Here is a 241,926-nt window from a genome sequence, read left to right on the forward strand (position 1 = left end):
AGAGAGAAATATATTAGTGGCTAGCCAGCTAGCTGTTTCTTCCTAATGTGTTTGTGTTGCAGTTTCTATAGTGACGGTGACAGCTGTTTAAAACACTGGTGAATTAATGAAGCAGATAAATTCAATTTTATCCAAGAAGACAATGATTTATATTTGAATACTGAATATGATAAATGTGATGTGATAAGAGTGTATGAGCTCAGCTTGGCGTCAAACGTTTAATTTATTCAGACAGAAAAATGAACATGAAGTATAAGATGGACAGATGTTGACAGTGAGTGGTCAGGTGCATCATACTAACTTAAAAAAGAGTGTGCGACTTAAAAGTTACAGAATATTTTCATGATCAAAAAGAAACTACGGTGGCCCGGAGAGATCAATGCACTATAAAAAATAAAACACAACACAACAGATTTTGCAGTGATGAAGTTGTTTCTGTCGTTAACGTGTTTTTTTTAAGTTGCAGAGCTGTGACCCCTCAGGGCCACCGTAGAGAAACAAGTAGCACTTGGATAATACACGTTAGCGATCACAGGTAAGGTACAGTACAGTAAATCTGTTCAGTGTGGAAGTGCAGTGAAGTGTCTGATTAATTATTAATTAATAACAGAGAAATCACTTAATATAAAACACATATGTTCACATCCGGAAGTGAAAGTACAGACACATCTCTACAATCCAGCACTATTTAACTTCATTAAGGAACATACCGGTGTTTTAAATCTTTATTAAATCATGAATATTTAATGTCATTAATGTCATATTTTGCTAACTGCAGTATTTCACATTATTTAATGTTTTTTTTTCCTGATGTTGAAACCACGTTTTCTCATGGTGTTAAAATTAAACTGGAATAGCCTTAAAACAAAATTTAATCAACAATTAATAGAGTTTCATGGTTCTTTTTCGGTATTTTGTCACATTAAACACCTTTTAATGTAGCATCAATAAGATAACATTGTAGGAGTCGACTGTGAGGAACACACACAGTGAATATTATTGTTGTATTTTCATTATAAAATAAAATGAATTCAAGTAATTCATTGTAATGTAGCTTTAAAAGTCAAAAGTTCAATATTTTGTAGAAAGCGGACTAAAGGGCAGAGTTTTCCCAATACTCTAGAAAAGAACAACTATAAACTATAAAGCCAATTATATCATATTTGTTGAGTATCTGTTCCTGAAAAAACGGTTGTAGACTGTTACACAAATTTTTAAAAACTTCCTGCAAGAATAACATCTATATTGTCACTTTTATTTCAAAATCAATATTTGCTGCATTGAATCAACTTGTAATTTTCTTGATTTTTTTTGTGATAAACCAATGTCAGAAACATATCTGATATGCTACAGGTAACTTAATCTAAAGTCAGTTCTTCCTCAGTCGTCATTGTATCCACAAGTTTCCGAACGTCATCTATGGGCAAACCCGGAAGCCAGTTTTGCCGGTTTGGTGGAATTGTACGGTTACGTTTCCATGGTTTTCAGTCGTTGTCATAGTTTCGGTAAACGCAAGGATCTATTAACGCTGGCTTTTAACACGGATGTCAATTTGTGTGATATCCACTGTTAAAAGCTGGTGTGATGATCCATGCGTTTTACAGAGTTTAATTGAAAAAAAAAAAAAAATCCATGCATTTACCGCGACTACCGAAACCATGGAAACGTAAACATAAAATTCCACCGGAAGAGCAAAACCGGCAAAACAGGCTACGTTTTTGACGTTCGGAAAAAGGTGGATAGTAAAGCCAAATTATGATGCTCAATTCACATCACAATGACAATTAATAAATCAGTTTTGATTAGATATTAATCCAGGGTAAACACAACAATATGGCCACCACCACTTGTATTAAACACACATGATTCATAAGGAGCTAAAAACACTGGTGTGTTCACTGAAACTCTGGAGATCTGAGTTTCTGGGCTCAGATCTCCAGCTTCTTCTTCATGACGAGCTTGTAGAGGATCTGGTAGCCGTCGTCCCAGGCGTACAGCAGCTGCTCCTGGGGGTTGTACTTCAGACTGGAGTGGGCGCCGTAGCGTTTGGGGAAGTAAACCAGCGGCGCGTCTTCGTTGGACACCATGTCGTTGACGTCGAACACGCACTGCACCCGTGAGCGTCCGGGCTGCTTGGTGTTGTAAACCACGTACAGAGTGCCGCAGATGACGAAGGCGGCCTCGGCGTTCTCTCGCGGACAGTTCGTGTCCCACATCTGCTCGATGTCCAGAGAGCCGGCGTCCAGCTTGGCCAGAGAGACGTGCCGCTCGTTGGGCCGCGTGGCGTAGATCGCCCACAGGCCTTCCTCGTCCACCGCCAGGTCCATCACCGTCTCGGGGTTCAGGCCGTACACGGGGACGTGGTCCTGCACCGGGAACACGGCGCTGTCGATCACAGAGCCGCTCTTCATGTCGTACTTCACCACCGTCAGCTCGTCCGCCCGGGTGACGTAGTAGGCGTGGCCGTTGAGGACGACGTGTCCCGTGCCGCTCCACGACGACGGCAGCGTCACGCTCTTGGACTGGGACAAGCCCTGCGAGCGCGTGAAGTCCTGCACCGACGAGAACTCGTGGACGGTGTCGGCGTCCGTCCCGTTGAAGATGTAGACCTTCCCCGAGCCGCGGCCGGTGTCTTTACTCCACGTCCCCTTCGTCCCGCCGACTCGCTTCAAGATCTTCATGGCCTTGATACTGGAGATCATGTCGCTGCAGTCTGGACAGAAGACAAGACAGGGACGGGTGTTATTATTTACAGCTATTTTGTTTGTATTTAACCTTTATTTATCCAGGAAGGATCCATTGAGATTCAACAATCTCTTTTCCAAAGATGTCCTCTGGTCAGGAAGAGCAACATTACAAAACAATCAATCAAACAGAACTGTTGTGGCTACTCTTGTGTTCCAAAAAAAGTGATGGTCAAAAACATCAGAGCAGTGTGTGAGGAGGAGGTCTAAAAGACTCACTAAATAAAAAGCACTCGCGGAGAGATAGTTTCAATCAAAAGTATTGAGATTTATTTACAGAAACAAAAACGATCTCATCTCCGGGTTGACTTCAAGCAAATAAAATAAAATAAACTGTAATTTAGCGGTCAAAAAACTATTTCACTCCTCACTCCTTCCACAGACAAAAGAAAATCACTTCCAGAACCAGCTGTCCTCACTCCCAAATCACGGGAGGAGGGTCGCCTGACAAGGAGGAGGGCCCTGACTGTGGCTACAGAAAAGCAATTATAAACAAATAGTGTAAATAATAATTATTTTACCATAATCAATCAAAAGCAATCAAAAAGAATAATAGTGTCTAAATAGGCTCCAACAAGAACATACATAGCAAGAGCAAGGTAGCAAAAAGACAATACAATAAAAGAGACCCTTAAAAGTGCAATGATATGTTTACTTGACCTTTAAAGTTCCTGACTGTAGAGACTTCAGTGTATTTTATGATATTAAAACAGGTCTTGGTGTGAGATACAGATGGTGTGGAAGTATGAGATCTATACACTGAGGTATCTGCACATATTCACGAGCTGTTCTGTGAAACGAGCCATCAGGATGTACAGTGCTGCCTGAAAGTTTGTGAACCCCTTAAAGGGCATTTCCAGTCGTAATCAATGTTTACCTCCAATATCAGGTCACCTATGATCAGTTCATTTCATACCATCCATACTCCCAACTGCAGCGTGTGGATATTCTTTTTTGTTCAAGAATCTATCGTTTTTTCAATTAAACATTTGAATTAAATCAAAATTCGGACTTTCCGTGTCAGAGAACACAACAGTAGAGGGACTCCATGAGGGACTCTGAGGCATTTGTTCTCTGACCCGGAAAGGAGCAACGCGGAAGCCGCGGTAAGTCCGAACTTTGATTTAATTTAATTGTAAAGCGAATTTTAAAATTTAAATGATGGTCAAAAGGACGTTACTTACTTGCAACCACAGAACTATTTTAAAATTAGTCCGGAGCCCTTAATGAACATTGAAAAAACGATAGATTCTTGAACAAACATGAATATAAACGTCCACACGCTGCAGTTGGGAGTATGGATGGTATGAAATGAACTGATCATAGGTGACCTGATATCTGAGGTAAACATTGTATACGACTGGAAATGCCCTTTAAGTGGTTTAGATTTCAGGGAACTGCGTGAGTAGCCAGCAGAGTATATGCAAAAGTAAGTGAATCCCGCAGCTGCATTGTTAAAGTCAAGTAGGTAATTGATTAATTAAGCAGGCCAATCAAATGAGACATCCTAAGGAAAGGTTTTTGTAAGATGTGTAAGACAAATCATTTACACATGGAGGACACCCAGAAATGGACACCCGTCAAAACTTTCACCAAGAAGCACCAGAAGATGAATAAATGAGGTCAAGGCCAAACCCACACGTCATCTCCAGAGAGCTGCAGACCTCTGGAAGCATCTGGGATCAATGTACATGCATCAACAATCAGGCTAGAAATGAAAAACATGTCAATCATGGGAGAGTCGGTAGAAGGAAGCCTCTGCTCTCGAAAAAGAACAACATTTCCTGTTTAAACTTTGCCAGAGACACTTGGACAAACCAGAGGCCTCCTGGACGTCCATTCCCTGGACAGATGAGTCCAAAATTGAATTATGTGTGTAGGTTCTCGCAGTCTTTAAGAGCTGGATGGAAGGCAACTGAACTTTCCTTCTTGGTTGCTTGAAGACGTTTCACATCTTACCCTGAAAGACTTCTTCAGTTTCAAAAAACTGTTTGGGCAGGACTGTCACAACTATCCTCATTCATGATGCAACACACCTGGATCCACTGTCTGACCTGCTTTTAGTTGTTTTTGATTCATCACTGATCCACCAAAGCTACAAGACAGAGGAAAGGGATGAGCTCCAGTAGCCTTACCGTTGTCCAACAAGTCCTCCAACCTAAACAACTCAAGAAGTCCTGTGAAATACTTTACCTACGGCACCGAGCCTGATGGATCTCTGTTGTCTCAATTGCCATGGTTACTACAATAACAGTGATGGCATCATTGGGTGTAACCACTCAAAGTGGACTTGGATATGGATAGGAAAAGGTATCGATGTCCCTTTAAGGCTGATTTATGCTTCTGTGTCAAGGTGACGTCATACCTCCACAGAGCTGTAGGCAGCAATGCAAACTGGTTGAATTGCACGACAATGCGTTAACTCTACGCAGAATACACAGCTATGTCGAGGTACCGGCGTAGTTACGGCATGGGGTTGTCGCAGAAGCATAAACCAGGCTTAACACTCCTGCATGAAGTTTCCTGAAGGTCTGATTGACCCAAACCTGCTCCTGATTGTGGACGTAGCGTCTGACCACACACTTCTCCCTCTGTCATATCGGCCACGGCCACTAGATGTCGCCTTAAAAACAAACAAACGCGTAACCTACGATCTGCTGAACAAACGATCTATGGAGACCTTCATCATGATGTCACTATGTGGTACTTGACACTGGTGACCGGTCTTGAGACCCACATATACATGGTCTTGGTCTTGTCTCGATTGAGGTGGACTCAGGTTTTTTCTCAAGACCAGTCAAGAATCTTTTTGTTAACCGAGATTTAGGCAGGTTCTGTGATGTGTTATTCTGTTCAATCCAAACTTCAATTAATTATGGTTTAGGCTTTATATAACATTTTCTTTTTCTCTGTAGATGAGGAATAATGTAAATATCAAGCCACATGATTATTTTCAGTACTGAATGCAGTTATGGTCTTGAAAATGGTCTCGCATTGGTTTGGTCTCAGTCTGGGACTTGGTCAAAGTCCCCCTCAAAGTCTTGGTCTTGTCTTGGTCTTGGTCTGCTCTGGTCTTGGTCTTGACTCTTGACCACAACACTGGATGTTGTGTTGTGTTCGTCTGTCAGATTTTTTGTGGAGCTTTGTGTAAATAGTTTTTTTGTTTCAGTGATGTTTTGTCTTCATGTGAAGCAACGAACTGAAGCACCGTTTACTTTTTGTGGTTGTTGCATCACTAATCTATCCTAGAAATCTAGCTGCACCCTAGCGGCAGCAAATCTATTTGCTCCGTAGGTGGGTCTAGAAACGAGCCATAGGAACTTTTTGAGTCTCGAACACCGTTTGTGTTCACCAATCACAGCGCTCTATCTGTTTAGAGAGTCGTTGGGCGGCTTAACGCCACAACGACATACATTTTAATTGGCTTGTCAGGCTAACGTCATCCTGCTCTTTGCTCTGATTGGTCGTAGCGCTACCCTATTGCGTGCAGAGGCAGTTTGAAAGACAGCCTTCATCCCGCCCCCTGGATTGAGCCGAGGTCTACCGCTCGTTGCCAGACTAGACATGTTAATGATGTAGTCTGGCTTGTCAGGCTAGTTTTGTCTTCATGTGAAGCAACGAACTGAAGCATCGTTTACTTTTTGTGGTTATTGCATCACTAATCTAGAGAAACTACAAGACAGGACATCAGGAAACCAATGAATGAGCCATCAAGCGGCTATCTGTTGCCTGAAAACAGTCAACCAATCATCAGAAGAGACAAGACAACACCTGGATTTGCTATTGCCAGTTGGAGATCCTCCTCTCGTTTCTCACCTGAGAGTTTTGAGTATTTGGTTTTCTGTTTCTCCTGCACCAGAGTCACCTGCTGCTCGATCAGCTTGTCGTCCACGTCCACGCACGGCTGAGCCCCGTTCTGCGTCTCCAGGTAGTCGAGCTCGCGTTCGACCCGGTCCACCCTCGTCCCCACGCCGTCCAGGTTCATCCTCAGCGCCTCCTTCTCCTTGTCCAGGTTCTCCAGCTGGGAAACCATCTGCTGCTTCAGCTCCCGCAGCTCCGAGGCGTAACGGGTCGTCTGCTCGTGCCACAGAGAGATACGGTCCTGTTTTTGTTTGGTTTTTAGAAGAAAAAGAAAAGAACAAAGGTGATCAATTACTCAACTAACTCCACCCAAACTCAAGGGAGAAGTCGATCAGACTCTGACTTAGACACAGGAACTATAAATAACGTCCTTCGAAAACACAGAACAGGCCATAATTTTATGTTCCTTTCGTTGCTCAATGAAGTGACCGGGTCCAGAAAAAGGCACATGAGCTCATCCGTCAAACAACCAGGTTCAAACTACACGTGGCGAGTATCCACCCTGCTCCGACGTCTGTTAGCACAACTGAAAAAGGAAAAAAAAAAACACTGAATCCTGGAAAGTACAGGGAATGATGCTTCTAAATATGCCTCCATACATATATACATACACACATCAATCCATCCATACATACATATACATACATACAAGTCAAAATGTGATAGTGTTTGAGTACTTCACACATATGAAGAATAATGTAAATATCGAGCCACATGATTATTATCAGTACTGAATACAGAAATGGTCTCAAATTGGTTTGGTCTCAGTCTGGGACTCGGTCAGAGAATACCTTTTCTGTAAATAAATACTTAAGTCTACATTCTTCAGACATTAAAAACAAACCCAGACCATCTTCAGGTAAAATTTTTACAAAAAAGCCTTTGCCTATGGTCATAATATAAGTGGATAGTAAAACAACATAGTGCTCTGGGACATATTACCTTTAATCAAACTGTATGTTACTTAGTTTTGGTTTACACTGAACTTCTTCTAACCATTTCTGTTTATAGTTTTCAAATAAAACTCTTTTAAATTGATTAGCAGAACAAGATAATTTATTTCTATATATATACTGTATATATTGAAGACCAGCCATACCAAATATTTTTTCAAGCTGCCTTGTCCATGAATAATTATTTAAAGGAATATGTCAACATTTTGGCAAATTCACCTATCACCATAATCCCTATAGTTTAGGAGTAGGTTCAATACCTTTAATTGTTGGGGCATGTTGTTTTGAGATTGGCGGGGCAGAGCCGCGAACTGCTCAGCTAACGCAACAGAGGCTCATGGTATTTCTACGTTTCCCTCGTCAAACTCATCAAATACACAATCCAACAACTCCAAAATGCTATGGTGGACAAGTTGTGACCTGCACATTCACCACGCTATGAAATAATCATGTACTGTATAATTATGTAACATTACGACACATGAAGCAAATACTCTATAACTGCGCATTTACCTCGAAAACAACTCAATCTCGTAATGTCACAACTTGTCCACCAGAGCATTTTTGAGTTGTTGGATTGTGTATTTGATGAGTTTGATGAGGGAAAGCCCGGGAAATACCGTGTGCCGTGCAGACCTCACGTCTCTGCCCCGCCGATTTCAAAACAGCTTGCACCGACAATTAAAGGTAATGAACCTAAAACAATAGGGATTATGGTGATAGTCAAATTTGCCAAAATGTTGAAATATATCACTTTAAGAAATCCCTTAGAAAAATTTGTTTAGTAAGTCTTTTGTCGGGCATATTGATCAGTCTCTTCCACAGACGCACTAAGTCGCCCCAATGCTGCACCTCACATGGCTCCCAACCCATGACACTGCGTATTGAAAGTGATGGGGCCAATGTATGCACACCAAGCTGAACCCTGACCTCTGATCTCTGACCTCTGACCTCGAACCTTTGACCTTTCAAAAGAAGGAAAAGAGATCTTTCTCCACAGGTGATCAGTGAAGTCTAACAGCAGCAGTACAGGACATTTATTAGATATTCATTTTTTAATTCATGGCAGAAATTAGTTTCTACACAGGTGGGAAATTTCCTGAGAGACACTCAACATTTTCTAAATGTTGTTGGCAAAAAAAGGTTTAAATTATTTATTTTCCTGACAAATTATAACAATCCTTCGTCTAAAATATAATTTTTTTTTCTAATAATGACTTTTGCACACATCATTTCCTAACTCTTAAGGTGCATTTCTGACTCAGCGGTTTAAACCCAGACAAGACAGGAGGCTCTTAATCCCCATGAGGAGCTGGATTTTCCAGCATTTTCCCCAGGATTTGCCCACATCTGCATTCCATTGCCGCTGGTTGCCCTATTCCCTGGAAGTTTCCTCTCTCTTCTCTCTCTGAGGGGACTCTGGAGCTCAGGGCTCAGCAGGAAAGGTGAAACAACACAACAAAGTCTTATTATACCGTCTTACCTCAATAGCAAGCAGCCGCCGCTCCAGATAGTCAATCAGTGCTTGGTGCTGAGCGGTGGCAAAGCAGGCCAAAGTGATAAAGACCACGAGTCCTCTCATTTTGCGTCGGCTGCTCCGTCTCTCTCTCTTCGGCTTCAGCCCCGGAGTTCAGTGGGAGTGTGTGGAGGAACCAGCCGAGTCCCTGAGGAGGTGGGCTGGAATGTTTTAGCAGGCGGCCGGTCGGTCGGTCGGGGAGGAGCCTCCAACATCTGGAGCAGATGGAGCCGCACAAAGTCAGAGAGATTAGATAATAGTCTAGATCACTTAACTTCAAAGTTGACACATTAACAAGCCCCATAAACCGATATAAAGTCCTCACAGTGTGTTTCTGTCTGTGGAGGGAGATGAAGCTTTTATTTCTTAATGTGACTCAGAACCAAACAAAGTAACAGAGAGAGAGAGAGGAGGTAATGTGAGTCGGTGCAGGAGGCTCTGAGCTCCTCTCTGCAAAGACCTGAGTCTCTTTGAGTTGTTTAGCTTCTTGTCCATCACACAACACCATCCCCTCCCACAGAGCACTGAGCTCAACATCATGTAGGAGTCACAGAAACACTGAGATTAAACCCATGGAACTGCACTGTACAGTAAATACAACAAAATATTCATCACATTAAGTCTGTCTCCTCCTCTGTGTCTCTAACCCTCCTCTCCTCCATGTGCATTAATTTGTTTCCAACAATGAAGCCGGTGAGAAATCAATCCATGGAGCGGTGGATAAGGTTATTTATCATCTACCATGTTACCATGTGTATATCTGTGTAGTCTTATCTGTCATCAACAAGAGATTACGGGTTACGGGGCGCGTTACGTTTGTGTGGCGGTGTCGCCATGGAGACGAGAGCTGGGACACCGGGTCGGAGGCTCTGATCTTACAAGGTTGGTTTTCAGCCAAGAGACGCTAGGTGGAAGGCAGAGAGCCTCCATTCTCCCTGGAACTAGTTACTAGTCATTGATTTCAATGGTGCTCAAAGTGCGGTCGGGGACCCCTAGGGGACCTTGAGAGGGTTCAAAGGGGGTCGCCAACTTTTTCTTGAAATTTTACCACTTTTATTTATTTTAATAGTTTTTTTCTTTTTTTAGATTTTTCTTTAAACTTTTTTTTGTTTTTAGAAATTTTACCACTTTCTTAAAACTTTTTTTTAAAAACTTTTTGAAAATTTTACCTTTTTTATTTAGAAATTTTTGAGAAAATATTTTCCTTTTTTTTTTTTCTTTTTTTTTTTAGAATTCTTACCACTTTTTTCGAGAATAAAAAAAAATAAAAAATCAGACAGAGGGGGGATCAGACAGAGCATGAACCAGTCGCCCCGCTCTCATCCGCGGTGCGAGTCATGCCACAGCCGCCTGCCGCGTTCTGGAATGAGAGCAGAGCTTTGTTTTGGTGCGTGATATGAGACCTTACAGTCTATGTATGAGACGTGACCGGCGCGATGACGTGGCGTCACGTAACGCTCAACGTTGTCACGTAAATTAGCGGGTTGACGCGGGTCTGGCGTTCCCACTGCAAGCCGAGCAGAGCCGAGCCGATTAAAGGCGATTTTAACCCGCGTCGCTTGCCGAGTCGTTTGACCCGCGTCGACGCGGATCAACACGGCTCGGTGCGCCTTTCCCACTGCCACCAAAAGCCGATTGTTAGCGGGTTTAAACGGGTTTTTTGGCCAGTGGGAAAGGGGTAATTGATTTAACCAGAACTAGGACTCTGGAGCTGGAGACAAGGGACACATGGAGCAGAGTTGAGTTCCTCTTTAAACTAAATATATCTTATGATAGTACTCACAGGCCCATATGTTCACCACACAGAGTGACTGGTGGATATTAATCCCTCTTCCTGTCCATATGGGTGTCAAAAGCGCAAACACACATTTTAAAAATGAACTGCAGCTTCAGCAGGAATCAAGTGGATGTCATCAAAGGTTACAGACCCTTTACTGACAATCCCCTCTTTGTAGATTTAAACACATTTTTACAGTAAAAAAAAAACTGCAACTTTAGTAAAACTTCACAACACATGTCTGAGGACTCAGTCAGGTCTATCCTCCATCTCTCACCGAAGGGAATCTCTTTAGTGAGAGCAGAAATATAAATTACAGTTGTTAATAATCCTGTGTCTGCACATCTGGATCTGTGAGTATTAAAACAGACTTTAAAAAAAAAAAAAAAAAAGTAAAACTATCCTGTAACAGTTCTAGCAGATGTGTTTCTTGGACATTGTCCTGAGCTGCAAATGTAATCGGGAGAAAAAACAGTTCTGTATCTTTGTCGGTTTGAAGTTTCCTAATGTACCATATTTTTATTATTATTATTATTATGTCATAACGCAGGTGATAATGACAGTTGTGGATGAATCCAGATGTTCAGCAACACTCATTATTATTTGAGCCACTTTAGAAATTAATTCAGTGTCTGAGCAGCCATGTAAACGTTATATTATATATTTATTCTGGAACAGACTTTAATAAAACTGTGTGTGAGTAAATCCATTAATGTTTTAGTCATATAATTACCAGTGTGTGTGTGTGTGTGTGTGTGTGTGTTGGCCATATTTTCCAGCTGCAGCGTGAAGTGAACAGCTGTAATTGCAGTGGTCGAGTCTGTAGCAGAACAAAAACAGTATTTAGTTTGGTGACTGTGGTGAATTAGTGGAAATAGGAAACACCGTTTAAACCGTCGCTGCTCTGCCTTGTCATTTCATATAAAGACCACACCTCGGTATCAAAAGCTACGTGATGTCACTGAACGCCTCTCAGATAGAGAGGGAAATTATTTGATCACTGACTAACTAACAGGTCACGGTCTGTTTGTTTTTGTTTTTTTACGCTCACGTTTATGATTTTATGTAAAAAAAATTCGCCCTGAATGAATTTTGCAAATCAAACCAGTCGTGTAAACAACAATTTGCATTTTCATACCTTCAGTAGTGTGTCTGTCTTTGTGCACACGGTCCAGTGACACTGTTACTGTACCGACAACATGTTGGCTTCAACATGAAACATGTTAGAAAATGGAACAACTTCCTGTGTTATGTGTTTAGATGATATAGAAATGTATGTTTATGTATGTATAATACATACTTGCATATATATAATGCATTTAGATATCTATACATAAAACATGTAACACATACACAGAGTCTATTATTCACACTTATGTGATACATTGCGCTAATATATACACTGTGTATGTGACATGGATTTTACCGGTCTCCTATGTTCACACATGTTACATGCTTATATTATTCATAAATGATACATACATACCAGAGCATATATAATTTATCAAAATGACATATATCATATATGTAAATATAAGATTTGTATGATTAAAACTGATAAGAAAGACGTGTATGATTAAATGTTATTTGATAAATAAAGAATAAGTTGAATATATAGTGTTAACATATGATTGCAGCAAAATTCATTATGTGTAGACCTTTTCCAGACATTTTCAAACACCAATTTTACCATACATATATATATAATGTAATTCTATGTTCATATATACAGGGAATGTATGCCTTGTGTATATGTTGCATTTGTGTATGTAGAATTAAACCGTGTTGCTGTTTGATGCTGAAACAACTGAGACTCTGTTGGTAGTTTTTAATATATTGATGCAGCGTTTATGATTTTTCCTCATCACACTTTACAGCAATAATGGCTCAGGTTTGTTTATAGAAGAGTGGTTATTTGAATATGAGCTTCTTTTTCTTTTTTCTTTGTAGTTATTCATTTACTTTTAAGTTACACAACACCAAACCAAACAGGTCACACACGTCGTTATAATATGATACACAATCAACATTTGGTATTTAGCTTTAAAAACTGTCTAATTATGAATTAGGGGTTGTTTTGTGTCACTAACATAAAGTAGTAAAACAAAATGTTTATTAACTCACAACTAGGGCTGCAGCTCACGATTATTTCATTATCGATCAATCTGTTGATTATTTAAACGATTAATCGATTAGTTTTTTGGTCAATAAAATCTTTCTCAAACCACCAGACGACGTCCTCAAATGTCTTATTTTATCCACAAACCAAACAGAGACTCAGTTTATTGTCATAAAGGAACAAAGAAACCAGAAATATTCACATTTAAGAAGCTGAAATTAGAGGATTTGGACTTTTTCTTTCTTAAAAAACTATTCAAACTGATTATTAGATTATCAGAATAATTGACGATTAATTTAATAATCAATTATTGTGCGATTAATTGTTGCGGCTCTAATCACAACGCATGACTCTCAGCCCAGATCTGTATGTGTTTATATTGGAGGAATATTTACATGCATAGCATACACTTTCCTCATCGTTGCCCTGGTGCAGCATTACTACATTACCCATAATTCAAATCTCCCACTGACCTCAGAAGTTCTTCAATGAACTCCCCTGTGAACAGACTTTTAACATGTGTGGCTCCTCTTTTACATCAACTAATATGATATTTGATCATTCATCTAATAAAGCTGCATGTAAAGTGTAATATTTATTAAAGCAGAAGTAAGCGATCCGGTCGTTTTGGCTAATGCTGCGTTCCAGGCAGGCTTTTGAAACCGTAAATTACGGCTTCAAGTCACGACTTACGACTTTGTAGCGTTCCAGGCAACCCGCAACTCGTGTTTTTCTGACCTGTTTTACCTGTGAAAGTCACTATAACGGCCACTCGTAACTTCCGACCCGTGAACTCGTACCAGATCGAACTGGTACGAGTTCACAGGTCGGAAAAACACGAGTTACGGGTTGCCTTGAACGCACCATAACTTCTTGTCAGCAGATGGAGTTAGCAGCCCCCGCCCTCGTCATGGATCTATTGGTCCTCGTCCCTACGTCACCACATTCAGGCGCATCCCTTGGCTGCACACACAGAGAGGACCGCCCCTTTATGCCGTTCTCTCTCCTCATTGGATAAAACTTGTAGGATACGAGAAAAGTTTTCTCCTCGGCTCAGAGCAGAGCAGAGTGACTGACAGACCCGTGTTTCGGTCCAAACACTCTATGTAAGTGAAAATAAACTTGTCAGTAAGTATTGATATTACTGTAATCAATGTGTTGTATTGAACTTGTCCAGTGAAAGCTAATTTTTTGTGTTATCATTGATGGTCTATCCACCTGTAGCTGTGTTTTATCCTTATATGGTGCAAACTGTGGACCGACTGGACTTGATGCTAATGATCAGCGTTACTGTGTGTGTGCATGTGTGTGTCATTGTGTGTGTGTGCATGTGTGTGTCATTGTGTGTGTGCATGTGTGTGTCATTGTGTGTGTGCATGTGTGTGTCATTGTGTGTGTGTGTGCATTTGAATACAAGTCAAAGCTTTTTTTTCTCAGCACATTTGCCTACAGGATTGTGAGTCGGCCTCAGTGATTGGGCAGAGCGCCGTGAAAGATCCTGAAACATGCAAACAACAGGCAAATATGGGGCACGGAGGGGAAGAGGATCCATGCAGGGCCTTTTGTTATCAGACGGGGGAATCAGCTGCTGGACGATCATACAGTATAAGCTTCATAAGCAGCTTCTTCATAACGAGCAGAGAGATAGATACCAGGTACGAGCTCTTCAATCCTTTTAGACAAATGATTCTGATTCAATCTGACTGTTTTTACTGCAGCTGGATGTGGAAGTTTATCCAAAGAAGACAGAAGCTGTAGTTTATAGATACTTACTTTGATTATCTGTGCTGTTGTGTGACTGGTTTACAATGAGGAAACCGCATTAAAAACATAACAATTATTGTGTATTCGCACAGGAACTAGTGTCCAGAGAAAGAAAAACAAACAAGAAACGAAGAGAAAGTGAGTTCATCTGAGCAGCATGGAGTACACGTTCAGAGCAGTGACCCACAGCCCTGGGATTATAATCTGGAGGATTGAGGTAATGTGATTTAATGTGCTGTGATAATATACATTTTATATACATTTCTTTTTTTTTAATAGATACATATTCTATTCCTTCGGCACCTTTACATTACACATACACACATACAAAAGGTGCAATTTAGACCCAGAGATTGTGGCAATACTGAGGCAAGATGCAGAAATAAAGGAGAAAGTGCAATAATTATTTATTACAATAATGACTTTGTATGAACTATGAACTTAGTCGTACTGTTTGTAAGTGATCTCTGTTGGTTGTGTGTGTGAGTATGTGAAATGGTGTATGGTTTTAAAATCTGTATGCAGGATGTACAGCATTGATGTACAGCATTGATTGTCCCTTTAATGTCCGGGGACATTAAAGGGATAGTAGCATTTTTTTAAAGTGGGGTTGTATGATCTACAAATAGCCCCTAAGTACTTTAATTGCAGAAGAAGACTCTCTGCACTCCTCCCGTTAGCAACACCAGCCCATAATAGCCCTGCCCAGAGATTTACAACATACAGTGTTGTGAATGGACCCAAAGAAACGGCCTATTTTCACGGCCTAAAAGAGGTTTTACGTGAAAAGAAATACACAGTTCCATTGTTCACTATAATATAATTTTTTCCAGCCCTTCAAAGTGCAGGAAAAACACAGTTTTTATTTGGACCTAACCAACTCACGTATCCCTCACGCTACATCCCTCTGCACTTTGAAGGGCAGGAAAAAATTATATTATAGCGAACAATGGAACTGTGTATTTTTTTTCAGGTAAAACCTCTTTTAGGCTGCGAAAATAGGCCGTTTCTTTGGGTCCGTTCACAACACTGTATGTTGTAAATCTCTGGGCAGGGCTATTATGGGCTGGCGTTGCTAACGGGAGGAGTGCAGAGAGTCTTCTACTGCAATTAAAGTACTTAGGGGCTATTTGTAGATCATACAACCCCACTTTAAAAAAAATGCTACTATCCCTTTAAAGTTTATTTTGATTTGATTGATAATATTAAAAAAAAGAAGAAAAGAAGATCCAGCATCAGATTAAACTGAGAAATGCAACTTTTTCTTCTTCTTTTTCTTCCTCTTCTGTGTGTGTAACAGAAAATGGAGCTGGTCCAAGTCCCAGTGAAATCTCATGGAAACTTTTACGAGGGCGACTGCTACCTTCTCCTGTTTGTAAGTCTGAGCCGGCGACTGATGAGGATGAATCATGGTCTAGTTTTCTGAGCCACGGTCTGGACTCTGGACTGGAGTGTGTGTGTGTGTGTGTGTGTGTGTGTGTGTGTGTGTGTGTGTGTGTGTGTGTGTGTGTGTGTGTGTGTGTGTGTGTGTGTGTGTGTGTGTGTGTGTGTGTGTGTGTGTGTGTGTGTGTGTGTGTGTGTGTGTGTGTGTGTTTTGAATAATGAAGCAACAGCGAGTGAGTGAGTGAACACAACACAACATGAACTCATAATAGCTGCACTCTCCATTGGCTCCCAGTTAAATACTGAATTGATTTTAAGATCTTACTTGTTGTTTTTAAATCTACTTAAAAGGGATAGTTCACCCAAAATTTAAATTGCACTCATTATCTACTCCCCCTCATGTGGACTAAGCGCTGGGAGAAGTTTCAGAGTCCTCCGTGGCTTCTCTGAGTTACAGGGGGTCTCGGCGTAGCACTGCATGTCCATATGACGGTTGCAAATGGATACCAACTGTCTTCGTAACAAAAAGACACACCAAAAAACATCCAAATACCTCCATGCTGCTCGTATGTAATGTCCCTCTTGTATTGAAGCCCCAAAATGCGAAATTGTAGACTTATTTACTTTTTTTCGGAACAATTTCGCATTTCGGGGCTTCAATACAAGACGGACATTACATACGAGCAGCGTGGAGGTATTTGGATGTTTTTTGGTGTGTCTTTTTGTTACGAAGACAGTTGGTATCCATTTGCAACCGTTATATGGACATGATGCACTGCTACGCCGAGACCCCCTGTAACTCAGAGAAGCCACGGAGGACTCTGAAACTTCTCCCAGCCCTTAGTCCACATGAGGGGGAGTAGATAATGAGTGCAATTTGAATTTTGGGTGAACTATCCCTTTAACTATATAAATAAATTGACATTGACATTACACTTTTATTTTGTGTTTTCCAGACGCAGAAGGTGGGCAGCTCGGCGTCCTACAACGTCCACTACTGGATCGGGTCTCAGTCGTCTCAGGACGAACAGGGCGCCGCCGCCGTTTACACCACCCAGCTGGACGAGTTCCTGGGCGGCGGCCCGGTCCAGCACCGCGAGGTCCAGAACCACGAGTCCGAAGCCTTCAAGGGATACTTCAAACAGGGGATAATGTGGGTGAAAAGGACGAGGAAATAGGAGATGGTTACATTTGTTTTTACGTTTCTTCTGCCTGAGGGTCATGTTGTTTCTGATTATTGCTGCTGCTGCAGCAATCTAAAATCTATATTAAAGTGAGACACTACAGAAAAGTAGGGTAAAAACTCCCAAGTTTATCACTTTAACATTAAGACAATTTTTTTTTTATGTAAATGAGGCAATATCTAATTAAATATGCACTCATTTGCATATATTTCCAGAACAGAAATCTGAACAATGGATAAAGCCACTTTCAAAATTCTTGTTTTATTTTGTTGACATATTAGAGTCAGAAGTTTTTACAGAGGAGGATTTTGGATATCTCTTTTTATCACTCTGTAAACGAGAAAATACTGAATAACATGTTGCATAAATGAGGCTGTGAATGATATATAAACAATCCCTTCAGAATATATAAAGGGATCAAACTGGAAGGTTGGTGTCTGTAAGTGCTGCTGAAGTGGAGATTTCTAGCTCAGAGTCTGAGTCTGAAAAACTAATTCTGAGAAGCGACCTTTAAAAGATTTGTATTGTAAAATTCCATAGATTGTTATTGTCAATTGCACTTTTACGATTTGTTGCTGATACAGAGGAAATGGCAGTTTTTGGAGTCTACATCATTGTTCAGGAGAGAGAGAGCTTTACAATGATAGGCTACCCGACATGACATGTGCCAGACTAATTTTTGGTGAATTTTGGAGAAATTAAGTCAAATAAAAACCTTAAAGGGATAGTAGCATTTTTTTTAAAAAGTGTGGTTGTATGATCTACAAATAGCCCCTAAGTACTTTAATTGCAGTAGAAGACTCTCTGCACTCCTCCCGTTAGCAACGCCAGCCCATAATAGCCCTGCCCAGAGATTTACAACATACAGTGTTGTGAACAGACCCAAAGAAACGGCCTATTTTCACGGCCTAAAAGAGGTTTTACCTGAAAAAAAAATACACAGTTCCATTGTTCGCTATAATATAATTTTTTCCAGCCCCTCAAAGTGCAGGAAAAACGCAGGTTTTATTTGGACCAAACCAACTGCTGATCGGCGGGCGCTAACCCTGGGCGGAGGGATACGTGAGTTGGTTAGGTCCAAATAAAAACTGTGTTTTTCCTGCACTTTGAAGGGCTGGAAAAAATTATATTATAGCGAACAATGGAACTGTGTATTTTTTTTTTCAGGTAAAACCTCTTTTAGGCCGTGAAAATAGGCCGTTTCTTTGGGTCCATTCACAACAATGTATGTTGTAAATCTCTGGGCAGGGCTATTATGGGCTGGCGTTGCTAACGGGAGGAGTGCAGAGAGTCTTCTACTGCAATTAAAGTACTTAGGGGCTATTTGGAGATCATACAACCCCACTTTAAAAAAATGCTACTATCCCTTTAATGTGGATTTTCTACCATTTTTTCCCACTATTTTGACAGAATACAAGCAAAACAGCCCCAAAATCTCAAAATTGATCAGTGTATGAAAAAACTATGTTGTTACCTGTAGCGTCTCATCTTAAAAATGATTGTATAAAGTTTAAACCTGTTATGATTGATATTTCCTGGTCATGCCTGTGTCTCCTTCAGCTATAAGAAAGGAGGCGTTGCTTCAGGTATGAGACACATTGAGACCAACAACTACGACGTCCAGAGGCTGCTTCACGTGAAAGGGAAGAAGAGGGTGACGGCCAAGGAGGTGAGACGTTGCTGCTGCTGCTGCTGCTCAGTCAGGGTTAGGGTTATGTAACGGGACGATGACGAGCCGAGCAGAGAGAGAAAGAGCGCTTTGTGTTTTTATTTTAAATGTGTTTCAGGTGGAGATGAGCTGGAAGAGCTTCAACCTCGGGGACGTGTTTTTGTTGGACATGGGGAATACGATCGTCCAGTGGAACGGACCCAAGAGCAACAGGCAGGAGAAGCTCAGGGTGAGATCTCTGTGACTTTATCATCATATATATATTATATATATATATATATATATATATATATATATATATATATATATATATATATATATATATATATATATATATATATATATATATATATATATATATATATATATATATATATATATATATATATATATATATTATATAAGTTATTGTTGGGTAGTCAACACCACCTAACCCAAGACTGAGTCAAGACCGAGACCAAACCAATCCATGACCATTTCCAAGAGCATTACTGTATTCCAGGTTCTCAAAGTTTTTTACATCAAGGACCCCTAAATTGACACAAATTAGACCCCCATTGGACAAAATTTTGAAGCAAACACCAGAAATACACAAATATTTGTTCTGAGACTGAAGAACGTTACTTTTTTAGTCAGTGTACGTTCAAATTAGGGCCAATGGCGTGAATTTTTGGAAATATTGTAGAGAATTTTTTTGGAAGAAACTGGTACAATTTCTCCAAAAACATGTAAACATTTCTAGAAAAAAGTGGTAAAAAAAAATAAAAATAAAAAAAGATTCTAGAAAAAAAACTGGTAAAATTTCTCAAAAAAAATGTTTTTAAAAAATCTAGAAGAATCTGGTAAAAAAAAAAAAATCTCAACAAGTGGTAAAATTTCTCAAAAAAAAAAAGTTTAAAAAAAAATCCAAGAAAAAGTGGTAAAATAAAAAAAATAAAAAACCTCGAAGATGTGGTCTTACATAGTTAAGAGTACTATGACTCTAGGTGGAAACACATCGTGTCATTTAAAACCCTCTTTGGGGAAGTTGTCAGGCTGCAGCGGTGACGCTCATTTCCTTCTTCCTGCAAACACACCGTGAATAGTTCAGTGTCCCGACACACAGCTGGTGAGGAGAGTTTCCAGTTTCACCTCCTGTCACTCAGCTGTTGTTGCTCGTTAGAAGGAAACTGGGTCACATCTGGACGAGGTGCTGCTCTGCTCTGGTGCTGCTCTGGTTCTGGTTCTGTCCCCTGCAGCCTGGATGTTGTCCAGACTCCTGTCAAAGGTCCAGACTCACTTTGCTGTAATAAACATCAGGCTGCGGGAGCTGCCAGGACGGTTCATCTCTGATTAAAGTTTCCAATAAAAAACAGAGCTGAGCTGAAAAACTGAAGAGAAACTCATCGGGTGTTTTTGTTGTTCCTCATTAATTAATTAATTCCTCGTTAAATCACAATAAGTTCCTCAGCAACAAAACACAGAAGAGATCTGATCATAATAGTATTTCTGTATTCGCATCGTGTTATTCTAATTATAACTAACAAGGAACCGATTGTCATACAATGAAATAATGAGGAACTGTCTATTCAACAGTATCCAGATGTGCTGTGATTGTAGTTTAAGGTGCAGTTTAGTTTTCTTCCAACGAGCAACAAAAGGCTGTTTACTGTCTCATAAAGAACACATCATTTTCTTAGTTTTACCTGATTAGAGACAAAAAAGTCTTGTTGCATCTTATTTGTGCTTCGTAAAATAAAGTTTAAACCACAAATGAGCTCACAAAATCTGAGATTAAAAGGCAACAATAAGATGTTTAATACTTCAGTTTTATAGATGTCAGATAAGTCAAAATTGCAGCTCGATCGTAAAATGAACACAAGATAATATCATTATAATAATAATCTCTATAGGTATATGTTGTACCACAAGATAGTATTTTTCTGAACAAGTGCTTTACAAAAAGATGAAAAAAACAACAGAAAAACATTCAAATGAAAACAAAAATAGCCAACAAACCAGCGATAAAGCATTAAAAACACTTGTAACAGTTATACCTAATATTAAAAGTCAAGCAGAATAAAAAGCTGTTGTAAAGATTAAGACGTAAAAACAGCAGCAGAAACATCAGATCTGATCTCAGCAGGTAAAGTTTGGAGGCTCAGACGCACAAGTAGTAGTAAGTTGATGATAAAATCTTAAAATAAAACATGAAAGTCACAAGTAGACTGTGAAAGGAGGCCCAAAATCCAAACATATGATTATATGATCTCATTGTCTCATTGAAACCCTGTGAGGATTGGAGCAGAGACACTTGTTGATATTTCACTTTTAAACCAAAAAGCTGGAAGTGCCACTGGGTCGTCATGGTGATCGTCCACAGGTGCTCTCTGGACATCTTAAGTGTGGTTTGCTTCCAGAAAGTTTAAAAATTGGTACAAAAGTGCAAAACATCCTATATGTTACTTTTAATGTCTATTTTCATTGTGTAAAGTTTCATTGTGGTAGGAGTAAAGGAAAAAAAGAAGCCTATTCGGGTGTATATGATTAGTGTATGGCTCATTTGCATATTCAAATTCATTTTCAAAGAAACTTGTAATACAAAAAATGTTACATTTCATGGACACTTTCATTGTGTAAAGTTTCATTGTGATAGGAGTAAAGGAAAAAATAGCCCCATTGGGGTGTATTGTTGTCAGCACCATAGACTTTATACAGTAAATAATGATGCGAATTAAACATATTTCCCCAACTAGGATTTCTTAGGACTTTTAGTATGTTGTTCTGGACACCTCATAGTAATGATGTATGGTGAAAAACCTTCTGTGACAATTAGTCTGTCGTAAAACGCTATTTTGCCTGGACTACTAAGGCGCACTGTGGGATTGGAGAAAAAAAATGTTGGGGTGTTTTTTGTGGACTTGCACTTTTTGCCAAGTTTTAAACTTTTGTTGATGTTGAAGCTGAAGTTGTGATGTCTGGATGGTTGTTGTTGTTGTTGTTGTTGTTGCTCTCAGGGCATGTTGTTGGCCAAAGACATCCGGGACAGGGAGCGCGGCGGCCGGGCGGAGGTCCGGGTGGTGGAGGGCAGCGCGGAGAGCAGCGCTCCTCGGAGCATGTCCATCCTGAACGGAGCTCTGGGAGAGAGGACCAGCTCGCTGCCGGACGGAGCAGCTGACGAGGCCGCAGACCTGGAGCAGAAAAGCAAAGTGGCTCTTTACCAGTGAGCTGCTGCTGATCCCAGATCTGTCTGTCTGTCTGTCTGGTCACATTTGGGTTTAATGCAAAAGTAATATGATAATGTAAAAAATAATTATATAGTAAGTCCACTATAATAGTCCAGTCATTTTATGAAAAAAGGTTGAACAAATTGCAACAGAATCAAACTCAACTGATTTTGTATCCTCAACATGTCCTGAGTGAGGGATAAAAAGCCCCGAAGAATCCCAGTAGGGGAAAGTTTTGAAAAAGACCCAAATATAGCCCATTCATACGCCTATTCATTATTTTTCTCACGCGAATAGGGTAAAATGTTTAACCTTTAGATATCTCCATGAAAATTACTGAGTTGATTACTTACATTAAGACAAACAAAAAATGTATTACAAGTTTTTTGAAATTCTTTGTTAACATGAGCAAATGTGCATAAATTCCACCGTTTTGATGGCACATGTATACGTAAAGGTGCTGTGGTGGTACCAGCATGAAAATTGGAATGAGTTGACTCCAGAGGTTCCTAAAGGGACCTGTGTATTGTCTTGAAATTTCGGACCAAGTCATGTAGCTTTAATGAGCTAGGGCGCTTAGGCTACCATGTAAAACGAGCGCTTCCCGCAGCGACGGATTCTTGAAAAATTGCAGTCATCTTGAAATTTAAAGTGGTTTCTTATCGGTTGACCTCTGGAGTCAACTCATTCCAATTCTAATGTTGGTACCACCACAGCACCTTTATATATACATGTGCCGTCAAAACGGTGGAATTTATGCAAATGTATGCAAATTTGATCATGTTAACAAAGAATTTCAAAAAACTTGTAATACATTTTTTGTTTGTCTTAATGTAAGTAATCAACTCAGTCATTTTCATGGAGATATCTAAAGGTTAAAAATGTTACCCTTCACGTGAGAAAAATAATGAATAGGCGTATGAATGGGATATATTTGGGCCTTTTTTGAAACTTTCCCCTAATGGGATTCTTCGGGGCTTTTTTTCTCTCACTCAGGACATGTTGAGGATACAAAACCAGTTGAGTTTGATTCTGTTGCAATTTGTTCAACGTTGACCCCTTTTTTGGCTTAAAATTACTGGACTAAGGAGAGTTTGATATTTTGCTTGTGACGTCTGAATGTGCACTGAGAATCATTACACTGTCTACAGTAGATCAGTGGTTCTGAAACTTTTTTTCATCAAGGAGCCATAAATTGACACAAATTAGACCACGGACCCCCATTGGACAACATTTTGAAACAAACACCAGAAATACACAAATATTTGTTCTGAGACTGAAAAACGTTACTTTCTTTGTCAATGTACGTTCAAATTAGGGCCAATGGTGTGAATTTTTGGAAAGATTTTGGAAAAATTTCTGGAAAAAAAGTGGCAAAATGTCTTTAGAAAAAAGTTTTAAAACTCTAGAAAAAAATGATAAAATGTTTTTGTGCTTTTTGCTTTTATTTATTTATTCACTTATTTATTCATTCATATCAAGGGTATAACTTTGGGTTAAACATGAGGAATCATAAGGATTTTTTACGCAAAAACAGTCAGAATGTGTCTTTTGTTTTGCATTGTCTGTCTGTCTGTCTGTCCGTCCGTCCGTCTGTCTGTCTGTCTTCACCCCAGTGGTGTAGTCTACTGTGATACTCTATACTATATACTCAGTAGACCAACTGAAAATGCATAAATATTTCAGTATACCCAGTACAACAAAACTATCTAACTTTTCCTAGAATTTTTTCACTTTTTTAATTATTGTTTTCATTTTTTTTCTTTTACCACCTTTCCTTGAATTTTTTGAGAAATTTTACCAGTTTCTTCTCAATTTTTCTGTTCTACTTATTACTATTTTTTTTAAAGAAATTTTTACCCCTTTTGTATTATTGTTTGCCCCCACCCTTTTTCTTGAAATTTTACCACATTTTTCTACAATTTAAAAAAATATTTTTTACCACTTTTTCTAGAATTCTTGAGTAACTTTACCAGATTTAAAAAAAAAAAAAAGAAATTACAACTTTTTTCCAAACATTTTTAAACTTTTTTGTTTATTTTTTTTGTGAGAAATTGTACCACTTTTTTCCAGAAATTTCTCTATACTCTTTCAAAAATGTACGCCTAAGGGTCCTTGATACTGTATTAAAAAAAAAGTTTGAGAACCACCGGTCTATGTGATACAAGTGCAGTTTACCCACCTAAAAAGCAGTTTACCCACTACAAAACATTAGACTACACCACTGCTTCACCCTGAAAACTCACGTCATCCTTGGTCTGAGTTCATTTCTCTCTGTGTGTCTTCACCTGCAGCGTGTCGGACGCCGACGGACAGATGAGGGTCACAGAGGTCGGCACCAGACCGCTGGTCCAGGATCTGCTCAGCCACGATGTGAGTTGGGACATGAAAATAAGAGAAGAAATGTGTTTGTTACAGTAGCATTGTAGCATACAAGGTAAAAAAAAAAGAGTAGAAAAATATGCAAATATTGAAATATAAAACTATATAAAATAAACATATGTAAAATATAAGAAACAAAGAGAGAGAGAAAGAGAGAGAAACACATTCTGTACAGTTATGTGCTAAGTTATTTCAAAAATATATACTATATATATACAGTGTTGATAGTTAGTAAGGCAGAAAGGAAACTATTGCACATGAATGTACAGGAGTAAGGTGCAGGTGTGTATGTGTATAGGTAAGAAGGTAGGTAGATAGATAGATAGATAGATAGATAGATAGATAGATAGATAGATAGATAGATAGATAGATAGATAGATAGATAGATAGATAGATAGATAGATAGATAGATAGATAGATAGATAGATAGATAAAAACTGTAATCTGTGTAAATACCTAAAGAGTGGAATGAAAAGTTGGTGCAACACTGACTGAAAGTAGGATGCACCGGTGCCAGTGGTGTAAAACTCAGTATCCTGGTCCGCTCCTGTGCAGCTGAAGGTTTTGAATTCTGCAGAGTGAAGATTGAATATTTTATAAAGTGATGATGCATGAAACCATTTGGTTTTTAATACGTATTAATATTGTGAGTGTAGGACTGCTACTTCCTGGACCAGGGAGGGACGAAGATCTTTGTGTGGAAGGGGAAGAAGGCCAACAAAGCAGAGAGACAGGCGGCCATGTCCAGAGCCGTGGTGAGTGACGGACAGACACACTCTGCATCGTCAGTTTGTGTTTGATTGATTAATCGATTGATTGATGTAGCTGTGAGGTGTTTCTCTCTCTGCTGAGTTCAGGAGTTCATCAAAGCGAAGAGCTACCCCGTCAGCACCAACGTGGAGGCGGTGAGCGACGGAGCGGAGTCGGCTCTGTTCAAGCAGCTGTTCCAGAGCTGGACGGTGAAGGACCAGACTCAGGGACTGGGCCGCGTGCACACCAAGGGGAAAGTGGGTACGTGCACGTGCATGAGCGTGAAGACCACAGTGAAGTTAGTTTTCAGTTGGATATTTGACAGACATTTGCTCCTTCTCAATATATATAATCATAGAAAATATAAGATGTGTTTAAATGCAATAAAAACAGGTGTGTGTCATAGAGGAGGCTTACCCCTACCATCCCGTGTTGATTTTGAGCCAACAGGTCACATGACCTGGGAGTTATTGTGCTCATATTTACTGTATAAAATACTTTAAAAATTCATATAAAATATTACATGTGTTTAAATGCAATAAAAACAGGTGTGTGTCATAGAGGAGGCTTAGCTCTACCATCCTGTGTTGATTTTGAGCAAATAGGTCACATGACCCGGGAGTTATTGAGCTCTAACGCTCATATTTACAGTATAAAATATATTAAAAATTCATATAAAATATTGAATGTGTTTAAATGCACATGCAAAGGGTTAGGTCTTCTGTCCTGGGTTGATTGTTGAGCAAATAGGTCACATGACCTATATTTGGATTGATTATTAATAAGATTATTAATATATTTTACTGTAAATATGAGCATTAGAGCTCAATAACTCCCAGTTCATGTGACCTATTTGCTCAAAATCAACACAGGAAGGATGGTAGAGCTAAGCCTCCTCTATGACACACACCTCTTTTTATTGCATTTGAACATATTTAATATTTTCTATGAATTTTTAATGTATTGAGAAGGAGCGAATGTCTGTCAAATATCCAACTTAAAACTAACTTCACTGTGGTGCGTGAAGCATGTTTTTTTTTAGTAAAAAAGTTGTTGTGTGTGTAGATTCATGACGTGTGGTCTCATCGCTCCAGCTCACATCACACAGGAGAAGTTTGACGCCTCTCTGATGCACTCGATGCCGGACGTGGCTGCACAGGAGCGGATGGTCGACAACGGCTCAGGACAAGTGGAGGTATCTGTAACCAGTGGTGGACAGTAACGGAGTAAATTTACTTGAGTACTGTACTTAAGTACATATCCAGAGGATTTGTACTTTACTTGAGTATTAGATTTCTTTGGTACTTATTACTCTTACTTGAATACATTTCCAAGACAAATATTTTTACTTTTACTCGAGTTAATTTCTAGGAAGGCTGAAAAGTACTCGTTACTTTCAGGTCTGCTCTTTTTTTTTCTTTTCTTTTCTTTTTTTTCTAAAATACTATTGGACACAAGCTGTGTTTGTCAAAGAAGGAAACCTATCACAGTGCACGCTCTCCACTGGGATCTACGTATTTGTTTTTATAGGTGTTTCTGCAGGCTTTATATAACATTGTGGTTCTAAAAGCAGCACATCAGTGCAGCTGCTTTCAAAGAGTTAATTCTCAGAAACAAGAGTTAAAAGCTCCTTAAATTCATTTAGAAAAAATTATAGTAATTCATTGATGTGAAATATAAGAAATTTACTCTTACTCTTACTTTTACTTAAAGCAGAAGTAAGTGATATTTTTGTGTTAATATAAGTCTTAAATAGTTATATCTTCCGACAGCAATCACTTACATAGAGTGTTTGGACCGAAACACGGGTCTGTCAGTCACTCTGCTCTGCTCTGAGCCGAGGAGAAAACTTTTCTTGTATCCTACAGTTTTTATCCAATGAGGAGAGAGAACGGCATGAAGGGCTGTGTGTGCAGCCAAGGAACGCCGTGAATGTGGTGACGTAGGGACGAGGACTGTTATGGTGCGTTCAAGGAAACTCGTATTTTTCCGACCGTGAAGTCGTACCAGTTCGATCTGGTACGAGTTCACGGGTCAGAAGTTACGAGTGGCCGTTATAGTGACTTTCACAGGTAAAACAGGTCGGAAAAACACGAGTGGGTTGCCTGGAACGCTACAAAGTCGTAAGTTGTGACTTGAAGCTGTAATTTACGATTTCAAAAGCCTGCCTGGAACGCAGCATTAGCGAAAACGACCGGACCACTTACTTCTGCTTTAATGTGGATGAATCTCCGCTACCCACACTTGTTAATGGGCCCATTTTCGATAAATATATCGTTCTGTCTCTATCGTTATTTTGTTATTATTAGTGGTGGCGGAGATGCTGGTCGAGCCGACCAGCGTTTTTTACTTTCGGTTTCGCAACGAGTCATGAGAATAACGCAGCTGAATCGCCGTTTATGGTCGGAACTACGACGGTATGTGATCGTCTTCCAACCTCTGACTTTAATTATTGATGAATGAAAACATGAGTCTGTCTTGCGCCGGTCAAAATAATTTTACGGTGCGGAGGCTCATAAATGTAGTGTGAAAACGCTTCGCTTTTCCAAAACTCCTCGTTGTCCCTTTAAAGTAAATTTAAAAGCATGTACTTTTGGTTACTTATACCTTTAAAAACTTTTTTACTCTTACTGGAGTAACATGTCGACTGAGCTACTTTTACTTGTAACGGAGTAAATTTTGACCAGTAGTATTTGTACTCTTACTTAAGTACTGGGGTGGAGTACTCTGTCCATCTCTGCCTGTAAATATGATTTATTATAACTGTGTCAGTCCAACATCAAATATCCTGACATTATTGTCCGTCATCTATCAACAGGTCACATTTGGTTTCAATGCAAAAGTAATATGATAATGTAAAAAATAATTATATAGTAAGTCCACTATAAGGGGAGTTTGATATTTTGTTTGTGATGTCTGAATGTGCACTGGGAATCATTACACTGTCTAGATCAGTGGTTCTGAAACTTTTTTTCATCAAGTAGCCATAAATTGACACAAATTAGACCACGGACCCCCAGTGGACAAAATTTTGAAACAAACACCAGAAATACACAAAAATGTTCTGAGACTGAAAAACTTGACTTTCTTTGTCAATGTACGTTCAAATTAGGGCCACTGGCGTGAATTTTTGGAAACATTTCTGGAAAAAAAGTGGCAAAATTTCTTTAGAAAAAAGTTTTAAAAACTCTAGAATAAAATGATAAAAATGTTTTTGTGCTTTTTGCTTTTATTTATTTATTCACTTATTTATTCATTCATATCAAGGGCATAACTTTGGGTTAAACATGAGGAAACTTAAGGATTTTTTACGCAAAAACAGTCAGAATGTGTCTTTTGTTTTGCATTAACTTCGATAAAAGGAAAAGGCGTTAATTACCTCTTTATTTTGGCATTCCCATGTTAATAACAGTCATTTACCACCACATTTGTTTTGCTGTTGTTAATCAGTTGTGATTAACATGTTTATTCTTACAGGACTAATGATTATTCATGAATTTATCATAACACCACTTTCTAACCTGGCAGAGGAACTAACGACACAGTTTGTGATTCAGGCAGCTAAAGGCTACGACAAGGCTAACAGTTTTCTTACAAACATAATAACACATGACACCTTGTCATCATCATTCATACAATGTTAAGACCAAATTTAGCTTGAGAGAGAAAAGCCGATCAGTTTTCAGATCTGCTAAATCCTCCCAGCACATTTACTCTTGCTTTGTTTTCTTGTAGATATTTTTAATCACTGCAATTATTATATGATTATTTAGGGGGGTGCATTGGCAGGATTTGATTTTTTCAGGGGGGGAATTAAACACCCATAAGTCCCTCATAAATTACGCTCATGATTCATATATTTACCTATTTTACAAATGTATTGTGACTCATTTATTTATTATTATATACACCAGTGCTTTTCCTGTGAAAACTTGTATTTTAACTCATTTTGTACCTCAGGACTTCTTCACACAGACCAATTAATTTAATTAGAGCCATGTTTGACAATGTTGAGAAAAACCATCATCAGCACAGATTTTTCATGCATCAAACATATTTTTTTATTTTATTCTGTAGTGTAACGACTATTTCAGCCTCTTGGTGTCACTAGTGTTTCTACAAACTTACCACACCGACTCACCTGGGAGAGAAGGAAACAAACGACTAAAAAACCCCACACAGAAACAGAGAAAGACACGATTTGTGTTTCAGAGTGAACTTTTCCTCCCGGTGTCTGCAGGTTTGGAGGATCGAGAACTTGGAGCTGGTTCCCGTCGACCCTGAAACACACGGATACTTCTACGGAGGAGACTGTTACCTGGTCCTCTACACCTACCTGGTGAACAACAAGGAGCGTTACCTGCTCTACATATGGCAGGTGAGGACCAAAAAAAAGAAAAGAAAAAGAAAATATTGTCTATTCTTCTGATTGTCACATATGATTTTATAATTACGTAACACATTAGATTAGGGAACACATATTCACTATTAACTAGGTGCTTATTAATATGCATATAAGTAGCTTACTAGCTCATTATTAGTAATTATTAAGCACGTATTAACACCTTATTCTACATAGCCTTATTCTACCTCTATTACACCATGAATTAAGATTTTTCCTGATATTAACTCCTAATTATCGCTTATTCATTGTAAATGAATGCATTGCTGTTTCTGCATAATGATGTGAATAACCAGTGGGTTATTGGGGCCTTGTACAGGGGCAGTAGCACAAGAACAGTAATTCTTCCTTTATCACTCTGAATTACTAGTATAGCATTAATGCATTAATTTACAATGAATAAGCGATAATTAGGAGTTAATATCAGGAAAAATCTTAATTCATGGTGTAATAGAGGTAGAATAAGGCTATGTAGAATAGGGTGTTAATACGTGCTTAATAATTACTAATAAGGAGCTAGTAAGCTACTTATATGCATATTAATAAGCACCTAGTTAATGGTGAATATCTGTTCCCTAATCTAATGTATTATACCATAATTACTTTAGGGGCGACATGCGACGCAGGACGAAGTGGCAGCTTCAGCTTTCCAGGCCGTGAACCTGGACCAGAAGTACGGAGATGAACCGGTCCAAGTGAGGATAACCATGGGCAAGGAGCCGAGACACTTCATGGCCATGTTCAAGGGCAGACTGGTCATCTTCGAGGTACGAAGGCAGGCGGACGCTGTCGTTTCTCATCATCATCAACAGTATTAAAGGAGAATTCCGGTCATTTTTGACCCCTAAATCGTTATCCTGATGGTCACCCAGTGTTGGTTGGAGCAAAAAACGCGACTAAAATTGATGCAGGCAAACCGGAGTTACATGCAAAAACACAAAGTTTATACTGTTGTTTACACTGCAAAAACTCAATATCTTACCAAGAATATTTGTCTTATTTCTAGTCAAAATGTCATTTCTAGTCAAAACTAATCTCATTATACCTAAAATAAGACTCAACACATTTAAAAGCAGCTTGTTTTTCGACACTTGTTACTTATTTCAAGCCCATTTTCACTCGAAATAAGTAGAAAAATCTGACAGTGGAGCAAGTTTTTCTTTCTTATTACAAGCACAAAAAACTTCCTTTCACTGGCAGATTTTTCTACTTATTTCAAATGAGAATTAGTTTGAAAGAAGTGAAAATGATCTAAAAACAAGTTAATTTTTAGGTGATGAGTCTTATTTTAAGTGGAAAGAGATCAGTTTGACTAGAAATGAGACATTTGACAAGAAATAGGACAAATATTCTTGGAAAGATTTTGAGTTTTTGCAGTGTATACTGTAACTATATGAGTTCAGTGGTGTCTCTAAGGATTCCTGTCATGTACCATAGATATTTGATTGTTTTTTGAGTGTTTGTTGTGGTTGAAAGAATTGCCCCCATAGGTTAGCGTTGTGGCTATACCTAGCGCCGGGTAGCCATGGTGTAACTCCGGTTTGCCTGCAGCAATTTTAGTCTCGTTTTTTGCTCCAACCAACACTGGGTGACCATCATGTAGCACCTATGTCACACAAAGTTAATGCTAAAGCTAATGTGTAACAGTAAAATACAACAGTAGGCTAGTGATCAGAAGGCTGAGGTACGACCAAAGGAGGGAGCAGACAGAGACTGAGTTTGCTGGTTAATGATACCGTGTATTTTTAGCAAAATAGTGCAATGAAAAACCCACAACAATAAAAAGTGCTATTATATACAGTGAAACGACAGATCTGCTAAAGACAGACAATTAGCTAATTACGATAAGTTAACTTTCTTTCAATCATTTGCATATGCACATTCAGATAATCGAGATTCATTCAGAATCAGATTCATAAACAGATATCAAAGTCAGCAATAAAGAAAAAAACCCCAAATGCTTGGTTCGTTATGAACACAAAAAGATGATCCCAGCTGCCCCCCACAGTTCATGTAAACCCACAACGATTTAGGGGTAAAAAAAATGACCGGAATTCTCCTTTAACAGTAGTAGTTTTTATATCCTATGTTGTGTTGCAGGGCGGCACCTCCAGAAAAGGATCGTCAGACCCGGAGCCTCCGATCCGACTGTTCCAGATCCAAGGCTCGGACCCGTCCAACACCAAAGCCATCGAGGTTTCGGCGTTCGCCTCCTCTCTCAACTCCAACGATGTGTTTCTACTGAAGGCTCAGTCAGGAGTTTACCTGTGGTACGGAAAGGTGAGACTCAGAGATGTAAAAGGCGTCTTCTCTCTCTCTCTTTATAATAGAAATACACCACATGGCCATTAGTGTGTTATTATTGTGTGTTATAGTATTTGATGAGTATTTGATGAGTTTGATGAGGGAAACCAAGAAATCCCATTAGCCTCTGTAGCGTAGCTCTGAGCAGCTCACGGCTCTGCTCCACCGTTCTAAAAATAGCTTGCACCGAAAATTAAAGGTAACGAACCTACTGCTAAGACTATAGGGATTATGGCAATGGGCCAATTTGCCAAAATGTTGAACTATCCCTTTAATGATATATCATACAATAAAGGAGCTTTTACTATATAAAGTCTATAAAGAACCTGGTTTCTCGCCTCAGTGTTGGAGGACTTGAGCCTGAACATTAGCCTCATTATTACAAATCATCTAACAGTGACAATGATGAACGATCTTTGTTAAAGTGGCCGATTAAATTAATGTCAAAGGTTTGGGAACGAGCTAATGTTCAGTGTTTAGTTTACATCATTTGTTTTGGGCGTTGTTTGGATTATGTGAGTTTCTGCTTCCTTTTACAACTCATAGCTCAAATCCTAGATCCTAAAATTCTCTTAAACTCAACAGTAACAAAAACCAAAGTGATCTCTCCACCTGTATTAACGCAGCTGCTGCGAGACGAGACTTTGTCCAGTGTTTGATGCCGACCTGAGCTTCGACACCAAGAGTCAAGCATTTGGTTTAATCCTGTTTGTATCAGCTCAGCGTCAGATCGATTTAATCACTCTCTGACCTGCAGTTATAAAGTTCTGCCTACTTTTATCTTTTCTGTTGCACTGCACTTTATCCTGGCATCAGTCAGACCTCTGAAAAAAGCCTAAAACATTTTACATCTCAGTAGGAATGTCACAATTACTTGTTTTCACAATTAATCGCGGTATTAAACGCCACAATTAATTGATCGTAAAGATTCCTAAATACCGTCACTTTCCAAAAAAAGATTATGTCTGAACCGTGTCGGCAGATGTGCGCCAAAGTTAAGGTAAATACACAGATACTGGTCCATTTACCTAAAGTAGCATTGAATTGGTAGGAATTTAAATGCTAGAGTGTCATTTGTAATTTAAAAAAAAAAGATTTAAATCAACTTAAAGCAGAAGTAAGTGATCCGGTCGTTTTCGCTAATGCTGCGTTCCAGGCAGGCTTTTGAAATCGTAAATTACAGCTTCAAGTCACAACTTACGACTTTGTAGCGTTCCAGGCAACCCACTCGTGTTTTTCCGACCTGTTTTACCGGTGAAAGTCACTATAACGGCCACTCGTAACTTCCGACCGGTGAACTCGTACCAGATCGAACTGGTACGACTTCACGGTCGGAAAAATACGAGTTTCCTTGAACGCACCATAACAGTCCTCGTCGCTACGTCACCACATTCACGGCGTTCCTTGGCTGCACACACAGCCCTGCATGCCGTTCTCTCTCCTCATTGGATAAAAACTGTAGGATACGATAAATGTTTTCTCCTCGGCTCAGAGCAGAGCAGAGGGACTGGGAGACCCGTGTTTCAGTCCAAACACTCTATGTAAGTGATTGCTGTCGGAAGATATAACTATTTAAGACTTATATTAACACAAATATATCACTCACTTCTGCTTTAAACATTTGGTATGGATGACAATTAATGACTTGAACATTTCAAACACTTTACCTGGCGGATTAATAATTGGTTATATATTAATAGATATTTAAAATATTTTATAATTAGTAATGTATATTTTAACTATATTTGATTTTACACATTAATAGTGTTGTGAAATTACTTAATGCATAATAATCGTGATAATCGTAGTACAGTGATTATTTCTCTGACAATAATCTTACCAAAAAAATCTATTATCGTGACATCCCTACATCTCAGTGTCTCAAAGTCCAGGCTTGTCTCTCTCTTCCCAAATCAGAGCCTGCGACTCTTTGCCCTCATTTAAATCTCTTTTTAAAACACATTTCTCTGTCTCAGTCTCTGCCTGATTTGTGTTTTATCTTATTGTCTCTTCATGTTCTGTTCCTGTTAGAAACTTTCACTCGCTGCTGATTTGAGATGCTTTTACTTGAATTCTTCCGTTCTCTGACCTACTTTCATTTGACCGCTAAAACACTTTGTGACTCTGATAATAAATTATTTATCATTATTTTTTATTTTGTGTTGCCAAAGTGAAAACATATCATTGGAATCATATTTGATCAGATTAGATTGTGATGTCAACCTTTAAACAAACATTGATTATTTATTTGTTATCAGGGATCGAGTGGAGATGAGCGGGCCATGGCGAAGGAGATGAGCGCTGTGATTGGCCAACGTGGCTCGGAGGAGATCGTGGCGGAGGGTCAGGAGCCCAGTGAATTCTGGGAGTTGGTTGGAGGCAAAGCTCCTTACGCCTGTGGCAAGAGGTGACAGAAAGATACAGACACTGGTTATATTATTATACATACAACATTATATTATTATAATGTTGGTTCACGTGCATCACGAAATATATGTGTGTGTTTATGTGCTCAGACTTCAGCAGGCGACCTCAGACCATCAGCCACGTCTGTTCGAGTGCTCCAATAAAATCGGACGTTTCGTCGTCACCGAGGTGACTCAGTTCACGCAGGACGACCTCAGCGAGGGCGACGTCATGTTACTGGACACCTGGGACCAGGTAGGAGATGAAACTCTCTGAGTGACAAATACACTCACACTCTCCTGTAGGTTCAGTTTGGATCAGTTTAGTTTATTTGCATTTATTTTTGAAATGTTACCACTTTTTTCTAGAAATTTCTAAACTTTTTTGTGAATTTTTACCAGTTTTTTTTCTAGAATTTTATTTTATTTTTTTTTGCCATTTTTTCTAAATAAAAAAAATACATCAAAAATGTTACCACTTTTCTTCTGTAATTTTTTTTTTTTTTTTTTTACGATTTTTGGGGGAAATCACTTTTTTCTAGATTTAAAAAAAAATCTTTTTTTGATAAAATTCACCAGTTTTTAAAATTTTACCACTTTTTTTTTTTTTTTTTTATATTCCTCGAAATTTTACCACTTTTTTTCTCGAAATCTTTAATGTTTTTTGTGGAATTTTACCACTTTTTTTGAGATTTTATTTTATTTTATTTTTTTTACATTCTTTTGATAAATTTCACAATTTTTTTCTAGAAATTTTAAACTTCTTTTTGAGAAATTTTACCATTTTTTTCTAGAATCTTTTTTTTTAAAAACTGAGAAATTCTACCACTTTTACTTGATGTGAAAAAGTTTCAGAACCACTGATCTAACCTACATTAAAACAAAGAAAACAATTAAGTTAAACATGCATGCATGAGAGGTGGAAGCCACAAAAGGCTCATGAAATCACCTTCAAAATCATCTTCAAAGTCAGAAAAAGATGATAATACAGTTATACAAATTAATTTAATACAATTTAAGCACAAAATGAAAGATCAAGATTGACAAGATCTAATAAAGTGTTATCTTTGCTAAAAAAAAAAGTGTGGCTGTGATTGTAGTGATCCAGGTATATTGTTCCATAGTGATGATGGTCCTCTCTATTTTAAAGTGCGTTGATTGAGGTAAGCAAGCATAAAAAACGGGCTATATAAATAAAATTGCCTTGCCATTGTTAAACTTCTTCTGGATTAGCAGAATCTTATTAGAAAAGTAGGACAAGTCTAAAACTCTTCTCTTCACCTCCTCAGGTGTTTCTGTGGATTGGAAAAGAGGCCAACGAGGAGGAGCGCAGCGAGGCGGTGATCACCTGCAGAGAATACCTGTACACACACCCAGGAAACAGAGACCAGGACACGCCCATCGTCCTGGTCAAACAGGGGTTCGAGCCGCCCACGTTCACCGGCTGGTTCGGGGCCTGGGACCCGTCCATATGGAATGTGAGAGTTCTGCTTTTTATTTATTAATAACAGAGAATTAAAATGCAAAAAACAAAAATTAACGTGCAAAACACAGACGATGACGAAGGCTTGTTTCTGTCAGGGAGGAATGAGCTACGAGGAGCTGAAGAAAGAGTTTGGAGAAGTTGCAGAGACCGTTGAAGTAACAACCGTAAGTTTTCATCTCTTAAGCTTTTGTAACCGTAAAAACAGTTTTGTGGTTACACTGGTGTCATTCAGGATGGATGTTTTAAATTAAACTTTTTAAACATCGAGCAAGAAGAGAGGAAGACGAGTCAAAAACTGAAAATATGTGACTCAGCAGCTGCCATTTTGATGTTACAACAGATATAGATATAAATAAATGAAGACAGAAATCATAATCTAATAATAATAATAATAACCTTATTAATATTCACCTTTAAAAACACAAGTTTACAACGTGCTAGACAAGTCACAAGTGTCATAAAACCATAAGAGATGGACGGCCCAAGCAATACAGCAACAAAGGGAATACGAGAACCCAACAATAAATCAAGGAGGACAGGAGGACTCAAATTAAAATGTAAGATGTAGTTAATTAGATACAATAAATAATAGGGGGGTATACATGATTAGAAGATAAGATGGGATACAAAAAGATAGGATAAGATTAGAAAAGATGGGATAAAAGAGTTAAAACAGAAGAAGGTGTGAAAGTAAAACTAAGTTAAAACTGAGATAAATAGGGCAATAAGTGAAGGGCGTGACAGTGAGTAGAATGGAGAACTAAACCAACTAAGAAAGTACATTACAATTGGGAGATTAAAATGATATGAAATAAAAGGAAAACAATAAGAAGATGATACAAAGAAGAGGATGACATCATACAAAAGCAGGTCTGTAAAAGTGGGTTTTAAGAAGTTATTTAAAGGTGTACAGAAATGGCAGTTTGTCCTGTTTGTCGCGCCGAGTTGTCACGAGTTGCTGCACAAGTTTACCCGCACAAAGTTTGGCCTACATCGTCTGATAGTTAAAGCAGAAGTAAGTGATATATTTGTGTTAATATAAGTCTTAAATAGTTATATCTTCCGACAGCAATCACTTACATAGAGTGTTTGGACTGAAACACGGGTCTGTCAGTCACTCTGCTCTGCTCTGAGCCGAGGAGAAAACATTTATCGTATCCTACAGTTTTTATCCAATGAGGAGAGAGAACGGCATGCAGGGCTGTGTGTGCAGCCAAGGAACGCCGTGAATGTGGCGACGTAGGGACGAGGACTGTTATGGTGCGTTCAAGGAAACTCGTATTTTTCCAACCTGTGAAGTCGTACCAGTTCGATCTGGTACGAGTTCACCGGTCGGAAGTTACGAGTGGCCGTTATAGTGACTTTCACAGGTAAAACAGGTCGGAAAAACACGAGTGGGTTGCCTGGAACGCTACAAAGTCGTAAGTTGTGACTTGAAGCTGTAATTTACGATTTCAAAAGCCTGCCTGGAACGCAGCATTAGCGAAAACGACCGGACCACTCACTTCTGCTTTAAGTTATTACACTAATTTTATGACCCAGAGTGGGCTCAAATTCAATTTTCTTTTCTGTACAGCTTTAAACGACGACAATGAGTCCTCCTCCATCTCCTCAGGCAGGCCGTTCCAAAGCTGGGGGGCTCTGATGGCAAAAGGCCCCCCTCACCTTTAATAATCACAATAACCTTTGTCACGTTATTTGTATTTTCCAGGAGCAGAACGGAGCTGAGGTGTACTTCCAGTCTTTCCCACCTGACACTCTGATCAACAAACAGCCCGATGAGCTGCCTGAAGGAGTCGACCCCACCCAGAAGGAGGTCAGTGTGTGTGTGTGTGTGTGTGTGTGTGTGTGTGTGTGTGGTGTCTAGTAGGTGGCCATGTTTGTTTTAAATTCAAATTGATGAACAAAAGCTAGATATTGATTGTAAGACAAAACAGTCATTGCGATGTTGTTTTATAAAGTGGATGGAACATCACCTTTTTATTATTAGAACATGATTTGATCAAGATGTGGTGGAAAAACAGTTTGTTTCACAGAAATGGTCCAATAATTGTTTTTGTTTTTTTTTAAGTTTCCTGGAAATAATTCAAGGAAAATAGATCTGAGCTGTTTTCTCTGTTTTTCCTTTAATTAGGACAAAATGTTTATTTCTCACAAAACTCCAAGGAAACTATGAGGAAACTGTCCATTGTCCATTTGCTGCCATGTTCATGACACTTTTCATTTATGAGCAGATTTTTTTCCGTATTCAGTTGTTAAGCGCTCCATTTTTTATCCAGTGTTGTTGCTTTTTAAACTTATTATTCTGCTTTAATCTGTTTTGTGACTTGTTTTTTTCAGAAACACCTCAACGACTCTGACTTCGCCAGCTTATTTGGAATCGCCAAAGATGAGTTCAAACAGCTGCCGCAGTGGAAACAGCTGAACCTGAAGAAAGACAAAGGGCTGTTTTGATGATTTTTAATTATTACCATTATTATTTTTTATTATTATTTAAAGTGAACATGAAGTCTCTGTTTGTGTCCTCGTCCCCGTCCCCAGGACTCGGCCTCTCTTCGTGCTCTGCAGCTGCTGTGATTAATATATTTGTCTGAAATCGCTGGAAAACAGATCTACTACTTAATCATGTTTTAACCTGATCTTAAACAAAGACAGCTGTAGCTCTTGTAGTAATAATATTTTTTGAAATCTCAGGATTAAAAATCTGTATTGCTTCTTATTCTGTGTTTATGTGGACAATGATAACAGGAATATTAAAAGATCTGATTGAGCAGCTTAGATGCTAATATTTAATTCATAGATTTACTTTTCTTTATTTTTTTAAACTTTGAATTTGAATGCAGATATGATTAAACTTATTTCCCTATAAATAAAGAGCTAGTTTGCCATCTGTTGGCTGAACGATGATATAGCAGGTGAAGCTTCAAGAAACTACAACAGAAAAATCCTGTTTAGAGAGCTGTAAACTTTTACTATTTTAAAAAATCTATCCATTTCTATAAGAATGTCACAGTAACTGAGCACCAATATTTGTATCAATCCCATAATTCTGATTTATGTAGCCATTGGAAGAGCAATTATGACATTTTAAATGAACTTTTAATTTGAAATAAGAAACATGAAATCCGTTCTTCTGATCCCATCTGGTACAGAGAGGAGAGTCAATGGGCAGCAGATAGGGTCCTGTCCTCACTGAGCGGCTCGCAGTTTAAATTCTGTAAGTCTCTCTGCTTTGTTGAGCACATTGTTAGAGACAGAACAAGTTTGTCTACAACTGTGGGAAAAAATCATGTGTGTAGAGTGTAATTTGTGGCCGTGAGCAGCGTGGAAAGAGAAAAGTTTCAGACGATTTCAGACAAACTTCTCCTTCTCTAGCCGATGATGTCATCCACTCTAGCCCCGAACATTCCGCGCAATACACACCCATTATAATCTCAACATTTCTCCAAAAACCATCACGATAATTGAACAGTGATTGATCAAAAACTATAAAACCTATCAAAACATGGAAAACCACATTAATAGACGAGACTTGTGTCTACATTTTAAAGTTCAAATGGAATCTCTAGGTGAAAATATGCCGGAGCAGTAGACGTTTAAAAAGTCCCAATAAAGCCGACACAAATCATCGACCAACAGCTGCATTCTTAACTCCTTTTTATTTTGATATGTCTGAAATGTTTATATCAGGTACAAGTATATAAACGTATGTCATTTTTACTGTAACATCTGAACATTCGATTCAAAGCTCAGGACAAGTCAAAAATATTTAGACCCATAAAATGCACAGAATTACAGTAAGAACACGTTTTTTTTTGCATTGTCTGAAAATGAAACACAAAAACAGTTTTGATTACTTACAGTATATCAAAAAATCACTGCTGTGTGTACCAATATCAGGAAGGCGGTCACACCTGATATTGTGAAATGAAAGATGTTTTTAAAAATGACTAAAATCTGAGTGTATCATTACAAAAAAAACAAAAACAACCTTTGACCTAACAGGAAATGAAATGCACATGTAAATGACTTGTTGATGATGACGATACAGTAACAGCGATCTCCCACGATCATCATCATCTGAGTCGGCACAACAGAGAGTCAAGTGAACGAGCAGTGGTTTAAAAACAGGCCTGTGTGATTGAAGTAATGCACGAGACAAACGTTAAAGGGATAGTAGCATTTTTTTTTAAAGTGGGGTTGTATGATCTACATATAGCCCCTAAGTACTTTAATTGCAGTAGAAGACTCTCTGCACTCCTCCCGTTACCAACGCCAGCCCATAATAGCCCTGCCCAATGATAGCACCTTGTGACTGCTGTCTGTGAAAGGTGCTGTATAAATAAATTTTCCTTCCTTCCTTCCAGAGATTTACAACATACAGTGTTGTGAACAGACCCAAAGAAACGGCCTATTTTCGTGGCCTAAAAGAGGTTTTACCTGAAAAAAAAAAACACAGTTCCATTGTTTGCTATAATATAATTTTTTCCAGCCCTTCAAAGTGCAGGAAAAACACAGTTTTTATTTGGACCTAACCAACTGCTGATCGGCGGGCGCTAACCCTGGGCGGAGGGATACGTGAGTTGGTTAGGTCCAAATAAAAACAGTGTTTTTCCTGCACTTTGAGGGGCTGGAAAAAATTATATTATGCTACTATCCCTTTAAGCTGCTTTAAACCTGAAACATGATACACAGCTAAATACAGCATCTGTAGACGTTCTAATGCGTTTATACTTTTATACTTTCACACTTTCACCAGTCGAGATTTCAGTGTATTATGATATGTTTCATAAAATCAGTTATGCTAAAGATCCAACTCAGGAATAACGGAATGACTTTATGTTTCGCAAACAAAATTAAAATCGAAAATGCTTTTAATAAACTAAATTTCGCAGTAAACAACTTATTCTAATACTCTGATCTAAGTATGTGAAAAGTACTGCATGCAAAAGTACTTTTTTTAATGACAGATCAGTTAATTCATTCATGTTGCAGTTTGGAAATCATTATTGATTCGGAGTTGATCATCATGCAAACTATTACCCATGAGGTGACTGGGTCTCCTCTTCCCTCAAGCATTAAAAAAAAAAAAAAAGAGGAAGAAATGTAACATTGTATAAAATACACATATAAAATTGCGATTAAATACAGTGTGTACAGCAATCAGAGACATCCAAAGAGACTAAACTTCAGCAAGTTTCACTGTAAATGTGCAAAACATACAGCATCATCACCATGCAGTCAGAGAGGAAACAGCCTCGGCTGCTCGCGCCTCGCTGACGTGTTTGGTTTGTAAAGGGAATGTTGTTTCTAATGTAATCTGACAACTTTTTTTTTTTTGCCACGATACAAGAACTTTAAAAAGTGCAAATGCAGCCAATTTCCCTAGATTTTCAAAATAAAACAATTAAACAGGACGGTAGGAAAGATAAAAAAATCAGTGAGACAGTAAATAGATGCCATTTCCCTTATGTAAATAAAAATCCCTATCATGTAACCTTTGATTATCAGTATCTGATCTTGGTGTAAACCTTTCACCACCGTGAGCTCCACACCTGAGGACAGTCAGACCGAACATCTGGAACTGCAGGTGAGACTTTGTTTGCGCTGACGGAGCTCACTGTGTTTTGTACACTGGTAAATCCTGGCAGCTGTTTGTGTACCAACTCACTTTCTTACACGATGACCAAATAGATAAAACAATAAATGCAGCACACACTACACAGATAAAAAAAATAATTAAGACGTATTATTATTAAAAAGACATAATTGGCAAAAAAATATATATCAAGTAGTCATTTGTGGAATTCCAGAGAGTAAACATCTGGATCCTGAGTTTCTTTGTAGTGAATTGAAGTGAATGGGGCTGCAACTGAGGACTACTTCCTTTATAAAGGAATCTGTAGATTATGTTCTTGAATAATCAATTGGAAATTCTATCAATAACATGTGCAAAAATAATTAAAAAACGATCATAAAAATCTTTTAGAGCCCAAAGTGATGTTGTTTTGTTCCACTAATGGTCCATAAAGTAGGCAGCAAATCCTCATTTAAGAGGCTTAAAGCAGAAGTAAGCGATATTTTTGTGTTAATATAAGTCTTAAATAGTTATATCTTCCGACAGCAATCACTTACATAGAGTGTTTGGACCGAAACACGGGTCTGTCAGTCACTCTGCTCTGCTCTGAGCCCAGGAGAAAACGTTTCTCGTATCCTACAAGTTTTATCCAATGAGGAGAGAGAACGGCATAAAGGGGCGGTCCTCTCTGTGTGTGCAGCCAAGGGATGCGCCTGAATGTGGTGACGTAGGGACGAGGACCAATAGATCCATGACGAGGGCGGGGGCTGCTAACTCCATCGGCTGACAAGACGTTATGGTGCGTTCAAGGCAACTCGTAACTCGTGTTTTTCCGACCTGTGAAGTGGTACCAGTTCGATCTGGTACGAGTTCACGGGTCGGAAGTTACGAGTGGCCGTTATAGTGACTTTCACAGGTAAAACAGGTCGGAGAAACACGAGTGGGTTGCCTGGAATGCTACAAAGTCGTAAGTTGTGACTTGAAGCTGTAATTTACGGTTTCAAAAGCCTGCCTGGAACGCAGCATTAGCCAAAACGACCGGATCGCTTACTTCTGCTTTAAGGATGAGGGAATTAATCTAAATTCTTTAATTTCGTTTGATCGACTAATTGATTTATCGTCGCAGCTCTGGTTGTTGTTTCTAAAGATCAGATTTTAATTAACAAAGCAAATCAAAGAGCTCTTGAATCAATCTTTGTCCTTCAGCCCAGCCGTAGTAGGTAAGACAGGTGAAGTTAAGACACGACGCAGTTCTTGGGATCTTCAGCTTCGCCGTCGTCGTCGCCCTGACCGTTACTTCCTGAATCACGAGGCAGCTCCGGAGCGTCCTGCTCTGGAGTCTCGGCGGACGCGTCTTCGTAGGCACTGAGGTTGTCCGAGTCGTTCCTGTCCGGTGAAGGGTCTCGCCCGTCGTCGTCGACGCCGTTTTCACACGGCCGGAGGAGAACGCCGTCCTCGGACAGCGGGCTGTTCAGAGCGAGAGAGGGGACGTGGGCCAGAGGCTTCGTGACCATCCGCCGCAGCTTCGTCTCCTCGGCCTGATCGCCCTGAGCCGCCGCCGCCGCCTCCTCGGACGGAGCTCGGTCTCTGCTTTCTCTGCGTGCAGCTCGACCTGGTCTCGTGCCCTCGTCTTCACCTCCGTGTGAGTTCACAGCAGCAGCAGCAGCAGGTGCTTTATCCCTTTCCTGCAAAGACAAAAATAGAATTGTCCATTAGTGAATCAATGGGGGAAAAAAAAGCGAATGAAAATGGTTACGGTGCATTTTGATGCCAGCGCTGATGACTCTCAATATGTGTATGTATCAGAACTGCAGTACTTTGTTCCAAATACTTTGCTTGACTTGAAATCTCAAACTGAAAATAACCAGTTGCGATATAAATTCTTCTTTTCATTTTTGATACATGTGAAAAGGAACTTGAAACAATCTTATAGAAACTTATAAAAGGGGAACTATTCCTCATTTTTCCTCTGGACAAAAAAAAAACAGTAATGAAATTTAAGACTGTGAACTAAACACATGAGCAAACAACCAGTACACCATGACTGACCAGTAACATTGGATGTTGATCACCACAGTTAGTAATGTAGTTACTCACTATAATAAGTGGGTAGAGTTGGATAGTTCAACATTTTGGCCAATTGGCCCATTGCCATAATCCCTATAGTCATAGCAGTAGGTTCGTTACCTTTAATTGTCGGTGCAAGCTATTTTTAGAACGGTGGAGCAGAGCCGTGAGCTGCTCAGAGCTACACTACGGAGGCTCATGGGATTTCTTGGTTTTCCTCATTAAACTCATCAAATACACAATCCAACAACTCCACAACGCTCTGGTGGACAAGTTGTGACCTGCACATTCACCACGCTCTGAGATAATAACACAACGTTACCAGACAGAGTTGTTTTCGAGGGAAATACAGAGACTGTTGATGAAAAACTGCCCCTGAAGGCAACGTGCATCAGCGGTTTTGCATGAATTTCCCTCTAAAACAACTCTGTCTGGTAACGTTGTGTTATTATCTCATAGCGTGGTGAATGTGCAGGTCACAACTTGTCCACCAGAGCGTTGTGGAGTTGTTGGATTGTGTATTTGATGAGTTTTATGAGGGAAACCAAGAAATCCCATGAGCCTCCGTAGCGTAGCTCTGAGCAGCTCGCGGCTCCGCTCTGCCGTTCTAAAAATAGCTTGCACCGACAATTAAAGGTAACGAACCTACTGCTATACGACTATAGGGATTATGGCAATGGGCCAATTGGCCAAAATGTTGAACTATCCCTTTTACAGCTAGTTTAGAAAAAACAAAAACATCACAATGTCATTTCTGGCCAATATCACATGACATTACTGTGCAATATCATGTGATATTCTTCTTTCTTTTCTCACATTACCTCTTTTAATCTCTCCACCTCCTGCATCAGAGAGCTGACCATGCTCTCCAGCTTCCTCTTGGCCTCCCTCTCTCTCTCCAGCTCCTACAAATGCAGAGAGACACGGTGACATCAGGGGAGAAGCAGCAGCAGCAGCAGCTCGTCACGTGTTCAGGAGGTGGTTGATTACAAACAAGTATGAAGTGTATGAAGAGTTTAAAGGGACAACGAGGAGTTTCTCCGTCGGCAGAACGAAAAATTCTGCGACAATAAAAAAGTCTCATATTAAAGCAGAAGTAAGCGGAATATTTGTGTTAATATAAGTCTTAAATAGTTATATCTTCCGACAGCAATCACTTACATAGAGTGTTTGGTCTGAAACACGGGTCTGTCAGTCACTCTGCTCTGCTCTGAGCCGAGGAGAAAACTTTCCTTGTATCCTACAACCTTTATCCAATGAGGCGAGAGAACGGCATAAAGGGGCGGTCCTCTCTGTGTGCAGCCAAGGGATGCGCGTGAATGTGGTGACGTAGGGACGAGGACCAATAGATCCATGACGAGGGCGGGGGCTGCTAACTCCATCGGCTGACAAGAAGTTAGCCAAAACGACCGGATCGCTTTAATGTGGATGAATCTACGTTACCACTTGTTAATGGCTCCATTTTCGATAAATATATCGTTTTGTCTCTATCATTATTTCGTTATTATTAGTGGTGGTGGAAACACTGGTCGAGCCGACCAGCGTTTCCTTACTTTCGGTTTCGCGGCGAGTCATGAGAATAACGCCGCCGAATCACCATTTATGGTGGGAACTACGACGGTATGTGATCGTCTTCCAACCTCTGACTTTAATTCTTGATGAATGAAAACATGAGTCCGTCTTGCGTCGGTCAAAGAATTTCACGGTGCGCGGAGGCTCATAAATGTAGTGTGAAAATGCTTCACTTTTCCAAAACTCCTCGTTGTCCCTTTAAAGTGTGTTGGTGTTTTGGTTTCTCCACATACCGCGCCGGCCTGTCCAGCTTCCCTCTGGGCCTCGGCCAGCAGCTCCTCCACGCTCTCCAGCGTGTCCTGCAGGACGTCCACCTGGAACAACAGAGTCTCGCGCTCCACCTCCAGCCCACGCAGCTCCTGCACCACCTCGTCGTAGCTGGCCTGCAGCTCCAGCTACGCACAACACAGACACACACACAGTCACACACAGTCACAGATCAGTGTGGGCACATTTCAGAGGAACACGTGACAGTCAGTCAGTGGGAGGCCGAGCGTTGAGTGTGTGTGAGCGCTCGGAGGTGGGAGGCCTCATGATGACAATCCCTCCATATGTTCCATACGCTCCATATGCTCCACAACAGAGCAAATATTCATCTGAAACATCCTGACAGCACTGAGGACTACTCGTTTAAATAACAATAGCCGTCTTTGTACAGAGTATATACAGGAATCTTGAAGTTAATTCCAATACCTTTTTAAGACTTTTTCAAGACCTTCTCAATATTTTTCAATACCTCACCGCCACTTCAAGCTGTTACCATTTACATCAGTGACACTTTTAACTTAACAGTTATAGTTTGTGATAAAGGCTATATTATATATAGACCACTATGATACAACATAATTCAAAATAGGCTGGGATAATAAATCAAAGGCAAAGTTTATAAAAAAAAAAACACTGCTCCACTCTCAAAAAACAAAAACAACAATCACGACAGTCATGACATGTGCCTCTGCTCGTTTGATTTAGTTTCCAGTAGGGCTGTAGCCAATATCCGAGTACTCGAGTACTTGCTTGACTTGGGCGGCATTCAAATACTCGGATACTCACTCGCCCGGTTCATCTTTGTTTTTTAATAAAACGAATATATATTTACACACTTTCACAATGTTTTTTAGGACTCAAACTCTTGGACAGCTAATTCAGAAAAAATACCTTCAAAATGTAAGACTTTATAAAGTTGTGAAAAGACTTTTTAATACTTTTTAAGGGTCTCAATTTTCCCAAAATTGATTTATCGCCTTTTAATACTTTTCAAGACCCTGCGGATACCCTGTTGTATCTGTAATAATATATAAGACAGGAAATCCTCACCATTTCTGGGAGTCCCATGAAGAGATCCTGGTCCGATTGCTGAAAGGAGAAAATGTAAAAAAAAAAAAAAAGGGAAATTCATTAGTAAATTAATCTTATTTCTTATATCTTCATCATATTAAACAAAGACAAGAGGCTGAGAGTTTATATAGGAGCGTCTCTCTCCCTGTTCCACTTCAAAATTACAATATAGTTGATTCACAAATTCAATAATCGTGGTCTTTCATGAAGTGACAGTTTGTTGAAGGTTTATGTGACCGTCCTGATGTGTGATGCTCAGATTTATCGCAACACCATAAAGTATTTTAATTCCTCCATCTGTGGCCAAGTCCCTGTCTCCTTTGTACTGAAGTTATCGTTGCTCCCAGGCCTTTTTCACAGTACAAACACCTGTAAATCATTAAATTAATGATGCTGAAGAACATTTAACTGAGTCATTTCCAGAGGATTTTGCTTTTTACCGCAGCTGCAAATGATCCTCAAAACTCAGCTTAGTATTTTTGTGATTGAATACTTCACCTGGTTGACCTTTGGTTTTCATTTCATGTGCACTTAGTTAATCCTCTGATGTTTGTATGTAGACACAGGTTTTGGGAGCAAATCCCAGCTATCAAAACTTGTGACCAGTGTAAATATGACTGAGCCACCGTGTCTGATAAGAGCTCTCGTTGTACAGTTTGTGATAAAGTCTGATAAAACGCTGCGACTGGCAACAACACTGCTGAAATTCATCTAACAAGAGAACATGCTGCAAGGAGTCATGATGTGAATCTAAAAGTTTGTGAGATGATTAATGATACAAGACAAACAAAGCTCCAAAAAATTATGATACAGATATCTCTGGTCTTTGTGGAGGAGAGTTAATATGTATGATAAGATGCAGTACAAACAAATGTGCTCTGCCCTTTAGGCATCAAATAACTATTTGCATTGAGTAATGTGAGAAATGTGAAACATGACAGGAGGCCAGGCTGCCACAATTACACACCACACCTCAAAAGGTTGGAAACTTCTTGTGTAACTTTTAAAGACTGTCTCCAACTAAAGATTAGTATTGCATTAGATAATTGTTTGCAATAATATGGATACCATCAGTACTGACTTCCTTAAACATGCTGCTGTCGCCAGCATAAAACTACATGAATATGCTGAGTGAAGACTTCACAAGCAGCTTTAATCGAAAATGAAAACAATGAAAGTGGAAATATTTTGCGTGTGAGACCAATGACGAGAGAAAAGCTGGAGGATTTCAGCCAAACTTGTTCATATCTACACTGAAAACATTGACAAGTGTTGAAAGTTAGACAGCAGTGCAGCTGTTTTAGTAAACAGGTGGTGGTGAGGTGGTTTACCTAATACACTACTACTAATATTTAGTCATATATAAATACCTGTTTTTTGTTTTTTTTTCTTTGGGTGTTTTGGGTACTACCTAGAAGAATCTTAAAACATTTTTTTTTTTTATATGTCAGACAACTTGAAAATTGTGTTCTCATTAACGTTACTGTTTGTATTGTTATATTATTTTCCTGGGTATTGGTAGTGAGTTTGAAATGTACATCATAACAACCCTATAACTTTTAACATTGTGTTGTTTTTTTTAATGGCATATCCTCTTTTTTTCTTTTTAATACATCATAGCTGAATTCTTAATGACTTTGAGCCACGGCTGTCAGATAAATGCAGATTAACAGAAATGGAAATACATAAGTAAAGTACAAGTAGGCTACTTCAACACTGCTGGCAAATGTACAGTGACTTTGCACCACTGACAGATAAGAAGGGAGGAGGAGAGGCGTCTATACTGCAGATAATCCGGACCACAGTCAGGTAGATAAGTGTCGTAATTGCAGTGTAATTACGGATGTTTTGATTTTTCCATGGATGCTGTGTGTGGCTCCTACCTGACTGTCGCTCCTCCTCTTCAGGGTGCCTGGTCGGCTGTCGCTCCGTACCAGACGCCTGGATGAACTCTCGGTCTGATGATAAAATGAAGATACAAGAAGCAAAGAGTCAATACATACAAAAAAAAGAAGAAGACATAAGCAGTCAGCTTTAAATAGAGGAAGTGGTGTGAAGCTACAGGCCTGTCCACAATCATAACCACCACAATAACAACAACAAACGTACTGTTTAGAGCTGTTGGTCGTTTAAAGCGTTAAATAAACGTCCTAACTTCCGTCTAACTACACATATCTTGTGTAAATACTATAAAATATCCAAACTGAAGGTTAGAAACAGTCGTGGCTTAGCTTTAGCTTTAGCTCCACAGACAACAAACCCGTCTTTCTCCCTCCGTGATTTCCCTCGACTCACTCACCTCCTTTATGATGTTGCGGAGAGACTCGTCCTCGCTCAATCCCCGAGAAAACGTCCGCTTCTTTGGAGAGCCACTGCTGTCCAGCGTGACTGAGTGCATCTTCACAGGGTTATATTAAGCCTTTTTGTTTATGTAAGAGACACCTCCGAGCTCTCTGGACTGGGTGAAGCAGCGCTGCTGTTGTTTCACTGTTTGGTTCCTACGCAGCGGCAGCAGCAGCAGCAGTTTGGTTGTTAAAAGGCGCTGTTGTCGACGCCCAGGCCGTGACCTACGGAAAGCCACGGGGACCAAACTGCCTTCGACGCCCACGCCCACAAACAGTCAAAGGTCGAGGAGGAGTCATGGTTGGAGCTTTTGTTGGAAGAAAGTTAAAAGATAAAATTAGTATTGGTTGTTTTTTAAAGTTCAGATAAGAACCGTTGCTTACATGGAGCCCAACGAGCTGAAATGAATCAATATAATGACGCCGAGGCCCCATCACAGCCAGGACGGTAGGGTAGCCATTTTCAGTTTGGTGGTTGTTGAGGTGGTGAACAGATTTTTACTCATTCACAGGTAAAGCTTAACTTTAACATGTCCGTTAAAAGTCTGTTTCACACATTAGTAGATGTTAGAAGGTGACATAACACAGAAAAAGGCTATCTATTTTTTTTTTTTTTGTCGACCGTTGAAGTTCCCGCTCTGCGCACAGGAAATGGAACGTTAGCAACCGGTTGCTACGGTTACTACTAAACCTTTGAGAAAAATGGCTTAAAGCAGAAGTAAGCGATATTTTTGTGTTAATATAAGTCCTATGTTATATCTTCCGACAGCAATCACTTACATAGTGTGTTTGGACCGAAACACGGGTCTGTCAGTCACTCTGCTCTGCTCTGAGCCAAGGAGAAAACTTTTCTCGTATCCTACAAGTTTTATCCAATGAGGAGCCAAGGGATGCGCCTGAATGTGGTGACGTAGGGACGAGGACCAATAGATCCATGACGAGGGCGGGGGCTGCTAACTCCATCGGCTGACAAGACCTTATGGTGCGTTCAGGGCAACCCGTAACTCGTGTTTTTCCGACCTGTGAACTCGTACCAGTTCGATCTGGTATATAATATATATATATATATATATATAAGGTCGGAAGTTCCGAGTGGCCGTTATAGTGCACTTTCACAGGTAAAACAGGTCGGAAAAACACGAGTGGGTTGCCTGGAACTCTACAAAGTCGTAAGTCGTGACTTGAAGCTGTAATTTACGTTTTCAAAAGCCTGCCTGTAACGCAGCATTAGCCAAAACGACCGGATCGCTTACTTCTGCTTTAAAGGCCCCATGGCATGAAAAATATGATTTTGGTTATTTTTTCGCGCTTGAGAATGTCTTGGGGCCACCAAGTAGGATATTGTTCCATGCATCAAACTGGTCATAAACGGAGAAATGCTCACCGCCCGTTTGTAGGAACTCTCCCTTTAAGACGAGCAGATAGCACTTCCTCCTTTTTGTGACGTCACACATATAATAAGGCAACTCCGCCCACCTCGACTGTACCTTTCATTCTGTGCCTACTGTAGTACGTAGGTGAGCCGGCGAGATGTCAAAAAAGTGTTGTGCGGTAGATGGAAGAAGGGTAATGTGTCGTTTCACAGTCTGACAAAACAAAGACCGGTGGCTTTCGTTTATTTTTGGTCGGGTTTCGCAGGATTTTAGTCCGAATCGGCTCATCTGTTCAGCTCATTTCACAGCTGACTTCTTCACCAAATTGACAAAATACAACGCTGGCTTCGCGAAGAAACTGCTGATAACAGACGCTGCAGTCCCTACATTGTCTGGGCCAACTTCTGCTCCACAACTGGTAAGTAAAAACTCTGTCTCATGAAGACGCTTGTTCGGCAGTTAATATTTTTCATTTGTGCCTTTTATAATTGTAGCAGTTAACTGAATCGCTGTTAACGGTAGCCGTTAACTGGATTACCGTTAATGGCAATATCTTCCCAAACGTTAATTCGAGAATATGCAAATGTAACCGTCACACAGCTTTGTTCATTACGTCTGTGAGAACTAAAAACAAAGCATTATTTCGCATCTAGACTGGAAGCGTAGGTGAATATTCACCACTGTTATTTGCGTAAGTGTGACCCCAGCCTGACAGATACCACGTGAACGCGTCCACAGTGTTTTTGTAATTATACAGAATTCCTCTAGGGGTCATCAGAAGTTACTCACTACACATGGTTTACCGGTAGTGAGACTACTTTACTCAGTTTACATTTTTTAAACTTTATAACTCACAGCTAGTACATTTTTGCAACTTAAAACACATGTAAAGATACAAACGTGGCACAAATTCAGAAAACAACTTCATCAGTTTGAGAACAAGTGTTTGTGGGGACAGAAAAAAGCGTCAGACTAACGGTTAATGCTAAGCTAATAGTAGGCTACTTTGCAATAATATCTAGATCGCATGATATTGACGTTATGATAAACCAAACAGACATGCACTTTAACTGGTCGCAGCAAAGTCTGGTAGCTTTGAGTTTTTACTTAACTTTTGCTTTATTGGTTGTGTTTATATCGGATTTTGTCGACTACTGATGGATCCTATTTCTATGTGGGGAGAGGAGTTTATTTAGGAGAGAAAGCACAGCGAAATGCGCCCCGTAACCTGTTATCTCTTGTTTATGACAGTTTAAACCAAATATACTGTACGTCGTAACATCGTATCACATTATCTACCGATCTATTGATTGATTTCTCGCCAGCTTTGTTGTAAACAAATGCACATGGCCGGGAGGAGAGTTAGCAAAACAGCGGAAAAATGACCGGACTTGCATAGTTCCTCTTTAACCTGGTTAAAGGAGGTGGAGTTGTACTGTTGGTCCTTTCTGCTGTGAGGCATGCGTTAAAAATAATTGCAATAGTATGAACTGTTTCAGTTTTGAGGAACTTTGGTAAACAGCACATCCTTCAGTGAGGTAACATAATCTGTTGTCACATCGGATAACGCAACAGAGCAGCTACATCTGTAATGTATAGTGCGTTAATCGGAGAAAAGACTGTCGTGATAATTTGTCTAATCCCACGGACTGGGAATAGTTTATGTGTCATCAATACTGTATTGTCATTAAGCTTCAGACTGCAGCAGTTTAGTTCAGAGATGATCTATCAGTAAGCACATGTAAATATGACAGACAGCTTTTGCATAATGTTCAGCATCCATGTGGTGTTTAGGATTTACATTGCAAAGTGGACTTAGTCTGGCTAGGATTTACATTTTTGCCTTTTGTGCAGATTAAAAGACGAAGAAAAGCCGGTGAATCTTGATGGCAGAAACGGTTGTTGGAACCACTTCACCACTCCTCCAGCTCCAGGCCATAATATGCTGGCCGGCTCCGGAGGAAAGCCAGCTGCATCCTGCAGGACACCACCCACCCTGCTGCCTTTCCTCTGGAAGAAGGTACCAGACAATAATAACACATACAAACAGTTTCTACCCACAGGCGGTCAGGTGTGTGGTACCACCTATCTATCTATCTATCTATCTATCTATCTATCTATCTATCTATCTATCTATCTATCTATCTATCTATCTATCTATCTATCTATCTATCTATCTATCTATCTATCCATCTATCTATCTATCTATCTGATGTGCAGATCAATGCTTTTACTCTCTTCTTGTAAATACAGTAGAATCGAGATGAAACTCACACATCTCAACTTCAAACTATATTTTCGAGTCTTTGCATCACATCCCCTGCACACACACACACACACACACACACACACACACATGCATGAAACACTGTAGTATTATTATTATTATCTATCTATCTATCATCTTGTAGTGTAATAATGTCGGTCAACACCTTCCTCACCTGTGTGTCCATGTGGCATCAGGTGACACTTCAAACCTGCAGGTCGACTGAATCCTCCTCCTCCTCTTCCTCCTTTAACCAAACCATCATTTTTAAACGGCAGCTGCATCTATCTATCTATCTATCTATCTATCTATCTATCTATCTATCTATCTATCTATCTATCTATCTATCTATCTATCTATCTATCTATCTATCTATCTAAACATGCAGGCTGCTTGTTTCCTCCTCCTTGTAGCTCTTGTGGTGAGATTAGGTAACTGTCCTGTTTATAGCTTCATACTTATCATACAGACATGAGGGTGTTGCTGCTGCTGCTATGACACACTCTGCACCGGCCTCCAGGAACAGTGACGTCTCATGTGATAAAAAACCTTGTAACGAGTCAAACTCTGCTGCAGAGGGCAGCTTTCAACACCTGGCCAGGTGTAATGTAAGATATTGATCTACTCATCTACTGTCTATTCATATAGGATACGGTTCCAACCAGAGAGTAGTTTGAGCTTCAGTCTTGGGGTTTAGGTTTGGTTCATTTACATGCTGAAATGATTCCTCCAAACCTAGAGGTTGGGTTGGTCAAGTGTATGTCGTGTTTGAAATTTGATGGCACAATTATTTCTACATAAATATGAATATAATAACTTATAACACACAATCTAACCTGTGTTTGTGATAAAACAAAAACAGTGACCAAGTCTGTGATGTAGAAAAAGTTTCAGGAACTCCAAAAGCGTTTTGATGACTCTGAAAGTTCTCCAAACCCTTCTTTGGCATGACGGTGAGTAGATGGTTTGGTGAATTATTGATTTGGGTGAAGTTAAGTATCCCTTTAATTGCCCTACAAATAATTGTGATTATGCCACTACTATAGTATAAGCCTGAACGTAGTTTAATAAGACACATACACCTTGTGAAGAAGAAAAAGACGACACGTTTATTGGCTTTGCAATTAAATCCATGATGCTAATGTCAACAGATGTTCATCAATCTTAGAAATGAAACTCCTTGAGGTAAACAGTTTGTGGCTCCACTCGTGTGTCATTAAACCATAAAGAAGATGAAGAAGAAGGGGGTGCAACGTGATGATGTCACTGAAAGAGGACCAGTCAAACCTCAAACGGTGGAAAACAACAAGAAATCTGACATTTCTGTTAGTTTCATCCAACTGAAACCATTTTAACCATTGTGATAAATGATTTCAATCGACTATACAGTACTATACTACAAAAACCTATACATCCTGATCTGATGGGCTGTGCAGCTGCAGCTCCGTTTCCCTCCAGCAGGTGACACCAGTGGGTCAGTGTGAGGACAGCAGCTCGGTGCTGCACAACTCTGCTCCACAAACATCACAACTTTTTATTAAACATGTGCACAGTCATGAAAACAATGTCACCAAACACTGGGTTTGACTTCTGCAGCTTTTGACCCGATCCTGAGATTTCAGCGGCACAGACACACATACACTGCAGACTTATAACCTACTACATGAAATATGACTCAGATATAAGTTCTTAAATTGAACAATCAATAAGAATGAATAGAAATGCATGTCACTTTAATTGGACTCTGCAGTTTTAAACGTAAGTATGATTAATTTTTAAGTAGATATGTATACAGAAGTGTGAATATCTGCTGTTGCATGTTTGCAAAACACATTGATATGTTAAACATTATTCTTTTAAGATTTTTTAAAAGCTCAATGATGCAACCATGAGTTTGTAGAAAAGAACTCACAACTACTTTTGGCTCAGTTTAAATAAACCTTCTTAGAGGACAAACAACATGTGCAACATCTAAATAATCAGCATCAGATCATGTAAATATTCTCTTCTTCTTGTTTTGCTTTTGCTTTTAAAGCAGGATAAATGTTTAGACTGGTGTGATTAGTGAATGGAGAGTTAAAGAGGAAGAATCCATGCTGTGTTTACATATATATTTTATTATTATTAATATCATTTGCAGTTAAAACCATTACAATCATTTATAACAAGAGGTTCGCGGAGCCATAGTTTATGCCGTCATCATCCCTCATCACCATCATCATCATCATCATCATCATCATCATCATATTAACCTAATTGGGTGATAATATCTCTAATGTGAGACATTGTTTTGTGCACTGTAAAAACATTTATACTCCCATAACAGCGCGTGCACCCTCCCTTCGCTCTGTCCCTCTTGACTTGGTGACAGACCTAAAAGCCTTTTGTTGCAATCTTAGCCAATGGAGACGGATTACGACACCGGGCAGCTGAGATATATAAAGAGCCCCTTTTTGACCGCACTTGCACATTTTTCAGTGACACTTCTGCACATTCACACACACACATGCACACATACTATACTATACACACACACACCTCCATGGACTAAACTGTAGCCTGCAGAAGAAGAAAAAGAAGAAGGAGAAGAGGGAAAAGAAGAAGGAAAAGGAGAAGAAGGAGACTGCACAAAACAACCATTATCGTACATGTGAGCGGGGCTATGCATTCATCAGACAGATAATTCAACTTTCAATCAGAAGAAGCAGCCTGAACCGAGACCGAGACACACTGGAACGCACTTTGGGTTTTTTATTTTTTTTGGGAAAAAGATTTATTGCAGAAACTCCTGCTGCAGAAAAAAAATAAAAAAGAAAGAAAGAAGAAGCAGCAGCAGAAGCAACTTCTTGGTGATCGTATTGGATTAGATGCCTGTCAGTGATCCCCTGCCTTTTGTAGGATAAGGCGAGGAGCGGCGCACATCATCATCCGACACAGTTGGGGATATATACCGCGGGATACAGGGAGGAATAAAACAAACAGAAAAAAAGGGAAAAGAAAGTTGAAAAAAAAGAAAAAGTTGCATTGCATTGCCTGGTGTCCGCGCCGTGTCGTCAGTCATGCCGAGGTACAACTTCTTACTGTGCTTGATGGTGCTCGTCTCCCTGGGACAGTCGGGGAGCGACGAGCCCAATCTGCTGCTGCTTCCTCCGGCCAGCGAGACGCCAGCGGACACTGACACGGCCGCTGCTGCTGCTGCTGTTAAAGCTGCTGCTGTTAATGCTGCTGCTGCTGCTCAATCTGCTGCTGCTGCGTCGCTGTCGCTGCTGGACGAGGACGCGGCTGCCGGCGGCGGCGGCGCCCACCACGAGTGCTCCGCCTGCGTGTGGAGGGAGCAGAGCAAAGTGCTGCGGCTGGAGACCATTAAGTCCCAGATCCTGAGCAAGCTGCGGCTGAAGCAGGCGCCCAACATCAGCCGCGAGGTGGTGAACCAGCTGCTGCCCAAGGCGCCGCCGCTGCAGCAGCTCCTCGACCACCACGACTTCCAGGGCGACGCGTCGTCCCAGGACGAGTTCATGGAGGAGGATGAGTACCACGCCACCACGGAGTCAGTCATCACCATGGCCTCTGAGCGTGAGTAGAGTAGCACCTAACTAACTAACTAACTAACTAACTAACCCCGTTTTACAACAACCCCAACAAATTATTATTGTCTCTCCACAAATGCGTCATGCGCGTAATTGCGGAGGAGAGGAGAGGAGAGGTGAGAGGAGAGAGGTTCAAGTGTCTCAGGCCTGTTGGAGTGACCTAACCTACTTTTTTGGGGTGAGATTTTGGGGGTTCACAATGTGTGAGTGAGTGGGTGAGTGTGTGAAAAAAAAGAGAGAGACAAATGGCTGTGGTCAGCTGTTCGCCACGGCTGTCAGAATTAGGGATTAACGTGTGGAGCTGATAAATCAATAATCAGCAGCGGCAACAAAGAACCGCGTCACTGTGACACAAGACAGAGAGACAGCTCCAATGTGTCCGGCTCAACTTTTGTTTTCATGCTTCTGCTGCTGCTGAGGATGATGATGGAGATGATGATGATGATGATGATGGAGACAGCTCCTCCAGCTCCTCCTGCTGCTGCTGCTGCTGCTGCTGTCATGTCATGTTCAAACTTTCCCTCTTTGGAGACGTGGCATCATGATGACATGACAGAGCCACTCTCTGAACGTCAAGTGCATTATTAATGATAATGCAGCATTTGGCAGCAACACGCTCGCAGTTTACGTCCTTGTTTTGCATAAAAAGCCTTAAATTTGCGGGGGAGTTATGATGATCACCTCACCCCCTCCTCCTCCTCCCTCCCTCCTCTCCCCTTTGCTCAGATTATTGGCCCCTGACAATTTGCTCTCGCCCTCCTCCTCCTCCTCCTCCTCTCACAGCCCCCCCCCCCTCCATAAATCCACAGATAAACCTCCAGCCCGGGCCCCTTGGAGACATTTTATAAAATTACTGTTGAACCCTGGCAGCTGTGCTCTATCGCTCTTTTATAGGAGGCTCTACCGGTTTCCCTGCTGTTCATCGCAGTGAGAAAAAGTGTGTCCAAAAAGCTGCTATTGTTCCCCCTCATGCAGCAGCAGCAGCAGCAGCAGCAGCACAAACCCCCCCACCCACCTCCTCCTCCTCCATCCACCCCATCCACCCCCTCGGCCGCACTTGCCTTTTAAATGCGAAGTTTATAGGCGCAGCTCGGGGTTTTCTCTCCCTCTCTCTCTCTCTCTCTCTCTCTCTCCCTCTCTCTCCTCCAGCACCACGAGCGAGCGAGTGGGGACACAAAGACAGAGAATCACTTAGTGTCGAGGGGAGTGTGTGACCTTTTTTCCTGGCGAATCGCGGGGTTCAACAACATTTACACACGTAATATATTCTGCACAAGGCGGATGAAACACACTCCAAATAATCAGCCCCCCCCTCCTCCTGAACAAAGATGCATGGTCCCTCCCTGTGCGCACGAGCCTGCTGCTGTGGCCTCATGTGTTGTAGTCTGACGTAATTAATCTCTCATTATCACACCAATCTATCTATCTATTTGTCAACAGTGTCATGCAAAAGTTTGGCCCCTGGTTTAAAATGTCTGTTAATGTGAACAGTTCATCAAATCAAATCAATTTATTTATAAAGCACATTTAAAAACAACCAAAGTTGACCAAAGTGCTGTACAGTTCAGTGAACACAAAATTACAAACAAAGTGCTGTACAAAATAGCCATGGCTGGGACAGCCAGAATGAAAAATGGCACACACTTGAGACCATCAGGGACATTTAAAGGCCTGGGAAAACAAAAGTGGAAGATGAAATGATCTCCAAAAGACATAAAGTTACACACGACACATTCAATTTACATTTGAAACTATTTATTTTCATGTTTTCCATGTGCAAAACGGCCAGAAAAGGAAAATGTCCCTCAGCAAAGGTCTTTGTAAACTATGACAGTGTGTAAATAGTAAATCTCTTGTCTGATACCTTGGTCAAAGTTCTCTGAGAGCTCGAGTCTCCTGGGTTTCCCATTCTTTTGCAGGCTGCTGCTTTGTTTCCCCTTTTCACTCTGAAACTGTAGAAAACTAAAATAATACACTGATATTGATTCAAATATTGAAAAAGAGTGTTTCATGTCATCTATCGATCCATCCTTCTATCTATCTATCTATCTATCTATCTATCTATCTATCTATCTATCTATCTATCTATCTATCTATCTATCTATCTATCTATCTATCTATCTATCTATCTATCTATCTATCTATCTATCTATCTATCTATCTATCTATCTATCTATCTATCTATCTATCATCTTGTAGTGTAATAATGTCGGTCAACACCTTCCTCACCTGTGTGTCCGTGTGGCATCGGGTGACACTTCAAACCTGCAGGTCGACTGAATCCTCCTCCTCTTCCTCCTTTAACCAAACCATCATTTTTTTTAAACAGCAGCTGCATCTATCTATCTATCTATCTATCTATCTATCTATCTATCTATCTATCTATCTATCTATCTATCTATCTATCTATCTATCTATCTATCTATCTATCTATCTATCTATCTTTTATCTATCTATCTATCTATCTATCTATCTATCTATCTATCTATCTATCTCCCTATCGATCTGCAGCTGCATCTATCTATCTATCTATCTATCTATCTATCTATCTATCTATCTATCTATCTATCTATCTATCTATCTATCTATCTATCTATCTATCTATCTATCTATCTATCTATCTATCTATCTGATGTGCAGATCAATGCTTTTACTCTCTTCTTGTAAATACAGTAGAATCGAGATGAAACTCACACATCTCAACTTCAAACTATATTTTCGAGTCTTTGCATCACATCGCCTGCAAACACACACATGCATGAAACACTGTGCCAACTGATGTGATACCTTAAAGACTAATTGCGTTCTGCTGCTGCTGCTGCTCTATCTGTCATGTTGCTGCTGCACTTCCTCTATCTCTTTATGTCAGCTGCACTTTTTTTTATCATCTGCTCCTCCTCCTCCCCCTCATTCTCCCCTCTCCACATCACATTCCTCCCCCGTTAGCCCCCTCTTCTCTTCTCTTCTCTTTTCCCTCTCCTTCCTCCTCTTTTCTCCGCCGGTACTCATGGTGGAAGAGTTGAGAGAATGAGTGCATCTCTCTTCTCTCTTCTCTCTGTTTTTTTTTTTTTTTTTGCCTGTGGCGCCTTAGTGATCCCACAGGATTAAAAGTGCCTTTTTCTGTCTCTCTGATAGAAGGAGGACTTCAAACACTATTCCCTGCGCACCTCGAACCCAATCACCCTTTCACGGTCGTGCACACTGCCTTTGATGGGCCATGTGGGTTCACACAGTACATACTGAACTGGACCCGTGCCAGAGTTGCTTCTTAGTATTCACTCAAGGTACGTGGGTGCCGCAGTGGGGGTTGAGAGGGTCCATGCTTCCTGGTCTCTAATTACTATGAAATTTCATGGAAAAGTACAGCTATTTATATCATAGTGCGGCACTTTATGTACTAAAACATCTCCCTCCATACGGCGCGTTGTGTAGGTAACCGCTCCGCTCGCTCTTACATGCATTGAAAAAAAAAGAGAGAGAGAAAAGGAAAAGGTGACTCGGTTTATGAGCAGTTTATCGGGGGTGTTTTCTAATGCAGCACTACTGACAACCAGCATCGATTTTCTCCTCCTCTTCTTCTTCTTTCTGTTCCTCTTTATCAACATATGTGTTTTTGCATTAACATAAAAAAAGGAGTTTGCACGTGTTGATGATTTATGTGCGTTAAGTGTCACCAGCTCTCATGCAAAGTGTGTATTTTGGAGCTTGGTTTGTTTGGCCTGAGGTGGGGTGAGGAGGTCTCCCATTTGTCACCTGTCCGAGACACCAAGACCAGACCTCGTCCTCCTTTCTCTCTGTCTGTCCCCCCTCTATGTGTGTGTGTGTGTGTGTGTGTTTTGATGCTGACACACTCTTTGTCTTCCAGAAACTCCAGTTGTTGTTCTTCTTTTTCATCTTTGGATTTTTGGAAAACTTTTATGTGTGTGCGAGATTGTCCAGTGAAAGAGAGGACGCAGCAGAGAGCAGCGTTGTCGTATTCATATTCGTAGCTTTTTATTCATTACATGTTTGCACGTTTGCAAAATTGCAAAACATGTGAGTGTGTTTAATCAGGGAGAAACACATCACCTGAGCTTTAGACACAAAGACGATCGCATGTGACTCTGTCCTCAAACGCCTCTCACTTTGTCAAACTGGTTCCTCCGTGTCGTCCGTCATGACTTTTTGTGCAGCGAACGCATCACAACGTGTCTGCTGCTGTTATTATGTAATCCAGTTAAAATGACGAGCACATTCAGGCTTACACAACTCTGCAGCGCATTAAAACCTAACACCCTGACACCCATCCATCTGTGTGTGCGTGTGTGTGAAGGTGCGGACCGCGGTGTGTACGGATTTCCAAGGATGCTCACACACAGTCACACACCCACCCACACACACACACACACACACACACACAGTCACACACACACTCCAGAGAAAAGTTCTCCTATTGACAAAAAGGGTCACAGAGTTCACAGCTATGTGATATATTGGAAGAGGAGACTATTAACCTCATCGGGTCTCTTTCTTTGGCAGCAAAGACGAACCGGTAGTAACTTGAACACTTATCCCCCACCACACACACACACACACACACGCTCACACACACTCATCCACTAACCACTCCCACAAAAAAACAAGTCTTTTATAGTGTTGACCCTATAAAAGGGTCATTTCCTGAAGGTGCAGGAACCATAAAAATTAAGAGGGAGAGCGCTAAAAGGACAGAGCAGCAGAAGCCGGACTGTCTTCAACTCGCTGGCCAGTGTTTGCTGCAAGTTGATGCCTATGTGAGGTTTTTATAGATTTATTTATTCCATGGAGGTCTCAGTTTGACGATGACACCTGTTCTCCCTGTGTAGTTGCTGGCATCAGTCGAGGGGGAAAGATAAACTTTGGGAGTTGAATTGTTTGGACGCCGCCTCGGGGGGAGTGACCGGTTTGTTTAAAAAGGAGTAAAAAGGAAAAAAAAAACTTTTAAGAAAGAAAAGGTCTGTAGGACCGTAGAAATTGCACAACATACTGTCAACTTTATGGCTAATAAAATTTCAAAGGGACCAAAGTCTATTAATACAGGGACAAAATTTCCCCGGAGCCTCAGGAATCTCACTCCTTCCCCTATTCCCACGCTCCCGTGTAGCAGCAGTCCCTGCAGCCGGTCCTTTCTGTTTGGCATTTGGGAATTTAATGCATGCTTCTTTTTTTTTTTATCTTGCAAGTTTGGAGAATGGACGCAAGAATCTCAGTTTTCAGTGCGATAATATGTTGTGTTGTTGTTGTAGAGTCGTATCCACTGCTGAGCTCTTCGTGGCTTCTTTCTTTAAAGGATTTGATCGAGTTAGGGTGCACGGCGGCTCGCGCTGCGGGTATGAAGGACGGGGGTGGAGGTGGAGGGAAGAAGGCAGCGAGTCCGCAGGGAGCAACAAGCAGCCCAGTCCTATCCTAAAGGGACAGAAATCATGGACGGGTTTTATAGGTACAATTAAAAAGACCTGAAACAGATGTTACGTTTCACTAATAAAGGAAATAATTACTTCGCACCAGTAATTAAGCCCTGTGTAGGGACATGAGTAAGGAGGAGGAGGAGGAGGAGGAGGAAAGAGGAGGAGGGATGGGGAGTGAAAAGATAAAATGGAGATCATTGAGGGGATTATTGTTGATGGATGCGTTGAGGCTTTTGTGTGGTCGTGTGCGAGGATCAGTGTGTACGGAAGAGTCCATTAAATCTAAGAGGCGTTTAAAGCAAAAGGAAATAGCTGCGTGGACATAATGTTGGATCCCAGGAGGAAACAGAGAGTGAGAGAGGCACAATTAACGGTGGATTAGCTCATGATTATCTACATGAAAATTTAATTAGCCTCTTCTTCTGCGGCGAAGGAGCCTCTCGCTGTGTTTATCTATCACCTGTGGTCGTGGTTGTGTTTGTGTTCGGCTCACACCCACATCACATCACATCACATCAAATCACCCCGGGAAGTTCATTAGGAAAATGCACAAGTTGAAGAAGTGATTTCTTCAGGGATGAGAGCTCAGAGTTTAAAGGGATAGTTCAACATTTTGGCAGATTGACCCATTGCCATAATCCCTATAGTCATAGCAGTAGGTTCGTTACCTTTAATTGTCGGTGTAAGCTATTTTTAAGAACGGCGGAGCAGAGCCGTGAGCTGCTCAGAGCTACGCTACGGGATTTCTTGGTTTCCCTCATCAAACTCATCAAATCCAACAACTCCAAAACGCTCTGGTGGACAAGTTGTGACCTGCACATTCACCACGCTATGAGATAATAACAGAACGTTACCAGACAGAGTTGTTTTAGAGGGAAATTCATGCAAAACCACTGATGCGCGTTGCCTTCAGGGGCAGTTTTTCGGCAAGCAGTCTCTGTATTTACCTCGCTCTCTCTCTTTACTCTGTCTGGTAACGTTGTGTTATTATCTCATAGCGTGGTGAATGTGCAGGTCACAACTTGTCCACCAGAGTGTTTTGGAGTTGTTGGATTGTGTATTTGATGAGTTTGATGAGGGAAACCAAGAAATCCCATGAGCCTCCGTAGCGTAGCTCTGAGCAGCTCGCCACTCTGCTCCACCGTTCCAAAAACAGCTTGCACCGACAAATAAAGGTAACGAACCTGCTCCTAACACTATAGGGATTATGGCAGTGGGCCAGTTTGCCAAAATGTTGAACTATCCTTTTAAATTCATATCATAACGTACAGAGACAGAGAGAGAGCGAGAGAGGAGCTCGTAAAGGGAGCGACAGATAGTTTCATGTTGCACCAGAAATTCGGTTTTAAAAGAAAAAGCTTCATGGAGGGAGGGGGGGAGGGAGGTTTGGCAGCGAGTGGCCACACTGACTTTTGTCTTTAGAGAAAACTCTTGGCTCCGGCTCTGACAGATTTGGGAGGCTGCAGGGAGTTTTTTCTTTTTTAGTAGCTGAGTGTTCGCAAACAGAAACAGAAACACTTCCAGAGAGAAATATTGCACATGTTTTGGGTATTTAAGGGGATTAAACTAATCAGAGGATGGTGTGTGTGTGTGTGTGTGTGTGTGTGTGTGTGTGTGCGTGTGTGTTGAAAGTGGTTTAAGGGCATGATTTAGATACAACACTGTGACCTGCTGCAGTTTGAGAGTGAGGCTGAACAACACATCAGACACGATTTGAGTAACAAGCATCAAATAAAATATGTGTAATAACGTTCTCAGGATCGTGAACAAACTGAGACTTGTTGAACAAACTAGTTGTTTTATCTGCTTTTAGAGCTGATTGTCACTATCTGATGATGTTTCACATGACAACGTTCAGACACAGCGTTAGATCGATGTGCGATGACGATATGACTCGCGATAAATAAGCAAATATTCAGGTGTGCGTTGCATATTAAAGAGGAAGTCTGCTCCATGTGTCCAATAGCTCCAGAGTCCGATCTCTTGTTTATGACAGATAAGACTACACAGATACGTATACACATGGTAACATGGTAACATGGTAGATGATGACTAACGTTGTCCACCGCTCCATGGATTGATTTCTGGCCTGAGAACGACTCGGTACGCTGCAGTACATACATCAGGCCTGTGGTGGCGCTGTAACACTGCTGTACTGTAACACAGGGAGGAAGAAGGGCTGTGTTTTCATAAATGATTTATGTATCTCTTTATTTATTTTCTATCATTATGTAAATATGTATGTTTGGGGAGACTGATTGTTAATTGACTAGTGGAGAAGGGGTCGGTTTAAATCAGCATATCCTTCATCCTACTCCTTTTCCGACATGTTGGGTTCACATTATTATTGCTGTTTTGACTATTCTCATTGGTTTTGTTCGTTTGTTTGTTTCTCAGACTACTTTCTTGTGTTACTCACACATGTTCGAAAAATTAAGCAAAGCAAAGCAAACTCCAAACATTATAAGTCGACTAAACACAAGAAGTCGTGCCAGAACAAGTATGACAATCGGTATTGGAGGGACACCCGCAGCCGCAGTCAGACAGATGATGAGAGGAGAGATTGGATTTACTTTATTTACTAATCTAATTGGTGATTTCCCAAATGCACAGGTTACTGACTCTCCCGTAAGTGAGTGTTGTGGTTTAATGACGAAGATAAACGTGGGCGTCATCTGCATAATTGCGCATAATGACGTCCGTTAACGTAGGAGGTTGTGGTGCTGCTGGGAAGCCAGTGAGGGATCACGTCCCTGTCAGGGATTGGTTCACTTGCTATACAGACCTGAGGCTACGAGGAAATATAATTTGATCACAGACAAATAATCTCACACACACACACAAACACAAATTGAATCTGTCATATTGATTATAACAGTTAACGAGCAGTGATGCCGGTAACGCGCTACTTAGTAACGCATTACTCTAATATGACCACTTTTTCAAGTAACAAGTAATCTAACGCGTTACTATCTCCAAACCAGTAATCAGATAAAAGTTATTTATCCAAGTCGCAGTGCGTTACTAGTTTTTGTCAATTTCCTTAGTAAAAAGATATAGGTTATTTCTGCTTTCTTCTTGCATCTCGGGGAATGACGCCCGTACGCAACAAGTCATGTTTACAGCATGAGGACAACTCACGTGTCAAGCAGCCAGCGACACAAATGTAAACAGCAATGAAAGGAGAAGAGAGATGTGCGTTTCTAGCTGGAAATACAGTCACTATTTTGAGTTTGTGTCAGCTAAAGACGACAATATTAAGATTCACACTCTGTGATGGCGAAAAAGTGTTATTGGGGATTTCCACCGGGTTCAGAGAGACGGGTTCAGAGAGATGCTGCTGGCACGCTGCGCGAGTGGCAGCGATCAGCTGCAGTGACCGCGGCGCTGAACAGTACAGAGATCATAACAAAATATACATAACAGCACAATTTCAAGTAACTTTACAGAGGCCCCACAACGTCAACATCAGTTGAAAGCCTGTCTAAAAAGATAGGTTTTAAGTTATTTTATGTTGAGCCGGCGCTGAATGTAACTAATTAAGTAACTTTCAATCTAACTTAGTTACTTTTAAAATCAAGTAATCAGTAAAGTAACTAAGTTACTTTTTAAAGGAGTAATCAGTAGTCAGATTACTTTTCAAGATAACTGTGGCAACACTGTTAAAGCAGAAGTAAGCGGAATATTTGTGTTAATATAAGTCTTAAATAGTTATATCTTCCTACGGCAATCACTTACATAGAGTGTTACACTGTGTGTGCAGCCAAGGGATGCGCGTGAATGTGGTGACGTAGGGACGAGGACCAATAGATCCATGGCGAGGGCGGGGGCTGCTAACTCCATCGGCTGACAAGAAGTTAGAAAAACGACCGGATCGCTTACTTCTGCTTTAACAAGTAACACAACAAAATAAGTGGCACTTCATCGGTCTGTATCTTAATTATATGGAATAATGTGAGTGTCATGTTTATTAGTTTGGTTTACTACTACTACTATTATGGATCCCCATTAGTCATTGCCTCAGCAGCGACTATTCTTCCTGGGGTCCAAAGTTACAATATATAATTTTAAATATATGCTCAATCTGAACATATATACACATATAAATATACAAATATTACATACATGGTCAAATAATGTGATCTATTGTGATGCTTTAATGCACCATCAGTGATTTTAATTTAAAAATTTAAAAATAAATGGGGCGTTGGCGTTCAGATGGTCTGTGGAGAGTCGGACGTCTTCCGGTTTGAATATGGCATAAAGTAGATCAATAATGAACTGTGACCAGTGTTTTTATAGTATGAGCTGTTGTCGGTCACTTGTAGCTCGTTAACAGTGTGGAGCTCCAGTTCTCTCTTCTAGTGTTTAATTTTTACAATGTGAGGAAAATCTGCGTTCGACAACAACTGTCAACAAAGTTAGCAAAGAAAAAAACTACAGCGTAAGAATCTGTATCATCTTCAATTGGATTTGTGATTCCTCTAATCACAGTGGATAAACTCTCCAACGTCAAAGGCTCATGGTGAAATGAGAAATGGCAACTAAAAGCATAAATATTAAATAAACAACATTACAGGATTGGCTGGACGTTTAGTCATTATCATTGTTTAAGGGATAGTTGTGCAATGACATTAATCATTTGCAGAAAATGAAGAGATGGTTGCACCAGATTTAGCTCACAGCTGATTTCCATCTCTAGTCCCAACATGTAACATTTAAAAATACACAGACCACAAACCACTATATAAGGGAAAGCACAGTTTCCACATCTATAAAGACCAAGTCAAGTGCAATGCATTTGAGAAAGGTGTAGCCTATCCTATAGATATAAAAGCTAAGTCATACATGATACAAGATACGAAAAAGTTCCTATTTCAAAAGATTTTAAAATAATTTCATAGATTAAATGATGATAAGAGTGCAGACAACTTTGGTTATATCCAGTAGCCATTGTTTTAAATTATAAGAGAAGTTTAAAACATTTAGTTCAGGCAGCTTGTTCCATTCTTCGATGTCTGTCCATGATTGCACACGTCAGCGCTTGTGTCTCTCTGCTCAAACTAAACCTACCACAGTTTGGTTTATTATAAAAACCCTCTGATACAGGTTTTTATTGATCCATTGATCCTTTTGAAACTAAACTTTTTTTGTATTTGCATCGTACAAACCAAATGATAAAGCACTGGTTTCTGTGTAACAGCGACGACCAACAAGTTAATGATGTCTGTAAACGTTGTCCTTTGATTATTGACATTTGATCAACAGATGAGTTGTATCCTCTAGCAGTAAACATGGATCGGGAGGTTGTTGTCTCATCAGTTTTCATCCGTCTCTTGTTGCCAGGTCAGGTAACTTTATTAATACAGTTGGAGCGCGTGAACATTTAAGGAAGACAAAACCAAGGAAACTTACAGTGAACGACACAGGACACAGACGTGGACAGAAATGAAGCTCATTCATCAGGGTTCAGAATCAGAAAATGCCATTGTAATATAACTGTGATCGTAAAGTTAAAAGTTCAAAAACAAACTCACAAAGTTCATATGTGAAGAGCATAATTGTACTTTGTTGTGATGTTTCTGTCCTTTTATTTACAGTGACAGTGACACTTCACTTCATCGGTCTCGAAGCAGCAGCAGCGTCTTTCTTTTGAGGTTTTAACTTGTGGCGGCGCAGTCAGGGTTGTTATACTTCACTAAAACTAAAACTAGCAGTGAAAGAATAATTTAGTAAACTGAAATAAAAACCAAAACTCCAATGATAAACTGCAGTAAATTAGCTTAGTTGTAGTTTTCTTGTCGATGTCTAAAGCTGCAGGAAGAAAACGCAGCCACAGCTCAATATGTGACGACTTGGAGTACGACCCACAGGTAGATAAGAGTGAATGGAACCTGATGAGGACTGATGGGAATATTATGGGATGGATGCAACTAAAAGGGAACAAGTTCATCTTCAGAGGTCTGACAGAGGCTTTCTCCTAAAACCTGAAAAACTACAACTAAGACTAAATAACTAAATTAACACTAGTTAATTCCTCTAAAACAAAAACCGCTTCATCACTTGTTGAACTAAACTAGAACTAAACTGAAATTAAAAAAAAGCGAAACTGAAAAACTAATGAAAATGTTAAAACTATAACAACGTTGTGCGTTGCAGCGTTGTCTGGTGACATTAACGTCTCGTATGTATGTGTGGATGCACACACACAAACACGGGCGCTGACACCCCAGCATGTCTCCCTGCTGTCCAGCTGTCCACCTTATTGCACTTCACTGCACGCTCTCTCTTTTCATCCCTGTGTCCCCCCGTCCTGCCGGCCGCACGTCCCCTTAGAATTATTATCTTGTTTTAAACATGTCTCCCTCTTTTTATCTCTTTTATCTTTCTTTTTTGTATCTTTGCATACAACATGACAGGGAGAACGGCCTCTTGCTCCCATGTTAAACAAATGGTTTCTCATGGAAGTGACAAATAAAACTGAATTGAATTGAATTGAATTGAAAACACACAGAACGAGCAGCAGCGAGCGAGTGTGTTTGCTGATGTCAGTCACTTTTTTTTTTTTTAGAGCTTGTGCGTGTTGTGTTGTGTGTTTATGTGCAAGTTGCATGTGCATGTTTCCGTGTGTGTGTGTGTGTGCGTGTGTGTGTGTGTGCTCAGTGAGCTAGAACAGGCAGCATTAGGAGGTGTCTTTTGTTGCTCCTGGGGGGCTACCATGCTCCGTCCTAATAGGAGTCTTGTGCCTGCCGTTGTCCCAGGGGAGGGCTTCTGAATGAGGGGGTCTAACTTCACACCCCCCCACCCCCCCTCCCTCCCTCTCTCCACACACACACACACCCCTTGCCCCCCCTCCCCTCCTCCTCCCCTCTTCCCCGGTCCGTCCCGAGCCCCGGCCTCTCCCCCAACACCCTCTCTCTCTCCCCTGGGGACTGGCCGAGAGACAAAGAGGGGAGTGGGGCTGGGGTGGGATGGGATGTTTGGGGTGGTGGTGGTGGTGGGGGGGCGAGGGGGGGGTGCACTGTGGCCCCTGTCTTATTAGAAGGGTCGTGAACGTGTCACGATGATTAATATGCCGAGGTGCGTGGGGATACCCCAGAGTCACATTTATTCACCGCGAGGCTCCGAACGCACACTCGCCACACCACAAAATGGCACATTTGCATTTCCCATTAAGAAAAGAAAATATAGATATATATGCAAATGAAACTCCTATCTAGGTTTATACCATTATGCATTATCCATTTGGACATTAACAATAGATGTCCATTCTCTCCCTCCAACCCCACCCCGCTCTGCTTTTTTTTTTTTTACGTGCTGCGTGCGTGTGTTTCACCTGGTCGGCATATGTTCCTGCACATGTACACAATGTGTTCTCTCTCACACACACAGGAGCACCTCTGCAGAGTTTGGATGAGAAAGTGAACTTTAATGAAACGTGATTAGGGCTGCAACTAACGATTATTTTCATTATCGATTAAACAATTAGTTGTTTAGTCAATAAAATGTTGAAAAATATCAATCAGTGTTTCCCAAACCACAAGATGACGTCCTCAAATGTCTTGTTTTGTCCACAAACCAAAGAGAGACTCAGTTTATTGTCATAAAGGAACAAAGAAACCAGAAATATTCACATTTAAGAAGCTGAAATCAGAGAATTTGGACTTTTTTTCTGCTGAAAAAAACTACTCAAACCGATTACTCAATTATCAAAATAGTTGACGATTCATTTAATAATTGATTATTGTTTGATTAATCAATTAATTGTTGCAGCTCTACTTTTTTTTTGTCTTTAAGCATGACACATGTGAATGTCAAGGTCTTTTTTTTTTTTAGAGCTGAAAACATCTGTGTGTGAGTGTTTTGTTTTGCTTTCGCAGCTTCTTATTATCTCATTGTGATTATTGATCAGAGGTTGTCATGGCAGTAAATGTAGTAGAAGTTGTTGTTAAACTTGCTGGTCGGAGCTGGAGGAGCTGCAGCTCAGAGATCAGAACAGTAGAAACCTCTACCAACGGATAAAACACTTTTTTTTTTAACCACGTCGTACCTACAGTACATAGGCTACTACAGCGTGTTTTTCGGCTTCGTCGCTGCGAACACATGTTACCTATTTTACTGCGTAACTACCTTAACTTCCCCTTCTCCATCTGTTTTCAACTGTTTTATTAAAAGCAACTTCAAAATGGCCCGTGGTCGTATTAAAACGGACAGATGGCATAGTGAATAAATCCTTATATTCTATATGTTTCCCTCCCTCTCCCTCTCTCTCTCTCTCGGTGCATGTATAGGAGGCTGTGGGCCGGCTCTGGGACTCTGGTACCCAGGGACTCGGCCAGATGTTTGATAGGCTCACCTGCAGGCCTGCTGCGTGCTGCTGCTGCTGGCAGTAAAATTCATGCGCTGCATATGCTGCAATTATACCGCAGGGAAATAAGCTGCTGTAATAATAATGAAGCAGGCTGGAAACATGAGGAGGAAAAGCAAAACAGACGGTTTCCCTCCTGCGTCCACTCCACACCTCACCTGGTTCTCACTTTGTTTTTCTTTTACTTTTTTTTTTACTGTATAGGAACTACAGTAGTTTCTCTCTCTCTCTCTCTCTCTCTTTGGCTCTTTTGCTCCAGTAGGTGGCGCCGCAGAGCCGAGCCAAGCTGAGCGTTAAATAAACAATGAGCCGTAATTAAGCAAACGGTTCAGGAAATTAAGCCGTAAAAACGCAGCCGTTGCAGTGAAGTTATGAGCTCTTTCAGCGTTAATGTGCGGTGGCAGCAGGAGCAAACGGCGGCCGTGGTGGAAGGATTAAATGTCCCATTGGTTTTCTGATCTTTACAAGCTAGCCTCGCTCCTTTTCTTTTCTTTTTTTTTTGTTTTATTCCTTGCACAAGCCGAGCGCTCTGCCAAAAAAATATGGGGTGTAATTAAGGCCTTCATCCTACCACGGTTCAGCCCCGCTTTCCTCGTGCACTTACAGGATCTATAAAGGCATAAATTGATTTTGCCCCCCCCCCACCACCCCTCCCTATCAATGCATTCATTGTTTAACATGACATAGCTCATATGTTGTGCATGTGTGTTTAATAAGCAGGGATCACGGTGCCCGCAGCTTCTCAGATTACTGCTCCTCAAGACCAGCAGGCCTCTGGAAACTGAACCAGCTCAGCTCTTGTGTGTTAACGTCGACTTGTTTCCCACCGTTTTTTTGTTTTTTGTTGTTGTATTTTCTTCTTCTAAGAACTCAACAAAACAAAAGCAACGAAACATATTCTTGCAAAGGATGAACTTCCCCGGCGTCGACACAGATTCAAAACAACAACAAAACAAAAGTAGTAATCACAAGTAAACCCCAAGCAAACTGCAGAATCATTCATTCCCAAGTTTTTGTGCTGATGAGCTGAACACAACACCAAACCAACGTTAATTGCTGTGACCCCAGCAACCCACCAAAAAGGAACATTGACATATTGTTTGTCCAGCGTGAGACACTGTATAATTTACACTCGCTAATGACTGTCCCTGGAAAATACAGGCTGAAGGACCACGTCTGTCCCCGGCTTGGCCCTTATTCAACGCTCAGCCCTGTGGACTCTTCTAATGGATAGTCCATCTGTACCTCGCTGAATTCATATCCCTCAATGCATGACCATAATTCAATTACAACACTTGTTTAGTGTAAAAAAAGAAAGAAAAAAAAGATAAAAGTGCAGTGCAATGCAGCAGTGTTCTTCCTCCTTTTGATAAACAGTCCCACTATTGGCTGCAGAGTCTCCACCCTAATCAAAACAAAAACAAAAACTGTGGCTGTTGTGTCGCACAGATTTCAGAAATGATTCTCTGTGTTTTTTGTTTTTTGTTTTTTAACAAAAAAAAAGGCGTTGTGTTGTGAAGAAAGACATATTACCATTGCCATAAGGTCGACCTTGACCTTCAAACTCAATCTGGCTATTAGGGGGCTGCCCCCCCACCCCCTGCCCCCACCCCAGCACCCCTGAGATGTAAAGAGGCTGACGGTTTTGACCCCTGATCCCATTTCTTAACTAGGCTGAGGTGCCAAATAACCTTTTGACCCAGGAAGCATTTGCAGGTTGCCTGAGTAACCTCAGATTTAGCAGTGATTGACAGGTCCATGCGTTTTGTGTGCGTGTGTGTGTGTGTGTGTGTTTCTTCTCTTATTTATTTATTTTTTAAAGGTAAAACTCCTCCTCTCTTGGAGATAAATAACAGATGGCAGTTTATTTACTCAAAAAAAAAAAAAAAAAAAACCTGGAGAGAGAGAGAGAGAAAATAGGCAGATTGAATATCCCATTGTACTCCCATTGTTGGAGTGAAATGATTATGCCAGATAGATGCAGAATAAATTTCCCTTAATAAATGAACGCTTTACATGGAAATGAATGTATGAATGCAATGGATGGATGTCATTATATCAGATGGAGGTCTATGTAAATGAACCATGTGCAGATCTGACATGTGGTGCAAATCACAGGAACACCAGAGCCGAGGATCATGACAGGAATAAATCTGCCTATTTTAGGAGGAGACGCCTTGTGTTCTCTCTTTGACATTACCCATAATCCACAAAATCCCAAATATATTTGCGAAAAGGGGAGAGAGCTACTTAAAAAAGAAAAAAAAAAGAAGAAAAAAACTTGTTATGTTTTAATTTTGCTAGTTGTGAAGTGTGGAGCTGAAACCATTTCATTACAGCTGACCCAGGGGAATCTAAGGTTACCATCTGGCCACTGGCCACCATTACTGATTCTTGTTTTAATATGCAAATGTATCTGTTTTCAAACCTCGATGTAATCACAAATGTAACCGGACTGAAAGGAAAGGACCGTGTGCACATGTGATAAACAGACACACAGACAGAGAGAGACAGACAGGAGCAGTCAAGTGTGTAAGAATAAGGAAATCCTTTATTTTATCTGGGTTTGGATTATATTTTCTTTTCTGGACTCAAACTAGAGGAAGATATAAACTCTTTAAAGAGGAACTCTGCAGGATTTCCAGCTCCAGAGTCCTAGTTCTGGTTAAATCAATGACTTGTAACTAGTCATTAGTCCCACTAGTCCCAGCTCCCGTCTCTGCGGCACCGCTACACAAACAACGCGCTAACCCGTAACCCCTAATCTCTTGTTTATAACAGATAAGACTACACAGATATTACATGGTAACATGGTAGATGATAAATAACGTTATCCACCGCTCCATGGATTGATTTCTCACCGGCTTTGTTGAAAAACAAATGCACATGGAGGAGAGGAGGGTTAGAGACCAGACTTCATCTTTAAAAAACTCTCATTGATGTTTTGAAACTTGGATTTGCTTTTTGAAAACAATCAGAGCTGCAAACTTAAACCTTAATCCACGTGTTTCTTCTCTCTCTCTCTCTCTCTCTCTCTCTCTCCCTCTGTTGCGGAGCCTTCAGCTTTATGACCACTGTGCAAAAAACACACATGCACACACATCGTTCCTGTGAAATTTGCTGAGTCCAGGGGAAAAAAAAGAAAAGAAAAATGCAGCTGTGCTCCGCTCTGCACCTCCTGAGGACTCGCAGCAGCGTTCGCAACCAGATCGCTGCCTTTTGACTTTACCCTTCTGCACAAATCAGTTCATCATCATCATCATCATCATCATCATCGGTGCAGGATGTAGTCGTGCTTTAGAGGACAAACTTTGCTTTTAACGTTTTAAACACAAGACCTTCTCCCAAATATTTCCTTTTTTAGAAGAATATTGGCCTTTTATCTTCAAAGACCTGGCTGCTTGGCTCCACTACAGACGATCCTAACCCTGTCAGTTATTATTTACCAGCATATAATATTTGTTTTGTTCCCCTCAGCATTTTTCTGTTTGGTATTTGTGTGTTTTTACTTAAATTCATAGTTTATTTCTGAACACATCCCTCCAGGCTGCAGCTGCTGGGAGATCAAACGTTGCCGTCAGCCTCCTCTGATGCACAGGAAGTGATGCGCTGTGTGTCAGTAGGAGCTGGTAGGAGCGGCGGTTTGTTTGGAGTCAGTCATGCAGCTGTCGCCACCATGACTCGACAGAAACAGAAACAGAACCAGAACCAGAGCAGAGCAGAGTAGAGCAGCACCTGCACAATCACTGGTGTGAACAACAAAGTAGCTGTGACCAGGGTTTCCACAGGGTCCTTAAGAAGCCTTAAAAAGTCTTAAATTCATCAAAGTATTGTGCTCAAGTCTTAAATAATTTTAGACAGGTCTTTATTTCCTTATGCCCATCAATAACGCTGCCTCAAACGCTCCCGCGACACTTCATTGTGCTTTATTGAATATATTTTCAACTACAAACGCGCGACTTATACTGTATATTGCAGCCAGTTTACTCTGCAAGTAATTTAGTGACTCTGCATTTCTTTTGTACGTTTTTTGTTTGTCATGATATAGGTCTTACATTTCATCCATAATGGTCTTAAAAAGGTCTTAAATATGAGTTGGTAAAACCTGCAGAAACCCTGTGTGCATGTTGTTGTTGGGTTTTTTTTTTTTGTTTCAGAAGCTCCCAGTTTGAAGCAGAGGTGTTTATTTATTTATTTATTTTATTTACTTTTTATTCTTTTTCTTTTACATACACATATGTGCCAGCTAGGAACAAAACATACAACATAACATAACATCACATGACGAGGGGAGGATTTGGCCATCAAAGGGATAGTTGAACATTTTGGCAAATCAGCCCATTGCCATAATCCCTATAGTCATAGCAGTAGGTTCGTTACCTGTAATTGTTGGTGCAAGCTATTTTTAGAACGGCGGAGCAGAGCCGTGAGCTGCTCAGAGCTACGCTACGGAGGCTCATGGGATTTCTTGGTTTCCCTCATCAAACTCATCAAATACACAATCCAACAACTCCACAACGCTCTGGTGGACAAGTTGTGACCTGCACATTCACCACGCTATGAGATAATAACACAACGTTACCACACAGAGTTGTTTTAGAGGGAAATTCATGCAAAACCACTGATGCGTGTTGCCTTCAGGGACAGTTTTTCATCAAGCAGTCTCTGCATTTCCCTCTAAAACAACTCTGTCTCTAATGTTACATGATTATCTCATAGCGTGGTGAATGTGCAGGTCACAACTTGTCCACCAGAGCGTTGTGGAGTAGTTGGATTGTTATTATTATATATATTGGAAGCAGAGATGGTTGTAATGCTGCAGGATAATGATGTCTGAATGGAGTTGAATCATCATAACGGTGACCTGTGCTTCCTCCGCAGCCGAGCCGCTGGTGCAGGTGAACGGGAAGCCGAGCTGCTGCTTCTTCAAGTTCAGCCCCAAGCTGATGTTCACCAAGGTGCTGAAGGCCCAGCTGTGGGTGTACCTGCGGCCGCTGCAGCAGACCTCCACCGTCTACCTGCAGATCCTGCGGCTGAAGCCCGTCACGGAGCAGGGCAGCCGCCACATCCGCATCCGCTCCCTGAAGATAGAGCTCAACTCCCGGGTGGGCCACTGGCAGAGCATTGACTTTAAGCACGTGCTGCAGAACTGGTTCAAGCAGCCGCACACCAACTGGGGCATCGACATCAACGCCTTCGACGAGAGCGGCAACGACCTGGCCGTTACCTCGCTGCGACCCGGGGAGGAGGGGCTGGTAAGGACCCTCAGACCTGTCCTTGGGGAGCGGGGGGGGGGGGGGGGGGGGGGGGTAATCACTTCCATCACAGCTCACACTCATGCAAATGCAAGTTTATATTTATGTCAAGAGAGAGCAGTTAAAGTCCTGTGAGTGGACAAAAACAACTAGATTTGAAAGAAAACGTGGATCTTTATTGAACTAAAAATACGTTAAAGAGATAGTTCACTCAAAATTGAAATTTCACTCATTATCTTCTCACCCTCATGTGGACTAAGGGCTGGGAGAAGTTTCAGAGTCCTCCGTGGCTTCTCTGAGTTACAGGGGGTCTCGGCGTAGCAGTGCATGTCCATATGACGGTTGCAGATGGATACCACTTTTCTTCGTAACAAAAAGACACACCAAAAAACAAGTGCAATTTGAATTTTGGGTGAACTATTCTTTTAACACGGAAGAATTCATTCTTCCTGCACCTAATTCTCCACTGTGCATCATCTACAATGTTTGACTTTCCTCCTTTATGTTATATGTGATTTACACCCAAGTATCAACGTCAAACCTGCAGAAGAAACGTGATCAGCAGCTGCAGAACAAACTCAGAGTGCATGAGATATGGGCCCAGTGCATCACAAAACATCAACATACTGCAACACAGTGTTGATGTAAACAGTTATATCAGAGAGTAGAGTAGAGTAGAGTAGAGTAGAGTAAAACTTTATTCATTCAGATGTCAGAGAGCTCATCACAAAAGACAGATAACAACAGCCACACTTTCAAGTTCATCCAAATGAGCAACAACCTAACACAGAATAAAGACAGCACAGGGACATACCATAAAATAAGTTAAAATAAATTAAAGCGCAGATGCAAAGTTTAAAATGAAATATAATTAATCTAAAATCATGCATGTGCAAGTGGATGCAGATGACTGTGCAATGAGCCCTGTAAAAAATAAAAGCCCAAGCAGCACTTTAATATATTATACAGTACATGTTTTATCTCCACAAAGAAGTTTGACATGTAAGAGGAAGAGTTTTTTATTCTGTGGATGAGTTTGTATTTCAGTGACCAAATTGATTAAAAAAGAGACAACATGAACTAAATAGGTAGTTTAATATAAATATCACATTTAGACTGAAACAACTTTAAGTTTTAATCACTTTATACAGAGGAAACACAGCTGCTCTGTTTGGGATCAGAGCAGATCACTTGTTCACATGTAGAAATGTTAAAATCTGGAATTATTGTGCATCGTAATGTTTCTTTGTGGCTCACAGAGGAATTCATAACAACATTAATATGAAACCAAAGGCTGAAGGTTTAAAGGTTTTCACCTCGGCCTATCTTCTTTCTTTCTTTCTTTCTTTCTTTTTAAACGTACACAACTCATATGAGAAGACTTGCCCTTGACCCACATATTTGCTTAGATTCTTGTTTGTTTTGTTTAGTTTTTAAATGCTGAAGCCCCATGTTCACCGACGGACCCCAAACAAATGAGTTCAAACTTCATGCGACCGACAGTTACATATACAACCGATGACTCTGAATTATGTAGGCCAGTCATCCCAGTTAAGCAACACCAAATATTTACCAAGTGGTCATTTGGGTCAAATCTTCATAACACATATCAGAGGTCAGCTCTGGTGTCTCGGCCAATAAACCGCTGCCCTTCGAGCACGCAGCGTGCACAGTGTGCAATATTATTCTTGAGCGGGGGGAAAAAAAGGGAAAAGATCAAAAACACAGGCAAGTGTACGAAAATAAAACAAAACACAACAAGCAAAGAAGGAGTGCAACTCTCCTCTCCCTGATCCTCTGGGTCTTCTTTTCTCTTCTTTTTTTCCTGTAACAAAAAGCCCTAAAGGCCGAAGTGACACGGTTTCACCCCGACGGCCTTTCAGCTTATTTCCTCTTTTGAATGCGTCACCAAAAAAAAAAAAAAAAAAAACTGTGCTGGAGCGCAGCTGGAATCGCCGTGGGGAGAGGAAGGCTTTGTAAAACAAACATGATGGAGTAAAATATTTGATCCGCTCGCTTTGCCTCCTAAAGGTCAAGGTTATGTGAGGCTGCAGATGACCTCTGGGGGTCACGGAGCGAAGCAGCGTTTTACAGGCCGTTATAAAAAAAGACCAGAGGCTGAGTCTCTGCTCGTACTTTAAAAAAAAAAAAAACATCACTGTGCACGGAGTCGATGCTGAATCTGAACAGAACAGAACTGTTACCAATAAACCTCTTTAACGTGTAAACTGAGAAACTCTTGGCTTGAATAGAAACCAGTAGAAAAATGGTGATGCTCCAATGTGCACATGATGCACAGTGTTGTGTCTGTTGATGTGAACAGTTCATCAAGTGGAAGATGAAATGATCTCCAAAAGACATACAGTTACAGATGACACATTCCCTTTACATTTTAAACTATATCATTATTTGAATATATATACACTATCCCAGTGTGTAAATAGTAAATATCTTGTCTGATACCTTGGTCAAAGTTCTCTGAGAGCTCAAGTCTCCTGGGTTTCCCATTCTTTTGCAGGCTGCTGCTTTGTTTCCCTTTTTCACTCTGAAACTGTAGAAAACTAAAATAATACACTGATATTGATCAAAATGTTGAAAAAAGAGTGTTTCATGTTTAACTTTATGTCTTTTGGAGATCATTTCATCTTCCATTGGATGAACTGTTCACATAACGCACATTTCAAACCGGACACTGTAGTTGCATTTAAATGAATGTGGAGAAGTGAAAACACCTGAAAACAGCAGGCTGAGTTTGTTTTGATCAGTGGTTTTAAAGAATTAGTGAATGTATTTTTTAAAAGAGTTTCCTCCGTACTGAAGGTTTTTATTTAAAGCCTCTGTGTTTACATTTTCATCACTTAGAGATCTCTCTCTCTCTCTCTCTCTCTCTCTCTCTCTCTCTCTCTGTTGAAGTGGACTCGGTCTCTTGGCGCTGCCTCAATCCTGGATAATCCAAAGACAAGCAGCGTAGTGGTGTGTGTGTGTGTGTGTGTGTGTGTGTGTGTGTGTGTGTGTGTGTGTTTGTGCGTGTGTGTGTGTGTGTGTGTGTGTGTGGAGCAGAGCCAAGACTTCAGTATATACACAATCACCTGTCAATCAAAGCAGTACGGCTTCAGTTATGCATGAAGGGAAATGAGCTCAAGAGACTGAAACAGGCTGTAAAGTTAAAGTTGAACATTTCTTTCTTTTTTTCTTTTTTTCTTAACTTTTTCACAATGGTAACATGACAAATCAATTTCCCTTCATATAGATTTTTTTCCCTTTTTTACAGCTGCACATGATCTTAACACTTATAATCAATAGTTGTGTAATAAAGCAGTACGATAAAATAATAATAAATTGAACATAAGATCAATTACACAGATTTAAAGTGAGAAAAAATAAAGAAAGATGAATAATTGAATATAAATTTGATAATTTCTGAGTGGCCGTCAGAGGAATTGCATTTTTGTTGTTGTAATTGTTGTTGTTGACTTGATTTTTCTGTCGTTTGACGTGCTGTCGGCCTGAATGTCCATCGAGGAGCAGCAGCATGTGAAAAGACTTGAACCTTGGGTAACACTTTATAATAAGTACACACTATTAAGCATTAGTTAAGCTTTAATAAATACTGAATTCTTCATACTCATTAGTATGTAGTTTATAAACAGTTTAACTCATCATTGATAAGCACTAACTATTTATAAACTACATACTAATGAGTATTCATGTGTTATAAATGAAGAATTTAGTATTTATTAATGCTTAACTAATGCTTAATAGTGTGGACTTATTATAAGGTGTTACCGAACCCTGTGATTGTTATCAACGTCATAGAGACTGAAAAGAGAAACGATGCATAGTTGCTCTTCTGAAACAAGTTCATTCGCAGGTTCAGTGACAAACGTTAGATGAGTGAGTTACAGTCAGTGGCCAGTGGATTGTGTTTGTTACGTGGGTAGAGAAAAACTTTCAGTTTGACCTTCTCCAGAGCAGAGCCGACTTTCTGCTCGTAGCAAACATAAACACACAGTATATGATGCATCATGTGTTGTCAACATTTAGAGTTTACATATTTAACACTGAGGAACTAACTAAACATACAGAGTTTATATATTTAAAGGGACAACGAGGAGTTTATATTTGGTTATTTAAAAGTCTCACGTTAATGTGGATGAATCTACATTACCCACAGTGGTGGTCGAACCGACCAGCGTTTTTTACTTTCGCTTTCGCGGCGAGTTATGAGAATAACGCAGCTGAATCTCCGTTTATGGTCGGAACTACAACGGTATGTGATCATCTTCCAACCTCTGACTTTAATTCTTGATGAATGAAAACATGAGTCTGTCTTGCGCCGGTCAAAGAATTTCACGGTGCGCGGAGGCTCATAAATGTAGTGTGGAAACACTTCGCTTTTCCAAAACTCCTCGTTGTCCCTATAATATTTAGTCCCTTGTCTCCAGCTCCAGAGTCCTAGTTCTGGTTAAATCAATGACTTGTAGCTAGTTCCAGGGAGAATAAGATAAGACTACACAGATATACACATGGTAACATGGTAGATGATAAATAACCTTATCCACCGCTCCACATGCACATGGAGAGAGACCAGACCTGGAGAGTTCAGGTTTAGAGAAACTTGGATTTGCTTTTTGAAAACAATCGGAGCTGCAAACTTAATCCTCAATCCACGAGTTTCTTCTCTTTCTCTCTCTCTCTCTCTGTTGTGGAGCCTCTTTCTTAATGACCACTGTGCAAAAAACACGTTTGTTAGTACCAGCTCCCCTGAAGTTCACTAATGGACCTGTCATGTCTTGTTTGTTTAATTTGTGTAAAAGCATAAATATAAAAAAGGTGATTATCCGAATTATTACGCGATGCATCACTTAAAGCAGAAGTGAGTGATATATTTGTGTTAATATAAGTCTTAAATAGTTATATCTTCCGACAGCAATCACTTACATAGAGTGTTTGGACTGAAACACGGGTCTCTCAGTCACTCTGCTCTGCTCTGAGCCGAGGAGAAAACATTTATCGTATCCTACAGTTTTTATCCAATGAGGAGAGAGAACGGCATGCAGGGCTGTGTGTGCAGCCAAGGAACGCCGTGAATGTGGTGACGTAGCGACGAGGACTGTTATGGTGCGTTCAAGGAAACTCGTATTTTTCCGACCGTGAAGTGGTACCAGTTCGATCTGGTACGAGTTCACCGGTCGGAAGTTACGAGTGGCCGTTATAGTGACTTTCACCGGTAAAACAGGTCGGAAAAACACGAGTGGGTTGCCTGGAACGCTACAAAGTCGTAAGTTGTGACTTGAAGCTGTAATTTACGATTTCAAAAGCCTGCCTGGAACGCAGCATTAGCGAAAACGACCGGATCACTCACTTCTGCTTTAAATGCAAAAAAATGTTTACAGATGGGTTAGATTACAGTTTTTATGCTATGCTTAGATATTTACTTGTTAGCCTCAGTGCACGAAAACATGACACTGGTGAATGTTGTGATTGTGTTTTCAGTGTGAATCGTTATTTCTGTTTCATTTTCATTCATAAAAACAACATAAAAACATAAAGTTGGTGACGATGTAATGTTTGTTGGTTCTTGCACCAAACAAACATGATTAGAATATGAGCAACACAACACAACACAACACTTATGGTGCTGCTGACAATGCGAAACAATGTTGTGACACAAGAAGAAACTGCAGCTACATCATTCAGACATAATGCAATTTCAGTCACGTTGTAATTCATGTTGCAGCTGTAGTTTGCATAGAAACATAAGACTGGAATCAAAACTCACACATGCATTTAGCTAAATGTGAAGTTTTCTAGTGAAGTCATCCATTAAACCTCATGACGGAAATGCACTGGTTGTTGCACCGAAATGCACTGGTTGTTGCACCGAAATGCACTGGTTGTTGCACCGAAATGCACTGGTTGTTGTTGCAGTAAAATGCACTGGTTGTTGTTGCAGTAAATTGCACTGGTTGTTGCACCGAAATGCGCTGGTTGTTGCACCAAAATGCACTGGTTGTTGCACCAAAATGCACTGGTTGCACCAAAATGCACTGGTTGTTGCACCAAAATGCGCTGGTTGTTGTAGCACCGAAATGCACTGGTTGTTGCACCGAAATGCGCTGGTGGTTGTTGCACCGAAATGCGCTGGTTGTTGCACCGAAATGCATTGGTTGTTGCACCAAAATGCACTGGTTGTTGCACTGAAATGCACTGGTTGTTGCACCGAAATGCACTGGTTGTTGCACCGAAATGCACTGGTTGTTGTTGAACCGAAATGCACTGGTTGTTGTTGCACTGAAATGCGCTGGTTGTTGCACCGAAATGCGCTGGTTGTTGCACCAAAATGCACTGGTTGTTGCACCGAAATGCGCTGGTTGTTGCATCGAAATGCGCTGGTTGTTGCACCGAAATGCACTGGTTGTTGTTGCACCGAAATGCACTAGTTGTTGTTGCACCGAAATGCACTGGTTGTTGCACCGAAATGCGCTGGTTGTTGCACCGAAATGCATTGGTTGTTGTTGCACCGAAATGCACTGGTTGTTGCACCAAAATGCACTGAAAACACCAGTTGTTTCTGTGTGAAACATCCATCACCCGTCACTCGTTGTGTTTCCTGTGACTGATCTCTGTCACGTTGTAATTCATGTTGCAGCTGTAGTTTGCATAGAAACATAAGACTGGAATCAAAACATACATATGCATTTAGCTAAATGTGAAGTTTTCTAGTGAACACATTCATTAAACCTCATGACGGAAATGCACTGGTTGTTGCACTGAAAACACCGGTTGTTTCTGTGTGAAACATCCATCGCCCGTCACTCGTTGTGTTTCCTGTGACTGATCTCTGCTCCTCGTCGTTACAGTTGTTCCCTTATAACCACCTCTCTCTGTCCTCTCCCTCCTCCTCCTCCTCCTCCTCCCTCCCTCCCTCTCCCCCCTCTCCTCCTCCCCCTGATCCCCAGCAGCCGTTCCTGGAAGTGAAGGTTCTCGAGACGACCAAGCGCTCTCGGAGGAACCTGGGCCTGGACTGCGACGAGCACTCGACCGAGTCGCGCTGCTGCCGCTACCCGCTCACCGTGGACTTCGAGGCCTTCGGCTGGGACTGGATCATCGCGCCCAAGCGCTACAAGGCCAACTACTGCTCCGGCCAGTGCGAGTACATGTTCATGCAGAAGTACCCGCACACCCACCTGGTGCAGCACGCCAACCCCCGGGGCTCGGCCGGGCCCTGCTGCACCCCCACCAAGATGTCGCCCATCAACATGCTCTACTTCAATGACAAGCAGCAGATCATCCACGGCAAGATCCCCGGGATGGTGGTGGACAGATGTGGCTGCTCTTAGGCGACGCTACGAAGCAGGGAGGGGAGGGAGGGATGGATTGATGAGGGAGGGAGGGGATGCACACTTGTGTACAGCCACCATTGCATCGAGAAAAAAAACAAAAAAACACCCAAAACCCTTACGGAGCTCTCTCTCCCCCTTGGCACCAGAACCCACTCCTTTGGCACCAGAGTCCAAACAAAACAACAAAAAAAACACGTCCCACTGGGGTTTTTCCATGTTTCCAGTAATTAAATTGATTCTAACTGTAAAAAGAAACAACCAATAAACAAACAAAAAGCTATACGTGAAATAAGAATCAAAACAAAAAAAACAAAAGGGACTGAGTGATGGAAATACATTATGAATGATTTTAAGAGGTTGTACTTGTGGAGCAGCTTCAGAAAATGGTAAAATGAGACAAAACTATGTTATAGAGTATGTGTTAGTTTTGTGGGTTTTTTTAAAAAAGAAAAAAGTTTTCTTTTGTTCGTTTGTTCGTCTGTTTGTCTGTTTTAATGGAATCTTTGTGAAATGTCCAGGTTAGTGGATCGAGATGACAGGAGACTAAAAAAAAAAAAAAAAAGCATTTACAATATTTTTTTTAAAGCTATTCCAGCCCAGTGAGGCGACTTTATTTCGCGATGCATCACTTAAACGCAAACAAAAAAGAAAAGATCAAAATCCACGCTGACGTGAGAGAGAGAGTTTTTAGAAAAAGACCCTATAAATCCAAACTGTTGTTTACAGATGTGTAGAGATGTAAAGTGTCGAGGAGATCCAAAACCAAACCTGTACCCTCTATTAATGTATAACACCCCAGTGTGACATTCTCGAGTATCTACGAAAACCTTTTCACAGCTACTTTGATCTTTTTTTATTTGTAGTCTTGTAAAACTCGACAAGGAAAAAGGGAGAGAAGGAGAGAAGGAGAGAGAAGGAGAAGGAGGTTTATAGTTTATATTAACTTCTGGTCTGAACACGGGAAGTCGGTTTAGCTGGAAAAAAACAGAAATAAAGTAGATAAAACAGATTTAGGTTTGAGTCGCACACTAAAGTCTGGAACACAACTGTAATACAGATGCACTCTGAAGTCATTCGGCACCGTCTGGGAAAAGAGGAGGAGGAGGAGGAGGAGGGCAAGTCCTGCAGGACGACAAGAACCCGACAGTTTTTCTTTCTTCTGTGTATCAAAGGAAAACACACGTTAACACCTTCTTCTTTCTTTTTCTTTTTTTTTTTTTTTTTGCATCAAATGTTTAAAGCAGAGAAGTAAATGCACTGTTTCATAACTTGAAGAGGCCTGGGACTGAGCATGTAATACAAAACACAGCAGCAGAAACAAAAAACATGAAATAAAATAAAATAAAAACGTTCAGAGCACAAAACATATTTTACAGCCTCATCATCACAACTAGATGTTTACACAACTGTGTTGAAGAAACAACTGTCGAGCCGGTTCATTCACTTTTTTTCCCCCCCTCTAGGCTAGTTTCTGAAAAATAAAATGCAAAATCCTTTAACTGCAGTACTGTACCTGTAAATTAATTATAGCTTTTATAATAAACCACAACAACAAACCAGATCACGTGCAAAAAAAAGCAAAACAGAACAAAAACAGAAAATCGTGAGAATGTAACTCGACCGAGAGTTTAGAGATAAAGATATTTTCATTGTGAAACGCCCCCCCACCCTTCATCACCACCACCACCATCATCATCATCATCATCATCATCATCATCATCATCGTCATTATGGAGAAAATATTGTTAGTGCTTGAACACAGAGTAGATTAGTATGCTTGAAGTCTGTCTTTGTCTCCTGGATGTCAAAGCAAAGATATCCTTTTGTTGTAAACGAAAGCACTATGCTGTTGGATAAAGGAAGAGCCTTCTGACATTATATATAAATGATATATGTATATATTAAAAAAAGAAAAAGAGGGGTACAAAAACCTTTTTTTTTTTCTTTTTTTTTCTTTGGGGCACTCTACCTTACCAACAATAAATTTTGCACTATGGGACGTTCATGGCGTGAGGAGGTAAAGTGTTGTTTGTGTTTTACCCAAGCACAAGAGAGCTTGTACAGTATAGGATTTAAAAAAAGAAGAAAAAAAACCAACAAAAAAAAAAACTATTCAAGCTTCTGGTGATAAACCGTGAACTAGAGAGAGAGGGTTATCACTTCTTTTTGATACATCACGCTTTCCTGACTTGTTGTCTGAAGCGGGGGCCTGTCCATACACTCACACACTTCTATCCAAAATCTGGAACCAGCGGCCTGAAAGGCCTCCAAGCCCGACTCCTGGGTGATAAGTCATGTGTGTAATGATAAAAAATTTAAAAAAGAAAATAAAAAAGTGTCTGGATCAAATGAAAATAGAATAATGCTTTAACTGGAAACGGCCCCGCCCACCAACTTTAATCTGTTACCATGACGTTAGAGAGGACGACGTTTCTTTTTGACTTAAACGATATGTGTCGACTGTCTTGACTGCAGCGCATAGACATGTTTTTTGCCTTTTTGTGTGTAATATTTTTTAAGTGAAAGGAAAAACCCCATGTAAGAAATGGGAAGAGTATCCAGGGATTGTTAGCCAAAGTAGAGGATGACATGTGTGCTGTAACTTTTTTGTGATCGCAGGAATTATGCTAGAACATTTCAAAGGAAAGCTGAAAGAAAGCTGGTTTAGGGGCAGTGGTTGGAAATAATTCAACTGGTCAATTGTCTATTTATTAATATTAATTACAATGCATTTCAAAGTCTGTCTACCTCACTTTAGCCTCCTAAAAACCTTGCTTTGTTTTTAAATTTGTCATTGACTAATAATCTGTGCAAACATTTACCTTTAAGCATTAACCTATAAGATCTCCCCACCACCCACCAACCTACCCACCCCACCCCAAATAATAATAATAATAATATTGATAATAATAATAAGGATAATAATGTAGACGAAAACCACAGGGTCCCCTTGCTCTCAGGTTCAGATTGAGTTATTGACAGAGTGACTGATGGTAGCGGCTCTGGTAATGTGTGGTCAAAAGAAATAATTAGCTGTGCCCACATCTACGGCTTAACGATGGTTAAAGCCGTTGAGAAGTTGCATTTTGAATTTTAGTGTTTGTATAACTGGTATGTGTGAGAGTGTTTTCATATAAATATATGAGAGTAAGAAATCTCTATGTAAATACCTACCCAAATGTTGACATTTATGATGTTTGGACAGGTTCACCGCTTCTCATGTTTTTCTCACTTTCCCCCCTTCATTCCTCTGTTCTTTGTGTAGCTTAAAAAAAAATCACCCCAACTTTGTAGTTTAATGGTTGTGCATATGAATAACTGTTCAATTGTTATTTTTTGCCTTTTTGTTGTTTATTTACTGTCATTTTTCTTTTGTACAATAAATCATTTATTTAGCTTATGGGGATCTGTTGTTTCTTTCTCGCTGATTCTAGTGGAACGATCTTCACTGAACCGTCGCCTAACGAGAGTTTGGACACATGAGACGAGATCGCAGCAGGAAAAACTTCTGAGTTATTAGTCCTATGAAGTTATTAATCCTAGATTGCACCCTTAAAACAAAATCAAATGTGTCCTATTGCAGTGGTTGCCTTCTTCAGAAGATGTGGACCTCTGTCACGATCTTAATCTCAATGTATTTTATCATTTTGGACTCAGCTGCTGCACGTCACTGTCGATGTGGCACAAAAACAAGACTAAAAACCTACTGAAAATACAAAAACCAGACTAAAAACCTACCGAAAATACAAAAACCAGACTGACAACTCACTAAAACACAACGATAACTTGCACATACATACATACACTTACATACAACACTGATAATATTGCACAACCCTGTGGCCTTAAGAAATGTTATGCAAAAGCTTGATTGATGTGGGTGTAAATTAATTTTAAAATCTGTTTAATCTAGTCCATAATGTTTCTTTGAAGGCAGGAGTTTGTCCTCTGTGTGGACAGGCTGGACTGACTGCTGATCATTTCTTTAATAACCATCATGGCAGTTTGCATGAAGGTAACTGGGACCAGAAAGTAAGGCTGAACCAGGAAGAGACCATGTTTTCTTTCTGAAGTGGGAGTCATCACTCTCGGGCTCTTGGGGCAGGTTGTTTTCCCATGGATCCATTGTGTCTTTAAAGTCCTACTACTGTAGAAGAATTGGGGTTTATTTTGCTCTCTGGCTCCCCCTACAGCTACAGAGTGTAATACCTGGTTACTGTACTGTCATGAATTGAGTGTGCTGCCAGGGGCAACGTCAAAACCCAGAAGTTTATCATGGCGCTGGTTCCCGGAAAAGAAAGAGAATGGGATTTTTGCATTGCGTTTTGGATTATGTCAGAAAATCACAAGTTTATAAGTTTTGTTCAGCGAGATAATCTTTAAGAACCATAAATAACATAAAATAACAAAAATGTGTTTTATGTTACAGAACAAAACCTGAAACTTGCTTAAGCTTTTGTTAACCACAGACCTAATTTGAGGTAATTTACCAAAATCCCATTCAAAAAACGTAATGACTTTTAGACGAGGGAACAGGAAGTGCTAAAAGTGCTAATGGAGTTATGGGTTTGCTAGTTGAGCAAAAAAATGCTTGCGCACATCCAGAAGTGGAGCCAGGTGCTGAGTCCAGGGAAACGAATATCAAAAACAAGAAAGGACTATAGGCTAGTAACTCCCAAATATACAAAAATTTATTAGAGGACTATAAATTTAAATTAATAGTCCTCTAATAAATTTTTGTATATTTGGGAGCTACTACAGTGTGGCGAGTCCTTTCTTGTTTTTGATATTTGCTAGTTGAGCCCCACTCAATGATGAGCATGCTGACAAGCTGAAACCATAGAGGCTGAAAATGATGTAAGCAACAAAAAACATTGGAGCTAGCAACAGGATAGCGTTGTGTGTGAGTTCAGAGTTTTATCAAAGAGCCGTTCATTTATTCTATTAGCAAGTAAACAGGATAAGGAGCCGTGTCCACCAGGCGCGCTTTTAGCGCTCAGAGTTGAAATCTGTTCAACTTTTGGAACAGCACGACGCGTGTCAAGCGGCTCAGAAGTGAGACAACTCGTTTTGTAACCTGGTTTACAGCAGCATTCTGAGACAGAGAGAACAACAAAAGTGCGTCTGGTGGACACAGCCCCTAAGTTAGCTTGTTCAGTTAGCGCAATTAGCCTAACTCTAGTTAGCTAAGTAAGAACAAGTTTCTGTGGTTATCTATATTAGTTACATTAAGCTAGTTAGCAACAGGGCTTTTGCGTAGGGGAGAAGACGACAATTCTAAGTTTTAAAGAATAAACACAAAGAGTGCAGGTTTCGCTGAGGACAGTGCGGCCTCAGGCTCGGCCTACAAGCTGTGTGGCCCAGTATTAGCATGCTTACATAAAACATAAAATGCTCCTTACTGACACAAACCAGTAATGTTTTGGGATTCCAACACACAAATAAGACCATATGTAAAACAATGTCAAACAAATGTCAGACTCAATTACCAAATTAAAATATCACAAGAAATTGGAAAATAAGTCATCTTAGCTGTCTGTTAGGCCTACTGTTAACTCCAGTTTCCTAAACTTTTCACAACCAAATTTGCTCAGCAACTTTTAATCAGTAAACTAGGCCTACCAGTTTGAAACCAGCTAGCTACATATTAATGAACTTTATGCAGAAATTTTAAGACGTTTTGGCCAGAACGGAGGATCTGGCAACATAAAAATCTAATTTAAATTCAAATAGGCTAGGGTTTTGATTTGAATTTTCATTTGTTGATTTAATTTGATCAACATTAAAGTTTCTTTAAACTTTTAATAATCAGTATTGTTTTGTTGTAGTTGTAGTGATATTTTAACAGAGCACGTAGCAGCACTCAACACGTTAAGAAACACACACACACACACAGTAGCTACCAGCGGCTTTAGGTAAGTGTGATTCTTGGAAAACCGTAACGGGGCAGCAGAGGTGGCAGGGAGCAGATTCACCGCGAGGCTAATTGGTGAAAGAGAGCGTTCAGAGGACAAAGGTTTAGTGTTGGGGTTTCGGGTCGCCATTATTTGGATTTCATATGAGATCCAGCCTGACCCAATTAATATGCCACCTGATAGGAGGGCCTCTCATCAACCTAATTTAGAGAATCAATAGGGGACAAATGAGAGTGAGAACGAAGCTCTTTACGGATGCAAACAGACAAAGACCACCCAGTACAAGCTCGAGGAGACTGATGCCAGCAATGACATAAACCTTTTGACAAATCCTCACTCGACATAAACAAACATTCACACAGTTCCCCTAGCTGCCGCTCAAGTGCATCAATGTGCCATACACATCATCAGTCATATACCCAGTCACATGGAGACAAGGGTGGACATTGATTGATGCTTATATTGTTGTAGCACATAAGGAGAAGTTGTACAAGTTGGACATGAAGTGTTAAAGGCTGAATTCTGCAGCCAGAGCCTAAAGACTACTAACATGGTGTCCTCTGACCCCGCGTCATTAAATAAAGACTTAACTACGCCACGGAGGCGCTGGGTGGAAAGCAAAAAAAAAAAAAAAGTACAGTACAATGGGAATATTGAACACGTTAACAAAGCCCCCTGAAGAAAGGCCGGTGGGGGCTGGGAGGATTTGGGAGGAGCTTTATGGCAATTATAGCCATAAAGTTAAGAAAGAAGGTGAATTGGGGGCAGCTCTTAAGAACTTAAATTGCTGGACACAGTCTTCTTCAGTGACACCTTTTTGTCTGGCTCAGTGTTTAGAGAGGGGGAACTGTTCAGCAAAGATCACACACACACTCTTATGGGAAGAAAGAATCTCACATGACAATAAAATAAACCGCCGAGACACAAAATCTTCATTAAACTCATGTAAAGTGGATTTATATGGCTCTTTTCTTTCTTTCTTTCCTTTTCTTTTCTTTTTTTACCGCCGTTGTGCTGCAAAATATCATAAATTTACATTCTTATGTTTTATCCTAGTAGATATGTAATCTAGTCAAAGCTTTTCTGCATTTCACTTGTTTCAACACAGATTCATTTTGATTTTTCTGAAACCGGATTTTCAATCTTGCACGATTACTGACGCCGGCGCAAATCGCGCGAGATTTGGACAGACCAGGAAGAGGAGCTTCCGCTACAAACAAGCTTGAAATATAGACTCATTTAATTTTTTTCGGAACAATTTCTCATGTTGGGGCTTCAATACAAGAGGGACATTACAGACGAGCACTATGGAGGTATTTGGATGTTTTTTGGTGTGTCTTTTTGGACGAAGAAAAGTGAGCTCCGTTCGCTACCGTCATATGGACATGCAGTGCTGCACGGAGCCCCGCTGTAACTCAGAGAAGCCACGGAGGACTCTGAAACTTCTCCCAGCCCTTAGTCCACATGAGGGTGAGTAGATAATACCAAAAAGTTAAAGAAATTATCCCTTTAATGTCAGAGTTAGACCCTCAACATCTACGATTTGTTGTGCAAAAAATGCTCCACTTCATAGAAATTATATAAAATTTTACAAGCCAAAAATATCCTTATTGTTATGTAGTGTATAGTACAAGCTGTTATTATGCTCTGTTAGTATATTTCTGGCATTAATTTTTGCAAGAATCAGCCAAACAAAAAGTGAAACAAACTGTGGAAATAGAAAAATGTAACTCTGTGACCCCAGAATACATAACCAGTCCATTTTCTCAGTTCATAAAAACCAGAGCTCACGTCTCATGATGATCTCTTTATGTCGCTGTGAGTGACAGCTGTCACTGCTGTGAGCTGCCAGAGCAACATCTGGTTCAGAGTCTGTTGTTGTTGAACTGTCCCGTCCCACACACCTGAAGGTTTCACCTGGGGACGAGGTGCGTGTCCTCCCCCGCCCCGGAGGATTTCCTTCTCTACCGTTTTAATTATCCTCTCGTTGTCTTTTCTCTGCAACGAGGCTTTTATTGGTTAATCAACACTTTATCTGAACCGGCAGGTTTCAGTCCCGAGACTCACTTTTCAATAAAGTTATATAAAAATTCACACACTGCGCACTTTATCTCTCAATTCAGGTTTATGATTGTTTTTAGTTCAATGTCTTTTTCTTCTCTTTTATTTATCTCTTCATCCTATTGTATCTGTTTGAAATATGAAGGGAGGCTGCAAGGTTTTTAATGTGTGAAAAGGACAATAAACATCTTGGATCTCGATGATGTCTAAATCTGAAGATAAATAAAAGGCTCTCGCAAAATGTGTCAAAGAAATAACAGCAATTAACTATAAGTTATGTTGTCGTATTAGAATAAAGTGTAAAAGTCTTTATTTTTGTTGGGTTATAGTGAGAAATATTAAAGATTATCGACAATATGAAATGTCAGTGAACTTTATTCTGCAGGTTTTTTTTTATTTTTATCCACATATCAAGATAAAAATAATCTTTTAAAGGTGTTGCATCAGTGTTGCAACACATGCAAAGTAAAAACCTGCAGTCAAAGGACCTGAAACATAAAAAACAACAAAAGAGCACAAAAACACACACACACACACACACACAAAGGAACACTTTGGTTCTGGATGTGAGACCTGGATTCGCTCTCTCAGGTACAACAACATCCTAATGACGCCTGTACAACACGAAGCACCAGGTCGTTCTCTGCCAATACACAGCGATCTGCACATTCCTTCCACTTATTTTGAATGCTCACACAGCAGTGTGTGATTACTTCAAAGTCAGTCGGACATCTCGCTTTTTGGCAACAACAGGAATCAGCCCAGGAATCAGCACAAAAACAAAAAAAAAACCTTCAGTCCCACGCTGTCGTGCTGCAGCCGCGCTAATAATCACAGTGAAGCTGCAGTCTGTTGCATGGTGATTATTACATACTCAAACACATAAATGTCATATGCAGTCGTATCAATAATCATTGTGTGTGTGTTTGTTTTGTTATCAGGTTAAAATAAGCAACAAACGAAAAAGTAAAAGCTGCTCTGTTCCTACAATGTAAAGTCTGACAAAGCAAAGTTTCTTCTTCAGTTCTCTGTTCTTGAATAAAGCTCATTGAGACGATATAATAATGATATTTTTTTAGAAAATAAATAAATAAGAGGAAGGTTAAACGAGGACACAGCTGCACTCCCTCTCCAACGTGTCAGAGCTGAACACACTGAAATATTCCAGGTCACTGATCAAACGTCCAAAAACACAACCCCTCCATCAGCTCACTCCTAGAATAATGTGCAAGAACAAAAAAAAAAAAAAAAAGAACAAGTGGGAGAGAATTGTTCTTTCTGTTTTTCTTTTTCTGATTAATTGCACACAAACACCTGGAGCAGCGACACACTTAAGATCATTCAGGGTTTCTCTTCTTCTTTTAATGCACACAAACTTCCTCATGTGTTTATTTAAATTAATTCATCTTTCAAAGGCCTGAAACACTAAATGGATGTTAAATGGATGAAATAAGAAAAACAGAGGGAGGAGGAAAAGAGAAGTAACGAATCCACAGCTCAGAGATTAAGTAAAGTATTTCTGTAAGATTTGAAAAATACCAAGGCAGCAAAATGGCTTTGTTTTATTAGCACGGCCAGGTATACAGATATAAAAGATTCAAAAACAAAGACCAATGCTTTGTTTTTCAAAATAAAGGCATTTTAATTTTCTGTAAAAACAGAAAATTAGGCGAGCTGCCTCGCCTTTGGAATGCTCTACCATCGACCTTACGCAGTCCACTGAAGGTTTTAAGAAAGAACTTTAGTTAAAACCTATCTTTTTAGTCAGGCTTTCAACTGACGTTGTGGGGCCTCTGTAAAGTTACCTGTAATTGTGCTGTTATGTATATTTTGTTATGATCTCTGTACTATATTTTATTGCATTTTATCCCTGTTGTAAAGCACTTTGTGATTTTATCTATGAAAAGTGCTATATAAATTAAATTTACTTACTTACTTACTTACTTATCTACTTGGTATTTTTCAGATCTTACAGGTTTTTTTTTCGACACCTTCACCAAAGAACACCTGTTTTTCTGCGCAGCGCCGCCTCAACCTCCTGTTCCTAAATATCTAAAGTGTTTGTGTTTGTCTGTGTTGTTGCAGATTTATTTCTGAAGGGTTTTAAAGCAGAAGTAAGCGATTTTTTTTTAAACCTTTATTTAACCAGGCGAGCAAATTAAGAACAAAATTCTTATTTTCAAGTGCAGCCTGAAGTGAAAAGTGAAAACAAGGTTATATAAATTACACAGAAAAATTCAATATAATACAATACAATACAATACAATAAAACAGTTAATCAATAGAGCATGACAGAGGCCTATCAGCAAGTGCAGGAGTCGACTGTGATTTGTAGCAGATTTTGTTTGAAAACAGGTCGTCCGGTGGTTTTGGCTAACTTCCTGTCAGCCGATGGAGTTAGCAGTCCCCGCCCTCGTCCCTACGTCACCACATTCACGCGCATCCCTTGGCTGCACACACAGAGAGGACCGCCCCTTTATGCCGTTCTCTCTCCTCATTGGATAAAGGTTGTAGGATACAAGGAAAGTTTTCTCCTCGGCTTACAGCAGAGCAGAGTGACTGACAGACCCGTGTTTCAGACCAAACACTCTATAGAAGTGATTGCTGTTGGAAGATATAACTATTTAAGACTTATATTAACACAAACATTCTGCTTACTTCTGCTTTAATGAGGCGAGTGTTGCAGCAGCAGCAGCAGCAGCAGCGACGCCGTTGGTTACAGTGCAGCCAATAAAAAAAAAAAAAGAGGGGTTGTGGATTTTCTTTGAGGCCTGAGCAGTCAGTGAAAGGCACTGTGGGGTCTCCATAGTTCACATGGCAAACTCTCAAACACCCATTGGGGTGAGGGACAGAGGGGGGGTATTGGGGGGTATTGCCCCCCCAATACCCCCCCTCTCTCCCCTGTCATGCCTTAACTGAGGCCAGTGTTGACACAGTGCTGGCCAATCTAATTTTGATTGTCAGGAGCAAGGAATGGTGATCCTCCTCCTCTCTCCTCCTCCTCTCTCCTCCTCACCCCCCACTTCCCACCTCTCCTCCTCACCCCTCCTCCTCCTCCTCCTTCTCCTCTTCCTCCCTCCTCCTCCTCCTCTTCCCCCCCTCCGCTCTCCTGAGATCATCAAGTTCATTTCTCTGGCTGCATAGGGATTTTTTTTTCCTTTCGGACCAAACCCCTCCACTCCTCCTCCTCCCCACTCCTCCTCCTCCTCCTCCTCCTCTCTCTCTCTCTCTCTCTCTCTCCATCTCCCCACCACCACCACTAGAACAATATTCAGCCGTTCCTGGGCCTCTCAGAGTGAGCTCACTGGAGTTAATCTCTCAGGCCTCCCTCCCTCTCTCCCTCCCTCTCTCCCTCTCTCTCTCTTTCTATTCAAAAAGCCATTGGGAGAACAGCTTGAATTAGTGACAGTTATTATTCAGACTAATGAGTAAAAATCTCAAAGGCAACAAAAGTGGACTGTGACATCAGGCCTGTATAACAGCTTTCATAAATCACTCATTCTTGGCAAGAGGAGGAATTTTTTTTTATTTTTAATTTTTATTAATAATAATAATAGTGGCCGACGACAAATAATCGTTATAAAATTTAATTAAATAAATTATTTAAAATTAAATCGCAACGACGTTAAACGGCAGATTTATCCTGTGGTGAAGTGTTGGAGGAGAATCTGTGAAATGTCACGAAGCCTTCATTGTTTCCCCAGATCTGTACCATCAGAAAAGACAGATGGTCCTCTACACCTTTGTTAGCGGGTGTGTGTGTGTGTGTGTGTGTGTGTGTGTGTGTGTGTGTGTGTGTGTGTGTGTGTGTGTGTGTGTGTGTGTGTGTGTGTGTGTGTGTGGGTGTGTGTGTCAGTGTGTGTGTGCACATGTGCCTGCACTTCTCAGAGACAGAAGTGAAGAAGGTCAGGTTTATTGACAAGATTATATTAAATTCAAATTCGTATTTTACACAAGTTGTTGTGGTTGTTTTATCTCCTATATATGTATATGAACATGTATATAAATATACATATATATTATAAAGGAACAATCCCAGATATTTAATCACCGTCTTTACTTATTGAATGATAAATGACCGTATCTGTGAATAAAGATTCATTCATTATTCATGCCTGCTCTTAAACACACACTTAGTTCAATGCTTTCCATCATTTCAGATTTAGGTATGCATGATGAGTTAATGCAAAAAAAAAAGAAAGAAAAGGAAAGGGAAAAGGGGGGGGTTACTTAATGTCTATTGTGTGAAGGTGGTGGTGTTGGTGTTGGGGGGGCAGAGGGGGGGGGGGGGGGGGGGTTGCACAGTGACAAGCCCTGACATTTGGTGGACGCCCCTGAGCCGGTGTAATCAGATTCATCAGTTGCAGCCATTAAGACAGACAATATTTTTTTTTTTCCTTTTTTTCTGCAGTGAGTTCCCACCAAAACGAGACGCAGCGTCATGAGGCCGTTAATTAAAAGTGAGACTTAATGACAAAGGAGAAATTATTAGAGGAGGAGGAAGAGGAGGATCAGCTGATATGTGACGAATCAGAGATGATGATGATCGATTGCTCTGTGTCGTCATGGTGATCAATCAAACTGTTCAGTGATGACAACGACAAAGATGATGGTGGTGATGATGATGATGATGTTGATGATGAGATTTAAACTTTGTGACTGCAACTTGAATGGATTTTTAACAATTGTGTCTTTTTGCACAACTTTGAGTACAGTACAGTGAGTTGACCAGGTGGGGGCGCTGCAGATAAAAGAAAGGTCAGAGTGAAGCACCGGTCCTCACTGCACATCATCATCATCATCATCAACAACAAAACTATTAGTATTATTATTATTATTGGATTTATTTAAACTTGGAAACATATTGAGGAGGAACCTTATTTACAATATAGCCGAGATGAAACACAAAACATTTGAGGACAAGACAAAATACAAAATGTTTGAAACAAACGTAAGCATATCCGAAATACCAAAAAGTTAAAGATAAATTATGCAGTTATGGATTTACATTGTCCTAATGATAAAAGTGTGGTGAGTTTCAGGTGGTTTTGCAGAGTGATTCAGGTTGCAGGTGCACAGTAAGAAAAACTGGTGTTTTCCAAATTCAGTGTGAACAGAGGGAACCTGCAGTGTGAGCCAACAAAAACTTAGTTAAATTAACATCATTAAACCTCAAATAAAATAATGTTTTACAGTGAGATTTAGATTTAATGTGAAATTAAAATGAATCTGCACCAGAAGAGTCAAACTCATTTTAGTTCAGGGGCCACAAACTGCGCAATTTGATGCCTAGTGGACCGGACCAGTGAAATAACAACACGATAACCTACAAATAATGAGAAATTTGTTTTATAGTGCAAAGAAGTAGAAGTTCTTCATTAAGATGTCTATAGTTAATGAACTGTCCTTTAAAAAAAAAAAACATTATCAACAACCTGAAATGTCTTGAATCAAATATCAAAGTTGCTATGAAGCTGTTTGACAAAGAAAAGTCAGGGCATCTGATTATCATTTATTTACGTCTGTGTTCAACTTTGAAAACTTTACAGAGAGACAAACCTGGATTTACTGCAGAGATCAAGTAGATAATGTCCTTCATTTTCTATTTTTGTCTTTTTATCTTTGGTTAATATTGTATTTGTTGTGCTTTTAATTATTCAACTTAATCTCTCCTTCTTTTTCTTTGCATTAAATTATTTAGGTGTAATAACAACTTTACGGCACCAAACTGCCACTAGAAACAGACAAACAATTAACAAAAACAAAAAAAAACTCAATATAAATCTCTAATTTGACATAATCAATTGATTTTCTAAACCTCGACACAAAACATAAGAAGCTGCGTCGTCTTTACGTCGTCTGCTCTCGCTGCTGTTTCACTTCAGCTGCGACGCGACTGCAGCTCGTCAGGACTCGGGAGCGACGACGATGTTGACATTACAGAAAACAATTTCAAAATCCAGAGATCAAAGGTCAAAGGTCACAGTTATTCTGTCATGGTGGGGGGGCAGAGGGGAGGTGAAGGGCGGAGTGGAGGTGTTGGGTTCACTGAGGGGGGAAACTGACCAAAACAAACCAGAGGAGCTGCCGCCTTTATGAAAAACACTCAGATACGCGTTTACTTCTTCTTTTATTCTTTTGGTAAACACTGTAGCTAGCACAACAACATGAACTGTACTGGGTGAAAATGTAAATAAAGCTTATACAAACAGAGAACTGAGGCACTCATGAGGGTGATACTTGAAAACGCCTTTATTCATACATGGCTATAATCTATTAAAAACTGGCCCTCGTCAGGGCGAGGGTGAAAAACGCTTTTCATCCTTGCCCAGTTTGGCTGAAATGCATAGGCGCGTTTATAATAAATTATAGCCATGTATGAATAAAGGCGTTTTTAAGTATCACCTCCATGAGTGCCCTTTTCCTGGATCTCCCTGACTGAAGAGCACCTGAGGGATTTACACCCAAGCAGCTCCACGCACTGTGTTCTTCTCTTCTTGTTCTTCTCTTCTTATTGTTCTTCTCTTCTTGTTCTTCTGTTCTTCTGTTCTTCTTGTTCTTCTCTTCTTCTTGTTCTTCTCTTCTTCTCTCCTGTTCTTGTTCTTCTGTTCTTCTCTTCTTGTTTTTCTGTTCTTCTTGTTCTTCTCTTCTTATTGTTCTTCTCTTCTTGTTCTTCTGTTCTTCTCCTCTTGTTCTTCTTGTCCTTCTTCTGCTTATTGTCCTCCTGTTCTTCTCTTCTTGTTCTTCTGTTCTTCTCTTCTTGTTCTTCTGTTCTTCTTCTGCTTCTTGTCCTCCTGTTCTTCTCTTCTTGTCCTTCTTCTGCTTCTTGTCCTCCTGTTCTTCTCTTCTTGTTCTTCTGTTCTTCTTCTGCTTCTTGTCCTCCTGTTCTTCTCTTCTTGTTCTTCTTCTGCTTCTTGTCCTCCTGTTCTTCTCTTCTTGTCCTCCTGTTCTTCTCTTCTTGTCCTCCTGTTCTTCTCTTCTTGTCCTCCTGTTCTTCTTCTGCTTCTTGTCCTTCTTCTGCTTCTTGTCCTCCTGTTCTTCTTCTGCTTCTTGTCCTCCTGTTCTTCTCTTCTTGTTCTTCTGTTCTTCTTCTGCTTCTTGTTCTTCTGTTCTTCTCTTCTTGTTCTTCTCTTCTTGTTTTTCTGTTCTTCTTGTTCTTCTCTTCTTATTGTTCTTCTCTTCTTGTTCTTCTGTTCTTCTCTTCTTCTCTTCTGTTCTTCTCTTCTTGTTCTCCTGTTCTTCTCTTCTTGTCCTCCTGTTCTTCTCTTCTTGTTCTTCTGTTCTTCTCTTCTTGTTCTTCTGATCTTCTTCTGCTTCTTGTCCTCCTGTTCTTCTCTTCTTGTTCTTCTGTTCTTCTTCTGCTTCTTGTCCTCCTGTTCTTCTCTTCTTGTCCTCCTGTTCTTCTCTTCTTGTCCTCCTGTTCTTCTTCTGCTTCTTGTCCTCCTGTTCTTCTTCTGCTTCTTGTCCTTCTTCTGCTTCTTGTCCTCCTGTTCTTCTTCTGCTTCTTGTTCTTCTGTTCTTCTTCTGCTTCTTGTTCTCCTGTTCTTCTCTTCTTGTCCTCCTGTTCTTCTTCTGCTTCTTGTCCTCCTGTTCTTCTCTTCTTGTTCTTCTGTTCTTCTTCTGCTTCTTGTCCTCCTGTTCTTCTCTTCTTGTTCTTCTGTTCTTCTTCTGCTTCTTGTCCTCCTGTTCTTCTCTTCTTGTTCTTCTGTTCTTCTTCTGCTTCTTGTCCTCCTGTTCTTCTTCTGCTTCTTGTCCTTCTTCTGCTTCTTGTTCTTCTGTTCTTCTTCTGCTTCTTGTTCTTCTCTTCTTGTCCTCCTGTTCTTCTCTTGTTGTTCTTCTGTTCTTCTTCTGCTTCTTGTCCTCCTGTTCTTCTCTTCTTGTTCTTCTGTTCTTCTTCTGCTTCTTGTCCTTCTGTTCTTCTCTTCTTGTCCTTCTGTTCTTTTCTTCTTGTTCTCCTGTTCTTCTCTTCTTGTCCTTCTGTTCTTATCTTCTTGTCCTCCTGTTCTTCTCTTCTTGTCCTTCTGTTGTTCTTCTTCTGCTTCTTGTCCTCCTGTTCTTCTCTTCTTGTCCTCCTGTTCTTCTTCTGCTTCTTGTCCTTCTTCTGCTTCTTGTTCTTCTGTTCTTCTTCTGCTTCTTGTTCTCCTGTTCTTCTCTTCTTGTCCTCCTGTTCTTCTCTTCTTGTCCTTCTGTTCTTCTTGTTCTTCTTCTGCTTCTTGTTCTTCTGTTCTTGTTCTTCTGTTCTTCTTGTTCTTATGTTCTTGTTCTTCTGTTCTTGGTCTTCTCTTCTTGTTGTTCTTCTCTTCTTGTTCTTCTCTTCTTCTCTTCTTGTTCTTCATGTTCTTCTCTTCTTGTTCTTCTGTTCTTCTCTTCTTGTTCTTCATGTTCTTCTCTTCTTGTTCTTCTGTTCTTCTCTTCTTGTTCTTCGTGTTCTTCTCTTCTTGTTCTTCTGTTCTTCTTGTTCCTTTTTGTATATAGCATATGCATATCTTTTGCACTAGAATATTTTAATTCATTCTATTTTATTTCATTTTATTTCAATTCTTAATTCTCTAAATTCTTATTCTATTCTATTTTTGGTACCTTTATGTTTGCACCTGACACCAAGACAAGTTCCTCGTGCTGTTTTAAACAATGAACTTTCTTTTACCAGTGTTTTTGAACCACTGACAGAGTATCTATTTATTAATTGATTGATTTGAGGTTGTTTGTGTGTATGTATGAATGTGTGTTTATGGTGTGGCTTTGTAAATAGATAAGTCTGTGGTCAAATGGGTAAAATGAACAGCTGATAATGTCCTGTGATCTGTGAATAAAGTGTGATTGTAAAAAATCAAAAAATCTTGTTCTTCTTATGTTCAACATGGTAAGAGTTAAAGCAGAAGTAAGCGATCCGGTCGTTTTGACTAACTTCCTGTCAGCAGATGGAGTTAGCAGTCCCCGCCCTCGTCCCTACATCACCACATTCACACGCATCCCTTGGCTGCACACACAGAGAGGACTGCCCCTTTATGCTGTTCTCTCTCCTCATTGGATAAAGGTTGTAGGATACAAGGAAAGTTTTCTCCTCGGCTCAGAGCAGAGCAGAGTGACTGACAGACCCGTGTTTCAGACCAAACTAAAATATAAATATTCCGCTTACTTCTGCTTTAAAGGAGGAGGTTGACATGTAGCTGTATCATTTGCATGTTGATGGCCTGGTGGATGAAGAGCAGCAGCAGCAGCTTGAGGCCCCAGTTCTCTGTCCAGTTTACCCCCCCACCCACTCCTCTCTCTCCCTCCCTCCTCCCTCACCCTCTCCTCAGCGCAGCCCCATGGGAGGAGGTCTGCTGCTGCTGCGCTGCGGCCCACACTAAATCAACATCGTCCTAATGAGGTGTCACACTTGACCCCCAGCAGCCTCGGCCCCTCACGCCGGTGTCACAGCGCCGTCTCCAGCTCCGCCCTGACACGCCGTGATTCATGAGAGCGCCTGGGCCCTGTCAGCTCAGAATTACCCCCCATCATCAAACTGCCACCGTCCACACATCCATCAGACCTGCAGCTCTCTCTCTCTCTCTCTACTCAAAAATTAAAAAACAAAACAACAACGATGACACATCACACTGCAAAAACTCAAAATCTTTCAAAGAATATTTGTCTTATTTCTTGACAAAATGTCTCATTTCTAGTCAAAACTAATCTCTTTCCACTTTAAATAAGACTCATCACCTAAAAATGTACTTGTTTTAGATCATTTTCACTTGTTTCAAACTAATTTTCACTTGAAATAAGTAGAAAAATCTGCCAGTGAAAGGAAGTTTTTTGTGCTTGTAATAAGAAAGAAAAACTTGCTCCATTATCAGATTTTTCTACTTATTTCGAGTGAAAATGGGCTTGAAATAAGTAAAAAAAAAAAAGTGTCTAAAAACAAGCTACTTTTTAATGTGATGAGTCTTATTTTAGGTATAATGAGATTAGTTTTGACTAGAAATGAGACATTTTGACTAGAAACAAGTCAAATATTCTTGGTAAGATTTTGAGTTTTTGCAGTGTATACTACACATTCATCAGCCGCCACTCAGACCTGCAGCTCTCTCTCTCTCTCTTTATTCAAAATTTAAAAAACAAAACAACAACGATGACACACAACTGATCTCCAAAATCTCACAACACCCCCCCACCCCCATCCCCCCACACACACACACCTTTAACCCTAGACTGTCACACACACACACACACATTTGCACACAATCGCAGCACTAAACACCTCTCACACAGATGCATGTTCTCACTGATCACCTCCTGTTTTCCTGCAGCTGGACCTGATCGGTCTGTCGGTCTGTCAGTGGTCAGGTCGGGGGCCCCGGACCCTCGGCCCCCCCTCGGCCCCCCCCCCCTCCTCGGCCCCTCAGCTTTAACCCTAATGGCTCCCTGAGTGATGAACTCTGTCCCCCAGGTGTTGGCGAGCCCGTCCTCTGACCCCCTGACCTCCAAAACACTGCTAATGTGAACAGGTCGCAGCAGCTCATAACAAACCGCAGAGTGAGACGTGAGTGTGACACCGAGGCTGAAGTCTGACGTTAAACATGACAAAGAAAAACTAAACTACACCAAACTGACCAGATGAAAACTGACACATACGTATATAAATCTATATATATATATATATATATATATATATATATATATATATATATATATATATATATATATATATATATATATATATATATATATATATATACATATCCCTGATATAATTCTATAACATGGATGACATACACATGGTGAAATGAATACTGAAATGTATAAGATCGGTATGTGGAATCATAAATTTCAACAATATTTCTATATGTGCATTTATTGTAATGAATGTTTTCATTTTATGTTATCTATCTATCTATCTATCTATCTATCTATCTATCTATCTATCTATCTATCTATCTATCTATCTATCTATCTATCTATCGTTCTATCGTTCTATCTATCTATCTATCTATCTATCTATCTATCTATCTATCGTTCTATCTATCTATCCATCTATCTATCTATCTATCGTTCTATCTATCGTTCTATCTATCTATCTATCTATCTATCGCTCTATCTATCTATCGTTCTATCTATCGTTCTATCAATCTATCGTTCTATCTATCGTTCTATCGTTCTATCTATCATTCTATCTATCATTCTATCGTTCTATCTATCGTTCTATCCATCGTTCTATCTATCATTCTACACATCCATCCATCATCTATCAATCAACCGATCTATCTATCTGTCTTTCTATCTATCTATTCTTCCATCCATCCATTATCCATCTTTAAACTGGTCAATCGATCGGTCCATGCATCTATCTATCTATCTATCTATCTATCTATCTATCTATCTATCTATCTATCTATCTATCTATCTATCTATCTATCTATCTATCTATCTATCTATCTATCTATCTATCTATCTATCTATCTATCTATCTATCTATCTACCTATCGTTCTATCTATCGTTCTATCGTTCTATCTATCGTTCTATCTATCGTTCTATCCATCTATCTATCTATCTATCTATCTATCTATCTATCTATCTATCTATCTATCTATCTATCTATCTATCCATCCATCTATCCATCAATCCATCCATCCATCCATCTATCTGACTGTTTATAATATCAGCTCATAAATTACAGTAAATACATTTATATTTCTACAATATTATCAAACATATGTAAACAAACATGTTTGAACAGATCTGTAAAAGTATGAAATTGTCTTAATATATAATATTTACATATATATAGTATATATATATAAGTCATATATGTAACATGTGTGTTCAGCTCCTTCATTGAGACAGACACAGTTGAGACTTTGAACTTCCTGTCACAAGGAGATCATCATCATCATCATCATCATCATCATCATCATCATCATCATCATCATCATCATCATACAGGATCAATAATCACCAAACCTCCAGGATCAATAATCATCATCCAGCATCATACATTAGGTTAGATATTCCACGGGTAAATACAGAGGGAGGAAAGAAAGCTTTCAGTTTCTTTGCCCCAGACAAGTGGAATAAACTGCAGGACTTATTAAAACTTAAACAGTTTATTTCTGTGGAGTCTTTTAGACCTTGTCTTTCATATTGAATGCACTTGCTTTTCCTGAAGCTGAGACCCTCAACCATAAGTTGTTTTTCCTTGTGTCTGCTTAATGTATCTTTACTGTAAATCTGACACCTGATGATTACACTGTGGACTGTTTATAATTGTGTTTTATTTTTCGCTTTTATGCTTGATGCTTCGTTGGTGTTGCTGTTGTGTGTGTTGATTGGTGTTGCTGTTGTGTGTGTTGTTCTATATTTGTGATCAGGGCGTCATTGTAAAAGAGAACTTGCTCTCAGTTGGCTTCCCTGAATAAATAAAGGTTTGAAATGAAATGAAATGAAATGAATTCCTTCCTCTGTTTGTTAGTTAGTTACAGTATTTCTCTTCCTCTTTCTTATCTGGTGTCACCGTCACCGTCAGCTGACTCCAACTCTGACTCCCACCATCATCACCATCTCTCTGCTCACCGTGGCAACCATCTGCTCCGTCCCCCTGGGAGATGGAGACGAGGCCGCACCAGCGTTACTAAGACCAGTACACAGCCGACAACTGGCTGGTCTGCACACACACACACACACAAACCATGATCCCGTCATCATTATCATCTAAAATGATGTTGTCAGTCACTATTTATTATGTAAACCATCACATCAACCGTCTCATCCTCATCCTCTCAGTTTTACATCTCATTATTATTCACAACAGGATCCACAGACACGATCGTATTACTGTAATAAAAACACACACACACACACACATAATAAAAACCAGTAACAATAATGTTAATTAATCTGAATGTACGATCTGTCTCTAATGAGGCCGGGTGGGGTCAGGGTTTGAATGGATGAATGAGTTTTAATGCAAAAGTAATAAAAACAGTGCGATGTAACGACCCAATAACAGTAATATCGTTAATGTCTCTGGTGCCTCGTTAGTGTTCGGGTCCAGATTTAAATGTGTTAGTAATTGTAAAAGAAAGACGTGGTCATTAAGTCAGTGTATTTTAGCATTTACTGCAGCGTTTATCACACATCATTTCTGTGTCAGTTAAAAAATAAAACATGTTTTATTGGTGGTTTCAGCTTTTATAGGATGTTATTTAATAGGATGTTATATATATGTCATAATACATGATATATAATAATATATAAATCATGTGTGTGTAACATTTACATCTTGTAAACTGTCCAGTCCAGTCCAGCAGATCCATTTGTTTATTCATGATTTATTAAGTGTTTACAGCCAAGTTAATAACCTGAAAGAAGCAACAACACAGTTTTATGCAGGCTCACTATTTGACAAGATTAAGTTACTACTCCTTAAAGGTCGAGTCTTTAAGTTTGTTTGTTGCACTGACCCGTGTTCAACTGCTGTTCACATTGAACCGTCCTCCTCTTCGGCCTTCAAACTTCTCCTTTGAGTATTTGCCGCCACCACCAAGACAAAGACTGGCCACATATACTGGCCGATACACACTTAGCAGAGTAGAAAAGGAACTAGAAAAAGCATATCCAAAAGGAAAATACATGTGAATGCTGAAGGCAGCTGAATACCGTTGCTGAAGCAATACTAAATTAACATAAGAAATTTCTGGAGCAATGTTGAAAAGGCTGATGCTATAGCTGCAAAGTATAATTTGCAATCCGAGCGATGAATGGCTTTACAGTAAAGCGGCTAAAAGCAGTAGAAATGTTAAAGAGGCTGAATAAAATGTAGGAAAAAATGTGTATTCGAGTGTAACAGTGGAAGAGATTGAAGAGTTGAAGTCTGCTGCAATAAACTGGAAAGAAAGCTGATGAAGCAAAGCTAACATATAGCTGAAGCAAAAGCTGAGAGTAGATTTAAAGTGGAACCTGTGAGAACGAAGGAGGTTGATTTACATGAAATGGTTGGAAATAACTCAAATTGTTAAAGATTAGTGTAAAAAAAAGTTTAAGTCTACTCAAATATATTTGAAGCTGACAGCAGAAGAACATTTTTGAAGCATGAAACAGCTGAGGAGTAAAGTTAGAACTTGTAAGCAGCAGGTTTAATGGAGTGCATTTCCAAAAGGAAAATGCACTCAGTAGTTTAGGATCAGTGTAAAACAATGTGTAGCCTACAACATTAACAAAAATAGGTTTACGAACCCACCCAGCGCTTCACTCTGTATTTTCCTTTTCTTCTCTACTAAATGTGTATCCTCCATTTCTCCCGTTGGCTTGACGGCGTCCAGTTTCGATCTAAATTATGAAACGTTACCACACAGAGTTGTTTTAGAGGGAAATACAGAGACTGTTGCTGAAAAACTGTCCCTGAAGGCAACGCTCATCAGCAGTTTTGCATGAATTTCCCTCTAAAACAACTCTGTCTGGTAACGTTGTGTTATTATCTCATAGCGTGGTGAATGTGCAGGTCACAACTTGTCCACCAGAGCGTTGTGGAGTTGTCGGATTGTGTATTTGATGAGTTTGATGAAGGAAACCAAGAAATCCCATGAGCCTCCGTAGCGTAGCTCTGAGCAACTCACGGCTCTGCTCCGCCGTTCTAAAAACAGCTTGCACCAACAATTAAAGGAAACGAACCTACTGCTATGACTATAGGGATTATGGCAATGGGCCCATTTGCCAGAATGTTGAACTGTCCCTTTAAACTTCTACCATTTATAACTTATGAGCACAGCCTGAAAGTAACTCATTAATAAACAATGACAGGTTTTTAAACTTAACATGAATCTGGTCCTTTGAGATGATTATTTGACCTGCATTAATCTGATCTGCAAAAATTCAACTTTGGTGTTTAGTAATTTCACAAATATGTTCCATAATAAAGCTTTAGATTTAACAGCACAGATAAATGTGGGATCACTATTTGGCAAGCAACAGGTCGCAGCAACTGTTCTTTTATCCATAACAGCTAATGAATGATCAATAAAGATTTAACAAACTGATTTATACACTAATTATGAATAGTTAATAAGAGAAGTCTGATCACAGCTGACTAATCACCTTCCTGTTCCCTGATTGGTCCGTGTCCTCTGATATTCACCTGTCATTAATAATAATAATGATGATGATTTTCTTATTTCACCATCAGAGACTCAGAGACACAAACCAGACGCAGAACAACAGACTCAGAGCAGCTCGTTAAGAGGAAACACGACGCCGCTGTGTGTGTGTGTGTGTGTGTGTGTGTGTGTGTGTGTGTGTGTGTGTGTGTGTGTGTGTGTGTGTGTGTGTGTGTGTGTGTGTGTGTGTGTGTGTGTGTGTGTGTGTGTGTGTGTGTGTGTGTGTGTGTGTGTCTGTGTGTCTGTGTGTCTGTGTGTGTTTACTGAACGCTCTGAGATCTGAAGATAAGCTCAAACACTGGGACTAATCTTTCATCTTTCATCTCTTTGTACCAAACGTCATGTAAAAACAACATTCATTCATTTCTTTATTTCAGACCCAAGGGGATCCATATCGCCATAAAAGCACAATAAAATAATAAAAGAAAGACAGAATAAGAGTAAAAAAGGAAAAAGAAAGAAAAAAAAGATCAAACTTATTCAAATATTGTTTTAGATGATCGTCATGTTGTGGTTCAGTCTGTTACATCTGGATTTATCATCCAGCAGAGAGACAAAAACAGTTTGACGTTTTTAAATCTTTTTGGGTTTTCATATCATCCAACATTGAACGATGAGTTTTATTCCCACACACAAATGTTATTATTGAATTTCTATGTATAACATTCATACAATATGTAAAATCATATTGTAAAACTTATATGAGAAACCGATTAGAAACTAATAATAAATAAGATTTATATCTTATAAATATGTATATACTGTAGGCCTGTGTCAATGTCTATCTATCATTACACTGATATTCAACATTATGGAGTTTTTGCCATAGTTGTTTCTTATATATTCTGAACATATATCTTCATATATGCAGAGGGTGTTCATATAAGTGACATATAAGTGTCATATATTATATTTCTATGTAGGTTCTTCTCTGGTTATTCAGTTTATTCTCCAGTTTTGGGAACAAACTCAGTTGCTGTTGTTTCCTGAACGTCAAAAATCAATTTTAAATCCCTCTCTCTTCCACAGTTTACACGTTTACATCACAGATTATATAATAAAATGTTCTGCTGCGCTTATTATCAACATATAAATCTGTCACGGTTTATGTAGAACAAACAGAGGAAACTGCTTCAACTCTACAGTAACTTGAACTTCTGAACCGTTTGACACATTTGAGCTGAAACTGATTCAAAACTGAAGTGATTCTAATAACTGAGATTCACACGCACACACACACACACACACACACACACACACACACACACACACACACACACACACACACACACACACACACACACACACACACACACACACACACTACCACAGTAAACACATGCGACTCCCTGACAACCACAGCACACTCCTTAGCAACTCCATCTCCACCACAAACCATAGCAACCACCTGACAACACCCGACCTGCGACCTATTTCACCCTGAAACCTCCGTCCTCCTCAACCGGCCTCGATTCACTCTGATAAACTTTAGAACGTGTTTTTTTTTGTTTTTTATTTTTTATTTTTTATTCCAGCTATTCTCTTTCTTATGCTAATTTTACAGTCTCTTTTTATTTATTGTTGCACTGTTGGGTTTGGCACTTTAATTTTCATTGTACATGTGACAATGACAATAAAGGATATTATATTATATTATATTATATTATATTATATTCACAACAACACAACCTGATGCTGGTTTATGGATCTATAAAATGATCATTGTGTTGATCAGTGATTATGTTAACTGTAATGTGCAACACAAACAACACTGTTGTGCAACATGTGATGTTGTTTTATCTCATACTTTGCTGTTTTATCTTGTTATTTGATGCCAAATTGTTGTGTTTTATTTATTTATTGCAGATACACAATATAAATAAACTTGCTTACGTCTGTATGTTATAAATAATGATGTGAAACATTGATTTACTGCTCGGTTTGTGTTGCATAGTTGTATAGTTACAGATATAACAGCATCTGTAGTGTGTAACCATCTACACAACAACATCTGGATGTTGTTTTTGTAAAATATAACCAATCAAATTGATTTAATAATGGTTTTAAATTGCAAAAAGAAAGTGAGATGACTTTTTTTTATTAATGTGTCTAATCTTCATGTTTTCGGATGATGTGTTTTGTGAGTGTGAGTGTTAAATCGGTGACGTTGTGTGTGTTTGAACAACAGACGGGAACAGTTAAAAGCTCTTGAACGCTGCTCGGAGGGCCGGTCGACTCTTTGTGCCGCAGCAACTTCTGATTTAGTTAAACAGCTAAAAAACAAGAACCTTTCACTCCCGGACAAAGGAGCCCTTCTCTGAAACGCAGCACTTGACAAGTGAGGAGCAAATTGTGGGCTACTTGTCTGTGTGTGTGTGTGCTTGTGTAGGAGTGCGCACGTGTGTGCAATGTGCATGTGACCCGGCCCATGTCTAACAATCACCCTGACGCATACCAGCCTTTTTTCTCTGCTCAAATAAAAAAAAAACAGAGAAAGAGAAAGAGAGAAAGAGAAAGAGAAATCATCCAGTGTTGAAGAACTTTACGAGATCCTCCTCCAAACAGACCGAGGCCGGAGCGTCCATGGGAATCTTAGCACGTTAAGGGGAGGAGGAGGAGGAGGAGTGAGGCCTTCCTCCTCCTCCTCCTCCTCCTCCTCCTCTCATCCGCTCTCCCCCCTCCCGCTGCACCCATGGACCAATGCAATTGTTTATTTTCTCCTATTGAGGGGCTGCTCCATTCACTGGCTCTCTCTCTCTCTCACATTTACTCTGCTCAATTGGAGTGAGACAGCACTTATTCGAGGAGAGGAATGTGGCGCTCCACTGACAGAGCAGCAAGAATGCAGAGGGAAGAGAAATAATTAAAACTTTTTAAAAGGGAGGGAGAAAAAAAGGGGGGAAAAAAGGTAGTACAGCTGAGAGAGAGAGAACGACGTCAAACCCCAACAACAATGAGCGCTGACAGGGTTTTCTTGCAGTGATGAGTATATCCACACACCTACAGGAGGAGAGGACAGAGTGAAGGAGGAGTGGGAGCACAGAGAAGGAGGTCATTCATTCATTCATTCACCGCGCTGCTTTCTTCACTGCAGAACAATGACGCGCTCTCTCCGGCCTCTTGTAAGACGTGGCCTTGTCCTCCAACCTGCACTGTGTGTGTGTGTTTTTTTCTTTTTCTTTTCTAAACACAATGGCTTCTGCGAGTCCACCACGGACCATGGAGTTCATTTCTCCCCGAGGTCTATTATTATTATTATTATTATTATTATTATTATTATTATTATTATTATGTCGTGAGGAGGAACGTGGCGTGGTCACGATGACAGGCCACGGCCACGGCTGCCAGAGCTTCTCCTCTGTCCTGTCAGTCTCTATTATTATTAACCAGGAACTCTGAGGAGGGAAAAATATATATATAAGACAAGAATCAGATGATGCAACTTTAAGGGATACTTCACCCAAAAATCGATACTCACCGTCATGCCAAGGAAGGGTTTGGAGAACTTTCAGAGTCATCAAAACTCTTTAGGAGTTCCAGGGGGGGTCCGGCTGGCAACGGGTTTAGATTAGATTAGAAAGACTTTATTGTCCACCGTAGTGGAAATTTGCCTCTCCAAGACAACAAAGCATAAAACAATCAAAGCACTCCACAGCATACACATAAAAGACACAGAAACAGGAAACAAACTGAATATTGTGCAAAATAGTCACAGACAACAACAGCCCTCTAAAGGGGTTGCCAGGTGCAGTCAAATAATCATAACATATTCAGAGCTTGTATGGCCTGAGGAATAAAGGATTTCTTAAAAATGTCCCGGCTCATCCTGGGAACTCTGAATCTTCGGCCGGATGGGAGCAGTTCAAACTCTGAGTTTAGGGGATATCTGTCTCGCCATCCTGAAAACTGCGGTGTTGAACAGCTCACTGAGTTGTCGTTGTTGCTTACCAACCAGCTTTCCAGCAATTTTTACTATGGAGGAAAGCTTCTTTTTTTGCTGCACCTTCAGGTTGCCATACCAGAGGGTGCTGCAGTTTTCATATAATGGCGGTGGATAGAGTTCACTTTTGAATGGTCCAAAACACACACTATGAAACATCCAGATACCTCCATACTGCTCGTCTGTACTGACCCAAGTGTCCTGAAGCCGCCACATGGAAAAGTTGTTCAGAAAAAGTTTATTTGCGCTCTGTTTTTATCCTTGTTGTAGCAGCAGCTCCCAGTGGCTGCGTGAGATTTGCTGCGAGATGTTCTTACATCATACCTCCAATGGTTTACAACCATGCAACACAAACATCAACAGAGCCACTGGGAGCTACTGAATGAATGAATGAATGAATGAATTTATTTATTTAAAACAGGGACAATGCACAAAAAACATTAATCTTGTAAAACAAGAAGAGATGCTTTGAGCCAGGTTATAGCAACAATTGCTAATTTCCGCCTGTTACAACAAGGATAAAAACAGAGATCATATTAATTTTTTCTGAACAACTTTTCCATGTGGCGGCTTCAGGACACTTGGGTCAGTACAGACGAGCAGTATGGAGGTATCTGGATGTTTCATAGTGTGTGTTTTGGAGTCCAAAACACACACTATGAAGAGTTAGAGTTAGAGATAGTTAGAGGTAGAGTTCACTTTTGAATGGTCCAAAATTTGGACGATTCAAAAGTTAACTCTATCCGCCGCCATTATATGAAAACCCGTCACCAGCTGAACCCCCCCTGGAACTCCTAAAGAGTTTTGATGAGTCTGAAAGTTCTCCAGACCCTTCCTTGGCATGATGGTGAGAAAAAAAATGGTGAATTATCGATTTTGGGTGAAGTATCCCTTTAAGAGTTTGATGCACAGAACAGAAGCAGCAGCGTCAGGCAGTTTCAGGTTGGTTTCCATTGTGGTGACTGGATTTTTTTTTTTTTTTTTTATGGTGCAACTTGCGTCTCTCTCTGTTCGTCGCTTCGTCTGCTGCTGCTGAGCATCAGATATTAAAGCCGTGCGCTGCGTCTGCGGTGAATGAAACTCACGGTTGTTTGCTGCCTCTTTTTTTCCTGAGGTTTGATTTATCAGACAGTGAGGTAGCGGATAGATGGGCTGTTTTTTGGTTTGTAGTCTTTCTTCTAATTTACACTGCGCCAGAGTGACACATATTAAACTCTTTTACAACAACACCTGCAACGTTTAGAAAACCACTTCAAAAGGGAGAAACCTCAGAAAGAAGAGAGTTTGAGCTTGACGACTCATCCCGATACACTGTGCACAACAGAAAACGCTGCATGCTGCAGGTTGACCTCCTGTCTTGTGTGTTGCATTAAGGTCAAACAGGTGAGTGACCTCAAAATAAAAGTGCAAAAGTGTGTGTTTTCTGTCCAATCGGTGGTCGTTTGTGTTTGTGAGAAGAAAATTAAGCTGGAAAAGTGAATTATTATTCACTTATATAAGTTTTACATGAGTTTACATTGAACGATTTTCATCGCTTTGTTGTTTGTCGTGTTAGTTTAGGTGCTCAAGCTCAGGTGCAAACTAAAATTGAGCTTTTTTTTGTAAATATAATGAATGAAGAGTCCAGTGTGCAAAGGAAGATTTCACTTTTAGCTTCGTAATTAGACAAAGAGCATGTGATGCAATATAAATGTGATGCAGAAATGATTAATGCACAATATGCACACACTGATTATGATAAAAGGAATTATAGAGCGGATGTGAGTTGACTTCAGATCAGATTTCATAACTCATCTCAGGCGTAAACATGTTTTCACTTGCAGAGAAGGAAATCAACTCTTTTTCAGTTCGTCTCTGACTTGTTCTAAAGAACCACAGCGGCAGAGTGAATTCAGGCAGGAGGTCACCGCCGCCGTACGGGGAGAAAACACAAAGTAAAGCTCACCTGCCCCCTGCTGGTCACACTCTGCCAGTACACACACACTAAAACAGGACAGAAGGTATAAAACCGCGTTCTCAGTAGTTTGAAGGCAGAAGTGAAGTGTCTGATGGGAAACATTTAAGTTCAGACTGTTTCAGACTCACTTGTTAATCCATAAGTAATATATAGACATATAAGGCCCTACATGCAAATATAATTATGTATGTATATCAAACATGTATGATATACCTATTGTAAAATCTGTATATGTTTATGTGTATGTTTATTTGGATATGTATGTATGTGTACATATTAATATGTATATGTATATGTATATATATGTATGTGTCTTTGTACATGTATGCTTATGTATATGTATAGACCTACGTGTATGTGTACATATGAATGTGTATATATTTATATACATATATCTTTATATGTATGTGTATGTGTATATATATGTATATGTTTATGTGCATATATATGTGTCTTTTATATGTAAATACATATGTATATACACATACACATATCTGTATGTATATGCATAGGCCTTTGTTTATGTGTACATATGGATATGTATATGTTTATATACGTATATCCATATGTGTATGTGTACATAATATGTTTATAGATATATCCATATGTGTACATGTGTCTTTGTTTATGTGCATGTATATGTGTGTCTTTTATATATGTAAATGGGCTTTGGAATGGATGTATATGTACGTATCATGTGTGCATACAATATAAGCATATGACAACAATATAAAGACTATTTATAGGGACTTAAGATATCTTTTCCTATTTGTATTCATGTTTTATATATAGTTTTTTACATATATAACATTTTTACTTTATATTGGTATATATTTCATGTATGAAAGTTAAATGTATATTACATTTACCTGGGGGGACCTTCAGCCTCATATAAATCACATGCTGGATAAAGGTCTTCTTGTCTCAGACTGACTCGTCTGGCTGAATTACATCGTACATAAACCCCCAGATTCAAAGTGTGACATTATTTCAGAAACATTATGATTCACTTACTCACAAAATAAAAGAACAAGTAGTGGAGTAGTTCCTCATCTGTGGCGGCAGGTGGCACTGAAAAGGAAGAGGCCTCTGTTTGCTCTGTGGCTTTTCTCTCTCTCTCTCTCTCTCTCTCTCTGTTTTTTTTTTTTTTTTTTTTTGCAATATGAAGCAGCGTTGTCTGTGTGAGATAAACCACTGAGCCGCGGTGACACCAGCTGCACAGCTGCAGACGCTCTGATGTGTCAGCAGCAGCACCATGGCAGCAGAGATGATCACCGAGGAGTACGACAGCGACAGCTACAACTACAGCTACGAAGACGACGACAACGATACAATGATTTTCAATGATACGTTTAACGGTGGTTGTGACGGCTCGCCCCTCTACGGCGCCCACATCTTCCTCCCGGTCGCCTACTACCTCATCTTCTTCACCGGTTTCCTGGGCAACCTGCTGGTGATGCTGGTGGTGGGCAGCCGCAGCCGTAAGGTAGGGCTGGGACGATGCACTTTTCTCCCGATTCGATTCTTCTACAATTTTTTTGGATGGCGATTTGATCTAAATTGCGATTCTACGATTTTGCCGATTCTCTCGATTTTTAGTCTGCATTTTTAACAAAACCTGTACTTTCTGTATGTAAAAAAGGCTAACAAATGCACATTGTGATTCTTTTTTTTTATATATATGTATGCTTATATGTCGTGTGTGTGCCTGTGTGTGTATGTGTGACAGTATATGTGTGTATTTATATTTTGCTTCTTCTTTTTGTGTGTGTGTGCTTTCTTTTTTGTTGCTGTTGTTTGGATTTTCCTTGTCTTTGTTCGTTTGTTTGGAACATACAGTCAATAAATAGTAGGGCTATTGTTTGCCAACAGGAAATAGCCTACACTTGAATTGTCTGTATGTTCTTATTTTATTTTATTATAGGCTACTGATTTCCATTTTTTTTGCTATATGTTGATATGAAAAATGAATAAAAAATTGTTAAAGCAGAAGTAAGCGATCCGGTCGTTTTGGCTAATGCTGCGTTCCAGGCAGGCTTTTGAAACCGTAAATTACAGCTTCAAGTCACAACTTACGACTTTGTAGCGTTCCAGGCAACCCACTCGTGTTTTTCCGACCTGTTTTACCGGTGAAAGTCACTATAACGGCCACTCGTAACTTCCGACCCGTGAACTCGTACCAGATCGAACTGGTACGACTTCACAGGTCGGAAAAACACGAGTTACGGGTTGCCTTGAACGCACCATAACGTCTTGTCAGCCGATGGAGTTAGCAGCCCCTGCCCTCGTCATGGATCTATTGGTCCTCGTCCCTACGTCACCACATTCACGCGCATCCCTTGGCTGCACACACAGCCCTTCATGCCGTTCTCTCTCCTCATTGGATAAAGGTTGTAGGATACGAGAAAAGTTTTCTCCTCGGCTCAGAGCAGAGCAGAGTGACTGACAGACCCGTGTTTCGGTCCAAACACTCTATGTAAGTGATTGCTGTCGGAAGATAGAACTATTTAAGACTTAGATTAACACAAAAATATCGCTTACTTCTGCTTTAACAAAAATAAAAAAAAGATATTGCGATATTTATGTGAATCGATTTTTTTCTCCCACCCCTACTATACCGTAATAAGGGCGGCCGGCTGGTGGACACCTTCATCCTCAACCTGGCGCTGGCCGACCTGGTGTTCGTGCTGACGCTGCCGCTCTGGGCCGTGTCGGCGGGCCAGAGCGGCCGCTGGATCTTCGGCGAGCCGCTGTGCAAGCTGAGCAGCTACATCATCGCCGTCAACCGCTTCTCCAACATCTTCTTCCTCACCTGCATGAGCGTGGACCGCTACCTGGCCGTGGTGAAGCTCATGGACTCGCGCTACCTGAGGAGCAGCCAGTGCATCCGGGCCACGTGCGCCGCGATCTGGGTCGTGTCGCTGGCGCTCGGCGTCCCGTCTTGGATCTACAGAGGAACCGAGAAGATCCAGGACGGAGAGACCTGCGTGGAGATCAACAGCTCACCCTTCTTCCTGGTCCTGAGTCTCACCATGGCCTTGCCTACCTTCGTCTTCCCGGTGCTCATCATCATGCTCTGCTACGGCACCATCGTGAAACACCTCAACAACCACTGCGTCGCCGCCGTCAACCCCCGAGCCGAGGCGCGGCGCAGGCACTCCCTCAAGATGGTGCTCTGCATCATCGTGGCCTTCGTGGTTTCCTGGCTCCCCTTCAACATCTTCAAAGCCATCATCATCGGCGAGCAGCTCTCCAACTCCAACAACCTCGTCGCCCTCGGCTGCAACACCACCACGGCGTGGCAGAGGAACGGGCTGCTGGTGTCGTGCTGCCTCGCCTTCCTCAACAGCTGCGTCAACCCGGCCATCTACTTCTTCCTGGACCATCACTTCAGGCGACGAGCCGAGAACCTCTGCAAGAGCTGCGTCGGCAAACCCAAGCTGCTGCAGAGCCACAACTCCTCCGCCTCAGCCTCAGAGAGTTTCGGAACGACTACGGCAGCGGCCGGGAGGACTCAGATGATCCAGATGGTTGAGTAGTAGTAAGACGCAGAGTTCATGTTCATGTTCATGTTGGAGCATTAAAGTGAAACAAAATGTGAATCTTAAAGTTTTATTTGTTCAGACATAGAACAGATTCAACTGTGAATTTCTTTTTTATATCTCATATCTTTTTCTATTTGAATAAGATGTTCATATTGCTTTAAACCAAACCTTATACAGTGCATTAATGTTGTGCATATTTTATATTTATCTTTTGTGTGAAAATGCTTTGAATTGGTTCAAAATAATTAATGTATAAATCTATAAAGTGAAGTGGAGTAAACTGCAGCTACAGGATAAGAATGACATATTTATGTTGTTGTTGTTGTTGTAGAAAATGTTTTGGTGCATGAATAATGTTTTTGATAAGAGAACATTTTCTAAAGTGAAAACATAATAAAGACATTTTTGTACATTTATAATTTGGCTTTTAATCTGTGATTCCAGTGAAATGAAACTTTTATTTTAATGACATGGATGTTTATGTAGCTTCTATCATAAATCAGAATTTAAAAAAAAAAATCACTATAAAAGAAATTGAGATAATGATTAAATTGTATTACAGTATTAAAGTGATATCACATTGAAAATTGTCACTGTAAAAAAAAAATGGAAGAAAGAAATTGCAGTATTGCCTGCACCTGAATTTCAGATTCAGTTTAACTTTAAAATTCAACTATGTTGAAGCTTCATCAATATTCTCACAGTTGTAAATGTTTGTAACTGATATTCAACAAAACAAAAAAACAAATCCTATAATAATATAACAGAGATGACAATAATAAAATGTATCATGTAACGTATCACACCGGAAAATTTGATTTTTAAAGCATGCAGACAGTTTTTTTTCCCTTTCTTGGACAGTTAGAGCTCTACTTTCTAATGTCTGAGCGAAAGAGGAGATAAAACATGTTGTGTATCGCAGCAACAACTCAACAACAAACAGTAAAAAACACATGATGTGAAACTAACAGGTGTGAAACATGAGGTCATTCCCAGTTTCACATACATGAGAGCTTTGCAGGATAAAATATAAAAAAAGGGGGGGGGACGATAATGAAACTGGAGAAGAATAAACTGGCAACTATGACAAAACAAACACACAGTAAAAAAAAAAAAAAAAATGTGTGTGTGTGTGACAGGAAACAACGACATTTGAGAGGGCGACCGATTCTCACCACCTCCTGACCACATGCAACAAGACCAGTAGCTATGGCAAACAAATGTTCAGTTCAGTTGAGATCTGATATCTGTGTCTCTGTCTATCTATGCAGATGAAATGATACGTAAAAACATGCACCAACGCTTCTTCTCTTCTCTTTGTCCCCCCTCCCTCTTGCCCTCTTTTTGTGCGCTTTGCTTTTTTGTCTCCCCTCCCTCCTTGCCCTCTTTTTGTGCGCTTTGCTTTTGTTGTTTACTCTCTACAGTCAGTCAGTCAGTCAGGTCAAACCTTAACTGAACTTCTCAGAAGTCGACAGCAGCAGCAGCAGTTTTTATTCATGTTACAGGGAAGTGCAGGTACATGAGAGTTCATACGTTCAGGTGGTGCCCACTTGTTTTTCACTTGTGTATCTGATCTCATGTGAATGCGGTGGGTTTTTTTTTTTTTTTTTTTATCACAGGCTGGTTGTTGTAGTAGGTGCCAGCCGAGGTGTGGGCATCAAAGTGAGAGAGGGGGGTCAGGAATTCCCCCTTCTCCTGAGAAAGTCAAATGAGGAACAGTAGTGCTGCCACCGCATTTTCCCACCAATTTTTTTATTTGAATATTACCCGTATTTGTCCCAGTTGTTTTGCATCCTCTTCTACTACGAAGCGAGAACTGAGAGCAAACATAGACAGACTAGTATTGTCATGTAATGTAGATGACGACTGTTCCCAATAACTGGAGAATAAACTGAACAAAGAGCCCACACAGAAATATAATAGGCCCAGGGCCGTTTATAGGGGAGAAAGATGATGATAATTCTAGGGGCCCAGCGCCCAGTAGGGCCCACAAAAAACCCCAGTAGTCTAATCTTTGACTGAATTATTCTGCTTAGACCCTGACTAATACTCATAGTAATGCTGCATTAGCATCAAAACAAAGTAGGCGACATAAAAAATGATAATACATAACATAATCTAAGAAAAAAAGTGGAAAAGTCAGGGGCCCACTTTAGTATTCTTTCAGGGGACCCGGAATTCCTAGCTACGGCCCTGAATAGGCCTATATATCAGAGGTCTTCAACAGGGCGTCCATGATCCCTAAGGGGTCCGCAGAGGTGCTGAAATCTTTGGTTGATAATACGATTTTGTTGGGTTTTTTTGTTTTCACATTTATGCTTAGAAAAGAACGAATCGCCTTGTTGTTTACAACTACTTCCGGGTAGAAAACCAGCATGAGAACAAGTAGGACAAGAGATTTGCTACTGTATCTCATTTTTCATGTCACTATATCACCGTTTAGACTAATCTGATGTTTAAGTTTATACAACCAATGATTGGACAAACATTACTATTTATGTGTGCACATTTAGTAATGGTTATCATAGATTAGCCGGGCTAACCGTTAGCTACCTGTTTAACTTTAATAACTCAGTGACTCAATAAACGGTCCATGAAAAAATATTTTTTCCAGCGGATATCTGAGTTACAACATGACTGAGCTAACTGGAGTAGTTTCATGTCGTGTCCGACAACGGGAGGGTTTTAACAGCAACCTGATGTTAGCTTTGCTACTGCCATTAGCTTAGCTACCGCCGTTAGCTTTGTTACCGCCATTAGCTTACCTACTGCCGTTAGCTCTGCTGTTAGCTGTCCCTGTCAGCTGAGCCACTGATGCTTTCTAGACACTGTGATTCCCCCAAACTGTATAAATACAACACATAGCAACACAAAACACACACAGAGAAATAATAATGTTTCTTCAATCATTTCAGATTTGTCTAAACCGTGATAGGGCGTGAAAAATATAGGCTAGCTAAACTCTAGTCCGTTACACGTGCTGGTTTTCTACCTGGAGGTAGTTGTAAACAACAAGGCGGTTCGGTCTATAAAAACATCAATTTGAATAGCTTCTATGCATGATTAGCCTACCATTCAATTGAAAGACATTGTTGATATCGGCATAGGTATCAGTTAATAAGGTCTGTTTATAAATGGCAGTGGCACGGCCGTGAATATGCTATACGAGCCTTTGTATTAATTGAATAGCTGAGGGTACGTTTATACATGGTAGGCTACTAGGCCCAATTTAATATAATACACAATTTTATAAATATTTAAAGTAGGGGGTCCCTACTTCATCTCTCCATCAGTTTGGGGGTCCTTGGCCTGAAAAACGTTGAAGAACTGTGATATCACTTATATCACAATAAAATGAACGCCTTCTGCATGAAGACAAGAAAACCATGATAAAACTTCAATATTTACAATAAAGTGCATAGATAGATAGATAGATAGATAGATAGATAGATAGATAGATAGATAGATAGATAGATAGATAGATAGATAGATAGATAGATAGATAGATTTTTGACACTGTAAAAAAAAATCAGCAAAATTACAAGGTAAAAACCATCTCATAATAAAAGAACTAAGTCATAAATGAATAAATGAGAGCACAAGCTGCACACACACCCACGGACACACAGTACCAACATATGCTTGGTACTGCACACAGGACAGTTAATGCACGAGACCTTTGTGTCAGTATGATGAGGTGTGTATGTGTGTGTCAGTGTTATCCCAGTATGATGATAATGTGTGGGTGTGTCCGTGGTTAAAGTGCTGTGTTCGGTGTGGTCATGTCTCTATAGAAACTGTTTCTGTATTTTTACACAACTCTGCTGCACTTATTTAAAACTTTATTTAAATAAAATGTCTGGCTGGACAAAGATCAAAAGTTAAAATGAAAAAACTTTTTTTCTCACTGCTGCTGCAGCTATTTCCTGTCCACTTGCCTGGTTTGTCTGTGTGGTATCAGGGGAAGGTCTTATGTGGTTTGTTCCTTTTTTGTTTGTAATGACACAAATTTCCACCACGGTGAACAACAAAGTTGAACTAAACTCTCTGAAAAATGTAAAATAATTGTTTGATATGCATAAGTGTGAATATAAACACATATTTAACACATATAATAATACTGTATGTAGGTGTATGTGTCGGCCTGGTGATGGTGAGTAACAGTTAGTGATCGTTGTGGTCGGAGTGTCTTGTGGTTAATATATGCACATTTCTCTAGAGTGTTAACCTCAGAGTATTGCCAAAGGTCAAACACATTAAAAAGGCAACTAAAGAAGTTAAAGTAGCTGTTGCAGATGGGCACAGCTGCCTAATACAATATTTATAAGGTTTTTTATTAAATTGAATCTTGATGAAATACTCTTGTATTGTCTTCACCTCGGGTCAAATCAACCTGGGTCGTCATTTGGGTTTAAACTCAGTTCAGAAAAAAAAAAATGTCTTTATCTCAATTTCAAACAATATAGATATTATATGATATATATATTAATGTTTGCAATTAATCTCTACTAGATCACATTTAACATCTTCAAGGTCTTGTCTCGAGCTGGATTCTGGATTTTTTCTCCAGACCAGACCACAGCTGCAGTTACATCTGTTTTTTTATTCTTTTTAACCACAAATGTCTTCCACAAATGTCACTTTGGTTTCTGTGATGTAATTCAATAAGTTCCAGATAATTCAAATAGTTGTAAGTACTTAAGTATCTGCTTGTGTAACAACTTGGTGTCGACCGTGTCAACAGTGGGAGGAGACTTCAGCAGGTTCTGTGCTGTGTTCTTCTGTTCAATCCAAACTTTGTTCACATTAAATATGGTTTAGATTTTAGATCAAATCATCTTTTCTTTTTTAGCTGAGGAGAAATAATGTAAATTTCAAGACACATGATTATTATGAGGACTGGGACTGAATACAGTCGTGGTCTTGACTACAAAACTAGGTGTGATATGTTTTTTATGATGGAAAAAATCCACTACAATCCAGACTTGGTTGTTATAAATTATGCTTATCTTAGAAAAAATAAAAAAAAGACAATATTTCACGCTCTTCAGTGTTATTTTTGACTCCCCTCTTGACCTACAACAAATTACTTTGTCATGCAGATGAAGTGTGTTGTCCATCTCTGTCCGCTGGTCGCTGAGAAAACGCGTCTCTTCTCAACTTCGGTCATATCCAGAATCATTTTTCTGAATTGAGTCACAAATCTGCAGCTCAAAGTTTGACTTGACTTAATGACCTGAAGATGAGTCACTACAAATCATTGTAGCCGTGGTAACATCTGTATTATGTCAGCAGGGGATGGAGACCGGAGCAGACAGACACATGACGGAGGATGAAGGTGAGAGGAGACAACTATGACTTTACTGTATGACTTTATTTTACAGGATAGCCCCTTGAGATGTGCCATCTCATTTTCGAGGGGGTCCATATTATCAATGGAAATACAAACATACAGTAGCCTACATGGTAACATACAAAGAAAGTAAGCTAGTGCTTGTTTTATAATAATATAGCAGCATGTGTGTACTCAGTTGTTCTTTTGGGTTTTTGTCTGTTCTTGTTCATTACAGAAAATAAACTAAGACCACCAAGTTTCAAGAAGGAAAAAATGTAAATGTAATTATTTATTTATTGGTTTATTTGACAGGGACAATGCAACACTAATCAACAGGCTGAGGCTAATTCTCATCCACTGTCCAGATGTTAAAGGCAATTTAAAAACGGAAAAATGTAAACTTGTACCATTTTTCTGCATGTGAAAACTTTGAAATGGGTCAATTCGACCCAAATAACCATCATAAAGGTTAAAGTTATATTAAAGATTCTTTATTAATCCTTTGCAGGAAATTACATTGTTACCACAGCAGCACCAGACAGAAGACCACACACACACACACACACCCACACATACATCATAGAATACACAATAACAACATATTGCACAACCCATTAAAGCATGGAGAAGTGATAAAAGTAGCAAGGTCTAAAATAGGGATTAAAAAGGAGGCAGAGACACAATCAATGATTACAGTAGGCTAAGTTAAAAAGCCTAATGGCACATGATTACTGTAAATACGTATTTTGATACTTTTTTTTCAGAAATGTAATCTTTTTTTTTTATTCATTGCATTTTATTCATATATTGTTTCATCTCTTCAAGATTGCTTCAGCAGTTTCATCACTTAATTCAAATTTATTCAGCTCATTCAGCTTCTAGGTTTCAGCATTCACCCGTATTTCCTTCAGGAAATGCATTCTCTAGTCTTTTTTTTTTATTCATTGCATTGATGCATTGTTTTTCTTACACATTACACATTTTGAATAGTACATTTTGATTTATTGTAAATGTATAATCAGAATTTCAAAATAAAAGCAGGGAGATTTCTGATTCTTCTTAAGAATGAACTCCTGTGAGTAAATTTGTCGCCCTTTTTGTCCGTTTACTCCTCCGGTCTGTCCCACACACATAGTGAAAGGTGAGACCTTGGGCATTAGTGCACAGTATTATCAGACTTTTGTCAGTGACTCACTCTGTCTCTGGTGAGACGTTCACATTTGTGATGTTCTCACAGCGCCGTCTCACTGTGGCTGCAGCTTCTCATTACAAAACTCAGATTTAGAGAACTAAAACCGTCATAGCCCACGATCTTTGAACTTGGTTTCACCTTGTAAAATGACTGGCACAAGACTAAACTCTCTGGTTTGATGATTAAGTTGTTGTAAGAAGGGCACAATGTAGAGTTTCTCTTTAAAAAGGTGGTATTACAACAAAATTTATACAGTTTCTGAATTAAAAAAACTGTAAAATTCACATTATTAGGACAAAGTATTTTCCAATTAGCCTATTTTTGTGCGACACCGATCCCCCGGCTCGATGCAAAAACTTGCAGACGTCTTGAATTTAGAAATGCAGTGTTGCACAGTGTTGGTGGTGGTGAAAATTAACTTCACAATTGGAACCACCAACATGCAGACGGTTCACACAGATCGTGCCAACGCTGCAGCTCTGAGATCAGATGATCCGCTGTGGTTTCCCTCGCTGCTGCTGAAGCCGAACACAAGCCACACGTCTGAGCAGTCGGCTCGGTTTAAAAATAACAACCAAAATAACAAATAATTAAAAAAAAAAAAGAGAACAAGTTGAACGGTTATTCATTTAAAAATACATATTTGTCTAGTTTTATTTCCCTTAAGTTTCAGCGTCTCACTTTGAACAAACACAAATGCTGCTAGAAATATCAGTGAACCATTGATCGGTTCCTTCTACTTTGATCAGTTCCTTATACCACAATACTATTTAAGAAGGTCAAAGAACGTGTGGTTTTATTAAAATAAACACTGACTGAGACAGGATTTAATGTTACTGTAATGTGTTAGTGTGAGGTTTTATGAAAGTTCAGGTGTCCAACTGTCTTTCAGTGATTTTAATTTAACTATTTTATGCATCTTACCCTTAAAGGAAAAAAAAAGAGCTAAGAGTTAACCCTTCATTCTTTAAAACATTAAAACATATTTGATATATTTGGAAACATCCCACTGCATCCACATACAGAATTTGCATTGCAGTGATGGAAAAGTTGAAAATGAAAAGAGATTTGACAGCAAACGTCGTGTGTTAACAAATCTGAACAGACACTTTTTTTTGCTGCCAGAGGAAACATGTCGGACATTATTACTCATAACTTTCAGATTCAAGAAAGAACCTGTGATGATGACTTGTCTTTAAACACCGTCTCTCTTTTGATTAGTCGACTGTCTATTGGAGAGAGTGATTTGTATCTGTTTGCATTTGCACAGTAGATGTAAGTAATTTTGTATTTCATTTTTATTATAACATATAGTTGTTTTACAGTGTACAATGTATATAAAATTTATGTTGTATCAAGCTCACCAGATTTGTGCATGTTTCACTTTGCCAAAAAAAGAAAAGAAAATACCTTTATTTCAACTCACATTGTTTTATGTGTATTGGGATTATTATATACAAAATAAATAATAATAACCCTAATTTAAAGCTATAGTGCGTAACTTCTACGTGTCTGTAAATATCCGTTTCACCCAAGCCACTATAAGAGGAGATTATACAACGGTGATTAAGCCGTTCGGCTCCTCTAACATCTCGCGGTACTTTTCAGTATTTACTCTTTTTGTATTTACTGTCTTGGAGCGACATTCCCGCGCTGGCGCACAGGAAATGACGCGTTCTACTCTTTTTTTTTTTACCTTTCTTGGAAATGGTGCTATGAATGTAATGTATTGTTAGCAGCCTGGTGTTAGCCACATCGTTAGCCTAACGAGCAGTAAGTTACCAGGTGTGTAGCCTGTGTTACTGTGTGTAACTTACTGCGGGGGTCTGTGTGCTGTGACGAGTAACTTTAGTAGCCTACATCAGGGGTTCTCCACTAGTCTCACTCTGGGACCCACATTTTCCCATGGTCATTAAGTCGCGACCCACTTTTATAGAATTCAAACCAAGATTTTTTTTAAAGCCTTTAAAAACTAATTTTGCTCTTTATTGAGCAAAGTGCATTTCAGAGCACATGAATGAAACTGAGGAGGACCATGACAACTGCATGTACGGAAGTGAATAAAAAAATATCAAACTGGAGAATGAAACCAACAAAATGATATATTTGACTTCTAATGCATCTCTGCATTCAGACCATATTCACAAAAGTGAATAAATATCAAATTGCACAAAATAAAGACCCACAAAACAAGGTATTTTCACTGCATTCAGGCCACATTAATAAGAAACTGATATCTTTGCATTCAGAGCAAATGGAGCAAATAATAAGAAACAGAGGAGGACCATTACAACTGCATGTGTTCACGTGTCTCGTGTGCCTTTCAAAATAAGTTATTTTTCAAAATAAAAGACATGTCCAACATCAGATGTGCATTAAATATTATTTACTTTTTTAATCAGATGTCCGCGACCCATCCAGCACGGGTCCGCGACCCACTTTTGGGTCCCGACCCACCAGTTGAGAACCACTGGCCTACACGTTGTGTGGACAGTTATAGCCCGTGTACGTGGTCCGTGACCAATAGCATGCGGTGTGTTACTCCGTGTACGTGACGAGCAGTAAACATTTTGTAGCCAGTGTTACTTTGTGTACCGATACAAACAGTAGCCTATGCTGTGTCTGGTGAGTGTTACTGTGTGTGATGTGCATTACACGGTACCGTGGAGAGCTCCACTCTAACAGAATTTACAACTTACATAATTTTCATTACAGTTACGAAAAGTACTCTAAGGGGCCATTATCATAGAAAAAAAAAAGAGCTAAGAGTTAACCCTTCATTCTTTAAAACATTAAAACATATTTGATATATTTGGAAACATCCCACTTCATCCACATACAGAATTTGCATTGCAGTGATGGAAAAGTTGAAAATGAAAAGAGATTTGACAGCAAACGTCGTGTGTTAACAAATCTGAACAGACACTTTTTTTTGCTGCGAGAGGAAACATGTCGGACATTATTACTCATAACTTTCAGATTCAAGAAAGAACTTGTGATGATGACTTGTCTTTGAACACCGTCTCTCTTTTGATTAGTCGACTGTCTATTGGAGAGAGTGATTTGTATCTTTTTGCATTTGCACAGTCGATGTAAGTAATTTTGTATTTCATTTTTATTATAACATTGTTGTTTTACAGTGTACAATGTAGGCTTGTTGTTATATATAAAATATATGTTGTTTATGTTGTATCAAGCTCACCAGATTTGTGCATGTTTCACTTTGCCCCAAAAAAAGAAAAGAAAAGACCTTTATTTCAACTCACATTGTTTTATGTGTATTGGGATCATTATATACAAAATAATAATGTTATTATTAGCCTACTTATTGATAAGTTTTAACATTTAAAGTGAGAATGTTATCTTAATTTATTCATTACTTTATTCATACTCCTGTGTGGAATAGCTTTTTGTCAACATGAGCTGAATTTCTGTTGTTGTTTTTTCATACCTGGTATGTATGTATGTCAGCTGTAAAGTGGTTTTCATTATTATGGCTCATTGTCTCATTTACATAATGTAAGAGACAGTGTTTTATGGCCTGTGGTGTGTTCAGGGACGTGTCATGTGGTTTACTGGTTTAGTGGAGGCTGTGCAACGCGCTGCTGACCTCTGGTGTCTGAAAAGGACACGGAGTAACTTTTTGAGGCGAGTTCAAAAACACTTCTATCATTTGATTATTAGAAGAAAATGATACTAAAAAAAAAGAGAGAAAAGAAAAGAAAAGCTATAGTTTGACGTCATATAGGCCTATTGTGAAATAACCAATTAACCAGTAAACAAACATGACGACCAGACGTCCTGCATCATCTCTGACCGTAAACCGCCCACACACACACACACACCGCAGCGGAGAAGTCGATCCTCTTTGAGGCGTTCACTGTACCATACTAAAGTCGTAACTTTCGCGACTATCACTCGCTGCTGTTGGTAAATGTAACTTGAAAGTTTTTTGAGTGACACTAAAAGTGAATAAAAACATAATAAAACACTTTAAATGATTATTTCGCATGGTGTTTATTGTTTTCTCTTTTTGTTTTTCATCATTCTGTTCATAGTATATCTGCAAATGACGAACAGCCAAAGAACAAATTAAACAAAAAAGTCTGAGATGACACTCTCACGAATTCCTTAAATCTTTAAACTGAGTTGTTATTTATTACTTCCATTCTGCCTGTTAACTCGCTTTTAATATGTGTAAATAAAATCTCGTGTCGGAAACGCGGTTACCATGGTAAACGTTTGATGTTGTTAGGGGAAGTTCATATTTCCCACGGCGCCTTGAACGCACCACAGCATTGCTTTACTTTTATTGAGTTGGAGCCTCCCGAGCAAAAAAAAAAGTCCAGTTTTCCGCTTTTAAAACGCGATTTTTGGAGTGTGTACCTCCTGTTTTTCACTTGGTTTGGGCCGTAGAGACGTAATCGGACGGTTTGTTGATGTTTTCTTCAGCTCTTTTGTCCATATGAGCAGAGATAAAAACTCTTCCAGGCAGCTGAAATCTGGGAGCTGTGAGGATGCACAGGAGGCACGATGCTAACTGGTTAGCTCACAATGCTAACTAGCTGCAAAGGTAAGAGCAAAAAAAGAGATGACATTAAACGTTTTATTTAACAAACTTTATGTGCATATAACAGCGGAAATGGTTTGGTTGTTTAGTGCTATTGAACTTCTTGTACCTTTTGGGAATAAGATGCTACAGAAAGACACAGAGAGAAAGTTTAGGGGGGGGGAAGCTAACAACTAAAAAGTTTTTTAAAGTTTGCTAAACTCCTGAAAAAGTTGAGGCCCAGCAGCTTTATGAAGCTACCTGAGCAGCTGGATGGAAATAATGGAGAAATACCACTGTATTTCTTTATGTGGATGCTTATTTTTTTTTACCTGTGGGAGATGTTCTACCTGTTTATTTATCTCTATTGTGTGAATCTACCTGCATTGGTTCAGCTGCAGTAACAGAAGTCACCTGTAAGTTTATTCTTACTTTTTTTTTTTAAATCAGAAACCTGGCATTATACTTATAGGCTTCTTTAACAAACTATTACAGGTAAAAAAACAAAAAAAACAAACTTACTTTTAGATAATGATTTAATCCTCTGTCACTCAGAGATTTAGAATAATGTTTATAGTAGATAAACATCCAACAGTCTCTCATTGGTTTTAATTAAACTATTTCATGTATGTTCAGCATGTCCGACTCTTTATCCTCCAAAAACAACTAAAACCCACTGCTTTCTATGCATCAAAACACATTTGATATGTTTGGAAATACTTAAGCTTAACATGTTGGACATTATAAATCATTTCAGACTCAAATTATGCATTTTCTTTGTGTAGTTACTTATTTGTGAGATGTTTTACTTTCATATACAGTAGTTCACCCCTGTGTTAATGTGTAAATTTACCTACACTTGCATAGCAACAATAACAAAAACAGAAGAGACAGAAGCTCTTTATCTTTTTCTTTTTTCCTGTTAATAAACGTGTCAAACCGAAGTTTAAAGGGACCATAAACACCTGACTGCTCTGTTACCAGCAGAGAAGTAATGAGCTCTCGACATCCTCTTTCAACAGAAAAGCACGTAACTTAGAACAAGTCACATCTGAGAGGAACTGTGAAATCCAAGCTGAAGGGAGTTTTTGATGCTGTCTCGCGTGCATCCACATTTAGCAGCGTTGCATGCTCACAACTGGACAGTATGCATATCTAATGAAGTTTACAGAATTAACAAAATAGTCTTTATAAGAGACGATATGTACGGTGGCCCTGAGAGCTCAAAGCACTGCAAATTAAAAACAAAACAAAACACATGCACTGATGCAAACGTGCTACAAATTCAGAAAACAACTTAATCAGTTTGATGAGCTTCAAAAACTCACAGCACAACAGACAGAAGTGTTTCTGGGGACACAATAAAGTGAGGGACCAGTCACAATAAAGCGAGGGACCAGTCACAATAAAATAAAGAGAGGGACCGGTCACAATAAAATAAAGTGAGGGACCGGTCACAATAAAGCGAGGGACCGGTCACATAAAGCGAGGGACCGGTCATAATAAAGCGAGGGACCGGTCAGAGGACATAATAAAGCGAGGGACCGGTCACATAAAGCGAGGGACCGGTCATAATAAAGTGAGGGACCGATCATAATCAAGCGAGGGACCAGTCACAATAAAGCGAGGGACCGGTCACAATAAAGCGAGGGACCGGTCAGAGGACATAATAAAACGAGGGACCAGTCACAATAAAGAGAGGGACCAGTCACAATAAAGCGAGGGACCGGTCAGAGGACATAATAAAACGAGGGACCAGTCACAATAAAGAGAGGGACCAGTCACAATAAAGCGAGGGACCGGTCAGAGGACATAATAAAACGAGGGACCAGTATGGGGAGAGTTGAGCCTTCAGGGCCACCGTACATTGGGGAAAACTTTATGTTTTTTTTTTTTTTTTCTGTCAAGTTTTTTCTTTTAAGGCAGAATATTTCTTCTTAGTATCAACTGCAGTGCGTTATGACTTCAAAACTGAATATATTTATTATTTTTTAACTCTCAAGTTTATATCAAAAGTATCAAGCTCAACTTTTAGAGAAACTGCCATAAAATGATGCACGGGACTAGGGTTGGGCGGTATGAGCAAAATCTTATATCACGGTATGAGTAATTTCATATCACGGTAACGGTATATATCACGGTATGTTTTTTTCCCCCTGTAAATTCAATTAATGGCTTAAAATAACCATACTGTCACATTTGATCATTTTCCTCTTTTATTTTTTAACTTGGATTTCTACAGGAAAAATGCCAGAGCAGTCTGGCTCCAGTTAGTGCAATTATATAGGCTATATATATATAAAAAAGAAATCACAGAATCAAAAATTAGCATTTTACAAAAATGCCTACGGTCTGTGCTGTCTATGGCTGTTCAAACAGGTCAAACCGGGAAAATCAAAGAAGTTACTTTAGAGTTCCTAAGTAACCTTTACAGTCTATGGTAGTACACAAAGGGCTCAAATTTCAACAACTGACGGAAAAACGGTGTGTGGGAGGGACGGAAGTGACCATAATAAACAAAGAGTGTCCTAGCCTGTCCTACAGTAAAAATGGCACATAGAAAGAGGAGTAAAGCAATATGTTAAGCGGCAATATACATTTAAGCATCAAAGGTGTTAACCCACATAGTTTGAAACAACGTTTAAAACACACACAGCCAGTGTCACAACTAAGCATAAAAAGCCCGCTAGCTTAATGCTAACGTATAATGTAAAACACCATAGACGGGCTAACAGAAATTAGCATCGCTTATAACTTGACTTACTCCTCTTCTGAAAAACTCTGACAAGTCAAACTTTAGGATGTGTTAGAGGTCTAATTCATCTGTCTAACCATCAGAACTATGACACATGAAACGGTAAACACAGCTGATCGATCGAAAAAAAATACGGCTGGAGTGAATTACTTTCACTTTTCACTTTTTCGTCTTGTTGGGCGGGTTGGGCTGCCTCCGTTTCCTCGTGACTCCCACTCATGGATGTATTATATTATGCTCCCACTTCTGCTTTCACTCTCCACCTCCGCCATGATTGTTATCCCTCGGGTAACCGGTAAAGCTGTTTCTTCTTCGTCGTGCTGATGCAACCACGCCAAGCAGTCTGCTGCAGTGCCGGCTCCCCCGTGTGTGGAGGCGGTCTAACTACAGTGACTTCAGAGAGATGCCGCAGACATCTGCTCTTTCTCCGGTATAAACGGTATTGCAAAATCTCTACCGGTAGACATTTTATACCGTCACACGGTATAATACCGTCATACCGCCCAACCCTACACGGGACTGACTCACTATTTCAATTTAATGGACCATTGTTGCAGTGAAAGTTCTTTGTTTTGTTTTTTCTCATCGGAGCTAAAGGAGCATAAAGATATAGTAACGGCTGTCAGGGACAATATGATTTTTTTTTTTAAAGCTATTTAAAAAGCAGCTTCCTTTAAGTACAAGTTTGCGTCTGAGAACGGTTTTGATGTTTTGTGTTTGCGCTCGTTCACTCTGAAGCCACGTAGGTCTCAGTTTAGAACAGGTCTCGTGATTTATACGGTTGCACGCCACAAACCTGTAATTCAGCCGCCCACATCAGACTCACCACCGGCTGCACGCTCGCTCGTTTCAGATGCTCACAGTAATCATTTCACATCTTTATTATTCTCAATTAGAGCCTTCAGGGCTGCAGAGGGAGATGAGATGGGAGCCGAGCGGCAGTCGTTTTGACTTTCTGTTTTATTTTATTTTTAAGTCTCAGGATCTCTGGTGGTGCTTCCCTTCCCTTTTTTTTAAGTGACACCTCCTTGATTTAAGCGCCATAACCACTGTTCACTCTAAGGCAGGGATGTCAAACATGCGGCCCGTGGGCCAGAACCGGCCCTGCAGAGGGTCCAATCTGGCCCTCAGGATGAATTTGTCAAGTGCGAAAATTTGAAATTGCACATGTTTTTATCAAGAAATTTCAGGTGGTTCATAATACGTTTTGTAACAGGATAGTTCAGTAACTGCAAAACATCTTATTAATGTACCAAAACAGAGGAAAATTTCAGTTTTTTAGATATATTTAAAGGTTATTATGCTATTATTTTACTGGTCCGGCCCACTTGAGATTAAATTGTGCTGTTTGTGGCCCCTGAACTAAATTGAGTTTGACATCTCTGCTCTAAGGTGTTTTACTGTGCAATTGCACACTGCTCCCCTCCTCTTTGCCCAGAAGACAAAAAAGTTGCACACTACACAATATCCCCGACTAGTTTACTGTTTATTTCTCCCTAATGTGCGCTTCGAATTGTTAAATTTATGACCTTAACCGTGGTCTGTAGTGCAACTACGATTTAAGTTTTTGCTTGAGAATTATTATTACTGTTAATATCAAGAATGCTTCTGTGCCAAGAGTTGATGACACCAACTTGATGTTAGTTTTTTTTTTTTTTTTCATATTGTTCATATGGCAATAAATGCAAAATCTATTTTGCCAAAACAATATTGTATTTTGTTACTGACCCAGATATGGAGTAGCCTAGGTAATGTTGTCAAAATAATCTGTCATTAATCATAATAGTAATAGCCAATTGTATTGATATTTGGAGTTGGAGAGGTGAGGCCAAAGCACCAGCATGTGGACGTAGCTACTGTGTTCGCTTGAGCAGGTCATCAGGGGAGTTGAATTTCTGCTCAGGAGTTTTGAAAATTAGAGGGAACATTGGCCATAACCCGCAAAAATGATCCATTAGCACCTGGTGGGTGGAGGAGGAGGAGGAGGAGGAGGAGGAGGAAGAAGAAGAGGAGGAGGAGGAGGAAGAAGAGGAGGAGGAGGAGAGGCATTTAAAAAAAAAAGGCAGGGTGGGAAATGTGTGATTCCCCTCAGCAGCTGATGGTTCGTAGACGTCGTCGCCGTCTCGCTGCAGCTTCACTTATAAAAAGGACTCAAGAACATTTAAAGAATTTGTTATGCCAGCTGCTCGGCTGCCGACACAAAGGCCTCTCTCTGTCTCTGAGGGACCTCTGGTTTATATAAACTACCCATGACATCCACCAACTGGCTGCTGCTGCTGCTGCTGCTGCTGCCGCGTGTTTGTGTTGTACAGTGAGAATGTGACAATACGATATGATACGGTATATTGTGATTTATTAGGAGACTGTAAAAAGGGTGATACAGTGTCATGATGCCAAAGTTTGTCTGTTAATGTGAACAGTTCATCAAGCGGAAGATGAAATGATCTCCAAAAGACATAAGTTACAGATGACACATTCCCTTCACATTTTCCCCTCTTTGGAAACTATCACACACAGTGTGTAAATAGTAAATATCTTGTCTGATACCTTGGTCAAAGTTCTCTGAGAGCTCAAGTCTCCTGGGTTTCCCATTCTTTTGCTGCTGCTGCTTTGTTTCCCTTTTTCACTCTGAAACTGTAGAAAACTAAAATAATACACTGATATTGATGAAAATATTGAAAAAAGAGTGTTTCTTGTTGAACTTCATGTCTTTTGGAGATCATTTCATCTTCCACTTGATGAACTGTTCACATTAACACACATTTTGGACCAGGGGGGGACAAACTTTTGCATGATGCCACTTCACTGTGATTTATTGGGCGACTGTAAACAAGATAGCCTATATTTCAACGTTTTAAATTTGAAATACAAAATATACCTACAGCTCTGGAAAAAATTCAGAGACCACTTAATAAATCGGCTTTTCTAAATGTTTGGCAGATGTTTGAATATGAACTTGTTTTCTTTTGCATCATTATTATTATTCGAGGTCTGAAAACACTGGAACTTTTTTGTTATTTTAACCAGTTGCCATTTTCTGCCAATAAAAGCTCTAAATGACAATATATTTATTTCAAATCTGCGAACAAATCTTGTCAGTAGTTTATAGAGTAAAACAAAAGTTTTTAAGTTTACTCCAACGTGATCATTTTGAAGTGGTCCGTGTGCCAAGAAACAAAACACTTCCCGTTGTGTTGTGAGTTTTTGCCGCTCATGTTTTGCAGCATTGATGAAGATCGTTTCTGAATTTGTAGCACATTTGTGTCTTTGCTTGTGTTTCCTAAAGTGTCAGTGAGTTGAGGCTTAACCACTGTACATTTGGGAAACTTTATGATTTTATATTTTGTCTTTGATCTCTGTAAAGGTTTTTTTTTTTTTTAATATAATGCAGAAGTTCGGTTTGTACAGTTTTGCTCATTGAGGTTGATTTCTGCACAGTAATGACTGCTGTGCATAATTACAACTGTGATCAAACATCTGCATCCTTATTTTTAATTCTCAAAGGCATCCAGAGATATCAATAGTATCAATTTGGGCCTAAGTGTATTTCACAGTTTCACATATAACATCCTAAAGCATAGAAATTCAATATAGTGAAACATCTGTATTATATTATTATACAGATTAAATAGGCTATTATATCTGAAATATTAGTATTTTATGATGTTTTTGTGATATTGTTTGAAGCTCTGTGGTGACAGGTGACAGTGGTTTTGAGTTTTTAGTGTATTTATATTTTGTTACACAGTTTGTTACAAAGTTTGTTTTACAGTGTGAAGTTGTTTAACTCATCCTCGCATCAAATACATAACACAACGCTGCATTCATACTCACATTGACAACGTTATTGATCGAGGGAAGTCGACTCGTGATATGACTTAGAATCCATAGGAAGGTTTCATATGATGATTGTGTCGAGATAAATGTAGATTTTAAAACGTAGGTGATCATTTCTCATTTCTCAGTTCACTCTTACTATTGATATTAGTGTCGGTTTTACCTCCTACTAGCACTTTCCCATGATGTGAGGAAATTACACTGGTTTCTCGGTTGGTACTCGGTCTGACTTCACTTCCCTTTTATCTGATTTGTGGTAATTGAGCTTTTTTTGGGTTTTTTTTTTTTTTTTGCTGTGGAGTCTGTGTTGACACGAAGTCTTTTGACCTAAACAAACCAGAGCTTCTTATTTATACTTTCAATCAGTTTCTCAGTTAATGTGTTCGAACCCCGATGGTCCTGCAATAAATCCCAACATGCAGCGGCTCATTGGTTGAAGCTAATTTAACACACTCTTCCTGCAGCGATTGGATGATCTGTTATGGAAATGTTAAATATGGAAGCAGTAGTTTGACAAAGCGGATGTTTTTCTTTACGCTGCAATAAGAAAAGATACAAAAAGATGTGATAAGACAAGATGTAATACAATACGATATGATGCTATAATACGCTAAAATGTGATACGTTACAATGACAAAATGTGATACTATGCGATGTGATACAATAGGATAAGATGCAATAAGATATGTTAAGATGTTAGGTTATACGATAACAACGCAATATGATAAACTTTATTGATCATAAACTGGGAAATTACAGTTTCACAGCAGCAGCCAAAGAGGAATAAAACAGAAACAACTTAAAAATGTAAATATATATGCAATAAAATAATATATATTAGTGTTGAGTGTGAAAATGTAATAAAGAAATGAATATAAATAATGACATATAAGATGTGCAAACAAACCCAGTGTTCATGGATAATATCAATCGGGCCATTATGCCTTTTATTGTTTTCAGCTTAGTGTGAACAAATGTACAATGATATTAGTTATTTTGCAATAATACAAGTTGATTATTAAAGAGAAAAAAGACCATGTTATCATTTTCATAAAACTTTAGTATGTTATATTAAAAAAAATATTGTGAAAGTTCCCAAAATCTTCAAATATCTTGTTTTATTTCAGATAATTAAACAATATTTAGTTTACCGTCAGATACAGTCACACTGAAGAAGCAGAAATCTTCTGACCAAAACGATTAATGATCGATTTTATTTATTGTAGCTCAACGAATTTGATTAATACATTGATGTTTACATGTCTGGTATCTCGCTCACTGTGACGTGTAACAGGTTAGAAATCACAGAACCGAGAAACTTCTGCTTTTTGTCTCGTTTCTGTTTTCCTCGTGTCGTCTCTAGGATCTGATTCTTCAGTGTCTGGGAATTGTTAGGTCCTTCTTCTTTTTTTTTTCTTTTTTTTTGGCCCTCCTGAGTGTCTGTGCAGCCACATTCCTGGAAATCCAACATGAATATTGAGATTCAGAATGAATGCGAGCCATGCAGCGACCGAGCAGGTGCTGCAGGCCGGCGGGCGTCAGTAAATCATGACGACTCTCCCACCAACCAACATGTGTTTTTCCTCCTCCTCTTTTTTAGCTGCAGGCCACTAAAGGACCTCCGCTCCGCTCCGACATCCTGGGTGTGAAAGACAGGGACACAGTGAAACTACAGAGACAGAAGACTGAATTGTGAATTTGTATTAATTTTATAATTGGTTATCAATCGAACAGCCAGGAGATGGCAGCAACAGTCGCACACTGCACAGGCCGGTTGAACATGCAGAGCTGAACTGTCACAGTAGTTTTCATTGATTTATAGTGGTCATAAAAACACAAGTAGCGAAAACACAAGAAAAAAACACTAAATCTAAAGAAATTGAAACTTAATTTCAATGAAACTATCTGTATTTGCTGTTAATGGACAAAAAATCTTAAAATAAGTTTGTTCAGTCTAGAAATAAGTCTGTTTTTTTAGGGCAAATTACTTGATATCAGACTCACTGCAGCACAATATTTAGAAAATGCACTGAATAAACGACTAATTTAAGTGTAAATCAGTTAAAATGAGTGAAGTATGATGATGTTTTTACTTAAAATAAGTTGACTCATCTTAAAATCAGCATGAGCCCTGAGCTAGTCCATTTAAAACAGGAAACTGTTTGTGCATATTAATGCATCCAGGATGTTTAAGCAGTAAAAATCAGTGTAGTTTCTATTCCTGATTAAGAAGCAATTTTTTAATGTCTATTTCTATCTAATGAAGCTTGTTTAACTTATAAATTATTACATTTATTAAGATTTCCTGACAATTTCCTGCATTAAAGACGCATTCATGATCAATTCAAAGATGGAAACTGGTGAATAACTTTTAAAACCTGATAATTAATCTCAAATATTCTGATCTAAGAAGTTAAATCTGAGCAACAGGATCATTTTGCAGTGATAGAGTTTAATATAACCAGTGATGGCAGCATTATATTAGAATTTTGACTAATTGAACAAGAGTTAATGACGTGATGCAACCCAATGTAGCCAGTATTTTTTTCATAAAACTGTGATTATGTACAGGAAAATAAATTTGGACTCAAATGTGGAATAAATGTAGTTCACCTTTGCAGTGCAGCACTATGTTTCTTGACAAATTTAACATAATTTGTCACATTATTTAGAAGAAAAGAGGCGTTTTTAGGATCAGTCCTGCTCAGTGTTGCCAAAATGCATTAAAATTTAAATATAGAAACACAGCAACAAAAATCTATTTCAAATTGATGTTTATAATTACATTTAAATCAACTGTAGGTGGATCAAATATTGAATATTGATCATTCTTTTGTGGTCACATCATTTGACATTTTCTGGGGCATTCAGTCTTACCATTGTTAAAAATTGTTCAAATGTCATTTCAAAAGACATAAACCCCACTACAAAATGTACATTTGAACAAATCTGATGCTTTTAAAAAACGTTTTCTTCAAAGATATTTTTGAATTGCCCATGAACCACAACCAATTAACCAATTTCACTGTCCAATTTGTGTACAATGACAATAAAGACTACTCTATATTCTATATCCTGTAAAACCTAGAGCCACACATTTCATAGTTAAACACAAGTTTTATCCACAACATGTAGATAAACTCACTACAAAAGCGTCATTAGTGAAAAATCATCTGTCAGATATTGTAATTAATCAATTTATTATCAAGTCTATAAAAACGTTGGAACAAGACAACGTTTGGTTTGGTTTCATCCTTATCCAAAAAGCTACACCTTGTACGTTTTATAGCTTGTTCAGCATGTTTTAACAGCAGCATCAGTCACAGTCAGATGTGTCAGAGCGGCCGCCACCGCCACCGCCCACACCAGGAAACCGATCGGAGTTTTAAAGCGAAGTCTCTTTTGCCTTTTGTTGTTGACACAGTTTCAGAGTGAGACGACTGGAGAGAGAAAGAGGGAGTGCTGCTGCGTTATACGATCCTGACTCAAGTGTTGAGACCGAGGCCACTCCTCCTCCTCCTCCTCCTCCTCCTCCTCCTCCTCCTCCTCCTCCCCACCAGGCTGCACTTTGTGTTAGTGGGCGAGTCTCTCATTCCTGTCCAGACTTCCACACGCCGACATTCATTCAACTCCGGGAGGGAAAAAAAACAAAAAAACGCTCACAGGGACGATTTTTAGACGTTTTATTTTCATTCTTTTTACAGTTTTCAACATGTTTCTCACAAAGTAAGTTGATTTTATTCACGTTGTGTTGTCTTCCACATTGATTTATCATATATTTTAAATAATTTAATCCATCTGGTTAAATTGATTCGGATCAAAGTGGCTGTCAGAGAATATTTGGAGTTAATTATGATACAGTATTTCAGATATTGATGGTTTCAGCGTGGTGTGGTTGTTTCTCTGTTGTTGGACTTTAACTCTTAGAATAAAGAAGGGGACATTCCTTCATACCGACCCTCATGCCCATGGAAACGTCCACACCTCAGTGTTTGTTTAGTGGATGTTGTAATCTATGGATTTCATAATGGTAATAATAATGCACAGAAGAAAAAATGTAGTGTCTGTAAAAACATATAAAAACTCAGAAACTTGCAGCAGATCCACATGTGCATCAGTCAAACGGCTGGAGGATCAGAGTTTGCAGGATTTTCCGGGGATTTTGATGTTTTCACTTGATAAAATACAAGATAACATGATTGGACACTGCAATTCTTTATTTTTTTAACTCACATGTTGTTGTCTTTGATATTTTAAAGTGCGATATTAGATCGTCATGTGGATTTTTAGATCAGAATCAATCAATTAACCGATCAGTCAAATGACGTGACTGTGAAGAGGAGGAGAAGAGGCTGATGTTTGCAGCTGTGTTGATAATTAGATGATGTGACATAGTGACGTAATCTATAAAACATAATTATCATTACTAATATTTGATGATTCAGCTTTTTCAATTACGTGGCTTTGCCTCTAAAAAGAGCAGTTTGAACATGTCTAAAGAGGCTCAAGTTGATTTATTTGTCCATTAATCAACAAAAAAAGGGGAAATTATTTGTCAGTAATTCAGTTTTTGTGTTGAAATCTTTATGTTTTCACTCTTAAAGGGATACGCCAACATTTTTTTTTTCTGTCTTGCCTCACTCCCGAGTCCATGACCAGCAGATAGACACCATCCTTTCGACTGTGCGTGCAGTAACAAGGGAGATAGAGCCGTATCGCCTGTAATTAGCTTAGCTCAAACACTGGAAGTGTATGGGTAGTGTTAGCCTGCCTCCACCTAAAGTCATCAGAGAAACTCTTCAGCAACTCTAAACGGAAACCGGCGGGCCGATCTCCGTCTCAGAGCTGACAAAACTCTCTGGTAAGGCATCTTGAGCGGTCAAATGCCGCTAACGGGACGAGATCGGTCAAAACGGAGGGTTCAAGCAAAGACGGTTTATTTTGGTTCAAGCTAGCTACATCGAGGGTAGGTTAGCTTCCTATTTCAAAGTAAAAGCACAAATTCCATCGTCATGGTTTTCTGTATGTAAAGGGCAACGGGTGTTTTATTTTGTGAAAGTAACAGGAAGTGCGTTGGTCACAACAGCTAGCTTGAGTAGCGCCGAATTCATCCGAACAAAATTGTAAACAGCTGGTATTTAGACAAATTAACGACACACTGCTGATCTAAACGGCTACTTTCTCACCTAAACATGTTTGAAATGTGGATAAAGTGATATATTTACAGAGTTTAGAGCTAAAATGAAATCAGCTTCTGACTGCTGATTTCGGCTCAGGTAGGAGGCAGGCTAACACTACCCATACACTTCCAGTGTTTGAGCTAAGCTAATTACGGGCGATACGGCTCTATCTCCCTTGTTACTGCACGCACAGTCGAAAGGATGGTGTCTATCTGCTGGTCATGGACTCGGGAGTGAGGCAAGACAGGAAAAAAAAAATGCTTGCATATCCCTTTAAAACAGTTATTTTCAGTCTCAATGAGGCTTTTACCTGAGTAATTAAATAATTAAACGACATACACTCAGATATAGTCGATGTCTGTTCATCCACAGAGAGTTGTTGTTGTTGTTGTTGTTGTGTTCTTTCTAGGTGTCAGCTCTATAGATTGTTTTGTGTTCATTGTGTAAACACAGTTGTGAGTTGTCAGGGAGGTTGTGAAGCATCCAGACATGATGACTGAGACTGAAGACTGTTGTTGTTGTGTGGAGGAGTTTCAGGTTCTTGCCTTTATTATTCAGGATGCTCACTGACACTGTTAAAGGGATAGTTCAACATTTAGTCCAATTCTCCTATCGCCATAATCCCTACAGTCATAGCAGTAGCAGGTTCATTACCTTTAATTGTCGATGCAAGTTGTTTTTAGATAATATATAGTAATAATCATATTTAATTATGTAACATTACGACACACAAAGCAAATACTCTGTCTGGAAAGTAGTTCCGGCTGCATTTACCTCTAAAACAACTCTGTCTCGTTAATGTTACATGTGATTATTTCATAGCGTGGTGAATGTGCAGGTCACAACTCGTCCACTAGAGCGTTGTGGAGTTGTTGGATTGTGTATTTGATGAGTTTGATGGGGGGAAAGCGAAAATACCATGCACATCGTCCTCCATTGTGTTCACTGAGCAGCTCCCGTCTCTGCCCCGCCGATCTCAAAACAACATGCACCGATAAGTAAAGGTGATGAACCCTACTTTGACATATCATAAGCTACCTCCATGTAATAATGCAATAATAAATGATGCAAATAAATAATATTGAAAATAACAATTATGTAAAGAATAACGGAAAAATATGCTGTTTCATTGTATTTCATCATCAGACTAAGGATTTTATCATATCATTATACTGCTTTTAAAAGCTGCAGTTACAAGATAAAACAGAAGTTACTGCCTTTTGCTTTGGTTTGACCCAGTATAAGTGGTAAGCTATACAAAGGGAAGACTACAGTCACTGCCAAATAAGGGTCAAAGGTCAAATCAGAGATTAATATGTAGGAAGAATGGCCACACAAACCCAATGGTCTGCTTGCAACTATATTGGCTGGACAACAAGAAAACTTTACAGTCATTTTTCTCAGTTCTTCACTTTTGGAAGTTAAATGGTAAATGGACTTGCACTTATATAGCGCTTTTCTAGTCTCTTGGACCACTCAAAGCGCTTTACAATGTAATGGTCGCATTCACCCTTTCACACACATTCATACAGCACTGAGCATAGTGCAGGGAACTAAGCATTCACACACATTCATACACCCGATGGACACATCGGGGGGCAAGTGTGGGTTCAGTGTCTTGCCCAAGGACACTTCGACATGTTACTTTCGCCTTTCTCCTTTGTAGGGCAGTACTGCTGTGACTATAGGGATTATGGTGAGAGGAGGAGGATCTGACTAAAAATGTTGGACTATCCCTTTAATGCCACATTCCTGAGTCTTCTCCTCCTGGTTAATAATCCATCAACCACAGTTTTTTTATTATTCGACACAACGTTTATGGCGTTTCAGCTGCGACTTTATCAGAGGGCGATTACAACAGAAGCCATGTGACATCAGCAGGGACGAAACTAAATAAATAACTAACAGGGAGTCACACACACACACACACACACACACACACACACACACACACACACACACACACACACACACACACACACACACACACACACACACACACACACACACAGAGGAAACTCCCCAGACTGTTAGTGACATGTATGTGTGTGTGTGTGTGTGTGTGTGTGTGGACACTCTGTGGGAGAGAGACGATGACTCCGCCTGACGAAGGGAAACGTCACAGGTGAATCACTGAACCAACAGGTCACAGGATTAAAGTCATGGTTCATCGTCGTCTGCTGCTGTTTGTTTGTTTTTGTTTTTTTGTCTCTGCGACGACCGCTTGTTTTTAGCTGCGCTTTAAAGGGATAGTTCAACATTTTGGCAAATTGTTCCCATTGCCATAATAATCCCTATAGTCATAGCAGTAGGTTTGTTAACCTTTAATTGTCGGTGCAAGGTGTTGTTAGAACGGTGGAGCAGAGCCGCGAGCTGCTCAGAGCTACGCTACGGAGGCTCATTATGGGATTTCTTGGTTTCCCTCATCAAACTCATCAAATACACAATCCAACAACTCCACAACGCTCTGGTGGACAAGTTGTGACCTGCACATTCACCACGCTATGAGATAATAACAGAACGTTACCACACAGAGTTGTTTTAGAGGTAAATACAGAGACTGCTTGATGAAAAACTGTCCCTGAAGGCAACACGCATCAGTGGTTTTGCATGAATTTCCCTCTAAAACAACTACAACTTGCACCGACAATTAAAAATGTTGAACTATCCCTTTAAACATTCAGGTGGTTTTATTTCTGTCTGTTTTGTTTTGTTTTTTTTTAAAAATCTTCCTTCGTCTTGTGATTGAACTCCCTCCTCGACGCTGCAGGCGTTAAAAAACTGAAGTTCAACTCTTGAGTTTGAGTCCTGGTTTGACCTTTTTTTTTTAATTTTTTTTTTATATCAAGCACAAGGACGTCTTTATGAAATGAAATAACAGCAGTGTGAAGAAATGTTAAATGTGGTTTATTCACCATAAAATCTTCATTTTCCCTGGTAGAATCTGACCTTTTATGTCGGATTTGGTTTACTTTAATAACCACAAAATCCAGTTTTGATCGTGTTTTGTGTTAAATGTGGATAAAAAGCAGTGACCTAAGGAGTTGACGTCCACATTTAGTGAATAAAATTAAATGGTTTCTTAAGATTTTGATGCTGAGGTGCTTATTGATCAGAGTGTTCGCTGATAGAAAGTCGTCAGTAGATAAACAGATGCAGATTTAACTCTAAGTATTAAAATATTGTCACAAATGATCAGTCCTTATCTTTACTGCAAGATAATCCAACAAGATTTTATTCAGTTATTTGACTTTATGAAACAGTGATGACATCATCTCCTCCTCCTCCTGCAGGACATGGTGAACCCCGACACTGACCTTTGACCTCCACTGAAGAAGAAACCACCAGAAGAAGTCGATCGGCGGAGATGGAAGTCAACGGAGAGATCAGCGACACCGACAGCGGCATCATCCTCCACTCAGGTAAAACACTGTTCTTAAAGTTCATGGATGGATGGGAACTCTTTCATTTTACCTTTTATTTAAACAGATACGGTAACGATACTCAGTTCCTGGAAACCAGTACCGGTTTTCTGTACTGTTTTGTGTGTGGATGTGTGGTAGAGTTGGGCGGTATGACCAAAAATGTATATCACGGTATTTTTCCTAATTATATCGGTTTCACGGTATTTGACGGTATTTTTTTTTTCATGCATGACTGGGTGTTAACCCAATTTTCTAATAATTTAGAGAATAATTACTGCAGTAAATTGGCTTAGAATGACCTATTTTACTGTCACGAGGAGTGAATATTGTAGAAGAGCATTAGTATCCAGACTAGTAATACTAGTATTAACTCGGGTTTGAATGGTCCCACAAAATGCTGCTGTTCACAAAGAGGTGGCAGTGGCACTCATAACTGTAATGAGGTGAAGGAATCAGAATGTATGACTGTTGCAGTCAAAATACAGAAGCCTTTATTAATATAATACAGACTAAAAAAAATAGTCAACTTGCATGCAGCTTGTTTGGTACAACTGCAAAACAAACAATGTCCCGCGGCACGACGTTCCGCCGCTCTGTGTTCCCAACATTTTGTATATGCTACACACTCACCGGTATTGGGGTATATGAAAAATTCATATCATAAAAAAAAAAAATTCACCGGTATTCGGTATGAACCGGTATACCGCCCAGCCCTAATCTGTGGCTATTGAAGTTATTTTGTTTATAAAATAATTAGTGAATACTTCTGATTTGGAATATTTATTGTAATGGTTCGCTGTAAACGAGCAAATTCGGCCTAATGAAGGATCTCTGTTTAAAACGTCAGCGTGTGCAGGGAGAGGAGGAGCTGTTCACAGACAGTCGAGTTCTCAACGGGCCTGGAAATTAAAAACCAAACCCACCATCAGGTCCAGAAAAAAAAAAAGAAAGAAGCCCGAGGTCCGACTAGATCCAAATCATTTGTATTTATTTTCTCGGCCTGAACCAGCGTGTACTGTCCGGTTCATTGGTCCGGTCCGTTTTTGTTTTTTATGTGATCCTTTTGGAGGCAAATTGAAGACTTCAAGCTGCCTGTTTTCTTTTTTTGTTTGTTTTATTGTGTAGAGACCAACAATGTAAGATATCCTTCTATCTTTCCTTCCTTTTTCCCTTCCTTCTTTCCTCCCATCTTTCCCTTTGTCCTTCCAACAACAACATACAAAAAACATACAAGACAATACAGAGTAACAGGTGTGACTAACATATAGGATGGAAGTTACAGACAAGACCATGCTGGGATGATTCAGTGCTGCGGTGGAACTACAACTACTAACAAAGATAATAACCACAATCATTATAATGATGATAATAAGCATCATCATAATCATCATCATAGAAATTATAGTAGTTATAATTATAGTGACAAAAACATTTATAGAAATATTTGATTGTGGTCAGAGATGTTATGTGTGAGAGAGGTGAAAACCAGCAAAAAAGAGACGATAGTAATAAAAAACAATTATAGTAAGGTGTAACACATTAAATCACTGTTGCATCAAAGTTATAGTAAACAAAAAGTTTACAGCATCGTGAGTCCTGAAACTGTTGGAAAACAACCTCAGCTGTGGAAAGATGCTGCAACAGGACAAAACTGTTAATGCATTTAATTTAATAACATATCAGACAAATATAAAGAGAAATGAGTAAATATAAAGAGCAACAAGCAACTGCAGTTTAGAAACAACCACAACTATCAACTAACATCTGTAAAGAAATGTACTGTATATAAAATGGTTAAGAAAACACATAATTAGATAATAATTTATGAAAGAATACATAAAAAGCCATAAAAGAACAGAAATATTAAAAATACAATAAAATGAGAATAAAAAGACATACAAGAACAGAGTTAAAAACCCAAAGAATAAAAATAAAACCCCAAATAAACCCAACGCAGCTGATAATAAGTGAACGTAGCAACTAAAGTGGATTTGAGCCGTTTCTCATCAACCGTCGACACCCTTGATTCATTTAAAGTACATATTTGTTGTTCAAAAACCAAAACACTGACGCAGCTCCTTTTAGACAGAAGCTCTTTTATTCTCACCAGTGTTGAAACTCAGCAAACACATTAATCTTATCGCTGCACCTGTTTTTTTTCCAAATGACTTTCGAGTTACAGAAGACGAAGGTAAAACGTCGACTACGTAATGATCCAAAGTATAGAAGAAGTTTTTTATATTTGAGCTGTGACTGATCTCTTCTCACTTCATCTCACCATTTTGTTTTTGATTTGGTTAATTAATCATTTAAAGACTCATTTACATGACGAATCTGTCGCTCCACCTTCTAATTAAACACCATTGACTATTTCTAAAACATAACACATAAATGTTTCTCCTGACACATCTCGGCTGCAGGGCGGCGGCATCGGCGCCTTGGACAGTATTTTAGCAAAACGACTCTAACAGAATCATAGAAAAATGAGAAGAATTACCTGCAGTAAACAAGAAGAGCTGAAGCAACAAAATAATCTACTTTCTCAAATCAACTCCATCACAGTTCTAGTTTGTGATTCCAGACGCTTGAAAACAAGATAAAATCTATTTTCAAAATCAGTTTATCTGTTCGAGAACTTTGTTGTTTATAGTTTATCTTGTTCAAGTGACTTTTTTGCTGCTTTTTTTTTTTACTCTGCAGTGATAATTAGATTAAAATCAATGTCTTTTTGTTTTGGGATATTGTTGTCCCAAAACAAAAGCATAATTTTCTGAGATTTAACTTAACAATTAGTCAGTTAAACCTGAACTCTCCAGGTCTGGTGTCTCCTCCTCTGTGTCTCTAACCCTCCTCTCCTCCATGTGCATTAACTTGTTTCCAACGAAGAAGGTGAGAAATCAATCCATGGAGCGGTGGATAAGGTTATTTATCATCTACCATGTTACCATGTGTATATCTATAGCCGTGTTTCCACTGCAGGAGTTCCTGGTAAAGGGAGGGGGTAGGAACTTCTACAGGAACCGTCCTCTCACTCGGCCCTCTCAGTGGCCGTGTTTCTACTGCAGAGTCGGACCCCGCGGCGACGTCATGAGTTTCGATCACCACTTAATCGCTGTGCAACAGTTTCGACCGTGACGTCACCCAGGCAGGTCACAAGCACATGCACAAAAATCATAACAACAACGGAGAAGGATGGAAGGAGCTGAGGCGGTAGGCGCGTTTCTGGTTTGTGTGTTTGTGCACATGGCGGTTGATTGTAATCCTGCTTGAGTTTTTTTTTTTTTTTTTTTTACTTTTCACGGCATTGTTTTGTGGCGTGATGGATCCCCAGTGTGTCGAGGTGCGCTGATATTTTCATTTCGCCGCGATGACTCAAACCCCCTCTGAATCTCCTCGGTGCTGTAGACTGCAATCAATGCCTGCACCTCATCGTCGGTCCATTTGTGTACATCTTCCTGCTGTTTTCTTGTTGTTTACAGCGGTGTCTGCTAGGCTAATGCTCCCCTTCTGCTCCCCCTTTTAAAAATGCCGGTTGTTTTGGTGCTTTCTGACGGCGTCAGAGCTGCTCTAGCTTTAGCCAATCAGCGCCGGGTTAACCTCGAGCCGCACCCAGGAGCTTTTCAGGGCCGAACGGAGTACCTACCCTGGAGTAGGTACTCCGTTGGCCCCCGTAAAAGTTCCTGTAAATGGCCCTGTGGGGGAGGTTCCTGCAGTGGAAACACGCACCAACGGGGCTGAACCCGTAAAATTACCCCGAAGTTCCTGCAATGGAAACACGGCTTATGTAGTCTTATAATTAAGTTTACAATGAAGTTTATCCTATCGTATATCGTAAAAATCCTGTATTGTTCCTCTTGAAGCATTTTAGCATCTCCACATATTATTTATCAATTCTCTGCCGATGCTAATATACTATGCAACATGCACCAGACTAAAGAAAAAAAAACAAACATTCAAATTCATCATAAATGATCCGAATCTGCTCTAAAATTTGAATTTTGACTTTTTGTCGTTGGGCTTGTGTGAATTAGTTCTAGGGCTGCAACTAACGATTATTTTTATTATCAATTAATCTGTCGGTTATTTAAACGATTAATCGATTAGTTGTTCGGTCAATAAAATGTTAAGAAATATCAATCAGTGTTTCCTCAAATGTCTTGTTTTACCCACAAACCAAAGAGAGACTCAGTTTATTGTCTTAAAGGAACAAAGAAACCAGAAATATTCACATTTAAGAAGCTGAAATCTGAGAATTTTGACTTTTCTTTTCTTTAAAAAACTACTCAAACTGATTATTAGATTATCAAAATAGTTGACAATTAATCGATTAATTGTTGCAAATGTTAAAAAATGTTGAAAAATATCAATCAGTGTTTCCTCAAATGTCTTGTTTTGTCCACAAACCAAAGAGAGACTCAGTTTATTGTCATAAAGGAACAAAGAATCACAGAATTTTGACTTTTTTTTTCTTAAAAAACGATTATTCGATTATCAAAATAGTTGACGATTAATTTAACAATCGATTATTGTTCGATTCATCGGTTACTTGTTGCAGCTCTGGGTCAGTTTTGTACTTTTTCCTGCAGACGACGAGGTGAAACTCCAACCTGAGCTGAGTTATAGCGACACACAACAATAGAGCGTTAACTTAACAGCATCGTTGTGTTTTCTCTGCTATGACTAAGTGGCGTGCACCGATTAGTTACGGCCTCGCTGACATTCCTGGCTCCTAATTGAGCCACGTGACGTCTGTGCTATACAATGAGGAGCTGTCCGTCTGCAGAGGATCGAGGGGGGAGTTGGTGTTGGTGGTAGTGGGGGGGTCGGAGGGGGGTTGAGGGGGGGTCGAAGGGGGTCGAGTCGCTGTAGGAAGAGGAATTCCTTTCAGCCCATTGTTGCCGCTGTCACACTTCTTTCCTGTCGCGCCTCAGATGTTTGTCAGTACCTGCAGCAGCGATTCAGTTAATAATCTCTGAAGGTATGTGGCCGTGGTGGTGGTGGTGGTGGTGGAGGCCACGCCCACTCCCACAGCGCCGACCGGGACTAATCTGATGTCATTAGTCACCACGGCTACGGCAGCGGACAGCAACACACACACACACACACACACACACACACACACACATTGTGACACTCGGGCGACAAGTTTCAGTGTCGCCGATGAAAACAACGATAAAAACAAAAGGTGCTTGTTTGTTTTCTCACACCGACTTTAACCTTTTAACCCTCGAGAGTTCACCAGAAAACAATGTAGGTGTGTTTGGTTTTGTAGTTAAATTAAAATATGTTGGTTCAAGGTGTGTGTGTGCAAAAAAAAACACACAAGAAATAGAGAATAAAACTTAAAAACACACGACAGATGGAAAAGAAAATGGCGTTTTTCTTTATTTGTGGTGCAGCTCATGCATAAACTTTTTGTAGGGTTAGGGTTAGTTTTTTGTGGTCATCTTTTTTGTGTCATTGTTGTGTGAGCTACTGGACTAACTTGAATTTCCCTGCTAGAGATGAATAAAGCACCGTATTCTCTATTCTCTAATTCTCTATAAACAAATAAATGATGAACATGTGCAGGAATCAATGAGTTTTTTTGAAACCTTGAAATCTTTTTGCTGCAATTTGAGCAACTCTGCACTCTGGGATTATGTCCATTATTAATGTGCACTGTCCCATTCAAATAAACAAATAAAGTAAAGTAAATAGTCGAGGAAGTCATTCTGACACTCCGATGACTGTTTCAGTGAAAAAAAAACAACGATAAAAACAAAAGGTGCTTGTTTGTCTCACACCGACTTTAACCTTTTAACCCTCGAGAGTTAATCAGAATACAATGTAGGTGTGTTTGTTTTTTAATTACCGGTAAATTAAAATATGTTCGTACAAGGTGTGTGTGCACTCTGGGATTAATAGTTGAGGAACATAAGGCGACAAAACAGAACACAGGACAAGAAATAAAGCATAAAACTTAAAAACACACGACAGATGGAAAAGAAAATGGCGTTAAAAGATTTTTAATTTTCTTTATTTGTGGCGCAGCTCGTGCATTAACAAATAAATGATGCACATGTGCAGGAATCAATGAGTTTTTAAACCTTTTTCTGCAACTTTTGGTTTGTTTTGGTTTCATTTTCACCTCTTTCTTTCTTTCATTCATTCATTCATTCATCAGTAACTGAAACTATAAGCATGTGCTGTTTATATTTAAATAGGATTTGCTGCTTTTCTCTCTTTTATGTCACAGTAAATTATTTATCTGTTGGACAACTCCTCGTCTCATTAGCTTCTTTAAAGATTATTGGACTTAAACTGACTAAATAAAAGAATTTATCAAAATAAAACGATCAGTTAATTGATGTTAATTGACTAGTTTGCTAATTGTTCTTTGCTCATACATATGCAGCTGCGTATCCTGGCTTCACGTGGTGATGTCTGACTTTAACTCCAGCTCCTTATATTTTCTTTATATTTTAACATTTTATCTCTTTTTCTACTTTTATTCATGAAGTCTATTGAAGCGTGTGACTGGATATGAGCTGCGTCGATGTTAATGTTCTCTGGAGGAGTCGCAGAAGAACAGATGTCGTTGTTGTATTTTGACATACAATGACAATAAAGCCGCTCTATTATTCTATTGTATTGTATTGTATTATATTATATTATATTCTCTTCAGTTATCTGATATTCCTCTGTCCTGTCGTCCATCACAGGCTCCGACAGCCCGACCACACACACGAAGGATGTGACCACGCACACGCGAGCCATGAAGCTGAAGCACCAGGATCTCCAGGACCGACTGGAGATCTGTTTACTGGAGCTGAAGAAACTCTGCATCCGCGAAGCTGTGAGTAAAAAAACCCACAAAAACACAAAACAAAACCAAACAAAACAGAAACTCACAAAAAAAAAAAACGTTCTGTTCAATTCAAGTTGCGTAACAAATGAGTCACAGATTTATGATAATCTACGTTGATTAAAATCTTAATAAGGGTTGTTGAGGTTTTTTTTACGAGATCTAGTTAAGTAACGTCGGGACAAGCTGTGACAAAGAGCACGAGCCGTTTATAAAACAGTGCAGGTGATCGAGCAGCTTTTGTGAAAAGGTTAAATAGGTGCGGTGGTGGTTTAGTGCAGGATGTGACACATCGTCCTGCAGGTGAATTAAAGGAACATCCACCGTCGGTCTAAACTCCTCCTCACCTGAGTTTCTACTGCAGCTCCTCTCCAGCCCCACTAATTCTACTTCTCTTCATGGTTTCAGAGCATCACTTCACTTCTAATCCATTTGCAAACTCCTTGTTCTTGTTTTATTCTTATTTTTCATTCATTTTCTCATTCATATCATTGTTGCATCTTCTATATTTATCATATAAACCGATATTTCTGTGACTTTCCCCTTTGAATCTCTAAGGGGCTAACCCTGAATAAATAAATTCAAATTCAGATAATCACAGGCTGAAGGTTTTTAAAAGCACAGTGATCATCATCGAACGCCACCGAAACCTTCCAATGTGAGAATCAAAATGAAAATATTTTGCTGCTATTAAAGCAACTGCAACAGGGTCCAGATGAACAGAGAAGAGTCTGTGTTTGAACGACTAAAGAGAAGACAGGGTTCCCGCGGGGTCTTAAAAAGTCTTAAAAGCATTGAATTTATGAATTTGGAAATAACACCTTTAAAAAGACTTGGAAAAAGTCTTGAATTTTGATTTCTGGGTCTTAAAAGCACAGTGATCATCGTCGAACGCCACCGAAACCTTCCAATGTGAGGATCAAAAAGAAAATATTTTGCTGCTATTAAAGCAACTGAGACGACGACAGAAACTGAAGTCGCTTTATCACAGAGATCTGATAGAGAGCAGCTCGAGATTCAACAACAGATTTGCTGATCAGGCCGTGATGCTGCTGTTGCTGCTGCTAAAAACGGGAATTTCCTCTGATAAAGTTGATTATTTTCATTGCGTTGAAGCTGCAGTGATGAGCACGACACAAACAAATATCCAGTCAAAACATCTATTACACAGTTTCAGCTCTACTCGACTTGGTTGAGGTCATTTTCCATCACAGCTGAGTTCCTCACTTGGATAGTGTCTTTTTTATTATAGACTATGTGCCTTTCTGTGGCTTTTAACTTAAAGGGATAGTTAAACATTTTGGCAGATTGGCCCATTGCCATAATCCCTATAGTCATAGCAGTAGGTTTGTTACCTTTAATTGTCGGTGCAAGCTATTTTTTAGAACGGCGGAGCAGAGCCGTGAGCTGCTCAGAGCTACGCTACGGAGGCTCATGGGATTTCTTGGTTTCCCCTCATCAAACTCATCAAATACACAATCCAACAACTCCACAACGCTCTGGTGGACAAGTTGTGACCTGCACATTCACCACGCTATGAGATAATAACAGAACGTTACCAGACAGAGTTATTGTGGAGGTAAATTCATGCAAAACTGCTGATGCGTGTTGCCTTCAGGGACAGTTTTTCCATCAAGCAGTCTCTGTATTTCCCTCTAAAACAACTCTGTCTGATAACGTTGTGTTATTATCTCATAGCGTGGTGAATGTGCAGGTCACAACTTGTCCACCAGAGCGTTGTGGAGTTGTTGGATTGTGTATTTGATGAGTTTGATGAGGGAAACCAAGAAATCCCATGAGCCTCCGTAGTGTAGCTCTGAGCAGCTCACGGCTCTGCTCCGCCGTTCTAAAAATAGCTTGCACCGACAATTAAAGGTAACAAACCTACTGCTATGACTATAGGGATTATGGCAATGGGCCAATTTGTCAAAATGTTGAACTATCCCTTTAAGCCCTGCACAGTAATTCCTATAGTATGACCCGGGGCTGTAGTATTGGCTCCGCTCGCATTGAAACCTCAGTCGAGGCATTACCAAAAAAAAAAGTTGAGTCGAGTTGAGCTAAGTAGCGCTAGTGGAAAAGGGACAATACGTATTAAAAACTAAAACTATTAGGCCAAAATGTGGATTTGATTTCATTTTATTTGAATCTTTGGCCCCCTGAGGTGTCTGGCCCTAATATAGTATATCGTTTGTGTGGTGGAACAAGAAAGAAGAGTTTGCAGCAGACAGTTGTCAAAACCTCAAAAACAACATGCATCAGCTTCACATCAGTAAAACAAAATCCAGTCTGGAGCTTTTCACTGAGAGGAAACAAAAGCTTTTTTTAATACGACTGCTCCTTTGTCTCATTATTATTATTTTGGCTTTTATCACTAAGCAGAAGACAAACATACATCCAATTCAGTCTGTGGTGGTGACAGTAGTAAACCACATTCATGTTGTTTTTTTCCTATTGTCATTATTATTTCTCACGCTTCAACCAACCAAAGAAATTAAAAAAGTTCCCAGAACAGCTTGTTGAGACTTTTGTCACAAGTTTGTTCTTTTCCATTTCATTTCATTTCCAATCGTCCGTGCCGCCTCCCTCCCTCTTTCCCTCTTTCTCTCTCTGTTTCTCTTTACTGGGAATCATCAGATAAAAAATCCCAGCAGCAGCGAGTGATTTCAAAACTGGACACAGTCTCATCTCGATGCGTCGTCGCTCCGGGGTAAAATCCCAGGACGGATCATTCTTTCCTGTTGACACTTCGGGGCTCGGCGCTCCTGTCGGGACTTGCTCAGGTGAACTAATTGGAGGCGCGATGCCTCTCCCTTCTCTCGGTGGCGGTGACAAAAGAAGAACCAGTGGCTGCTCACCGGTTCGACTCATTTTCTTTTTTTTCTTTTTTTTAATTTGGCCCGTCTGTTTAAAAAAAAAAGAAAAGTGTCTGTGACTGTGAGTGACTCAAAGTGACAGCTGCTGTTTTTAAAATCATTTACAGTCGTGTGTCGTGTCGTGGCCTGAGTTTGACTGGGACACAGATGTGTGTGTGTGTGTGTGTATGTGTATGTGTGTGTGTGTGTGTGTGTTGCAGTGAGAAAGTGATACAGAAAGAATGTGGTGTGAAAGGAAATCTCACAGAATTGAGCAACAGATTCCTGTGAACCTGTTTGCCTCGACATGTACGGAGAGCAGAGCAGAGAGACACTCGTTTTCAGAAAAACCTGCAGATGAACAGAGCAGAGTCTGTGTTTGAACGACTAAAGAGAAGACAGGGTTCCCGCGGGGTCTTAAAAAGTCTTAAAAGCATTGAATTTATGAATTTGGAAATAATACCTTTAAAAAGAGTTGAAAAAGTCTTAAATTTTGATTTAAAGGGATAGTTCACCCAAAATTGAAATTTCACTCATTATCTCCTCCCCCTCATGTGGACTAAGGGCTGGGAGAAGTTTCAGAGTCCTCCGTGGCTTCTCTGAGTTACAGGGGGTCTCGGCGTAGCAGTGCATGTCCATATAACGGTTGCAAATGGATACCAACTGTCTTCGTAACAAAAAGACACACCAACAAACATCCAAAAACCTCCATGCTGCTCGTATGTAATGTCCGTCTTGTATTGAAGCCCCGAAATGCGAAACTGCCCCGAAAAAAATGAAATAAGTCTATATTTCAAGCTTGTTTCGTAGCGGAAGCTTCTTGAAGTTCCTCTTCCCGGGAAGAGGAACTTCAAGAAGCTTCCGCTACAAAACAAGCATTTCAGGGCATTTCAGGGCTTCAACACAAGACGGACATTACATACGAGCAGCATGGTGGTATTTGGATGTTTTTTGGTGTGTCTTTTTGTTACGAAGACAGTTGATGTCCATTTGCAACCGTTACATGGACATGCACTGCTACGCCGAGACCCCCTGTAACTCAGAGAAGCCACGGAGGACTCTGAAACTTCTCCCAGCCCTTAGTCCACATGAGGGGGAGTAGATAATGAGTGAAATTTGAATTTTGGGTGAACTATCCCTTTAAAAGTGGTGCTGTATTTAACTTCTCCATATTGCATTTTTCGTCAAAAGTTTAATTTGTCAACCAACCACGATTATTTTTGATCAATGTTCTTCTTGTTGACTTATGGATAGTGGAATAAATCTTGTACTGTGGAGCTTATATGGTATAATCATACAGTGAGATTTTGATATCATGATGCCTTATGATACTGCAAAAAATATCATTGGCTTGTTATTGCGGTATTGTAATATTGTGAGATTTTGATATTGTTACATCCCATAGCAGAGCACAAAGAGCAGAAAAATAGTGGGATGATACAGTTAATTTACAGTAAACGCTCTGAAATTCGAAGATTTCACTTTTCTTTGCCGGTAGGGCAGTGAAATAGGTATTACATTTTTATGTAAATGGTCTTAAAAAGGTCTTAAAAAGACTTTGAATCTAACCTGAAGGAACCTGAAGGAACCCTGGAAGATGATTTATTAAGATAAAGATGAGATAAAGATGTGTTTTATTGTCCCGGAAAATGTGTCTTAGGCATGAAGTGCATAGGTTAATATACAGTACATTTATCTTACTTTATGCTATTTTTCTATCCTTTTATGACCTGAACAGTCATTTACTTATTTCTTTCTTCTGTTATATGTTTCCTATCTTCTTTTTATCTGCTGTCTAGTGTTTCCTCACTTCATATTCTTGAGTGTTTACAGGGTTTTTCCTACACGGGTGGGTGGGGGGTGTCATGACATGTCTGTTCTGACGACACAAGTCAGTCGTGTGTAACTCAAGCATGTGTTATTTTATAGAGGGGGAGGGGGGGAGGGGGGCTGTATCTTGTAATATTCCCAGGTATCAGGATGTGTGTCATTCTCGCTCTCTCTCTTCCTGTCTCTTTCCTGCTGTCCCTTCAAAATAAAAGCATAAAAAGCCCCGAAAAAAAAAAAAAAAAAAAAAACCAAACACTGAGCCGTGGGCTGGAAAAACCTCTGGTGTAAAATAGAAGTTTCTCAGTATTTTTAATTTCTCAATGTTTTTAACGTCTGTGTTTGGGAGAAGGGGGATATTTTCTATGTAGTTTAGGTTATGTTATACTTTATTCATCGCCAAGGGGAAATTTGTTTGTCACAGTACCAAAAAAGAGAAACATGACATTTGAGTACTAAATAAATAAATATATTTATCATAGGCTATATAAAATTGTACAAAAAATAAAATACATAATAAAAATAAAGTACTCTCTGCCGCCTGCTGGATAGAATAACAGACAAGTGCAAGGGGATAAAAGTGCTACAGCCGACAAAGACCAACAACATTATGTAGATATGTAACATGCATGGAAAGTGCTTTATAAATAAAGTTTTATTTGACTGACAATGACAACATAACCGTAACAATAATCAGCAAAGACTGTGGACATACAGCAGTGCTTGAGAATAAAATGCATTATGTGCTAAAAGTAATAGAATATGATGCATTTTCAGTGCATATAAAAGTTTGTGAGATAATAAGCAAGTATTTAATCAAAATAGTTAAGTTAGAAATAAACTAATAAAGTAAAAAGAAGAAATCAAGAGCAGCAAGTGTAGAGAGACAGAGGTCAGGATGAAGGAGGATTTAAAACACTTTCCTGAAGGCAACGACTCTGACTTTGTCAACTCTTGTTTTCATGAAGCGACTGCAAAAGCACTTTTTTGGTAACATTCAATAATCTGGTTTTATTATTCTGAACAGTCAGAGATCTCAATGTTTTTAACAGCCAGACCACATCAGATGATGCTTTCCAGCACCGTCCTGTAGAAATCAAGATGTTAATACTGACTTTGTGTGTGTGAAATTTTATTGTGTGTGTGATTTCATTGTGTATTGTGTTGTTGTTGTGCAGGAATTGACAGGACGCCTGTCAGATGATTATCCTCTTTTCCCTGGAGAGAAGCCTCCTCAGATCCGCAGACGTATCGGAGCTGCTTTCAAACTGGACGCACAGAGCATGCCCCGAGCAGCAGAGGTACAGACACACTCTACACACACACTGCAGTTATTATTATTATTTAAAAACACTGCATAAAACCTACAGTAGGGGTGGGAATCTTTTACTATCTCACGATTCGATTCGATTCTGATTCTTGGGGCTACGATTGGATTCAAAATGGATTTTCGATTCAAAACGATTTGATTCCTAATGATTTCTGCTTCAGTCTATCGGTGTGCAAAGGATCCTCATGATCTACTCCAGTCTGCTTTGCAAGACCTAATGACTAAAGTGTCTTTTTCACATTTATTGAGTTTTAAACATTTATCCATGCTTAGATGGAATTGTTGAAACTGTTGCATAAAAGCAATATCACATATTACTTAAAGCAGAAGGAAGTGATATATTTGTGTTAATATAAGTCTTAAATAGTTATATCTTCCGACAGCAATCACTTACATAGAGTGTTTGGACCGAAACACGGGTCTGTCAGTCACTCTGCTCTGCTCTGAGCCAAGGAGAAAACATTTATCGTATCCTACAGTTTTTATCCAATGAGGAGAGAGAACGGCATGCAGGGCTGTGTGTGCAGCCAAGGGACGCCGTGAATGTGGCGACGTAGGGACGAGGACTGTTATGGTGCGTTCAAGGAAACTCGTATTTTTCCGACCTGTGAAGTCGTACCAGTTCGATCTGGTACATAGACTGTAAAAAAAGACGTACTGGTACGAGTTCACAGGTCAGAAGTTACGAGTGGCCGTTATAGTGACTTTCACCGGTAAAACAGGTCGGAAAAACACGAGTGGGTTGCCTGGAACGCTACAAAGTCGTAAGTTGTGACTTGAAGCTGTAATTTACGGTTTCAAAAGCCTGCCTGGAACGCAGCATTAGCCAAAACGACCGGATCGCTTACTTCTGCTTTAAGTAACAAAATTAAAAGTGCCTCTTTTATTTAAACAAAAATAGGCAAGGCAAGGCAATCTTATCTGTACAGCCCGTTTTTACAAACAGTTTGTCTCAAAGGGCTTTACATGGCATCACAACAACATCCTCTGCCCTGAGACCCTCACATCGACTGAGGAAAAACTCCATGGAAAACCCTTTTAACAGGGAAAAATTAATAGTAGTGCACTTAAACATGCTGCCTTTTAATTCTAAGGAAACAGAGACCCTACAGCCAGCAGATTTGTTTCATTTTTTTATTTTTTTAAATCGATTATGGGACATTTTATATCGATTCTGAATCGTATTAAATGAGAATTGCGATTCTTATGTGAATCGCTTTTTTGGCGCACCCCTAATAAAACCTCATTGTCTTTATTTTTTTACATTTTCTCTGCAGGATTCCCAGCTGAGTCTAGTGGACGCCGAGTTGGCCCTGCAGATGAAGATCTACGAGGCGGCGCGGAAGCTGTGTGAGGAGGATCACCTGAGCAAAGCCGTGAGAAAGAGTCGACTGCAGCAGCGAAAGAGGGAGGAGAAGAAGCTGAAGCAGCTGCAGGAGTCGGCCTTTCAGCTGCGGCTGGAGCACGGACGCTCGTCACCGCTCCCCGCCTTTAACATCAGCATTACGCAACAAGGTGAGAGAGCGACGGCCTTTCATCATCCAGTGGACAAGGGCGTGAAACTGATCCGTCACCTAATGACTCAAGACGTCTGAACAGAGTTAGTACATGTGAATTAAAACATTTGTTCTGTGTCTGGTTTTTTGTTTTGTTTGTCTCAGATCTGGGAACGTCTGACGACAGCTCCTTGTCTGACTCTGTGGTGCAGGACGAAGGTAAGACTCCGGGTCCGGTTCGTACCCGAGTGATTAAAGCAGCTTTTTGTTTACAGGCCGTTTTGTGTTTGATGGAAGAAAACGTGCAAAGGTTTAAAGCTGCACAGTGTTTGTCAGGAGACCAGTGGCATAAACAAACGTAAAACAAGGTTTGATGTGGAGGAGAAACATAAAGAAGATATAAACACACAATAATGACACATAAGGCTGTAGAGAAAAAAAAATCAGTCAATAATATAAACCAAATCACTGTTTCTTTACTCTGACGTGAGATATGAAGATCTCATAAGGTTCAGTTTTTAAGTTTAACTCGACAGATTTACTCCAGAGCGCTACACAACTGTATTTCAGATTAATAAAACAAGGAAGGAAGGAAGGAAAATTTATTTATATAGCACCTTTCACAGACAGTAAGCAAACTTACATGTGTATAATAAACTTAAATCTTCATTCTGAACAGTCAGAAGCTTAAAAGTGCAACAAGACAAACAACTTTACACAGCGAAATAATCAAGCAATAAAGTCACAAAACACACAGAAGTACACAATATTAACAAAGATGACATGTACAATCAATACAACAAAGAGGATAAAAACCTTTAAGAAAATAGTCGATGAGAAGCAAGTAATAAAACTGGTCTCAAACATAATTTTTCTGTGTATTACAGCTTTTTTTTAGTTTTTGGTTTATTTTAAAGTAATAATTAGATGAAGGAGAAGTCTCTATTCCAGTATGACAAGGCTCTCTATAAGAGTTGGTTAAGGGTTGAACCAACTAGACCAGATTGTAGAGGAATAGTCCAAATGGTACAGGACCAGTTTAATACAGATACATTTAATAAATCTCAGTCAAGAAACGAGCTCTTCCTCTGATGTTAGAGATACTTCTGCTCATTTTGGTCACTGTATTATTATTAATATGTGTGGACCATGATAACGGTGACACCCAGCAACTCTGTAATTCTGTCCTTTGTGTCTATACAAACACTTTGAAATTGTTGCAGAAAAAACAGCAAATGAATAGATGAAGGAATTACAAGAAAACAAAATCAGACAAATTCTATTGAGGAGAACATATTTTGTGGTAAAAACACTCTGTATAATTTCTATGTGTTTGTTTTATTCTCCAGAAGTGGCGAGTCAGTCTTCACAGCCGTCTTCGGGTCTCCCTTACTCAGCAGAGACAGACGCTCCTCTTCCTCTTCCTCCTTTTTATCCTCCTCTGACTCCTCTCCATGTGTCATCACCGTCCTGCTCCTCCTCCTTCGACGCCTCCTCCCTCTACTCGTCTCCTCCGTCCGTGGCGCCGCTGACCCCGTGTCAGTCTCCGCGCCCGAGCCTCCTCGACTGCTCGACCCCGACGACGGCGTCCGAGGCTCCGCCCATCCAGCACTCGCCGTGGACCGAGTCCAGTCTGGACCAGCCGTACCAGAAGAGCAGGAAGTCGCGCTCCTCCTCCACCAAGACCAGGTAATAACAACGTCCACCACTCATCCTCTGTTTACTGTTCATCATCATCATCATCACTAGGGGTGTGCCAAAAAATCGATTCACATAAGAATAAGAAGCAATTCTCATTTAATATGATTCAGAATTGATATGAAATGTCCCAAAATCGATTTTACAAAATGAAAAAAATTAAACAAATCTGCTGGCTGTCGGCCTCCATTTCCTTAGAATTTAAAAGGCAGCATGTTTAACTGCACTACTTACATATTTTTAATAAAGAGGCACTTTTAATTTTGTTACTTAAAGCAGAGGTGAGTGATATATTTGTGTTAATATAAGTCTTAAATAGTTATATCTTCCGACAGCAATCACTTACATAGAGTGTTTGGTCTGAAACACGGGTCTGTCAGTCACTCTGCTCTGCTCTGAGCCGAGGAGAAAACATTTATCGTATCCTACAGTTTTTATCCAATGAGGAGAGAGAACGGCATGCAGGGCTGTGTGTGCAGCCAAGGAACGCCGTGAATGTGGTGACGTAGGGACGAGGACTGTTATGGTGCGTTCAAGGCAACTCGTATTTTTCCGACCGTGAAGTGGTACCAGTTCAATCTGGTACGAGTTCACCGGTCGGAAGTTACGAGTGGCCGTTATAGTGACTTTCACAGGTAAAACAGGTCGGAAAAACACGAGTGGGTTGCCTGGAACGCTACAAAGTCGTAAGTTGTGACTTGAAGCTGTAATTTACGATTTCAAAAGCCTGCCTGGAACGCAGCATTAGCGAAAACGACCGGATCACTCACTTCTGCTTTAAGCAATATGTGATATTGCTTTTATGCAACAGTTTCAACAATTCCATCTAAGCATGGATAAATGTTTAAAACTCAATAAATGTGAAAAAGACACTTCAGTCATTCTGTCTTGTAAAGCAGACTGGAGTAGATCATGAGGATCCTTTGCACACCGACAGACTGAAGCAGAAATCATTAGGAATCAAACCGTTTTGAATCGAAAATCCATTTTGAATCGAATCGTAGCCCCAAAAATCAGAATCGAATCTAATCGTGAGATAGTAAAAGATTCCCACCCCTATGAATTATTATTAGAAATAAATAAAGAAAGAAAAGCAGACACACAGAGCTGCTTCAGAGTTTGTGAACCCTCCAAACACGGCGCCTGTGACTGTGGCTGAATAATTCAGGGGCCGTATTTATCAAGCGTCTTAGAGCTCCATTTTAGTCTTAAAGGGGAATTTCCATTTTTTACAATCTGGACCTTATTCCTATCATAAAATCCGATCATTTACTCACGCAGATAACTTTGTTGTCATTACAAGTCGTTGTGATGAAATTAGCTCCAGCCGAGAGGCGCGTATATCCGTATAATGGAGTCTACAGGGCAGCAGAATGCAGCCTCTAAATAACACATTATCTGCAGAGAAACTCCTTCATTTCACCAATATTTAGTTCTGATAGGCTAGTGCTATTCCCCTCTGAGTCCGGGGTTAGCTGTTATCAACATCCGGGGTCTGTAGGTTGACCTACTGACCTCTGACCTGGATGATGTCATCTCTGAGCGCTGCCCGGCTCATTCTGATAATAATCATTCCGCTTCGGCATTCAGGTCCATTTTTATCTCAACTAGCTGGAGCTTTAGTGAGTCCAGGTTGAGGAGAGGAAGCCTGTGGAAGCTGAACTTCACCCAGCTGCTCATTTTGTTCTGACAAGTCAGAAACACGCAGAAACTAACCGTAGCATTAGCGGTAGCAACAAGCTGCACGGCGCTCAGAGATGACATCAACCAGGTCAGAGGTCAGTAGGTCAACCTACAGACCCCGGACCAGTGCAGCGCAGGTTCACTTACTCTGATTCCATGTTTTTCAGACTCTGCTGGCTTTTCACACAGTTCCCTCAAAACAAGGACAAACATAAACCTGACATTTCATAAAACTGGTGATGATAAAATAAGAAAATCATGGTAAAAAAAAAAAAAAATCCAAACAACTGAAGGGTTCACAAACTTTAAAGCAGCACTCGATGTGTGTGAATGTGTGAATGTGTGTGTGTTCCCAGGGTTTGTAGTTGTAGTAGTTTATGTAGTAGTTGATGGTAAAGATAACACAAGAAACACAAGTCAAGTCTAGTTCATTTCATTTATGTTGTGCCAATAATCCACAGCATCAATTATGATCTGCAGGCGTTTTACACACAGATCAGTGTTTACAAACCTCACAGTTCCCACAAAGAGCAAAGAGCAGGAAAAACATCCATCTTCATCGTTGTCGTCGTGAATAAAGTTTTACATCTTTTTTTAAATTATCAAACGTTTGATATGATTTGTGGGTCAGGTCGTCTTCTCTTCTCTTCAGTCTAAGTATTTACCGACAGTAATGTGCCTTTGTACGCGGCATTAACAAAAAAAAAAACGCCATAGACAAAGTGACGGTGCGTTCAAGGCGGCTCGGAAACACGGGAGCGAAAAATTTGAACGTAATCATGATGGGCCACGAGGAAAAATACAGTTTGATTTGATCCCCTGCTGATCTTTGCCCTCATTTCACATGATACAAATGTAAATTAAGTTAAAACCTTTTATATGATGAGATTGTTTCTGGATGTTTTGTTGATATTCATGTCCATTTCTTTGTGATTTACAAAATCAGCAGGAGATAAAAGACTTATTTTCCCATCTGTACATCCTGAGTTTATCTGACACAAACACTGAAGCCACCGACTGTTTCCTATAAGAGGCAGAAACCTCAGACCTCTGACTGGACCGGTTGAGCTGCAGAGGAACAGACTTAATGACTAAATGACATTTACATTAATTACATCTGCAGCAGGCGTCAGACAGGAACGTAGGTGCAGCTGCAGATTTATACAATAGTTGATCAGTGTGAAGGTCAGGGTCAGAAATATTGGCATCCTGCACTGTTTCCTTTCAGATAATGCCACAATTTCTCCCTGGAAACTGTTGCAACTACAATTTTTTTGTGTTCAAAGGTGAATTTCTTTGGTTCGCAATGGAACAAAACCTGGACAAATGAGAATATGCACCGGCTTAATGGAACAAAACAAAAAAACTGAGGCGTAAAGGACAAAACTATTGGTAGAAAGTGTGATCTTATACTGCCAGCACCTGTTAATTGTCACAGGTGAGTTAAAAGACAAATTAAAGGAGCATCACGTGCTTGAATGATCCAATAATTGATTTCTTTCAGTTTTGAAAAGGTGCCAATCATTTTCTCCAGTCTCCATTTTTAAGGTTCTGTGTCTAATATGTCAGATTTTACTTTATTACTTGCTTTGTTCTTTTGTTGTTGTAAAGAAATACACGTCTGAATATTAAAACATTTTGTAGTTGCAGTGATTATTACATAGTGGCAGGCGCCTGTCAGTATAGTTGGTGACAGATCGATGCGGCTTCTCACAATTTCCGGGTTATATTTCTGTTGTAGACCACCAGTATTGTGCGTTTTGGCTGTGCAGTGCTGCAACAAGTATAAGCAGCACAGTCCGGCACAGACAGGACGCATGTGTACGTTCGATCAAGCAGCAAGTATGTTGCGACCTTTAATTGTCACAGGTGACAAAGTACAAATGAAAGGATCACATCACATGCTTGAATTATCCAGTGATTGATTGCTTTTTGAAAAGGTACCAATCATTTTCTACAGTGTAAAATGTCAAGATTTTACACAGATTTTTTTTTTACTTTGTTGTAAAAGAATATTAAAACATTTTGTAGTTGCAAGGATTTAGAGTTTAGAGTTTATTTATTTAGCACATAAATTTCAATGGTGCAAGGAGGGAATGAAGCCGGTTGGCTTGTACATAGGTTCTATGTATACCCCTATAACCCCTATAACAAATTACAGCAAGACAAATTTCAATGGCTAACAAATAAAAAAAAGAGATAAAGTGCATACATAATCAATGTTATATGAGCAAAATGAACAGAAATGAGAAAAAAATAAAGAGATAAAGTGCAAAGAGATTCGGTAACAAATAGAGACAATAGAGATAAGGTACAAAAAAAATTTAATGAATTAAACTCATAAAGAGACAAAGTAAGGATGTGGGATATGGAGAGAGCGAAGGAAAAACTAATGGAGCATTATCTGGGAGAAAAAAAAGTGCAGAGGTGCCAGTATGTTTGTGTCTGTGTTGTTGAACGTCCAACGCTGCCACCTGCTTTCACTCAGCTGCTGCTGCACCGGTCTGGTCTGGTCTGAAGCCCGTAAAGCTGTAAATCTCAGATCTTTAAGCTCTTTATCACGACGATCAGTGTGATTCAGGTTTTATTGACCGGTAGCAGCAGATCTCAGATCTCTGTAGTAAAACCTCCAACCTCTGATAATCACCGTTCACAGTAGGAATGTCACAATTATACATTTTCTTGGTACGATTATTGTCTGAGAAATAATCACGGTATTACTATTATTATGCATTAATTAATTTCACCACACTACGTATATGTAAAATCAAATATAGTTAAAAAAATATAATTACATTACTCATTGTTTACACAAAATATTTCAAGTATCTATTAATATATGACCAATTATTAATCCCCCAGGGGAAGTGTTTGAAATATTCAGGTCATAAATTGTCGTCTATACCAAATGTTTGTGTTCATTTTAATCGTTTTTTGTTTTGTTTTGCTTTTTTTTAAATTAAAAATGACACGCTAACATTTAAATTCCTACCAATTCAATGTTACGTTAGTTAAATGGACCAGTATCTGTGCATTTACCTTTAGTTTTGCAGCACATCTGCCAATATGGTTCCAACATAATTTTTGGGGAAAGTGGCGGTATTTAGGAATCTTTACCAGGGTATCCGAGGGGTCTTGAAAAGTATTAAAAGGTGATACATCAATTTTGTGAAAATTAAGACCCTTAAAAAGTATTAAAAAGTCTTTTCACAACTTTATAAAGTCTTACATTTAAAATAAAAACAAAGATGAACCGGTACATAAAAAAGAAAAGAAGATTTTTTTGCCTTTGTGATAAAGACTCGACCATGATACAACAGAATTCAAAATAGGCTAGGATAATAAATCAAACTAAAACTGTTGCGTTAAAAGTGTCACTGATGTAAATGGGTACAGCTTGAAGTGGCGGTGAGGTATTAAAAAATATTGAGATGGTCTTGACAAAGTCTTAAAAAGGTATTAGAATTAGCTTTAAGATTCCTGTATATACCCTGTTTACGATAAATTAATTGTGGTGTTTAATACCACGATTGATTGTGAAAGCAAGTAATCGTGACATCCCTATAGTTCACAGTCACCGATGAGTTTCACAGGAAGAGAAACAAACTGCCTGAACGGTTTTAATGCACAAACTGAGAAAAACTGACGTGTGTATTTTTGTGTGTGTTTCTGTGTGTTTTTCTCCACCAGCAGTCCGGCCAAGTCGGAGCTGCTGCCGCCACTGGAAGCCTGCCTGGCTCAGTCTGCTCTGCCGGTGCAGCTGTCCCACCTGAGGCTGAGCCGCGCCCAGTCCAGCAGCACGCCGTCCACGCCCGAGATGCGCGTGCACAGACAGCTGTCGCTCAGGTACGACTGCCTCCACACCTGCAGACACACACACACACAGACACACAGCACCGTTACTGTGTTATTTGGTTTTTCCAGTTTAGTTTTAGTCAGATAAAATGTTTTAGTTTAGATTTTTTTTTCAGGAGGAAAGTCTTGTTCTGTAGAAGTTTCTCTGTGAAGTTTCTCTCCTTCATATTTGTGGGATTTTTTCCTTTTTAGTTTTACCTCCTCCAACAAATGTTCCCATCTGTCCTCACACAATGGTTCATTTACTTTCATCTACCTGGGGGGGTCGTACTGGAAATAGTCCCGTGTTGAGCTGAGCTGTTTTTTCTTCCTGCAACATTAGATTTCTATGAAAATAAAGTTGATTTTATCTGCAGTTCAGTTTAGTTTTAGTTAGTTTTGCATTGTTCATTGTAGTTTTTATTGGTTCAGTTAACTCAAATATTTTTTCACTGCTGGTTTTAAAGGGACAACAAGGAGTTTCTATTTGGTTATAAAAAAGTCTCACGTTAACGTTACCCACACTTGTTAATGGGCCCATTTTAGATAAATATATGGTTTTGTCTCTATCGTTATTTTGTTATTATTAGTGGTGGTGGAAATGCTGGTCGAGCCGACCAGCGTTTCCTTACTTTCGGTTTTGCGGCGAGTCATGAGAATAACGCAGCTGAATCGCCGTTTATGGTGGGAACTACGACGGTATGTGATCGTCTTTGAACCTCTGACTTTAATTCTTGATGAATGAAAACATGAGTCTGTCTTGCGCTGGTCAAAGAATTTCACGGTGCGCGGAGGCTCATAAATGTAGTGTGAAAACACTTCGCTTTTCCAAAACTCCTCGTTGTCCCTTTAAGTTTTAGTGAACAGTGCTTTTTTTTTCTGCTTTGCCTTTAATGTATTGTTTTCCTCCCCAGGTTGTCCAACCCTGAGTCTCCTCATGAGAAGGAGCGCGGTCGCAGCAGAGGAGCGCGGCGGCGCCTGACCGACTACACGGTGACGCTCCCAGAGACTCTTCCTCTTCCTCCTCATCTTCCTCTTCCTCCGGCGGTGGCGAGCTACGGCTCCGAGGACAGCAACTCCGAACACTCGTTCTCGTCGTACAACAGCTCGCCGTGTCAGGAGTTCCCCTGCGACTCGCCGCGTCAGTACCAACGGTCTCCGCTGCTGCTGTCCAACACCGGCTACGCTCCTCCTCCTCCTCTTCCTCCTCCTCCTCCTCCTCATCCCTCCTTCCCCCGCAGCAGCAGCAGCAGCAGCAGCAGCTTCTACCACCACCACGGCCCCCGACAGCTCTTCCCTCCCGCCGCCGCCGCTCACCAGACCTACTGCAACGCCATGTACCTCCCGCCGGACGTGGAGGCGGCGAGGAGCTACTACGCACCGCAGCCGCCGTGTCCGTCCCCCAGGTACGAGTACTGGTACAAAGACGGTTCCTCACCATTATCTATCTATTTATCTATCTATCTATCTATCTATCTATCTATCTATCTATCTATCTATCTATCTATCTATCTATCTATCTATCTATCTATCTATCTATCTATCTATCTACACATTTTTAAAATGCCTTTTTTTAATTGAGAAAACGCATGCTAAAAGCACATTCCATTTAGAATGTCCACTATAAACTATAATGCCTTCAGCTCCTGGATGTGATCTACAGCTTATTTGTAACATGATTGCAATATTTCAGGATTGTTTCTCAGTTTGAATGATGAACAGGGATCTAATGCTTTCAATCTGTAGGGCGGCTCACATAAGAAGCATAAAGTCCAGTCATGACATTACATTATATTATACATTATAAGATACTGTAACATCGTGAGACTGATAAGATGAGCATTAACAAGCATTCACAAAAGTAAAAATCTACCAAAACAATGAAGCTTACCAGTTTCAGCATTACTCTAAGAGAGGATCTTAGCCAGCTATACTGCGCAGGTGAAATAAGTCAGTCCTAATCATATGCTTTATGTGAGAGCTGCAAACCTAAACTTCCCTATATGTATATAAAAGCTGAACATTGCTTATTAAGGGCGTTCTACACTAAAATTTGTTAGTTTACTTTAGGAACACAATGTAAAATGATTTCAGTATCAGGTTATATAAGCCTTAAATAATGTAGAGGGTCCAATGTGACCCTTTTTTACATTTGAGAACAGTAAAAACATTTTTCCTTTGACTTTAAGTTGACTTGTGTTGTGTGTTCATCATGTATTTGTCTTCAGAAACCGTTAATAAAGATGCAATGATACAATTAAATCAGCAGAAACAATTAATTATCTATATCTCATCCAGGTACGAGTACTGGTACAAAGACGTCGTTCCCGTTCCCGTTCCGGTTCCTCACCATCGGGCTCAGCGGCCGCTACCTCACGACGTCAGACTGTCGCCCGGCGGCCCGTCGCCGTGGGAACAGCAGCAGGCTGCTCTCTACGGCTGCAGCGCCGCCGTGCCGCCGCGGCAGATGGTGAACGAGCACCTGAAGTCGTGGCACCGGCGCAGTCAGCTGAAGTCGCCGCGGTCGCGTTCTCTGGACCGACAGGGAGCGGTCCGAGTGAAGAACCTCTCCGCCCGGGAGGCGCCGAGCTTCCAGAACCAACAGGTCAGAGGTTTAGCATTAATATCGCCTTAAAGGGACAGTTCACCATTTAGTCAGATCCTCCTCTCACCATAATCCCTATAGTCATAGCAATAGGTTCATGTATTCATTCATCTATCTATCTATCTATCTATCTATCTATCTATCTATCTATCTATCTATCTATCTATCTATCTATCTATCTATCTATCTATCTATCTATCTATCTATCTATCTATCTATCTATCTATCTGTCGTTCTATCTATCTATCTATCTATCTATCTATCTATCTATCTATCTATCTATCTGTCGTTCTATCTGTCGTTCTATCTATCAATCTATCTATTTATTCATCTATCTATCTGTCGTTCTATCTGTCGTTCTATCTATCAATCTATCTATTTATTCATCTATCTATCTATCTGTCGTTCTATCTGTCGTTCTATCTATCAATATATCTATTTATTCATCTATCTATCTATCTGTCGTTCTATCTATCTATCGTTCTATCTGTCGTTCTATCTATTTATTCATCTATCTATCTATCATTCTATCTATCTATCTATCTATTTATTCATCTATCTATCTATCGTTCTATCTATCTATTTATTCATCTATCTATCTATCTATCTATCTATCTATCTATCTATCTACCTATCTACCTATCTATCTATCTATCTATCTATCTATCTATCTATCTATCTATCTATCTGCAGAAGCTACGTGGCATTTTTCCCCATTTCCAAAGTCTTCAAGGGAAATTCGTCATATTTTAATAAGAATAAGTTTTGATTTACTCTTTGTTTGTCTTTTTTTAATTCACTACAAACTCAACACTTACTGTGTTCCTAGTGTGTCAGTGGACAGACATTAAATTCTTAATTGGGCTTTTATTGTGAAATATCGCACAGGAAGGTGTAAAACTCACTAACGTGCAATGATCATCATGTATTTGTCTTCAGAAACCGTTAAATAAATAAATATGCAGTGATACAATTAAATCAGCAGAAACAATTAATTATCTACATCTCATCAATATTTCTCCCAATCTGAGACTTTTCAATGAGCTGAACTTGGCAAAAGCTGCAGGCTGCGTTGAGATAAACCAAATGAATAATAAGTGTTTTATTACATTGACACTGTGTTTTTTGTTTTTTTTTACTGATTGATTGACTCCTAGTTCTTCTCCTCTTGTTGTTCACATGTAGGTTTTCCAAAGACGCGCCGTGCAGAGAGCAGCGGACGACACGCAGGGACACTGGGTCGTAGACGACGGATCTCACTACATGAGTCAACTGTGAAGAGGCTGAAAACTCGGACGGACACTGAACTCAACACGTTCACCGAGCGGACGAGTCTCATCCGAGGTCGAGTTCTGGGTCTGTGGTGGTGAAGGTGAATTCACCCTCCCTCTCCCAAGAGGCGTGGCCAAAAAGCCACTCGGCAACGCAGGCGACCAATCAGAGCAGCCGATCCGGAGCGATGGGAAAACATGAAGCTTTTTTAGTGGATTAAAAATCAATATCGCAGTCTCGAGTCTCGACAGCTGCTCTCTCTTCGTGTTGCATCATGTAAACAGAAGCTGCTGGACGAGTCGACGTTCTCGCTTCTCTGTCGGAATTGAAAGTCAGCGTCATTATTAACCCTTTACATGGAATAATAAACTACCACCACCCATCCTGTTTGGAAAAGAAGTTTCTTTCCCAATGAGTCTGTTTTGGATTGAAATCCTCCAATGTGACGTGTTTACATGACGCAGTTTTATTCAAATCAGCATAAGGCGCTGCTTTCCACTGCAGGAACTTGGGGGTAATTGAGATTTACTCTGTGCTGAATGATTGGTCAGACTCAAAGCAGGATCATGTGACGCTAAGAGAAAGCCCCCAAATAAGCGGCATTTTTTAACCCCACAACGTTACTAAAAACACGAGATGGCCGTAAAAAAGAGAGAATAACTCAGTAAAAGACGGGAGTAGCAGTACTAGGCCTGGTAAAAAAAGAAGTGTGATAGATACGTGATCGCGGGATTACATGACAATCGAGACGGCAATGCCATCTTTTCTTTTCTTTTTTTGAAAGCAACTGTACTGCCAGAAAAAACATAAACAAGAGCAGTAAAAAAAAATTAAAAAATAAATAAATAAATAAAACACTGCACAACGACCTCGCCATGATCGAAACTGTCACACGTCCCTTTACCAGGAACTCCTGCAGTGGAAACACGGCTTTTTATTCCTATTTTATTCCAATTATTTGTGTCCGTGTAAACGTGGCTACTGACCTCAGATCAGCTGTGTTGACCCTGTGATCCATTCTCTGTAATAACAGTTAAATGGTGAAGAACTGAAAAGGAGAAAAATGTTTGTTTTGTTTTTGTTTTATCACCGAGCGCTGTTTGAACCTCGTTGGTCGGATCAATAATGTTTTATCAGTTGATCACGATCCGACTCGTTGTTTCATCGCTGGAGGTCTTAACCACTAAATACATTTTACCCACTGTTGTTAGATGATGATGAGAAATGTGAATGTTATTAAAAATAACATAAGAGTCTTTGATTTTACTGAAGTTGATCACAGATCGATTATTATGATTTATTTTTTAGGTAAAAATGTAACATTAACTGCTTTTTTATGTTTTGTTTTTTTTAATCTGTGTCCAAAAACTCATTGTGAGAAAATGGAGAAGAGAAGTTATTTTAGTTTAGGGGAACAAAACACTAATCTTCAGTCTCATGAAGGACGTAAATCAGCTGTATAATCATGTAAATGAGCGACATATTCCTTTTTTTTTAATGTTGTTTATAATGTTTTCTTCACAAGTCACAACATTAATGAACTTGAGCTGCTTAAATTTACATCCCAAGAGTTAATATTGTCCTTTTTTTCATATATATTTCCATGTGTCTGTGTGTGTTAACTTGAATTTCTAACTGATTTTTTAATCAACAAGTTGAAACTAGAAACTAATTTACTCGTTTTAAAGAAAAAAAGTAGCTAATTAAGACAAAAGTAGAGTCTTGATGCTTGGCAGCTATTTACTGTGTCGACTGACCTGAGCTTTAACTGTGTGAGACGACGATCACTGCACACTTCACCAAATGTATTGAACTCTTTGAACACACACACACAAACACACACGCATCTCAACCAAAACAAGATTTTATTCTTGACATTTAAATGAGTTAATTTCTACAAACCCAGCTCCACCTGCTCAGCTCATAGTGATCTATTTATGTGTTAATTTATTGTTGATTTGCACCGTTTGGACCCGTGGGAAAAGTCGGACTTGAAACGAAACACATGGACCTGAGTTTGCAAAAAAAAACAAAAAAAAAACAATCCAGCAGCAACAAAGACTTGTGTCATGTCATTTATATATACAGATATATATATATTTTTTAAAAGAAAACAAACCACAATCATGTTACCGTGTGTGCCGTGTGCCTTTTCTATCTTTTTTTTTTTTTACCGTTTTCTTATTTATCAGTTACAGTAGTTTAAGTCGACATAATAATGTTTAAAAATAAAAAAAAACCTGTGAAAATGTTTTTCCTGTGGAAGTAAATAAAGAGTAATGTTGTTGTAATATTGTTGAGTTTCATTTATTCACATCCAGCCCTGTTATTCCTTTGTTAAAGGGATAGTTCAACATTTTGGCAAATTGGCCCATTGCCATAATCCCTATAGTCATAGCAGTAGGTTTGTTACCTTTAATTGTCGGTGCAAGCTATTTTTAGAATGGCGGAGCAGAGCTGTGAGCTGCTCAGAGCTACGCTACGGAGGCTCATGGGATTTCTTGGTTTCCCTCATCAAACTCATCAAATACACAATCCAACAACTTGTGACCTGCACATTCACCACGCTATGAGATAATAACAGAACGTTACCAGACAGAGTTGTTTTAGAGGGAATACAGAGACTGCTTGATGAAAAACTGTCCCTGAAGGCAACGTGCATCAACGGTTTTGCATGAATTTCCCTCTAAAACAACTCTGTGTGGTAACGTTGTGTTATTATCTCATAGCGTGGTGAATGTGCAGGTCACAACTTGTCCACCAGAGCGTTGTGGAGTTGTTGGATTGTGTATTTGATGAGTTTGATGAGGGAAACCAAGAAATCCCATAATGAGCCTCCGTAGCGTAGCTCTGAGCAGCTCACGGCTCTGCTCCGCCGTTCTAAAAACAGCTTGCACCGACCATTAAAGGTAACGAACCTACTGCTATGACTATAGGGATTATGGCAATGGGCCAATTTGCCAAAATGTTGAACTATCCCTTTAAAGGCCTTTTTACAGGAAAAGCACACGTAAACAGGTATAAATAGGTATAAACTGGGATAAACAGTGGAATGAATGACACCTGAGTCCAATTACGCTGCTTTAGTTTCACAGCAGAGATGTTATTACTCTTATTGGTAACACCTGAGAACTGTGGACTTAAAAATGCTTCAGTAAAAATAGGTAATTGGTTATGTAATGTGTTGTTTTGGGCAGAAAGTGGGAAATTGTTTGATATGTTGGTGCTTTAAACTGTCCTGAAATCTTCAGACAGACTGAAATAATTTTTTGAAAAAGCATATTATGGCTTTTTTTTTTCTTTCTTTTTTTCCTGAGGACACCTCTGACATAAAATACAACACACCCTGTATATAATTCTTCTGCTTTTGAGAGACGATATGAGTCTCTGATTCCACCATCTGTTCTGTGTGTGAAACAGTCACAATGTGGACACAGTTTTTTTTAAGAAAATGGTTCAAGTGAGAGAGTTTTTCTTTTCTCTTTTTTTCCGAGCAGGCAGCCATCTGTTGAACAGGCTGTGAGGACGCAGGCTTTCATCCAACCACTTCCACTCCTTCACTCTACACTGTGTTGGGCAGCTTCTTCACCATTTCACCATCTGACCACAGTGTATTTCACATAGATTTATTAACAGGATATTGTTGCCTTTCTGTTAAAATAATAATTAAAATGCATTCCTTTTCCTGCCCAGTCTGCCCACCAGAAGCTGCCTTCATCAGCTCTTGTTAACTGAACGATCCTATTTCCATGTTTTCCCATATTCTGTGTTGTAAACTGTTTTCTTGTTGCAACAAACTGTTTGTAAAATAAAAAATGCGCTCTACAAATAACATTCCCTGTCTTGCCTTGCCAATAAGTTACATTTGTATACAGTTTAAAACACTAAATAAAGAAATTGTGATATATTCATAACATGCATTTGAAACAGACGTGCTATGTATAGATGCCTCAAAAAATGAAGTCCCATTTGATCCATCCCAACATCTGGATCCTGGAAGACGTACAAGGACTTAATAAAGACTTCACAGCTATATATATATATATTCTACAATATCAGAAATCTTGAGTGGTAGGAACGTTATAACCTGAAAATGGTTGCAACTAGACCCCCCAACATTGGACTAGTGGTGTGGGATTAAAGAAATGTACTGTATGGAGCGACTTACTTTTGTTTTAAGACTTGAGTTGAACACTGGGAAGAATGGATTGTGAATTCACCTTGAATAGTGTGACAGTGTACTCAGTCATAGTCAGTTAGTATTATGCTTTGCTTTAGCTCAAAAATTAACTAGAAATATTAGCTCTATACAAACAGTATACATTCCACAATACAATACAATATAGGATAGGGTTAGTAAAAATAATAATAATATTTTGATTTTAACTGTAACACTCATGATGATGTAATGTTCTTTGTTTGTACATGTAAATAAATATATATATAAAAAGTAAAAGAAAAAAGAGAAAAAAAAGAAATCTGAATGAATGTGTGGTTTTTAAAAAAAGATGAAATAAATAAAGTAAACACATTTTTAATCAGTAACAACAAGATGGTTTTCAAATGAATGAATGAGTGCTTTTATTTTGAAAGGCACGAGGGGATCAGCTTTACGGAAGAGATCTCCACTTCCGGAACGGATTGTGTTTCGCATCTCGATAAATAATTCACCTTCCTGGTTTGAAGGCTACTACCTTTTGTCAGGTAACTCCCGTTGATTTAACGACGCTATCCCGGTTATATGTCAGTTTATTAGACTGTGTTAGTCCGTGTTATTGGTTCAGACTGTTGTTTTAGCTCACGTTGATAAAAATAAAGCAGCAACAACAACAAAGACAGACACCGTCCGCAGCCTGTTAGCCTGTTAGCCTGTTAGCCGTCCGGAGCTAACGACGCTAGCATAACCGGAATCTGAGCCGATAACGTGACCGACAACATTCATAAATGTGTAAATGTTGATTCATCTCATCGATACGAGCTGGGACACGGTATTTGGAGCAGGTTAAGTCGTTTATAAATCGTTGGTTTATTGCGGTTGTTATCATTTTTTGTTTTGTGTGTGTGTGGTGGTTCTCCGTGTTCCCGTCGGACGCTGCTAATCAACATCAACATCCGTCTGGACAGGTTTTTTTCCCCTCTTTCTTTGTGTTTGTCCGTGTTTGTCAGCAGCAGCATCGAACCTGTGATCATTTATCTGTGTATTTAGACCGTAATGTGTCTTTATTTTACACTGAATTAACGTCTGAATGCAGTAAATACAACAAAAACAGTAGATTTCCGGCCGTTTGACAGACGAGCAGCAGAGTAACAGACACTTCAGACTTCTCTTCTTTGTTCCTTTGTGATTTATTTTCTAAATGAGACTCGGGTCCATTCATCAGCCATTTTAAACCAGGAAACATTCAAAGGTTATTACGGGTTTATAAGCGCTAACTAATGTCTCTGTTATTATTAGTTAAATGATTCATTATCACCGTTTATCAGATCCGTTTACGTACTTTTAGGGGTTGCCAGGTGTGTGTGTTTGGGGGGGAGATCCCCCTCTAGCAGCGTGATGATGAGCACAGTGTTTATTTTTAGCTCTTTTGGGCACAGTGGAGCCCCTATCTTAAAATTTTAGGAGCACAAGCAAAAAAAATGTAGGGTTGCCCACTTTAAATGGACTTGCAGAGCAAATATTCACATTTCCTTTTCATTCATGATCCTCACATATTGACCTGACACCTGTAACGACAGATTACAGATTCTTTGAGTCGTCCCTTCCACATTTCACCAGTGTTAAAAATTAAATAAAATTAAAAAACGCCAAATTTTACTTGTTACAAATGTGCAAGTAGATGGAAAATTTACTCGCACTGTTCCAAATTTTAGGGGCAGTCTTGACTCTCTGCTGGAGCCCTGATATGCAGGATTTCCACCTTAACCCTGCTGCTCCATGTGTCCCTTAAAGGAATACTTCACCCAAAATCGATAGGCTAATTCACCAATTTTCTACTCGCCGTCATGCCAAGGAAGGGTTTGGAGAACTTTCATATAATGGCGGCGGATAGAGTTCACTTTTGAATCATCCAAAACACACACTATGAAACATCCAGATACCTCCATACTGCTCGTCCACTGGGAGCTGCTGCTACAACAGGGATAAAAACAGAGATCACATTATTTTTTTCCGAACAACTTTTTCATGTCGTGACATACATATTTATATATTTACTTTTATAGATGGTTGTTTATTGTTTAATATGGATCCCCATTAGTTGACGCCTTTGGCGACACACACACATGAAAATGGAAAACAAACACATTTTGCTGATTGCAAATTGGAGGTCGTTACCTTTTATTATTACAACACCTCATTAGACAATGGGAGATACAGACACAATAGGATTTCTAATCAGGACTGTGTGTTAGCTGTTTGTAGTCGCAAAAAAAAAAATCAATAATGTCACTCCAGCTACTTACAAAACAACAAAGGAACATTTTCCAGATCTGTTTATTTATCACATTTAGAAAGTGTTCCACATTTTTGTGTTATTGTAAATTTGCAACTTCAATAATTTCCCATCCTTGTTATTAATAAAGAACAGATTCAGATTGAGCTGCTTTCTGGCGCTTGCTCTGCTGCGACACCACAGTCTGTTCCTCATGTCTGTCACGTCTAAGTCTTACGTCTTACACGCTTAAAGAACATCTTACTCTTAATCTTAAAAATTAGTCATAACATAAACTGAAAAGTATTATTATAACTGTAGAAGAACTGACCTTGAAAAATACTCTGGCTTTTCACATAATTACAAGCGGTCTCCTCTTCTGAAGCAGGTTTCTGCCTCTGTCCCTGTGGGTTAAAGGTTCAGGATCACCTGATGAAAGTATCATCTGAAATATTGTACTAATTGATGATAAAATATTATCATTTATGCAGTAAAACCCTGTAATTCCAATTGAATTACTTATAAAAATCAAACAACAACGGGAACAATCTGTTTGTTTTTCTTGCCCTCAGGTTACAACAGTGATGTTAAAGTGAGAAACTGGTGTCAGTGCACTGAACCGGTGAATTGGTGAATTTGACTGTGATTGTGTATGTGTTTCTGTGTGTGTTTGTGTGTGTGTGTGTGTGTTTGTGCAGGAGGAAACTGAAGTCCGCCGTCGGCAGCCGAACACACAGATTGTGAGTGGCTCATCAGGCAGTCTCCCTATGTCAGGCCGAAACGGGTCTGCGAGTGATGCAGACTGCCGGATCTCTGAGGACTGCCATGTCCCAGATGTGGAGCTGATGGAGCTGGACCTGCTGCTGGAGGAGGCGGGCGGGCGCCAGGCGGGGGCGAAGGGCGGCGTCCATTCAGAGGTAAGGACGGACACACGGGACAAAAAATAAAACAGAGGGCCTGTCCCAATATGACACTCGATCACACTTACACACTTGGGCGCTTGGCGTGCGCGTTCATGGGCTTAGTGTCAGTGCTCAGTGTGTCCCGTTTCTCCAACGACCGAAAGTGCAGCGCGCTTGATTTGCACTTTACCCACACTTATGGTAAGACCGGATCCGAGCGGTATTTGGCCAAGTATAAATCCCACAATGCACCACGGTGAAGTCCGCCGTCACCGAGAGCCACAAGCCACGTTTAGGAAATGCAATAGAATGAAATTAACTTTCTATCTCATAATTATGACTTTTTAATGTCATATTTTATATTCATCATGCTCTGTTCATGTTTTTATTTTATTTTTTTCGTTTTTCTTGTTTGTTTTATTTACTTACAGAGTTGGGCTTACATGTTTATGATCTGAATCTTGTGCATAGAGACACTTTAGGAGTAGATCATGAGACTGATCCAGCAGCACTGTTTATTAAAACTGTTGCTATGCTGTGTGTGTGTATCGTAGTTGTGCTACTGTGCACAATGGCACAGGCTGCACTTGTCAAGTGTGTCCCGATTGCTTTTAAATCTCCCCCACGCGCTTGGCCACTTAATCCATGCTTGCACACTATATGCAAATATACTGTACGCTCCGCCGGCAAAACGTCACCAAAGTGTGTGTGTAACCAAGCGCACTGAGCCAAGTGTGGAGGAATGGGACAGGCCCAGAGAGAAAGATGTTTCTGTTCCGTAGCTTCAGCTTCTTTCTCTTGTTGTTTGTGTCTGTGAAGGGAGCCGCCATGTTGGCCGACGAGGAAGAGGAGGATGACGAGGTGGGGGAGGTCCTGACCTTACCGCTGCAGGCGCATCACGCCATGGAGAAGATGGAGGAGTTTGTGCACAAGGTACGGTGAACGTGAGGAGGAGGAGCCGCCCGTTTATGGATTACAGCTCCATCCATCCATCCATTTGATCATATGTGATAAATATCACATTGACGTCGTACACATTAAGCCGGTGCATATTCTCATTAGTCCAGGTCATATTATCTCAAAGGAGGTTAAATTGAAAGCGACTGGACTTAGTTATTTGTCTGGGAAGACGTTTCAGAGGTGAAACGTCTTGAATTTGAATTGAATTTGAAATTTTTTTTTTGCACAAAGTTAAAAGAATACAACATAAAACATGGTAGGTAACAATAGGACAGTGCAGGGAGAGGCAAAAAGCCACAAGGGGCTTATTTTTAAGCCTCCACCTTATATTACAGTTTAATGTGAAAAAACACAAAATAACATGAAATAACTAAGTCCAGTTGCTTTCGATTTAACCTCCTTTGGGATGACGTACACATTCATTTGCTTTTGGTTTCTGAATGATCAAAAGACTTTAGGCTGAAGCTGTTGAGCTTGTAGATTGTTATTTATGCATCTTTTGTAAACTAATAGCTCCAAAGAGTTGTGAGAACAATAAATAAATGAACAAATACTCAGACCGTTTGCCTTTGAAACCAATAAAATAATAATCATGAATAGAACAGAGGCTGAATAAGCAAAAATACACATAATGAGGTCAATTTCAGAATTTAACATCTCACAATAACAAAGTAGAGAAGATTAGTAGATAGAGCAGCACAATTACATCTCAGTGCAAATCGTAGGAGCTGCATGTTCATATTCAACAACAAATCATATTCTCAAACAATGAAAAGGATGCAACTGTTTGGTACAAGACCAACAAACGTCACATCATCTATTCTGTTTTATAGTTTTTAGTGAAAATTTAAACAAAAATAACCATAAGTATTGCACTCGCAGTATCTGTTTTTTTACATATGGTATCATAAGTGTAGGTTTTATTTTTTAAGACAAAAAGAGTCTAAAGTTTTTTACTTTGACTCTGTTGCAGCAACCTGAGATTAACCCATGTTTTGTAGTTGGTGTGAACGCGTCAGGACCGGGGTTTAAAAACTATTTAACTGTTTTCATCTTTATTATGAGCACAGGTTTTTCTTTTGCTATAGGAATGTGATTGTTGATGGATGAGGACGGTGTAACGTTCACGCTGTTTGGTCGCTTCCTTAAATTAAACCGGCATCAATATTGCAGCGACACGTTGAAACGTTACACCCTGCTCCTCCCTGTACAGGTGTGTGCAGGGGAACTATTCAACTATTCATTGGTTCTAATGGACACACAGTGGCAGATCTGGATAAACAGCAGTAACCAGGGATTAACCTGTGACTGCTCTGACTGGAGTTGGAGTTGAGTCATGTGTGACTTTTGAGTGTTTTTATAATCCACATCAGACACAGGGTTTATGTGTTACATAAGAGACTCACCGGTCGGTCGGTCGGTCGGTCGGTCGCCTTGGGAGAGACAAACGTCCGCCCATGTGACTGTGACAAATCAAAATCAAGGTTTTCCAACAGAACAAATGTATAAAAACAAGTATAAAAGCTTTAATTTGATAAATGTGTTAAGACAAAAGAGTCTCAGCATCACTTAAAATAGAAATATTCTTTATTTTGTCTGCTACACGTTAATATTGATCAGGATCAAGAGAAGAATTAAACATTTCTCTCTTCATTTAGAAACAGCAGACCCAAGGAACCTACTGTAACAGCTTCATTATGATGTTGAATCAACTAAAACTTACTTTATTTTACTCTTTAGATCTTTATTTACATCACACTTTCCTTCCAGATGTTCCTGTTTCAACTCGTCTGTTCCGTATTCATTTAACACTTCAATAATTGTGAAGGTTTTTTCTTTTTTCTGGATGTTTTTATGACTTTTATTGTTGTTTTTCAGCACTTTTTTGTTTTTAATGTCATTGTGTTAGTGTTTCAGGCACTTTTTTTTTAATAAGATCAACATTGTTATTTGAAGACGATCACATACCGCCGTAGTTCCGACCATAAACGGCGATTCGGTGGCGTTATTCTCATGACTCGCCGCGAAACCGAAAGTAAAGAAACGCTGGTTGGCTCGCCCAGCATTTCCTCCACCACTAATAATAACAAAATAACCATAGAGACAAAACAATATATTTATCGAAAATGGGCCCATTAACAAGTGTGGGTAACGTAGATTCATCCACATTAATATGAGACTTTTTTATTGTCGCAGAATTTTTCGTTCTGCCGCTGGAGAAACTCCTCGTTGTCCCTTTAACTCATCTTTCTCTGGGCTACATTATAAATGAGTCTCCATGAGTTAAAATAAAGGTTGAATGAATATAATAAACTAGTATTTGAACACTAAAATGTGTATTGAAAACCTTTACCTGTGAACATTTCTGGTCCAACAAACATTGATAATGAATACTTCTGCAGTTTCACACCTGCTCATAACACAACCTAAACTCAAAGTCCAGGTTTCAACTCTAATCACTGACTCGTCTTAACCTGTTGTTTAGTTTTACGGTCTCTGTGTGAGTGTGAGTGACAGCTGTTGTCTCGTTCCAGGTGTGGGAGGGGCGCTGGAGGGTCATCCCCTTCCACGTGCTGCCTGAGTGGCTGAAGGACAACGATTACCTCCTGCACGGACACCGGCCCCCCATGCCCTCCTTCAGAGCCTGCTTCGGAAGCATCTTCAGAATCCACACCGAGACGGGAAACATCTGGACTCACCTGTTGGGTGAGAATCACAAACCTGACCGAACACGTCCGACCTGCCGGGAAACAAGAACAACAATCTGGTTCACGGCCTCATGTGGAGGGGTTTCTGTTTCATCTGTTAAACTCCATGGCCCAGTTCTTTAAATGTTTAATCTGATTGGATTTTGGATAATGGATTGGATCAAATCTTGAAATGGGTTGTTTCAAAACCAAAAAACAGATGTATTTTATTCTATTTAACACATTGATTTTTGAACTTGGTTCATCATTCGTCCAAAATAATTTGAAAAAACAATGATACTTTGGCAACTGAAAATAAAAAGTAAAAATGTATATCCAATTTTAAGTTTTAATCTGGATCAAACCCCCATTTTGTTTGTTTATTGTTCAAAACTTTTCAGTAGAATCAGGAAAACTTTGATCCAGAACATCAGGATTATTCTGATCCCAGCTGTTTGGTGGATTCAGGAACAACATGGGATTTTAAATTAAATTGAAACTGGCCAAATAAACAACATTTATCATGTAGTTTATATATACATTTGTTTATTGATATTTTGCACCTGATTTTTAAACCATTAGGCTACATAAAGTAAATAACATGGTGACACTTTATAATAAGTACACACTGTTAAGCATTATTTAAGCATGAATAAATACTGAATTCTTCATTTATTACACATGAATACTCATTAGTATGTAGTTTATAAACAGTTTTACTCATCATTGATAAGCACTAACTGTATTTATAAACTACATACTAATGAGTATTCGTGGGTTATAAATGAAGAATTCAGTATTTATTAATGCTTAACTAATGCTTAATAGTGTGTTATTATAAAGTGTTACCTACTGGATGAAATGTGAATTTTTCGATTTGAAACACTTATTAAACAATTCACAATGTATTTTACTAGGGCTGGGACGATATGCTTTTCCCCGATTCGATTCTTCTACGATTTTTTGGATGGCGATTCGATTTAAATTGCGATTCTACGATATTGCCGATTCTCTCGATTTTTAGTCTTTAGCATTTTTAACATTTATCTGCACACAAATACTGTAGGAGCCTATAAATTAACATACTCCATTATAAAGTGAACTTAAACCCTTTTCGAAACCTGTATTCTCTGTATGTAAAAAAGGCTAACAAATGCACATTGCACAATATTTAAAAAAAAAAAAAAAAATCTTTTTTTGAAAAAAAAAATCGATTTAAAAATCGTCAAAAAAGATATTGCGATATTTATGTGAATCGATTTTTTATTTTTTTATTTTTTATTTGTTGTGGGTTATATCTACCAAACATTAAAGAATTTTCAGAATTTTCAGGTAGTTCTGAGCAGAGCTGAAGTGGCTTAAGGTGCGTTCATACCGGACCTTTTATTTTTGTCGCTGTCGCTCGTATCGCTCCGAAAAAAACGCTCAGCTGCATTCGCTCGTCAATTTGGCACAGAGCCACAGACTCGCATTTTCGCTTTGATGACGTCATGCCCACTGCCATGTGTCTCTGTTTACACCAGCACCACCGGGATTATGGCAGCCAATCAGAGCTGAGCGACGAGCGACTGGCGGCCGGAGAGTTGGGATTTCTCATCTCGAGCCTGGGCGATTAAACGCTCAATCGCTCGTTTGCATTCACTTAACATGTAAACTCGTCGCTCGTTCGAAAAACAAAAGGTCCGGTGTGAACGCAGCTTTAACAGGGTTATACAATAAAAAAGCAGGAAAAAAAATTGATATATGATGATTTTATAGCAGTTCTTTTGTGTGTCCATTTTTGGACCCGAAAGGATGAAAATTGGAGGAACTCATAAGGGTTAAAAACCACATGGACCTAGGGGCCTAGGTGTTGTGGTGTTGTGGTAATAACTGACCACGGTCTGTTTGCTCTGCCCCCCCCCCCCCCCCCTCAGGGCTGATCCTGTTCCTGTGTCTGGGGACGTTAACGATGCTGCGGCCCAACATGTACTTCATGGCTCCGCTGCAGGAGAAGGTGGTGTTCGGGATGTTCTTCCTGGGAGCCGTGCTCTGCCTCAGCTTCTCCTGGCTGTTCCACACGGTCTACTGCCACTCCGAGAAAGTGTCCCGCACCTTCTCCAAGTAAGACCGTCGTCATTGGTCACTTCTCCTGTTTGAACCTTTCACACTAGTGTTTTGTTTCAGTTTTACTCTAGTCTTTGTGTCAAACTGTCATTTTACTTTTGATTAGTTTTAGTCACGTTCATTTTCTTTTTTGTCAAGTTTCAGTCGACTAAAAGCCTCAACTATTAGTGAATGATTTAATCTCATTCTAGTAATGTAATACTATCTAACCCAGTGAATATAATATTAATTACCTAGTATATTATAGACCAAACCAAATGTTTCTTTTAGTCAAACCCATTTCACAATTCAAACATGTTATCTTGTTATTGTTACCTTATAGACTCAAGAAAACATCCGTTATAGACATGGGAGATGCTGAACATGTTTATTTTCAGTTCCCAAGCACTAGATTTAGCAGATATTTTGGAGAAACTCACTTTACACGCTCTCTCTCTCACAAACAAATACACACTCACACACATGGTCCCTTTCTTTGTGTCAGACTTAACTTTGTTTCTTAAATTGTCATTAACGCTGCTTCTAAAGAAAGTGGGGATTTAGGAAGTGACGACGCTGTTTGGTCACAGATGTTGCACAGTGTAGGTTGGCATGAATACAAGTAAGTAGATAGATAGATAGATAGATAGATAGATAGATAGATAGATAGATAGATAGATAGATAGATAGATAGATAGATAGATAGATAGAACAAAAACAAACATAACGTTGAATTGGCAGGAAATTAAACATTAGCATGTCATTTGTAATTAGAAACAAAAAACATTTGATAAATGACAAATAATCACTGAAGTAAATTCAAACATTTCAACAACAGTTGGTCCTATCTTAACAGATACCTAAAATATTTTGTGTACATGATTAGTAATTTAATTATATTTTGACTGTGTTTGGTTTTACACATTCATAGTGTTGTGAAATTAATTAATGCATAATAATCGTGGTAATCTATAATCGTGACATCACTGATAGATAGATAGATAGATAGATAGATAGATAGATAGATAGATAGATAGATAGATAGATAGATAGATAGATAGATAGATAGATAGATAGATAGATAGATAGAAAGAAAGAAAGAAAGAAAGAAAGAAAGAAAGAAAGAAAGAAAGAAAGAAAGAAAGAAAGATAGAAAGAAAGAAAGAAAGAAAGAAAGACAGACAGACAGACAGACAGACAGGTTGGACATTTGAGAGTCGTACGTCATCAATAATTCGACGATAGCTGATCAATAACCAATGTAGCAGCGATCACAGCTACATGCTCTCTCTCTTCTTTCTCCTCAGACTTAAAACACTCGACCGATAATATTCTGTGCACGTGTGAAAATGCTTCGTATTATATTTTTGTCCGTTTCTTCAGCATCCGTGTTTGTTGAGCTGCGTTATAGTTACATAGTAGTATAGTACAGACCTACAGCCAAACGTCTGTAGGTCTGTACCTGCAGGTTGCTTCATGTAAAGCAAAGCAGGTGTAAATGCAGATATCAGATATAATAGAACATGTAAACAACTATCTGATTGAGGCCTGAGGACCTGGAGTGTTTTAGTTTATTTCCTGACTTTACACTGTCGTGTCTCCGTCTGCTAACTCTCTCAACTCTCGTCACCATTTTCTTCACTTCCTCTTTTCTTCTTCGGAGTTCAGCTTTTCAGTTTCTGAGGAAAAGTGTTTCTGTGAAAGGTGCAACAATCAAAAACCAACACAAGAAACAGTGTATCTCTAAAAAAAAAAGACGTCGTATCTGTCTATCTTTTCTGATTTGACCCTCGGTCTCGTCTTCTTCATCTGTTCATACGTCAAACGCCCTTGAGCCAGAAACTAAATCCTAAAGCTGCTGCTGAGTCAGCGGCAGCTCTGCTGTTTCTGTCCAGTGTGCACGAGGGAGGTGAAGCTCCGGCTGCTGCCGAGTCGATCTGAGGTGAAAAGCTGCTGAAAAGACGAGCGTTTAGGAAAAAGTGTCGTCAGGCTAATTTTCCCTGAATGATCATTTACAGCCTCAGAAACACTGACACACGACAGGTTACGTAGCATCACTGTGTCACTGTGTCCTCGTGGAGAAACAGAGACAGAAATGGGAATGAGCAGAAACATCTGACATTCATTTTTCATTCATTCACACATATAAAACAATCACAAAACCAAACCTCCTACTCCAAAAAAGAGCAGAACAAATCATAAACAAAGCAGACAACCAATCAGTTATTTATGAATGAACAAATGTCTAAAATAAAAAAAAACAACAAATAAAAAAATAGAAATAAAAGTAGTAGTACCATTAAAGTAGTATACGCATAAGTTTGAAAAAGGAGCAATAATAAGTATATGCTTTAAAAAAAAAATCGCACCCCTTTTTAACTTATCATGGTTATGTTTTTATATTACTACTATTAATATGTATGCACAAATATCCATATCAATATATAATATGCATACTTTACATAAACATCCAGATAAATATAGTATATATACCGTACTACATACATATCCATAATATACTGTACATATGAACTCAAATTCAAAGAACTGGTGGAATTTAAAAATGCACAGCTAATGTTAACTCTTTCGCGACCACACTAATTCCTCAGCACATCCGCTCAGGACCACATGTTTTTGGCTATTTGTTTACCTTTTATCTCACGTCGAACCGAACTCTGTACGTCACCTAGAAACAAACGGTCTTCACGTGATTGAAGAGTGACTTTACAACGTGCTCCACGAAAAAACGGCGAGTTTTTCCGCCGTTTCGTTCGTGAGGACGAAGTAGAAGAAGAGAGCTGGGTTTCTCCAAAAACGGAGCTCCCGCTCTAGTTTCAGAGAAAAACGCACTTTTGTGTCAAGTGGCAATCTGCTCATTTTACCGGTACTCTGCAGTGTGGCATGTCTCCCAAATCATTTCTACGGCTAAATAAATATATTTGTAGGCAAATCTGGGGGGTGTGGCAGCCTGGAGAGCAGCGGTGCAGCGGTGTGGGTCTCTGGCTGCAGCGGAGCAGCTCCGGGACACTGCTGTGTGACTGGCCGGCGATGAGTGCTCTGGGGCGGGGGCGGCCGGTCACAGCCCCCGCTGCTCAGCGCCCGCTCTGCTGCACAGCGCCGTGAAAACAGCCGTGATAACGGGCTTTCAGATCCGAGTCTCCAAACCATAAACGTTTGTAACAGCACCGGTAAAAGTCGCCACATTTGTCGTCGGTCGCTTTTGTCAAAAGAGGGTTTGGAAAGTCGCCAGATTCAGCGAGAAAGTGGCAACACTGTAGCCGACAGCCGCACAGCGCTGCACGCTGTCCCCACAGCAGCATTCAAGGAGAACGATTACTCAAACAAAACCAAGATCACACAGTTTATAAAAACATTATGTTTTGATTTTAGTTTAAAACAGTTTTACATATCAGAGGACTACCATATTCACACACAGGGTACCTCAGAGTGTCTATTATCCTAATCTGTAAAAAAAACGGTTTTGACGAGTTTGCTCGTCAATGGTCGTGAACGTTCGGCAGGCTGTGACGAGTTTACTCGTCAATGGTCGCGAAAGAGTATAGAAAATGTAAAAAAAAAAAAAAAGACAAAGTCATTACAACAACAGAGGGTTGTGTTTATTCACAAAGATAAAAATCAGAACCAACACAAAACAAAGATGAACGACGGGAAGAGCCGTCAATTTCTGGAATAATCTGGAAAATGACCTAAGAACACGTAGAACGAAAACCACGTTAACCGAAAAAAGAAAGAAGGTGCTGGTGTGGTCGGACTCTAACCTGCGTCTCTTCTCTCTCCTCAGACTGGACTACTCGGGCATCGCCCTCCTGATCATGGGCTCCTTCGTGCCCTGGCTGTACTACTCCTTCTACTGCTCCCCCCAGCCCCGACTTATCTACCTCACCATAGTCTGTGTCCTCGGCATCGCCGCCATCATCGTGGCCCAGTGGGACCGTTTCTCCACGCCTCGCCACCGGCCCACACGAGCAGGTACTGACCCACCGGAACGACCGAACCGGCCGGCTCGCTGCAGAATCATCACTTACTCTGCTCTCACATCACAGCTCTGGTTACTGGGTCAACGTTTCAGTCTGTTGACATTAGTTTAGTTCATTAGTTTAATAAGGGACAGTGTGCAATTACATTAATCATTTGCAGGAAAAAATGAAAAGATGGTTGCACCAGATTTAGCTCACAGCTAATTTCCATCTGTAGTCCTACACATAACATAAAAATGATAAAATACACAGAATTACACAGACCACAAGCTACTATACGAAGGTGAGGCATAAAAAGACACAATTAGACTATAGACAACACATTAGACAATACCGAAACAGCTTTCAATTGTTGTGTTGCTTCCTTTTTAAAGGAATAGTCCACCAAAAAATTAAATTCAGTCATTAGTGACTCCCCCTCATGCTGATGAATACTCTGGAGTAGTTTTTTATTTTTTTTATTCCGCAATCCAGGACTATTTAGGCTGTAAAAATGTCCTAAATGACGTCGTTTCCAGTAAACTCTGGACTATCTCCCTTCAGGACACTTGGATTGCAGTGGACGAGCAGTGTGGAGGAAGATTAAATGTTTTTTTGTGTAGTTTTATAGACGTTTTTGTGTCTGGCGCTATTACTCTCATATAAGGATTTCGTTGGACTAGGAACCGGCCTCCCGGGTCTCCAGATGCATTTCAGATGAATTTCATTTTTTGGTGAACTATTCCTTTAATACTTTTAGTACAGCAGTGCAATCGGTTCATTTCAGGTGTGTACAGTAATTAGAGGAAGTGACATCATCACAACACTGGAAAGCAGAGAGCAGAAACTAGAAACTCAACACTTAAAATATTTACCCAACAACAGTTTATTATAAGACCACAATAAAAAAAAAACTAGAAAAAAAGGAGAGAAAACGATCAAATCTAGAAATTAATATCTCCTCTAGCAACACATCATCCCTGAAAAATAAGGAAAGAAAGAAATCACCGAGCTCTTGAGGAGAATGTGATGACAGTAACAGAGCAACACGACTGACCTGCTGGTTCCTGCTTCTCTCAGGTGTGTTCATGGGTCTGGGTCTCAGCGGCATCGTTCCCACAATGCACTTCACCATCGAGGAGGGTTTTGTGAAAGCCACCACCGTGGGCCAGATGGGCTGGTTCTACCTGATGGGGGCCATGTACATCACTGGAGCCGGTCTGTACGCAGCCAGGATCCCCGAGCGCTACTTCCCCGGGAAGTGTGACATCTGGGTGAGTGCTTTTAAGCTTTATCGTGTTATCTTTCATTTTTCGTATTGTATTGTATTTTATTAGCACATGAAGGATATATAAACAGCATATTAAAAAGTGGAACAAGTAGATAAAGCAAATGTGCAGGAGAAACCAAAAGGGCTTGTCAAACATTCAACATAAATTTAATTTACAGTAAAAGCTGCAGGTTTTTGATTTGGGTTTAGAAACACAAGATGGTTTCATTAGGTGCAAGGAAATGTTGAGAGGGAAACTCTGGATTCTGCACAAAAACCTGCAGCTGTTTGACTGTTTTACTGCAGAGTTTAAAGCAGAAGTAAGCAGAATGTCTGTGTTAATATAAGTCTTAAATAGTTATATCTTCCGACAGCAATCACTTCTATAGAGTGTTTGGTCTGAAACACGGGTCTGTCAGTCACTCTGCTCTGCTCTGAGCCGAGGAGAAAACTTTCCTTGTATCCTACAACCTTTATCCAATGAGGAGAGAGAACGGCATAAAGGGGCAGTCCTCTCTGTGTGTGCAGCCAAGGGATGCGCGTGAATGTGGTGACGTAGGGACGAGGGCGGGGACTGCTAACTCCATCTGCTGACAGGAAGTTAGCCAAAACAACCGGATCGCTTACTTAGAGAAGCAGAGGATGAGATTGGAGTAAATAAATACACAAACTAAACTCATATATTGTGTAACGAACACACACTGTTGCCTGCACAAACAGAAACCAGTTCACTATTAAACATTTAGACTCAAGAACAGTCGCACCTTTTTTCAATATTTCACAGATTCTCCAACATCAGAGTAAATAGTTAAAGAGGAATTAACGACTTCCTCAAGTAGTAAATAACTCCAAAGTGTGAACAGGAAACATCAGATAAACATCAAGAAATGTGTTATTGATATCATTCACGCCCGTTTTTTAAAAAGTAGTATTATTCCTTTAGTTATTTGCACTTAATTAATTGTATTTTATTTTAAATTTATTACTACCTCTTCTATTGCTTTTAAAATATTTTATTTTATATTCTTGCACTTTGCAATGACCAAAAGGTACATAAGAATTTCACTGTAATTACTTGTAATTATATGTGACAAATAAACTAAACTTGAACTTAAACTTGAAAACTTGATGCAAACTGAACAGAACAAAACCACCGTCCCCATTTCAACTCTCGATAAAATATCAAAACTTAAAAAATTAAATTGTAGAATATCCCAACATTTTAGTGCATTGATGCTACAATGTCCACTATCCACTTCCTGTGAGGGAGCATTGTTGGTTTATCGGGTGCATTATTATAATGTAATGTAATGTAATCTAATTACTAACTAGAGGTGCCTAAAATAATAATTTCAAAGATGCATCAACATCCTTAATGGAACGATTCTGAATCGATGCCGTTTTGTCAAATAATTGATTTTTAAATTCAAGTTTGATGATTTTTTAAATTTATTTTATTTTAAAGCACAAAGACAAGATTTACATTTAGTGTGTTCAGACTCCAAGGAAGCTGCTGTATTAATGTATGTAAATAAAATGTTATCATATTTATTTTGACAATTTATGTTACTTAAAGGGATAGTTCAACATTTTGGCAAATTGGCCCATTGCCATAATCCCTATAGTCATAGCAGTAGGTTCGTTACCTTTAATTGTTGGTGTAAGGTATTTTTAGAACGTCGGAGCAGAGCCGTGAGCTGCTCAGAGCTACGCTACGGAGGCTAAGGGAATTTCTTGGTTTCCCTCATCAAACTCATCAAATACACAATCCAACAACTCCACAACGCTCTGGTGGACAAGTTGTGACCTGCACATTCACCACGCTATGAGATAATAACACAACGTTACCAGACAGAGTTGTTTTAGAGGGAAATTCATGCAAAACCACTGATGCGCGTTGCCTTCAGGGACAGTTTTTCATCAAGCAGTCTCTGTATTTACCTCGAAAACAACTCTGTCTGGTACCGTTGTGTTATTATCTCATAGCGTGGTGAATGTGCAGCTCACAACTTGTCCACCAGAGCGTTGTGGAGTTGTTGGATTGTGTATTTGATGAGTTTGATGAGGGAAACCAAGAAATTCCTTTAGCCTCCGTAGCGTAGCTTTGAGTAGCTCACGGCTCTGCTCCGACGTTCTAAAAATAGCTTGCACCGACAATTAAAGGTAACACACCTACTGCTGTGACTATAGGGATTATGGCAATGGGCCAATTTGCCAAAATGTTGAACTATCCCTTAAATGAAAAAGCAACATAGAAAATTGAGGATACAGTATGATGCTTCGTACGATCGAATCGAACCGAACCGTAGACTCTGTGAATCGTAACCGAGTTGAATCGTGAGCCCAGTGAAGATGCAACACCACCATTTCTACTAACACACACACACACATGTCTGTTTCTCCTCCAGTTCCACTCTCACCAGATCTTCCACGTCCTGGTCGTGGCGGCGGCGTTCATCCACTTCTACGGCGTCTCCAACCTGCAGGAGTTCCGCTACGGCCTCGAGGGCGGCTGCACAGACGACACTCTACTCTGAGAGGCCGGACTGTGAACCACTCATAGTTTCCTTTACAGCCCCACACACACACACATAAACACATAAACACACACACATATACATAGACAAACACACACACACACACTTTAAATGCTGCTGGAATTCAATAGTCACTTATTGCTCCTCCTGTCCTTCTGATTTGCTCACATCCTGTTTGGGGTTTTTGATGGTCTTTTTCTGCTTTGGCTCTTTTTTTGCTCCACTAAAGTAGCATCAACTGGCCGGTGAGCGACGGAGGGAAACTCTTCAACTGTCACTACTTCAATAGTTACCAAGCTAAAAAGTGTGCGATTTCCTTTTTTTTTTCTTTTTTCTTCTTTTTTTTTTTTAATTTAGTTTTTTTTTAAAGAAAGGTCAAAACAGGACTTCAACCAAAACCATATATTCACTTCTGAGAAGCTCACTAGTAGCCCAACTTCTCCATAGTCTGTTACCATTTGCACACAAAAGGGGTTTAGATAGATAGAGAGTATTATTATTATAATTATTATTATTATTATTATTTGTACTGTAGCAGAGAACATAAAGTATACAACCATTCCTTTCCTCCCTCACCGTCTCCATGCAGGTCAGAGGACGAATGTACCAGTGTCAGTCAGTCAGAGAAGTTCAGGTGCTTGACAATGGATGAAAGTTGTGGAGGATGAAAGTTTACACAAATATAGTGTGTGTGAGTGTTATTGGGCTTTTCTCTCTTTTAATTGACAGTGATTGTGCAGATTTCCATTAGAAAAACCACCTACACACACATACATACAAGACACACACATAGCTAATCTGCAATAAAGTCAATTCTGTAAAATCCCAACTGAAACAAAGAAATAAAATGTTATTATTATGAAAAGGAACATTTAGATTAGATCCCATTAGAAACGATCCACAGCTGTAACTGAGTAACTTCAGATGGTCGCGGCAATCAGATCCTCAACCAGGACGAATCACAGGGTTGAATCTTGCTGGGTTTTTTTTATTTTATTTTACTTTATTTTATTTTATACTGAAATTCATGGAAGCTCTCTTGTATTTGATGCAATATTTAAATTGAAAAACGTCCCAAAAGGAAAAAATAAATAAATAAATGAATAAAGCTCTAAAAGTTTTTTCAGCTTCTGTGGAAAAACTGAAAAATAAGCTCCGACGGTCAGTTCAGGTTCAGGTTCAGACGAAGATGTTTTAAGAAAAAAACTAAAAAAACAACTGCTGAAGTGAGAAGAAGTCGCCTGCCACGTCATTTTTCACTCACATGATTTCCCGAGTTAATAGTTTTTCCTGGGCTACGCACAATGTACAGATCTAGAACGGTCAAGTTGTGTTTTTTGTCAGCTAGAGATATTTCTTTCGTGCTAGATTTCAAATGCAATGAGAGGTGTAAATATCCGACGCACCTTAGTGTATGCTATAAAATTCTAAACTTTAAATCACCTTATGGGGTTTAAAAGACGTGTTATGTATGATTGATATAAACTTTTAGTATTCCTGTGCCTTAGGCCAACGGAAATGTTTTTAAATAAAACGGCCTATCTTAACAGTCAAGGGAGCTTCAAGGATTTCCAGATGTTGACTTTTCTTGTTTTCCTTGCCGTATATAAATATATGTATATGCAAATATGCATATGTTTATATATAGTACACACACACACACACACACACAATCGAATCATTATTGAACTTACAACTCCATTGATAGGTTGTATCAACTGCTGTTTAAGACTTTTTCTAGATCAACTTATTCAAGCTTTATTACAAAGACTAAAACAATGTGTATTCTTGACTTTGTGTAATGTCCTGTGTAGAAAGTGATAAATCATACATTTCACTGAAATGTAAACATAAATATTTATTAATTGTAATCTTGGAAAATTATTGTAATAAATTTTTTTCCACATGATAAACCACGGTGTCTCCGGTGTCGTCGTCGTCGTCGTCGTCGTGGACTACTGCTCGTACAAAATGATGGTTTATTATGGTTTTTGAACACATAAACCTCATGATTTGTACTGGAATTAAGAAGCAAGTGGTGGAACAGATGTATGTGATGATGATGTGTTCATAATCCTCCATAACTGTATGAAAATAAACGCCAGACTATCAGGAAGGTAAATCAGAATTACATGTACAGTGTGTCAACATGTCTTCCTCTCTCTTTCTCAATAAAACACAATTATGCTGAAGTCCTAATTCCCAAATCCTCCGGAGCATCAGGGCTTTATGGAAGTGGGACAGATTCGTGACCGTGACCTGCAGAGTATCATCTTCAATAACGTCATTACACATTTTCTTCTCATGATATAATTTATCATTTCTGTCTGAAAATGAAAACATTCCCATTCCCAGCCTTTCAGAAACCTGCAAACTCAACTCCTAAACTAAACTGATGGGAAAGTTTTTCCTTAAAAGTGTGACACCTGTTACACGTCTGCTATTACACCACATCAATGCCAAGGAGAGAATAAAATAATAATAAAAAAAACATTGTCCTACTTCCTCTGTATCTGAGATCTGTCCATTCCTGTCGTTTATCAACTAAATACACAACTATACATTTGTTTTCTCAGGGTCTTCGAACTGTGTTTTACTACATTTAGCTCTGTTTTAACACGTATATATGAGCATTGAAACATTACAATGCTGCTTCCAGTATGATAGTATTTCATGTTATAAAACACAAGGTGGGAGTTGCTGCTTTCATAAAAATGTTTTGTTTTGCCACCAAATATTACTGTGACATATACCTAAGCCTCAGATTAAAAAAAAAAAAAAAAAAAAAGTGTAAATAATGATGAAAATGTTCATTTATTTATTTATTTATTTATTTATTTTTACTTTATTAGCTTATTAAAGACATTATACAAACAACAGTGAAGTACAGGAAGTGTGTAAATAGAGCACAAAAAGCAGAACTTGACAAAAATAAAGATATACAATGAATGCATCAGGTTGTATAAAGATAAATTTGATCAATAAAGAAACAAAAATTTAAAAAATATGCTAAATCCTTTATATACAGTCTATGGCTTAAATGGAGAAAAGAAAAAAAAAACAGTAGAAACATTTGATATAGTATTTTTCATAAGACCGGATGAAGTAGAAATCTGGCTTTCAACTTCAACTTCAACTTCAAACAACTTTATTAATCCCACCAGGGGCAATTGATTTCAGCAGCTTGCACAGTCCACACAATAAATACATATAAAAGATAAGGTAAATAAATAGAATAGGATGCCAAGGATCAGTGATGGGAATAACGGCGTTAAAATAAACGGCGTTATCTTTTTCAGTAACGAGTAATCTAACTAATTACTATTTCCACCGTTACAACGCCGTTACCGTTACCGACAATTAAATGCGGCGCGTTACAAACTACTCAGTGAAGCCGTTGTCCTCCGACTTGGCTCATCTCAGACACAGAAGCTGCTAAACTGTTGTTGTTTTTTCCTCCTCTCCTTTGGTGAGGGGAGGGGGGAGGAGGGAGGGACGAGACAACCGCATAAGTGATGATGATTGGTTGAGGCAGAGTAAGGTTTCATGCTAAGCCAATCAGAGGCAGTGTTCAGTTTGTACACAAACCACACACGCACGCAGTTTAGCCTCACACACACAAACTAGCAGAGGGAAGCTGCCGAGATCGGAGGGAAAGTGGAAACAGACACTACTTTAATCTCCCTGAGGTAAAAGACACGGACATGTGAGGTGTAGCTACATTATGTCCCGGAGCGAAGTGTTTGTCCTGAGCTTCTGCTCACCTGACTCTGCAGCTTCTTCATTAAATCCAAACAGTCCGACACAGCGACGCACTGCTCCTCTTTGACTCTAAAGTCTCTGTAGCTCATCAGCTGGAACTCTTCCAGAGCAGCTACAGCAGCGTTGTGACCTCAACCATGGTTGGTGAGAGCAGAAATGTTGTTGTTGTAGTGAAAATGGGCGGGCTCGTGAAGACGCGAATTTACACAAAGTCAAAACGAGCGATAAATCGCATTTCTCGCGTATCTCGCGTTTGGTCGCGCGTATAAACTCGAGCGAAAAAAAAGCGTTCCTCGTGTTTGGTGGGAAGCCCCTTGCGGGTCTTCCCACCAAACACGATGAAAAGGACGAAGACGCGAAGGTCCCGTCGCCATAAAAGAATCGGGTGTAGCGTCGCAAAAAAAAAAAAGTCGCGTCTACCGCGTCTCGCGCCTAATCGCGTCTTTGCGTCACGGCCTTTTACACCGCGGACGTAACGAATAAACGGTGACGGTGTGAACGAACAACATAGAACAGGACCAGACGTGGCGTTGTTTCCTCTTTTCACCTACAGCTCCACTCTCCCTTACTTACACTAACTACTGTTATTGTTGAGGCAGAGAATTGTGGGGTTTGTAGTTTTTGACCAATCGTGTGCTCTTTCTTTTTGTGATTTTTCCGGTTCACACATGTTTGTTTTTTTTAGGGGCAAATGCGAGTGAAATGCTCGCCCATGGTGGGCATAAGAAAGTTTAAGTGCATACATATTTTATGATGCTGTGTATTATATATTTAAGACCATCTTAGAATTTTCTAATAAATGTAATACTTTTTAAGGCCTTAATTTTAGATACATGAATTTAAGACTTTTTAAGGATCCGCAGATACCCTGTTGTGCGCTCGCAGCAGGACAGATAATCAGATGGATAATCGGTAAAGTTAATAATTTCACTTAATGTGGCCATGAATAAATTAATTTTGATGTTTCACCTGTTATTAAACGCAAATCTTGAATAGGTCTCCGCTGTTTTCACATTTAAAAAGGTCTTTGTTGTCTTTGTACAGAGACAATATGAGATTTGCTTGTAGCCACAGCACTTAAAAAACCCATTGTAACCTATTTTCATAGGCACACCAGCCTCGCTTTCAATAAAACACACACTCGCATTCCATAATTGCGATCAGTGAAATATATGAAAACAATAAAAATACAATTTAAAAATGAGAGAAAAAAAATCCAAATTCTTCGACATATTTAAACTTAAAAAAAAGAAAGAAAAAGTAACGCAATAGTTACTTTCCCTGGTAACTAGTTACTATTATAGTGAAGTAGTGGAGTTACTAACTCAGTTACTTTTTGGGAGAAGTAATTAGTAACTATAACTAATTACTTTTTAAAAGTAACGTTCCCAACACTGCCAAGGATACAGTGTTGTCAAAGATCAGTTGAATGAGTGAATAAATACAGTTTATTAAGTTGCACATGTTTGACCAATAAAATGTGCATGGTAAGAGGAATAAAATAAAAATCATTATAAAGAATTTAAGAGGCGAATAGCAGAGGGGATAAAAGATTTTTAAAAAACGGTTTGTCTTGCTTTGTGGAACAGACGAGACGCCGCAATTTCAATCAATTCCTCGCCCGGAACTAATGTTTGACCATGTTGTTTCCGGACGGCAGCATTTAGCAGCTGGTACATGTGACGTCAGAGCCAGCTAGTTGTTAGCTTGTTAGCCTCTTCTCTGCTGCCTGTTGTTACCGAGCTGTTGTCGCGTCCTGCGCTTCTGCTTTGTTGTGGTTTTTAACAGGTAACGTTTAATTTACGTTTCTCTTCATGTGTGTGAGTAACTGTTATCAACATTAAATGTGTTTAACTGTCGTTTAACGGTAGAAATTCTGCGTCAAAACACCGACGTTAGTTAGTTAGCGTGAATACAGAGGGGGGCGGGGCTTAGCTTTACAGAGAGACTGATGATAACTGATCTATAATAACTGATCGATAACTGATCTATAAAAGCTGATCGGCGGCTGTGGGCCTGTGAACCCGGTCTGTGTGTGTCAGGGGCCGGGGAGGATGGAGCAGACTGACCGGTCTGCGGGCAGCGAGGAGCGGGCGGAGCTGGTGTCGGAGGACGGGAAGAACCGGAAGTCGGTTCTGTGTCAGCGCTGCGGCTCCAAGGTGCTGAGTCCCGGCACGGCCGTGTTCAAAGAGAAAGAGGTGAGAAAGAGAGACCCAGGTTCGAGTCCGGTTCCCTTCAGGTTCTGGATTAATTCCGCATCGGACGGCTTTTAACCCCCTGTTGTCCTGTTTCCTTCCTCCATCCTTCCTTCCTTTCTCCCTTCCTTCTTCCCACAATCCTTTTCCCTTCCTTCTTTCCTTCCTTCCCTTCGTCCTTACTTCTTCTTCCTTCCGATCTGTTCCCTATATACCTCCATCTTTCTTTCTTTCCTTCCCTTTTCCCTTCCTTCTTAGCTCCCTACTTCTTCTTCCTTCCTTGAACAAATATGTTCCCTCCCTCCATCTTTCTTTTCTTCCTTTTTCCCTTCCTTCTTCCCACAATCCTTTCCCTTCCTTCCCTTCGTCCTTACTTCTTCTTCCTTCCTCTTTTGATCCAATTGACCTGATCTATTCCCTATATACCTCCATCTTTCTTTCTTTCCTTCCCCTTTCCCTTCCTTCGTATCTCCCTTCTTCCTTCCTTCTTCTTCCTTCCTTGAACAAATCTGTTCCCTCCCTCCATCTTTCTTTTCTTTCCTTTTCCCCTTCCTTCTTTCCTTCCTTCCCTTCGTCCTTACTTCTTCTTCCTTCCTCTTTTGATCCAGTTGACCTGATCTGTTCCCTATATACCTCCATCTTTCTTTCTTTCCTTCCCTTTTCCCTTCCTTCTTACCTCCCTTCTTCCTCCCTTGAACAAATCTGTTCCCTCCCTCCATATTTCTTTTCTTCCCTTTTCCCTTCTTTCTTTCCACAATCCCTTTCCCTTCCTTCCTTCTTCCTTCTTCTTCCTTGAACAAATCTGTTCCCTCCCTCCATCTTTTCTTCCTTTTTCCCTTCCTTCTTTCCATAATCCTTTTTCCCTCCCTTCCTTCCTTTTTGACTCAATTGGCCCAATCTGATGAACCTACTGCTAAGACTATGTGTGACTAGGGATGCTCATGATTAACCGTTTAACCGTTTAACCGATAACAAGAACTTTGACCGATTAATACTATCGGTTATTCATTTATTTTATTAGCTCCTTATGTCGTCAACTCATGGGGGCGTGTCGACACGTGCAGAGTTCACTGCCTTCAGTCATATTTCGCAGCAAAAAGTTGTACAGGAGGACTGACAGTATGTGCAGCAGCCCCCATGAAGGAAGATCAGACAATAAATGTAGCTACATGGACATAGATGTGAATCACCTGTAACTACGGCGCTGAGAAAAAAAGACGTCGCTGCTCTCCAGCCTGTTCACCTGCAGCTCTCCTGCAGCTCCACAGAGGAGCTGTCAGAGGAGCTCTGCTGTTCCTTCAGCCTGGTGTTTGGCTGCACTTTATAAAAACAGTTCTACATTGGACGATCTAACCTCCATATGAGTGCGATCAGCTGAGACAGAGCGCAGTGGATGTGGTGCTGCTCTGTCGCAGCGCACATGTGTATTTAACGGCCAAAAACAAAAAAAACTAAATTGGAGCGATAATTTTTTTTTTTTTTTGCCGTGCGCCGCAAGCATCTTAATCTTATCGGTTAACGGGCGTCGGTTATCGGTCAGAAAAAAAATTCAAAATGTGCATCCCTATGTGTGACTATGTGAATATGTGTTATGGTGAGAGGAGGATCTGACTAATGAATGTTGAACTGTCCCTTTAAGTTCTGTCAAGTCAAGTCAGTGTTATTCTAACTTGACCAGCGGCTGCGTTGTGTTTGTTTTCTCCGCCAGCTGTTCCTGCCGTCCATGAAGAAGAAGAGCAGCCTGAAGAGCAGGGAGGGCGAGGAGGACGGGGACACGCTCACCTCCCACTGGTTAGTCTACGACATGTTTGACTTCGAGAACGTCGGCTTCACCAACGACGTCGGGAGGATCAAGTTCCTCATCTGCGCGGACTGTGAGATCGGACCAATCGGCTGGCACTGTTTGGACGACAAGAGCAGCTACTACATCGCCGTGGAGAGGGTCGACCACGCGTAGCAGTCGAACTCCACATGAACAAGAACTTTATAAACGTGTGTCGTCGGCAGGTCGTGCATCATGGATTCACACACACACACACACACACATATACACACACACACATCCTGCCTACTATGGCACCATACGCCACACATACACACAGATCTGGTTGTTATGTGTATGTGTTACAGACTTGTTCATGATAATTAACAGTGATGATGTCTGGACCAATCACAACTCTGACCATTCTGCTCCAATAAAGTAGGTTTTCTGGAAGCGGTCACACGCCGTCCTTCATCTCTTCAGTGTCTTTAACACACAAAACACATTCAGACTCATGAGATGGAGGCTTATATAGTATTATGTGGACAAGAGCTGTCACATTTTAAAGGGATAGTTCCAACATTTTGGCATATTGGCCCATTGCCATAATAATCCCTATAGTCATAGCAGTAGGTTTGTTAGCTTTAATTGTCGGTGCAAGCTATTTTTAGAACGGCGGAGCAGAGCCGTGAGCTGCTCAGAGCTACACTACCAACGGAGGCTCATTATGGGATTTCTTGGTTTCCCTCATCAAACTCATCAAATACACAATCCAACAACTCCACAACGCTCTGGTGGACAAGTTGTGACCTGCACATTCACCACGCTATGAGATAATAATAACACAACGTTACCACACAGAGTTGTTTTAGAGGGAAATTCATGCAAAATCGCTGATGCACGTTGCCTTCAGGGACAGTTTTTCATCATCAGTCTCTGTATTTACCTCTAAAACAACTCTGTCTGGTAACGTTGTGTTATTATCTCATAGCGTGGTGAATGTGCAGGTCACAACTTGTCCACCAAAGCGTTGTGGAGTTGTTGGGTTGTGTATTTGATGAGTTTGATGAGGGAAACCAAGAAATCCCATGAGCCTCCGTAGCGTAGCTCTGAGCAGCTCACGGCTCTGCTCCGCCGATCCCAAAACAACATGCACCGATAATATACAATATTTATTACACAATAGCCTAATTCATATTCATCTTTTTGAATCCTGCACCTGACAAATAACCCAAAGTATGAAAAAACTATACTAAAACTAAGCATTTAGAAAAAAAACAAAACTAACAAAAACTAGCAAACCCGCTGTAAAAACGAATTAAAACTAACTAAATTAGAGAAAAAGAAAGTCAAAATAAAACTAAACTATAATGAAAAATCCAACACTATGATAACCACGGCTTGGTGTTTTTAATCATAATTTTAAATAGAATATTAATTAGTTAAAAACATATTTTTCTGTCATTTCTTTTTATCAGTTACTAGACTTTTGAGGCAACCCGACGTGGGGTCTCGACACCAAGGTTCAGAGGTAAATTCAGAGACTGCTTGATGAAAAACTGTCCCTGAAGGCAACGCGCATCAGCTGTTTTGGATGAATTTCCCTCTAAAACAACTCTGTGTGGTAACGTTGTGTTGTTATCTCATAGCGTGGTGAATGTGCAGGTCACAACTTGTCCACCAGAGCGTTGTGGAGTTGTTGGATTGTGTATTTGATGAGTTTGATGAGGGAAACCAAGAAATCCCATGAGCCTCCGTAGCGTAGCTCTGAGCAGCTCACGGCTCTGCTCCGCCGTTCTAAAAATAGCTTGCACCGACAATTAAAGGTAACGAACCTACTGCTATGACTATAGGGATTATGGCAATGGGCACAATTTGCCAAAATGTTGAACTATCCCTTTAAGGGAGGAGAAGTGGGACTGGGCCTTAGAGCTCCATAGCTTAGTGCTGAAACACTCAGTCAATCTGCAGTAAATTAGTTCAAACTACTGAAAACTGATCCGTCCTTTTAGTTAATTATCTTGTCATTTGTCCCAGTTTCAGTTTGCTGCAGATGGAAAAACTCTCATGTCTAACAAAACAAGTCGTTTGAAGGATGATGATGATGACACTTCTTAATTTTATATTATAGTTAATTGATTATTTAAAGATATTTCATAGATTATAATGATCTGCTGAGGCCCTAAAATGTCACTCACAGCTGAGAAGAATCAAGTCTTTGTTTGTGTGTGTGTGTGTGTGTGTGTGAGTGTGACCTAAAAACAACACAGGGACTGGTTCTCATATTGTAATTTAAAGTGTTAGTATCATCACCTGACGACGTTCATCTTAATTCATTCTCTTTTAACCGATAGTGTTATATAAGAGTTATTTACCCTGTAGCTAAACGAGTTAAACTTCCTCTTTAATGAATTTGTCATCAAAGAATGTGCCTGGTTTCACAGTTTCTCAAGCGTCCAATGAGCCGAGTGCAAATTTGCTCAGTGAGTGAACAGCAGCCAAGAGTCGTTTGCTATTCAGATGAGCAGGAAAATGAACGCCAGTGTAACGAGGCACCGAGCAGCCACGTCTCTGAGTCCTGTAGGTGAATTTTATCCAACAAATGGGTTCACAGTTCGCCTGAAAATATTAATAATGATTCATTTATTCACATAGATAAGAGCAGAAACACTCAAAGACAGAGGAACCAAGGGCAAAGACATGAGAATCTGAGACACAATCAGATTTATGTCGATGTAATGATGCGATTAAGGGAAATAGAAAAAAATAAAAGGAGCTATTATATGCAGTAAAACAACATGAAGCACAGAATGAGATGGAAAAGAATTAAAAAAAAACAAGTACAGGCAAAATAATATAAAGAGACAGATAAGAGCAGCTGAATGAAACAATGCTATAAAATAAGTAAAAGAAATTAAATAACAATTATAGAAACAGGAAAAAAAACAACGAGGAATCAAATAAGGACAAATGAGGTCATAAAAAGGAAATAAAAAACAAAGAGATCGAGGATGTTTGGGAAATAAAACAAATTAAAGAAAGTAAGAAATACAAGATAAAGAATGACAGATTATATAAAAACAACAGGAAGATGACATCACAGAAAAGTTAAAGGGATAGTTCACCCAAAATTTAAATTTCACTCATTATCTACTCACCCTCATGTGGACTAAGGGCTGGGAGAATTTTCAGAGTCCTCCGTGGCTTCTCTGAGTTACAGGGGGGTCCACGCAGCACTGCATGTCCATATGACGGTTGAGAACGGGGCTCAATTTTCTCCGTCCAAAAAGACACACCAAAAAAAAACATCCAAATACCTCCATGCTGCTCGTCTGTAATGTCCCTCTTGTATTGAAGCCCCGACATGAGAAATTGTTCCGAAAAAAATTAAATAAGTCTATATTTTAAGCTTGTTTGTAGCGGAAGCTCCCAGTGTCTCGGTTCACTGCTCTTCCTGTGTCTGTGCAAATCACAGGGCTTCAATACAAGAAGGACATTAGACGAGCAGTATGGAGGTATTTAGATGTTTTTTGGTGTGTCTTTTTGGACCAAGAAAAGTGAGCACCATTCACAACCATCATATGGACATGCACTGCTACGCCGAGACCCCCCGTAACTCAGAGAAGCCACGGAGGACTCTGAAACTTCTCCCAGCCCTTAGTCCACATGAGGCTGAGTAGATTATGAGTGAAATTTGAATTTTGGGTGAACTATCCCTTTAAATCTGTAACGGCGGCAGAAAAGATGTGACAGATTTCTGTCTTCAGCAGTTAAAGGTTATTTGGTTAAAACTAAACACTTTGATCGTTTAGTAATAAGACTGATCTTAAGCACCTGGAGGAAATCTGTTTGGTTCATATTTCTACCAACCGTGAAAGACACCTGCCGTGTGTGTGTGTGTGTGTGTGTGTGTGTGTGTGTGTGTGTGTGTGTGTGTGTGTGTGTGTGTGTGTGTGTGTGTGTGTGTGTGTGTGTGTGTGTGTGTGTGTGTGTGTGTGTGTGTGTGTGTGTGTGTGTGTGTGTGTGTATACCATCCAAAGATCCTCCAACGGGAAGTTCAAGTGAAACAGAGAACAGGCTCATTCAAATCAGATCAGTCTCCGTCACAGTGAAACAAGCGAAGAGCTGCCGTGTCACTGTGGCTGAAGAAGTTAAACAGGTGAAGTCGTTCAGTTACATGAAGGCAGCTGGAATTATGGTCTGTAATCACACGGGTTTCACAGTCAGGGGGCGGAGCTGTCGGTTTGTAGGAGCTAAAATCAGGAAATCATTTACTTTACTTCTGCATGAATTAGATAAGAAATAAATAAGAGAATAATTGATGTTAATGATAGTCACTAATTACAGTATGATTATGACTGACTCAAAATTACATCATTGTGAAAAAGCAAAAAAAAAAAGGGGTAGAAGATGAAATGATCTCCAAAAGACATAAAGTTCAACATGAAACACTCTTTTTTCAATGTTTTCATCAATATCAGTGTATTATTTTAGTTTTCTACAGTTTCAGAGTGAAAAACGGAAACAAAGCAAGAATGGGAAACCCAGGAGACTTGAGCTCTCAGAGAACTTTGACCAAGGTATCAGACAAGATATTTACTATTTACACACTGTGATAGTGAAACAAACTTTTGCATGACACCGTATGTATGATAATTGAAAGGATCATTATTTTGCATGTGATGCTCCAACAACTGAAGAATATTAATGAGCCGTTGAGAGTTTTACAATTTCCACAAATCAGTTTTGATCAGTGAGAAACACACAATTTATGTATTTATTTATTTACAGATTTATAGAAAATGGTTATTTACTTATTTTCATCTAAAAAAGAAAAAAAGTTCAGTTTTTAAATGATAAATTCTGATTCAAATGTTGTATCTTTTCAGGATGTATTGTTTTGAAAAATTAGTTTTGAACCAAAGTGAGTGAGGAGAAGTGTGATTAAAATGTTTATTATGAAAACATAAACAGTAAACTGTGACCATATGACTGCAGCCTCCGCCAATCAGCGAGCTCCACTGGACCATTTAAAAACGGAGAGCCGGTCAGCGCGCAGGGATCTGCTGGGTGTGTTCGGTTAGAGCCGCCTGGACGAGCCGGATCACGCCTCTATTCTTTCAGCACAGCCGGGCGGGGATAAGGGGAAAAATCATTTACCATCTGTACGCGGAGTGAGCTCGGTGCTCCGGCGGGCTGCAGCGGGAAGCGAATCAAACTCACCCCAAACAGGGAAGCGATCATCTGTGAGGAAGCCACTGAACCAATAAGATATACATAATCCTCAACTAAAAGAGTATTGTTCTCACAAGTGTTTAGAGAACTGTATTGATCATGGTTTATTCCCTGTACTACTCATCAAAGTGCAACAAAAATGTCGTTAAAGCCGTTTTTACTCGGTGCTATCGCAGTCCTACAGGCAAACTCCTTTCAAACAGGATCATTATGAACACACACCATCGGAGCTCTGTTTGTTTAATAAAAAATATATATCAGTTACATCCTAATCAGTATTAATATTTAAATTAAACACAGCGAAGTGTGCGTGTTTTTTTTTTTAAACAAACATAGAATTTGCTCTAAAACAAAGTCTAAACCTTAATGATTAGTGCGGGTCTACTTTTCGAGGCGGAGGAGTACGCTCTCTCCCCCCCCTGACTGACTGTCACCCTCCTCCTCCTCCTCCTGCTCCTGTCTCCAACTAGATAATTCGTCTTTGAGTTCAATGAGTGGGTGAATGGACATGAACTGAGAGAGACAGACAGGAATACACACACAGCATTACAACACAACAACAAACCGTGATAATAATTCAGCGACAGCTACAAGTCATAACGAAGATGCAACGATGACTCAACCTCAGCTGAATGAGTTCATTCCTCCTCCGGAGTGCCCTGTTTTTGAGCCCAGCTGGGAGGAATTCGCCGACCCTTTTGCGTACATCAACAAAATACGACCCATTGCAGAGAAAACTGGCATCTGCAAAGTCCGCCCGCCGCCTGTGAGTTAATCCCTCACATTTATAGCATTATTATTTATTTTTTTTAAATGTTTTTTTGTGTGTGGCTGTGGCGTGTCCGTGTTTTTTTTGCTGCTGTTGTCAAAATCTAGCAAAGCCAAAGTTGTGTTTTTAAAAAGACAGGTTTCAACATGGCGGATTGCAGCTCGCGAATAGCAGCAGCTCGCCCGAGTGGAATTGTCAGTTAGTAGTAGCAGGCAAGTGCCAGCCAGCGCGAGCCCTGGCAGTTGTCAAAATGTAGAAAAGCTGAAAGTTGTGTTTTTTTTAAAGGCAGGTTTCAACATGGCGGATTGCGGCGGCTCTCCGGTAGTTGAGTTGTATGTGTGTGTGGTAGTAGCAACGGTCGTAGAGAAGCTCTCAGATAGTGTCGATTTAAGAGGAATAGGCTAAATAAAAAATAACACGACAGGGTCAAGTTTTTTCTTGTTGTTTTTTTGTTTGAGTGTTTTTTTTTTTTTTTTAGATGTCAGATGTGTGTGCGTTTTTTCAGTGTTAACGGTTATGATCGCTAAAAATAATTCAAACGCCAAAGTTTTTGCCTGTATGCAAATAGGAACCAACTGAAAAAAATGGTGTGTACGTTAGCGTTAGCAGAATGAAACGCTTCCTGGATTTTTTTTTTAATTTATATATTTTGGTCACAGCTTTTATTTATTTATTTAATTATACAGTTGAGTTGAACTTTCTCCCAACACAGCAGGATTCATTTATCCAGTGTGAGTTAAGGTTAGCCAGCTTAGCTTAGCGTTAATTAGGCCTGTTGGTAAAGACACTGACGCTGCTGGCTAACGTTAGCTACGTGCTCAGTGACCAACTGTTTATGGAGAGAGATGGTGGGGTCGACTACAACACGGAGCTCAACACTGGACACTGTGTGTGCATGGATAACGTTACATTATAACTGATATAAATTGGATATTTCCCTCATAATTATACAATATAATATAGAATAATATAATACATCCATGACCCTGTGTCTGCTTTAGTTTGAAGCTTTTGTTATTATTATTTTGCACGCAAGACAAAAAATCTACTTGAATGCGTTTATTTCCTGGTTAGTTAGCTAGTTATCTAACTTGCTGAATGATATTATATATCGTCATTATGGCAACAACTTTAGGACGATTGGGTGTTTGTTTATTTAAAATAACACTTTATAATTCTTTACAATGGATTAAAATTCCATGAATAAAACATAATACTGTCTATTTATCCCGCACATGGGACAATTTGGTTGTTACAGTAGCATTGTAGCATACAAGGGAAGAAGAAGTAAAAGCAAATATAGTATAGTAATATAAAACAAACATATAAAAAATATATTTTTTTAATCCACACCTTCCTAAAGTCACCAAAGTCAAAATCACATTTTCTGCAAAAAAATAAAATAAAGAAAATGAAATAATTATGAATCCTCCCTCAGTTGAGGCTGAATTTGAGATGATCTTACATTGACCTTATTTCTGATAGATTCTAGGAAGAGGAGGGCATTCAAGGGTGTGTCCAAGCTTCAGCTGCAAATTAGATAAAAGGGCAAATTCTGCTTAAATAAATTATATTATTAACATGACTGATGACTAAAGGGCGTTTATGTCACATACATAGCCTCCTTTTGTCAATCTAAAAACATTAAGACCCAGGATGGAAATAGTTTTCTTTGATCTGAATGCAGTCAGTTAAACATGAGGCTCATCTGTTGTGGGGAAATTGATAAGATGTACAACATTTTGCACGTTTAAACAGGACAGATTGGGGTTAGAAGGGCTGGGTTGTTATCAACAAAAGGGTGGAGAGACTTTTTTTTTTTTTTTTTTAGTGTTTGCTGGTTCTGTGGCTGCAAATGCTCTGCTCATGTAAACAAAAGAAGCCAATGGCAAAAGGTCTGAGCTGAACGACTGTGGATGATCCTGCTGCTTGTGTCTGGGTTTTTTTCTCTTGACCTGACTAGTCGGTAGTCTGCAGTGTTGTGTCTATAGTGGAAATCCTCTTCAAGAGAACCTGGTTTTGTTGCTGTTGTAGACATCTATTGTGAGACAAAGTTGTGGTCCACTACTAGACTTTTTAGCCTGAACAATTCAGGATATTACCACAAGTCGTTTAAATTTACTGGCATCTTTATGACCACTATGGCAGGTTTTTAAAGCGCAGGGTAATTCTCTTAATTACGTACCATATGGTGGAGAAGCAGCAGGTCCTCAAATAAATAAAAAGTGCAAATACAATATCTGCTCTAGTTTTATTTATGTATACATTACAAAAAGGAACTATGTGTACTTTTAAAATCCACCATTTATTCTACTGATGTCTGCAGGCTTCGGTTTCTATTGAATAGGCCTATTCAGACCAGTCCTGGACAAACACACTAATAAATTAAATCTAGAGCTGCAACAATTAATTAGTTTATCGAACAATAATTGATTTATTAAATCAATTGTCAACTCTTTTGATAATCTAATAATCGGTTGGAGTAGTTTTATAAGAAAAAAAAGTCCAAATTCTCTGATTCCAGCTTCTTAAATGTGAATATTTCTGGTTTCTTTGTTCCTTTATGACAATAAACCAAGTCTCTCTTTGGTTTGTGGACAAAACAAGACATTTGAGGACATCGTCTGGTGGTTTGAGAAACACAGATTGATATTTTTTTTTAACATTTTATTGACCAAACAACTAATCATTTAAATAATGAACAGATTAATTGATAATGAAAATAGTTAGTTGCAGCTCTATCTAAATCCGACAGTGTTGGACATCCTGGACCAGGCCTGTACACATTGTGTGCACGTAACATCCTGTATTTTTAGATAGCATCTACTGGCCTGAGAGCTTGTTGTGTTTTGTTTCCATTTTCTCTTCTACCTGTTTTTCTCTTGAAAAGCTTTAAAGAAAGAGACAGAGAGAGAGAGCGTTTTTAGGAAGGAAGACGACATTGCACCACAACCTGTTTCTGATCAGTGATTTCTGGGTGCACAGTATGCGGTCAGTGTTTCCTCCAGGGGCTTTTACATCGGTTACATTTCGACTTGTTGATGTTAGTAGCGCACATGCAAATGATTCTCAGTTGATTGTGTTATGGCTGCTTGTGGTTAACTTCTCACCACTTTTTGTGTATTTATCATTTTTTACCAGAGAGGGAAAGCTCGTCCTGGGGCTCAAAACTGTGCTTTGATTGTTGAAATCTTAACTGGCGTGGTCGTGGTCATCGGACTCGGACTTTAGGAATAGTCAGAAAAAAGAAAAGGGGAAAAAAAAAAAACCCCAGTGCAGTTCCATATGTTTCACAACAATTGTTTTCCTTTTGTGGCCGCACATTTGTGGGTCTAATCCAGCTTTGTCTACGGATGATAAGGTGGCGTTAGAGCAGCCATTGTTGTTCCTGTTCTGACTGGCAGCGTTCAGACCAAGAAGAAAAAGAGCCTGTCCAAAGTAAAACCCAGCACATGTTGTGTGTCACATTTTATTATTTTATTCTGTTAATGCCTAAATGACAGGTGGTCGCTTGATGATTATTATTTTTCTCAATTATTTTCTGTGCTATCTAAGGTGTGAATTTGACCCTAATTTCCCAGTTTGACTGTGTGAGGTCACATGATCTGTTTACTTATCTTGCATGTTAATTTCATTTAATTTTTTTTTTAATTTTTCATTGCATGAGCTGCTGTAGTGTAAATATGGAGCTGATTCCATGATGTAATCCAGTGTTTTTTAAGGACAAAACTAAAACGTCAGTCCAGTGTTGACAGGTCCATTTCTGATACAGATGCAATAACAAGTTATCTCACAAATCAGTCTTTATAACGTTGGTCTTTGGTAAATATTCCCCTTCATGAGATGTCACAGTCCGCTATCACATATTTTATGATATAAAACTGATATGATTATTGCCGATTATTGAGCAGTTGTTGCTCAATATCAAAGCTCGTGAAGCCTTCTAGTCATGCAGGAAGTTGTGTGGTCGAGCATGAGTAGGTGTATTTTCAACACGGTGTGAAAGTGCGGAAGAGCAGCAGTGCATTCAGCAAGTCTTCAGACCCCTTCGGTTTATTTTGACACTTTTTCCTGCTGCAGACTTGTGCTAGACAGAGGAAGAAGTCATTTAAGTGTAAATTGATGAGGGGAAATCATAATTTTTATTTTTAGCATCAGGCTGCAACATAAGTGTCACGCTGCACACATATCCGTTTTTTTATTTGCCATTAAGACAGTGTGTGTGTGTGTGTGTGTGCTGTAGTCCACACACCTTTGTTTTATCAATTTCATTCAAAGATTATGACAAAAATCTAAAGACGTTTTAAAATCCTGATATTCGATTTGAAAGCAGAAAGTTTGTTTATTTACTTTCACAGTTTTCCGCATGCTTGCCACACATTTTATAGCGTAGGTGTCGTGTGTGCATTGATGCAACAGTGACTTCCTGTTGAGCTGCTTTTAATTACAGGCTTTGGATTCACCTGAAGTTTATTTGGTGTTTCGACATTTACATTTTTTTTATTCCCTGTTGCGTCAGACCTGCTACAGTGTTTCTAAAATCACACTGAGTGTTGAGTAGCAACAATCAAATGGTCTTTATTCCAACTCATTTACTTCAACTGTGTTAAAATATAAATTGCACTGAACTTGCTGCTGAAAATCCTCCTGAATATTAAAAACCTATTTATTTCTGCTGTTTGAGTAACTTTAACCAAAACCCACACAAAGAAATTCAGCTTCCTCTGTTTGTGTGTTTGTGATGAAACTGTACAATTGTGGCTTCAGGCTTGTTTTTGAGTGGTTGGACTAAAACTATTCAAACTTGTAATATTAGACATATTCTTAAACATAACTTGATTGTGATGCTTCTGTTTTAGTGTAACCGTAAAACACACGGTTTGATTTTTGTTTAATAAATATCTTTTCTTTATTCGCTCAGGAGTGGCAGCCTCCGTTTGCGTGTGACGTCGACAGACTGAAGTTCACGCCACGAATACAAAGACTCAATGAACTCGAGGTATTTCATATGTTAGGTTTCATGTGTAAAGTAAATTAGACTTTTACCTCCTTCTTCTTCAAACTGCTTTCTCCTTTTAACAATGAAATGTTGATTAAACAACTTGTTGCGTCCTGTTTTTTAGGCTCAGACCAGAGTTAAGCTCAACTTCCTGGATCAAATAGCTAAATTCTGGGAGCTCCAAGGATGCACTCTGAAAATTCCTCATGTGGAAAGAAAGATTTTGGATCTTTACCAGTTGAACAAAGTATGTGCAAATTCTAGTTTTTTATAATTGGACTGTTTATTTACACATGAATGGGAATGGTGACACACTGAACTCATGGTTTCTCTCTCTCTCTCTCTCTCTGTGTTTGCAGCTGGTAAACGAAGAGGGAGGGTTCGACGCCGTCTGCAGAGAACGGCGCTGGACAAAGATCTCCGTCAAGTTGGGTTTCGCTCCGGGAAAGGCCATCGGCTCTCACCTGCGCGCTCATTATGAGAGGATCCTCTACCCATACAACCTGTTCCAGGCCGGAGCCAATTTGGCCGTACGTAAAATAGAATAGAGTGGATGTTTACTGGAAGAATTTTCAGTCCATTCTCATATTTATTATTTTATTATTTATTATTATAAAGTCATAGCTGCTGTTTGTGGCTGTTGGTTTCTCACTGAAGCTTGTTTCAGACACATTTGTTTGCAGAAGTGAAACACTGTTGACAAAGACAGACAGTTTGTTTATATTGGACTGTTAGTGTTACTAGGTGATGAAACAGCTACAACACCTATCCAATAATCATCAAGAATCACAAAACTCTTCAGTTCTTAGCAAATAATGAATCTTACAATCAAAATCAAATCAAGTTTGTCATTGTGCTGTACAGCAGTGCAGACACAATGAGAGAGAGTTTCTTCAATAATCAATAATCCAATAGAAAAAAAACCACACACACATTGCATCTTGTATTAGATTACGAGTTATATTAGTATTTATGAAGTGGCCCATGCTTTCAACATTTCAGCATTTCAAATGTTTCCTTCTTTAAAGTTTGTGCAAGCACTAGTGGATTTTGCTTTGTCCAGTCTACAGCTAATCAGTTTTATTGAAAGATAATTTCACAATCCAACTAACTAACTGGTCCAGTTCATTATTAAAAATGACAGAGGGTCTTCTTCACTTCCTCCTGCAGAAGGCCACCTTGACCAATGACACTAAAGATAAGGAGTACACTCCCCATGACCTGCCGCAGCGTCAGTCCGTGCAGCCCCAGGAAACCTGCAGCATCGCACGCCGGGCGAAACGAATGAGATCTGAGGTGAGAGGAGTGTGGTCTCTGTTTGTTTGTGTGTTTGTTTCTCACTGTCCTCTCATGTTACCGCATCAATCGTAATGTGATTGTTTGACGTTGGTACCTATACGGCTTTGATGCTCACTCAGAGGTTCACCACACAGCATTGTTGGCACTGAGACACAAACGTCTTGTGACTCTCTTCAGCGTTCACACAAAGACGTATTTACATTTGGTGTCCAAGAGCAGCTGACTTTAATTCAAACTGAGCCTACGGCCATTTTTTTTTGTGTGTGTGTGTGTGGATTTAAAGGGTCAAGACACACGTTGAGCATTAGTCCCCTGGTTTAAACGCATATACACTCAACAACGTCCTACAGACAAACCTGTGTCTCTGTGTCTCTGACTCTTGGCTGTGATTCTCTGACAGCGAGGCGGAGGTGGCGTGAAAACCGAACCGGGAGAGATTTGTGAGAATCGTCCCAATCTCAGGAGGAGGATGGGAACGTTTTCTGCCAAACCAGAGCCCGGTAAGAGAACAAAGACAAACCAGAAAGCTGATTGACAACGGGATTTGTTCTCTATCGTTGGAGAATCATTGAGCTTCCACTGTGTCCGTGTGTTTCAGTGAGAATGGCTGTGACCGAGGTGAAGAAGGAGCCGATCGAACACGAGGATCCCACAGAATATGAAGAAACGCTATTAATAAATAATATTAACAAGCCTCCTCAGAATAAAGTAAGTTTCCTTCTGTTGTGTTGAAATCAGGATTTACGTCGTAATACACACATGTTTACCAGAGGTGCTGGAAATAAATCATTTCAAAGATTCATCGAGATTCTGATTCGAACCGATTTTTAAATTCAAATAATTCATTCAAGTTTGATGATTTTGATCACATACACAGATGGTGGTTTATTTTATTTTAAAGCACAATGCCAAGATTTACATTTTGTTTTTGAGAAATTAACAAATGCACCTTTTAAGTAATCGAGGCCTTTTCTGTTCAGACTCCAAAGAAGCTGCTGTATTGTAGAAATCATGCATTTAAATTATATTTTATTTTATGTAAATAAATAGTTATCATATTTATCTGACTATTAATGTTACTTAATGAAAAAGCAACATAGAAAATTGTATAATCGTGTCGAACCAAATCGTAATTGAATGGTGAGTCCAGTGAAGATGCGATTGAACCACTGATGTTAACGCTCTGTTTTGCTGTGTGTGGTCAGGTTAACTAATGTTTTTCTGTGTGTGGTCAGGTTAACTAATGTTTTTCTGTGTGTGGTCAGGTGGACACCTACATGTGTCTGGTGTGCGGCCTTGGGACAGCTGAGGACCGCCTGCTGCTGTGCGACGGCTGCGATGACAGCTATCACATCTTCTGTCTGATCCCTCCTCTCCACGACGTTCCCAAAGGCGACTGGCGGTGTCCCAAGTGCCTGGCTCAGGTGAGCTCTCCGAGCCCCCCCCCCAAACCCCCCCCGACATCCTCCGGGGAGATGAATCCTGACAGGGAAATGTTCTAATTGGGAAGCAGGAGAATAATCCAGGATGTGCTGCAGATGTCAGTGGGTTTGTTTTTAACTTCACATCCCGGCGTCTTTATTCTCACAGGAATGTGGCAAACCACCTGTCGCTTTCGGCTTCGAGCAGGCGGGCAGGAGCTACACCCTCCAAACCTTCGGAGACATGGCCGACTCCTTCAAGTCCGATTACTTCAACATGCCGGTTCACGTGAGTTCACATCACGCACTTTCAGACCTGGCTCGTTTGGAGCATTTGTTTCCGAAACAGGGAGCGTTTAACCCCAAAGATCGGTTTGTTTGCACTTATTATTACCTCTTTTTCTTCCAAACTGGTTAGAGTGCCTGACTTAGCACCAGTTCTTTGCTTTTCCACCGCCTAAGCACTGTTTCTGGGTTCTTAAAACTGGTTCCAAACTGGTTCCAAGCCAAGCACAGACTCTGAGCTGGTCCAGTGCTAAGAACCGATGACGCACCGATGACGAGCGAGTCATTTTACGCTCTGACTCTTTTTCTTTTTGGCCAGGTTTGGGGGTTTTGGGTTCAGTTGGGGCCAAGATATATATACACAACTCGGATCGGGCCGGGTTTTAATTTCCAGGCCTGTTCTTTGGTTTTTGTTTTTCCCGGGTAACTTCCTCCTCCTCCTTCTTCTTCCGAGTAAGAACAGTTGGTTCGCGCATGGCATTTTTTTTACAACTTTGGACCGTGTGAACACAGATGACCCAAAATAAAAATGCAACAGTTTGATAGGTTTTAGCCTCGTGAATCAGAACAAAGCAAAAACGAGCCACAGGTCTGAATCCAGTCCACCCTTAGTTTTCATTTTTCTGGTAACGGCACTTGATATCAGTCACCTTGGTTTAATTCTGATGGGAAAACATATGGATGAGAGTTTCTGTTTGTGTTTCTAGAAGTCTCGAGAGTGTCTGATACTTAGTGATGAGAAGAGATTATTTAAATTATTAACGACAGGATCAGCTTAAAAAATAAAAAAAAGATTAGATAAATTCAAGGAAAATACACTTCAACGTCAGATTTAATGATCATTTGGCCTGTCTTCGCTGGGTCCTGTTGAATCCCCCAGTTGGACACAACAAACAAACACCTGACCCTTCAGTCGGAGCCTCTTTTAACACAAGTGAAGGCAAACAACAGCTTCGTAGTGCAGTTGTCACTGATGATCAGCTCCTCTGCTGCAGACGGTTAAATAAATAATCAGCTCTTTGAGTTCTGTAGAAAATCAGAACTGGTCCAGACAAGAGTAGTTTTAAAACCAAAGGTGTGGCGATGAAGGAAGTTGACTCTTATTTTGATGGCACAAAACGTTTATAATTAGATTTGGGCATTATCTTTTACAACCTACCGGCCTGTTCCCCAAACAAACATAATTTATGTTAATATATAACCCCAAATGTGTGTGTGTGTGTGTGTTTCCTGACAGAGAAATCGAAACCATCCTAATATTATTATTTTTTATTTAGACAAAGGAGTGAGAGCTAACAAGCCATGCTTCTTCTTCACTCCTTTTCAAACTATTTTGTTCTGTGTTTTATTATTTTGCATCCTCAATGTTCATTCCTACTTTATGCTGTGCAGAGAATTTGCTTCGCAGCAATCAGGAAGCCTTGTGCTATTTGCATATTCGGAAGAAACAGGACAAACAAAATGCACAAAATATCCCGGTTTATGAAATTGTTCTATTTTTTAAAAATCATTTTTAAAATAAAAGAGAAAGGTGTTGTTCTGGGGCTGCAGGCAGATTTTGGCAGATTTTAAAGGGAAACTCTCTGGACTCTGTTATTTGCTTTTATGACTTTGGTCTGGAACAAAGGAATGCTTTGATAACACACTTTGCAGAGAAAGTCCTGTTTGTCTTATCTAATGCTTTGGGGAGGAGGAGGAGGAGGAGGAGGGGGGGGAGGGAGAGAGGTGGGGGTGGGGGAGGTTGAGTATCAGCGTCTCTCTTGCTTTGTGCCCGACTCTCCCTTTTTTTTTTTTTTTTTGAACACACAGGCGTCAGTCCAGCTCTGTGGCCTCGTACCTCCGCTGCCGGCTCATTGCCACAACAACAACAACAATGCCTCGGCGTTCTGCGTTCATATCTTTTATACAGAACAACGAGGCGGAATAAAAGTGCAACATTCCTGCCCTGATCCGGCTGCAGGCGGAAAACCTCAGCCGAAACAAAATCATTATATTCGTCTAAACAATAAAAAGCACAGATTCTAACATTTCATTTTATTTCTCATTCTTTTATTTATTGAGTCGGGACAATGCACATTCATCAACATTGATGTATTAAGCATCAGTGTTGATGAATGTGCCGGACTTGGCATAACTCAGTGGTTCCCAACCTTTTTTGGCTTGTGACCCCATTTTGACATCACAAATCACAGAAACAGTCTATTTCAATCTGCTATCTGGCTCTGTGCACCACCAGATAAATGTGCACTTTAAGTGTCCAAACTGTCCGCTGATGTGTCAAAAAACAATATACAATATTTATTACACAATAGCCTAATTACTATTCATCTTTTTGAATCCTGCACCTGACAAATAACCCAAAGTATGAAAAAACTAATACTAAAACTAAGCATTTAGAAAAAAACAAAACTAACAAAAACTAGCAAACCCGCTTTAAAAACGAATTAAAATGAACTGAATTAGAGAAAAAGAAAGTCAAAACAAAATAAAATTAAACTATAATGAAAAATCCAACACTATGATAACCTTGGCTTGGTGTTTTTAATCATCATTTTAAATACAATATGAATTAGTTAAAAACATATTTTTCAGTCATTTCTTTTCATCAATTACTAGACATTTGAGGCAACCCGACGTGGGGTCTCGACACCAAGGTTTAGAGGTAAATGCAGAGACTGCTTGATGAAAAACTGTCCCTGAAGGCAACGTGCATCAGCAGTTTTGGATGAATTTCCCTCTAAAACAACTCTGTCTGGTAACGTTGTGTTATTATCTCATAGCGTGGTGAATGTGCAGCTCACAACTTGTCCACCAGAGCGTTGTGGAGTTGTTGGATTGTGTATTTGATGAGTTTGATGAGGGAAACCAAGAAATCCCATAATGAGCCTCCGTAACGTAGCTCTGAGCAGCTCACAGCTCTGCTCCGCCGTTCTAAAAAATAGCTTGCACCGACAATTAAAGGTAACGAACCTACTGCTATGACTATAGGGATTATGGCAATGGGCCAATTTGCCAAAATGTTGAACTATCCCTTTAAACTATATGGGTAAATGTCTGATTTATTTTTAACCAATGTTTGAGAATTTTTTTTTTGAAGTGTGTAGTTTCTTCTGCCAGAACTGCTGATAATTTTGCAGCAGCTGCTTGTTTTGTTTTTGCGTGGACATATAGCGCTGTATCATCAGCATATAACTGAATAAATGAACACTACATACTACACATTGAGGATGTTTTCTGTATTTATTTGTGTTTAATAGAGTTGTTCTTTGTTTTTCAGATGGTTCCCACAGAGCTGGTGGAGAAGGAGTTCTGGCGTCTCGTCAGCACCATCGAGGAGGACGTCACCGTGGAGTACGGAGCAGACATCGCCTCCAAGGAGTTTGGGAGTGGTTTCCCTGTGAGGAACAGCCACTTTGAAATCACTCCTGAGGACGAGGTACAAATCATCTGCTGCTGCTGCTGTTGTTATGGCGACGCTGTCACAATTCATATATTCACCGAGTCATTATTCTAATGTATTGAACTGAGAGCTGAAATTAGTCTTATATAGTCTCTTTAATATCTAATTAAGCTAAAAATAAAGGGCACGATCATACAAAACAATGCTGTGAACCTTTGACATCATGTTTTTGTTGAGTTCATAGTTTACATTAAGGGTAAATAATAGTTTCAAAGATGCATCTAGATTCAATGCGGTTATGTCACAGAATCGATTTTAAAATTCAAATAATTCATTCAAGTTTGATGATGTTGTTTACACATAGAGATATTATGATTATTATCATTATTTATTGTATTTTAAGGCACAATGCCAAGATTTACGTTTTGCTTTTGAGAACTTAACAAGTGAACCTTTAAGTAATCGAGGCCGTTTCTTTTTCTTGGTATGTTCAGACTCCAAGGAAGCTGCTGTATTGTGGAAATGCATTTAAATTATATTTTCTATTTCATTTTATGTAAATAAAAGATGATTTATCTTAATTAATGAAAAAGCCATGTGAGGCAACATAGAAAATTGAGGATGTGATGCATCGTATAATCCACTCGAACCGTATCGTAGACTGATGAATCGTAATCGGATTGAATCGTGAGGCCAGTGAAGATGCACACCACTAGTTTACATGGATGCGTTAGAGTGTGTATGTGTGTGTATGTGTTGAGTTGAGACCTGTGTGTGTCCTCTGCCCTGCAGCATTACCTGAGCAGCGGCTGGAACCTGAACAACATGCCGGTGCTGGACTCCTCGGTTCTGACTCACATCACGGCCGACATCTGTGGGATGAAGCTGCCGTGGCTCTACGTGGGCATGTGCTTCTCCTCCTTCTGCTGGCACATCGAGGACCACTGGAGCTACTCCATCAACTATCTGCACTGGTACTAACACATAGTCATTTTAATGTTTAATGTTTCTTACACGAGGAGCAGTCTTGATATTTTCACCCCTGTCTTTGTCAGGAAACAATATCTCTGAAATACCGTAAATCCTCCAATTCATGGGTTTCCAATAGCTCCATTAGAAAGCTCTGGAAAAAAAGATACCACTTCAAAATGATCAGTTCCTCTGGTTTTACTATTCATAGCTATGTGTTTGAGTAAAATTAACACTTTTGTATCATTCTATAACCTACTGACAACATTTCTCCCAAATTGGAAATAAAAATATTGTCATTTAGAGCATTTATTTATTTGCAGAAAATGGCAACAGGTCAAAAATAACAAAAGAATTCCAGTGTTTTCAGACCTTTTAAAATGAATATGAACTTGTTTTCTTTGCATTATACAACAACACAACACTACTTTTTACAATTAGGAAGAGTTAGAAATCAACATTGGTGGAATAATCGCAAATTTTTGATCGCAGCAGTGTTTTTATTTATTTATTTATAATCTTTCTTCCTCATTAAATATGATTTGGTTCAGGTGATCAGCTAAGTAGAGTGAGGTGTGCTTGTGTTGGAGTTCAATAGACACTGGAATCGATGGCTGCCACATGTAGAGAAGCTGATTTATTAAGAACATTTTGGAGTGGTCTCTTTTATTTTTCCAGAGCTGTATATTTTCTGAGAAAAAAGTTGACGCCTTCAATACTTGTTTTCCTTGCTGTATATAATGTTTGTAGAGATCGAGAGAAGTATTTTTCCACTAAGATGTTTGATGACTGGGGCGGTGCGTGGGCGGCCGCCCCATTAAAAAAGAAAAAAAAAAGATGTTTGCTGACCGTGTGTGTGTGTGTGTGTGTGTGTAGGGGGGAGCCGAAGACGTGGTACGGAGCTCCTGGTTACGCTGCTGAGCACCTGGAGTCGGTCATGAAGAGACTGGCACCTGAGCTGTTTGAATCGCAGCCGGATCTCCTTCACCAGCTCGTCACCATCATGAATCCCAACACGCTGATGAACAACGGCGTCCCGGTAATAACAACAAGCTCACATAACGACACATCACAGATTACAAGTTGTTCTTGTTTAACTCTCTGATAAGATTTCAGAGAGAACAAAAAAAAAAAAACGGGATTATAAACATGTGGAAACTTGTGATGTTTGTGTCCAGATCTATCGCACCAACCAGTGTGCAGGAGAGTTTGTCATCACTTTTCCCAGAGCGTATCACAGCGGATTCAACCAGGGGTTCAACTTTGCTGAAGCCGTCAACTTCTGCACAATGGACTGGGTGAGACGTTTTGTTTTGTTTTGTTTTGTTTTGTTTTGTCTGAGGTTGATGGGGGGAAAACAGGAACAGGGATTTGTTAGTGTTAATAATAATAACTTTATTTATAAAGCACCTTTAAAAACACAAGTTTAGAAAGTGCTTCAAAAAACAACAAGTGCCAAAAAACCATAAGAGACGGACGGCCCAAGCAATAGAGCAACAACAACACAGGCAATACAAGAGCCCAACAACAAACTGAGACCAGGAGGAGTCAAATTAAAATGCAGGATGCAGTTGATTAGATAAAAAAAAAAAAAAAAGAGGAGTATACATAATAAAATTAGATTATAAGATGAGATGCAATAAGATAAGAAAAGGTGGGATAAAAGAGTTAAGGGGGGGCACTACAAGTGAAAAGGGTAACAGATACCACCATGAAATTTCCCAAGTTTATCACTTACATTAAGACAAATATTTTTTTGCATTACAGGTTTTGTCAAATTTTGTTTAAATATGTAAAAATGAAGCAACATCTAGTTAAATATGCGCTAATTTGCATACATTTCCAGAGCCGAAATCTGAACAATGGATGAAGCCCCTTTTAAAATTCTTGTTTTATTTTGTTGACATATTAGAGTCAGAAGTTTTTACAGAGGGGATTTTGGATATCTCTTTTTATCACTCTGTAAATGAGAAAATACTGTCATCAGCCCAAAAAAAAATCTAATTTCTCCATGTTTTTAGTAATAAAATGTTGTATAAATCAGGCTGTGAATGATATATCAACAATCCCCTCTGTAAAAACCTTCAGAATATAGAAAGGGATCAAACTGGAAGGTTTGGTGTCTGTAAGTGCTGCTGAAGTGGAGATTTCTAGCTCAGAGTCTGAGTCTGAAAAACTCTTTCTGAGAAAACAACCTTTAAAGATTTGTACTGTAAAATTACATAGATTGTTATTGTCAATCGTACTTTTACGATTTGTTGTGGATACGGAGGACATGACAATTTTGGGGCCCAGATCATTGTTCAGGAGAGAGAGAGCTTTACAATGACACCTGGCATGACATGGGTCAGACAAATTTTTGGTGAATTTAGGAGAAATCTACTGACGAAAGAGACAAAATGAAGTAAAATAAAAACCTTAATGTGGATTTTCTACCATTTCTTTCCACTTTTCTGAAAGAAGACATGTTAAGGAGGAAAAATAGCCCCAAATCTTAAAATTGATCAGTGCATGAAAACAGCCTGTAGTGTCTCGCCTTAAAACAGAAGAAGGTGTAAAAGTAAAAGTAAAAATAAGAGCATTGGAGTAAAACTGTGTGGTAAAATAGATGATGAAGAATGAAAGAAGAGGATGACACCACATAAAAGCAAGTCTGTAAAAGTGGGTTTTGAAGAAATGGTTTAAAAGTCGACACTTTAAGTTTGCACGCCTTGTCTCCTCGGGCAGGTCGTTCCAAAGCTAATTATTGAATATTGATGCCAATATTAATGCCTTCTTCTCTCCATGTTTTGTGGCAGATGCCCATTGGCCGTCAGTGTGTGGCTCACTACCGGCAGCTGAGCCGGTACTGCGTCTTCTCTCATGACGAGATGGTTTGCAACATGGCCGGTAAAGCCGACACGATGGATGTGGAGCTGGCGTCGGCGGTGCAGAAGGAGATGGTCCTCATGGTCCGAGAAGAAGAGGAACTGAGGCAGAAGGTCAAGAAAATGGTGAGTTATTGTCTGTTAAAATATAGTTTCTGTATTTAGATAACATGACATCACAAGTTCAAAGTAATTGTGTTAGATTAAAGGGATAGTTCAACATTAATTGTCGGTGCAAGCTGTTTTTAGAACGGCGGAGCAGAGCCGTGAGCTGCTCAGAGCTACGCTACGGAGGCTCATGGGATTTCTTGGTTTCCCTCATCAAATACACAATCCAACAACTCCAAAACACTCTGGTGGACAAGTTGTGACCTGCACATTCACCACGCTATGAGATAATAATGTAATGTTATGAGACAGAGTTGTTTTAGAGGTAAATACAGAGACTGCTTGATGAAAAACTGCCCCTGAAGGCAACGCGCATCAGCAGTTTTGCATGAATTTACCTCCAAAACAACTCTGTCTGGTAACGTTCTGTTATTATCTCATAGCGATTATGGCAATGGGCCGATTTGCCAATATGTTGAACTATCCCTTTAAAAAACAAGTAACAAAATAACCCGTCACTTTTTTCATTTTTTTTTTTATTGAAAATAGACAGAACAAATGATACACGGATTCTTAATACTATACTGTATATAAAACCATTCAGACAAATGTTTTTTTTTGTCTGCACAACTACAGCTGTGACATTCAGCTCCTCTTGTCTCGTCTCTGTCCCCAGGGCGTGGTGCAATCCCGGCAGGTCGACTATGAAGTGCTCCCAGACGAGGAGCGGCAGTGCTGCAAGTGTTGGACCACCTGCTACCTGTCTGGCGTCACCTGCGCCTGCAGCCCCGGCAAAGTGGTGTGTCTGTACCACGCCAGGAACCTGTGCTCGTGTCCGCAGAGCAACCTCACACTCCAGTGAGTCCTCAGCCATCACACGCTCCTCTGAAATTCACTTGTTTTGTAAAATAAAACCTTCCGATCATCACATAGAATAGTAGTGTGATCGTGATATTTGCAGAAATCAGCAGCTTAACCCGTTTGTTGTCACCTAAACGTGTCAGCAATTCAGTATTTCTTTCATCTGGAAACTAGTTGTACAGTTTCAGCTGTGTTTAACATTTAATTTCATAAAAGAAAGATACATTTCTTTATGTTTTAATCTCAAAGGTGGAAATCAGAATCAGAATCAGAAATGTTTTTATTGCCAAGAGCAGTAAAGTTCAGTTTACAGCACCAGGAACTTGACGTGGTGTCGGGTGCAGGTACAAATAATAGTAAAAGGTGGCTATAAAATAAAAAAAAAGATAAAAATTAAATATTCTAGTGCAAAACATATGCATATACTATATACAATTTAGGATTTAAAGAGATTTAAAACATCCAAATAATGGTTCTTGTCACAATATACCGGTAAATATTTTTCTAAAAATAATCTGTTCTTTGACGTTTGCATGTTGCTAAAAAAAAATTAGAGTTCAGGAAGATAGAACTGATTAAACAACAAAGCACTTTGGTTGTGCAGCAATAATGTAGTTTGATCATTGTGAAATCCCATTTATATAAAAAAAAAAAAAAAAAAGCACTCAACGGCTTCCTGCTTTATTTATAATCTCTCCTCCGATGTAAATTTAGAAATGCATGAATTATACATCTATTTTCTATTACAGAACTGGAACTATAATGAAAAGTGTATTCATCGTCCTGCTTTGTGTTTTTTCTTTGTTTTATTCCCACAGTTACAAGTTTACACTGGATGAGTTGTACCCCATGATGGAGTCGGTGAAGCTGCGTGCGGAGTCGTATAAAGACTGGCTCTGTAGCGTTCAGGAAATCCTGGAGAACAAAGGAAGCAAGAAAAAAGGTTTGAAGAAAAGTCCATATCACAAAACCTTTGTCTCATCTGCACTTCTCCCTCTCTCTCTCTCTCTCTGTCAGTCAGCAACACCGCCTCATGTTTGGGTTTTTCAGGGCGTGAGCAACAGTGTCATTGTAAGTGACGTGTGTAAACATCGACCTTCAGACTTAACAGAACTGTTTCCTGGTCAGGTCTGGAGGAGCTTCACGGCCTGGTGGAGCAGGCGGAAACTAAGGCGTTCCCCCCGGCCAGCCTCCTGGATCAGCTGCGCTCCGTCGCGACGGAGGCGGATAAAGTCGCTGCGATGGCACAACAGCTGCTCAACGGGAAGAGGCAGACGAGGTAGAGCTGCAGATACCGATGACTGTGACACAATAAATATCCACCCCCCCAAAAAAAAAACATTACTTATTGATTCTGACCCACATCATGGGGAAAGAGAAAAGAAACGGCTGCATATAGACATTTAGACATTTAGGGAAATTCTTTTTCACATGACCATTTACATTTCGTTCATATAGTGTCCAGGGCTCCAGACTCATTGGAGCATAGCCGACCCTAACTTAAAATTTTAGGAGCACAAGCAGAAGATTTGGGAGAGCACACTGTTAATCGACTTGTAAAGCAAATATTCACATTTCCTTTTCATGCATGGTCCTCACACACATTGGCCTGACACCTGTAATGACAGATTCCAGATACTTTGAGTCACCTCTTCCACATTTCACCAGTGTTTCCAAAAAAAAAAAAAAAAAACGGAGGCAAATTTACTGTTTGCACATGCGCAAGTAGACAGAAAAATTACTTGTACTGTCTCAAATTTTAGGGGCAAAATGCCTCCATTTAGAGGCGGACTGGAGCCCCAGTGTTCATTTGTTATAATGAAAGTTAGAAAAAATAATGCGCATAACTGTAACTTGTGTTATTAATAACAACAACAGCAAAGATACAATCTATACATTTTATTAAAACGGAAAGTTCTGAGTCATCTGTCGGGACAATAAGCTCCTATGAACTCTTTAAGATACATGGTGCCTGAGCATTAAAATCCATCCTAGAGAATTTAAATGATCTGTTTCACTGTCACTGTCAGGTTTACACCTGGCATTAACATGCATTTTTAGTGATCAGATTGCAATCAGACAGAGCTTGATCACATGAAAGTACAGGTGTAAACGCACCAAAGACGCGTTGAGGACGATTGTGATCTGATCGGTCCAGGACGCTGGCTGTCCTGAATCCGCATGCAGCTATGCAGGAGGAAACACTTCAACTCTTTATTTTCTTTTTTAATTTACCTACACAAATATGTGATCAGAGATGCTTGTTAACGCCAGGTGTAAACAGGTTGTGTGTGTTATCCTGACCTATTAAATGCCAAGTACATAACCATATTACACATTTTACTTATTCTTATTCTATTTTATCTTATTTAACTGTTCTTATTTCTGCTTTTTATTTTAGTAATACTATTTCATTTATCTATGTATATCTCACTTTGTCACTTTCTCACTTTCACTATTCAGGAGTTTGTAACAGAGAAAAATAATTCTGAATCTCAACCAAGCTCAATAATGTGGTGTTGTGTGTTGCAGGTATCGATCCGGAGGAGGAAAGTCTCAGAACCAGAATGAGCTGACGGTGGAGGAGCTGAGGTTGTTTGTCCGACAGTTGGACAGTTTACCGTGCACCATCCGACAGGCTCCTTTACTCAAGGTCGGTGAACTGCTGTTATTTTAAAGGTCATTTTAAAAAATCATGATCCAGGGGCCAAAATTAGTAGCTGCTGTGCTGTGATGGACCTGATCAGACTGGTGGTGGTCCACCGTAACCAGATCCCCCGAAAGCCCCCGCAAATAATACATCCACAAGAAGTTAAGTGGCAAGTTGCACCTTTTCGTCGGCTTATTATTTGCGGATTTTTTTTTATAGCCTATATAACGTCACTGCAACATGCGGCTCTCAGTGCTTGTCGGTGTTGTGTCTATAAATTGTGAAATAACTTTTCCTCGATAGAAATATGAGACGTGGTCGATAGGTTTCATTCATTCATGTTTTGGCAGACAATACAAATAACCAATGATAATGAGATTTCCACCGCGCCGAACCAATCATGTGGCTGGAATAGAGCCAGTCAACAGTAACATGTGCATTTGTTTGGGTTGCTGCAGATGTGCACATCAGCTGACACCGCCGGTAAAAGAGAGAGAGAGAATGAGTGTTGTCTCGAAAAAAAAACAGTAAAGGAGAACTTGGACAAGTGACTGAAAAGACGCGTGGTGCGTAATGGAGACACCAGGCAGCTGGAGCGGACCGTGGTCACGGTGCGGCCGCTCTGCTGCTCACCTCAGTGTGTGCGACAACTCATTCATGGTTGTCTCTGATTACACTGGTAACAGCCTTCCTATTCACCTCCAATGTAGACGCGACGTGCGCGCTCGTTACCCAAAGCGGCGCGTATCCGCGTGCATTCGGTGCGACGGCGCTGCCGTTTTTCCCCCCGTGCATGTCCGTTGCTGTGTCAGGCAGGTGTCTCCCACGGAGCTCTGCCCCGTTTCAGAGGTGAAGGAGAGACGTCGCCTCCGCGATGTAGAATGTGTTCAATTAAAGTGAAACTAACACATTATATAGGCCTATATGTCCATTACACACTGAATGGGATGTTAAATCCCATGTCTTTATTTCTTCAGTTTATTTTAATAGTAATAATTATGACTAACATTCAGTGAAGACCTAAAAATCAGTATCTCCATTTATTTTTTTAAAGCATTTTTAATATAGAAATGTTGGCCTTCTGAAAACTGTCCATCTATATGCACTCAATACTTGGTTGGGGTTGAACTACTGAAAATAGACTTTTCTGTGATATTGTTAATGGTGAGGCCCCCCCCCCCCCCCGCCAGACAATTCCTCTCTTTTTTGGTCCTGACCCGTTTGCATCCCTGCATCCAGTGCCATCGAAACTCAGTCCCAAAATCAGATTTGACAGAATTAAAGCAGCTTTGACAGTATCCCATACTTTTGGTGTACATCTCCAAGAACTGTTTCTGTTGCACAAGGTGTCATGCTTGTACTTACAATTGTCCTATATCTACAAAGTGCTTTTGGCTGCAAGCAAAAAGGCCATTACACGGAAATGGCTGCAGACAAATTTGCCATCAAAGAATGACTGGATCACCATTGTACAGCGAATTGTTCAATGAAATACAGTGCATGGAAAAACTGAAAAACTGACCTTTGTCCTAAGACTATGAGCTGAACAGTTTACCAAGTACTGGGAAAAGTGGACTTCATATTCTCTAACGTGTAACTCATTGTCTGTGTGAATGAAAACCCCATTTGCTCTAATGTATGCCCTATGTCAACCTGGTCAACCTGTCCGTTCTATATGATTTTTTTTTTTTTTTCTGTTTTTCTGTTTCATTGTTTGTCCTTTATTGTTGAAAAAAGAATTGAAAATTTAACAAAAAGAAAGTTAAAAAAAAAAAACAATTGTCCTATATTAAATATTCTCCAGGACCTGTTGACCAGAGTGGACGACTTCCAGCAGCGCAGCGAGCGGCTGCTCTCCGACGACTCCCCGAGCCCCCAGGAGCTGCAGGAGCTGCTGGACGTGAGTCTGGGCCTGGACGTGGAGCTGCCCCAGCTGCCGCTGCTGCGGGAGCGTCTGGAGCAGGCGCGCTGGCTGGAGGCGGTGCAGCAGGCCGGCCGCTGGCCCGACAGCCTCTGTCTGGACACCATGAGGCGGCTGATCGACCAGGGCGTGGGGCTGGCGCCGCACAGCTCCGTGGAGAGAGCCATGGCGCGGCTGCAGGAGCTGCTGACGGTGTCGGAGCAGTGGGAGGAGAAGGTGCTCAGCCTCATGGAGGCCAGGTGAGGATGCCCGCTGATAGAATAGAATAGAATAGAAATACTTTATTTAATCCCCGAGGGGAAATTTAAAATGTCACAGAGCAGCAGCAAGACAATACAGATCACAACACAGATCACAACACTGAAGTGAAATACATAAAGACATAAAAACACATAGTGTATTAAAACACAAAAAATAAATATAATAAAAGATGCGTGTAAAAGTTAAAAAGTGCTGGGTCCAGGATGCTTATGGTGAATGAATGAATCAGATTGAGGAGTTGTACAGCTGTATTGCAGTGGGAATGATCCTGGACCTGTTGAGTTAGCTTCAGGGTTTTGTACGTTTTGGAATTTAAAAACTTTTCCTGGAAAACTTTTGGAAACTGAAAGGGATAGTTCAACATTCTTGTTGAACTATTGTGGCCTTCAGGGACAGTTTTTCAGCAAGCAGTCTCTACATTTCCCTCTAAAACAACTCTGTCTGGTAACGTTCTATTATTATCTCATAGCGTGGTGAATGTGCAGGTCACAACTTGTCCACCAGAGCATTGTGGAGTTGTTGGATTGTGTATTTGATGAGTTTGATGAGGGAAACCAAGAAATCCCATGAGCCTCCGTAGCGTAGCTCTGAGCAGCTCACAGCTCTGCTCCGCCGTTCTAAAAATAGCTTGCACTGACAATTAAAGGTAACGAACCTACTGCTACGACTATAGGGATTATGGCAATGGGCCAGTTTTCCAAAATGTTGAACTTTCCCTTTAAGTACACCCCAATCTTCCCGTCAGGTCCGTGTGATGTGCGTTGCAAAGTGCGGTAGACTATTAGAAGACTATTTGAATGAATGAATGAATGAATGAAGGAAAGTTTATTTGAACACAGAATAAAAGAAGAACAAAATAAAAACAAACAAACAGCAATAAATACAAGACAACCACACAAAATGAAACAAAAACCAGACTTAACACTTATTTATGTTCAAAAGGAGTGGGAAGAAGCCAAAGCTTATTAAATCCCACCCCTTCTTCCTATGTTAATTCAATATCTAATTCAAAATCCTGTAATTAAAAAACGTATTATATTATAGCAGTTGTGAATGCACAGTTTTCTTAAATAACGGTGCCAGATGTGAGAACATGAAACCAGCTTAAACTTCAGACAGTGCAGAGTGAAATGTGCCAAGTCTGCAGAGCAGGATCATGGTGGATAAAGAGGATCATGTTGTTGTGACAGTGCTTAACCCGCTAATGGCTCAGAGAGACTCGACACAGCAGACACACACACACACCGATCTGATCTCATATTTGATGATTATATACACGACTGTCGGTGTCGGTCTCTGAACCTCCTCCTGTCTCTTCTCTTCTCGTCTCTTCTCAGGCCGTATCACAGCTTGGAAACACTTGACGCCGCTCTACAGGAAGTAGAAAACATCCCCGCTTACCTGCCCAACTGTCTGCAGCTGAAGGACGTCGTCACCAAGGCCAAGAGGTGGCTGCACGAAGCTGAAGCACTCCAGGTAGAAACATCTAACAGACAAAGAATTGGACCTCAGTGAGGCGCAATTAGAAATTTCAATCAGTAAAAGAAAACTCTGTAACTATCACATACGAGCTCTCTCTGAACTAACTAACTAACCCTCTCTCTGTGAACTCCTCCTCTCACATTGGAGGAAGTTGTCTCACTCTGTAACCGAAAAGTCAAGGTCACGGTCACATTTATTTACATAGCACCTTAGGGGAATGGCTAGTGTGACGTCACGAGTCACTTCCGTGTCCAACTCCTGCTGCGAACGTATACAGCAATGCATGTTCTTCATTGCTGTCCCCCCAAAACACACACACACACTCATTTATAAGTTACATACAGTCTATGGTTACATAGAGATGTTATATGAGGTAACGTTTGGCGCTAGTATAGCTACCAGCTAACTAACGTTTACCTCCGTGACTGGACCACTGCGATCCACTGGTCTCTGCCTCCTCCGGTAGTATTTACACATGTATACGGTCGCATTGTTTACGTTGTGTGTTTTAATTAATCCTGTAACGTTAACACATCACGGTGACCGCGGTGCGGCACGGTGACAGACAGGCTCATTAATGTGCAGAGGGACCATAGACTGTATAAAAGAGAGGGACGAGGTTAACTTTACAGCTTTTTCCTTCGTCCCCACAGTGACTCCCGACACTTAAACCTGATGCTTTTATACTGAAAAACTCTGACAAGTCAAACTTTAGGATGTGTTAGAGGACTAATTAATCTGTCTATGTCACTGAAACGGTAAACACAGCTGATCGATCGAAATAAATCACAGAGTGAATTCCCTTTCAGTCATTGAAAACAGCTGGTTCTTGAATGTAACTTGTAATGTACGTTCATCTTCTCTCTCTCTCTCTTTTTTTTTTTTTTTTTTTTTACAGTAAAAAAAAAAAATAGGCCTATATGCTATATTGTGCATTGAATTCATATACATGAATATATATGTTTATTTATTCATAAATTAAAGCTCCTGCGGTGTTTTTGACCCGGCTCTGCCTATTGTTTCTATACTGAATATCCTGCGATTGGACACGGAAGTGATGTTTTAGAATGTGATGACGTAGCCACTAGCCATTCCCATAGACAACCTAGGTTGACCAAGGTGCTTTACATAAGATAAAAAGCAATAAAATACATTGATACATATCCATAAGAACAACAACAAACACGTTTTTTTTCCAGAGTCTCTGATGACCGGATATGCAGTGGTAATAGATGTGTTTACAAAAGTACAGAAATTGGCTCGTTTTACTATTTTAGCATATTTAAAATTGTCGACTTCATCCATACAACCGTTCGTCTTGGACCCAGACAACGAAAACACAAACACGCAGCCTGAACCGACGTCACAGCATGTAACATGAATGAACTGGAAAGATTAGGAAACATTTAGTTTTGATTCATTCCCAGTGTATATATTATTTTGTAGATCAAAATACAGTTGAATATAAAATCCCATTGGCCACTTAACTGTTCACTGAGATATTTCTATATTCTTATTCTTCCCTTCAGCCATTGGTCATTCCTATGGATTTATGGAATTGACTTCATCTAAAATTCAGTTTACAGAACATAATACTGTTGTAATTCAGCTCTGAGACCGACACTGTAGATTCAGTCCTACACGTCACTATAAATGTGAGTGAGACGCTTGATAACTAACTTTTAAGTGGAGTTGTTTTACTCATAAGTCGACTCTTAGCAGTGTTGTTAGGAGTGATTCTAAGAAGCTGGATAAATACTTCAGCACACTCCTCATGATAAGACGCGTCCACGTCCTCTAGTACAAGTATCCAACATTTTAACCCTCCTGTCGTCCTTCTGGGTCAAATTGACCCAATCTGTTCCCTTCCTCCATCCTTCCTTTTTCCCTTCCTTCCTTCCCTTCATCCTTCCTTCTTCTTCCTTCCCTATACCTCCATCTTTCTTTCCTTCCTTTCTCTCTTCCTTCTTTGCACAATCCCTTTTCCCTTCTTTCTTTCTTCCTTGAACGAAACTGTTCCCTCCCTCCATCTTTCTTTACTTCCCTTTTCCCTTTCTTCTTTCCACAATACTTTTTCCCTTCCTTCCTTCCTTCCTTCTTTTCTTCCGACCCAATTGACCCAATCTGTTCCCTCCCTCCTTCTATCTTTCCTTCCTTTTTCCCTTCCTTCTTTCCTCCCATCTTTCCCTTTGTCCTTCCTTCCTTCCTTCCTTCCTTCCTTCCTTCCTTCCTTCCTTCCTTCCTTCCTTCCTTCTTTCCTCCCATCTTTCCCTTTGTCCTTCCTTCCTTTCTTCCTTCCATGTTTCCCTTTGTCCTTCCTTCCTTCCTTCCTTCCTTCCTTCCTTCCTTCCTTCCTTCCTTCCTTCCTTCCTTCCTTCCTTCCTTCCTTTCTTCCTTCCTTCCTCCCTTCCTTCCTTCCTTCCTTCCTTCCTTCCTTCCATCTTTCCCTTTGTCCTTCCTTCCTTCCTTCCTTCCTTCCTTCCTTCCTTCCTTCCTTCCTTCCTTCCTTCCATCTTTCCCTTCATCCTTCCTTCCTTCCTTCCTTCCTTTCTTCCTTCCTTCCTTCCATCTTTCCCTTTGTCCTTCCTTCCTTCTTTCCCTTCGTCCTTCCTTCCTTCCTTCCTTTCTTCCTTCCTTCCTTCCATCTTTCCCTTCGTCCTTCCTTCCTTCCTTCCTTCCTTCCATCTTTCCCTTCGTCCTTCCTTCCTTCCTTCCTTCCTTTCTTCCTTCCTTCCATCTTTCCCTTTGTCCTTCCTTCCTTCTTTCCCTTCGTCCTTCCTTCCTTCCTTCCTTCCTTCCTTCCTTCCTTCCTTCCTTCCTTCCTTCCTTCCTTCCTTCCTTCCTTCCTTCCTTCCTTCCTTCCTTCCTTCCTTCTCTTTGTCCTTCCTTCCTTCCTTTCTTCCTTGACCCAGGAGGACAAGAGGAGGGTTAAACATGTTTATACGTCTGAATAAAGCTGGAGAAGCAGAATAATAAATCTCCTTTTTAATGACAGTGTGTTCTCTCTCTGTGTGCAGCTGGGCGGTCGTATTCCTGTGCTGGACAGCCTCTCTGAGCTGGTTCTCAGAGCCGAGGGCATCCCAGTGAGGCTGGAGTCTCTGAGCCGACTGGAGGCGCTGGTCAGCGACGTCCAGACCTGGAAGGAGAGCGCCGCCAAGACATTCCTGCTGAAAAACTCCCCGTTCTCTCTGCTGGAGGTAAAACACAAACACACGGAAAGATATCACATCACACACCTGATTATAACACGTCAGGACCAACAGGTAATCAATCAATCAATCAATCAATCAATCAATCAATCAATCAATCAATCAATCAATCAATCAATCAATCAATCAATCAATCAATCAATCAATCAATCAATCAATCAATCAGGCTTTATTTGTATAGCACTTTTCATGCCCATGGCAGCTCAAAGTGCTTCACATGTTAAAAACAAGCAATATAGGGAACACATGTTAGGGAGACATATATAAATTCGCAAACACATACACATTCACACAATAATTTTAGAACATTGGATTTTATTGGGGAAACGCTATCTAATACTCACTCATTTGCAGTGGGGAAAACACTACATAAAATGAAGTAAAATAAATAAAATTGAGAAGAGGAGAAAGACACTAGGTAAAATGAAGTAAAATAGATAGAATGAGAAGATAAGAGAGATACTAGATCAAATGAGGTAAAATAGATAAAAAGAGAAGACGAGAAAGACTAGGTAAAATGAAGTAAAATAGGCAGGTGTAGTGGGATAAAATAGAGAAAAGAATGGATGAATTAAAATAGAATAAAAAAGATAATAATAGTAAACAAATAAATAATAAAATAAGATAAGATAAATTAAATGCATGTTTCAGAATAATAGAAAAAGTACGAATCAGTTAAAAGCAAGGCTAAAAAGGTAGGTAGGTCGGTAATGAGTGTGTGTGTGTTTGTTTTTTTTAGGTGCTTTGTCCGAGATGTGACGTCGGGTCGGTGCATCAGAAGTCACGATCTAAGAAGACGAAGGATTCTCCACAGATGAGTAAAAAATCCCCTTCACCTTCAAAACTGGAGTCGCTGTGTGACGTGGAGCGAGCGCTGTCGGAGAGCAAGGACTCTGCTTCTGCTGTGAGTGGAGCCGTTATCTGTTATCTGCTTTACTTTGCTCCTGTTGAAAACATAATGTAGTTGTATAACTTGTTTTTTTTTTATTACATAAAACACTCAGCTTGAATCAGATAAATGCAGAATAAAGCTTATAACACTCACTGTTTTTACCATAATATCTGGGTAAAGTTGAGTTTACTCATTCAAACTGAACTCAGACTGTACAAAATAATTATCACAGACTTTCATTAATAACCCAGAATCACTGAACTTGGTACAAACTGTCAGAGTTTCTTCGTTAATGCTCTAATTTAAATTAAACACGCTGCTGCTGTGTAGTGTTGTTGAATGTTGACTGATTAATATCGATTAATATTTTTTAAACTTCTACATGTCAACTTATGTAGTTTTAGTGGTACGTGCAACATACCGGCGGGCCATAATTAGATATTGTCATGCGGGCCAAAGATAATTGGACATAATTAAGCACTCGTGGGTCACATAAAATGACGTGGCAGGCCACATATGGCTCGCGGGCCTTGAGTTTGACACATGTGCTGTACATAATTTGAGTGCAAAGCAATAATGGCTGATACTACTCCATGTGATTTATGTGTATTTTTCGGCTCAATATGTTAATAAAGTTGGTTTAAGTGGGGGAAAAAATGCTGGAAAAAACCCAAACATGAGTATGGTGAATATTTGTGTATGGAGGTAAAATTAACAGATTTTCTCTCGTCTCGTCTCGTCTCAGATGACGACGCTGGCTGACGTCCACCAGAGGGAGCTGGAGATCCTGTTGGCTCTGAGGACGTCCAACGAGTCGAAGCTTCTTCCCGCCGCAGAGAGCTGCAGCAGCGGCAGCAGCTCGCCGCCGCCGAGCGTGTGCGTGTGCCAGAAGGCGCCGTCGGGGGCCATGGTGCAGTGCGAGCTCTGCCGGGAGCTGTTCCACCGCGGCGGCTGCGTGGACGGCGGCGGCGGCAGCGGCTCGGGGCAGCTGGAGTACGGCCAGGCCTGGCTCTGCCCGCTGTGCCGGCGCTCCAGGAAGCCGCCGCTGGACAAGGTGCTGCCGCTGCTCGCCGCGCTGCAGAGGATCCGGGTTCGACTCCCGGAAGGAGACGCCCTGCGCTTCCTCATCGAGAGGACGGTGCGGTGGCAGCACCGGGTGCAGCAGGCGTGCACCGAGGGAGCGCTGGAGAAGGTGTCCAAGACGGTGAGAGCAGAGCAGACGGGAAAGACCAGTTTTCCTGGTGCTTTGGGTGATTTAAAGGGATAGTTCACCCAAAATTGAAATTTCACTCATTATCTACTCCGACTCATGTGGACTAAGGGCTGGGAGAAGTTTCAGAGTCCTCCGTGGCTTCTCTGAGGGCGCTTTCACACCTAGTAGTCCGGACCAAGGTCCGGACTTAATTTTTTTTTTTGTTAAATTGTTTCCATATAGTCCAGTAAAGTTCGCTTTCACACTGCTGTTATGACAGCGGACTAAAGGATCTACCGACGTCATGACGGATGAGCGTGCGTCTGACGTTAGCGCATAGGAAGTGCTCTGAAAAAAATAAAATAAAAATGTGTAAAAAATAAAAATAAAAAATATAGCCTACTGCTGTGGTTTGTAATCGCGGTGCAGAAGAGTGAGTTTAGAGCTGATGAAAGGAGAGAAAAAAGAGGATTGTGCCGCGGCGAAATGCTCTCATTGATCAGAGCGGCAGCGATCAGCTGTTTTGTGTAGTGGAGGGGAACACACACACACACACACACGCTATGCACACACGCGCGCGATCCTCCTGTCAGATGCGGCTGCATCTCTCCAGGTCACTTGTGTGTGAGTGTGAGAGAAATAAAAGCTCTGACATGCTGGGGCAGACGTTGTTTGGTGTCACCCGCTGATCCGTCTTTTTCAGACTTTTTTCGGCGGAAAAAATATATATTCGGGTCATTATATAAAAAAATAGGCTTGCATGTATCGTTTGGGGATTTATATTAAACACTCTACTGTTTAATTCCGTGTAAACGTTTACAAGTGTAGCCTACACTGACACACCCATCCCTCTGACCAAATCTGGATATAATATGATCTCCTCCTCTCCCCAAGTGTCGCCGCGGCTCCTCTTTCCTTTTTTTCTGTTTATTTACTTTTTTCGGCACGAGCGCATCTGACGTTATTTCCTGTGTTTGGTGTGATAGTTCGAACCTTCCAAAAAAATGCTTTCACACTACGCAGCAGCGGACCTTGGTCCGGGATAGTCCGGACCGAGACCACCTCCTGAGGCTGGACCAAAGACTCGGTCTTTAGTCCGGACCGTGGTCCGGGGGAGCTTTCACACCTGTCAATTTGATCCGAACTATCAGGAAAGTCCGAAAGTCCGGACCAAAGGAGGTAGGTGTGAAAGCCCCCTGAGTTACAGGGGGTCTCGGCGTAGCAGTGCATGTCCATATAACGGTTGCAAATGGATACCAACTGTCTTCGTAACAAAAAGACACACCAAAAAACATCCAAATACCTCCATGCTGCTCGTATGTAATGTCCGTCTTGTATTGAAGCCCTGAAATGCGAAATTGTCCCGAAAAAAATTGAATAAGTCTATTTTTCAAGCTTGTTTGTAGCGGAAGCTTCTCGAAACTCCTCTTCCCGGTTCGTCAAATTTGGACGAACTGGGAAGAGGAGCTTCCGCTACAAACAAGCTTGAAATATAGACTTATTCAATTTTTTTCGTCTTCTCCTAAATTCACCAAAAGTTAGTCTGACCCATGTCATGTCAGGTCTCATTGTAATGCTCTCTCTCTCCTGAACAATGATGTAGGCTACAAACATGGTAATTTCCTTCGTATCCGCAAATCATAAAAGTACGATTGACAGTAACAATCTATGGAATTTTACAGTACAAATCTTTAGGCCGTTTTCTCAGAAAGAGTTTTTCCTCAGACTCTGAGCTAGAAATCTCCACTTCAGCAGCACTTACAGACACCAAACCTTCCAGTTTGATCCCTTTCTATATTCTGAAGGTTTTCACAGAGGGGATTGTTGATACATCATTCACAGCCTGATTTATACAACATTTTATTCCTAAAAACATGGAGATATTTTCTCATTTACAGAGTGATAAAAAGAGATATCCAAAATCCTCCTCTGTAAAAACTTCTGACTCTAATATGTCATCAAAATAAAACAAGAATTTTGAATGTTCAGATTTCTGTTCTGGAAATGTGTATGCAAATTAGCTCATATTTAATTAGATATTGCTTCATTTACATATTTAAACAAAACTTGTAATACAAAAGAATATTTGTCTTCATGTAAATAATAAACTTGGGAAGTTTCATGGTGATAACTGTTAGTTTAATATATATATTTTTACTCTTTTCACCTGTAGTGTCTCACCTTAAAGTCACTGTCAAAGCGCTCGTGTGTGTTTGTGTGTGTGTTTTATTAGTTTTTTTATCGTTTCAGGGGCGAGTTGGACCCAGAATATCATCATCATCATCGCATCAGACTCAGGAAATCAACGGTTCATCTTTTTACACAGAGCATCAGTCGGTTCCTCTCCAGGGTCGGTGTTTTAAACCTTTTTTTTTTAAGTTTCTGTATCACCATTTGTGGAGTAAAACTGTGGAATAATATGAGTACAGAAATCAAAAACATTTCGAGTGTAATCATGTTTAAAAAGAGACGTAAAGAAATGATTCTCCAGAGGTACATTGAATAATTCACACAAGGTGTTTGCTTGCTTACTATTTCGGATTAAAATGTGGCAGGAAATGGTACATAGTGTAATGGAGGAATGAAATAATAAATGTATGTTTTTGTGCTATGATTTTAATTAGAACATATAGTTAAAATTATAGGGGTAGGATTAGATAAGTTTATACTTCTTCCTACTCCTTTTCGCTCATATAAACTGCGTTGCTTATGAGATGTTACTTTTTTGTGTATACATTTTTGCTGTTCACTTATTTCCTTGTTATTATATTATTATTTTATCTTATTTATCTTAACACACACAGTTGTAGTATTATTTAACTCATCTAACCTCCGTCGTTGTGTGTGTGTGTGTGTGTTTACAGGACTGGGTGCGGAGCTGGACGAGCTGATGGTGGAGGGTTTCCTGCTGCAGGTCACGCTGCCTGAGACGGAGCAGCTGTACAGATACCTGCTCTACAAACTGGCCCCGCTGCCCTCGCACAGCGCCCCCTGTGGGAACCAATCAGAGCCGGAGCAGCCGTCGCCCAGGGGAAGCCCCCACCACCACCACCACCACAAGGTAACCAGGATGACACCCCCAAGTGGAAAAACTCAACATGTATTCATTCATTCATTCATTCATTCTTTCTTTATTTGTTCCTGTCATGAAAGTGTAGAGTACAGTACAATACAATATGATGTTAGACAAATCCATAAATATATTGGAACACTTTTCATGATTGGAAAGGAGCAGTGAGAAGAATATAATTCTTATTTATGTCGGCCTCTAATTTAAAGCCCCAGTATGTAACTTATTTGGCTTTTTATTAGCAAAAATCAAATATGTCTATAAATATGTATTTCACTGAAGGTGAATCACAGCTGCATCCAAAGTAAAGCTTTCTGGTTCCTTAGAATGAGTTGTTACAAGTCGTTACAAATACATAAGTGGGCGACGCACCGAACCGAGGCGGCCATGTTGCATCGTGACCGTAGGTAACCACGGAAACTGAGCGGAGCTGTGGGCTCGGCCTGTTAAAACTGTCACCACTGTGTAGTGTGAGGAAGGACGGAGGCACTGGTGTTGCATTCAGGTGCAGTCAGGAATTTTAGGTCTTCATTAAATGTGAAGCCATAATCATTACAATTAAAAGAAATTAAATAAATAAAGACATGAAATGTTTCATTCTGTGTGTAATGGATCTATATATAGTTTCACTTTTTGAATTGAATTACTGACGTGAGAGAAAGCTCCCGCACACTGTCATCACTTGCAAAGATTTTATTGAGCTGAACAACGTTTCGGTCCTTAGACCTTCGTCAGGTTCTGAAGGTGTGTGTGAGGGAGGGGAAGGTATAAATAACCTCAGAACCAATCAGCGTCCTCACGTGACAACACCACAGAGGAAAAGTTACATATAGTATCAACAAAATATACACATTGTATCAAAATACACATTACATTAAGGAATCTCATACATTAAAGGAAAAACTTCCGAATAGTTAAAAGTTTTTTAAGATTTTTAAGACCCTGAGGGGCACTCAGGGAAACAAAGAATATAGAAAAAATATCTAGAAAAACATCTTTTTGACAAAATACAAAGTCATCCAACGATTAAAGTAGCCTACATATCTGAAATAGGCCTACATGTAAAGACACCGAACAAACCCACATCGAAAAAAACATCATATCATATCGAAAATATCGAAAATACAAACATTATTCATTTACTGCAAGCATTAGACATTTTTAAAATTTCTTTAAATTTTTAAAAAAAATTTTAGGCCAAAGAGGGGGGTTAGGAAGAAACCTGTCAAAATGATCATAAACACACTTTAAGAGGCAAATTCTCATTCAGACCTCTAGGTGGCAGAGTCTGTAAGTTGTAAATCCAGAATGCTTCACGACGTTTTAACAGCAAGTCATGATCCCCCCCCCTGCGTGGTGAATTGAATTACTGACATAAATAAACTTTTCCATGATAATTTAATTTATACAGATGCACCTGTAACTCGGGTCGGGTTGAACCACAGGCTTCCTTGCTTTTTTTTTTTTTGGGGCCGTGTTCGGGCCGAGGATTGATGCCCATGAGTCCGGATGGGTGTTTTAATTTTCAGGACTTGTAGAAAATAGAAAAATAGAAACAGACACGACTTCTAACTGAGACTCGGCTTTTATTTACTCAAATCTGGAGCTAGACCGGTCCAGTGCAGGAGAGCAGCATCTATCTGAGAATCAACGGCGTTGTGTTTGTGTTTGTGTTGTTGCAGAACGGCGTGTCCGGTCAGAAGAAGGAGGCGGTGAACGGTCAGAGCAAACGGACCAAGAGGCGGAAGGAGAGCTCGGACTCGCAGCACAGCGACGGCGCCAAGAAATGCCGAAAGAAGAAGTCGTCGAAGAAGAGCAAAGAGAAAGAGAAAGAGAAAGAGAAGGAGAGGAGCGAAGAAACCAAGAGGACGAGTTCCCCGTCGCACACGGCGTCCGACCCGGCGCCGTCGGACTCGGAGGAAGACTACTCGCTGTGCGCCGCGCCGTGGTGCCGCGAGCCCGAGGGGGACGAGGTCGGTGTGACTACAACACATGCAGAATTTACTTTTTTTAAATAAATACTTATTCTTTCTTTTTAATGTTTTCTTACATCCACTTTTACATCAGAAGTGTTTTAATTTAACCAGTGGCCTTAATAACCAATTAACATAATATTTTTATTTATTTTTAAGATATTTTTTGGGGCATTTTTGCCTTTAATGGACAGGACAGTGGAGAGAGACTGGGGAAATGACACACAGAACAGATCGGCACAGTCAGGATTCGTACTTGCGATCACTGCATTGGCCATTGCCAACATGTGACGTCCTCTTAACCTCTAAACCACTGAGCCCCCCCCCCCCCCCCCCCCCCAAAAAAAAAACCAGCATAAAATAAGAGAGAGAGAGAAGCAGAGCAAATTAAAATAAAAAATACTATAGAAAACAAAACAAAACAAAAAAAACACATAACATCTTTATATCAAAAATAAAACAGATCGTTTTAGATTTATTCATTCATTTCTTGATCCATCAGAACTGTAAAACATCTTTAGGATACGTCTGACTTTGAAAACAGGTTCTTGATTGTAACTAGGTCAATGACCGAGAGTAAATTCGATCAGCTGTGTTTACCGTTTCAGGTGTCATAGTTATGTTGGTTAGACAGATGAATTAGTCTCTAACACATCCTACAGTTTGACTTGTCAGAGTTTTTCAGTATAGAAGCAACTCAGGTTTAAAGGGATAGTTCACCCAAAATTCAAATTTCCTCCGTGCCTTTCAGCGGGGCTCCATGCAGCACTGCATGTCCATATGACGGTAGCGAACGCGGCTCACTTTTCTTCGTCCAAAAAGACACACCAAAAAAACATCCAAATACCTCCATAGTGCTCGTCTGTAATGCCCCTCTTGTATTGAAGCCCCGACATGAGAAACTGTTCCGAAAAAAATTAAATAAGTCTATATTTTAAGCTTGTTTGTAGCGGAAGCTCCCAGTGTCTCAGTTCACTGCTCTGCCGGTGCAAATCGCGCGAGATTTGCATTCTTTGCTACTTTTAATAGTATTTGTAAGACACACATCCTTTTCCTGCTAAGAGTTACATCTGATTTCATCCCCAAGAATAACTTCTAACCCGTCTTTCTGAACATTAACTTTTAAAAACTCATCCTGTTGTTGTCTCTCCTCAGGTGAACTGGGTCCAGTGCGACGGCAGCTGCAACCAGTGGTTCCACCAGGTGTGTGTGGGTCTGTCTGCAGAGCGAGCAGAGAGGGAGGATTACATCTGCATCAGCTGCACGCAGCCCGACTACAAGAAAGGAGAGTGAAGAAGACCAAAAAACAAAAACAAAAAGTGACTTGTGAAGGATTCGGCAGCAGCACTTCAGCACACACACACACACACACACACCTGAACCTGAGCTGTGTGTGTGCTCTGTGGCCACGCCCCCTCGTCCCCTCTTTACCGTCTGGCTTGCCCTTAGTGAACATGGTGCTATTCCCTTTTTTTTTTTTTTTTGTTTCCTTCCCAGAGTTACAAAAAGACTTCTGTCACTGTTTTGAACGTCACGTGGCTCATTTTTCAAGCCAATCAACTAACAACAACAACAACGAACCCTTTCTGAAACTTTCCAAGACTCGGTGATGCAGATGTACAAAAAATACAAAACAAAACACACAAAAAAACAGCAAAAATGTTTCAAGAACCAACAGCGCAGGGATTTTTCAACCAAAAAAACAAAACAAAACAAAAAAAAGTCAATTTGACGTTACATTTTCAAACCGTTTCTTTCTTTTTCTTCTTTTTTTTTTTTTTACATGCATCAGAACAATGTGAAATTTATCTTTTCTCTTGTAGAGTAATTATTATTTATCTAAGCAATAACGGAACTGATTAATTGAAGTTCACTTTTTCTCCTGAACTGTATATTTGTGCTTAGACATTCTTTGGTAGGTGCCTGCAGCAGGCATGAAGCTAAAATAAAAACAAAACAAAACAAACCCTGAAGAATTCACTTTATCAAATCCTCTGATATGACACAGTTCAGTCACACATTTGTGAACAACTCGAATCAGAAGCAGCAGAGACAAAAGACACTGTACGTCTGAGCTGGTTGATCCAAACACAGATCAGAAGTTTGCACCTGGAGAAAAAAAAATCACCTTTGACTTTGAGACGAAGTCAAGTTTCCTTTTTTTTTTTTTTTTTTTTTTTGCGCTGTCGATGGAGGAAAAAAAAAGAAAACGAGCCCTGGATTTGTCGTTTGTTCTCGGAGCTGGTGATGAGACTTGATGACGACGATGTTCACAAAGTTAATTAAGAATGAACTGTCCGACATCAAAGGAATGTACATTTTGTTTTTAGGGTGGATTTTTTTTTTCTTTTTTTTTTTCCCTTTTTATGGTTTAGGATGAAAATATTGTGTTGGACTTTAGATTTAACACAGACTGTGTGATTTATTTGCCACGGGTATATGACCTTTTTCTGCTCCTTTGGGTAAATAATATAATTCATATGTTGCAGTTTGCATTATAAAATAAAAATGTTTGTTCCCATGTGCCTGGATTTGTCAAGTTACACACACACACACACACACACAACGCTGACTTTGAATATTACAGTTTTTCTCAGTTGGTTTGGCTCATTTCTCGAAACAGAAATTGCATTCTCTAAACTCTTAAGACCATTTGGCAAAACAGTGTTACAGTTCAGCACAACACTATAGATCACTTGCAAAAGTGCATCTCTCTCTCAAAACAGTTCACTCGTGTCAAAACTAAATTTCCTTCTCGTACAAATAGTCAGTTTCCGTCCCTTTGGCATCGTGTGGTCACTGCAAGTCAAAATGTTTAGATGTTTTGTCACTATTATATATGGCAGAGGAGCATTGAAATGTCCCTCATGTCCACCTCTCAGTCTGAGCCGTCCTTTATTCAATAGTTACTGCACTACTACTACTGTACTTTTTTTTTTGTCTAGCTAACGGAATACTATTATATATATATATATATATATATATATACAGGTAATACTCAGAAAATTAGAATATCGTGAAAATGTTCATTCATTTAAGTAATTCAACTTAAAAGGTGAAATGAATATATTATTTAGACTCATAACAGGCATTGCAAGATATTTCAAGCTTTTATTTGTTAGAATTTTGATTATTATGGCTTACAGCTTATGAAAACCCCAAAATCAGAATCTCAAAAAATTTGAATATCGTGAAAAAGTTCAATGTTGTAGCTCAAATTGTCAGCCAATTAATCCAAAACACCTGCAAAGGGTTCCTGAGCCTTTAAAAGCTCTCTGTCTGGTTCAGTACAGTTCGCAATCATGGGGAAGTGAATGAACTTTTTCACGATATTCTAATTTTCTGAGTATTACCTGTATATATACGTATACTAATACGGAAATTGTGTATAAAACTGGAGAATTTCAAAGGAGGTTAAGTCGAAAGCAACTGGACTTAGTTATTTGTCTAGGAAGACGTTTCACCTCTCATCCAAGAGGCTTCATCAGTTCATGTAGCATCTGACCAGGCTGGGACTGGTCCCAGGCTTGATGAAGCCTCTTGGATGAGAGGTGAAACGTCTTCCTAGACAAATAACTAAGTCCAGTTGCTTTCGATTTAACCTCCTTTGAAATACTATGACCTGGACAAATGAGAATATGCACAGGCTTAAAACTGGAAAAAAAAAGAAAAAAAAAAAAGATTTACAGTAATGGAAGCCTCCAAGGTTTGACATCACAGATTGCACTCGTACTGCCATTTTTATTCACACATAAAGTAACTTACATACACCAGAGTAAGAAAAAAATGTATACAGCATAATACACTGTAATATTAAACACAAACAAGGAAAATTATATGTAGAGCCTACAGTGCTGTGAATATATGGTAGTATCTTCTTAATTTTGACAATTGAACAGACTATTGTGCATGTGATGACTTATAGAATGAAATGAGGCCGACATGTTTTGGAGAGAAAAACCATTAGACTGAGAATCAACTATCAGTTTAGATCAATAAGATCTATTCACCTGGACACTGTGCTACTGTAGCTACCTGTACTTAATCATTTGCAAAGATGTATGAAGACATTTGCAATTTGATGAAATGAATGAGAAATACAATTCTGTTGTGAACAAATACGAAGTGGTTTGGAGGTTTGTCCGTGTTTTGAGAATGTAATTTCCCAAACCAATGGAGAAAAACTGTAATAACCCAGAGTCACCACAGCTTTTCTAAAATTTATATATTTGCACATATTTTATTTGTGCAAATAATAAAACTGTGAAACTGTATTGTTGAAATCAGCAGTTGGGACCAGCAGCAGTAGCCTATCTTCTTGGATCAGCAGGAGTCCAGTTAGGTGAAGCGACTGCAGAAAGATACTGAAAAATGCACATTTTATTGTGTATTATATTATATTATCATTGTATCAACAGAAAAGCACATTTCAGGTGAGTTGTTTTCTTTCTTTTATACTCTACTAATAATTTACTGGTAGTGAAGAGTTCATGGTTTGTGTTCAGCAGTGTTGGGAACGTTACTTTTAAAAAGTAATTAGTTATAGTTACTAATTACTTCTCCCAAAAAGTAACTGAGTTAGTAACTCCACTACTTCACTATAATAGTAACTAGTTACCAGGGAAAGTAACTATTGCGTTACTTTTTCTTTCTTTTTTTTTAAGTTTAAATATGTCGAAGAATTTGGATTTTTTCTCTCTCATTTTTAAATTGTATTTTATTGTTTTCATATATTTCACTGATCGCAATTATGGAATGCGAGTGTGTGTTTTATTGAAAGCGAGGCTGGTGTGCCTATGAAAATAGGTTACAGTGGGTTTTTTAAGTGCTGTGGCTACAAGCAAATCTCATATTGTCTCTGTACAAAGACAACAAAGACCTTTTTAAATGTGAAAACAGCAGAGACCTATTCAAGATTTGCGTTTAATAACAGGCGAAACATCGAAATTAATTTATTCATGGCCACATTAAGTGAAATGATTAACTTTACCGATTATCCATCTGATTATCTGTCCTGCTGCGAGCGCACAACAGGGTATCTGCGGATCCTTAAAAAGTCTTAAATTCATGTATCTAAAATTAAGGCCTTAAAAAGTATTAAATTTATTAGAAAATTCTAAGATGGTCTTAAATATATAATACACAGCATCATAAAATATGTATGCACTTAAACTTTTATATGAAATAACAGGGTATGCGCGCGGGGTCTTAAAAAGTCTAAAATGTGAAAATCTAAATTTTAGGTCTTAAAATGTCTTAAATTTGTTGAATTATTGTGTTCAAGTCTTAAATAATTTTAGACAGGTCTTACATTTTCTTATGCCCACCATGGGCGAGCATTTCACTCGCATTTGCCCCTAAAAAAAACAAACATGTGTGAACCGGAAAAATCACAAAAAGAAAGAGCACACGATTGGTCAAAAACTACAAATCCCACAATTATCTGGCCTCAACAATAACAGTAGTTAGTGTAAGTAAGGGAGAGTGGAGCTGTAGGTGAAAAGAGGAAACAACGCCACGTCTGGTCCTGTTCTATGTTGTTCGTTCACACCGTCACCGTTTATTCGTTACGTCCGCGGTGTAAAAGGCCGTGACGCAAAGACGCGATTAGGCGCGAGACGCGATTAGGCGCGAGACGCGGTAGACGCGACTTTTTTTTTTTGCGACACAATACACGGGATTCTTTTATGGCGACGGGACCTTCGCGTCTTCGTCCTTTTCATCGTGTTTGGAGGAACACGAGGAACGCTTTTTTTTTCGCTCGAGTTTATACGCGCGACCAAACGCGAGATACGCGAGAAATGCGATTTATCGCTCGTTTTGACTTTGTGTAAATTCGCGTCTTCACGAGCCCGCCCATTTTCACTACAACAACAACATTTCTGCTCTCACCAACCATGGTTGAGGTCACAACGCTGCTGTAGCTGCTCTGGAAGAGTTCCAGCTGATGAGCTACAGAGACTTTAGAGTCAAAGAGGAGCAGTGCGTCGCTGTGTCGGACTGTTTGGATTTAATGAAGAAGCTGCACAGAGTCAGGTGAGCAGAAGCTCAGGACAAACACTTCGCTCCGGGACATAATGTAGCTACACCTCACATGTTCTTGTCTTTTACCTCAGGGAGATTAAAGTAGTGTCTGTTTCCACTTTCCCTCCGATCTCGGCAGCTTCCCTCTGCTAGTTTGTGTGTGTGAGGCTAAACTGCGTGCGTGTGTGGTTTGTGTACAAACTGAACACTGCCTCTGATTGGCTTAGCATGAAACCTTACTCTGCCTCAACCAATCATCATCACTTATGCGGTTGTCTCGTCCCTCCCTCCTCCCCCCTCCCCTCACCAAAGGAGAGGAGGAAAAAAAAACAACAGTTTAGCAGCTTCTGTGTCTGAGATGAGATGAGCCAAGTCGGAGGACAACGGCTTCAAAGTAGTTTGTAACGCGCCTCATTTAATTGTCGGTAACGGCGTTGTAACGGTGGAAATAGTAATTAGTTAGATTACTCGTTACTGAAAAAGATAACGCCGTTAGTAACGCCGTTTATTTTAACGCCGTTATTCCCATCACTGGTGTTCAGACAGCAATGGAAATTTTCTCCTATCGATAAAAAGCAGTGACACTTGAGCCTGAACAAACTGTGAATCTCAACAGAAAAAGGTCAAAATGCAGCGGTGCTCATTACGTTTTCCCACCTGTTTGGCCGTGCACGTGTTAAAACCAAAAACATTTCATTTACAAAACCTGGTTTCTGTGTTTCTGTATCCACATTTTATGAAAAATTACAGAACAGAAAAGTTTAGTAGCTCTGAGTTTGTTTGTTTTTTACTTTTGAAAGTATATTCGGGCGTTTTTATTTTGCCCTTATTTCATAGTGAGAGAGACAGGAAATAGGGAGCCAGGTAGGGGGGGAATGACATGGCAGTAAAGGGCCGCACCAGGGTTTGAACCTGGCCCGACTGCAGAGAGGATTGTAGGCTATGGGTCACTTGCTCAACCACTGCGCCACACGGTGCCCCATCTCTGAGTACTGTGTAAGAGATAAGATATAATCCTTTATTTGTCCCACAATGGGGAAATTAACAGGGTTGTAGCAGCAGACGACACAGAAATCTATAGGACAGATAATAAATAGCAGTAAAAAGAGAGCAGTATTTGTAGTAGAGTATGATTAAAGGGATAGTTCAACATTTTGGCTTGAAGGTTTTTTTTTTATACAACTTTATTGACAACAAGAGTATACACAGGATTGAATACAGTTAGATGAAATAAGTGCACAACATTAATACACAACCAAACCATCATACATACGCCAGGGGATGACAGCAAAACAGAAAAAACATAAACTTAAATAAATATTTTGTAAAGCTTACAAAGATCATACGTTTTAACAGCTTTTTTATTCTCACAATCACAGAGGGAGGAGATATATTGACCAACATATGCAGACAGTTCCAAGAAGTTTGGCTTCTTACCAGAAAATTTAGATTTATGTATATAAAATTTAGATAAAATAATTAACAAATTAATCATATAAAACTGAGAATTTAGTTTTTTTTTAATCATATTCACTGTAGCCAAACAAAACATTTTTCCAGCATAAATTAAACTGGGGATAAATATGATCACTGATAAAGCGTGCCAGTCTGCTCCAAAGTTGTCTGGTGTGTGGGCTAGCCGCTAGACCAAAATAAATGAACCAAGGTTTCGTTGACAGAGACACAGTGGGTACAGTTCACATCAATGTCCTTCTTAAGCCTTTGTATATAATGATTAGTTGGGTAAAATCTATGAAGCATTTTAAATGAAATAT

At 39.7% G+C, this 241,926-nt stretch overlaps 9 protein-coding genes across 10 annotated transcripts; 7 read left to right on the top strand and 2 right to left on the bottom strand.

Moving 5' to 3' along the window:
- Nucleotides 1-1,928: 1,928 nt before the first annotated feature.
- olfml3b (olfactomedin-like 3b) lies at nucleotides 1,929-9,222 on the bottom strand (the record flags this gene model as incomplete). Its single annotated transcript, XM_083972758.1, has 3 exons — nucleotides 9,042-9,222; nucleotides 6,561-6,846; nucleotides 1,929-2,713 (listed from the first exon to the last, which is right to left on the bottom strand). The coding sequence occupies exons 1-3, from the start codon at nucleotides 9,138-9,140 to the stop codon at nucleotides 1,929-1,931; spliced, it is 1,170 nt and encodes a 389-aa protein (XP_083828884.1). The 5' UTR covers nucleotides 9,141-9,222.
- A 5,669-nt stretch (nucleotides 9,223-14,891) lies between these two features.
- avil (advillin) lies at nucleotides 14,892-38,359 on the top strand (the record flags this gene model as incomplete). The annotated part of the gene is made up of 19 exons (XM_083971829.1): nucleotides 14,892-14,951; nucleotides 16,035-16,109; nucleotides 17,074-17,270; nucleotides 18,862-18,970; nucleotides 19,089-19,199; nucleotides 21,967-22,172; nucleotides 24,471-24,549; nucleotides 25,215-25,313; nucleotides 25,416-25,569; nucleotides 26,403-26,503; nucleotides 29,549-29,686; nucleotides 30,319-30,477; nucleotides 31,811-31,990; nucleotides 34,273-34,421; nucleotides 34,531-34,675; nucleotides 35,709-35,897; nucleotides 36,001-36,069; nucleotides 37,617-37,721; nucleotides 38,246-38,359. The coding sequence occupies 19 exons, from the start codon at nucleotides 14,892-14,894 to the stop codon at nucleotides 38,357-38,359; spliced, it is 2,439 nt and encodes an 812-aa protein (XP_083827955.1).
- A 3,610-nt stretch (nucleotides 38,360-41,969) lies between these two features.
- On the bottom strand, nucleotides 41,970-48,961 carry LOC310986109 (uncharacterized protein). The gene is made up of 6 exons (XM_083971875.1): nucleotides 48,760-48,961; nucleotides 48,344-48,418; nucleotides 46,440-46,478; nucleotides 45,356-45,517; nucleotides 44,372-44,455; nucleotides 41,970-43,168 (listed from the first exon to the last, which is right to left on the bottom strand). Exons 1-6 carry the CDS (start codon nucleotides 48,856-48,858, stop codon nucleotides 42,719-42,721), a joined length of 909 nt encoding a protein of 302 aa, XP_083828001.1. The 5' UTR covers nucleotides 48,859-48,961; the 3' UTR covers nucleotides 41,970-42,718.
- A 6,539-nt stretch (nucleotides 48,962-55,500) lies between these two features.
- LOC310986097 (growth/differentiation factor 11-like) lies at nucleotides 55,501-82,420 on the top strand (the record flags this gene model as incomplete). Its single annotated transcript, XM_083971858.1, has 3 exons — nucleotides 55,501-56,014; nucleotides 74,704-75,077; nucleotides 82,040-82,420. The coding sequence occupies 3 exons, from the start codon at nucleotides 55,501-55,503 to the stop codon at nucleotides 82,418-82,420; spliced, it is 1,269 nt and encodes a 422-aa protein (XP_083827984.1).
- Nucleotides 82,421-112,686: 30,266 nt separating this feature from the next.
- Nucleotides 112,687-114,970, top strand: gpr25 (G protein-coupled receptor 25; the record flags this gene model as incomplete). The annotated part of the gene is made up of 2 exons (XM_083971219.1): nucleotides 112,687-112,917; nucleotides 114,059-114,970. 2 exons carry the CDS (start codon nucleotides 112,687-112,689, stop codon nucleotides 114,968-114,970), a joined length of 1,143 nt encoding a protein of 380 aa, XP_083827345.1.
- A 10,829-nt stretch (nucleotides 114,971-125,799) lies between these two features.
- Nucleotides 125,800-166,702, top strand: inavab (innate immunity activator b; the record flags this gene model as incomplete). The annotated part of the gene is made up of 11 exons (XM_083971221.1): nucleotides 125,800-126,076; nucleotides 141,118-141,246; nucleotides 147,954-148,087; nucleotides 153,957-154,079; nucleotides 155,386-155,623; nucleotides 155,770-155,823; nucleotides 156,954-157,293; nucleotides 162,676-162,831; nucleotides 163,734-164,225; nucleotides 165,118-165,424; nucleotides 166,610-166,702. Exons 2-11 carry the CDS (start codon nucleotides 141,192-141,194, stop codon nucleotides 166,700-166,702), a joined length of 1,992 nt encoding a protein of 663 aa, XP_083827347.1. The 5' UTR covers nucleotides 125,800-126,076; nucleotides 141,118-141,191.
- Nucleotides 166,703-171,323: 4,621 nt separating this feature from the next.
- On the top strand, nucleotides 171,324-188,322 carry adipor1a (adiponectin receptor 1a). 2 transcript variants are annotated; one of them, XM_083971863.1, is made up of 8 exons: nucleotides 171,324-171,400; nucleotides 173,826-174,044; nucleotides 174,849-174,962; nucleotides 177,524-177,695; nucleotides 179,593-179,779; nucleotides 183,564-183,751; nucleotides 184,819-185,012; nucleotides 187,417-188,322. In XM_083971863.1, exons 2-8 carry the CDS (start codon nucleotides 173,895-173,897, stop codon nucleotides 187,543-187,545), a joined length of 1,134 nt encoding a protein of 377 aa, XP_083827989.1. In that variant the 5' UTR covers nucleotides 171,324-171,400; nucleotides 173,826-173,894; the 3' UTR covers nucleotides 187,546-188,322. The 2 variants fall into 2 exon arrangements, with proteins under 2 accessions (XP_083827989.1, XP_083827990.1); XM_083971864.1 differs by lacking the exon at nucleotides 171,324-171,400 and adding an exon at nucleotides 171,799-171,820.
- Nucleotides 188,323-192,991: 4,669 nt separating this feature from the next.
- On the top strand, nucleotides 192,992-195,712 carry rabif (RAB interacting factor). The gene is made up of 3 exons (XM_083972699.1): nucleotides 192,992-193,095; nucleotides 193,350-193,505; nucleotides 195,211-195,712. Exons 2-3 carry the CDS (start codon nucleotides 193,362-193,364, stop codon nucleotides 195,457-195,459), a joined length of 393 nt encoding a protein of 130 aa, XP_083828825.1. The 5' UTR covers nucleotides 192,992-193,095; nucleotides 193,350-193,361; the 3' UTR covers nucleotides 195,460-195,712.
- A 5,278-nt stretch (nucleotides 195,713-200,990) lies between these two features.
- On the top strand, nucleotides 200,991-236,216 carry kdm5ba (lysine demethylase 5Ba). Its single transcript, XM_083971100.1, has 27 exons — nucleotides 200,991-201,265; nucleotides 206,190-206,267; nucleotides 206,392-206,514; nucleotides 206,627-206,797; nucleotides 207,438-207,563; nucleotides 207,967-208,066; nucleotides 208,165-208,274; nucleotides 208,832-208,990; nucleotides 209,157-209,276; nucleotides 212,550-212,708; nucleotides 213,465-213,646; nucleotides 214,518-214,680; nucleotides 214,820-214,939; nucleotides 216,440-216,634; nucleotides 217,293-217,474; nucleotides 218,296-218,420; nucleotides 218,606-218,756; nucleotides 220,010-220,130; nucleotides 221,932-222,287; nucleotides 223,647-223,785; nucleotides 226,809-226,988; nucleotides 227,740-227,904; nucleotides 228,638-229,096; nucleotides 231,335-231,434; nucleotides 231,949-232,145; nucleotides 233,837-234,127; nucleotides 235,283-236,216. Exons 1-27 carry the CDS (start codon nucleotides 201,113-201,115, stop codon nucleotides 235,418-235,420), a joined length of 4,563 nt encoding a protein of 1,520 aa, XP_083827226.1. The 5' UTR covers nucleotides 200,991-201,112; the 3' UTR covers nucleotides 235,421-236,216.
- Nucleotides 236,217-241,926: the final 5,710 nt, after the last annotated feature.

The sequence above is a fragment of the Trachurus trachurus genome (assembly GCF_905171665.1).
Source record: "Trachurus trachurus genome assembly, chromosome: 5".
NCBI classification, from domain to species: domain Eukaryota; kingdom Metazoa; phylum Chordata; class Actinopteri; order Carangiformes; family Carangidae; genus Trachurus; species Trachurus trachurus.

What these genes read in the sequence shown, in the direction of transcription:
- LOC310986109 (XM_083971875.1), bottom strand. Translation starts at nt 48,858, where the DNA reads ATGCACTCAGTCACGCTGGACAGCAGTGGCTCTCCAAAGAAGCGGACG. An exon ending in TCCGCAACATCATAAAGGAG is followed by an intron (nt 48,419 to 48,759) that starts GTGAGTGAGTCG and finishes TTTTATCATCAG; the next exon opens with ACCGAGAGTTCATCCAGGCG. An exon ending in AGGTGGAGAGATTAAAAGAG is followed by an intron (nt 43,169 to 44,371) that starts GTAATGTGAGAA and finishes TTGTCTTTGCAG; the next exon opens with GAAAGGGATAAAGCACCTGC.
- adipor1a (XM_083971863.1), top strand. Translation starts at nt 173,895, where the DNA reads ATGTCAGGCCGAAACGGGTCTGCGAGTGATGCAGACTGCCGGATCTCT. An exon ending in CATCTGGACTCACCTGTTGG is followed by an intron (nt 177,696 to 179,592) that starts GTGAGAATCACA and finishes CCCCCCCCTCAG; the next exon opens with GGCTGATCCTGTTCCTGTGT. An exon ending in GTGTCCCGCACCTTCTCCAA is followed by an intron (nt 179,780 to 183,563) that starts GTAAGACCGTCG and finishes CTCTCTCCTCAG; the next exon opens with ACTGGACTACTCGGGCATCG.
- rabif (XM_083972699.1), top strand. Translation starts at nt 193,362, where the DNA reads ATGGAGCAGACTGACCGGTCTGCGGGCAGCGAGGAGCGGGCGGAGCTG. An exon ending in CCGTGTTCAAAGAGAAAGAG is followed by an intron (nt 193,506 to 195,210) that starts GTGAGAAAGAGA and finishes TTTCTCCGCCAG; the next exon opens with CTGTTCCTGCCGTCCATGAA.
- kdm5ba (XM_083971100.1), top strand. Translation starts at nt 201,113, where the DNA reads ATGACTCAACCTCAGCTGAATGAGTTCATTCCTCCTCCGGAGTGCCCT. An exon ending in AAAGACTCAATGAACTCGAG is followed by an intron (nt 206,268 to 206,391) that starts GTATTTCATATG and finishes CCTGTTTTTTAG; the next exon opens with GCTCAGACCAGAGTTAAGCT. An exon ending in TCAGTCGGTTCCTCTCCAGG is followed by an intron (nt 231,435 to 231,948) that starts GTCGGTGTTTTA and finishes GTGTGTTTACAG; the next exon opens with GACTGGGTGCGGAGCTGGAC.